The sequence below is a fragment of the Anopheles marshallii genome, chromosome 2 (genome assembly GCF_943734725.1).
Source record: "Anopheles marshallii chromosome 2, idAnoMarsDA_429_01, whole genome shotgun sequence".
Taxonomy (NCBI): Eukaryota; Metazoa; Arthropoda; class Insecta; order Diptera; family Culicidae; genus Anopheles; species Anopheles marshallii.
The window spans coordinates 90269918-90513856 of NC_071326.1; the positions used below are offsets into that span (position 1 = coordinate 90269918).

At 45.3% G+C, this 243939-nt stretch overlaps 20 protein-coding genes and 1 pseudogene across 20 annotated transcripts; 8 read left to right on the top strand and 13 right to left on the bottom strand.

Annotated features, from left to right (window-relative positions):
- Window positions 1-33271: 33271 nt before the first annotated feature.
- LOC128718806 (sorting nexin-14-like) lies at window positions 33272-35880 on the bottom strand. Its single transcript, XM_053812421.1, has 7 exons — window positions 35768-35880; window positions 35566-35698; window positions 34646-35498; window positions 34289-34577; window positions 33982-34221; window positions 33739-33920; window positions 33272-33666 (listed from the first exon to the last, which is right to left on the bottom strand). Exons 1-7 carry the CDS (start codon window positions 35878-35880, stop codon window positions 33272-33274), a joined length of 2205 nt encoding a protein of 734 aa, XP_053668396.1.
- Window positions 35881-36165: 285 nt separating this feature from the next.
- Window positions 36166-36756, bottom strand: LOC128709248 (peptidyl-prolyl cis-trans isomerase-like 1). Its single transcript, XM_053804236.1, has 2 exons — window positions 36677-36756; window positions 36166-36613 (listed from the first exon to the last, which is right to left on the bottom strand). The coding sequence occupies exons 1-2, from the start codon at window positions 36754-36756 to the stop codon at window positions 36166-36168; spliced, it is 528 nt and encodes a 175-aa protein (XP_053660211.1).
- Window positions 36757-37442: 686 nt separating this feature from the next.
- Window positions 37443-39234, top strand: LOC128708586 (protein aurora borealis). Its single transcript, XM_053803565.1, has 3 exons — window positions 37443-38123; window positions 38185-38680; window positions 38744-39234. Exons 1-3 carry the CDS (start codon window positions 37443-37445, stop codon window positions 39232-39234), a joined length of 1668 nt encoding a protein of 555 aa, XP_053659540.1.
- A 779-nt stretch (window positions 39235-40013) lies between these two features.
- LOC128719800 (NADH dehydrogenase [ubiquinone] 1 beta subcomplex subunit 3) lies at window positions 40014-40361 on the top strand. The gene has a single exon (XM_053813436.1). The coding sequence runs from the start codon at window positions 40020-40022 to the stop codon at window positions 40359-40361; it is 342 nt and encodes a 113-aa protein (XP_053669411.1). The 5' UTR covers window positions 40014-40019.
- Window positions 40362-40547: 186 nt separating this feature from the next.
- Window positions 40548-41633, bottom strand: LOC128719826 (protein Rae1). The gene has a single exon (XM_053813464.1). The coding sequence runs from the start codon at window positions 41631-41633 to the stop codon at window positions 40548-40550; it is 1086 nt and encodes a 361-aa protein (XP_053669439.1).
- Window positions 41634-44649: 3016 nt separating this feature from the next.
- Window positions 44650-116770, top strand: LOC128709430 (low-density lipoprotein receptor-related protein 1). The gene is made up of 14 exons (XM_053804425.1): window positions 44650-45100; window positions 101731-101844; window positions 101939-102469; window positions 102556-103738; window positions 103817-104029; window positions 104109-105170; window positions 105239-107266; window positions 107332-107539; window positions 107620-113291; window positions 113359-114818; window positions 114898-115740; window positions 115811-116336; window positions 116403-116523; window positions 116585-116770. The coding sequence occupies exons 1-14, from the start codon at window positions 44650-44652 to the stop codon at window positions 116768-116770; spliced, it is 14598 nt and encodes a 4865-aa protein (XP_053660400.1).
- Window positions 116771-119107: 2337 nt separating this feature from the next.
- Window positions 119108-121692, bottom strand: LOC128708312 (uncharacterized). The gene is made up of 4 exons (XM_053803286.1): window positions 121552-121692; window positions 121001-121271; window positions 120391-120927; window positions 119108-120327 (listed from the first exon to the last, which is right to left on the bottom strand). The coding sequence occupies exons 1-4, from the start codon at window positions 121672-121674 to the stop codon at window positions 119108-119110; spliced, it is 2151 nt and encodes a 716-aa protein (XP_053659261.1). The 5' UTR covers window positions 121675-121692.
- A 1942-nt stretch (window positions 121693-123634) lies between these two features.
- Window positions 123635-126304, top strand: LOC128708189 (pre-mRNA-splicing factor syf1 homolog). The gene is made up of 2 exons (XM_053803150.1): window positions 123635-123676; window positions 123743-126304. Exons 1-2 carry the CDS (start codon window positions 123635-123637, stop codon window positions 126302-126304), a joined length of 2604 nt encoding a protein of 867 aa, XP_053659125.1.
- A 190-nt stretch (window positions 126305-126494) lies between these two features.
- On the bottom strand, window positions 126495-131869 carry LOC128719520 (eIF-2-alpha kinase GCN2). The gene is made up of 6 exons (XM_053813146.1): window positions 131813-131869; window positions 131517-131674; window positions 129161-131448; window positions 128211-129074; window positions 127540-128134; window positions 126495-127473 (listed from the first exon to the last, which is right to left on the bottom strand). Exons 1-6 carry the CDS (start codon window positions 131867-131869, stop codon window positions 126495-126497), a joined length of 4941 nt encoding a protein of 1646 aa, XP_053669121.1.
- Window positions 131870-132297: 428 nt separating this feature from the next.
- Window positions 132298-132638, bottom strand: LOC128710315 (enhancer of yellow 2 transcription factor-like). Its single transcript, XM_053805366.1, has 2 exons — window positions 132586-132638; window positions 132298-132520 (listed from the first exon to the last, which is right to left on the bottom strand). The coding sequence occupies exons 1-2, from the start codon at window positions 132636-132638 to the stop codon at window positions 132298-132300; spliced, it is 276 nt and encodes a 91-aa protein (XP_053661341.1).
- Window positions 132639-133168: 530 nt separating this feature from the next.
- Window positions 133169-135201, top strand: LOC128710314 (F-box only protein 42). The gene is made up of 2 exons (XM_053805365.1): window positions 133169-133289; window positions 133355-135201. The coding sequence occupies exons 1-2, from the start codon at window positions 133169-133171 to the stop codon at window positions 135199-135201; spliced, it is 1968 nt and encodes a 655-aa protein (XP_053661340.1).
- Window positions 135202-135836: 635 nt separating this feature from the next.
- On the bottom strand, window positions 135837-137384 carry LOC128718807 (zinc finger protein 717-like). Its single transcript, XM_053812422.1, has 4 exons — window positions 137247-137384; window positions 136453-137169; window positions 136216-136367; window positions 135837-136125 (listed from the first exon to the last, which is right to left on the bottom strand). The coding sequence occupies exons 1-4, from the start codon at window positions 137382-137384 to the stop codon at window positions 135837-135839; spliced, it is 1296 nt and encodes a 431-aa protein (XP_053668397.1).
- A 3981-nt stretch (window positions 137385-141365) lies between these two features.
- Window positions 141366-142612, bottom strand: LOC128718808 (zinc finger protein 287-like). The gene is made up of 4 exons (XM_053812424.1): window positions 142475-142612; window positions 141920-142403; window positions 141605-141855; window positions 141366-141533 (listed from the first exon to the last, which is right to left on the bottom strand). The coding sequence occupies exons 1-4, from the start codon at window positions 142610-142612 to the stop codon at window positions 141366-141368; spliced, it is 1041 nt and encodes a 346-aa protein (XP_053668399.1).
- Window positions 142613-144853: 2241 nt separating this feature from the next.
- LOC128708894 (zinc finger protein 200-like) lies at window positions 144854-146057 on the bottom strand. Its single transcript, XM_053803873.1, has 3 exons — window positions 145920-146057; window positions 145069-145848; window positions 144854-144985 (listed from the first exon to the last, which is right to left on the bottom strand). The coding sequence occupies exons 1-3, from the start codon at window positions 146055-146057 to the stop codon at window positions 144854-144856; spliced, it is 1050 nt and encodes a 349-aa protein (XP_053659848.1).
- A 549-nt stretch (window positions 146058-146606) lies between these two features.
- On the bottom strand, window positions 146607-148137 carry LOC128718809 (zinc finger protein 26-like). Its single transcript, XM_053812425.1, has 4 exons — window positions 148021-148137; window positions 147116-147949; window positions 146907-147055; window positions 146607-146835 (listed from the first exon to the last, which is right to left on the bottom strand). Exons 1-4 carry the CDS (start codon window positions 148135-148137, stop codon window positions 146607-146609), a joined length of 1329 nt encoding a protein of 442 aa, XP_053668400.1.
- An 829-nt stretch (window positions 148138-148966) lies between these two features.
- Window positions 148967-150960, bottom strand: LOC128718810 (zinc finger protein 510-like; annotated as a pseudogene).
- Window positions 150961-151395: 435 nt separating this feature from the next.
- On the bottom strand, window positions 151396-152891 carry LOC128718811 (zinc finger protein 181-like). Its single transcript, XM_053812426.1, has 4 exons — window positions 152754-152891; window positions 151933-152691; window positions 151721-151872; window positions 151396-151645 (listed from the first exon to the last, which is right to left on the bottom strand). The coding sequence occupies exons 1-4, from the start codon at window positions 152889-152891 to the stop codon at window positions 151396-151398; spliced, it is 1299 nt and encodes a 432-aa protein (XP_053668401.1).
- Window positions 152892-155754: 2863 nt separating this feature from the next.
- Window positions 155755-161798, top strand: LOC128718812 (CCR4-NOT transcription complex subunit 7). Its single transcript, XM_053812427.1, has 3 exons — window positions 155755-156540; window positions 157372-157627; window positions 161692-161798. Exons 1-3 carry the CDS (start codon window positions 155755-155757, stop codon window positions 161796-161798), a joined length of 1149 nt encoding a protein of 382 aa, XP_053668402.1.
- A 20318-nt stretch (window positions 161799-182116) lies between these two features.
- Window positions 182117-210246, top strand: LOC128718959 (serine/threonine-protein phosphatase rdgC). Its single transcript, XM_053812576.1, has 11 exons — window positions 182117-182321; window positions 194934-195061; window positions 195972-196065; window positions 196953-197269; window positions 197813-198166; window positions 198274-198354; window positions 200527-200712; window positions 200796-201048; window positions 203311-203489; window positions 204570-205182; window positions 210179-210246. The coding sequence occupies exons 1-11, from the start codon at window positions 182117-182119 to the stop codon at window positions 210244-210246; spliced, it is 2478 nt and encodes an 825-aa protein (XP_053668551.1).
- A 1978-nt stretch (window positions 210247-212224) lies between these two features.
- LOC128708795 (probable endochitinase) lies at window positions 212225-213062 on the bottom strand. The gene is made up of 2 exons (XM_053803775.1): window positions 213012-213062; window positions 212225-212938 (listed from the first exon to the last, which is right to left on the bottom strand). The coding sequence occupies exons 1-2, from the start codon at window positions 213060-213062 to the stop codon at window positions 212225-212227; spliced, it is 765 nt and encodes a 254-aa protein (XP_053659750.1).
- A 15684-nt stretch (window positions 213063-228746) lies between these two features.
- LOC128709253 (protein obstructor-E-like) lies at window positions 228747-229523 on the top strand. Its single transcript, XM_053804240.1, has 2 exons — window positions 228747-228806; window positions 228876-229523. The coding sequence occupies exons 1-2, from the start codon at window positions 228747-228749 to the stop codon at window positions 229521-229523; spliced, it is 708 nt and encodes a 235-aa protein (XP_053660215.1).
- Window positions 229524-243939: the final 14416 nt, after the last annotated feature.

Here is a 243939-nt window from a genome sequence, read left to right on the forward strand (position 1 = left end):
TGATCGTTTGCTGCTTCTGTATCATAAAATGATCAGCTTCCTTTTGCCAACCAACTCAACCAAATAAGAGGATTCGCTGTAAAAACAAAAAACACGCAATTTTGCGAAATGTTTTTGCGCTGTTTTCTTCAAAATGGAATCTTTCAGAAGCCCCGGGGCGGTTACGATTTCCCGAAATGGTGAAACTTTTTTCCCCTTGCTTCAGCTTTACCTTACTGCATTTGCGGTTTGGCTGGAGGATTTAAGACTCGTCGTTAGCTTAATTAAAAACCAAAAAAAAGCAGTCCATTAACGCCGGCAATACTACGACGACAAACGACGCCGCTCGACGACGATTCCCCGGTGCCCAGGTTGGACCGATGGAGCTCCATCAACACCACACCGCAAAGCCCTACGGCCCGTGGGCAGTTCGAATGACATCTTCCACGAAAAAACCCCCGAAAGAAAGTAGCTACATTGATGTACGCGGCTTACAGTAAGTGCGTGTGCTCGCGGTGCGCGCGTGTACTTGTTGAAGTAATTCATTAGCGCTTAACGGAAGATTTAGCTTTTCGCTAGAAATCTTACACCCCATCACGGGATCGACTCTTGTCAGCTTGTCGGGTTGTAACGATAGGCCACCGAAGCGGTTGCCAGGAATTGAATCGCTTCAACAGAATGGTCTAAGGGCTGGTGCGCTTTGCCACGAGTTCCACAACACGAAGCACCGTTTGTTTGTGCATTCTGGCACACATCTAGCACGCCAGACGAACTCCGTATGCATTCCGGTGTGCGTTTGGTGCTTAATGGTAGCAGCATTTATTTTGCCTACTCGGAAATTGGCCTACACCACGCTTTGTAAATTGTACTCATTTTGAAGATAAACAACAACGAGTAAACAATTGTTCAACTCGAAAATAAAAGCATGTCACGAGAAGCTTCTTTGTGCATTTCTGGACCATGCAGTATTGCCATGCCCTTGTTTGTAGTTGCGAGTTATTCTCGTTTTTGTCACTCACGTACTGTGTGTACTGTAACTTTGTCAAAGATTTCTTTTACGGCGCCAACCCGAAAACACCAAAACCTTCACCAACCGGTCCGCCGAGTGCAAAAAGTTTCTACTCTCATTTTTTCCGTGTATTGGTGTTAGCTACTTGAAAATCATTTCCATTTGTTTCACAATTAGCTCGCAAACTTTCCCATGTTTGAGTTTTCCACCAGTGCCGCCCACAGTTGCTGACGTTGATGAAATGTTAATTAGACTCCCTTTGCTCGGTGCGGATGTTGCTTGCGTTGATATTTTGCTCACATCCTTCCTTTCTCGCATTTGTTTTACTTCTCTTCCACCAAACAACAACCGGCAACACTATCTGCCCATTGATTTTGCCCGAGTGTTGTATCTTGCCTTCGCCAGTTCATTTTTTGCCCTCCCCGAAACGTGCTCAAGTGCTGAAGAATGCTAATGGCATTTGTAGAAATAAACTTAATTTGGGGTGGGTTTTTGTAATCGCAAAAGGCTAAAAATGGTTACTTGCACACAAAGTGGACGCCGTGCAACTTTTGGCACTCGAACATTACGGAAAGTAATCAACAAGTGAACTTTTCACTTGTTTTTCCATCACTTCCTTTATCCGGTCGCGCTGTAAGTACGCTCAGCCGTACCCTGGCGGTGTTGCAAAAGTTCCACTGCCCAAGTGGGTAAATATTTGTATTTTGACGCTCATCTCGCAACCGTCGGCTTCAGGAAGTGGATGTAACTGTCACTCACCGGCTGAAGATCGTGGTGGAATTAGCACCGTGTATTGTAGCGGTGAAATGCTTGCAACTGCCGTTGGCATTGAAAGCATTACTAATCTGCTTCATTTCGGTTGTCATGGACAGCTGAAGAAATTTTCCAACACACTCCACGCGAACATCTCGGCCGGCAAAACAACACACGGTGCAGGAATGTTGGCTGCTGCTAGATACGGAACACCAGCAACGGAACTACGAAGACGATCGCAACAACGACGTGTTGCATTTCGAGCAGGGCGGCACCTCCAGGGCTGCACGGTGTTTTGGGTCACCAAATATTTGTCGCATGCTCTATTCATAAAGGTTGACGCGAGATTAACGCCACCCATGCCTACGCACTTTTCGCGCTGCTCCGCTGTGCACGGGCACGCAAATGCGTGTGTGTTTACCGGCGCCACTCGTACGACCACCGGTGATCCCGCTTTTCGTTGCCGACCCGATGGGGAGGGCTTAAATCAAATTAAATTGTCAGCTGCTTGGAGGCGACGATGAATGTTTTGGTGCAGTTTGGCCGCCACTGCACATTGCACACTCTCGGCACATTGTGACCGAATCGGATGGGTGGGGAACGGTCATGTGCGTTCAACACACGTTCCCGGCACCAAGGCAAATGAAATTCGCTACCAAGAATGACACATGCTGCGCGTGCACTCCTAAATGTGTCGTGCCAAGATGACAATTCTTCCTGTGGGTAACTTTAATCAGGGTACCGGGCCCATCCCATTCGCTTTCTCCTTGTAAAACCTTAGCGTTATTGAGCACCAACCGTCAACGACAAGGCGTCTCCATCGGTACCGGGCGCCTCCATCAGCGAAAAACAGCGAAGCGAGAACGAAACCATTTCGTATGAATGAATTACGAATGATTTGCTGCCGGGTTGCTGGCTGTTGCTGCCACTCTGCTCAATTTCTTCACGTTTGCTGCACCCGTCTCCACGGTGGGAACGGGGTTTTGTGAACGACTGGCACCGTGCCATGGGAGAAGAATGAAACGAACACCCCGAACACGACATGTATGTAGGTTGTGGCTTTCTCGCACAATGAATGACAACGTTCTGTGTGTTTTCCAATAACTTTATGGCAAACTTCATTCTTGCGCAGCAAATCTGCACTGTAAACTCCTACGTCTTGGTGGTTTAACCACCGTTGGTACTGCCCTCTGATGTGTGGTAAAGAACTCGGCTGACAAGTTTCGCACTCGTGACAACCATTGTTGAGTGTAAGCATCCAGATAATGATTTGTTGATTGCACAGAGAAACACACATGGAAAAGCATGGAAGATTATTTATTTTCCCTTTTCTGATGCCCTTTTGGTGACGTCAATCTGTACGCCACGCCATGCTGAATCGTTATTTGTTTTTAAAGGTTGAAGTTTACTCGTCTAATCGATTTAACCCAACCAACAAAACAGTAATCGTATCATTCGCACTTTATAGAACGGTCACATCTCAACCTAAAACACGTTCAATATTTCCAATCATGTTATTCTTCTTGCATCCGGAAGCTCCGCCACAAACCAGATATTGAACAGTGATAGGTTTCTGCTCGGTATCTCGACAATTGGCTCGACTTCCTTCGGCAGATCATATCGAATTCACCGTCACCATCTCCAATCGCCCATCGGAAGGCCACTGAACAAGATCGGAAGTTTTTATGACAGCTGTCAAACCGTACAGTTCCTTTTCGTATCACAGGCCGACAATTCACCCTTCAGGGACACGTGTCACATGAGGTGATGAGAATTCCCTAATCTTCACGCAATTACCGTTCGCCCTAGCTCGGGTCAACGGTTGGTCGTGTTTCGTTCGGCCAACAAACATGTTACAGTGTCCAAATCTACAAGCATATCCACATCCGGAGAGCGGTTCTTTGAGCACGGGGACCTTTCATGGAGGCTGTTGCTTGAAGCAGGAAACCACGAGTTTATCGCCGCACAACGACATCGTAAAGCGACGTCAAATAATAAACATGAATTATGATGATTCATATTGAATTTTCCCACGTAGTTCTTGGTAGCTGTCGCAATTTCGGGGCCCTCGGGAATGGAGGGCCCCCAGAAGAGAAGCAACCGGTGAGAAAAAGGCGTCTTTGATGCCATCCTTACTGTATCCTTACGACGTTAAATAATTGCCTTCGTGGAAATATACGTGCTTTAATATGGTGGCTATTTATTGTCATAGGTTAGGATACCCTCCACAGCCATCGCATTGTAGCCAATAAAAACAATTTTTATTGCTAAATAAAGGTAGCTCTTTTAAAAATTATTACATTCGAATCGTTTACAACAATGTTTGTTGAAACAATTTTTGGAACATTGCTCACTTTGGAGAGAACATTTTTACAGCAGCATATTACGGACAACAATAAATTGTATCTTGCAGCGTTTTTAGGGTTAACTAAATGCTGCTCTCAGACAGGAGAAGAAGATGCAACAAAAAAAAACCCCCCCGTCTTCTCGGAAGCTCGGCCAAGCGCTCTGCGTATACATTGGACTGTGCTCGAAAAAAAAAGCGAACCCAAACGCGTCCCGATGGAAGGTAAAAATGGACAGTAAGCGTTGCAGTCTCGCCCATTCTGGCGATGCTTCTGGTGACAATAAATTTTCACTTAATGGAAGGCCATTTCTTTCTCTAAATGTCACTTTGCAAAAAAAAAACCCATCCTCCAAATGAAAAACAAATGACCAACGGTACGGACTCGTAGATGCCTTAACGCTTCGGAAGATTGCAGACAAAAATAATACACATGAAATGTGTGCCACACGATAAACCGTCAACCATTCCACCAACAGCTCAGCTCATGTTTTTTGGTTTCGGTTTTTCATCAAAAGTTAAACAAAAATGACGCGAGAAACACAAACGAACTTTTGCGTTTAAATTGGACGGTTGTTAAACTTGCGAAGGGAAATAAAGTGCGGTCAACTCGTTTGCCCAGCTCGGCCAGTACGGATTAAGGCAATTTGATTGCACTTCACTCAACGGTGCACGAGCTGACAGTGTTGATGCATCGCGTGCAATCCGCAACGGTGGGAGTTGCACAAAATAACTGTGCAAAACGTTTGTTGCCCAAGCCCTAGAAAATGGGTATTAAGACGAGCTTAAGCGCATGCTGATTGGCTGACTGCAGTGGCAAAACAAGCTCGGTTTTCCGTTCCACCATGCCAAACGGTGCAATATCTCAAGTGGTATCAACTGGCAACGACTGCCTGGGGCCGGAAAATGGATGAAACGAAAGGCAACAAAAATCCTTTCAATAGATTGTAAACAGGCGAATCAATCTGAAATGTAAATGGAATGGAAAATGTTCCACTGTCTCCATCTTGCGCCCCCGCATTGCACTGTCGGTGCACTCCACCGTGCAATCGTGTATCGGCTGCATTTGTGCATCAAGTGCATCCACAAACCAAAGCCACGTGACACTGCCTGGGAAGTGAAATTGCGTGTACATGATTTAATGCCTTTTCCGATCGTGGTGGTGGTTAATTTCAAGCACTTCTTCGATGTGAGCCTTGTACCACGCCAATGGAAGATGATTGTTTGCGCTGTGTATGGATTCTCTTGCACTGCTGTAACCGTAAAACGGCTTGATGGGTGGTTGAAGGCGCGAGAACGAGATCGAAGCACTGAGCACGCGGCCTCAAGGCTGGAGTTGGAAGATTCGTTCCAACCTCAAATCAAAATCCTTCTAGTCGTCTAGCGATGCCTATTTTTCCCGAATGCTCATATAAAACTGCACCAGGAACCGATATTCCTTCAGTTTATGTTTAGTACTCCTTGAATCGACACCTTCACTAACGGCTTTCCCACGGTGACCGTGCAAGTACCAGATTTGGCATCAGAAAAATCCCATCCAATTGCCACCCATCCGGTTTTGTCTGTCGATCCATTCGAATGTCCAACAATCACGCGTCAATAAATTTCTCTCCGTTCATCAGTCCATTTCACGCTTCCCGAAGAACGGATGAAGGAGGTCGCAAGGTAGCTAGCGATGTCTTTCAACGTTCCTTCGTCAATGCCCGTGGGGTACGAGGCGAGATCGCGTTTCAAAACTTATGACAGTGAATCCATTTGCACCGATCGTTTCCAGCACCATCGCATCGGTAACCGGAATAGGTGCAAAGGTGGGAAATTGCCAATAACGTGCGGTTCCAAACCCTAACCCCCCAGGGGTGTCGGTCTATTACCTTACCAATCGACGAACGACGCCGGTCGGTCGATCGGTTTGTACCGACACACGATACACGAACTTCCCCGTTGGCATCGTTTAATGGACCGACCGATGACCCAGTACCGGTAGCACGGACGTATGTGTGAATCACACCAAATAACCACAGACCGCAACGTCGTGAGCTTACCAGTTGTTGAGTCCTAAGCATGGTTGGTGTCGTGTGGGTACGTCGGTTTTCCTTTGATGCACTTTGCCTTTGTGTCGAACGGTGAACGATTGACGCAAACGACAACGGCTGCCACGGAGGTATTTGCCACCCCGGCGACAGATCAAACATTTGCCGTGCAATGATGGCAAACAAAATATTATTGTTCCAAACAGCACGGTGCCAACGATGCCGTGTGGGGTATGAAGGGAAAAGCGAAGCATAATTTCTGGATAATTTATTTGATTACAAATGGAAAGATATATCACACGCTTTGGTTTGGCAGTCATGGTGATAGATCCGGCGAAATTGTTTTTATATCCGTTACCAATTAGTCGCGACGGAAAGTCTCTTTCTCCAGTCTCTTCTTGCCGCTTATTCCTTCCAAGTCTTCTTGCAAACAGGAAAAAACAACAGATATAATCGCCTTCCATCAGCTGGCACCAATCGGACACCGATTTCGATTGCTATTAAGTGCAATGTAATCGATTTATCTTCTGCAGCTTATTCCTTTTAATGGATTAACGATCGAAACCAATCAGCGAGGGCGCACAACAGAACCTTGCCGATGCGTTCTGACCCATAAACGGTCGCGGGACTGCGTTCCCATAAGCTAGAACATCATATTTCGCATCCGCGAAGGAAGCAAAAGCAACGCTTGGGAAAAAGATCTTCGAACCGTAATAAATAAGACAAACGATTACGGACGAGACTGGTGGCTACACCTACACCGTTAAGTGGTTCATCGCGATAAAAGCTCCCCGGTCCCGTTCAGATTTTGCTCCCGGGTTCGCATTAAACGCCAAATTCGTATGGCATGCATGCTGCTAATCCAGTTCTGCAACTAGGTCACACAGGCGCTCACCGTAATAAAACTCGCTCCTTCCGATCCGATCAATAAATCTCGATCGGTTTGCTTCCTGATGGAAATGCTTTCCGACGTACACGGACCGTTGTCGCGTACTTTCTGAGCCATTATGCGATGGAGATGTTTTGCATGCGTGTTTATCGAGCGAATATTAAATCGTTTTCTTCGCATATCGAGAATAGGAAGAGGAAGGAATTGAATTACTTCACAAACTCGAAAATTACCATTTTCTTTTTCGCTTTTCGCCAACGGAATCAATTTATATTCTTTTCGATTTTAATAAAAACGCCCCTTTCTTTTGGGACGAACCGAGTATGGAAATAAATAATGCAGCAAGAAGCGCCATTGAATGTCTTTACACAGGGAAAGTATGTACGCAGTTGAATTTCAGGTCTATGAAAATTTTAAATTCTTCAGATAATAAGACGAACATACGTACTCATATAGCTGCTCACATGACCTCGAAACTCCCTGTATCCCTGATAGCTGAATTTGTAACGAACAGGCTAACAGGACAGGGCGCGCAACGTCGATGGGTTGGAAAATGAACGATTGCCACTTTATAAACAGCACACAAACGACCATACGATATTCCTCTCACTCGTTTTTTTTTCGCACCAAAAACCGTCCTCATCTTTTACCTCCATATGTGGGAAGGTTGGTTAAATGTAGATCCTCGCTTCCAACGGTTACCACCACCACATGGGAAGCTATTCATCACGGCAGAACTCCCGGCAATAGACACAAATCTCACCTCGGAAGTTGCGGCCTGCTCTGCCTTTTCCCTCCTTAACGAGTAAGGCATTGCTGCGCTTCCACCATAAATAAGCTATAATCGCGCTGGAGCCTGACCGGGTGCAGGTTGAACGCGAGCGGGGCCGCCTTGGTGGGCACGAAACCACCCGTGCCATGAACCATTAGAGACGGAATCCTTTCACTCATCCTAATTGACTCATTAATTTCCGGAGCACTTTTCGCCACCTTCGGTGGAGTCCACAGTGCGCGTCGCCGGCGCGAGGACACGTCGTGTGACAACCTTTTGACCACAAGCCCACAACGGCTTGTGGATGGCTTTGTAGACGAGCACGGCAAAGTGATCGCGTGTATCGGCAGCAAAACCGTGCAAGCAAACACCAGTGCTGCCAGATTCTTCTATCCCACCAACGTGCGGGATTTGCGTCCGTTTCGATTTGACATCTGATGGTATAAATCCCCGATCTGCCACTTCGAAAAGTGAAACCAAGTTTAAAACCTTCGCCGTCGAGGCGGTGAGCATGGAAGAGAAGACGATAGTGATGTGGCATCATATTTCTTTACCTCGCCCGTTTTCAACCCATCATTTCCCGATGCTCCGCTCTCAGTTCTTCATCTAGCCGTTCCATAAAATGCGTCTCACCTAGGGCCCCTTCACGCGCATCACTCGTGTCTGTCTTCTCCTCCATATAAGCAGCCTTCTTGTTGATTTGAGAGCTATTTTTATTCGCCACTGCCAGTGCTGATTCTTCAAAAAATTTCCCCCAACATTTGCCTGTCGCAATTCATAAGTTGTCTTTCCTACTCGGAAAAGTCCCACAACCCTGCATTCCTTTTCACTCTCGCTCTCGCTTTCCCTGTTACTCACACAGACACCAACAGGGACACACACACACACACACAAACGCTCATCAGTTTTCCACCGGTTGTTTCAAGTACATGACAGAACAAATTTTTATTTGCCAAAACGATCGTTTTGACTGTTGTTACACTTTTCGCTCCGAAGCCGTAGCCTAACCATCAACCCGACTCGCGATCGCTTTTCCTCATCGTCATTCAAGTTTTCACCCGCAGCGACACCGACCGGCATGTTTTCCGTTTTGCCACTGTTTGCATTGATGTTTTGCTTGGCTGTCAGAGTTTTTGTACAGTTTTTGGTACGTTAGTCCCAGCCACGATTAATGGTGACGAGCGAGCGGAGCGAAGTTACCGCTGGGTTTCGTTAGCAACGATGGAACGTTTGGCTGTGTGACGATATTTGTGAAACGATTCACCGTATCCCTATTGTCCCTTTGCAAAGGAATTTTCATTCAACAACGCAGTTTTATCTACCAGACCGAATGAAAATCGGAACATAAAATTGCAACGAGTGAAATTGTTAGTGATTTTATCTCGTCCCATTTCCAACAGTTCTGTTTTTACATTTAAGTAAAATGGATAGACCCTCTGGGGGCTAGGAAATCGCTACTACATAATCGGCTTACAGAGAGCCTCAGGTATTTTTAAAACAATCGGTAAAAATCTAACACCCTCAACCGAATTCATTACCGGGAAATTGGACTTGAATGGAGCATAATGGAAGTGCTTGAACGATTCTCTGTGGTAGAGATCTTAGATCTGTTCGAATTGATTATGTCATCAAGGTTTTGTTCATTCGATTCTCTCTTATTTGGTAAGAGTATCGAAATCGTAATTTTAATTAAATTTCTCTAATACCCCACTAGTGTACGCACCATTCTAAAATACATCATATTTTCGAGCTAGATGATACAGCGCACAACGTGACACTAGCAAATAGAAGTGATTTTTATCGCACATAAAACATCTCACCTCAGCGTCGATGTGTTTCCATCTCGAGATACGACTCTAATTATCTATGCATGTACAAGCCATTAAACGCACCGGCCGGAGTAACGAACATGACCGCAAAGCATTGGTTCGAGTGAAACATCATATCATTAAAAGTGACACCATCGGCATGTGATGAGGCTTTCGCCGTAGAAGCGAAATGGAAGATCACGCTCTAATGAGCCGTCAGATTTACGCGCACGGTTGCATGGCCGTGATACGTGATACAGTTGTCACCATTGTGTACGTCTCGGTGCCACTGAAAAACGCAAGACAATGTAACAAGAAGCCTAGCTTTAATTACGATTATTAAAAATCATTTGAGCATGGCAATCAAAATTAAAACCAGCCGCCATAAATTTCCACCACCTTTGCTGCTGAATCTGGGTCCGGGCCTTGCCCGTCCTTTTGTTACACGGACGGCTGCAGTAATTCTATTTGTCTTTTATGTCACCCGGGGCAGGTTGAGCGTCGGCTTCCGCTGTGGTTCTGTCTTTTCGGACATCTTTTCGGCTACGAGGGGAACTACTTCATCACGCGCAACGCCCATAAAAACCTGCCCCCGAGCTGCGCCAAGTGTCGCTCGCTACGGGATGATGTTTTAATTTCCCGAGATTCCGCTCATACGCGTGGCTGCGGGTGATGACTCGTTTGAAATTGAATACAGCGAACCGGTGGCCACAGGAGCAGTCACCACAAACACGTCCACCCCGCCAGGGGTACAGGGTAGCTCTAGACGCGGTTGAAAACAATTGATGTAGAAATGATGACGGCTGGTATTCTACACCGCATCACCATAAATTATCCGGCCACACACTCGGTACGCACGGGATGAGACCGCCTGTGGAAGGAAATTTAGACAGACACTTAGACACTCGAAGTATTCAGCCGGAAAAAACGCCCATGGTGTTTGTGCTGGTGCAGCGTAAACAGGGTGTGTGACAATACGGACGCCCGGGCTACCTCGTCGATCACTGCACGGTACGGGAGCTGTTCAATAAATTAAAATAAAAGCATCCGCCCGTGACAGTTTCAAGCCGTACGAGATCGATAGATTTTCCACTTTCCCTTGTCGAGAAATTGGTGGCAGCTAGCAGGAGGACTGCGTCGCCTCATGTTTTCCTCTGGCTCACTGTGATGTGACGTGGAATTAAATAAACTCTTATTTACACTAATAGCCTTGGGGATAATCCAACCGAAACTACTATTAGACCGGATGCGGTTTGTGGAGGGATTTTGCTCGGATCTGAAGGAAATCCGGTGCATTCGCTGTGCCTTGGATGATTCTTCAATCATCCCCATCATTATGTCAATCCATAATTAATATAGTTCAGTCCAATATGTAAGGGAAGATTGGGCAACCACATGTCTGGAACCAGAAATACCCCAGTATTATCCAAAGGGAAAAAAAGATTGGAAAACCTTCATTTCATGGCGATCCGACTAGCACATCTTCAGTACGCAATTTTAGACTCTTGCCATCGAGAAGCTCTTGAGTCACTTAACCTCACAAAGAGTCACCTTGATGACTTTCCAGAGTGCTTTAAACCGATAGCAACGATCAAGCAGCGGTAAAACGAAACGTGGCGCAATTTAGCTCATCCAAACAAATCAACCACCAACCGAGCTGTAAAAGCATACTCCAATATCCGAAAATAGGAGCTCAATCCCATTCCGCAATTCAAAAGGGGTTAAGGTAAAATTACCCTCTCAAGCTTTATTTCACACTTTGCTTGTTTTGCCTTCCTCATCGACTGCTGCTTGCTGAGTTCTCCGCCACCCATCCACGCTTTAATGATTCTAAGCATGGCTTTATGGACAAGTGCAGATTTAAGCCTGCCGTGCGCCTGTCCCTCTACCTACTCTGCCACAAATATGAAAAAAAACACCATCCTTCCTTTTGACGTTCGGCGGACATTGAGCACGTTTTTATTACCGTGCTACGGTTTGCCTTACCGATTGCGAGATGTTGCGGAGGTGCTGAAAATTTTACCTCTAAACAGCTGCAACATTGTAGGCCACAGAAACACGACGGGATATGTTCTAGAATGACTCCAGAGACGTCGGGCGGCGGGTTACGAGACGGGCACTAGGCGTTCATCGCGGGGGAAAAGAAAATATGAAGCATCGTGGTACACGAGCGAAACGAGCGAACAAAAAAACCTCCGGAATGAGGAAAACAAAATATTGCGTACGGTGTGGCCGTGTGGCCGCGGCCTCCGTGCTTGGTGCGATGGCGATACAGGACAACAGGGAAGCAACAGAAAACAGTTACACCACCAACAACAACAACAACTAAAGCAACAAAAAAAAACACACACATATCAGCAGCTGCTGCTGAACAACACTTAAAATTTATTGTTATACGCCTTGCTTTACTCCCCGAGCATTGAATGTGCGAGTACGGCACCGCAAGAGCTGCTAGAGGCTGTGCCGACGACAACCCGATCCGGAAGCACGTCATCACACGCAAGTGCCCATCCCCGAGGGGGGTCTACGGCTCATCCCTTTCGAACAGACGAGAGAAGATGGGACTCGTGGTAGTGTTAGAGCGAAGGAGACCCCATGGGTGGCAGTGGGGAGGAATACTTTATTTTTACTGTCCCCACTGAACTATCTTTCGCTCGACGTTTGTCTTATCTGCCCTGACTCAATAGTCGACCGATGGGAGGACTTGAACGTCCCCATTGCCAGGGGATGCTAGAAGGTGGGCTGTAAATTGTGGCCTGTGTGTCGAAGATTCCTCTCCAGCTTCCTCTCCAGCAGCGAGGTACGACAGCGGCCCGCAAGTTTAACTTCTCCACCGTACTTGAGACAATGACCTCCGCTTAGGGTGGCTGGTGTGGCAAAACAAAAAAGCAATGCAAGAACTTCGGAACAACACCCTTAGGCCGCGCCGGTTCGAACAATGGAATGGACCACGAATATCCTGTCCACCGGCTCTACAACACGCTCACCTCGACTTTGGCTTCAAATAAAGGATAACTTTTGTTTCAGCCCCCGCGTGCTGGTGATTTTGGCTACGAACGCAAGGTTAGACTTCATATAAAACCACCCGGACAATCGACCCGAACACTTTTGTTTGGATGTTTGCACGAAAACAACGTTCTTAAAAATCCACACCAAAATATGGAACAAAAAAACATCCCGTCCAGACAATTGGCAACCCGGTCCGATAACTGAATCAGCTCAGTTCGAAATGGCCAACACTCTTCTTGCGAAGCCCTTCACATTAGTTTGAGCAGGGTTGGTAGGACTTTATGTCTTTACCTTCAATCAGTGTCTGTGCGGGGTTGGAATTGATGTACTTGAAGCAGTTTATGCTGTTGCCCTTTTCGCAGGAAATATTTTCGTTCGTTTGCTGCACAGGACAGGCCTTTGCATACCAACCCCAAGCCCCACCAACAACAATCAGCCGTATCAGAGATCTGGAGCGCGGGATGAGCAAATCTCAAGGGTCGTACCAAATTATGGAGGTCTAATGGAACCATATTCATTAGACGTAAAAACTTTCGGGGTCACCAATGAAGTTATGGCTTTCGTCTAATCAAACCGATGCTTTACGAGCATCCGGAATCTCAGCACCAGATTTTAGTAGTTGGAAAAACTGTCTTTAATAATTCACCAAAAATAGCCTGATAACTCTGGGCACGCAGGGATGTGCCAACCCCAACCAGGAAGACCAAATATAATCTGATGGTTAGAAAAAATTAGTACAAAACTACATGCTAAATCCGTAAGTTTTTTTACCCAACGTTGAACAGACGACTTTTGAGTTCTGTTTTTTCTTCAGCATCCATAATGCGCTGCCATCGTGCCATTGAGCACACCCATGTGATATCAAAACTATTTCATCTCATATCCAAAAACTGACAGCAAAAAGAAGATGCTCATTCCATCCATTTGCCGACTATCCAGCTTAGTGCCCGGGTGAACCGTGCGTTTTGTTTCCGTTCCGGTTCTCTAGGGACAGCTTCGCTGGTATCGCGATCACGCAAATGTCTTCCATTTTGCTCTTGTTTCAGCTTGGGAATGAACGGGTTTCTTTTTTTTTTTGCTGGCGGATAAAATTATTCCATCTAATTTATTATCCTCTTGAGCAAAAAAAAAACAACAATACTTCCGAACGTTTCTCATCATCAGTTCAGGCCCGTTTCAGGCACGGCAGTTCTTATCCGGTTCATACTGGCACATACTGGCTGCGAATTTGGTTAAATTTTGGTTCCCCATACACGCTCGTGTATGAATTCCTTCCTTCCTGAATTTTTTTTATTCCATTGTAGACCTCAACAACAGCAAGAAAAAAATATTAAACCGCTTGTTGTGATATCTATTTCTTAACCGTATTTGACACAATCGCTAGAGGATAAATATTTTACTTCCGCAAGATGTTTTCCAAATTTAAACCAACATGCACACTGGATAAGGCGGCAAAAAGAAAAAAAAAACAAGTGTGTCCCAGAAAGTGGAAGTAGCACTGAAATGGGTATGACACACCCGAAAGTGGTCTCTGGCGACATATGAAAAACTTTCTCCTTTTCAGTGTGTCACACCACAAAGACCAGCCAGCACAAAAAAAAAACGGAACATGTGCAATGATATTCGGCACTCAGCGTGAATGTTCATCCGTTACGATCATGTGTCATCCGGATGCACGTGTACGCTGTCGAACGGACGAAGATTCTTTGTTCGGCAGCCATGTGTGCGGAAGATGGCAGATATTGCCATGTTGCATAAAAACGAACGATGTGGCCCGTGCACATAAGTCAAACGGGTCGAGGTGTCTGGCAGCCGTCGCACTTTATCTTCGCACATATAAACGATACGAGGCACATGAGATCACATCAAGCAAAGGGGAGAGATATGAATCGCCCGAAATGAGTGCATAATGTTCAGGAGATTGTCTTGCCTTAGGGAAAATCCCTTCGGAAATGAGCCAAACATGGAGCTCAATAAAAACTTGCAACTGCCGATTATTAAAGAAATATTCTTCAATACAACCACACACTGTGAAAGGATTCTCCATAGCATCAACTTGCCAAAGCATCGTGTGCCGTAATTGAATTACCTTCAATCACTTAGCGACAGCGTATTTACGCTCATCGCAAGAATCTAGTTCGTTTGTCGTAAAATCGCTGCCCCCAAAGTACCCTTAGGAAATGACTTGTTTACCGTTCGTAGCTAATTCCCACGCTTTTCGGTGCAATGCTCGCGATGTCCTCAGGGATACGCGCTTGCCCTGCCTCGTTCCCGTACCTCACATCGATGCAATCCAAACGATGTCCCGATGAGAAATGGATCATTCAATTTACCCTTCATACTTTTTGTTGTTGTGATTTTCTTCCATTTTCTTCATTTTGCCCTTTTTTGCTTTGTCTCCCTGGGTTGCATTGAACTCCTATGTCCATGTCTGGAGAACATCCCGGAACGTAACGGCGATATTGAACGTCCATTAAACACTATTGCTGGTTGATCAAAACACCGGAAAAACAAACCCACCGTAAGACTGTGTCTGGCTGTGTGTAATGGAGTGAAAAGGCTCAAAGAGGGATGCGTTCCACCCAGCCCCGACAAAGCGAAGTGGAAATTTACGACAATCCAGCAAGTCCATCGCCGACCGGGGGCCGTAAATCGAGCTCGTATTCCAAACCGGGGCTGATGACACGGTTCACCAAAAGTCGATGGAGGTGGAGTGTCCTGTTTCGCTGTCGGACGTGGCTCACTGACCTTATTTCTCCAGCGACTTTTGTACCCCGTTCATCGGTACTTCCGGCTGCGGCGGTACTCCATCATGAACCGGTGCTTCCACCGGGTGAAGAAACCGGCCATCCTGTACGACGGCTTTCTTTATAACGTCATTAACATCGTTTCACGACCCACTCTCCCGGGACATTATTATCCATTCGCAGTGTTGCGAACGGGGCAAAGACATCACGAAAACAATCTAATTTGTACACCGATTTGGCAATATTCCACCGTTAGCCCACCGGGTACCTCCGGGACCCGATAATTGCTTCCATTCGTTTCAATTTCGATGACATCGCCCACCGGAAGACAAACATAATTTTTGCCAAACGGGAAATCTTTCGGAAAATCAGGCCAACTGCATACCGTTCTTGTGGGTGGGCGGTTGCAACTGCCGCCCACCGGATGGATCTGGTCATCGGACACGCAGTCATCTTTGCATGCCATACATCATTTAGCGTCGGAATCCATCGAAGTTTACCGACTACATCCGAACGGTCTTTCGGTACAAGTTCATTAATTTCAATTGATAATGCGCTTCCATTCGCTTCCCCGGGCTTTGCGTTCGGATTCGCCCTTAAGGGACGGTCCGTCGCTTGGACGGCTTGTCTGACAAATTTACGATTCCTCATCATCATCATCATCATCATCCCGATCGTATTCTTCGGAACCGCAACCGTCGTGGTCGCCGCGAGTGGATCCATCAAATGCTGATCTCTCGGAATACGCCCTCACTCGCGCAAATGAATGTGACAGCGGCAATTCGGGTTCTTCGCTTCGTCGTCTTTCGCTGTGTTTAATGATCCACCGTGCGGCTCCACCTTCAGAACCACAGGGTGGTCCATTTACATACCGGCCGCACGGACGGGGTCCGGTAATGGAAGGGCGTCAACGTGAGTCGCGCGACCAGTACACCGCGGTGCACTGTACCGTGGATTGAAATTCGAGAAGCGAAATCATTTGTCTTGGTTATGTACCATCCCCTTGTCCCGAACTCTCCTACTCTCGCCGACATTAAATGCCCAAACATGACAGCACGGTATGGATGAAAAATACTTTCAATCCGCCTGCCAGCGCTAGGCGCTACCAGCATTTTTGGGATGGTTTCGGAGCAATTTAAATTCTTAACAAATAATTAAAATTTTACTATCTGCTTTTACGATAATAAATAGCATGTGGTGCGTGTGTCAGGCGAACATTACTCACCTTGCAGTGCACCCTGCTCGTGTGCGTTAACCGTACGCAATCACGACAATGCAGACCACCCACAAATTGGGTCATTCAAACAAAGTGACCTAGACAAGTCCGATGGGATTTAAAGACAGATGAAAAACCTCCAACAAAAAAAAAGTACCCCAAAAGAGTTGCTCGTAATTGAAAATACGTACGTACCGATGGTGGTAGTCTGCTTTGGTCGAAAAACTTCAAACCAACCACACCGACCGGCAGTCGCGGGACGGACGGAATACGGGCCGAGGCGGGTGGCAAACATTCGATTCCTCTCCACAAAGAACAAATGAACGCCAAACGCCACCAGCACATCGCCACACCGCCCAGCATAAATATCGGTTGCCCACGACCGGTGGTGACCGTCCGAGAAACAAAAGCGAAAACAACGAATGGAAGAGACAGAGAGAAAGAGAGAAAGAGATATAAATGTATGTTATTATTTTTAGCATTACACAAAATATTAATAGTACTCGACACCGACTCCTACCCACCCGAAATGGTCGCGCGCGTGAAGCAACCGAGCGAGAGATCAATGGACGTTTTGCGTTCGCTTCGTGTTGATCAGGCAGAGGAACGCACCGAACAGCACCAAACACCAGCAACACCGGGTGGGTGCCGCCTTGTTGTGGAGATTTTCCTTTGTTTTCCTTACGATAATTTTACGCGTCTTAATGTTTTCAGTGTGCGCGATCACGAACAAAGCGGCGCACACATACGCGCGTCGTCATCCCCGAGACCGGTGTCGCACGCGGGGGTTGTTTGTTTGCCGGCTATTTTTACTGAGGCACGGTACATGCATGCGTTCTCTACCCTCCCCATTCGAGTGCGCCGCCGTATCTGGCGCTAACTGACGCGAACATTCCCGCTTTCCTAATCTCTAACAAGAGGATTTTGTCCCGAAGCCTCAAAATGTACCGTGGCAAATGTTTGGCTTGGGCCGCCCAATCGGCGGTGGAAAAGATATTTGAATTGAATTCTAGCATGGACCCGTGCCCAGTGTCACTTGTAAGGTGACTTGAACGTACTACGAAATGAATGATCATCTCCGTTGAACATCGTTCGGATGAGCGTGTTCCGAGAGAATGGCTAGAAAGGAACGATTATTTCTCTGCTCTCTGCCCATTCTTCTCGTCCCCGATAGACCGTAAAGCGTGTTTGAATGAGATTTATGCGAAAATCAACGAAATTTATGACAAAAAGGGGTGTGCATCACACGCAACAATTGAGATTAATTCTCTTTGGGAAAGATTATCCGCCCGCCTCGTACGGTGCGGTTCGCTGCGCCAACGGAACGCATAAGGGACGAAATTTATGATCCTTACGGGTGGGTTGTGGATTTGTTTTTTTTTTTTCGTTTTTATATTGAACCGCCCAGCATGCGTGGCGAAGTAGTTAGAAACCCATATTTCACACAGACATTATTTTTGAATGTGACGTACCAGGCGCATCGGGTCGAGAACAGGTAAAGGCGAACGGTTGGTGAGCCAAAAAGGGTAACAACGAAATACAAAACGTGTACGGATGTTTTTATTTATTGAGTGTAATTAGAAGGAAATTACTCTCAGCGGGTTGGTTTATGGATGTTGTTCGATCGAGGTTATTTAAGGGTACAAAACAATTGTTTCTCCTGTTCGTGTACTCGTTCATTATTGTATGCATGATAAGTTTTTTCGAGAGTTTGAATAACTGGATTGTACTTTCTCGAAGTTTTGGCTTTATATGTGATGAAATATCTGATATAAAAACAAATCATTATACTGATTTTAACGAAGCTTCAAGTAACAACTCTTTTTCCAGTTATCATGATTTTTTACTGAGCGCAAGGGTACAAATTATGCTTCTGAATGCGTATACTCACAAATGAAACACTACTTATTCTCCAAACCACTCACGATCGAGCGCTGTCGTCTACCAATCCAATGTCCCGGCGCAATATTCAATTTCCAATATCAACTCCATTTAAAATTGGACCTTCGACGCCTACTGTGTCGATCTGCGCAACCGTCAAAAGACTTTACGTCACAGACAATAGATCGTCCGGTGTTAATCTTATGACGTGATCAACTCACCGAAGATTAAATTGACGAATCTATTTCGTTGTACCATAATGAGTATCGCACACATATTTCGCAGAGCTCCATTATGTCCTTCTACACCTACGGAATTTCACTCAAATATTGTATTATAAATGTCGGTAAAAACCTGCGTAGTCTATAGACTCACTTATATACACTCAAGGTATATCCAGGTATTACCCAGATATTAGAATATTCTTTACATTATTCCATCTTAAAATTAAATTCAAAACCACTCATCATGTTGGAATGCAACTTAAAATCGTTCATAAACAATCAACATTCATCTCCAACTAATCGACATCATCATCGTAATCCTTTATGTTTGTGTTTTCACATGATTCGGAAAAAAACCCATCGTCTTATAAATCATCTACAAATGTGCAATAACTGACATCGCACCGTAGCGAAAATCGTTTTACCATCTTCCGAGAAGATTGCGCATAAAAGTTTAAGATCACTCCAGCGTCTAACGAAATTGCATACATTTGATTAGTTCCTCCTCATCAGTGTGTTCTGGTTTTATGATGTCCAATATTTTTCACGCACGCTTCATTCCAATGGTGCGCGACCTAGGGTGGGAAAAGTTTGCACGGAATTGCATTATTCGCTCCACTATTTGATGAGCGATAGAGTGGCGTGAAATCTGATGGAATGATCCCGCCTGATGCGAGTAGTTAAAACATTTCCAACGAAAATTATCATCAACGGGTAGCAATAGCGCAACTCCAATATTCTAAACGATGCTTCAGCTATATCGTACAGTCTTTGCAGCATCGGACACATTTACTGTGAGCAATAAACTCTTCATCTTTACTATCGTCAGCACAATCTAAATTTGATTTCCGAAATGCTTTTCCTGAGCAAGCCCCGAGATCCCAACCAAACCACAGCCGACATTTCGTTGATGTTATTTTGAATGAACTTAACCGAGCAAATCCCGTCAGCGGACGACCCGATGAAAAGAAAAATGCAGAAAAATAAAATGTAGGCCCCCTCCATAAAACCCCAGTGCCGACCTAACTCTTTCACAGCGCATTTTCTCGTAGGATGTCACCGACACATGCAACAGGGCCCCAGACGGTACGGTATCGCAAGCCGCACCCCGGAGGGTACTTTGATGTAAAGCACTCAAATATGAATAAAAAAAAAGTTTATCCCTTCATCTTCCACGCAACAACGGTGGAGCAAAGATATGAAACAGATCCAGATTAGATTTATAGTGATTTGAATTTGACGAGCGGAAAGAATTAACACCATAACTCTTCAATTTTGTCCCCAAAAACTTGTCCGGTGAGCCGGCGAAGTGAAACAACAAAAATGTGTCGACGCGATTCGACAAGAAATGCGAGACCAAAGGCCTGTTGGGAATGGAAAGAATATGCGAACCGCCTTCCTGGGAACGTCCATGCGACGCCACGTACGGCACGCGCCTCTGTTGCGATGGTTGAAGCTGTCGGAACTGGAAAGTGCAGCTGCCCGTGTTGGGCTGGGCGAAAACGTGGAAACGGGGGGGAGGGTGTTATTCGATGTGATAAATTTTGTTTATGACGTTCACGAACATACACGGCACCCTTCCGGGAGCTCGCCCCCCCCCCCCCCCCCCCTCCCGGAAAAGCCCGGAGGCGAGTTCCCTACCAAAGGAAAGGGGGGGTGTTTTTGTTGCGATGCGCCAGAAAGGGTTTTCATGTCCTTCGATTTTCTGATGAAAAACACTTCCCGGAGAAAGTGGCACAGAAAAATGAAGCAAACACCGCCGGTTTTGGGTGACATAAAAGAAACGGCTCCAATCCAATGATCGGTGTGAGCGAACCATCATTTACATGGAACAGGTGTGGAATCGTCTCGCTGGCCTCACTGGCTTTTACGCCTCGGGCCGATGCGCATACCAGTAATCGCTTTATTTTTCAAATGTTTTTTTTTCTTTTTTGTTTGTTCGTATCTGTTGCTCTACCATCCCTCCGATACGGCTAGATCATTGAGAGCGGACACACTCGACACACAAGATATATGTGTGGTATCATAAATTATCTACAGCAGCAACACACATCACCGGCGATGCGGAGATTTTCCCCCCGTACACAACCAAGCCCCATGAGGTATTGCCCCTATCGGATCGGTTTGTGTGTGTGTGTGTGTGTGTGTGTGTATTTTGTTGTTGTCCCTCGTGCACTGTTTCCACTTTGTCACAGATTCTTGGCATTGATGAGTGGGTCACCAAACGGGAAGTGCTTGCATCCGCGTTGTGACGGTAAACGGTTATCATGGCCAATGAACCCGCAGGTCGCTTACCATCCCGGTGGTTGATCCCGACCGAACAAACTTCCCAGCCTCACACTCAGCTATTTATACCATAAACAATCAGCACTCATCCCCACTTACAAACACATACACGGTTCCACTTCTCCAAATCCCGAGGGAAAATGTAGTATGTCCCTGTTTTCCCTGCTAGGTGTGATAATTAATAGCGTACCAGCGTATGCGTCACTGTGTGTTTTTTTTTTCCATGGAGCATCAAAGCTTCCGGCTATTCCAAAAACAGAAGCCAAAAAACCTAAACCAATCCCGCTAGGAAAAAAAGTGAAACACCACAAAATGGTTCACCGGAGCGCCGGCCAAACTAAACGCCCACCGGCCGGTGGTACGTTTTCCTTTTCGAAAAATTGTGGCTTTCCCTTCGCAAACATACACACGACGCTGTACACGACACTTCAGGGCTAAGATTTGTCTGCTGCTGAGCGTTAATTAAGCTGGAAAATCCACAAACACACGGGACTATACACACACACACATGCATGCTCATTTGCACCGACAACCGGGCGGTTGATAGGGAAAACGGTAGCAATTTATCGACTGACCGGGGCATGACACTGAAAAATTAGCTGCCCCGTCGTGCGGCTAAAGCATGGGCAGCATTATCACGTCATTTACACGTCGTCAACCATCAGCACACGTACACGCACACACACACTCATGTACGGTGCGGTGATGGTCAGTTTTTTTTTTCGGTTACATCAGCTCAATGAATCGATATGCTTTCAATACTGAAACTGACGTCCGTTTATAGCTCCTTTTGGCTTTTGCGCAATTCTACCCACCTGGTTGTTACACAAATTTAATTTAACACGCAATTGAAGTGAGGTGCATTTTGCTTTTTTGCGGGCCGGGATATTCGATCAGAGCCTGTTTGTAAAGAAATAAATTATGTACACAATGCAGTCACATTGTGTCTTTGTGTGCTCGGGATTAAACTTCTTTCTGGCAGCGATTTTGTCACGCGAAGTTCATCTTCAATCATATTTTCTTTACCTTTCCAACGGTACATCAACTTCATTAGGATTCTTCAAATTTCATCTCAAAGCCGTTTAAAATATGCAATTGAAAACTTTCCAAATCACAACTTTCAGCTTCATCGGTTCGGTTACGCAAACACTTTGATGTTTGACGCTTGTTCGTTTTGAAGGGTCTCAAACAGTGCAGGAGGCCCTGGCAATAGGACACCAACTTCTTCGCCTTCCATGCCATACAACCGTTACGGTAAACGATTTACTTCATTTGTATGCTAAACGTTTTCTAAACTGAAACCTAATTAGCTCGATCGACTAGCTCGCTCGCTTCCCCGCTCGGGAATGTAACGGAGTGAACGAAAGGCAACACGCGGAACACAAAAACCTCTGTAGCGGGTAAATTGCGAACGAGTTCGCCTCTTTCGGGGGTCGTGGACGTGTACTGCAATGCAGATTTCTTGAGGTGATAACGAGCTCTATTCTTACACTCTTTGTCCTTCGCTCTGATCTGTACAGTTATTCTTTACATTCATCGATACAGGAAGAATACTTTAAGATTCAATCACTTGTTAATAAACATCTAGCTTTAAAGCATCTTCTCGCTGCGTCCATCACACACGGAGATTTAATTCCGCACAAAATCTGCACGTACAGCGCTACACAACTTCTCGTCCACGTTCCAAGACGCTTACAACGTTCATCGGTCGTGAAATCCTGCAACAAAATACTCGCCCAGGAAAAAGTCGGTCCTCCTGCCACCAAGCGTATCTAGGTGTTGACAACGTGTTTTTCTTTTTCCAATTCCGTTTTATGCCAGGCGGCAACACTTGCGCAACTATCATTGCATTTGCGACACGCTGCTAGCCTGACCAGAATAATCCGTTTAGCTGTCGTCGGATGCACTCGACCGGTGCTTAAAGGATGACTTAAGAGTCCAAGTGTCCCATCAGCAGCTTCGTCATGTTTGGTCCATTCTACGAAGTCACCATGTAGACGGCACCGGTTGACACTGGCTACGGAGAAGGTGACCGTTCTCGTCGATTCTTGAACTGACTTCCATCCCATCTCATGGGAAACTACAAAGAAGTCCGTTCAATGTGGCCGTACAATTGATTTGCTACGAACGTAGTTAGGACGAGTTAAAGATGTACACTCCGATATGATAAAACCGGTTACCAGTGTCTTGAAGCATCTACTTCAAGCCATTTCCATTGTGTTGCCTTCTGTCTTGAGTCCTTACGGGTGTACGGTACAGCGGAAAACGACACACCACCGGCAAGGATACATTAATTAGCTTCAGTACCGATCCTAAGTTCCTGCCCTTAATAAGTAAAGTTCACAACTTTCTCTGCCGAGTTTGCCCACTCCATTCCGAAAACCGCACGACTATCGTCTTTACGTGACCGTCATTGACCGTACAAGGAATTCACTTACACGGGGGCCTTTGCTTCGGCCCGGTGCGTGACAGGACTACACGTGTGTGTCTCTCGGAAAGGAAATCGACCATATTGCGCCCACCGACCACAGTTTCGCCCACCCCCTACCATTATGACCCCCCTCCCAGTCCAGTGGGTGCGGATAGTGTGCTAATTAATTGCCCCCCGGATCTGTTGGATTAATTAAAAAACAAACAACCATGCGTCTCCATCGTCTTCTGGTACGGACCGTTGGTCGATTTCGATGAAATTAAGTGCGAACAATAGGATTGTTTATTGTTTCAGTCAGAGTTGAACGATAGCGTGGATGCCAAAGCACCGGTTTGCTTGTGTGTGTGTGTGTGTGTGTGTGTGTGTGGTATCTTTGTGCACCTGGTTTTTTCGAAGAAACGGATGGTTTCAATCTTAGCCACCTTTGCCAAACCAAACAACCACCAAACACAGCCGGCATTATGATCCATCAAGTGAAACCAAGTACCAAACCTCCTGCTCCGGGTTGGGGTTGTTTCCCGTTGAGCGGAATGTTTGGAGGAAATTTTGACCGAAAACAATTATTTAAACAACACGCCCCTCCACCCATTTGGCATACCGAAACCACCCGCCGGAAAAGCGTTCCGTGAAGCGATTAATAATTATGAACGTTATTTTTGGTCCATTGTTGTGTGTTGGGAATGGTTTTCTTAGCAACTGTTCCTTCCTTCCGCCATGTTCAGGCATGTCCACACGCGTGGACGCGTTCCACCTTTTGAAAATGCTTTGCTTCCCACACCATCGCTTGCAGTTTGCTATCGCTGTGGATAGGACAAATCTACAATAAAATCATTCCCAATGTGTTGTTGTGAGCTGAAACGATTCAACATACGATCACACTCACCCATTATTACCCATCCCATTTCGGGGGGCACCATCTGGAGTGTGAAGTAAGCACTGCGAACGGTTCGGTTGCAGAAAATTAAAGAAAGCCGAGCCGAGACACGGCAAAACACATCCGGACCGAGTACACAGAGAAATGACATGTCCAAGATATTCATAACACGCTAATTTATTTTGATAAACATTAGTACGTACGAGCTGTTGGAGAACGTTTAGGAATTTCGGATGGACATTTCGGCCAACATGCAGACGGCCGGTCGGTGAGCGAATGATCGCGTGGGCCGTATCGCACCGGTGGTACCCACGAAGGATTCCAAAATGTTCGCCTACCGATCGGTATATTCCTGCTATGCCTCTCCCTATTCGACCGTTGACAAATGTGCAACAGGTGGACCGTGTAGATTCCGTTTCCATTTTTTTTCCGGACCCAAACGACTCACACACACCCAACCGGACATTCGCGCATCCGCCGCAATGGGTGGGGTTGTGTATGCTAAATTAGCCCCGGGGAGCTAATTCCATGAATTAATAGACTCGGACGTTAAACGAAGTGCTGGAGATTAGTTTAAATTTGTGCTCTGGGATGCAGCTAAAGTGCCATTTAGCTGAGCTGCTGTATGCAATACGCGTGTCACTATTAAGCGTTATGTCGTTTGCTATTTTTCATCTTTCCTGCAGTACTAAATTTGCCATACGGATACGAACCAACGCATCGTGGGGTGGTGCTTCGTCTAATGCGCTCCAAAAACTTGCACCGCAGCACGATGCTCGATCGTACCCGATGTTCTGGTGCTATCTGGTTGCTTTAAGTGACTTTAAGCACCAGTAGTACATTCACTTCAAAGCTTCGAAACTTTCGCCCCGGGTTGGTTGTAACGCACAACAACTGCTCTCCATCCACCGAGTTCCGGAGAAGTGATTAAGAAACTTCGCCAGCGCTGTGATCATCATAAAGCCATATAGGACGGCAAAATGTTGATAGTTTTGCCCCTCTTCGCAATTGCACCAAAACAATGTGAGGTTTTTTTTTTACTGCAGAAGCGTAAGTTCATTGTTAACGATTTGCTGCAACGTTGTAGCGTGGCGTAGTGGAGCTACTTGACTTTCGTTCTTCCAGTTTGAAGTTTTCGCGATCCGATTACAAACTTTCGACCCTTCTCAGCTGTAGAAAAAAGTAAGAGAAATAATGTTAATTTTCCAACTGATTTGTTTTGTCTGCTTTTGTCATTTTTCCTCCCAGCACACGAACATCGGCGTAATGGAAGTTGTTCTGCGACGTACCACAGCCTACTATATATTCACTGGCGCACTTGGTAAGGGTTTCGACAAGCAAAAAAACAAATGCTTCTCACGTACAGGACCCGTTACCCAGAGACAGTCATGTCAAGAAGTCAGAGCAGTAAAGCGATTCCATCCCGTTTTCCCTCGACACTACCACGGGCGATAAAGTGTGTAAGTTTTATTAAACCTTCCAAGCGTACAACTCCACCATTCCATGCATATCACACGCCATGGAAACGAGCGAAAGGATAGAGGAACCTACTCGGTTTCCTTTCTCTGTACAGAGCACCGTGTGAACTTGGCTGCTATGAATAAAGTTTCACCCATCAACCGGCATAATCAGCATCATATGTGCGATGGAACAATGTGATGCTAGAGAGCTTTAGTAAAATGTGGAAAATATGTGTTGAACTGTAACCAATTTATGAGCCGTGTAGTTCATGCAGTCCTGTAAGCTTCAGCCCAAAAGTTTCCGTACTTCGGATTGATTAAAACATTCATGTTGTTTCATGCTGACGCTCTCGTGCTGCCCACAATTATCATCAAACATCTGACGAACCGTACCACTCTCTACGATTGTAGCCGGTGATGCAGGAAAAGACCCAAACATTCTGTGCAACAATAAAGCCTGAAAGGCGATGGAAAGGACTTACTGCTCCTGACATGCTGTGGACATGAATAATATTCTTATTAAAAAAAAAGGTCCCAACCATGCACGCATCAGCAAACTGTTAATTTACGGTCCGGGTACACAACCGACAAATATCTTGCCGTGTGAATCGAGCTTCCATTTCCCCTTTTTACCGTGACACAAGATGCCGTGGATAATGTTTGCGGACAACCCATCTCACCCCACAGCCGTGCGTACGCTAGAGTTTAAATTTTAACCGCACAATTTAAACCACAAAATGGTGTCGCTTTTATGAAAGAAAAACACTGTGCAAGCGGTTGTCATACGCGGAAATGAACGGCCACATGACGTTCCGTTTTGTCAGTTGCGTGTGCAGAGATCATAAGAGCAAACAGAAAAGCTTCATATCGTACACCGATGATACTCGAGTGCAAGCATAAAAGTAATCTCATCACCCTCTTTTCCACGCGCTCGACGAGCGCTGGACGTCACTAATTTTGATTAAATTGCATTTTTACCGAAATTACCACAGCGTCCAGTTCTCAGTAGTAACTTCCAGAAGGACTACACACGTTCGTTCGCACAACATAACACGCAATCACGTTGAAGTAAAACACGAAAAAGGAACTCACATCACTTAACGCCAGCAATTAACACTCAAATGGAAATGAATCGCTCAAGTGACGCCTCTGTCAGCCGGCGCAAACAACAATAGCCGATGAAAATGGGAATAATTTCGAATCGAATTTTCGAATTTCTTGTGCCCAACATTTCCGACATGCTTGTGTATGGTTTTATTTACATTACGCCTGTGTGGAACTGTGTACGGTGTACCGGATGGTGGTCTTTTATTTGTGCGCGCACCGCAACGCTTATCGGCCCCACCAGGAAGCGTTACAATGTGTTGCACGCTTCGCCTTATTCAATCGTTTTCCCACCGGACCAGCCACGTGGCCATCGTTTTCGCACTGTCGCACTGGGCTGCTGTGGTATGCTATTTGTGTTTAATTAAAATTGAGCTTCAAAGCGCTCGGTGAAATTGAGTTTTGACCCGCCGGGGACGTGAAGCAAAACCCCGATAATCGACTGCATCTGAGGAGCACTTCGGTGCACCGCTACGCAGTGTGGTGGATGCATAAGAAAGACTCAGGTTTTGCGGAGGAGATTTCAATGATCGACAGCGTTGAAAAGAGCTGCAATATTCTACTGCTGGTTGATATTTCATGGAAGCCAGAAGTCGTTTTTTTTTTTTGCACTCCCCATGTCAAACATTTCATCAATTCTTTCCCTGCCCTGAGTCATGTGCACACAATAAAGGACCTGCCATGGGAGTCGCCCAGCACCAAATGAACCGTTTTGATCGCGTTCCACCATTTGAAATGCGTCCCACGGCATGTGCAGCGCTATTGCAGAGCAGGGCACAAAGCGGATAAACTATCGGACATGATGTAATTAAAATATCCGACGTGAAGAATTCACATCCAGCACAGTTTCACGCAACGGCACTGGTACATTGTAGTGCTGAACACCGAAACACCATACCCAACCATAATAGGGGGGAGGAGGTTGGCGGAAAAGGTGTGCAAAAGGTCACGGAAAATCGATGAATGAATTGATCCCACAAAGCCCGGGAAAGTAAATTGCCACCCGGTCAGAATCAACAGCCTACGGGGTCGGTGATGTTTTTGATGTGCGAGAATTTTCCAATTTTTTTCCATTATTGCAGACCATTCTTCGTGTTCTAGCTCTCTCTCTCTCTCTCTCTCTCTCTCTCTCTCTCTCTCTCTCTCTCTCTCTCTCTCTCTCTCTCTCTCTCTCTCTCTCTCTCTCTCTCTCGGGCGCTTCAGTCAATGGGAGTTGGAGCCCTTCTATCGCCCCACTTTCTCAACCCGGACCTACCCGGAAAAACGGCTAGTTGATCGTTAATACCACTACGCCGGACTGCCTTGGAAGAGGGGGTTCGGTGTGCGCTTCCGACAGGTGTCGACGTTTGACACCGGCTTACACCACCGGCAATCCACCTATACAGCTCGGTTTCCCCGGTATCTGCCGGACGGTTCTAATTCTGGTACTTCAATTAATCCGCTGCTCTCGAGCAATCACCACACTCTTGGTACGACCTCTAACGGGTTCTACCGTACCACCGTACATCACAGGCCATGCGAACTCCAGTTCCCCATTTCGGTGTCCCTGCCCGACTTCAATGCAGAGGTGTACAAGTTTCATTCATAAAAATAACACCCAGTCCCTTCTGCGTAGCAGCTGAGTTCATTCATTAGCGCGAGACTCGAATAAAAAAAGGCATCAGTTGTGCGAAAAAGGGAACAGAATGAATGCTGGGTACCGATTATCCCGTTCCAACTCGCAGAGAAATTCCTTCGGCGAGTTCGCCACAAGTCCCCGTTTGCGTAATAGCAAAAGGGACAAGTGACACGCACGGTGCGCATATAAATACGCACCAATACGGATGGATCTAGGTGCTCCCCGAAGCTCCAATGCAAACACCTTCTGCTCGTCCAAACGCGGGATGTATGAAAGATTGTAGAAAGCAGTACGGGCGTAAATTAGAAGATCACTTTCCACATAACCCAGGAAGGGGTGATGATGAAAATAATGTTCCACCCCGCCATGCACCGCAGTGCAGCAAATACAGTGCGGAAAATCTTGCACAGTGGATCTTTCGCCGGGGCGGGCAAGCAGTTGGTGACTACACGCTTCACAACCCTTCAGAAGCGGTAGAACCAGTGGCCGTAGCAGGGCGGCCGGATGTGCGGATTTATAATTAGATGCCATAACTGTAATACCCACGCAGCTCGGGTGGAAACCGCGCCAGCATTTGTACGTATTTGTACGGCTCGCCGGGCAAATGATTGCAATTGGCACTCTGGCAGGAAGTGCCAGAATCAGGAAGTGTTTTTTTTTTTTTTGCTGCTCCTAGAAAACATAATACCCATTGCGGAATGAGACGTGCCCCTGAGAATGAAGCAGCAAGATCATTAAAAATTAACGCACAAATAATTTTCTTTCTACAGCTTTGCACTGCATCACAATGTTGGAATGGTTGGGTTTTCTTCTCGGAAGATGATAGGGTGCACCCTACCAGTGTTCTTCTCTGCATTGCTACTTGAATTTTCAAAATGCTAAGATAAAGTGTTTCTAAAAAACTAAATTAAAACACATTGCCACATTCGCAACAGCAAGAAAAAAAAAACTCCCATCTGCAACCCTTGTGTCGATTGTTATTTGATTCCGAATCGAAATCACAAAATTCTTTCCCCATCACGTAATCCCCACTGAGCACTGGCTTGCGATGAAAAATGATCTCACGCACGAGAGGAAGAAAAGAAAACACAAAATCGGGCAAACGGTTTCGGTTCACACAACTTCCCCACAACACGGCACGGCACACGGCCGTAATGAATAACGCAGCAGAGGTTCCATTTTCCGGCCCTGCATCTACTCCATCCGTCTTATCTCACGAGCTCAAAAGCTGTCGTTTTTTTTTTCACCCAGAAGAAATGGGCCGGCCGGAAACAGGGCGCGCGAAAATTTGCCAAATCATATGTAGCGAGCAACGCACAAAAAAGCATTCACTCATTTCTACCACAAATCTCTGACAAATAAATCTCACCATAAAAAAAAACAGGAAAGCTGAAAACAGCACCACAAAAACCGCACCGAAACCGATTCGCCCTTTTCGCCCGCGATGTGGTTGATAAATTAAATGGAATAATTTTTCAAATCCAACCATGCTGCTCTCCATCAACCACGAACCACTCGGCGTACTTTGCGGCGTTTCCCAACCGAGCGCGCGAATCATTCCAAAGATGATCGACGATTTCGGTTACTCTTTTTGGCGAACCAAGCCGAAATCTTCGCGCCTTAACTTTTCGCAAGGAAGAAAAAGGACCAAAACCGTTCCACAAATCCCCCCGAACCCGGCTCAACCTTGACTCGGATGGTGGCTGAGTGAGAATGTGTGCGGTTTGGGTCATCCATTCCGTTCGCGTATGCTGCACAAGCCTCGCCAAAGTAACACCATCAAACACAATTTCCGCCGCCGCCAAAACCGCGACAAAAAAGGGCACAATGTGTGAAAAATGATAAATTACTCGACGGGTTCTGTTCACGCTGTTTCGACATCGACATTGCTACCCCGTTTCCGAGAAAGCAGCTGAGCGAAAATTGGAAGTCACTCCGAAGAGTTCCGGTGAAATGGAAAGTGATGGTGGCGCATCTTCAGTACGGCGAGTAAGACTTTTTTGTCCTGTGGAGTCCTTTCCGCTCAATTGCAATCGGAATTGCTTTTTTATTCCTTTGCTTATGAGTTTTCTCATAACGCGGAGAAGTTGTTTAATATTGGTCGATTATTTTCCAGTGTTCTTTATGAACCAGTTCGAAATTTGTGTCGTAACAAATTTATTGTACTGATGTAAAATTTGCGACTTCTTGCCGTGCGATTGAAGCTCAATCGAATTGGGCCACAAATAAAGAGTGAAGCTGAACGTCTGCATTAACTCAACTCCGGTGGTTCGATTACAGATCCCATAAAATCCCCCACAAGGAACGGAACGGAAACACATTAAAAGCCCCCCTACCACCATCAGCACGTTGATTGATCTTGCTGCGGAAATCAAAGACATGCGCTAGAAATGAAGGTCTGCTCTGGTCAAGGTATTTTTTTTTTCACCTCGTAACCATGGCACTCCCGGCCTGCCGAGAATTGTGATGGACCGTGGAAAATATCCGATACGTTCCATTCCGGCGCCGGAATTTGTGGGATTGACTATATTTGACAGCTTCGAATTAGTTTGTGATTGATAGAAAGGCGATCGAGAGTGGATTTCGGTGATCCCACCGGACTATGAGTGCCTACCTTCAGCGGCTACGACACGGTAGGTTGGCGAATCCCATCACATCTTGCCTGCTTTCATTGCGGAGCGTAAAGAAGGCTGCATTTCAAATGGATGCACACTTTAATACCATGCCCGAATACCGGATTCACTGTGAGCAATCGAAAAATCAAAGCGAACCAAACTCATCCGCCCAGTTCAAAAGACCGGGCGAACTTGTTGATCCGATGCGTTAGCGATAGCGAAGGGTCGTTGCCAGGTTGCCACACCCCGGGCCCGGCAGTTTCTCAACTGCGTTATCGAAACCGTTAGCCTAAAATTAAAACACAGTGTAAACACACTGTTTCATGGCAACACATAAAACAGAAACAGCCCCTGGACCGGTGAGTGCATGCGTTTTGTCGGCATCGTTGTCGGTTTTACCCTGGGCCTCGGTGTACCTCGGTGCAGAGCGAGCAGCACCGAGCAAAAGGAACGTAACGCGTGCGAATGGACGTCTAATCGTTGTCGTTCCTTACACTGTTTTTCACCTTTCATCGCTTTCTATTTCCCACCAACCGGGCGAAATCCCCGAAATGGAAGTACCCTCCACGGGGATGGTCGAATACGGAATGACTTCATTTATCTCACATAACACCACAGCAATCATCATCAAATTCAATAATCGCTTACACATTCCCGTCGTCCGGTGCCAAGACCCGGCCCAGAGACCGGGGTGCTCCGGTAGGAAGTAAATCAGCTCTCCTTCCTTGCGCCCCCTACTCATCGCGAACATCATCCCGGTAACAGACTAGAGATTAGACGGCACTTCTCTATGTTACAGCGTTTTCCGAAACCCAACCTTTTTTGGCCATTTGGGTGCCATTCAACGAACCATTACGTGTGCCGCTTTAGGGCCGGTTTGCATCACGAGCTGCGAGTTCCATGACAGGGATTCGAGTACATTAAATATACATAAAACCATCAGCACAGGTTGAGAGCTAGGCTTTTATGACTCTCCGGTCCCACGCGCGTCCTATTCTTTGTTCGGAATGCGGCGTAGTTCATCATACCACGGTTCTGTACGTAAAATTGTTTCAAATGTTTTATACTTCAGTAACTAAAGGATACTTTTTACCAACTATCTTCGCACAGCTCAGTTACATTCCCGAGTACAGACCCCATTCGTCATTCAGGCGAACAACTTTTCCCTGGAGAATCTAATCTGTTTAGTTGCTGCCACGCCTGTGCAGTAAAAGCAATCGTAAATAACCCTGAATCGTTCTCAGAAGTCAGCTTTAAGATGCATTCCTCTATGCATACATGTTGGGATTTCTCATGCACTCAGCAAATCTTCTTTTCTGTTTGCTTTCTTCCAGCGATCGGATACATCCCATCCCTCGTATACGTGCACCCGTTAGACATAACAATAACATTTGAAGGAATCCAACGCTGGCCTGGGTGTACCGATGGTCGTAAAAGTGAAAGTAACAGCCCCATCCCGTGAGAGCCCGAGAGAGCAGCTAAAGCGGAGTCCCCCAAGTACCGATTGGTGACGCGTTCTGGCAACCCACATGCACTACTACCGCTTGGCTAGTAGAGAGGCTGACCACATTCTTTCAAGATGCCACAGAGTGACAGTTTTATAGGAATTTCTTGCATTCTTTTCCCTCTCTACAGCACCCTGCCCCGTTTAGAAACGTAAGAGACGAAATATCGAAGGGTTCCCGAACATGCACATGCGGCCTTATAACAGGAGTGCCAAGATGTGCCCGTTGTACGCGAGGCGTGATCGATGGCACGTGGAAGGAGTTAATTAATGGCATGCCCGTACGACACTTCAATGATGCAGTGACACTGGTTGATGTTGGGTACCCAAAGGAATGCAAACACCGTTGGATATGCTTACAAAGTTTCGCCCATAAACAATGGTTTACAACTTTACGCAGTTACCGAATACGGTTTACAACACATTGACTTGTGGTATGTGTGATGCTTCTTCAACAATTATGCTTTTAATCGATTTGTCTTTTCCTGCTTACTGCCGGTAGTATACGATATCCTCGACAGCAATCAGTAAAAGACGCCTCGGTTAGTAAGCTTCCGCCGGAAAAGGTGTCTGAAGAAACTTAAAACTTAAATAAAACACTAATTTCGGTCAGTGATAGTTACGTTAAGCTTCGAGCAAAATCAACATCAATCTTACGCAGAGTATTATATTAAACAATGTTATCATTCGTTGCCGCAAGAGAGCCTCTAGTGTAAAATTACAACTTATCTTTGCCGGTCGGAGATTCATCAAACTCCGGGTACATCTCCGCCAGCAGAATATCAAATAAGCAATACATCAAATGTTTGTTCAACACCGGTGACTGCAACACATCGGCCACATTACCTAATCCTCCTCGAAGGTCTTCCAACCGTTTGCGAGCCTCTTGCTGTCGTTTCAGCAACATGACAGGGGTGGGTTCCGGTTGCTTTCGTAGAAATACGTGCTCGCGCAGCAGATTGATGAGGAATGCTAGTCTGCTTTCTTTCAGGCCCGCCCGAATCAATTTCGCCGTAAGAGAATTGATCAGCGTGTCGACAGATTTGCGTGAAACACAGCAAAATGCAAGAGCCAAGCGAACGATTATGAAGGGCGCATTAAGCACTTTAACCACTGAAATAAAATAAAAAGAAACTATAAAACATCTCCTTGTTAAATGTAATTGTGTGTTTACGGTGTGCATACAAATGTAAACGAAGCACTGCGATGGGCCTCGTACGCTATGGGACAGCAGTGTAGTGGTGTGAGTATTTTTTGAAGCCTTCTTCAACTCGAACAGATCCCCAAACACAACACTCTGGCCGGGAATTCTCGTCTTCTTCTTAATCGCTTCCTTTTCCAGCACAACGTCCTCGCCAATATCGGGACTGGAATCAGGGATAGCACATAACACATTTTCCATACCAATAAACAACTAAACCATTCTACCTTTGCTCTATGGAATGCATGAAAGTGGTCATGAAAACGTCCAAACTTTGTCCTTTCTCTTTGCGAAGCTTCTGTGTCACGGAGTTGTAAATATTGTTGCTTGGGTGGACATCGTTCAACGCGTCCCAAACCGTAGGTGCCTCGGTGGCTTCGATAGGTGCTCCGTCAACGGCTCCTCGAATGACTTCTTTGAATTTCGAACTAAGTTTCGTCCCGGCTCCTGATATTCCATCGCTTCCTCTACAATAAAAAAGGTTATAAAAACTTGTAAATGTGTTTAATATCATCACATTTAGCCTCCTTTTACTTTTTATCATACGAATCCCTTATATCACGTCCTCCGTAAACCAAGGTAAAGTATTCCGCTGTTTTGCTGAACTGTTTGAACCACTTTTCTTCTAGCTTCAATCGCACACGATCGTGTGCTTCCGTGAGTGTACCGACCGGGGATGAATCTTCACTGCCAAGCTGACCACCTGGTGACTTTACCATGGACTGATATTTCAGAAGCAATTTTTCCGACTGCTGATGCAATGAAGATAACTTCGTGGGGTCCGTTGTGATGTGAGGATCTTCCAGCTCTTTGTTTAGGTTATCTGGAATCAAATCAAGAAAATTTCTTCAAGAAGAGGAGTCAAGTAACTTGCATTGATTTTAGCCTTACCAACATCCAGATAGAACTGCAACAATTCAACCGATCCTTCCTTGATTAGAAACTGCATAAAGTAATACAACTTGTCCTTATCTTCCCAAAGGATCTCTTGTGGGACGCTTATTTCCACACCGCACTCAATCTTCCTCCGACTTCGATCTACAAACGCGCCCAAAATTTCAACCTTCTCATCGCGCTGCTCTTTAGACCCATCGGCCAGTTTACGGGAAGCGTCTTTCGCGCGCTTATCGGTAGCAATTATGATAAGTAAATTGATCAGATTCGGGTCTGCGATAACGTCCATTATCGGTAAAAGCACCCAGAACGTTAGCAGCTCTTTGATTAGGTTGAAGAAGATCTTACAGTTCGTGTTTTCTGCCGTAAAAAGTCTCGGAATCAACACTTTCGCTATACCCCGTAAATAGTTCAACTCTGCCCCACGATTCAGCACTGCCGGATGAATGGGATACTCATCTATGACGAACGTTTTGGCCAGCTTGTCCATAGGAACGTGATCGACGAGCAACATTTTTGCGATTATCTCGTAGTGTATGAAGACGGTCGGAAGCAATCGATTCATTATCACCCCCGGCGCATCTATTTCCTTTGCTCTCAGCACCAAGCGACAGAGCGCATCTCGCAGCGTGGATTTTAGATGATACAGAAATTCTTCGTCTGGTGTTACCTGGTTGTACCAACTTCGAATAAAGTTATCCAATATGTGCGTAAAGAACCTATCGATAGCCTCGTCTAGCGGTCGCTCGATAAGGAATCCTTGCGACGGTTTCGGTACCAGTATATTGCGGTTATGTCGCGGACAACGTTCATTGCCACAAACGTCGCACTCGTGACGGTTGGATCCATCCTACAAGCAAACACATGATTCATGGTGAAACTGATCAATAAGTACTGATTGTGCAAGCAAAACTCACGTATTCCTTGAATCCAAAGAAATCCTTCGCCTTCTGTATGTATCTGCCGAAGGTGTCCTTATGGTTCAGAGTGAATACTGCTGCGGCACAGCCATTGATGAAGCACACTAGTATCGTCAGTCCGATGATAGAACTGTGCAGAAAATGGATAATTTTGTCAATATATAACTGAAACTCCGACGCAATCACACCCTTTCCTTACCTCAGATAGCAAGTGCAGACGAACGCAACAATTAACACGGCTGCAGCAATAACACGAGCGATATCATCTTGGTAAAACTTTGACAACACTTCTTTCACATGGTAAAACAGCATGCTCAGTTTGTTGCGGCTGAGGGCTCTATCAGTTTATTCCCTTTGATGCGTGCAAGCGTGCACGAGCTGTATTTTTTAACTACGCCAACAGATAACTAAATTGTGCACAAACAATTTGCTGCGCTCTGTCGCATTTGACATTTCCAGTCAGCTGTTCAGCGTCCCTGCTTCAGCCAAATGTTTGTAAACACTACGCACCAAAGTACGCAGCCACCTGAAAGCACGCAACCCAAAATGTGGAACATTAGCCGTCACAGTCAAGTTTTCGATAAAAATGCGTTTATTTCAATATTTCTCCACTTTTCCCTTTACAATCTTCACTGGCTCTACGGGCCGATCGTTTTTGTCCGTTTCCACTAACCCTATTCTTTTAACCACCTGCATTCCAGAGTGGATACGGCCAAAAATGGTATGTTTTCCATCCAGCCATTGGGTCGGACCAAGTGTGATGAAAAATTGGGAACCGTTCGTGTCTGGACCAGAGTTGGCCATCGATACTATGCCTGCTCCAGTGTGCTTTAAATCGCCATGAATTTCGTCGGCAAATGTGGCCCCGTAAATCGATTGACCACCCCGACCAGTTCCGGTTGGATCGCCACCTTGCACCATGAAATCTCGTATAATTCTATGAAACTGTGTTCCATTGTAATACCCTCGGCGTGCTAGCTCAGCAAAGTTCCTGCAAGTGTTGGGAGCATGTTTCCAATACAATTCGATTGTTATTTCACCCATCCTGTAGAAAGAGCATACAGAGGCAAATGTATTGAAGAAACGATCACTTTATGACGCTACTTACGTGGTGTCGAAAGCAACAAAGTGTGGCTGCCATAGCTTGTCGGGAATACCACCGGAATTGGTAGGCTGAATAGCGAGCATTCTAATATTAATGTATCGTTTACAAAACTACACCACAAACGCGTTCTTTTTGATCTATCTCGTCCGTAGGAAATAAACAAGCCGGTTGGATGTCAACGATTGTCGTGTTTGCGCACAGTGGTCGAGCCTGACGCTGATATTCTGTTCTGGGAAAAATGATGTTTCTCCTTCAAGTCCAATGGAAATCCCCATTATTTAGGCAATTTAAAATGGTTTAAAAACCGCTACTATTAAAGCATTTGGTTTGCTATAGTGATTGAGCTACCCAACCTTTATAAAATGTATGCTAAAGCTTTTGATGAAATCGTCGTTTTACAAATTGTCAAAACATCGCACCTGCATTCGCAGCACACTGTCGATGCGAAATGTCATCGAGTTTTTTCAGAGGGAAAATCTGTTGACGGTTTTCCATTTCAAAATCAAACGAACAAAAACCGAACGAACGGCCAGATCGGCGGCGGCGGTGTTTCGGCCCTTCAACCCGTATCTGTGATAGCATTAGCATACTCTTCGAAATGTGTTTCTAACTGTGTGGCTTAACCTTTCTTACTATGATTTATTTGTAACGAACCGGATTTACTAATTCAACCAGTGCTTTTCTAACATTGCTTCGCCAACTAACCCTTTAACTCGCTTGGTGTGAGCTAGCTTGCGAAAGGAACTCATACCTCTACCCAGCACATAAAATGGAAGCGGAATCGTTTTTAACACCGCGAAAGCTGATACAGAGTGCCCTTGCTAGAACCTCATCGCGCACCTCGATGGCCTCCTCGCCATCGCTAATGGCCGCAAGGACGCCGACATCATTGTCGCGTAACACCTCTAGTAGCTGTAACAACACCACCGGCAGTCGCTTCAATTTGCTACCTGTGCTACAAACGCCTCCTTCGCGTATATTTAAAGGCCGCATCGTGAATCCCTTCGAACCGCATTTGGCCGAACGGTTTCATTTACCGATGATCGGGAGTCCTTCCCTTTTCCAGCGCCCCTGTACCCCACAAAACAGCAGCATCACGCAGTTCGAGTGGACGATCGACGAGGTGTCCTCGCTGGGACCGGCAAACGTGGAACCACACGAAACACAGTTCATCGAAACGCCCGATCCGGTCGCGGAGGCTCGAGTGCAAGCCGCAATCAGCACCTACTTTAAGGAACATAGCATTGTGCCCAGTCCCATCGACTGTCCATTAAGGAATCAAAAAATTGTGTTATCGAAGGATTCTAGCAATGCTACGTCGACTGCCAGTGGCTCAGGACAGGCCAAGAGAAAAGTTCGCGACGGAATTTGCCAAACCGTTCTTTCATTCCCACCTAATCTTCCCAAAGAGATTGAGGATGTGCTGCAAACTTATCTAACATTCAACGAGGTACGTAACATAGCCCAAGCTTGAAGGATTGTATTAAATAATTCCCATTTTGCTTTTGCAGGATCAGCAACAGAAGCATGATGCTTCGCTAGACGCTTCGTCAGTCAGCAGCATCGATCACGATGCACGGGATGCTTCTTTGCGACGTAAACTTTTCAACACATCCGCCGTGGTTGAAGATAGGGACAGTGACTCTAGCGGCGCGAGTCGTTACGGAAGCTCCATCGACGATTTCGATCTGAGAGCTCTAAGTCCTGCGCCGGTATCACCCGAAGTGCTTGTTGTTCGGGAGAAAGCGAGTGAACAAGATCTGAAACGTTTACGCTACTACGGATCACAGGAAATGCTTAACCATGTTGTGGAAAGTGATGCCGATAGCTCATTCGGAGCACTTTCGCCCATTTCCAAGAGCTTAGTCAGTACATCTCCCATCGATGCGTGCGAACAACATCATTCGGACGCGGATGCGATTTACCGTAGTACACCGGAACCCTCAACCACATTCCACAGTGATAATATGTCAGCGGAACTAAATGAAAGCCGTCACTACATGAGCGGTAAGTGACCTCAATGCGCGATAAAGCTTTCCACCGAGATTACTGATTGGACTTGTCTTTTAGCCTCTATAAAGCACACGGAATTGACCAACGAGCTCGCCGAAGCGAACCTGTCGAATGACGGGGAAAGAAGTCACCTTCTCTCATCCCAATCGTTCGATTGCTCCCAAATGACGCACCACTCGATCACCCCGCTTCGCGGCAATCGAAGGAAGGATTCGAATCGCCGAATTACGAATCGTAAGAATTTGTCTCAATCTTTTCTTCAAATCTCTGACAAGGATCGTATCGAAGGAGGGATTTTCAAGGACAGCGAGGGCGACCTACCTATTGTCCGAAACGCTGTAATGAAAGCATTATCGCCCATAAAAGAAATTACCGCATTGTCAAAAAGTGTTCAACATTGCGTAAATTTCTATCGCACTGATAGCGGGTTTAATGAGGAATATCAAAGCAACGATTTTGCTCATGAATTGTCGGATGTATCGATGCTTTCAGAAGACTTCTCGAATACCCCGGGAAGGAAGAGGCAGGAAATCACTGCTGACTCATGACCCCGAATCGTTCTAGCAATAATAGTTCCTCGGCTTTAAGACTGCAAAAATTAGGGTAATGGTCACAGTAAGACCGATTACTTTGGTGAACTAAATCAAAAACCTGTTTAGGCCAACTCACTCTAGCAAAATTCACAACCCCAATAGCTCAATTGTGTTCGCAATATTTAGATAACGATTTTATACAATGCGTAAAAGAAGAAAAGAACTGCGACAGTGTAGCAATAGTGCGGTAGACCGTTTGCATTTAAGTATCGTAGACAAGTCCATTTAAATCCTTTACGCGGAACACGCGTTTTTAATTGTATAGCACCTAATAAAACTTTTAACATAAAACAATTAACATCCGTACGAACTCGCGAATCCGATTCGATCCTGCATGTCCTTCGTCCTTATTTGCCTTTTTTTCTTGTTTCATTTCAGCGGAATGAAACATTTCAAAAGCAAATTGAAACGTTTCACTGCATCGATCAGCTGTCGCTTGTGACAGCTTGTGTTGACATTAGGCTGCTGAGAAAAATACACCGTCGGTCGCTTGATATCGCAGAACTGTGCGTATCTTCGCAAACTTTGACCAAGTGATCGTTACTCTGCCAATTCCTGTACTATCCGGTGAGTAAACTACCTTCAATCCTTTTCAGTTGAAGAAAACTCCCGTTCTACCTGTCGCTAATTAATGTTTCGTTGTCTATATCATCGGCAATACTTAATTATGTAATGATGGATGGGATTCGCACTGGAACGTCAAACCCGCTGTGTATACAAATCGTACGGTAGGAATTACGATGGGCCACGGTCACGGACATGGACCCCCGTACAAGGTGCCGGATGCATCAATCTACAAAGTGGCCGACGCTCCCGAGCTGGTGGAAGTTGAGCGTGCCCTCGCACGTCGTGGACTGAAGGATCCATGGCTACGGAATGAAGTGTGGCGCTACAATGTGAAGCAATTTTCGACCCACCGTTCGCGGCTAATTACGTTCCTGTTCAAGGGATTCCCGCTCGGATTCGCTGCCTTCGTTGCCACGATCGGTGTAGAGTACGCGCTTGGTGTAGATTATCACGGCGGTCACGGACATGGCAATAGACACGGGGACGACAAGGGGCACGGAGGCGGTCATCATTAATCAGTTGACGTCGTTGGTCAATTGTGGGTGATGTTCTTTGTTGCTATCGTGCATTAGATTTTATTTCCAAAATTCTGCATCGAGAATAAACTAATTCATTTTGTAGCAGAAACAAACAAAACAGCGTCCCTGTTCGAATGTATGAAGATATCCCAAAAGCAAGAGACCATTGTGTTCTTCTCACACTTAGCTGGAGGCCCGTGGTTTTAACTCATCATAGCACGAGCGAAGGAAGATATAAGTTTTCTTCTGCGGATTGTAGTATTCGTGTCCCTTCGACCAATCGTACCCGACGGCGTATGCAAAGATCTGTCCGTTGCTGTTGAAACAACATTTGGTTATCGATTGATCCAGCGTGTCGGAAGATTTCAGCTTGGTGCGAGCATCTTTGTCCCAGAAGCTGAATGTTCCATCCGAACCCACCGTAGCCAACGTGCCATGGATCGGATGAAACGCGATATCGTTCACTGCGTAGATATCCTGGTAACCGGTCGATCCGTTCGAACGATGACACTTGAAGGTGAAATTATCCTTTGGATTCAGCGGACTGACGTACTGAATGGCGACGCGACCCTCGATACTTCCGAGAGCGTAACCGGTAGGTGCTTTCTTTTTGTCGCGAAACACAGACACAGTTCGGTGCTGATACTTGAGCGGGCTTTCCTGCTGTTTGAACTGCGTCGGCTTGTTTTCCAACGAGTATATCAACACATGCCGTCCCGCTGTACCTACCACGGCCATCGGGTAATCCACATCCGCACAGTAACAACGTTCCGGCAGCTGAATGGACATCATGGGCTGTGGTGTTCGTGTATCCCAGAATTTGAGCGTTTTATCCCACGAACCAGTCATCAGGCAAGTGTAGTTCGTACCCTTGATCCAGTGACAGGTTTTGATGGCTGCATCGTGCTGTGCTACCTGTGCCACCTGATCCGAGGCCAGATCCCAACACTTGACCTGTTTGTCCGTCGAGGCGATAAACACTTTGCTGCCGTCATCAGCCCAGCATACATCCAGCACTGGCCCGCCCATGGTTTTTATGGATTTCGGTACAGTCTTACCCGACTGTTCTACTTCCCAACAACGCACGCTGCAGTCCCAGCTGCCGGCGATGAGAAAATTCTGCTGCAACGTTGCCGGACTGAACTCCATCGCGGACACCGTATCCTCCGGTGGCGCGGTCACCTCAAAGTCCTTCATCGGATTGGTCGTTGTAGTAGCCGTCGGGCTTCCAAAGCCCGGATTGGCACCGAGTGTTTGCGTCCCAAACATTGTGCCGGGAGAATGCTAACTACAACTTCCAGTGGTTTTAATTTAATACGTAGATAATGCGAATTATTTTATACCAACAAACATTCACTCACCGAAGGACGCTCTCGGCTGGGTGTCAAACGTGCTGCTTGTCAAAATTTTACCGGCAAATTTCAGCGCAACATTGACTCACCTTGCAATAGACACCTTGGTTTATTTGACACCCAGGCGACAAAACTGCCTTGCTGCTACGGCCTGAACAGAAGCTGTTTGCCGGTATTTAAAATTTTTCTCCACTCTACAGTTATTTTCCAATAGGAGAAAAATAACTGTAGCTTTTTTATTTGTTCCACAATTTTTTGTGTTTTAAAGCGTTTTTTTCATTTAACTTTTTAACCGAAGACAAGTTTTTTATAAACAAAATGTATTCCTATTGCAAACTGTGCAAGAAAATTATTAAAAACAGAAGAATTTCCGTTATCCCGATTGTGTTTTTCTGCCTCATTACATTACCTGGATAAAAAAACCGCTTGGGAATGGAATAGCTTGCCTCGGCTACCGTTCGGATGCCCAGGCAGCAATTGCCGAAGTTGGCACGAAGCGAAAGATTGGCCGTTTTTGGGCCGAATAGCAAGCCAAATAGCAAGATTGTTCGTCCCTTCGAGGGGGTGTGAAAGGAATGAAGAAGGAACGGGGAAGGGGCCGTGCAGGTGCCTGGTTCTCTTTCTCTCAATGTTCATGCTCTCGCGATAGCGGCCGTGCTTCCACTACAGCCGTTTTCGAATGATAATAGAAACGCACTTTGCAAGGTTTTTTTTTTTAATTTTATTTGAGGTACATTTGCTAGTTCAGCAATTGTAATTTTAGTTTTATTTATCAGAAGGACTGCTTTATCATAGATATCGCAAACAAACACACACACAAACATTTTGAACTTCATTTTTTGTTGGGGCTGGCTTCTGCTTCCTATGCTTTCGACAATTGGAATACTTTCTTCTATGATATTTTGAAAATAAGAGCCTACTTCAATGTTCAAAACTAAGTACAATTTGATACATTGAGGGTATTTGAAAATAGCAAGAAAAGTTTAAGGTACAGATACAAACCCCAAACGTCATACGACCAACAACCACCATAAACCAACAATCAGTACCAACCGAGTATGCCCGGGATTAGGAAGTTTGCATGGAGGAGATTCCTTTGTAAAATTTGTAAACAACTCAACACAATTTTGTTGATACGCCAAAACCGTAATATTGAATGGAATAAATAAATACAAACGTACAAACAATATTCTACAAATTTATTAAAAATAAAAAATCTATAATAACTATAATTTTCAGTGGTGTGTTCATTGTATAATATTCTGCGTTTTTGAAGCATTAAAGTTGCAGAGGAAGAAAAAAAATGATGTTCTAAAAAAGATGTAGAGAATAGAAAAAATGCGTTGTTGCGGGGTAAAAATTGCTCCCTGGGTGGTTACATTTTCCGAAACACACGGCGAGTCCGAAACACACAGCGTATTCCGCTGATGCACGTCGAACAGTGCGCACGTCGGCGCATGACGCTCGTCATTTCTTCACGGCACTAGTGTTTCTGATGTGCTGTTCGCATAAAAGCACTTGAAAACGTATTCTTTACGCGGTGCTTTCGTGCGTATAAAGCAATCCGTGCGTGAAATCGTGTCTCCGCGAGTGTGAAAAGCGGCAGGTGAGGTTTGTTGACACCTTTGTTTACCTTTTGTGCAGTGTGCGAGACAGAGCGAGAAGAAACTGATGTCTGTTAGCAGAATGGTGTAAATAATGTGAACTATTGTTTGGTTTACAAGTTTTCAAACACTCCGCAAGAATTGGCCGAAAAGTGTTCGGAAAAAGAAGTGAACAAACCGCCAGATGAGCATGGTGGGCATAAAACGAAGGTACAAAAATCGCACATCTACCAAGAACACCCACAAACCGGCTTAATGTTTGTTTCCCTTTCACACGACCTGTATGTATGGGGCTGTAATGGCATGCCGGGCGTATATAGGGGTCAGAAACGAAATCACACTTATCTGCTTCTTCCTTCAGCACGCGTATCGTGAACGGTTCAATTAAAAATTGCCCCCGAATTGCCCTCAGCAGCATCGCAGCAACCATCCATCGAATCGATGCTGGTACGCTAGTGTTGGTTTGCGTTGAACCTCCGGTCCTCCGTGTTAAAGCGATCGTTTCCTTAACAACCGTGTGTACGTGTGTGTGCGTGCTTTCCGTCCGGACAAGCATCACCGTCGCGCATCATCTCAGCAGCATCCGCACGCGAGAAGGGTGCGAGCATTGGGATAGGAAACGAAGAAAACGCTACGAATGAAGTAAGGAAGGCAAAGAAGCAAAAGCAAATCCGCTTGTAGGTTCTTTGCGCGATTTGCGTGTTTTTCGATCGTTTCGATCTTTTGCGCCGAAGCCAACATTCTGTGTGTGTTAATTTGGCTGTTTTTTTTTGGTGTGGTTTGTTTGTTGGAAGCCAACAAATCGTGACAGTTGGTTGAATTTTTCGTACTTGCGTAATTCAGTTGGGCGAAATGAATAATCGAAAGTGAATTCGCACCATTCTGTCCATCCTGCACCACGGTTATTTAATGTTTCTAAAAGAAAAATGTGTGTGCTTGTGTGTGTTTCAGCCCTGTTGTGTAATGATTTGCACGATTCCCAGTGTACAGTGGTTTAGTTGAAAAGAATAAAAGGTGAAAAAATCTGCAAGGTGTGCAAAAATCCCGCTTCAGAGTGTGTGTATGCATGTAAACGTGTAGTTTTTCCTGTCCCGTTTCGGTCACCCGACATCGGCGTCAGTTGCTTCGAGTGTTGTAGGGGTTGCGACTGCGCCAACGGTGAAGGAAGGCCATATAAAAGGCAAAATTTGAAAAGATATAGCAAAAAAAGCGCCCAGTGTGAGTGAGAGCCCGGTGAGCGGAGGCAGGGGCAGGGGCTAAAGTGTCCGGGGTGGGTGGTGCGTCCGGCGTCGGGACGCGCAACGTGACGAGCAAAAAGGCGCCAGCACGATGTACCGCAGCCGGGGAAGTGATCGTTCTCGTCCTGGCTCTCGTTCGCCCTTGAAGATCGACGGGTGGGAGCGGGCAGAATATCATCAACAACCCCCTCCACAACAACAACAACAACAGCAACATCGACAGCATCGACAAGGCCAAAGAGATGGCCGCCGGGTACGTCCATCGTCGATCACTCGCTACTTTTACGCCAACGCGCAACTTCTGGTTTCACTGGGCACGTTGGCACTGTTGGTGACGTCGGTAACGGCGGTGATGGCGGTGGACGGCGGCATGTCATTGACCGGGCCCGACATTGCCAGCGTGCAGAATTCAGGTGCAAGTGCAGCACGATGGGCGAAGGCCACCGAAACCGGTTCCGAACATTGGAGGGTGCCCCGATGGCAGATATCACCGGCCACGAGAATCCGCGCACCCGCAGCCGAAGAAACCGACGAAACACCAGGTAGGTGGCGGCACGATGGTCGATTAGCCCACGCTAATGGAAGTTGAAATTGAAGAACGCATCAACATTAGAGAACTCCATCGCACGACCGCTTTGTCTTTGCTAAACACTCTTACGAAAATGAAAAAAAATGCATCACAAGACAGGCAGGGAACGCAAACGAGCCGGAATTAGGAAGCGGCTTGTTAACGTGCAAACAGATTTCGCTGCTCGGAAAGCAATAAAATCCCCCCCTCTATCCATGTGCAGACGGCACGCAATGAGATCACCTGCGACGGATCGACGTCTTACGCTGTTGCGTGTAATATTACTTCGCCGCTGCTCTCTTTAAGCGCAAAACAAATCTTCCAAAGCCTTAATGCTCGGGCAAGTGGCCTCTGCCACTCTGCTGCTATTACGACAGTTGGAGGCAGCTTTTTGCTGCGTGTTTACAATACACAAAAAAAATGCTCCCCCGAGATACGGGCAGCAGCAGCAGCAACAACATGCGATGCGAGTTTCTGCCCGTTTCGTGTTGCCGGAGTGTGGCGCGTTCTTAATAAGGCTTGAAATTTGAGTTGAACTCCCGTCTGTTTTCCTTATTGTGCCCCATTTTTTTATTGCTCCTATCGCGAGGTTTACGCAAAATGTGCGCAATGTTTGTGTTGTGGTTTGTTGTTCTACGTCCATCACGGATTGGAATCGTTTTTGAATGCTCCGGTACTATCCTTACCAAGGGTTATGATGAGATTAAAATGACTGATGGTCCAGAGGCAGACGATGGTTCGGGTAGTTTGAGTTCTTTCTAACGAGATTAAGTTATTTCCCACAGATTGACACACTGCGAGGATATCTTTATTCCCGAAATCCTTGGAAAAAAACGTTTTAAGTACATCAGTGACACCAAAACGGAAGAACACAGTCACTCCATGGTGCTGAGCATGAAGTTGCTCCAATCAAAACTGTGAGAAAGCAACAACAAAATAATAAGGAAATGTTCCCATTTCTTAAGCGAACCGCGTACTCTGACTCGGACGCGCGGAGACGGCAACAGAAGATGAGACCTTCGAGTCTTATCAGCATATTTCCCGCGAGAGTGTGTACGGCACGTTCGCCGTCATACATTTCGCAACCGTGCAGCCCGGGCGATACCGTACGGCACCACACACCGACAGCATGATAGGGCGCATGGGAATCAATCAATCGTCTAATCACAACCATCCGTCACATCAATTCCCCCTTCGCGAGGCCTCACCGAGCGGTGCGGATCTTGATCGCTGGGAACGATCATCCGGAAGGTGGGAAAGTGTGTTCGTTCCGAGATAAGCCGTATAACCCTCCGAAAATGCCTTCTTTTTGCAAAACCCCTTGCTTGAAAAGTTTTCTCTTCCCCCGCCAAACCCCGTGGTAAACGAACTTTGACACCACACACCCGGGTCGCAGAAAGGGATTTACGGTAGCAAGGATTTCGCAGGAAGCGCAGGCGTTTCATGTTTAATGCATGCATGTATTCCAATTTCGGCCGGAATTCATTTACCGGTGAGAGATGGGTTTTGGAGCAGGAAAAAAAGGTCCATCCAGCAGATACGTTAATGCAAATGTTGTAGAAGAGGGGTGGGATAAATAGTATTATATTTTCACTTCGTGTATGATAAATGCCCAACCATTAAGCGAATCGATTTGCGGTTTTGTAGAAATCGCAGGGATTAAAATTCCACCAAAAACCCACTTTTTCCACTGCGATCCCGAAAGATGGACTATGTTTGCTATTTTTGGTAAAACTCAATATCGACAGTCAGCATGTTTTGTAACATATTTATGCACACACACAGAAATTGGATTTACCGATGCGTACACTGTGTACACCCGGAGTGCGTTTCGTCGAACAACATTTGTATTCAAATACCGAGTACGCTTGCTGCAGTGACCGGTTTGTTACATGATTGTTTGTCCTTCGTTGAAGTTGGCTGCTGGTGCAAATTATTTACCACCCCGGCATGATCCCCCCATCACCAATGGAATATTATTTTCCTCGGTCAAACAGCTTCTGGCCGGTACCGTCGTGCATCCAGCGTGCGATTATGTCTCCGGCAAATCGGTCGGTGAGTGGTCGGAAAAGTGATTTGGAACCGATTGCGCCAATGTTTTATGTGTTTGGCTGGACACATCATCACCGAACTTTATTGAATTGGTGGTGGCGAACATTACTGACCAATGCTATTCTCCGTATCCGTAAGGCCGCTTTAAAATATCACAGCTTTGGCCGCGTTCGATCAGATACGCATACGGTTGCTGGACTCATTTTATCGCGAATGTTACCAACGTATGCGTGCACGAAATTAGAGATGGAACACAGTTGAGCGATGGTTGGATGCACGCGTGCATTATAATCCTATTTGGAAGCGGTAATTGCAGGCCGTGCTTCAACGAATTTTCGCATTTTTGCTGATGCTGATGGTGGAATAAAATCATTTCGCCTCTTCAGTTTCGGTGATGGGGCGTGGGAGGGACGTCACTGAAACAGACCGTGGCAGAGAGGAAATCCTGGTGCCGTGCCAGAAGGGAACACATTTATTTCAATATCTCTTTACGTGGAAAGGTGTGTGTGTGTGTGCTTTTTTTTCCTTTCGTTTGTTTGTTTGTGCTTGATTCCCTCCCACCGTGGTTAGATATGTTTTATGTGGTCGACGAAAGCTGTGCGTGAACGTGGGTTCGTTGGCTGGATTTGTTTGTTTGTTCGCAAGACCACGCTTTCGGTAGGTTTTCTGGTCCGCTGGACACACCTAGAGCACCAATGGGAACGGTAAGCGAACCCGGCGCCGTTGATAAGACCTGGCTAGGTACATCTGTTCCCGATTCTATCGCACCCCCCCTCGCCATGGAACAGCGTCGTCCTCTTTGCAAATAATGGTGACCTTAAAATACTTCGCGCCGTGTTTGAACACCTGAGGGTAAACGAAATAATCTACAGTATGCAATGTGTCTGGTTTGCTTTATTGTCCTGCGGGAGTTGAAGGAAAGAGCGGCCGTATGCTGTGCTGCTTCCCGCTTCCTGCACTTACCGCTTTTTTGGGGTTGTTGTTGTAAACCAACATGCAAGTTTGAGTAGTTATTTGTGTTGCTCTCTGTTTAGCTCACGTTAGCAAAATGTGTGATGATCGGCTGCCCACCAATGGAAAAAAAAAACTCCATCAGTGGATGATGTTCATTCGTACACGGCCTAATAATTTTCTTCCCTACTCTATTTCCGAACACGTTTTTTTTTGTTTCACGTCCACATCCCTAGCGGGAAACGTGTCCACACTAAAGTCGCATTATGAGTGAGTGGACCTTCTTCTCGAAGGCTCTAGAAGCAAGAGTTTCTTGAAGGAAAAGATAAGTCGCCTCATTATAGCAAAGCGGCAATAAGGAAGCCAGCGCTACCGATTGTTCCTCGTCCAGCTGATCGCCTTTGCCTAGTGATATAGGTCGGCAAATCCGTGTTTTTCCATGCTCCTTTCGCTCGCTCCCTCCCTCCTAAAGGAAACAACACATACGCATACATCATACACGCATCGGGAAGGAAAGCAAGCAGCACGCAAAGGGAAAGCCAAGGGAAAGCACAAGGTCGAGCACGGAACGGAAGCGAAATCAATTTTCGTAGATTGTTCGCCCGCAAATCATGGAGTCGTTTTTCCACTTCCTTCCGCTTCTAATACGTCTTACACGCTCGAACGGGAGCTTGCTCAACGATGAAAATGTAGGAAATTTGGGCAAAGGCAACTCGTCGTCCTGACCAACGAGGGGGAGGACGGGGTAGCAGATGGGGAAGGTAACAGGAGTCAGGTGAAAGTGGGTTCAGTCCGTAACAAAAAAAAAAACAACCTAAAACCAGAATGCGCAGTAAAGAGGATGCCTGCTGCTGCGCCAGGACGATATGTGCCCGGAGTTTTCCGTTCTTTTTTCACATTTTCCGAATCCATTTATGAACTGGCGCCAGGCTTCGGGCTTCGACTCACTCGCAGGTTAATATTACATGAGTCAGACATGCGGGGGAATGGCCACGATAACATTGCGCTCCGATGACACGTGTAAACGGCGCTAGGTGATTACTTGCTATCGGGCAATGAGGTACATTATCTCCATTAAAGAAAACGGAAAGCACGGATATCATCGAGTTTCCCGTCCCCAGTACGGGAAGGTGTCAAACAAAATCAAAGTAAATTCGATGGGTCGTGAAGCGCCACGATGTGCAGTGGTCGGAGTGGTTTTATTGCAGCTATTGAGGTTAGATTTTGTCGCCACGTCGCCGAAACAGCGCCGTGATTGGGAACAATTGAGTTTTTCCTTTTCGATGTACCGTCTGTAGGCCACTTTCGTGTCCAGGGCGCTGAACGAGCCGGGGCTGTTTATTCGCTTGTGCTTCCCGTTCTATGAATAAGTGACGATGGTGGGGAAGGAGCTTCCGATGAAAACGATCGTTACGAAGACAAATTGTAACTAGAAAATGTGTATTCCCATCCCGGCCGCTTATCGCATGATTAATGCTTATTCAAGTACCATCATTCATCGTAATTAGTAGCGTGAAGGATAACAATTTCTCCCTTTTCGTGTGGCACTGGTGTCCTGCCAGTGCCCTGCGTTTGCAAAGGCGAAATTAATTAACGGAATGAAATGCTTCAATCACCCCGTCATGATCATCATAATAATTGAACATTGATTGCTTTTCACCCGGCCAGCACCGATTGTTGCCAGCGAACGGCGAGACGATGCTAGCAGCGCAAAGGTGGAAAACTGTACCAACTGTGTACCGTGAGTGTGTGGCTTGATATGTCCAAGGTTGGTTGAGTTCGCGTACAAAACTAAACCGGGAAGAGATCTTGCCTGTGGGTAAGAAACGGGCCACGCAAGACGCGTGACAGCTTGATGATTGAGCAGCAATTTTGCGCCACCATACCTGCCCAGTCGGTTGCTGTTATGAGCTAGTGCAGCTGTGTTGCAACATCAAAACTAAATGATGCCAGCGAGCGAAGGGCTGCTTTCGATTCATCGACCCCACAAACAGCGCCGGTCACAGTCGTGATGGTCCCGGACGGTGAAAAGGTGCTAAAGCCACCGGCCGACGAAGGTGAAATCAGCTTCCAGCAAATCAAGCTGGCATTCCCATTTCTTTACAATTTCAACGCCAATGGAAATGGCCCGGTTCGTCCCCGTGGGAGTCCTTGATTGCCTTGCAGGGTTGATTTGGACGAGCTCAACCGAATGCGAATGAGGACGATCGTTGTGTCAGGATTCCAGCATCGAACGCTGCCTCACCGGCCGCATGTGATGGATCTATTCAAATTCGGTTGCTCCCAACAAAAGCCCAATCAGTTGGAATATCTCCCAACGTCGCCGGCCTAGTCCCAGCACCCGTTTGGAGGGAGGGGGGTGGGCATTGCTCTGTATTCGTCCTTGCGCGTCCCACTCAGTTCCAGTAAACTATCAACCATCATTCGTACTCCCATGCATGCCAGCTGTACGAATGAGGGAACGGCATTTTATTGTTCACCGACCGAAAGTGTGGATAGGAACGACTGGGTGGACTGTGGTTGCATCTCGGTAGACAAAAAGCGGACATCAAATTTGTATCAATTTTCCACCACATCACATCGCCATCATCATCATCACCGTCCGTTCCAGCAGGTTCAGGCAGGTCGCTTTGGTCGGGGTTCGTGGTTTTGGTGGACTTCCCATCATCCGTAGCCTTTTTCCGTTTCCCAGCCAACACAATGGGCAATCGGATGGGACATGTGTGGTCGATGAATCTATCCTTCCCAGCATGGGGAACACGGAGTGTTCGGTTGGATGTGGGTTACATCGTAGAAGAAAAAAAGGGATTTCGCCACAGCTACACATCCTCCAAATATGCTCAGTCCGATGGAGTGATGCAGTGAGTTAGACGAGCCGGTGACATCGGTCCAACGCGATCCTTTGTCACTCAGACAGGCGAACGTCGGGAACGTTCGAAGTAAATGTGGTCCGAAGCGTGACAAAAGAATTTCCCTTTTCTTGGCCAAAACCTTCCACTTTCGGGGCATCATTTGATTAGCGACGGGGAACATTTCGGGATGTAAATTGAATTGCCGAGTACCAGAAGCTGTAAGTCGGGATGTTCAACCGAAGCCGAATAAAGAATTGTAATACTGCGAAATAAACTTCATTAAGTTTACTGTTGTACTGTTTTATTGCGTCTATTTGATCTCCCGTTTGATAGGAAACACACATTTCTTTAATAAACAGACGAACTCCGCTCCCGTGTCCACTTGAGATATTAAATAACAGAGGCAAAGTCTACACACTTGACATGCTCTATCTCCACAAGAGCAACTTGAAACATAAGTTACACATGAATCCCAAAATAATGTCCGTTCGGTGTATTTTAATTGCTGATCGACGGAACAATGTGACCGTCTGTTTCAGTTTATTTCATCCCGAACTGGCAAGGCAATGCATCGGTTAATTAGTGGAATTGAACGACACTCGTCACTTGCATCGTTCGCACAATGAAGGCTGAATGAAGGCGGAATATGCGAAGCCGAGCACGGACGTTCCGGCAATACATCATGCATCCATAATTACAACCGAGTGCAATACAGTCTGGGGTGATGAATGTGACACCCGGCGTCGTTTGACGGCTCGGTTGTGTCACGCACCAGCTCAGCGGAAACTTAATCTGCCCAGTGTCGCCGTAGCACTCGCTTGAGGACTGGTTTGCTGTTGGGTTTGTTGCGGTTCGCTGCAAAGTTGTGCCTTATTTACAGTGCCGTTTCGCATGGGAAACGGTTTAAAGTAGCTTAGAAGGTGATTCAGAAAAGAGTTTTACTTAAATTACGCAGAACGAAGATTGGGTTTATCAGCTGCTGAAGCTAGACAACAGTGAAGAAGTTAGCCACAAAATTCGAATGTATGATGACGCACGCTTCGTATCCATCGATTACTCAGCTGCTTGACTATCGGCCGTTTTTAGCCAACGATTCCCGACCATATGGTGACAAACGATATTCTCTGAGACGTGCCTTCCGAGTGGAAGAATACCCTTACCCCACCCACAATGGGACTTTCCATGTTTGGGTGCGAGTGAGTAATTAAAACCAACATCAATGGAATCAAGCGGACGGTTGCACAACGGCCCGATATTGATGTGAGTTGCGTAACGGATCCATCGTTCTTTACAATAGGCTGTTTGGACGATGAAAGGCATCATTTTATTCGCTGGACTGTGTGAAAGTACGTACGCATCCGATTGATATGCACGGTGTGAAAACTATCCTATAAATATGCTCCTTCAACACATTCCTTCCAACCCGGTTGTGTATTTGCTGCTGCGTATCCCAAAAAGTTTTCCCTTGTCGCTTGTCGCCTATTGTGTGGTGCTAAAAAGGGTTGTTAACTGCAGTTCACCCCCCCCCCCCCCTCCCCCGCATCTCCAATGCTCTAGAACCGTCGCCATCCGTCGAAGCATATTTTCCGTCAATTGTGGTTCCCTTTTTTTTTTCTTCTCTCGAGCGCGTCTGAAAAGGGATATGTTTTCGTCGGAGAATGTAGGCTGCGGTGTTCGTGGTGGCATTGTATTGTCGTAAGTTCTTCTATGATCACATAAACTCTGCTACCGAACGCTTACAACCAGTGGGGGGAGGCCGGCCAGTTGCTCTTCCGTGCCGGGCAGCGTTCCTTTACGTAAAAGCGCTACATGGATGTGTTCGGGGTATAGTTAGCTAAACCGGGCCGGGTCGGAGAACCGGGCGCGGACGAAGCTGTAATTGGATGCGGAGAACTACCATCCTTTTGTCCTTTTGTGGTCTGGACAAATACACATTTTTTCCCCCACCCCATTCGTTCGACACTCGTGGCTGTGTGAGGTTGTGTGTTGGAGAGATGCTTTTGTTGGGTGAAATTGGAATGGCCTTTGACGGAGCAAAATGGATCCATTTAAATATTCACAGCCGAACTCTGTATTGTGCGCTTCGAAACGAGCGGGGGACCCCTGCGAAAACAGGTAGGCCTCCGGCTTCGAATGCTTTTTGTTGCCGGGCGTCCCTGTTGACAAATGGCGAGCAGTGTGGGTGATGTACGTACAAATGCTCGATCTATGGGGATGTAATTTGTGGTGCACAAATAAGCGGGAAGTAGTATTTTCGTTCGACCAAACATATCTTGGAGATAGCGAGATAGCAACGGATTGTTATTCGATAGAAGTTATAATTGAACATTTCACTTTGCTACTTACATTTTCTCCCAGCGGAGAACTGAAACTCTCAAGTGTGTTTATGCTTAAGCGTTTCATGTAACGAACCTCCCGAACCAATTGTAAATATGTGCCACCGAGAAGTGGTAACGCATGAGAATGACCGAGCGCCCGGAGCTTGAGTGATACTCAAGCAGACAATTATTCTATCAGCTGTAAGTATCGGGTCTAAGTAACTCGTCCCACTCCGTTGTTCGATAGATGCGATCCACGTGCGTTTTGGATGGTTGCAAATGGCGTTTCTTTGTCAAAGGCTCAGTGCTCTTACTGCGTACCGTTTTCAATTGGATTCAATTGATTTAAGTCGCACGAGTCGCGCGGAGGTCGTGAGAGCATGATTGTCCAAGTAAGAATCCCAGCACGGGACGCTTGTAGCGAAAATGGCGTGCAATTGATAGGGTTGGCATGGAATATGCCCTAGTTTGGAAAAGTTACAAAATTTACAAACAAAAATGACATTGTCGTCAACTGACTTATCAGCAGGCTCTCTCTCGGAGGGTCTGAAGGACGATGGATGCGGCTGGACATTGATGTTGATAACGACTTCCACGGCGGACAGAAAAAGCATTCCAAAACGTCCTCTCAGTAAGTTAGAAATGCCAGTACCTCTCTTGCATAACTTCAAATATTGCTCTTCATTTGGTGCTCTTAAAAGCGCACCAAAAAAATATTTGATGGAAAACTTTTTAGATAAATTTATAAGAAGAATGTTTATGCGCGGCCATCATTTTAATGTACCATAAAACTGTGCAAGAATCTCTATTTTGTGTATATTTTTTTCCACCACTCAATGCGGATGGTCGGGCGCGTCTTCGCGGTCGAGAGGATTTGAAGAATTTTTAATTAATGTTCCCCGTGCTCTGCGGTCTTGTTTTTGGATGGCCAAACAGTTTGCGAAGCGCAAAAGCTAAAGCCACCCGAAAGCATCGAACTCTCCTCGGTGCGTAAGGACGGTGGCTGGCTGGAAATGAAATAGTAGAGTTTGCTAAGCTCTTATCGCGCACCTCGTGAGGTCATGAGCATCCGCAACCGTAACTCTACGTTACTTGGTTTCGGTTCGGGAACAACCTTGCGAAAATTACGCCGCGTACCTGCCGAAGCACCAGTGCAACGCCGCTCTATCGGTGCCTTACTCACCGCCTAGCAATGAACCGGGGTCAATCTAAATGCTGGACAGAAATGTTGACGCTTCACTGACGCTCCACTCTACACCACCGGACTGTGACGGTGAAACTGAGAACGGTTCTCCGTATCGCCGTGTTTATGCAACCGGCGTATTGCCGGGCTCGCTTCCGGGTGCCGTTGGTTTGACCTCTCGTTTCGGTAAATAACTTCCCGTGATCTTGTTGCGGTACGACGGCACTAATGCTGGTGCTGTAACCGATAGCTACGCTACGGCACAGCTTCTTCGCCACGATGCTTACCGAACTTTATCCTTTGCCGGAGTGACAGTTTCTATCTGTCTCCTGTCAGGTGTTGGAATGGCTGAACGGAGTACCACAGTGTCTGCGTTGTTTGAGCGGTACCCGATGTTTACCCTCTACCCGGTTGGGTGGTTGTTTCGAAAAAGCTAATTTAGGTACGAAACCCCAAAACATATTTGCTTCAACAAAAAAGGGAAAGTTGATAAGCGAGTGGAGGAAGTCAAGAATGTGAGTATTGTCTAAAGATGCTGCTTCTCGTTTTAATCTGCTTAAAGCCCGCACAATGCAAACTAAACGAGATCACAATCTGGGTTTCGGTGAAAAGAGACGTCACAGCAGCAAATATTGATTCGAGATTATTATCCACCTTTCATAGGTTCGGCACGTTAATGTGGGTGGCAAACTATCAACGCGGCCATCCAGCAGGGTGCGGGGTTTATTAAAACATTACCTGAATGCCACTCCCGCCACTACAATTAATCTTCGCCTTCACACACCAACTTCACGGCTGGGTTATAGTTAAATCCCCGCGACACCTCATAAATTGTCTCCGTTCACCATCTCACCGTCGCCATCATCTCATGATTGTCTTCGTCGTCCGCCTTACCGCATCACCGTTCATCCAACGGTGTGACATCAACTGTTTCATCATCATTATTATCAGTCACTTTATCACCACGATGATGCGGCCGCGATCTTTGCAAAACGGTGCGCTAGTGGTCCCCCGGTCCCGGTGCCGAAGGGGAAATAATGATGCTAATAACAATAACATTCAACATCAGTGCGCATCGTTTGAGATGTCGATAGCGTCTTCACGCGTATCTTAGCATGTGGCGCGCGGATAGGTGCAGTTGATTCGTTTAGTGGTGTTTTTGTCTACCTTTTGCACCATCGCGTATCGATAAGCTCGTTAGTTTAACGTTCGTCTCTGGCGAAAGATCGTTATATGTAACACACTGAAGGTGGAGCCAGGTGATGGGCTTATCGGTGTTTATTTTTTGGTAGGGATCTTCATCCTTTTATTGCCCTGTCGCTCAATACACCACTCAATGCTTTGCACATGGAAGGCCATTGTTTTGCGATTTATTTGTATCCTGTTTTGGGTTTTAGCAAAAATGCTTCCTGCAGGGAGAATCGGCTGTTTGATGGGTCCATTTTACGAATACTTTCTCCCTGTTCTTCAGTTCGTTAGTACTGTGGACACCTTCAGCTTTCAGCAATGTGTGATCTATTAACTAACTGGTCCACTGATTGCGCCATGACCTTTATCACTCAACATGATGGTAAGTGATAATTATATATAACGCTCGTCGTGAATTTACGATAACCGTTAGCCGTCCGGTTGAGAGCTCCCGTTGAGAGGTGGTAAGACATAAAATTTAGACGTAAATCTGGCGGAGGCATAAGACATTGATTCTTATCTTCGAAGAAACCCAAAGGCGTCTGTCTACCGTCTCATGTAAAAAGCGAACGATAAAAGCGAGAGTGTTAGGGCTGCTGCCACCTAGTGCTTCCTTCTCGTACCTAGACGGTAGACGGATCTGCACGAATGGCTTTCAGTGAGGGGATGCTATCATCGTTATTATCATGAACATCACCATCAACCAATCTGAAGGATCAAAACGATGGGGCGTTTAACATTTTTTTTATCACTTGTTCTTTCAGCCACACCCTACCCACCAACCATACTCGAGATGGTGGGTCGAGTTCTATTAAACGAAAGCTGGGTGAGTTTGGAAACTCGCTAGATACAGCGCATAGGTATCTGCCCCCGGGGCGAATGTTCCACGGGAGAATCTTTAATTAAGTAATTCATTTTGCGTCAGTCGCAGACTGCGTTATCGCTGATAACTATTCGCGCGCGAGAAGGTCCATTGTGTGGATGGTTTTTTTTTCAATCAACCATTTCTCTAATCGTAAATTTATCCGTTGTTTACACCAAAGTAACCGTATTGCTATGTGCCGGTATCACATCACACGAGAATAAAATGAAAATTCGTTTACGTAAGCGTAGAGTCACTTCTTAACGATGAGTGCGCGCGGGGAGAAAGATGTAAAGTTTGTCCATAAATCTCACTTCTCTGAGCTGTTTGGGATGTGCTTCGCTCCAGTCAATATTCATTACGGAAGGGCCATGCCCTGCCGGAGACGCTTCGCTATGCCGGCGAACAACATTGCAAGTCTTTACACAGCATGCTGTTTTTGTCGTTCGCCGGAGAAGTGCCAGAGTATTGGCTCGAAAGCATCGATGACCCAATTCCGGTACGGTGGTGAACTTTTGGCTTCCGTGACCATCGTTGCACGACATGGTCGCGTTAACTTTGCCAAGGAGAGACATTCTTTAACCCCGGTGCCGGTATTGCATCGATGAGAATGCGTTCGACCCGCGAGGGAAAATATATGTTTTCCGGCGAACTATTTGTGCTCTAATGCACATAATGGGATTACAAGACCCTAAGAAACTGCCGTTTAAGTTACAGATGTTTCTGTCACGAGGGTAAATTGTGCGCACAAATAAAATCAATGTTCGTTTGTACAGCTCTGGAAATTCAGTTGATGCATTTCCAAAATATGAAACCATTCATTAGAGCGCCTTCAATCTCTTCTGTGCCTGATAGTGGAGTTTTGCCATCAAGAATGGTTTTAGTTGGTACACAATTTCCATACACATCTGCACCAGTTTCTGTCGACCCAGGATAAGCAAGAAGATGACAACGAACGTGTTTCCCTGTGCCATCTACAAGCGAACGCTGACGTTGTGATGCACCTCACCACGAAATTACGGTGTGTTCCCTTGGATGATTAATAATAGCCGTGCAACGGGCGATGAATGCGAAATGTCTGGGATGTCTCCTCGGTTGCCGTCATGTTGTGGTCAACAGCCGCACAGTGATTGCCATGCACTGGGTGCAGAACATTAGGAATCAAGGACGAGCAAGCCTTCCAGGTTGTTCGTGTTCGATCTTCTCTCGCCTCGGTGGTTGGCACGTGGGCAAATGCATGTTTGTAGCAGCAAAGTGACACCAGGTTTGTTTGCCTGATGTTTGCCTACAATTGCTGAATTTTGGCAACCACTCAACGAGGTGCAAGAATGGCTGAACGGACACGTCCTCCTTCGTGTCTGTGCCTTTATTTCTGCTAATGCTGGCACTGGAAGAAGTGACAGGCGTTCAAAATAAGATTAAGGACGTCGTTTGGCATCGTTTATCTTATCGGGTGTCGGCCGGAAAAAAGGACGGAAGCTTGACAAGGCTAACCTATACTGCCTCGGCACTGGTGTTTCGTGGTGGATATAGATTGCCGTTATGGTCATTTTAGCCCCCATCGACAATCAACCTAACGAGAGATCAATTTAGAAGAGTCGAAAACTGAAGGATAAATGATTGTGCTATAAATTAAACACCATCTGGAGGTTTTCCCGGGGTTAGCAGACTATTATAACTTGTAGTATTATCGTACATTGTAATATCATAATTATGTTGCTCCTTTCGTTGTAAGAATGTACCATCCAGGTAGACGTTCTTTTGTTGGCAATCTTCTTTCTAAAACCACATTGGCCTGATTCACCCTCGGAAAGGTTCGTCTCAACAAAACACATTGTCTAAATAATGAAAAGCTATTTGCTGCTTGTTGGAAACGAATTTTTGTTTTCCTTTCAGAGAGGTAAAACAATTGTGACTCTCCATTGCAACACGGTCTGTTCGAAACGCCAGCCATGAAACTCCCGTACCGGCTGTGTTCTGCGAGTAAAAGCCTGTACTGACGAGATTGGCAGGAAAATTGGTAAACACAATAGCACTGCTGCTTTATTTGTTTGTGACTACACACAGGTGCCCGAAAGGAACGAAACCTCAATACAAAGCCTTTAACATCATATCTTATGTGGGGTGGCAAGTGTGCATACTACACATTGCCAGACAGAAGACGGCCTAGTTTTGCACCCCGGTCGGTGTGCGGTTGCCTTTTCCAATAGCTGGCAATGAGTCCGAAAGACATCATCTTGCTCTGCTGGTGCTGTGTGCCGTGTGCCGTGTTGTGCTCAGTAAAGGATTGAGCATAATAGAAAATATGAGCCACCGTCACCTTTTTTCTCCATTTCCTTGACTCGACCTCAAAAACCGCAGAATGAATGATGAACTCACCGGGTAAACGAGCGGCTAAACGGACCTGACCTCCCGCTGGCTGGTGGAAAATCTGATCGGACTGATTGAATTTCGAGCTTGTTATAATCTCGTTAACCTGCCAAAGTAAAAGAGGGCAGCAGGAGTTTACTTTACTGCCTGCCGCCAGGTCTTGGACCGGTTCGGTGGTCGCCATCACTAGCCCGGAAGGAAACCCAATGAAAGTTGAAGCCTTTCGGTTAGTTGCTGATGCCTCACCGGGCGGAGGGGCGTCGCAACCCCGCCCCTAGACGCATGATGTCGCCCAGAAGGAGCGAAGTAGTAAAAAAAAGAGCTGCGAACTGGTTAGGTGGCGAAATCTGTCAGATGAAAACTTTTTCAATTTCCTCTGTGGGATGTGGGTGAAGTTTCGAATGGTTTTGTTCGACCGCACCGAGAGCATGAGTGCACTTCCTGGTTCTGGTGGCTTTCTGGTTTCGGTCGCACCGAGCACTGCCTGACGGCAAAGACAAGGAACTCATCAGCAAATCGTTGTACGAACGTCACAAAGCGCATACCTCTGCGGGTTGGGCGGGTGGTTGGATGGCATCTAGGGGTTCCGAGGGGGAAGATGTTGGATGCAGTGGATTACAGCAGGACCCTGCAGAAGGAGCAGACGTTGCTCATGTCATGTTATGTGTTTTTTTTTCTTTAAGAAAAAGAAAAAGGTCATCGGAAAATGCAGAGCAAAACCAGCTGTGGCAGACCACAGGTAGTGCCGAGATGGATGGCACAGGAACGCTAGACCCTTATTGTGGTTGGCCCTGCGCTACGTTCGTTGCTTGCGGCGACACAGACTTTAATGAGAATGTAAATAGAAAACCATGTTTCTCCTGCACAAGAACCACGGAGGACGGGAACGAGCATTCTTCCAGCCCCAGTAAATAGCACGTATTGGAGCCCACGGGCCATAGGAGAAAGGGTGCGTTGGTCTAACTGTGCAGCTGCAGGCTTAGCAGCATACAGCACGAGGTTAAGCAAATGAGCACAGCTTTCGGTCGGTTCGTTTTCGGCTTGGCAGCATCCTTTTCTGCACCCGCCGGCATGATGGATCCAAATGTGGGGAAGATCCTGATCCTCCAGCGCTGGTTTCTATCTGGCCGGGTATCCTCGTATGCTGTCAGGCTGTTCCCGTATGCGCAGCGTGTACCGAGAAATATCCAATAACAGGTAACAGCTTGTATGATGGGCCGTATGACAACGACGACGTAGCAAGAATTTCAACTCCAAAGCCCGCAATGATTCACATTTGGCGGGGGTGTCTGCAACGTGGGGTGAAATCCGAATAATGATTTTTGTTTTCCAGCAGATAGATACTCCTTTATCCGAGTGATGAACAAAGAAAATGTGAATAATCAGAACCGGCATCAATGCAACGGAACGGCGCATAATTAATACCGATTGTTCGCAATCTGTAAGGAAGCTGCATTATGAAATGCATACAGGATTCCGTTGCAAGTTTACTGCACTGCATCGACTCATTGTAAATCTAATCAAAATATGTAAATTATCAACCCATTCGCTTCAACATTATCACTCTGTTTGTGTACGTACTTGTCAGCATAACATTTCATTCAACGCTCTATGTCCTGCCTTAGACAACATTATGGCACATTTTGCACAGTGTTTATGCAGTCCGGATCGATTGTCTGGCGAACGGATGTTTCAAGGCAATTGTCAGCAGTAACACACTTGTTGATAACCGACTGCTGAAACCGCCTGTCCATAGTGACTTTGATAGGTTGAAAAATCGGTTCGTTGATTGGCCGGAAAATTATGACTTCATGACAGCAAGGGTAATAAAATTTCAATTGAATCCGGTCGCCCCGACCCCGCAGTGGGTAATGATGCGTTATTCAATGATCGGTAAGTGAAATGCAACACCAATCGTCAAACGACAGTTATTAATGTGTGTTTTTTTTTTGTTATTTCGATAATACATTTTACGCTCCCAACTCAAACAATCCACGGTTCTACGTTGCAAAAAAACAAAGTATCGGATTGCCTCGTTTCATATGCCATGTTCTAAACTGTTTGATGTTTTGCAGTGTGATGTGCGTTGTGGACACATTATGCAACAGGAAGTAAGCAAAGGATATCCAATGGGTTAGATAAGCTTTTTTGATTTAAATAGGATTAAAATAACACAATTGACGTCATTAGCATATCCTCGGTGGTGTTAATTAAATGTTTTGAAATTCAATCAGAAAATTTGGAAGTCACAAAGACTCTCTCTAACCTGCAAGCTGAAGGAACCGCTATTTCAGGGAGACTTGCAGCTTCGGGAAACAAAAGCACTTGGATGCTCTACCATTTATGTATGGCAAAAGTTTTCAACCATACACTGTAAACTCAGCCATCACGAACTGTCATCACGTCAAACCCCAAAGCATGGCTTCCTTAGAGATACTTTGGTGTACAAACATCATGTGCAGCTTAGGGAAAGTGATGTTAGAGGGATACTACCTTAGGGAGACTTGACTGTAATTGATATATGACCTTGGAGCCTTGGAAGACTGTTATACATTTTAACAATTCTCATTTCATATTTAAACAACAATAAAGTACCTCCAGATATATTGGCAACGGTATGCCGCCTCTGTCAACAATTCTTGTCACGCATGCAGTGATTAAGTTCGGTCGCTAGCGACTACGCTTCGCAGTGAAGTATCGTTTCCAGGAAATAACATATAATGACTTTACCTCATCTTTCATATCTTCATCATCATTTTGTGATTTGCCTGCGTTCCGTCAAGCTTTCCCGCGTGTCCTTTTTTGTGCACTTTACGAAACATTTCTTCACATTCCTCGTAACCGAGCTTATGCGCTGGCATTTAATTTTATCATATTTGCTTCTGCTCTTTGGGTCTTTGTTTTTTTCTCTCTCTTTTTCTCTCTCTTCCTTGCGGTTCCTTGGGTGCCTGCAGTGGCTTGCGTTCCTTACAAATTGCGAGCAGCTTGCGGAAGGAACAAATAATGAAAATTCTTAAACAACTTTGACGTCTTTTGGCCCTGTCTCGCTGGGCGTGTACTTGAGTCAAAGGAGCGCAACTTATTGTTATTGCCTTCGTGCCAACTCCTTCATCAGCTTACGCATGTAACGGCAGCAGCAGCAACAGCAGTAGTAGTACACGCCGGTGTTCATGGTCGTTACGTTACAGACTTAAACCGTCGCGAGAAGCGACTGAGCAAACGATGGCAACGGTTTCGTCACACGGCCGTGATTTCTTGAAAAGTTTTTTTTTTTCTCTGGAAAAACTATGAAATATTATGTGCCAAATTGATAAAGTTATGCGACTCCAAACCGTGCCGTGCAAGTGGAGCGACGTTCTGTGACTTTGGCGCTTGTGATGTTCTTCCCAGAACAATGTCACCCGTCGCGTGGGGAAAGGCGTAGAAGCTGACGAGTCTCAACACACGTGGCTTGTTGCTTGGTGACGATGGATGTCCGAATTCTTGGCGACTTTTTGTGTAGACGATTCTTTGGCAGCGCATCCAGCTTCTGATGGTGCTGTTTTTGTGGAAGAATGTTTCGCCCCTTGTCGAGGACACTTTCGTTCTTTCAGCGACACACCAAACGACAGCTGTAGCACTCGGAAAGGAAAGCTGTCTGACGCCTCAGTCCGTTCGCTTTGCCGGCTTTTCAGCAATCGAACCAAGGCGCATTCATTTCGCTGGTGGCCTGGTTTTTGCTCAGCCTGGTGCCCCACCGGAAGTGGAGCAAATATTGGCGAGCTGCTAGATACTGCTCAGTTGGCACGAATGTTCATTTTGCTTAATTTTTTGTTGTTTGCTCAATGTTGTTGCCGCCCTTCGCGTAGAGTTCGAGCGAACCTTTTTGCCCTTCCGGGTTGCAACTGTTGGGTGTAGCTATTGGAAACTGCGGCTGTGTCGCTAGTTGCACGTTTCGAAGGATAGTTGCCGTGGCTCTGCAATGCCATTGCCGTTGCCCTTTGAGGCGCCTTGGCTGCCACGCCGGTTTGACGCCAGTGGGTTACCACTACACAGGCACGAGACATTGCTGGTGAGCATGGCTACTGTTTGTTGGGTGCTGCGCCCGTTTGAAGTCATCAACGAGCGAGCGATCCTTACGGGATTGAAGTGTCCATTACATTCCATTTCCTGCCAAATGGCACCGTTTTCCGACGGCTTTGGAAAGAGAAAAACGAGCACAGCCGGAAACTAGTCCGAAGACTGATACTGCCCTGAACAGCCAGCAGTTGCCACAGCGTCGATCAATAAACCACGCTGAATGCAAAAATGGTGTTAGTTTTTATCATGCTTTAATGGCTCTGCCATTCACCGTTCGTGATTGAGCAATGGAATGAATTATATATATATATATTTAAGAAGTTCAAAATTAAATGTTCTCTGCTTGCAATTATAACACTATCTTAAAGAATGCTATAAAAAGCGTTGGTAAACGTGGGTGTAGATGACTTATTGTTCAAATTTCTCGACCTTGTGCACGGTTGGGATAAAGCCAGTATTGAAATTCTGGTTGGCAACTTTGTCATGGCAAATGCTGGACTCACTGGCGTACGCCTTACAGGTAGGGAAAGTTGCCTCAAGATATTTGTGAACTAAAGTTGCCTTAGCACCGATGCCCATCCTGGCGAAAGTGATGGTGATGGCGATACTGATGAAGAGAAGCTTCTTCCTGAAAATGCACGATGTGCGATGGTTGAAGCTGTCTATCAACTGGACAGCTGGCTCGGTACGTCTCAGGATGGACAAAAAAGTTTTGTTTAGTTTTCTCAGCACACACACACACACTGTCTTTCTCTCTCTCCGTTGCACATACATTCGTTCTGGGCGAAAGGATGAACTTGTTCAATCCCATCGTTTGCCAGCAATAAGAGCGGAGTTTGAGAAATCACTTAAAACTTTCTGTTGGATTTTGGCGACTTGCTAAGCTCTTAACGACTATCTAGTGCTGCTGGATGAATTTATAAAACAGAGCATGTTTTTCCGTGCAATCGACATGGTATGAACCTTGGTGCTTTGCCGAATTACGTACGCTTCATTTGTGGACAAAGTGAGTTACGCTCCATGGTCGAAAGTTTCGATTGAGTTCCGTGCTGAGGTGAAGAAATGTAATAGATGGTTTATTTGTAGCGTAAACGAAGAATCATTACAACTTACTTCCAGGAACGAATGCGCACAAGGACTCTAGCTATGTTTGTGAACGCTTGGCAATTTAAGGTGAAATTTAACCACGCTATGTCGCTATGTTGTGCCGAAGGAAGCTGACGATGTTCAACGATCGGTTGGATGACGCAAAATGTATATGAAATCTGTATTTACCAGTACCTTAGCCATGGATGTGTCCTGTGCATAGAAAGATGATGTCGATGATGGAATTTACATTTCGATAAGGGTTTCCTTAACGTCCTCAGTACCGAACGGAAAAATAACCGTGCTGTCTATCACACTATGTAGCCAGCTTTTCGTGCAGTTGTGGGGAAAATCGTACAACTCTTGCGGCGATAGAGCATATCCCTCACCAGAGAACGAATCCAGGCGAACCGAACCATGATTGAAGCTTGTGGTGCAGGTAGGAGTTATAAATTGAATAAAATTGGTATTAGATTCTCCATTACGCACTGCGTAGAACAAATCTGAGGAAGTAATGACATTACTAAGCCCTGCGTTATTGGGCAGATGGTCCCATTTTTATACTGCGCTATGGCTCGATTGTGTTACTTGTTCTCCCATTTGCAAGATGTTGTCGTACAATTCCTTGTTCACCAGTTGACTAACACTTCTCGACAGGGGATGATAAATCCGGCGGAGAATTAATGGTGCTCTTGGACGAGCATGGATGGATCCATGGACGTCCAGCATACAGCTGCCGCACGCACATACACACGGCATGACGAGAAACCCCTCTTGAGCGACGATATTAACTTAAATTAAATTATGACGAAGGCATGATTCGCAGCTGGATTGAAATAATAGGAAGGAAGGATGGTCTCTACGTTTCCGGTTTCGACAAGGACGATTGCGAAAGTCATCCCTACCGTGACTCGACTGGAAACAGGCCCCGACCCATCGCCTTAGCGACTGTGGGTTGCCACATTTTCCAACGTCATGCCTTCCTTCCAGAATTCAGAGAAAGTTTGCCCCATCGTTGGATGAAGGATGTGACTGCATGTCAGGGCAGTCGAATAGTCGGTGTGACATCGACAAAATATGTCGCTCCGGTCTCTCCGATATATGGTGATAAGAGCTGCTGAACTTTTGCCAGGTATTGCTTCTAGGGAATATCGAGCAAACAGCACATGGCAAATCAAACAGTCATGCTCGGCGAGGAAAGCGAGAGTGCAAAGTTGTTGGAGTTCGTCGGAAGGTCTTCACAAATTTCAATTAGGTCCATCAATCAAGGGAAGAAGTTGAAGATGGTCGGTTTTTGTGGGCTCGGATAGCCGAGGGAATTTTATTTCGTTTAAAAGGCTCACCGTTAAGCCTACGTGAAGCTAATCTAGCGCTTAGTAAAGTGAGTCCAAGAACTGGGGTACACTTTGATTAATAGCTGTATTACGTCGAATTCCGAAACACCACGAACGAAGCAGCCCTGATTTGAAATGCATAAGATTTTATTTAAAATGTGGCAGAAATAATAGGTTTCGCCACTAGGTAGCTGATTGGTTTGCATCGCCTCTGGATATTGGAACTTTTTATTCGACAATGTAGTTTAAATCGCATGGGATCGAATGAAATTGATTACTTTTAGCAGAAGTTTCGCCTGCCTGGATCAGATGTGCTGCTATGGTTATTTACCATTTCATCCCTCCGTCTTCAACCTTACCACCCCATCTCCAGCGTTGCGTCGTTCTCTCACTTTAGCCCACGACTTTGACTTCTCTCTTTGCCTAGATAAGGAAATGGAATTGAATTTTATTACGTCTGTATCGACGCAAAATTGCAATCAACCCAGCAAGTGAAGCGAAGGAAGCGAAAGAACATGCGATGATGATCGGGTGTTTCGTTTCGGGTGGGTCACGAAACCGGGCAAGACAATCTGCGGTGTCGGTCTGGCCGAGACAGTAGCTTTAATGGAGACACACCGGCAACGGAGATATCTTGGTGATAAAATTAAGATCACCTCGATTACGAATCCGAACAGGAACCGAGAAATATCCGTTTCCGTTCCCGAGCAGTTGGAGTTCACCGACGAAGGTGCCGCTGTCCCGTTTGCCGTCGGGATGTGGAGCGTTGTGGTGGGGGATGCTCCTGGTCATTGCACGGGGATGATCCAGTCGTTGCGACAGTGTGCTCTCGTGGTGATGATGGTGCTGGTTAGCCACCAAATAAACCGTCCCACATCTCTCCTCTTCCGTTCCGGCGATAGCAGCGTTCGTTTGTGGGTAGCAGTGGCATCTCGAAGGATCTTCGTTCACGTGGCTGCTGGGAACGTTGGTCTTCCAGGGCATGATAATCCTCGAGATAATCTGCACACTCGCTTGCAAGGCGAAGAATTAGAGGGGAAATCTACAAGACAGCGATGGTGACAGTGTAGATGAGTGTCTCATTTGCTGACGATACTTTCGCTCCTGGCGCAACCATCGTGGCGTTGGAATTAGAAAATTGAATCTTTCGCTTGATTATGCCCAGATTTTTTTTTTTGTGAAACTCGGTCAATTTACTATCAATCACGAAAGTGCACAGAAGGCGACGCTCATGCTAGTGGAGAGATTGGAATGTTGTAAATTTGTGATGATTTTCGCAATGCTGTCCTCGTTCGAAACCACCAACGGAAGATGGAATGGGTTTTATTTTTCTAATCAAGTGTAATTGAGAATTGGAGATGAATTCGGGGCAAGTATTTGCTGCTATTGGATTTCGTCCACCAATGTTTGCTTCCGTCTGCAGGACACCGGGCGATTTAAATTTCATCAACTGTGGTCCCGTAATTGCTTCGAAACCACAACGAAACCCACGGGAAGCTAGTGGCCTAGCCTTCCGTTTATTGAAGGTGACACGATAGCTGTTATCAATGGTTGTACATTTTCCTCGACACCTTTACCGCGTACCTTAAATATCTTCCCCGCGCCGTGCTTGGAACCAGGGCCTCGATTCACGCTGCTTGCCCGCGATTGGGCTGATGCCTTCTTTGGCACCTTGATCAAATTGCCGATCTAAATTGCGCAGCGTAAAAGTTGAGTTTGATTTTATGGGTGACTGAAAACGAGGCCGATCCCTATTACCACCGGTTGCTTTCGGCCGTAAAATTCGCATGATAACGGTTGGCGAAGCAACCGCACTTGGGGGAAGGGCGGCCACAGCGGGAAGGGAGAACAAATATGCTAAGGGCCATTTTTGGCGAGCTTCGATCGCGTTAGCGTATCATCACTTTGTGGGAAAGAAAATATGCCCAGTATTCTGTTTGGGTTTGAGCTCGGTGGCTAGCATTCAGGGCAATGAAAGAGCCCTTTTGGAGAGGGAATTGGGCTCATAACAATGGTGCTGTTGTTGCTGTTGTTATGTGCCTTTATGCTCTGGCAGTGGAAGAAGTTACTTTGCCTTACTACTACTTTACTCGCCCACGAACGTCGTGACACGCTGTGGGCTGAGATGAAACGGAGAGAAAACTTCTTATCTGTTGCAGAAGGTAAACGTAATAAATTGGGAAAATTATTGGAAAAGTTTTTTTTATCGATTTGCCAGAGAATCTCGAAATGTACTTGCCGTTGCCATCGAGTATTTGATGATACGGAAGCAACAATATTCTAGCTAGTCTTGAAGTAAATGTACAACAAACATAATACAGTGCTTTATGAACCTTTCGATATTTATCGTAAGCTTTCTGCTGTACTTTATTTTACTGATTTCGGTACAATTTCCGTGCACCAAGTACACGCTCGAACAATTCTTGTCGGTAAGCATCACGGTTCTTTAGTGATTATTGTTTCACTTGCACATGAATACTGATATCGTGGAATTGGACTGAGTCATAAATCGCTTCCATAATACCATTCTTCCCTTACGGTTATAATGATACACTTTCGCCAGCAAATCTCATCAGCAAATATCTCCCGTTTTAGTACCTGTTGTGACATTCTTCCCGAAGAAAGTTAGCCAAGGTGTACACAGCAAAGGTAAGCAGTACGAACAGTACCCCGAACACCCAGGGGAATGTTCTGTTTCCGGAGAAGATACGATGCCGCTTCCAGCGAAGTTCATAAGTTCATAAATTGTTACATTTAACGGACACGAAAATGATGATGATCATGACGGTGGTGTTGCTAGATGCTAAGACCGCCCGTCTGCCAGTCGACGTTTGATGTCGCTGGCAATTGCTTGTAACCACCGGTGGGAATTTAGCAACGTTTTAACGACGGCAAAGAGATGCCGTCGGGATGGGAGCAGAAATTATGGCCAATACACACAGTACATCCAGGGCCCGGTATGAGAGCAAATCGCTTTTCGCGGTACCAAATCCGAGGTGGATGGCTCCGTAGGCAGGCATCATTATCTTCGTAGAAACCGAGCCACCGGGTACTTCAAAGGAAGGAGCAATGACTTCGTCGTCCTGTGCATCCACCCGTAGTACACCGTCGGCCCGCCGGTGTCTTATCTCGACCTGCGACTCCCGCACATCCTTCGCAACATTCTTCCTACGCGCCAAAATGTTGCGTGGTTGTGGTTTTGCGTTAAAAACGCTCACCGTAACTCCAAGCTATGGTGGGTTTGGCCGTGAAGTGTGTACGTGAGTGTGAGAATGCACACGGCGTGGTGGTATTTTCGGGGGACCATAATTAAGACACTAAATGTCTTAACAGGGAAGCTTTCGAAGCGGCACTGTTTAGCTTGTGCGAGGTGCTAAGAGGGAAAAGCTTTCATAAAAAAGAAAACTCCTCTAGGCGCTACGGTCCTTTCACCTGGTGTTTCCCGGCGTCAAAGTGGTATAGATTGCAGTTGTTCCGAACGGCGGCAACGATGATACTGTTGCTGAGGAGGCAAAGGATATCAGCCTCGGGCAGAGCGTTGAAGCGGGTCGCCTTTGCCGAGTCGTATCCGGTTATTGTCATGTAAACAGGCTCTGCCGCCTTGCTTCATAAACGGGGTTTGTAGTTTAAGCAGAGCTTCCGATTACGTGACAGGTTAGTTGTCCAACCACTAACTCTCCGTTGGCTACATCACACACTCTAAGTCGGTGGAAAGTGCTGGGCTCTGATTAACGGTTAGGTTCCGACACCTGAGGGGCATTCTTATCTTCGGACCCGCCCGTCAAGCTGTCTCAGGTGTCAGAATCTTGTATCCTGCCCCTGTTCGGGGTGGTATTTTAAATGGTACCTTGAAGTTCGTCCATTATCATTAAGCGATGGTCTGCCTCTATCGCCTGGAATGGGGGAAATTAATCATAATTACGTGAACATATTTAGGGTATGACACACCACATCTGCGTTGTTCGTTGAGGAATCAGTTATGGACGTGGTTTATGTAGCAATATTGAAATGAAAATTATTATATTTCCCTATTCTATGCTCTTTTTTCATCACTTTATTCTACTAAATTCGTTCATTTCACACGATACACTTGTCCTGGTGGGAGCAGTTCGCGGCATTTTCGCTCAATTGACCACCTCACCCAAGCTCGGTAAGTGATAAAAGCCGTGTGTTCTCGGTTGCACGCAACACGCCAATGGTGTTGTAGCGATGCCATCCTTGCCAGGGATACAATTACCCACATCCGGTACACATCGTTGTAAACTACCAATTAGAGCATGTGGGTGCCAATTAATTTGCAGTCAGACCACATTATCCTCACCATCGTATCATCACTTGCCTGCAGAACGGTGGCAAGAAAATGACCAATTTTCCTCTAAAGCCCTTGTCGCGTATTGTGGTACCAGTTCTCCACCGTGTCAATGGTTTCCTGTGAAAGTGTGAAGTTATAGACGCCAATTACTCACGCTGGCATGTTGCATCTTGTTGCTGTATATGCGACGTATCTGCATAAGACAACTTTGGCAAGGATGTTTGTTTGGATGTTTTAAGCGTCAAGCAGAATTTGGTTTTCGACTGCACCGCGAGACAGACGAACTTTTCTAATTTGCAGTGCTCCAAGGTTTGCCGGGTTTGTTGGTCGGGTGTAACAGGAGCTTTTGTTCTGCATTGCGGTATGCGAACTGTAAAATTTATCCTTTCACACGTATTCCTCGCCTTGCCATGGGTGCTACTTGGTTTTCTCCACGTCTCCATATCGTGCGAGAAGCTCTGCACTTGCTGTTGCCATTCGGAAGAATCCATTCCATGTCGTGATGATGTGGATCCACGTCTAAACGAATTTTGCCGTGTTACAAGAGACCTGTGAAACTTTTTCCTCCCCGACAGAAAGCAACTCATTCTTATACGCCGTAAAGTGTCCAGGTCCAACTTTCCGGCGCGATCCATAAACCATCACGATGACGAATTGAGCTTCCTTTTGTGGTGGTCATTCGTTGCACAATTTTACCGAGCATCCAACCGCACAGGGGGATTATAGGACATTGTGCATCCCGGTGCAGCAGCGGGAAGTCTACCATTCCCATCCAGCCGACCGAAGAGTGAAATTGGCACCAGACAAAACATCCCCCGAGGGACAGTAATCTATCAACGGTCGGAGATTGATGAAGAAATGCAACGAAGTGGCAACAAAAGCAACAAAAAAAAAGGAATGAGCGTTAGTTTCATTGCACGAGCGAAATTGCATCGCTATGCTGTCCTTCCCTCGGCGCTGCAATCGCTAAGTCTATCTGGCAGAAGTCTGTGGTGATGTGTATTCGGTAGACCGGTTCCGTTTTCTAGGAATGGGATTTTTCATTTTATAGCATGCAATAAAGATTAGAGTATTAAGAAGCACTTAATAGCGTATTGCACGCAGCAACTCTGCTGCAGAAGTACAATTTACATGATTTCCCACAGTAACAATTCGTGGTACTATTCTTTGTACTAAATTGTCGACGGATTTTTATGAAATTCTTTATTTAACATACCATCAGAAGCTTAATGGATAGCTGCAGTACCTGCGATAAAATTCGCTTTATTGAATTTTATTTTAACCATCTTTCCATTTTCAAACTCCTTTCGGCAAAATCTCTGCCAATGCCGAGGAATTTATATCCGTCCGAGACTATCACACAATGTTCCGACAGAGCGTGTAAAACTATCTGGGAAGAAAGTTGGATTTCAAATCCTTGCTGACAACACAACGATGGAACTTAGCTTCCGAATTGCTATTGCTTGCTCTGGTATGGACACATAAATTTGTTCACGACACATACACGGACGGAGGAAAAAAAGCATACACTATCGAAATAAAAAATGGCTCATTGTCGAACGGAAGAACATTCTTGATTTTCTCAAGGGGTTTGCTGCTGTGTGTCGGAATGTGTTTCTACCAAGAATTCGTTTCTTGTACAAAAAATTGCGTATGCGGGAATGGGAGATAGATGTGAAAAATGGATTTTTTTTGTCGTTAGTGATACAGGAAGAATGCTGTATTTGGAGAGTAACACTAGCAATAGCTCAAATAGAATGGAAATTCTGGCAAGAAATCATCAACGTCTCTTGAAATACCGACGCATCATCTGCACGCAAATCAGTATTAGAATAACAAGTTCTTGGTAGTTTAAACGTTTGTAAAGCTATTCGGCTTTTGTTCCGTCATAAAACACGGAGTTGATCAGCTCTCAACGAAATATTCGTAGTTTGTTTTAGGATATGAAGCATTTAACTTTTTAGCAATGGTCATTCCGACACACCGCCAGACAGAGTCTCAAAAGAAACACATAACTCTTAAAGTTTGGAACAAAGACAATTACCTTGCGCAAGCAAGAGATGGTGTTTTTGGATGATTTATCGTTTTTTTTATCGTAGAAAATTTGTGAATAGATCGTGAGAATTATATTTAATGGAAAATTCCTTGAGCGTTATTTGTCTGATTTTTGATTGGTTGTTGTTGGCTTTATTGAATGTTTTATTTGTCAACAGTTTGTCAATTTGTTCCTCTTTTCTTTCACTACAAGCTTTAGTTTGTTGTTTCTATTTTCAAGCAAAAATAAAGTGGCAAATATTACACAATCACTCTGACGAGCCGATTTTTATCGAGCTGGATTATATGTAGGTTCCCTCCATTCAAGGAGTTCGTTTTGTGATTTTTTTTTTGTCGAACATTTTGCCCCACTTTGGCAAGGAACATTGTCTTTGCTTGTCTTACTCTGGTGTTCTTGCCTCACCATACCAAGTTTGCGAAAAAAAAAACAAAAATAGGGAAAAGATTTTCGATGTGGGCTTTTTTCGCCTTGAAAATAAATATCCCTTCATTTCTTCGAAGGATTCCTTCCAACACAGTGACGTGGAATCCCTTTGGCAGGCGATTTTAAATAAGCTTAACGACTGTGCTTAGTTTCCTTTTTGCTTCTACGCCCGGCTGGTTGGTCGGTGCTCGGGTGGGCGGCGTTTCCTCCATGCAAAAAGGGATCGAACAGATTTTGCCAATGGGGTGTAATGGGCGATGTTGATTCTACCCCGTTCGAGGCATCTTAGTCCAGTGAGCTGTGTTCTACACCCGACTGAGCTTTACCGCGCTGAGACGGGAACGAACAGCCTTAGTCGCAGTTGAGAAACTCCTGATGCTGTTCTATCGCGAACACCGAAAAGATACACACGCCTCAAGCTCCTAGGGGGGTTGGGCGAACGAGGATTACACCGGAGGAACAATCCGGAACGTATATGGACAATCAAAATAATGATGAGCCCTGGTTCGGTTCGTGCGGATGGGATGGATGTTTTCCCTTCCGGTTGGACGGCTGATTTAGCGCAGGTTTTGCCGGCCCCGAAACTCGGATCGGATGATTGAAGGTTGGATTTGCTTCGGCCTTGTTTTTGGGGGCTGCGAACGACGATGATGTGTCTTTAAAGTGTTTGTCAACGTAGGATTTTTGACAAGGCTCGGCTGATGAATGTTAACGACTCGCCGGGCTTTACCGGTGCCATCTTCTGTTCTGATCCGGTTCGTTACGGATTTAGGCAAAATCTCGACTTTGGTTGTGGATGTGTTTGGGAAATTTGGGAACCGAGGAACCAGTGTCTTCCGTTTTGGATGAATCAAACTGTCATGAACAGTTTTATGCAGCGAACATTGAAGCTCAATCATTCTGTATCCTTTTGTCGCAGTATTTTAAGCTGAAGAGCATTGATTGCATCTCGACTTGAAATATTATTCTCGTTTTCCTTTCTCTTTTTTTTGCCCAAAATGGGATTGGTTTGATCGTCCATTTCGTATGTGACATATTAGCATATAAACAGCTCTTCTGGTTTGGTGAAATGCATTATTCCAAGAAATAAATGTTATCTTTCGTTTCCCGCTCAGTTCCTAGCCTCCTGTCACTCGCTCAGCCACAATACCTCGAGCACAAAAAAAAAAAAAAGAATGTCACCATTCGACGAGCTCATCCAATATTTATAGCCATGCACATGTTCGCCCAAGCTGTGCTTATCTGCACTCCATGTATTCATCCGAGTAAAACGATGTTGCGGAGAAGGTAGAGTTGTCTTTTTATCCGACCGAACACCTTCACCGGCACTCCCGTCCTCCCATTCTCACACCGGTCGCATCCTGGCCAACGATCTTTTATTGTTATGCCCCAGTGCACGAATGTCCCGGTGGGATACATACCACTTTCGTGTGCACCGCTATCCTTCGCAGCCAGAGACAGTTTGATTTCGTCCCATCGAGAGGCGCTCTGGAGTGCAAGACAGATGGCTGAAATGGGACCGTATATTTTCCGCCGCTTAATGTCCTCGCTCGGCAAGCACGTGCTCCATCTTTAGCACCTAGCTCGTGGCACCAGGCACGATTTAACTGAATGATTAATTTTGAAACTTTTTCCCCTTTTTTTTTCTTCTTGCATGCTCCCCACAGTCGGGCGCGTCGACGTGTACAGTACGTCCTGACTTGCCGACACATCAACACACTGCGGGCCTCCGGCAGTGCCTCGCATGAGTGGATAAAGTGCCAAATTTACAACCTAACATCCTTTTTTTTATCCTTGCTTCTAACCCTAACCTCTGCCCCATTTAAGACGATCCTCGGCATACGGTTTGTTTGTCGACGATGCCGCTCCGCTACGGAGTGACCTTTTTTTGCGCCCAGTAAGAGACCTTTTTCCCATCTTGGCCCGACCGAACGGCCGAGACCGTTGAAAGGGACGGACGGTTAATGCAATCGTTGCTGCTAGGTTACCTTCCCACCTGGTAGCTGCGTAATAAAATAATCAAATTTAAAGATCATCTCTCTTACTCTCATCCTTTCGATGCACTTTGCAGCTTCCGATCGAAGTGGAGTATGCCGGCAAAGGGTAGCACAGCAGGGCCCGACGGACGAACGAACCTTGCGTGTTGAGCTTTTGATGGCTCCAAAGATTCAGTACCCGTTGGACATCGGGCGGCCAAAATGGAGTAGTTATGCAGTTTGGCAGGTCGTTGTTTATCTCGGAAACTGTTCTCCCAAACGCGCCTCGTCCGCACCTCCGGATGGGAAACACTAACGAAGAACGAATGAAGTGCACTACCGGACGGATGAGTAATGCGGTTTGGTTTTGGAAGTGGCCTTGCAAACGATACGTACAAACCCTTCGGTAAATCGTCAATGTTGTTGTTCCTTATATTCATGACACTTCCTCCAGCCGGTTCGCGAGGAACCGGTAAGGTGAGATAAAGTCAAAAGCGAGAAAAAAGCGGTTCACTGTTCAAAAAACAACAAATCAAATGGGACGAGCGAAAAGTTTTCTAATTATGCCACTCGGTTGCTCGGTTATGCCATGCTGGGAAGTGCTTTATGCTTTGCCCAGCATGCTAAAAGGGCTTTTCCAACTGTCCTCGTTTTGATCCGGCTTAAGACATCTTGAATTCATACGATGGTATCACGCGCTAGCTTGTACTATTTTTTTGTTTGCTGGTGTTTTTGTGTGCAAGTTTTTAAGAAAATCCCAACATTACCATGCAGCAACATCGTTTCGCACCTCTGTAACATCGCCATTTCGGATGGATGTAATTTGCTTCAAACTTTGTTGGCTTGCTTCGTTTTTCGGGGAGCAGAAAAAGAACTTTCTCGGCTGAAGAATTGGGTGTAAAGGAATGGTGCCACCAGGCGGTTTTCGGTAACAGTTGGATATCATAAACAACATCGAGGCAAAGAAAGGCAACAAAACCAGACAGTACAGTTTTAAGCGACGTAAACAAAGCTCCGACTCGATTCCGGAATCGGAGAGAGCAGCAAGAAGCATAAGGAAATACTTTTTGGCAGCGGTACCACCAGCGAGCGGTGAGTAGGTCATGTCGCCGACGGGGGCCGCATACTTTTCAGCTTAACGAGTTGAAAAACGGAAAGATATGCAAATTTGGTACACCTCCCCCATTTTCTCGCCATTACCGCGGAAACAAACTTCTCCCGGTGGGAGTTTTAGAATAAAAATTCCACTCCGGTGTGGTGCACGGTTTGTTGTTGGTTGTTTCGGGCAGAGGCCTCTCTCCCCTTTGCTCAGTGTGTGTGTGTGTGTGTGTGTGTTTAAAATTCATTCTGTTCCGCTCTTGAAAAAAAATATGGATTCATCTATCGATTTTTGTGTGCGTTTACTGACCTTAACCATACCCATCGACGAGTTCCCGATAGGCAAAACACAACGCCACCACCAAACAGTGCTACACTTCACAAAAGTTCGTTGCTTATCGCCCGTTATGAGCGGCGCGCAGTGAGTTTCATCGCCGCACAAGGAAACAGTATGCTATTTACTCGTTTTTATGGTTGTAAAATGGGTGGTTTCTGGCGGGTGCTCAGAACATGAAGTGAGCTATAATTAACACTGATTACGATATGAAAATGGAAAAGTTTGGCTTATGAACTCGTGAACTTCGGTCCCCCCTTTCCGGGAAGGTGGAGGCACCGAGAACGGTGCGCAATTAGCCACTCGGAGTCTGTTTTTCCCCGTCGACGATAATGAAGAAACAAAATGGTAAAATCACTCGTAAGTTGTGGTTAAAATGGCTTATAATGCTTCCCACCTAGAGAAGCCTAATATCCGTCCTTTTTGTCTGTATAAATAGCCAACGTTTCGTACTGCGTAAGGGCTGAAAACTCATTCGCAATGGCGTTGTTCAAAACTTGCCAGCTGACTACTGCCGGAGTGTGGGTGTGGGTCCGTCTTCTTACGGTGCTGGTTTTTTGATGCCACTAGTAGAACAGCGTTGTCGAAACTTTGCCAACCGGTAGACCGGTGGACCTTTTACGCAACGCAAACCAACCGACCGACCGTGCGTAACAACCCACAGGACCATGGTAAGGCGGAGAGGGATCTGCAAGTAAAGTTGATTAAATTAAGGTCCGATCAGGCGAAGCTGCTTCCCAGCTTCCCAGTCCAGCAACGAGATAATGGTTAAACGGTCTGTTTTACAAGTTTTTATGACTTTCTAACAAAGTGTACTAGTGCCAAACCACCACCAACGACGGCCGGTGTGGATGGGCTAGAGCAAAACGTCGTTCAACCATAATAGCACGCTAAGTATATTCAATAAGGCAAGGCTTAACTTTGTCAACACGAGTTTGTGCAACATTTCAATTGTATCGTGCCTGCATGTACGGTGCGATCGAAGTAGCATCTTCCACAAACGCGCCCGAATGGGTATTGCCACAACAACAATCAACAAACTGCGCTCCTTTTTTCCTTGTTTGCAGTGCGTTACTATGCAACGCGTTGGCTTCTTTGTATTATTTTTTTTCTCGCTAGATTATTATCAGAAACGTCTAGCAAAACCCCCGACCCTACGACGAAAGGCGAACAACTAATGGAACATTGTCACGGCAGCACCGCCTCCTGGGACCCACCTTTTGGAGCGTTTGTTTTTTTGGGAAGCATTAAATATTCGAACAAAGAATTGTTGACTGTTTCGAAAGCGGCGGGACGTGTTTTGTTGTATGTTTTTTTTTCGTTTAATGTTTTATTTCTTTTTTCCCTCATTTTGACTGTTCTTTTTAGGGTTCTATGATTGATTTTTAAACTATTCAAAGCACGGCAAGAATAGTAGACGAACAGACTTAAAGGAGACATTTCTGGTTACTGGGGCTCTAATCCCGTAAGGTAGTAAAACCGTACGTTTCAATCCCGTTTCATTGCTTAACACAAAACTATCACTTTTCGGACGTGACATCAAAGGATTGCTTTGCGTTGCGTTTGTGTGCCGCCCGCGAACCGATAATAGGTTCATTTCACACCTCGGCCAACGGTACACGGTTCGGCCCAACATGCGGTGAACATAAAAACACAAACCTTAAACTGAACAACCCACCCACCGCTTATGCTTCCCACGCATGGACGGAGCATAAATTTAACCGACTATCTTATGACTCTCGGTTCGTGCTTTCGGCAGGGTCGAATGAAGCGTTTTGTTTTGCTCCTGTACGCCATCGCGTCGCTTGGCTCGGTGAGTTTCTTTCAAAAGAAAAGAAAAGTAATCGTACACATGTTCGATCAATTCACGGTTATGTACCGAACTTAGGGCTCCATTCAATTCCGGACGATTTAGAAGCCGATTCCAAACGTTTCGACAATTGAAACGCCACAAGAACTGAGGATGGAACCGAATACACTAATGGAAGGAATAAAACAGCACGAGTTCTCGTTATTACGTGAACATAAACACGCACGCACACATATGTCGACGGGTTTCAACGAGACCTTCGCTAATGCGTAGGGGATCGGCTTGCGTATGATGACATCACCGAAAGGGTCAAACAAACCGGGGGCCGGCTTTTAAGCATTCCCTCAACCCTGGTCTCCTCCCGTCTCTCAGGTTTCGGTTGTCGTTTAACCACCCACCCCCTCTTCCACCCCTACCCACACGCACATGGTTTGGCGAACGTAAACAAACTGTTTGTATGCGCATTTTCTGGTGCGTGCATTCTTTCCGGGCAGGGCACGGGAACCGGTGTCATCATTTGTCTGCCGAAAAGGTGGCAGACAGCGCGCACGAGTTTTAGCGCCGTCTCGCTTTTGATTGTGCGCCTACAACAGTGACGGGGAGCAGCATAAAAAAAAACGAATTGGGTTGTGTTTTCTGTTGCATAAAACGAACGATTTTGAGATTCGTTGGCATCGTCTATTGACAGGTTATTGTGCCATTTTGACTGTGCCGGATGTGAGTGGTTTCGGTAGAATATGGAACGAAAAAGCATCCAACCTCATATGAGCTATTTAATCAGCTTAATGAACAGATACCTGCTGGTTAATTATGTAAAGAGCATCGACTGTAAAATCCAAATGCTTCAACTCTCCGATAGCCACATTAATAAGAAGTGATTGTGGCTTCCAACCGTTTCATCGGATCAAACAGATAAGACCTCGTCGCGATAAGTAATTCAACCGCAGCTTATTAGCTACAGCTGTTCTACGGTGTTCATTCATGAAATTCCTAAACGTTCGCCAAACCACAACCCAAAGCTTCCATTCATTCTCATACCGCCCACAAAACCGTTCGTTGGGCAACAATTCGTTAATTAGCCTTCCAAAAAGCGGTGCGTAGGAATGTACGGTCGAACCGGTTTGGAAATGCGTAGCAATAACAAACACACATGCTGGGTGTGATTGAGATTGCGAGCGAGCACCGTTCGCGGAAGTTGCATGACCCTTTTTGCTGCCCGAAGAACTATAGCTGCGTCGCGCCCGCCCGCCGTGCTGTATTTCCGGCGCACACACCAAACAAGACACCGCCCTTTTATTGGCGATTTAATTGACTTAGTGTGGCGGTTCTTGTGGCCAGCTGGGACCGAAGAAAAACGGCAAACTGATGATGCTGATGGTGTTTTGGCACTATATTTATTGGAAGCAGTGCATCGTGCAGGCTGATCTAGAGATACGACGGACCCATTTGTTTCGTCATTCATTGCGTGAGTTTTCTTTTTTTATGTCCGGTTTTACTGCTACACCGATGCGGCAGAAGTTGGGAATCGTCCACATGCACGACATGGATTACATCATGCTGATGTGTTGCCATCGCTGTAACACACTCCAGGCGAAATAGCTTGCGTCCGAGAATGTGTCGGACGGCTGGTAGCAGAGCAGACAGTAAACAGATTGACCGACCGAGTTGGTTTCTGGCGTTTCTGGTAGAGCATCTTCTTCTCCTTATGATGTTTACTTTGCCGCCCGTTCCCGGGTCGGCCACATTCGCTCCAGACGCCCATAAACACATTGCAATGAGCTCAAGTGGCTTCGTGTGGAAGAATTTTCTCATCTTCGATCGCTGATAACGACAGTGGTTGAAGGTGGTGGAGAAATGGAGAATAGCAGCATCATGGCACGTTCATCTGGTTGGAAGATCAATTAACTTCCTAGCAGCGGAAATCGTCGGAAAAGTGGATATTACGCTGGTATACACAACCGCAACGTTTGGTTTAGAATTTATTGCTGCTTAGTAACTATTAACATGAGTTCAGTTTTTCTGCTTCATGGAGATAGCTCTCGTTGCATGTTGGCAAATACGTACATTGCTTCTTACATTCTACTTGCAGAAACGAGATTCCATTTAATTACCAAAAAAATCCAATTTCAATGAAGAATACTTACCTTTATATTCTTTTTTTTCCTCTCCTTTTAGGTAAATCAACATCAGTAATAACTCAATTGTGAAATTCGGAGTCTTCTTCTGGGCATCTCATGGAAGCTTAAAACAAAGCACAAGCCACTCTACAGGACAGGAGATAAACTGTATGTTCATGCAAGAATGCTTAGAAAGCAATCCAATTGTACCAGCGGAAGACAACAGCTTCACCGATGCCTGGCCCATGTGTATGCAAAACAGTCTTATCAGCCATGGTTTTGATTTAGACAAGATCACCAAATTCGTAAGCCGCACATTTGCTTTTGGATTCGTATTCACAATGGTCGCGTACCACGGCAGGCGTGCAGGCTGTGCAGTGTAATCTTTCGGTAAAGTAAACGTGTTCCGCCCCACTGGCTCGGCACAGCAAACCAGTTGGCCGTAAGGTACCGCACGGTGCGGAAGGTTAGGTGCGCAGCGCTGCTAAACCGCCTCGTCTAATACGATTTGTCGTTACCGAACGCGCATACTAATGCCGTTTCACATGGTTGTAAATTAACACGGCAATGAATTGATTAGACAGTGTCGAGATTAATGCCCTCGTGCTTTCATTACGACGTTGCCAAGAAACCGTAGATCTGCGGGTGCTGGTGACAGTGGCAAGCGGAAACGCTTCACGTGTGCCAACGAGTCTAAGAGAGGTGGCTTTGTGGCCTGGGATACGGCTAGGAAGATTTCGTTTGATTATGATGTTGTGTAGCAAAACACTTCACGGGATTTATTCAAATGGATTTCAATCCGGTTTATCAGCCGTCTGATAGCAGACCATGTTAGCGTGAGTGCGAGAGTTTTGTTACTTCAAGAGTTATTACGTAAAAGAACCTTGAAGTGAGATTATGCACCGGATTAGAAAACATGTGCGTCTTCCTCGACTGAATAATGTACTTACTTCACTTTACCAACGTGCTATCTGGATCGTGATAAGCGTCTCGCTTTTTAGTTCTCGAACTACAATTTAACCTGTTCCGTAACGGTATCTTGAAGGCACACTTAAGTACAGCTGATGCCACTCGATCTGTAGCGATAAAAAACACAATCGCCCGCAACCGTTGCAGTGGAAGTACTGCCACTCCGATATCGATGGCAATTAGTGTCTGAAGTGGATCACTCCGGAGCTTGGATCGGAAAATGTTCCAATATGTTTATGCATCATCTCGCCGACCGGATGACAACGGATGGCACTCAAGAACCCCGTGGCCCTTATAGTCATATGTTTTCTTTCCTTTATAGCACTACACTCGCATGACCCTCTCGATGTAAAGAGTTCTATTCTCTCGATTTGATGCTTTAACCCCGCTGTTACGCTGAAGAATGGTCCCAACAATGCCTTCGTTTGTTTTGTGAATCCGTTTGCTCGATCGCTGTAGTCGCTGCTGCAGGGTCCCGGCGACAGTGCTCTTGACTTTCCCACTTTGCAACCGACGAGGGCGATCAAATGCTGCCGCCCGTGCTGCCCCGTTCGGAACCGCTCGCGATGTAACGCGCTCTTGCCAACATAAAAGATTTTCACCATTTCCACCAGGCGCGTGTTGCTTCAACCGGGGGGGAGGCGGGTTTTCCACGGTTACGCGGAGGATGTCAGCAACAATCAATGAGTCAGCAAAAGCAACAAACGGAAAGACGGAAACCCCTCCAAACCTCGAGTGCAGCCTGGCGCGCACGCGTTTCTTCGCGAACCCTTTATGTCGTCCCGCGCCATTTTGAACCATCGCGTGACTCAGCCGACATTTGTCGTTCCATTGTTTCCCATGGCGGGAGCACCAGCACGTGCATCCCGCGTATCCCTGTGTCAGCCTGATCTTGACGCCCTGTTCCTATTCATTTCCTGCTCTTGTTACGGGTACGTATTTGTTTTCCGTACGTAGCATTGCATCGTAAGCATGTTGCAAGGATCGGAGGATCGGGAAATGCGACACAACAGCAAAAGAAACCCATAAACCCAGCGGACGCGTGGTTAGGGGTGTTCCAAGTTTGCAACATATTTATCCACTCACACAAAATCCTATGTCGTGAAGCCTGTCTTTTTCCTACGTTTGCCTGTCCCGCCCAAACACTCTTGCTGGATTGATATCTGGTGCGAGGTTTTATCCCGCTCGGAGCTCCGTCAAAAGCTTAAGCTTTTTATCGAGTTTTGTGTTTACTTCCCGGACAACTTTCCCCAACGGTTTTTGACTATTATTCGCAGATAAAGCCATCGAACCAGGGGGGCTGAAAACGATATTACTGGAGTGTGGTAAGCAGCTTCGGGTGAGGTGTATTCATCTTTTCAAAGGACGATTTTTATATTCCATTGAAGATTTACCATACGTTGGGGGTTTTTCTTGCTCGCTACCTTCAACCGTTATGCACTTGTTCCTGTGCATACAAAATGGCACGGCGTTTACCACCGCCACAGCGCGTTGGCCGCATATGGTTTTCTCTTTACTTCTCACCAACGATCACACAAGCAGTACAAAGCGATGGGCTGAATGGGAGAACGAACAGAATGAAAAATGGTACACCTCGGGTTTTTGTTGTGTGTGGCTTTTTGTACTTTTACGTTCGACTTCACATCGAGTGGAAGCTTGTAATGTACTTCTATTGCGCCTTGCTGTTTACAGATAGCTCCTCCCAATTGAATGTTGCGTGCTAATAACGTAAAGTTCTCGGAAGTTCTTTATAGCATATTTTGGGTTTTATTTTCTCTTGTCTACGCCTAATCTATCTAACTGAATCAATTAACGCTGTTTCTAATAGTAGCTCTCAAACTGCTACTAGTTAATGGACATTTCAAACAATTTATCAACAACTGTCGCAACATTACACAGTTTTTCGAAGAACAAAATAAAGAGCGTATTTTGAATGCAGTTTTTAACTGCTCCAATCATGCGAATTTTCAGTTCCAATCCATTCTGTTGCGTTGCAAACTTAACGTATATACTACACACATCGCTCTAAAGTACCTACCGAAGCAATTCTCTTTTGATTTCTGAAACAAGTTAGTTTCACGATTAAATGTAAATTGCGACCGTGTCGTACATTTCCTCGGGACAGGAATTTTACCTAGTAACGACCAGCAAAACGAGTAATGAAAAGCATTCGCAGAACGCTACAAGTAAAACATGTAATGTATTGCACAATTGGTTGGTAAACGTGGTTCGGTATGGCCGTAGTGCTAGACCGGCAGACACCTCTAATGGAATTGATGTTTATAAATATGCAGGTGACAGAATCCGTACCATGAAAAGGTCCCTGCAGTCGTGGAATTCTACCAGTCGTTGGTGTAAATATTTTTTTGTTAGTCAATCCAATCCAAACGGGACCGTCATCTTTCCTTACCTAAGCGATATTTACGTTCACAGCATTCTTCGAATGTTTCATTATGAATATTGGATTGATACTATGCATGCGGCTCACGGCGCTTACCAGGAATGGCAAATGACATTCCATGTTTGTGTGCCGTGTCTGCCTTCCGTAGCATGATTTATCTCGTCATGCCAAGAATATTTTCGTTCGCAATATATGTTTTATTTCAACATTCCACACACGTGTCGGGATGATAGCGCGCTCATCTTCTTGATGGCTTATCATACGCTTCAAATACATACACAAACATGAAATATCCATCCGGCAGTCAGTCCGGAGACGCTGATGATGAGCGCTAGGATAAGATATAGTAGTTGCGACAGTTCCCATTCAATGCGAAAGCGACCGCTGCAATATAGTGATTCATTTTCCATTTCATCATGATATCTGTAGACGTTCGCGCTGGATTTGCAAAGCGCCGTAGCCAAATGGACACTGTGTATGTTTGTGTGGGTGTGCAAGCGGATTTTGACTTATCTGGAGCAACAGCGAAGATAAACTTTTCCAGAGGTCACATGCTACTTGTTTGCTCGTGCTTCCAGCAAGGACATCATCAACAAACAATGAATGATGGAGCCGCATGGCAAATGCGTAGCTGCTATCCATGCGAAACGTGGCATCCATACATATAAAACTGACCTCGATACAAGCCACAACGGTATTAACATAAAAAAAAATACGTTGAAGTAAAACCGAGAAATAAATAACATTTTCCTGATTCCATTTGCGTAATGAAAATCATTGGACGAGGGGGGAAATATGGGAAGCGCTTCATTGGAAATAAGAAAAAAGGTTACTCTCTCCAAGACTGCTTCAGGCACAACCTTCAAAATTCTAGGGACTTTACTAAACATAAGTTTCTCCTGCTCTTCTTTCTCCGCCGGTTGATTGATTCTGGCCCCGCGTAATTCTGGGTTTTAAACTCTAAATCCCATCCCGCCTTCAGGGCATGGGTACCGTGGATAGGATATTTGTGTCGGCCATCTTACGATATTGGTTGAGACTACATAGCAGGAGATGTTATTATTTATTGGAATATCCATCCATATTTATGTTGTTTAAAAGATTTCCCCGTACTTTCTTGTATCGATGCCGTTTGTGTTTTTTTTTTGTACCAGTGAGGAATTATTTTGCAGAAATAAATAATTCAGTCCATGTCATGTGCAAACATTTTCGGAGCACAAAACCGAAACACATTAGAGGCGAACAAGTTATTTCGTATGAGATGAAATTTGCCCGTGGCCATTAAGTTTGCTAATGGAAAACAAGAGCACAATAAAATAAAAACAAAACGAGCACAAAACAATTCACCTTGCTTTTGTTCTCAAGCAAATGCAATGCTCTCATTGAGTATACAATTCGAATTTCATGTGAGCAAAGCATAAAGAAAGGACGCCTTGGGGACCAAATGAGATTAGAAATTTTATATTGAATCTGCAGTGCATAAATAATCTCCCCTCGGGTACGCCAGGTATGGGAGGACCCTGGCACACGGTTTAGTTAGTGCGGTGGCTATGGAAAAATTTGCATGATTTCTCACAGGATTCCTAGCAACAGTTTTGATTTCCATATGCTGATTCTGCAGCTTTGCGGAATATAGTACTGTCGGTTGAACAGGGGCAGTGTGCTGTAACAACTGTACTTACAATTTATACTAACGGGAAGCGTATAAATAAGCTGGCTTTAACGAAATGGCTTCCATATGTGGTGTAGTTTTTAGAGAATTTGTATATTTATTTAATAATAGAGACGCATGGTGGTTAGTGGAGACGCATGGTGGCTAGTGGAGACGCCTGGTAGTCAGTGGAGGCGCCTGGTAATTAATAGAGACGCCTTATTAATGATAAACAATGTCGGCTGAGTGCGATCTAATTTCCAACGACCATAACCTCAAATAATGAGCTTTGCTTATTGTTGCATTATAATGATTTAAGTTGTACTAACAACGATGCCAAGACTATGATCATTCGTCATGGAAACGTGGCTGCCACCACTACCCTAGTGCATTATGGTTATCTCCCTTTTAATGGATTTAGAAAACAAATCACTATCATCCACTGCTATCCTGACCCCCTCGAAAAGCACCCTCGTAACTGTCTCCGTGTCTAATGAACAGGATCGCTGGCGTGTCATTTGTTACAGCGCGAGCATCCTTCGTTAAGCGTCAAACCTCCTCCAGCGAACTGCATCGCTGCATTGTGGTGAATATTAGCAGAGCAGCGGTTCCGACACAGACACCATGGAGCCAGCCATTATGCAGTATTTGCAGTGTAAGCTCTCAGCTGCCAGTTACTAGACACAGTTCCCGACCCCGCACTGCCGCTCGGTTCACTTAAGCGGTGCAAATGCATTTGCCGGGCTTGGCAAAACACCATATGACGCGTTGTGTGCTTCGTGCCCGTTTGGCTATCTTTCTTCGCATGGGAAGCAAGTAGTTTCGTATGCAAACAGGCGCAGTGTGCGGTGCAGTGCACGGTGGTACGAAACAGAAATCCTTCCCACCGAGCAGTAACACAACAGTGCACTGGAGGCGGTGGTACGCTACACATTGTAGAATGAGTTGTTGAATTCATTTTTGACAGAACGACTGAGGGAAACGTAATTAAACTTGTTGTTTGCTCTTGGTAGCGACCCCGAGGCATGATGCGGCAGAATTTAGCTGTGGATGGTAGGAAAATTTCTTGCAAGCAAGTCATTTGTTCTATTAAAGAGATAGCGGTAGCAGTAAACGACGGGCTGGATTGGTCTTGCAGCTGAGTCATGTGCACACCGAATTGTGTCAGTACGGGACAACTTCTCGAGTTCACCGGCACCATTTGTTAACGTTTCTGCACGATTGTGCCATACATATATATATGTCCTTAATGTTCCTCATGTACTGGCAAAGTGCTTGCCCATATAACGACAATGTCTCAGTTGATCCGTACATTCGTTCAGGGATCGTTTGCTCAACCATTCATGGGTGCCGCTCGCAAGGCAAGGGCCAAATGTCTTCGTTTGAGTTGTCCGCTTCAAGATGCTGTCACTGATCGACGTGCAACCCTTCTCGGTTAGATAGGACAGCACTTGTGCCGTCTCGGTCCACTTACTTGCCCTGCATCCAGCACCAGCTGTACGCCCGAGGCCGGAGTTTTCATTCCACATGCATATTTTATGGTACACTCGTCGCTGGTTGAAAATTCCGGCGAACTTCCTACATTCGGGCCCCTCACTTGACGTGACTCCCGTGGCCCTCTGGCCGAAATCTTTCGGAGCAAAAACTTTACCCAGCCCTGTTGGGTGTCCAGAGTTGGGTTCTAAATCGAAGCGATTTAGACTTCTTCCACGGCACGAAGTATGCTAGCAGCTTGTGGACTAAATTGTGTCGGTTTTCCAAGTTTCGCTCCCCAGCTGCAGGGAAGGCATGGTGATTGACTAGATAGTTGCATGCGAATCATTGATTCCTGGTCGGCTTGCAACTTTGCCAGCTATCTCCGTTGACCTCAGTAGCACGGAAAACCATGGAAACCGACTGCACCAAGACAACTCTATTATTCATGGCACAGTTTGGAAACTTTAAAGCGCGTTTAACCCCCCCAACCTAATGGCGGTCGTTATTAGTGCTGCTAGAGAAATGAGAGATATTTTACACGTAGGATGAGTTGCATGGCATCAGCAAAAACCATCCTCTAATGGCTGCACAATTTAAGCGCAATGGGAATAAACTTTTTTTCCCATTTGCGATTACAATTGCATAAGCTCCGGTTGATGCGGTTGTAAATTATTTATTCTTTCTCCAGCCGGGCCTGGAAAGAACTTCAAATCGATTCCTGCTCGAAATTGCTCACGTGCCACAACCGGGATGCGAGGGAACAGTGCCAGCATTTTCAGCATGCCCTCAAATGCCTTTTATTTCCATGTGTTCGCGTTCGTGTGCGGCACCTTATTTTGGCAGTTTTCCTTCGGTTTCGATGAAAGTTCTAATTGAATTTTGCTCCAATTATTCACCGGCAGCATCGGCCCTGTGGTTTAGCCCACATTATCGGGCGAATGGAGCCCATGCGAATTCGTGTATTGACTTTCTGCCTAATGGCATGCAAATCCGATTTTCTGCAACCAGAAAGGCGCGTGATCGTGTAAGCAGGCGCACAACGTCGGTTAGTGGGGCAGCAAATAGATTGCTCATTAATTCGTGGAATATGAAGTCATTTACGTAGATGGCTGTATTCTTGGAACTCCGGTGGCAAGCGTCGTACACACGGGGCGAGTTTTTAGACGCGCAGTTCCTTACGGGAACCACAAAATAGCTTTCTTCTAGGCTAAGTTTTTTAGGGGTGTTTCTGTTGTTTGCTCTAGACAGCTATTTAGCCGGTGGTTTGTATTTTATTAGTACGCTTTTATTAGATTACAAATCTCGGTCCTCGCTACCGCCTGCCGAAAGGTGGTAAATTCTATTCTGAAACACCGAGGTGAGGGCCTCGGTACTGGCGTTGGTCGGCGTGTCGAGCCATAAATATCGCTTTATTGCACCGTTGAACGATGTGACTGATTTTTTGTATCACACGCGTATGGACGACGAAATGGAACGCCACAGGACGAGGTCCGCGCGTCGTAGACATTAGGGAAATAATAAGCACATTTCGAGCATCGGCATACATTACTCAGATTTTCGTAGTATGAGTGCTGGTGTTTTGTTTTTCTTTCCCTGTCGGTACTGTACTATTGTTTCCCCGGTCACATTTACACTCCCTGTCGAATTATTCTTAACGAAAGTAAGAAACCGATTTTTACGAGAAAAAAAAAAACGTACCCTCCCCCACCCCTCCCGTTACAAGGCTTCTTGTGGGTGCGGTTGTCATCATCGGCAACGCGTCCTGAATAAATATGATCTGGAAAAACTCCAGCTGTGTTTATCTTTGCGATCGGCATCACACTTTCACTCAAGATCTTTCAGCACCGTTGGATAAACTCTTTCTGTGCTGCTGTTTGGTTTTGGCTTTGCTGTCTGTGTCCGTCCGCGTCGTTTACGCTCCCTTTCTATCGGAGGGTTTTCAAATTTTATTCACCTAACGTTCGCGTACGTAGCCAAACGTGTTGGTTGGAAGTGAGCACAGCAACTGATGCTCCTTGCTTTTATTTGTCTTGCAGTGCTTGAAGCTTCTAAGCAGTGAAATCAGTGGGAAAAGAGCATGTGGAGAGCGTTTTTTTTGTCTAAGAATGTACTCGTGTATGTGTGCTTTTTGGTGTTGTTTATTCGTCGAAATTGTTTCACAAGTAATATGTTCATTTCATTGTACCACAGGCATCTTTCCATTTATGGCAATGATTGGAACACATGCTAGAATATTTATGAACCGTCTTTTTCCCGTAAAACTCGTCCAGCGTTGGAATTACATTTATTTTTCCATTTCTGTACAGATAATCACGGCCGTCTCTTAACGATCATTGAATAAGCGAGCAAACAGCGAGTTTTCTGTTCAGTGAGCATCTTAGCAATCCTTGCTAACCGGCATACTCGGATGCTATGAGATAACAAAAGAAAAACTCTCCCATTCGAATGCGTCGAGTTACGGGCAAAAAATCCGCACCCTAGAGCAAATGGCTGTTAAGCTGTTTTCCGACGAAAGGAACGGCTTTCCGTTCATTTGTTCGTTTATTTTGTTTTTGCAAACGGTTTGTTTGCTTGCAGCCTCGTGCTTTCCGGCACGACGCAACCTATTCACCGGTTCGGTATTGATGTGTAAAAATATATATCCCGCTCCACCTTGCACCACTGCTCGAAGCAAACAACGAACCCCGGCAAAAAGGTGATAGAGAGAATACCTTAGATTTCCGGGATCCGCGTTGCCAAAGGGTTTTGTGCGCCCTGCTGCCGTGCACATGACATTTATTGACGACTGAAACGTATTATTTTTATCTGCGTTTCCCATTCACGACCGTTCATGCTCTGCCTGTACGTGTGTTTATGATGTCTGGCATGGGTGCTATGTCTACCGGAGATCAAAATCTGCGTACGGCTCGTTTTAGCATGGTTATCCAAAGGTTAAATAAATAGCCGAACTCGCACATCCGTTGTCGCGCCGTGATGTTGGAGATAAAACAAACGGCTGCATGTGTATGATATTTCAGTTGTTCGCATGCTGAGCTACGGTTATATTAGTGATTGTCAATCAGAATTATTGTCATTGCTCTGTTTGACTGCACTGTTTGATATAAACGGAGTACGTTATCAATGTAACACGATTAATCTCTGTAAATTGACACCAGCAGTAGTCTCGCTAACAGGTATAACGTGATTAGCGTACTCATTGAAGACTTCTTCTGTGGAATTAATTTGCTACCGAATGCGTCTGTAAGAAACGACCTGATTACATGATCTTGTTGAAACACTTTCGCAGTAATTACGTAACGTTCGTTCGCTTCAAAGTCGCCAAGTTTAGCCGTCGACACCCTGGTTGGTGCCCACGGTCCGAGACCAGGTGACATCCACGCGGGGAATGCGTGAAAGTTTTCTAATCAAATTAAAACGTCACAGACAATCGTTCCAAAGTTTACGGCGAGTCAAAATGAATTTCTTTGGTCCGTTCGGATAAGGTGCTGACTTGAGTTTAGGTGAATTTGGTGAAGCTGCTCCGAGGTAGCTCTACTGTAGGTAGAATATTTGCAGGAAAACTTGTTCGATATTCCTTCACGTTGAGAGTGAAATACAAATTTTCCAGCAAACTCGTTTCGTCGTAAATTTGTTTCTATTCCTGACGTCACCCATCTTTGCCAACAAAGCTGCACGTTTGGAAGATATAAATAGATGGGGGAAACTTTTACTGAGCATTCTTTCGCCATTGTTGCTATTTCCAAAAATGACCATGTTTACGTGAGCCGACGGGTGCCGTTTAAAATTGATTGCGCTCATCTTAAATGCTACTCCGCGCCAAACAAAAAACGTCCACAGAATAACAAGGTGAAAGTAATCGGAAAATAAAATCATAAAGTGCAGCGTCCGTTCTCGGAGCGGGATGTTGTTAGCCTTCGTTTTTTTTTTTAGACGGTACGCGTGGGGCAATGTGATGGAGATCTGGTTCTCCCTCATTTGTTACGCATCCACTTTTATGGCTTGGTGCAATTAGAGGCATTTTTGCCGCACATTGTTTTTCTGCTCTTCTCGTCTATTTCTGTGTCGTTGTGCTGATTTATAAGAAAGAAAAAAATGCATACAGCAACACCAGAATGCCGAGGATGACAGAGTGGCCGGATGAATGAAACATAATTTACGAACAATTCGCATCATAAAATGTCTTAAATGGTGAAGCTCCAACACAGCGGTTTTTTTTTGTTTGTTCTGTTCGTTGCATTCAGTGAAGCGCGAAATTAATATCCTTAGGGAATGGCAAATAAACGCAAGAGAATATTGTAGAGCGCTAGAGCAGAGGAACATTGTGTTTAAATGGACATTTGAGGCGCGGTCAGTTTTGTGCATGCTGTCTGCAGTTGCTGACTTCATTCGTTCACTATTTGCGCTCAACTGTTTCGTGAAGAACCATCAGCAGCAGCGCCACTAGTGCCACACGCTCAGCACCATCCGCCAATAGACGCACATTCACCGTTGCGCACGTTCGGTAGCTCATTGCTCGTTAGTCCAAGTTTTAATTAATCAAAACTAGGTTGGAATTTGTTTATGATAATGTGACTAAGCAGAACCAATTTCCAACGTCTGCACGCAGCAGTAGTTTTGCTGCCACGCAAACTTTCCACAAACTTCCTTTGTTTGGAGAATAAATTTCACAATTATACTGCAAAACGATACCAAACGACGGAAGGCACGAGGGAAAACGTTCCACCCGCAAGCCGTAAGACAAAAGGAGAGACAGCATACCTGCTGTCGCTGCACGGCACGATCAAAACATAAGGAACTTCGAAAGTCAATACTTATTTTGTCACCTGCGCCATGCCATTTTTGACTGATTGTGCGACTAATTAGAGTCGTTTGTCATGCTGTCGAAAGTGTTTTCCCGCGGAGAAAGTTTCCACTTTTGGCTTCGAGACGGAAACGAATCGTGCGATAAATCAGCACATTTCATTCCTACCCCGCAATCGATCGACTATAAATCTCCAATTCGTTCATTTTGTTCGCAGTAGTTCTCGGCTTGCCGTCGTGTAACGTTTTAAAATGTTTTGTTCACCATTGTTCGGAGAGCTATTTCTTTAGGGTTTTTGTTGTCCTGCGTGCAGCGCACTTTAAATGGTTTACAAAAGCCCAACCCGTCCGTCGAATAAATTGTAAAAAGCCGACATCAGCCGCCCGACACCGAAAACGGATGTCGTTCATTAAACATTCATTTACAACAAGTACCGGGGAAAATTATGTTCCTCGTCTGTCAGGGGCACACGCCCTTCACGGAACCTACCCCGGAAGTATCAACGTGCCGGCACGAGAGCACGATTAATGTGCGATACCTTGTATCTTAACAAACTCGTTGCGGGCGCTTTACTCTACGCCATTCGTCCGTTTGCTGCAAGTCTCACGGTCCTGAGCACAACTCGTACCTTGCAGGAGGGAACCAGCAGTGGCACTGTTTCACATCGCGATTCATTCCAATCTCTACGCTCCACCCTGAAGATGAGGATGTTCCGTGTGCTTGCCATCAAGATAATGATAGGACAAAGCTTCCCTTCTCCCTTTTTTCTTCGTTGCCATCATACTCTGCTGCTATCTTAATCGATTCTGAAAATTCCGTAAAACCCAGAAGTATCAGCATACCGTAAAAATCTGGAGCCTTTGCCCGAACGAGCGCATAAATGAATGCAATGGATCGCACGACGGTGTGGTAAAAGCGGATCGAAACCCACTGCGAATGGAGCACAGCGATAGAGTGAAGTGAGCGAAAATTACGCACGTTAGTCATCATCAGCACCCGCAGTCCCCGTGGGCAGCCACGCTTTTCTCGCTTGTGTCCCTCAAGACATTCCAGCATGATGGATGAAAAAGGACATTTTTCGATGGTTGCGTCAGTAGCATTTTGGTTTACGCTAACCCAGCGTTCCATGCCGAGCTGTGGCCATCCGGAGCTGGGCAGTGTTTTTCGGCCATTTTCGATGTGGTCGATAGCCAAGCCAAACACCCATAATCGTTATTAGTCTGTTGTAATCTGACCGAAGAATTCGCAGACCCATGTGGTGGCGTTAACGTACCGCGTGGCACGTACGGACAAGCACTCCAGCGTACGACGCTTCTTTGATGAAGTGGCGACTGTTCAGCGATGGTGGAAGGAAGCAAACGGTACTACTCGGCCCTTGTGGACGTTGGCGATTTACCGTAAGCAGCTTTCGATTTCGCTTATAAGCTCAACTGGCTGCTATTCGGTTCCGGTTTGCCGTGCGCCCACTGGGCATGAAGCGAACGGGAACGAAAGCCAACGTGGAAGTCCATCGTGTAATCCAGCTCGTCATAAAATTGTTGCTCCGTCAGCGATTGCAAAAAAAAAAAAAACGAAACGAAATAGAGATGGGATTTCAAATGAGGAATTACTTCAAGCTTGTTGCAATTCGGAGGGAAATGGATTAGCCCGTAATGTTTCTTTTGTTTTACTTTTGAGCCCGACTGTCTCTCGGGTGTTGTTGATATGTTGTTCCTGTTCGAGATTGGTACCGGCCTAGGGAGGATTTTATAGAGCATCTTCTCGATTGGACCAATTCGTTACTGTCTTTAGAACGGAAAATAGAAAGCTTTACATTTAAATTTAACGATTCTTCGGTGCTACATTATTTCAACAATTCCACCATAATACAAATTCCACTAATCCACCACTAAATGCGGATAAGCCATAGCAACCGGCAAACTTCTCAAATTATGAACGCAATAATACTGGATTTATTTCGCCTCGATGTGCTGCACAACTGCATAAAACGCATGCAAGGATAAATTCGATGTAAAAGTTTCCATCACGAGGTGTTTTTTTTTGTTCGCTTTTATGCAAACTGGGAAGCCACGGTACCGTATGGCGCATACCGTATGTTTGTATCATACCGCGGATGACGGTTGGAAATGTAGATCTCTCTTTGTACGTACCATCATTGAACGCCAGATACGATTTCTGTCAAAAGGCCCTTCAAGCATGGAACGCGGCGAAATGCTCGTACACACTGTCAGGTTACGTTTCGGCTGCGGATTTCAAGCTTGAATACGATAGATATATGCTTGGCAACGTAGGCTATGTTGCGGTAAGTGTTTCTCGTGCTTTTTGCGTAGCATGCCATGCGACTGCTGTAATTAATTCCACTCACATCAATGCACTGCAAAACAAGCGCCACGCGCGTGTGTGTGTGTGTGTATGGGGTGATGGAGGGGATGATGTTGCATGCAGCAAATGAGAAGCAGTTTGTAGCGTGTTACTGTGGATAGAATATCTTACCCACATGAAGCCATATTTGTGCACGAATAAGCGCAATGTTGTTTTCAAACTGTTGATGCCACACAACACAAAATGACTGGGCGTCTCCATTGGAAAAGCTCAAGCTTTTCTCTTTGGTTATTCTCTCGGAAATGGTATTTCGATCGTGAAAAGACTACCGGTGTTGAAATTTGTAAGAAAAATCGCTTTGTTTAACAAAACGTCTTTTGTGTTTCTTTTTTTTCGGTTCAAAATCCCTCTCATATTCCATCCTTTCAGAGGGACTGGTCGGACAAACTAAACTACAATTACCTAAAGCTTGGATGGCAAAAATACACCCAAAAATAAAAAAAAAAAGGATACACCGTAACTCACTTGACACAAAGAGAAAGATTATACAGCCCCGGAACCACCGGGGACTGTAACGAACCCGCACACCCATCATCAAACGTAATCAATCACATTGGGTCCGGCCGGCTAATGAGAATTTCATTAGGCAGCAGCGGTCGTCCGGTGCAGCGAAGCAGAAGAAATTGATCAACTTTTACCTTCTTTTAATTACTTTGTCACTTTTCTTCGGATCTTCCGCATAAACCGAACCCGTTATTTGTTACGCCCGACTGCTTCGCGCGGGTTTTGTTGGTTTTTTTCCCCCATTGCGAATGAACTGGACTACGGCTGTGCATGAATGGGGGGGGAAAAATGGGCGATGGTCAGTCTCGCAAAACTCCTGATACGTCCATTTAATTATCCGGTGGTGAGAATAAAGACAAGCAAGGACCCCCGTTCGGTACCCTAGACAGCTGTTTGTAGCATCGGTTTTAAGCCGTGGATACTCCTACAGTTGCGCTGTTTAGTTCATGCTTTTCTGATGCTGTCCTTCAGCGTGAATACCGGGATCCTTGGGAAAAGAAGACTTCACGCGAGAAAGGTAAAAATAAAAACACTCCCACAAGCTTCAAGACACGATCAACCGGAATGACCTAAACCCAAAGGAAGGGTGAGTTTCAGTGTGTAAGAATGGGTGGTGCAGAAAATCTTCCAACCCGCCAGAGTAACGGCTTGCCACAGATAAAAACTTTTACCCCGCAAAAGACACGGACAAGGATTTTTCCTTTAGTCGGTCGGTAACCATCTTAAGTACTTCAGCGGGTTAAAGAGATCATTTGAATTTGGGGCTAACAGATTTTAATTATTCGGCCCAATCTTTTACCTTCCACCACGCAACACAACTGCATTTCGGTGCGAGGTGAAGCTCACCGGAGCTTTTAACGAGCTTACTTTGCTTGTTTGTTTTTTTTTTATTTCGCTCGCAGCCTCTCACTCCTTCGCATGCAGAAGGAGTTTGTTTGGTTACGGTCAACCGCCGTGTCGACTAGACGGGCATTGTTTGCTCAAATGGCATTCTGTTGACATGGTGGTATTGCCGTAATTAGATGCCACACATTTCGGTGCAAAACCAAGGGTTTGTGCTTGGTTTTTTTTTGTTGTTCTCTCTCTCTCTCTTCCCCAAAAACCATTTTGCCTCATGCTGCACAACACATAAAACAAAAGCTCAACGGAAGGGATCAACAACTTTTATGAAAACAAAAAACGCGTAAAGCAAACGTCGGTAGCTACATAAAACCCAACTCATCCTTCTGCCCACGTCACAGCACTGGTCCTTTGAGTTTGTTTTTCTTTTTTTCCCTCCATTTTTGTTTTGCATACCACTGACCAACGGCACCCCGGAGCGAAACACTATTTTGTATTCCTTTTTACTACTTTGTGCTCCCTGTTGGAAATAACTGGATAATGTGCGTTTGTGTGAGGGAGAGAGAGAGAGAGGACGGTACCATTTTGTATAATTATACGTAAATGGTAATGAGCAGAAGATGTCAACACAAAAACGTTCGACCGCGGGGTTCCACACCACACCACAGGGTTGGGTGACATTTTACTTTGCGCCACGCGCCCATTAGTGCAGCGAAAAATTGTGTGTCCCCGTTCTGGGTTTGCCCAAACGCTTCATACAGTGGTTTGTTTTTGTCATGTAAATAATGGAATTTTCTCGCTCGAGGTTAAATGTGTCCATAATGTGAGTTTATTGTTATGTCTGACATGATGAACTTTTCAAACGAGTTCTCGTTTCCCTAATGGATGATCCGAATTTTATTTCTGGTAAGTGAATCGTTGTGAATGTACAATGTGCAGAAACGGGATCCAATCGAACGTATTTCGGCGTACGAATCTTTGAAGATTAAAGCCCATGAATTTGGCTTGAATTTGTTTGATGCAACATGAAACCTGTTGCTTCCGTAGTGACTGCTGGAATTGCGCATCAGTTCCATTTCAGTAACAATTTCGTCACCTTTGCCCCACACCCCGAACGAATGCCCGAACGAATCCATCCTCTGTACGCTATCCCGTCCGGTGCAAGTGCATGAAATTGATATTAGTTGCGCTCGCCCGGAGCACTTCAATAGCCACGGACGGTACTAGGGAAACAGGTTCGGCTGGTTTGTCTGGCTGTACACGTCTCCCGACGTAATCGGACCGCTTTTAACTTCCCACGCTTGCCCGTCCAGCTGACCGCAACCGCTTTTAGTTTGAAATAATGATAGGCTCGGTAATTTAATGAGTATTGATTACCAATTAATCATCTGAAGCGTGGTCGTGCATCGCTTTCTACGGACGCCGCACGAGAAAGGGAGATAGTCTCACCTTAATCCCACCGATGATGACCTCACAATTGTTATGCACCTTCGGTCACTTTTTCGCTAATGCTGGTGGAGGAAGATAGCCAACTGCCAGGGAAAATCCCCCCGCTCGGCATGATCAATACGATCGATAGCAGGGTAGCTAGTAAATTATCCGCAAATATGTGGACACAGCTTGCAACTGCAACCGGTGGCTTGCTTTAGCAACTGTTTACTTAATTCCGCATCTTGTCTAGGCTACATTAACCTGAGCAAACAGAACCTGGGCAAACAGCAACACTAGAAGCGGCATTCACTATCGGCCGTGATTATGGACTTTTCGTCCGTGGCACCGCACGCAGGAGTGAAGATGATGAACGATCGGTCGCATTATTCAAACAGCGTTTTGCGATTTACCATTAACAGCGACAGCACTAATTTATGCAAACAGGTAACTGTGTACAGCAATCCAACCCAGATCCTGCCTGCCGTATTGGTTTGATTAGTTTTTGTTTCCTCTCGCGTAGCACTCATTTATTAATGATAACCTGCCTGGGGAGAGATGGAGGTGGGGGAGGGTGAGGGGTCTCGTATACATATTCAATCGAGATCAACTACGGGGTCTTAAATTATTTCGTACGAAGGCGAAATGTATCAGTGGCGAAATGAAATAAATTGTTATCCGCTTTTCCGGACCAGCTGGGTCATGCGGTGCGCATAAAGCATACGTGCACACGTACGGGATTTGAAATGAATTACGGTCGGCAGGCGGTATCGATTACATCCTAGCTGCAGTTTTATAATTAATGATGGTTCTAATCGAATCAAACGGATTATATTTGCTTTCAAATATGCAAATTCTCATTTCCGTACGTGTGTTTCGTGTAGTTTAAAGGCATTTCATGTTCAATGATAGAACAATTTTGTTCTGTTCCAGCAGAACCGTGCATTCGGATCGTTTTTTATCATGGCAAACATGAATCTGTTATCTGTTGTTAGTAAAATTTTGCAACCGTCTCGTTATTTTCGACCAAATCCCCATTTTCGGCGTACAAAGCGTTTATGTGCACTGAATAAATAATCTAAACGGACACGAACAAAAAACCCCCGCCTTCGACAACCGATACGGCTTTATTGTGTGAGGATGGTATCAAAACCATGCTGGCCGATGGCCAATCCTTCAATTAATAATGGGTTGCTTTCGTCCAAGGCTCAGCCTGTCTGGTGTCTCGAGCCCACACGCCATTTCGGCTACCATGGCACCGGTTCCTTTGCCCGGACATCCGCTGAGTGGTGTGCGTTTCGGCTTGTTTCGTCCCCTAGGTTTACACCTCGTTGGCTAAAGCGCTTATCTATCAATGCTTCCGCTGCAGTCACTTCGGAGAATGGGTAAGCCATCCCTAGAATTGGTGTGTCGATGCTCCAGCATGAATGAATTGCATGTCAATGTTTCCGCGCCAGCAGACCGTGGCCGGTCGTTGTGTGTATTGGTTTCGATTTGATTTAATCGATTCGTTGAATAATTTATGAGGAGTAAACTTTTCCGTGCCCATTATCTCTATGCCATCCGGGCTACGGGTGCGGTTGGGTGATAAACATTCGAGTGCGATCATACGCGTAGCTAAGTGCATGTAATTCCAACACCCGTAATGTAATGCTCTTAACTGGCCAATCCCGAATACGTCCAGATAGAGTCGCTAAAGAATCACATCCCCAAACCCGGCCTTCATTGTCCTGGTACCGGTGGGGATAATGTAGATGGTGTCCCTTTTTTCATCATCTTATAATCCTACGGTAGCGGTGTAAATGGGTCTGGGATTTGCTGCTACCTTTGCAAAATCCCTTTTGCCCAACCATTTGGTGCCCGGAAAAAAGGGACGAGATAAAAATTATGTCCGATCCCGGTCGTCACTGGGCCCAGGGTTTCGGGGAACCGGAAGCAAAGTAATGCGTAAATGTGTGTGACGGACAGAGGATCGGACCGAAAGCCGATCCAAAACTCGGCCCATCCACTCGACAATGCACGTACCCAGTACGACAACAGACAACATTTCAGGGAACCTTTCAGTGAAACGAGAACATTAAATTTTAATTTGAAGCAATATTAAAAGCAGCTGTGTGTCGCCCACTGGCAAAAGCTAGCCAGTGCTGAAGATTCGCAGGTTGGTGGGAGAATTTTAAAAATGTATTCTATCCCACAACTTTGGCGTATAAACAATGAGCATATTCGTATTCCGGAGTCAGCACATTTCGGATTTTCTCATTGCCAACGTCGCGGCGTGCTATGCAAAATGAACGATGATGATTATAATGGATTTACGGTGGTTTTGGTACAAAAAATCCCTCCCTCTTGAATTTAGCTCGAATCGTCCAACCTTAAAAAGATGCACAAAAAACATATCTCACCTCTAAACCTGGTCAGTCAGTCTACCTTCATATCGACCCCAAGGGATTTATTTTACGATGAGGGCTGTTTTGAACTGGACATTTGGAGCAGCGTGGATGTGAGTATGTTTATAAATTGAGTTCCGAATTGGTGAAGATTTTAATGTTCAACAATTGCTTCAAAGGCTTTGCCAATCTATACACTACGGAGCTGGGAAAGTCAAACGAACCCAAAATCTCCTAAACGAGGTCAACATGTGTGTGCTCTTGTTTAAACAATTGTGGTTGCAGTAATGCGGTTACGGACAAACTCGGGAACTCTTTTCTACGAAGAAACCCTACAGTGGCGTGTTGCAGCGCGGATTTTCCTTGTGCAAGCGAAACACACAACACGACACGTTGTTGCTTTGTCTGTCGCTCTGTTAATTTAAAGCACTATGCCGAAAGGGAAAATATTGTCTGTTGCCACAATGTAATTGCGCCACGGTATATTTTGAGCAAGGTTTCAAATTTCCCTTTACCCTCGTACTGGAGAGCAACGAAACATGCATTTTCGTAAGCTGAACGTTCCCTGTTCTGCTCGAGAGATCGTACATCGTTAATGCAATCACTGCAACAGCCCTCAGCATTTGATTGGTTTCCCGGCCCGGAACACGACCCGACACGACAAATCCACGGGAGGTCATCACCATTGACGCAAATTGTAATAAAAAAAAAGCCAAAGGACCATCGAGATCTTTTATTTGATATTGATTCGTCGTTTTAGAGAATGTGCTCCTGACCGGCGGCTTACGCTCGGAACGGATCGTTTTATAGCGGCACGTGCCAGAATTCGCGTGCACGCTACTTCAAATGCCCGTCCTTTAATGTCGACGTGCTCCGACTTGCTGATTTCGAGCGAATGGCTCGCATTCGTGTCATCTTTTCCGTTCAAATGTCATTTAGATGGCGTATTGAGCGTTTAAGATGCGATACTGGATACTGCTTTCCAGGAAAAAAATCACACTCTCCGGTTAAACGCTAACGATCTTTGTGAAAATAATACAATTCGAGTGTCTGTTTTCAGATAGTCTGCTTGGTTATCGAGTTGCTTGACTGTTAGATTCCACCTGCTGGCAAACGCAATGTTTATTTAATCAGATTACTCCATAAATGGCGAGGTTAATTAGTACTGTTTTCTAACGAGCTGATAAAATTTCTTCCTCTCCCGCTTGTTGTTTAAATAACATTTTGAATGTTTGCGCGAGTTCACTTAACACTTAACTTGGGAATAAAATTCTCACCAGCAATCGCTTGCACTCAAGAAGCACAAAAATCTCTACCACTCAGACTCAGGATAAATGGCGTTCAACTACTTTCCAGTGCATCGTACGGTGTTATCCTTACGAACGAGTAGTAATTTGCTGTGCAAACAATAGTTCCACTGTTACGCGCAGGTGAACAGTAGCGAGAACATTGCAGCATTGCCACTTCGGTTTGACCGGCACGGTCGTTTACTAATTGCTGTGTACACACTCACACACCCGCGGTCTCTTGGCCTCACACTGGGCCAACCATTATGTGCTGCTAAATTGCTCGATACACGCATAACAACAAACCACTGTGCAAACAACCTAGCACCGGCCCGTGTTGACCCGTGTGCCCCGAGCAGCGTCATATCGACAGCGACGAGCGGGCTGTGATCTTAAGGAAATTAAGGATCTTATGCACTGTTCGTCTTGCCGGGAAGTTATCTCGGTCGTACGGCTATCGGGTTCTTGTATCATGTCCAGCTGAACTATTCAAGTGGTGGTCTGCTATTAATCGACCGATAGCCGACAGCACAGCGTGAGAACTGAGCAATATTATTTAGAAAAGCTCCACCACTTAACACCTTAATCGGGGAATGGGTCTTTTGGTAATTACAATCACATTGCTGATTGAATTCTGATGCTCGGTTCATTATGCACTGTAACTTCGGTTTCAAATTTCCATTCCAAACGAGCTTGATTTATAGCCATTTTTCACCACGAGCTTTTGAATTTACCGTGTCCGGAATGTGGTGTAAAAAAAAATGCTCCCGGGCCATGCTACTCAAATTCGTGCATTATTCTTTGTCCGTTCGCGCATCATCAACCGCCGTTGAGAAATAAATCACTGTCAGCAACAGACAACACCAAAACACACACACACGCACGAGCGCATGTTAGTCGAAAGAGTGATAAAAAAAACACCCTAACAGTGCAACCAGCAGCATTGGCCAGACCGAAGACGATGAAGGGCAATGAATGGAAAATACATAGAACAAATAAAACGCGATAATATGAAAGGCACTCTCATGCGAAAGTGTATTAAACGTGCGGGAAGAACAAAAAACAAATAAAACAGCTAAACTAACAGACCCTCGCGTCACACCGGCACACGATGGAAATGAGTTCAAAAATGCAAAACAATTAGTACTTCAAACACAGCGTACCGTCATCAATTTGGTTTCTCCACCGTCGAACTTGAATAAATTGGCGGATGAAATGGGAGACAGTGACGGGAAGGTGACCAGGGATCGTTAACGGATGGTTGAAGAAGCAAAGCAATGAAATAAAACCACCACCCAGCTACGCTGCCAGCGAACCGGCGGAACAAAAACCTAGCCGAGCGGACACACGCACACATTGTAGCTGCGTTTTGCTGCCGGCGAAAGGACACTACGGCCGAGGACGACGACGAGTAGATAATGGATGCGTTGCGACTGAAATGGTGCCTGGTGGTCGAACGTCAATCAAAGTGAATCAAATATAAATTGCAAATAAAGCAGTGATATACAATTGGATTGATTCAATCAGTCGTTGGGTGATTTTTATTAGTAAGCCCTCCAGCTTAATTTGGCCCGTGCTCTTCGGAACCATTGATGCATGGTCGAACGTGATGCACTTCGGCAAAAGGACACAAGGCAAAAAAAAAATCCAACCGTGCATGAGGACGTTGCATGTTGCTGAATGCAATTGTTCGTCTAGAAATCCCCCCTGGCTGGCATGCGTATTGATTGATTGAGCTGTTTTGAACCAACGCCAAAAGTGGTGCCTGGGATCAACCGGGTTTGTGTACAATAGATGTCATTTTAGTTTATCCAGTACAGATTAACAACGATAGAATTGTTTCGCTGTGTGATATCCCTTTGATTGTTGTCGTCACTCTCATCGGCCGTGCATATCTTCCATCAGATCATGCAATTTCGATGCCACCTATTCGTCAGCTGGTACGAATAAACGATCGCACTAGATCTTCTAACAGTGAACAGTGAAATTCTATATGGAAATCTTACATGGATGAAGTGGTCCAAAGCTACTGACAAAATTCAATGCAATTGCTATGTTGACCTGTACTAACCACAATTACATTTATGTTCTCTTTCAGTTACATGTTCACAGACACAGTTCACGTGTATGATGGATGGCAAATGCATACCTGCGCTCTGGCGATGTGATACTTCTGCCGACTGCTCGGACGGCTCAGATGAAGTCGGTTGTGGTGAGTTGAAGAAAAACAAAACCCCTTAACCTGCCACCTACCCACTAACTTTCCGTGGCGCATTACGAACTATTTCTCATCTTTACGCGCGCAGATAAAGCTCATACATGCAACGAAGGTATGTTTCATTGCAAGTTGTCCAACCGATGCATCCCCCTCGACTGGACGTGCGACGGTGATGTAGATTGCGGTTTGGTGGAACAGTACCACATGGTGGACATCTCGGACGAGGATCCGCTGATGTGCCGTGAGCACAAAAAATGTCTCCCAACGCAGGCCCTCTGCGGTGATGGCAAGTGTTTGGAGATTGATCGGTTCTGTGATGGAGGTTGGGACTGTAGCAACGACGAGCTGAACTGCTCCAGCAACAATACAGCAACGGCCAGTGCGCCAACGAGTGCTTGCGACGCGCTCAAGTGTTCCTACGACTGCCGGTTAACGCCCGAAGGTCCAAAGTGCTTCTGTGCCAAAGACAGCCAGCCGAACGGGAATGTCTGCGAAGATTTCGACGAGTGCCAGATCGAGGGCCTGTGCGATCAGATGTGCAAAAATCAGCCGGGATCGTATCAGTGCAGCTGTACCACGGGATACGTGAAGCAGGGTAACACTTGCACGGCTGTTAATTGTAAGTACATTGGCTAATACACCTCTAACCTCGGACCAGTTACTGACATTGTCCGTAACATCTTGTTTTCCTTCTCTCTGCACCAGTGCCCAAGGACGAACCTGCTTCACTGTTGTTTACCACCTTCAACAAGGTACAGAAAGTTGCTATCAGCAACAGAACAGCGGTCCTGGAAGGATCTCTTTCTTTGAACGTCACCAACGAAGGTGAATATCTTAAGCAGTCTTTTCCGCGCATCCGGGCCATGGAAATGGTACATCGAAACCGTACGTTTTGTCTTGCGCGTGTCAAGGGCAAATCGTTGGTGGAGTGCTACAGCGTCGATAACACCTCGCACAGCTGGACCTTGCCGCGTCCGGATCTCTTTCCCAACCTCGAAGACATCGTCGACATTCGGCTTGACTGGGTGTCGGGCAACTGGTACTACCTGGATCAGCAGCGGGAAATAATCTTCGTCTGTTCGCCACAGATGCTACACTGTGCGATCGTCGTGGAAGCCTTGTCCGAAGTACTTCGGCCACGCCGGATGGCTCTCGATCCCACCAAAGGGTTCCTGTTCTTCTCCAAATGGGGTAGCGGTGACGTCAGCATCGAAAGGTCCCTGCTCGACGGTACCAACCGGAGCTCGATCGTATCGAACAAAATCATCACCCCGCTCGACATTGCACTCGATCTAGTGATGCAGCACGTGTACTGGGTGGACACACATCTGGATGCGGTACAGCGCGTGAACTATGACGGCAGCGGTCGATGGTTTCCGAAACGAAGCTCAAACTTCCTGTTCAACTTCCAAACTCTCTATGCGCTGGACGTATTCGAGAGAACCATCTATCTGGCGTCATGGCAAAATGGCAGCATAGTGGCCCTAAACGGTAGCACCGGCGAAACGCGTGTTGTAGTCCCAAATGCCTCCCACGCCGTACATCTGCACGTGTTTCACAGACAGAAGCAACCAGAAGTGGCGCATCCTTGTCGCATACAGAACGGTGGCTGCGATCAATTGTGCATACCAGTGTGGAAAAAGATCGGTGTTGCCATTGCGCAGTGCATGTGTTCGCCGGGTTACCGGTTGAAGACAAAATCACAGTGCGTGCTTATCAAAAGACCTACGTTTCTGCTGTACGCCAAATCGAGTCCCGCCATGATACGCGGATTTGCTGTGGGTATCAAATCGCAGGAAGCTATTGTGCCCGTTACCAATCTAGGTGCTCACATCACGTTTGACTATCATGTGGAGGATCAGCTAATATTCTTCTCCCACAGCAATAAGTATGTTTAAACCGGTGAAGAGAAACGCATCGTGAAATATTTTCTGTAAACCTTACCTTTCCTGCCTTTTATCCCTAGAGACTCTCCTTCATTTCGAATCGAATCACAAAAGTTGGACGGTACCGATCGGGAACTAATATTGGAAAGTCCTGGCTCATGTGATGGGATATCGTACGATTGGTTAGGCAACAACATTTTCTGGACTGATTCTGACAGAAACCACATATCCGTCGTAAAGTTAGGCTCTAAACGGTCCCGCTTTACGATACTGCGGCATCTCTACGCGCCCAAGTATGTCTTCGGCTCTTTTTAGACGAAGTCCCAATTTTTAGACAGAATTTTTAAACTATTCTCTATTCTAACTTAACAGATCTATTGTGGTGGATTCAAAGCAGGGCTGGATGTACTGGTCTTCGTGGTCGGTTCCCAGCGGACGTATTGATCGTGCGTGGATGAATGGATCCCAGTCGGAACTGTTGATTAGCAGCAAAAATCGTCCAATAGAATGGCCAACGGGTCTTTCACTAGATACGATCCAGAAGCGGTTATACTGGTGCGATGCACGGCTCAGCGTGATAGAAAGCGCCAATCTAGATGGAAGCAATCGAGTGGTGCTGTTCGATGGAAGATCACACAACCGATTTCCAATCGCCCTAGCCGTTCATCGTCAGCTGGTTTATTTTGCTGATAGTGTAAAGGGTCACATAGAGAAGCTTAACTTGAGCGATCCACTTACGCTGGAAACAATTACCATCGAAAAACCGCAAGTTTTGGGTCTTAAAATCTTCGACAACCTCACCCAGTACGGAGGGAACGGACGGAACGCGTGCGAAATAGACTGTCCTGGTATCTGCTTAAACACTCCCATTGGAACGGCCAGTTGCAAATGTGAAGATGGTCAGATATTACAGCTCTCATCCGATGGCAAACCGGCCACCTGTATACCCTTCACTCTGCAACACACGCTGGAAACCTGTAACAACAGCACGCATTTTTTATGTCGTAATAAAATCGACTGTGTTGAAATAAAGTATACCTGTGATGGCGATCAGGACTGTGAGGATGGCAGCGATGAGGAAATAACACCTGTTGGGCCTTGCGATCCTAACTGCGATCTTGAGCATAATTTCAAGTGTGACGAGCAGCGATGCATTAGCCGATCGCACGTCTGTGACGGATCGGTGGATTGTATCGACGAAAGCGATGAAGATTACATCAACTGTCCGAACAAAACGTGCAGTGAGCATTTCTTTCAGTGTGAGATCAGCCATCGGTGCATACCGAACACCTGGGTATGCGATCGACACCTGGACTGTGGACCGAACGATAATTCTGACGAGCCAGAACACTGCCACAAATGTCCAGAGTTTGAATGCAAAAACTCTGCCTGTGTGCCGTTTGAATTTCTCTGCGATGGAGTCGATAACTGTGGGTAAGTTTTATAGCGTTTTCGTCAATGACCGTGTATCCTTATTTCACTGTATTTTTACTTTATTTTAGTGACAAATCCGACGAATCGCAGTGCGACGTTGACTGTGGTGCAAATGAATTTTTCTGCAGCCCTCACGGTTGCATCGATCGTTCGCTAATGTGCGACCCCAAACTGAACTGTTTAAATGCATTCAACGAGTGCGACAAGCTTCATAAGACTGGAGCCAATGCGACTACCTACACTAGCATTCCGGTTCGTTCGGAATCGGAACTAAAGGAACTCTGCAGGCAGGATCTTAAGATAGTTTGTGGGTTAGACAAGCAGTGCGAGGAAAACTATAACCGTGTGTGCCAGCGAATGGAATTCGGTCCATTCAATGAAACGATGACCTGTCATCATCCAGACCGACTGTGTCGGATCACGAACGAATGTATAACTGTAGCGCAGCTTTGCAACGGTCGAACTGACTGTCCCGATGGTACGGATGAAGGTTTTCGATGCGCTGAAAAGCTATGTGATACATCTAACGACTGTTCACACTCGTGCCATAATGCCCCGGAGGGCTTGGTATGCTCCTGTCCGCCGCATTTATTTCTGCAACCAAATGGACATGATTGTGGCCATGATCATGCCTGTGACAGATGGGACACCTGTTCGCAAGTTTGCACGAAAACTGGAACACACTATCGGTGCGATTGTGTTGAAGGATATACGCTTATGTACGATAAGTTTACCTGCCGTAGTAACAACGGTGATTCGCCGTACGTCATTTTTAGTAACCGACAGGAGATCCTCGGTGTCGATCTGAACACCCTGGGCGTGAGAAGCTTCTACACTTCGTTGCGAAACACGATCGCATTAGATTTTCTCTATCGTAACGATTCGATTCAGATATTCTGGTCGGATGTGATGGATGATAAGATCTATCGCGGTACGTTGAAGAACGACACGTTAAGCAATGTCGAAGCAGTAGTTCAGTCCGGGCTATCGACGGCTGAAGGTCTTGCGGTGGACTGGATTGGAATGAACATCTACTGGATCGACTCAAATCTCGATCAAATAGAGGTGGCCAAAACAAATGGAAGCTTCCGGCGAACGTTGGTTGCCGGTGACATGGTGAACCCTCGAGCAATCGCGCTAGATCCGATGGAAGGCGTCCTGTTCTGGACCGACTGGGAGGAAGGCTCACCAAGGCTGGAACGCTGCACAATGGCTGGAGAAAACCGCACGGTGATCAAATACGTAGAAACTGATGGTGGATGGCCGAATGGAATTGCGCTAGACTACATCCCGAGACGTGTGTACTGGATCGACGCACGGTCCGATTCGATTCACACGATCACCTACGATGGGCTAGATCACCATCTCGTGATCAAGGATCAAGGTGTACTAGCACATCCGTTCAGTATAACCGTGTTCGATAACTACGTGTACTGGACCGATTGGCGAACGTACTCCGTTATCCGGGCAAACAAGTGGAACGGCACGGATGTGACAGTGATACACAAGACGCAAAGTCAACCGTTTGGCATACAAATCCTACACTCCAGTCGACAGCCAAACTCACAGCCAAACCCGTGTGCCGTTAACAATGGAGGGTGTTCGCATTTGTGCCTGCTGAGCGTTGGTTTGCGTCATGAGTGCGCATGTCCACATGTGATGCGTCTGCATGAGGATCGCATGCAGTGCGTCCAGAATGAGGAAATTCTGCTATTTGTCGTGCTAACCGAAATTCGTGGGGTCGATCTGCAACAGCCAGCACACTACACGATACCGACCATCAGTCACCAGACGCAAGTTGTACAACCTGCCGTGCTGGATTACGATATCAGTGCAGCGCGGCTGTATTGGAACGATATACAGCTCAATGAAATCAAATCATCCGGGTTGGCGACGGGACCGATCGAAACCATACTTGATACGGACATTTCTCATTCGTTGGGATTTGCCGTGGATTGGATCTCAAAGCTGCTCTACTTTTCTACTGGCAACGAAACAAACAGCCGCATTATGGTAAGCAATCTAAACGGGGAGTATGTGACAGAAATTGCTGATGATTTGGCCCTAGTCAACAGTCTAGTAGTGTATCCGACAAGGTGAGAAGCGACTTACGTTACATGTTTATGATATCCTAACGAAAACATTTGTTTACATTCCCCAGAGGCATGATGTACTTTGCAACGATGAGTGAAACACCTAAACTGTACGAGCTGTATGCCAGTCGTATGGACGGATCTGAACGACAGTTGATAAGCAATTCAACTTTCTATGCGATTGATAGTTTGGCACTCGATTTTGAAACAAATCGACTGTACTACATTTCTTCAAAACCTGGAGAAATTAACTACTACGATATTGGTAGTAGCAAGGTATGTATTTTTTAAACAGATGTATATTTGAGCGCATAAAATTACGGGAAATTTTGCTTATTTATTTATTCTTGTTTCAGATTATTAAAGTGCTTCCATCTCACCAAGACGGTCACCCCATTAGCACAATTACGATATACCGTGATTCGATCTATTACGACGACAATCAGGATGGCCGTATAATGCGCTGCAACAAAAATCTTTGCCAAAATCCCATCTCCGTGCGAAACAATACGAGCGGTCTGAATGCAATCCGAATGTACCATCCCGGAGCACAGAGTGGTACAAACTCATGCCAAAAGCGAACGGACGGAAGCTCAGGAACCGGCTGCGAACATCTCTGTATTCCTGTGTCAGCTCAAAGCCACGTGTGTCGCTGTGCGATCGGATATAAAAGCGATCCACGCAACGCGTCACGCTGCATCGGATTGGATGACATTTTGGTGTATTCGGTCGGTCATCAGCTCAAGGGTATTGCACTTTCGGTATCTGAGGGAATAACGGACTCGCAATTGCGCCAGCACGACACTCTTGGACCACTGCAGCAAATTTCGTTGGCTACGGGCATCGATTTTCATGTAGCGCATGACTACGTATACATCGCCGATACTGACCGGGGATCAATCACACGCATCAAACGCGATGGCAGTGCACGGGAAATAATCATAAGCAACTTCGAGCAGGTGGTCGATGGCAGCACGCTCGACTGGCTAGGCGGCATAGCGATCGATTGGGTGGCCGAGAACATCTATTGGACGGACCAGAAACGAAATCTGATCGAGGTGGCACGATTGAACGGAAGCCTTCGGTTTGTGGTCGCTTCGGACGTCGAAAGCCCGCAGCTGTTGGCTATCGATCCAATACAGGGTTATCTGTTTTATGTCACTCGCGGAACGATAGGCCGAATGGGATTGGATGGTTCCGGCAACTTTATCCTGGTCAACCGTACCGCTGGAATCAGTGATCTCGCTCTGGATCTGGAAAATCAGGTTGTTTATTGGTGCGAAACGAGTACCGATACAATCTGGAAGGTGGATTATGATGGCAACTTGAAGCGGCTGTTGCTGAACGGTACTTCGCACAATCCAAAATCGTTGGATCTTTTTGCCGACTCTATTTACTGGGCAGATTCGCGCGGAAACATATACCAAGCTGGTTTGAGTAATGTTTTCAACTACAGGACTGTGGTGGAAGCGTTGGAAGTGTCGTTACTGAAAGATATCAAAATATTCTCCAGCCGCAAGCAAAGTAAAACAAACGCCTGCGGTGCGTCGAACGGTGGGTGTCAGGAGCTTTGCTTATTCAACGGTACCCATCCCATATGTGCCTGCTCGCATGGTAAAATATCCGCTGCCGATTTGAAGACTTGTGAACCGTACGAAAATTTCTTGCTCTTTTCGCGTCAATCAGCAATTGAAAGTATCCACATGACGGACGCAAACAACATAAATGGTCCTATACCGGAAATTAAGAATGCGTCCTATCTTAAAAATACTATAGCCCTGAGTTATGATTACGAGCAGCAGTTGATTTTCTACTCAGACATTGACCACAGCACTATCAATTGCGTGTACTTTAACGGCACCGAGCATCGGCGTATCGTCACAAAACAACTGACCGTTGAAGGTCTTGCATTTAACGTACTTACTCGTGCGCTGTTTTGGACATCGAACAACGAGGCAGCGATTCGATCGCTAGACCTGAACAATGCTTCGCTGTTCGATCCGGTTGCAAACGCAGCGCTGGTACAAGATGTGATAAAACTCCGAGCTACGGACAAACCGCGCGGTATCGCCGTTGAGCCGTGTCTTGCGATGGTGTACTGGACAAACTGGAACCAGCAAGCTGCCTCCATACAGCGCGCGTATCCTTCGGGGTATGGTTTGGAGAGCATCATCACCAGTGACATCCAAATGCCGAACGCTCTGACGCTGGATTACCAAGCGCGTAAACTCTATTGGGCCGATGCGTTCTTAGACAAGGTAGAGCGGGCTGACTACGATGGAAAGCACCGGGTAGTGTTGGCACACTCAACTCCTAAGCATCCGTTTGCGCTGGCTGTGTTTGGTGATCTGCTCTTTTGGACTGATCTAACCTTGCACGCGGTGGTTCGAGCAAACAAATATTCCGGCAGTGATATCGTGCTGTTGCGCCGTGACATTGCACAACCGATGGGAATTGTGGCGGTGCAAAAAATCGACAAGGAATGTGCTGCCGATCCGTGCCAGGTAATGAACGGGTTCTGCGAAGATACATGTTTAACCGATGCCGCAGGCAAAGTGGAATGCCACTGTACGCAAGGTGTGCTTGCATCTGATGGACAGCGTTGCATTCCGAAAGCGTTGAGCAATTGTTCCTCTTCCGAGTTTAGCTGCACCAACGGAAATTGCATACCATTTCATCTTACGTGCGATTCTATTAAGCAGTGCTTAGATGGATCGGATGAGCTAGCGACCTTCTGCTCGCATCGGCCATGCCCAACTGGATTTTTCCGATGCAACAATGCGCGCTGTATTCCACAGAACCAGCAGTGCAACCACATTCAGAATTGTGGTGACGGAAGCGACGAGATTGGTTGCAGCTGCAACAACGCTACACACTTCCGTTGCTCAAACGGACAGTGCATCGTCAAATCGATGCGCTGCGATTATGAACCCGACTGCAAGGACGTATCGGATGAGATCGGCTGCCCGGTAACGCGGAATTGTATGGCTGGGTTTATTAAGTGCGCTAACACGACTGCCTGCTACATGCCGACCTGGCGCTGCGACGGTGAGAACGATTGTTGGGACAACTCGGACGAGCAGGATTGTCCAACGGCCATCCCAACCTGCCCGGAGGATAAGTTCCTGTGCGCAAACGGGCGCTGTATACCGCAATCGTGGCGCTGTGACGACGAAGACGACTGCACGGATGCGATTGGAGGAGCGTTGAGTTCGGATGAGGTTGGTTGCGTGAAGCATTGCAAAACGAATCAATTCAAATGCACCAACACGTCCGAATGCATCTCAAACAGCTGGCAGTGTGACGGGCATCCAGACTGTGCCGATGGTTCAGACGAGGGTGAGCACTGTTCCAGACGAGACTGTCCCGAAACAGAGTTCCAATGCCCAACGACAAACCGTTGCATTCCACAAAAGTGGGTCTGTGACGGTGATGTCGATTGCGGAGCAACGCAGGACGACGAGATGGGTTGTGATGAGATGATGATGAACGAGTGTGATAAGACTTCGTTCACCTGCACAAATGGTGAGTGCATCAGTCTGCTGCATGTATGCGATGGAGAGCAGGACTGTGTGGATGGTTCCGACGAACCGCTGTACTGCAAGGAAGGCGACGATGGCTACGACGATGAGGAGGGCGCCAGTGTGTTTGACCTTCTGTGTGGTCATCCGGACCAGTTCCGCTGTAACAATGGCAAGTGCATCGAACGCAATCTCACCTGCAATGTGAATGCTGATTGTGCGGATGGATCGGACGAAGATATACGATTGTGTCGCAATACGACGCTCATTTGCGCTGGGCCGGATCTGTTCCGCTGTGAGAGTGGTGCCTGTATCGTTAGCAGCATGCTATGCGACGGTGCAAATGATTGTGGCGATTGGAGCGATGAGAAATCATGCCGGATCAACGAGTGCACAATGATTCCGAATCTTTGCGCACACGACTGTGAAGATCTTCCGGTCGGCTATGAATGCGTTTGCCGGAAAGGATTCCGCGTAAATGTCAATGACAAGCATCTGTGCGTGGATGTGGACGAGTGTACGGAGCAGCAGCCAAGACCGTGCACACAAACCTGCGTCAACACGCACGGTTCATACCACTGTTCGTGTTTGGAAGGTTACGTGCTGCGTGATAACGATACCTGCCGTGCCGACGGAGCTCAAATCATCCCGCCCAAACTGATCTTCTCTAACCGGTACTATCTGCGTGAGGTAGATTTAAGCGGTGGCATGACAATCTTGGCGCACAATTTAACCAACGCCATAACGTTGGACTACGACTGGTTGGAAAAATGTTACTACTGGTCGGACGTTACGCGCACGGTTACTACTGTCAAGCGTATGTGCGACAGGAGCGAAGGGGAAGAGGACAATCGCACGATCGAAGTGATACATAGAACGAACCTGAAAAATCCCGAAGGTTTGGCGGTCGATTGGGTAGGTCGGAATTTGTACTGGTGCGATAAAGGTCTCGACACAATCGAGGTATCGAAGCTGGACGGACGGTTCCGCCGAGTGTTGATTAACGAGGTGCTACAGAAACCTCGAGCCATTGCGCTGGATCCCTATCGGCGCAACATGTACTGGACGGATTGGGGCGATCAACCGCACATCGGACGGGCCGGCATGGATGGAAGCAATCAGACGATCCTTATCAAAGAACAACTCGGTTGGCCAAACGCTCTCACGATCAGCTTTGAAACAAACCAACTGTTCTGGGGCGATGCTCGGGAAGATTATATCGCCGTGAGTGATTTAGACGGGCAAAATGTGAGGATATTGCTGACGCGAACTCGTCAGCCGACGCTCAACTTGCACCACGTGTTCGCGATAGCCGTATGGGAGGATCGCATCTACTGGTCGGATTTGGATTCAAAGTCCATCGAATACTGTCACAAGTTCCGAGGAGATGCTTGTGGCACGCTCATCAAAACAATACATCGCCCCATGGACATACGCATCTATCATCCCTACAGACAGAAACAACTAGCGGTTAACCCGTGCGAAACTGCCGGCTGCCAAACGATGTGTGTGCTGTCGCCTGAACCAGCCGGGTACCGATGTCTTTGCCCGGATAACTTCGTCCTGGCAGCGGACGGCAAGAGCTGTACGGCCAATTGCTCTGCCGCACACTTCCATTGCCGCGACACGTTCAAGTGCATTCCCTTCTATTGGCTCTGTGACAAGCAGGACGACTGTGGGGACGGCAGTGATGAACCTTCGGACTGTCCCACATTCAACTGCGAAGCGGGCCAATTCCAGTGCCTCAACAAACATTGTATTAATCCGAGCCAAATCTGTGATGGTATCGATCAGTGCGGCGATCTGTCGGATGAGCGAGATTGCGAGCGGTTCGAATGTTTCAGTTCCCACTTTAAGTGTGGTTCTTCGGCGGTGAAAAATACGAGCGCATTCTGTATAGAGGGTGCACGTCGCTGCGACGAGGTAGTCAACTGCCCGAACGGTGAAGACGAGCAGGACTGTGAGCCGAAAAATTGTACCACGACCCAGTTCCGGTGCGCCAACGGCGGTAAGTGCATTGACCGTACGTGGGTGTGCGATAATGTGTCGGACTGCCACGATGGTTCGGATGAGCAGGTTTGTGGTCCGGGTACCACTTGTCCCGAGCACGAATTTCGCTGTACCGAAGGTCGCTGCATACCACAGTCGTGGGTGTGTGACGATGAGAAAGACTGTGTGAATGGAGAAGATGAAACGGAAAACTGCCAAAAGCCGGAAGCGATCACGTGCGAACCAACGAACTTCCGTTGCAACAACTCCAAATGTATTCCCGGCCGATGGCGCTGCGATTTCGAAAACGATTGCGGCGATAACTCGGACGAGATGAACTGTGAGCTTCGGAACTGTTCCGAGTCGGAGTTCCGTTGCAACGACGGGCATTGCATACGCGGTATCCGACGTTGCGACAATGAGTTCAATTGTGCCGATCATAGCGATGAGGAAAATTGCAACATTACCTGTGGTGCGAATCAATTCAAGTGCAAAAATCATCCGGCCTGTATTAGCGAGTAAGCAGCTTAATGGTATTTATTTGGAACCCCAATCATTGACTGAGAATGTTGGTTTTACTTTCAGCAAATTTAAATGCGATGGTGATAACGACTGCATCGACGAATCGGACGAAGAAGACTGCAAGTGCAAGGAGGGCGAGTATCGTTGCAACAATGGGAAGTGCATTCTCAGCAGCTGGGTGTGTGACGGCATTGACGATTGTCTGGACAACTCGGACGAAATGGGTGAATACTGCAAGGAGCACGGTTGTAACAAGCGTGCCTTCCGCTGTACTAATCGTAACTGTATACGAAAGAGCTTGATGTGCGATAACAAGGATGATTGCGGGGATAACAGTGACGAGAAGAGCGCCCTGTGCCAAAAGTGCCCGCCGAATTCGTTCCGCTGCAGCAGCGACTCGAAATGCATTGACATAGCGTTACGCTGTGATCAAACCCCGCACTGTCTGGACGAGTCCGACGAGATTGGGTGCATCAAAACGGGGTGTGGGTTTGGTGCGTGTAGTCAGGTTTGCGTAGAAAAGAAGGGTCACTATACTTGTCGCTGCGCAGAAGGATACGTAAAGGGTGGACCGGGCCGCAATGCAACGTGTGTTGCGGTGGACGAGCAGGGAATACTGTTGGTGGCATCGGAGTCTGATTTCCGCAGTCTGTACGTGGACACGCCGGTTATGGGATACTTGCAGACTTCTTCGCTGAAGATAGATCGGTTCGATTTTACAATCACACGCCACAACATTACACTCTTCTGGATAGACAGCTATGACTCGAGCATCAATAAGATATTCATGGACACGACGGTCAAGGATGGGGACTACACACAGCCACCAGTCCAAAAGAAGAAACACTCCCGTCGGGATCTTCCTGCGCCAGCGCCTCCATCCTACGACCGTATCAAAACGCTGGATGGTAAACATTCATCGGTCGTGCTGAAAGACAGCGAAACCGTACCGATTGCGATAGCGTGCGATTGGCTAACGGAACGATTGTACGTGATCAATAAAAGCCGCAGTAATATTTTCGTGATGAGCTTCAACGGTACCAATCATACCACTTTGACCGCCACCGGGAAGCATCCGATCGACCTGGTGGTAGATCCGACGAGTGGCGTTATGGTATGGTCCATCATGGAAACGATCATCAGCTCGGGTATGGATGGCCATGGCAAGCAAAAGCTAGTTCATACGAATGTGGAGTGGGCTTCCGGGTTGGCCATCGATACGATTACGAAACGCTTATACTGGGCAGACTACAGAAAATCGACTATCGAAACGTGCCTTCTGTTAACCGGTGGCGATCGTCACGTCATCGCTGAACTGCACGATTACTCCAAACCAAAGCTGCTGGATGTGTTCGAAGACAGCGTGTACGTGATACTATACAATCAGAACATTCTGAAGCTGAACAAGTACGGGCGGGACAATGGAACGTATATGAACGAGGAGGCCCGTACTGCGAGTGGATCCGGAGGCTATCGATCCTCTGATGTTCACTTCATACACCCGCTGAAACATGACCGAAGCAGTAAGTTTAATTTTGGTTACGATTTGTAAAGTACCGAACAGGCGTCGTATTGAAACTTCCTTTCCTTGTCTCGTTTCAGTTCCAAACCCCTGTGTCATGCATCCGTGTCATCATTCGACTGTGTGTCTGCTCTCAACCGAGAACCGCCTAAAACGTAGCTGCATTTGTACAGACGAACGACCTCGTGCAGTGTTTGACGATCGGGGCGAAGTGAAGGCGTGTCTCGGAGCAACTGCTCAGCCACCGGAGTGTAAACTACACTGTAACTACGGCACCTGTTTCATCGATTCCGATGGCCAACAGAAGTGCAAATGCTCTTCGAGCTTTGATGGCAAATATTGCGATCATTACATCTGTTCTGGGTACTGCAAGAACAAGGGTTTCTGTGAGATTGTGAACAATGAGCCAAAGTGCACTTGTTTGCCCCAATGGACGGGCAAACGGTGTGACATCTCGACCAACAAGTGTCAACGATACTGTCACAACGGTGGAAATTGCACGATTGTGCAGCGGGACGGCGGTACACTTAGCTGCAGCTGTCCAGCCGGATATACTGGCGAACAATGCGAGCACTGTTCGAATCTGCGGTGTGAAAATGGAGGAGTCTGCCGGAAGACCACCACCGACCGTAGCCAGTGTCTATGTGCGGAGGGGTACGTTGGGCGCAATTGCGAAAAGAATGTGTGCACTGCGTTCTGCGAAAATCGTGGCGTGTGTACGATCGAGCGCGGTGCAGCGAAGTGTAGCTGCCCGGACAACACGTACGGCGAACGATGCCAGCTGCGAGACTGTCCAGATCTATGTCAAAACGGGGGCAACTGTGTACCGGGTGAGCGACCGTACTGTAAGTGTCGCCAGGGCTACGAAGGTCCTTACTGTGAGCACGATCTGTGCGAGCTACCGGAAGCAACGCGCCCAAACTGTAAGTGCTATCTACAAAATTATGTGCAGCTAATTTAATGTTAATGGTTTCAATGTTTCCTTGTATTCAGATTGTCTGCTTATAAGACCCACTACGGAACCTTCGTCACATCCACCGTCAAGCTCGTGCGCATCGTTTAGCTGCAATAATGGCGGCCACTGTTTGGAAGTTCGTGGAATGCCCATTTGCAATTGCACGATGCAGTACGCCGGTGAGCACTGTGAAAACTATGTCACGTACCGCAATCCGTGCAACAATTTCTGCTTCAACAATGGCATATGCCGGTTGGATCTGTTCTCCTCGCCCAACGGCACCTACATACCATCGTGCGTGTGCATCGGCGAATGGACGGGCAAGCAATGTGATCGACCGCCGCGATGTGTTGGTGATTGCGGTACCTGCATCGAGGGCAGCTCCATCAATGAATGCACCTGCGAAGATAACGATATCAGCACCTGCCTGCAAGAAGTTTCACTCAGCGAACTCGAGCGTATGGATCCGAACGGATCCAGTTTCACACTGTCGGTCCTAGCGATCGTTCTATTTGCAATACTCATAATAGCCGCCGGTCTTGGTGGTACTTTCTACGGACTAAGGTATGTAACGGATTTGTTTATGACATTGACACAGCACCATTCTCAAACTACTGTGTTTTGCCACAGAAGAAGACGCACAGGGCAACCATTCCTGCATGCCCGGTTGACAGACAATGTGGAAATAACGAATCCAATGTATCTTGGCGATGCCGACGAAGGCCCAGCATTTGTACACGAAGATGATAAGGTAGATAAACACTTCTGGCTTCGTTTCTCGATGGAGAGTAACGTTTCTTTGTTCCTTACAGGTGCACTTCGGTAATCCAGTGTATGAACAGATGTATGCAGGGAGTGTGAACGTGCATAGCGATTCATCAACGATCGCTGGAAACAGTGCACATCCTCTGCTAACCACTAGCTCAACGGCACCGGAAGAGAAGAAAGGTCTTCTACAGCATCCCCAGGAGGACACGATCGCGGCCGATTTGTTATGATGTAAAACGAAATAGTAGCAGCTGCTGAAGCGACGGTTTTAGGCCATTGCTTAAAATTGTCGCGGCTGGAATGATTACTTGCCAGTAAGCATAGCACACCGCTACTAACGTAAATGAACAAACACTCTAAGGCGACACACAACTGTGAGCCGTCTCTGGACGCGTCAGACTGTGGACATCCCGTATATCGCCGAGGAGGGGTACTAATCGCTTTAGTTACCTTTGTTTTTTTTTACTATTATTCAACAAATAAGAAAATGGCTATACAGCATGCGGAATACGCGTGGCCTTAAGTGAGTTACGCGCTAAAAAGCCACAAACAAACATCGCATCACCACGAGCTTTAATGAAATGATTTTGTATTTAACGTTCCATGTTTAAGTTAAATGATAAGTCAGTAATACAAGATTAAGTGACGGTTAGACAGAAAGGGAGACAAAAAAAGAGAGATGAAAAATATGGGAAAGGAAACAATTGTAGTAATTTATGAAAAGAAAGTGCTCTCTTCACCGTGTTTTTGCAGCTGTCGACGTGAATGTCTCATTTTAATTTTATTTCTATCACTAATCAACACCAGCTAGGTATAATGCAGTGGAAGAGATTGTTTAGGTTTAAAGCCACAATTCAGGCATGAAGCGAACTAGCGAACAACTCAGACATTAACAATAATGGTAATAATTAAGCTTATGCAACGAACAGCAGCATGCAACAAGGACAGATAAATGTTGCACATAGTGTTGTGTCAAAAATAGCCTCATCGGTATGAGCGAGCTCATGACTCCTAGCTCTTATATACGTGCGTGGCTTACCCATGAGCCAAAGTTCGAACGAGCTTCTGGGGTTAGCTACCGTAGAGTATCACTTTGATTATATTTTGCGTGTTATTTATTCCAAGAAGATACTGTAAATGTATTACTATTCAACACAGAAGAACGATCGGTAGTGTAGATATGTAGAATGATGCATGTTGAATTATTCGTCTCTTGCCATTCATTGAAGTCTCTACCGGTTACAAAATTCTGCGAAAGCAGCCGCTTCAAATATTCTCGTGACAACATCAAACGAGATGAGAGAATTTTCTGCATCATCTGGGCATCATTACGGGTAGTGTTATCTGTATTGGATAGTAATATGTCTTGTCTTGTATTGATGGTATAAGAATACACGAAATAGAACCAAAACATCCTAAAGGCTAATGATCTAAGATCGAGGATAGTTTCTTTAATGCAGCGCACATGAAAGTGTGCTTGAAGTAGCTCTTGTGAGCTAGGGGAACTAGTTACTCTAGCGATCGAGCTAGCTCAAAGGCACAACACTAGCTGCACAACGCCATAACAGGAATAAATAAGCGCAGGGTGGGCGGCAGATGGCTGCAAAATCAACAATCGACACTCAACAATACAACGATTTCGATGGGGAGGAGCAAAACAGCTCCGCAACCGTTTTGTACAGTACATTGTTTTGTTTAACCGTATCGAATGTAACGATACCGTACGCCTAGTGATCGAGGCAGCGCTAGCTGATGTAGTATAGAGATAAGTTGCCCAGCCGCAAACATACGCTAATGGGAGGCATGTAGATTTTTCTAAACAGGGCTGTTTGTGGTATTGTGTTTTTCTCCCTTTTTGTAACAAAAATGCATTAGCGCATGTTGTGGGAACGATGGCATCTTTTAAATAGTAAGTAGTGTGTAGCGAAATGAAGGTGTAACCGAATTCTAGTACATGTCCTTATAATAGCGAAAAAAAAGGTCGATCGCCACTGTGGAGGTTGTTTTGTTATACGGCTGTTGGTGAGGGGAGGGCTAAACATGAAAGACGCATTTTGATCCTAGCTAAATAAAACCGAAATGCTTGCTGTGAGAAGAACGATACAAAGTCGGTGAGAACAATCATACGAATGTGCGAGCGGTACTCATCAAAACCAAACCTAGATAGTAGAGCAAACCACTTTTATTTGCCATTTCCCCACATGGATTGCCGCCACATGGTGCTCCACACGCAGTAGCAACTTCAAACACGTGTGATGAGGTAGACATTTTAAACGAAACGTAAGATTTCATACACGCTCATAAGAGCTATCGGTGTCGTAAACAAATTGGTTTTAAGCTGCAAAAGAGAAGTCAACTAATTGTACGCGTTATCGGTTATCGCTCGGTATCAAAATGCATGACTCCTACACGTTACGAGTTCGACGGAGGTGAACAAACCATGTTAAGAAAAATATAAAGACTGTAATTTTTAAAAACCCCTTTGGTTGGATTGACTTTGTTTTCTTTATTGTTACAGCACTGATGAGAACACACACGTTAGGAAAAGGTAATGCCTCTCGCGAGTATCAGGAAACGAGAATCGTTACCGCCTCGGAAGGTGGTGGTACTTTCTGTCTGGCGCGGTTTTGCCTCCGATGTACGTATATTAATTCTACGCTCCACATCACCAGCGTTACGATGGTGAACCCGTTGATGAGGATGATGCTTTTCGAGTAGCTGCCGGTCCAGTCACGCAACACTCCCACACACGGTCCGATCGTCATCAGCACGATCCCGTTCGTGGTCATCTGTATGCTCGACGCGGACGGTAACCGTTTGAGCGGTATGTAGCTCGGTATGACCAGGCTCATGTACACCGATCGCACGCCCTTGGCGACACCGAGTCCGAACGCTACGATCACCATCTCGTCGTAGGATCGCGCCAAAAGTATGCTAAACCGCGTCACAATCAGCATCGACAGTGCGATCATGTACATGATGCGCGGGCTAAGCTTCAGGAAGTCGCCCACGAACGGGCTAATGAATCGGAACAGCAGATCGGCCAACGCCAGCGTCGACATGATCGATGCGATCTGCTCGGTGCTGTATCCCAGATCGCCCAGTATGAATGGCGTCAGCAGGGAGAAGTTAATTTCCGCAAATACGGCAATCGACATGCCCAGCATCATATTCAGGTACACTTTATCCTGCAGCAGCGTCAGATCAAACATTTTGACCACTTTGGTAAGGAATCCCTCCGACTTTACGCCGCAGGTGGCGTCATTTGGCACGGTGGAGGACGGTGGGGGTGAGGTAGCTTTAGTATTTTCGAGCTGTCGCACAATCGACGGCAGGTGGGAAGTCTCATCGGTGAGACCTTGGTTTTCGCTAAGGGCCGGCAGTTTTACTCCGCCACTCATTGGAACTCCATTGCCAAGAGAACCTCGGCGCGGCCCTGCGTACCGTTCGTCGAAGATCTTCATCGAGCTGCCGAGATTGACTGTTTCGGCCGATCCCTCAAACCAGCGCTTCTGTAGCGGTGAAAACCGCACATTAATATAGCTCGAGAAGCGTCTCTGAGATGGACGACGCTGCTGATGATGGTGATGTTCCCCCGGTTGCATCAAACGATCCTCGGCTAAAGTGGCCGATGAATTGCGATCGTTCCATATGGCTAGTGAGCTGCCGAGATGTACACTTTCCGCAGAGCCCGACTGGAACCAGCGTAAGGAACGGGCTGCTGGTGACGTTGGTTCAGCCTTTAGAGAACGCGTTTCTGAAGGGCATCGCCGAACAGGGGGCAGAACTGTAGCGAATTGAGGAAAATTGTCTTAAAAGGAAGAGCCCAGGGAGAGAACAGGATGCTTACCTTCGCTTTTCGTTCGTTGAATCGTGTGCACCCCTGCAGCGTTGGACATTAATCCACCCGGTGGTTGAGAGAACGATTCGCGCTGACGGATCTGCGATGTCAGCTCGAACCCGTAGACACTCTGCGCATCTACATCGTGATCGATGAAGCTGCACTTTTCCAGCAATTCATCCTCTTCCGCGATACCTTCCTCGGTACCAACCTCGGTCACGGGTAAAATTTTAACGTCCACCGGAGGACAAGGCAGTGCCGGTGCAGTATCCAGCTGATCCGCCGGTCCCGGTACGGTCAACACGTGCCACTTGATTGGCTGCAGTAACAATCCTCCGGCGATGATGTGCGTGGCCAATGCACCTATAATCAGCAGACAGTACCGAGCACCGTACAGACCGAGAAGCAGAGACACCAGCTGGGGCAACAGGATCGGTCCCAATCCGGTGATGGTCATCGCAATACCGGCCGCCTTGTTACGCCGCACCACGAAGTACGTGTTCAGTGCTAGCGAGAAGGACGAATTGCAGAAACCCATCCCCAGAGCTGTGAATGCATAGACATTTAACTGCTGATGAGCTTGAGAACACAAGTAGAACAGTTGGCCAAACAAACGTACATGCTATAATACTGTAGGTAATGATGAAGTGTGCGAAATGTACCGCCGACGAGGTCAGCATCAAGCCGGCAGAGAAGAGGAATCCACCGGCCACGGCCAGCTTCCGGAAGCCGTACCTTCGCAACAGTGGCCCGTTGAACAAACCGAGCGCCATACCGACGGCCGACGCCAGATTAATGATGATCGACGCTTTCGTGGCAGAAATATCAATCTCCCGGAAGGTATCTCTGAAGATTAGTCCGAAACTTTGGAGCACCGGTACGATCATGATCTGTGCGAAAGAGAACAGGTGTGGAGGTGTTTTTTTTATCAGAGTAAGTGTGTGTGGATTTTAGTTATCTTTGGACGTTTTCCAATGAACGTGGACGGCTCTCGTCCACGCGTCATCAGACGCAAGGAGGCGCGTTTGCGAGACAAGACACAAATGAAACTAAATCCCGACGAAAATCCCATGCCGCAGGTACACGATAAGTAAATCCCGTGCCATGTGAGACAAACTGACCGAAAGCTTCCGCATCCGGTAGCGATAAGCTCCGGACGTGTGTACTTACATTGGCAAGTCCGTAGGCAACTACAATCATCCATCCCCAGCCTCCGTCCGGTGCTTTAGTGCGCTGTGGCGGTGCCGGTGCCTCTATCCTGAATCCCTTCATATTTCCTTTTCCTTCTGCCATTGCTGGTTCAGCAGTGGCTTCTATCGCAGATAGATCGGATGTTGCACAATGTTGTTGCAATTCACGTGGCTCTGCATTACAACTGAGATTGGTGTTTTAAGCGCTATTCGCAGTAGAACATTGTTGCCGCACACACACACACGCGGGTTTCGTCGAGTAACGTTTTTTGTTGCTGTTTTGTCACTTAATGCACAATTGCTTTATGCTAACCAACGACGACACTTCACTTGTTCGTTTCCGTCGCTTCCGAATGACATCCGAATCTTCTATCGACCGTACTTTGGCCCCAATTGCATTATCACACACGCACGGTCAGCGCACAGCGGTTGGTTTTGTTTGCCGTTGGGCCCTGTCTCACGCGCGCGTGACTTTCCGCATCAAAAAGTGTCGCCGTCGTCTCCGTCGTTTGTGACCTCTTTTCGGCCGCCCAACCGGTAGCCCTTGAAAGAGTTAATCTGGGCGTGATTGTTTAAACGATCCAGTATATCACACTGATACGGCCGTGGAGTATCGACTTCAAACACGTTTTTTTTTTACATAATCAAGAGTGCCTCTGCTAGAGCACCGGACGCACCTGGACACTGGACTCTCAATCACTGCACGCTAGAGAGCACACTCAAGTGCAATTTGATCGAACTAACAAATGTGTCTGGAGCAGAAGCGATGTCGGTTTTAACGTCGGTCAGCTGATTTTCAACGCGAGCACTACGTTATCGCTTATCTGCAAATGATAAAACACACAACGTTTTACAACGCTTAGTACAATGTGGAAGAAATCGGATATGTGCACGTGCACGACATGCAGACAACCCAGACACGTTCCCGCCATTTCAGCAGTTGCCAAAATTGTTTCGGTTTGTTTAAGTTTCACAAGAATGAAAAACCAAACAATAAGCTTTGAATAACTAGTTTTTTTTTTGCATGATCCTTGTCTTTGTTATTCATTCAAAAGCAGTCGGAAACGATGTAGTGCGAAGTTCAAAACGAAATAATAAATAAAGTACAATCAGAGTACTCCATGATTTTTAGCTAACAACAATCGATAAGAGTAAAATGATGAATTTGCAATTGGTCTTCCGCTTTTTTTTCACCTCGCAACACGCAAACACCAATTCGTGGTCGTTGTAGAGAGCTGTCTCAAAACATCCGAGATTTCCCAGCATTTCCCAGTATTTCTAGCTGCGTGCTGGTCACCCTATATGCTTTGTTGACAAATACACAGCTGGTGGAAGTGGTGAAGGCACTCTTCGACAGTACGGAGAAGAAAACATCCAAAACAAAAGCACTATTTTTGAAAACTTCCAGCAGCATTATTTAACACATAAAACTATGGCCAAGACACTGTTTGGAAACTCACTGGTCACATCACGAAGCGATTCAGCCGACGGCAGCTCTCTCCCACGGGAGCTCTCTAAACCTGACGCCACTTTTTTCCGCTGCTACTGACAGAACGCAACTAGCGGAAGATGGAGCCGAATGTGGATGGTAATAGAAAGATTGGGGGTGTTGAAATAGCAACATAGTAACCGTAATCATGCGCGGTAAGCGAGAAGGGTGTGCAAGAAATATGGCACAACAACACGAACAGGGAACGCCGCAAGGAAGAAAACACGCCATCTTCGGGAAGGGGTTGATTTTCATCCCCGTGCTGAATTGTTCATTTCATCTCCAGATTAATTCAACTAACAAACGGTAACCATGGACACATTTGTTTCGATTCACGTTCAGTATCATTTTTGCAAAAAAAAAATCATTATTTGCATAAATTATTCGCATTGTAAATATTTCTGAAATACATTTCATGCATCTTTGGCAACACTGCCAACTGTCATGTCGCGCTTCACGCTGTTGTTTACCGGGTTTTCACGCTCGTACTCGACGACGCAGACACAAAAAGACTTTTGTACAACTAAACAAGCCAAAATAGTGTATCAAACTGGGTATTTCAAAGCGTGCGAGCATGCCGATCGCATCGGAAGTGAACCTGGCGGAAGTATTCTTCGTAAGTACTTGTGGTACGCCGTGCAGCCGTGCATCTCCTAACCCTCTCGTTTCGTTTCGCTTTCAGAACGAAGAAGACCTGCCGTATGAAGAGGAAATTCTTCGTAATGCCTACTCCGTGAAGCACTGGATGCGCTACGTGGAGCACAAACGGAACGCACCACGATTCGTTATCAACACCGTGTTTGAGCGAGCGCTAAAGGAACTTCCCGGTTCGTACAAACTCTGGTACAACTATCTCAAAACACTGCGGAAGCAGGTGAAGGGCAAATGCATTACGGACAGCGAGTACGAGGAGGTGAACAATGCGTTTGAGCGCGCGCTCGTGTTCATGCACAAGATGCCCCGCATCTGGATGGATTACTGTGCGTTCATGACGTTCCAGTGCAAGATAACGCGTACGCGGCAAGTGTTCGACCGTGCGCTCCGAGCCCTTCCCATCACCCAGCACCATCGCATTTGGCCACTGTACTTGGAGTTTTTGAAATGCTTCGACATACCCGAAACGGCGGTCCGGGTATGGCGCCGCTACCTAAAGCTATGTCCCGAGGATGCCGAAGAGTATGTCGAGTTCTTGCAATCGATTGGTCACCTGGACGAAGCGGCCCAACAGCTGGCCAGCATAGTCGATAACGAAAACTTTGTGTCCAAGCACGGCAAATCGAACCATCAGTTGTGGAACGAGCTTTGTGAGCTGATTTCCAAAAATCCAAACAAAGTGCACTCGCTGAACGTGGACGGGATTATCCGGGGTGGACTGCGGCGCTACACCGATCAGTTGGGCCATTTATGGAACTCGCTCGCGGGGTACTACGTGCGCAGTGGACTGTTTGATCGGGCACGAGACATCTACGAGGAAGCCATCCAAACGGTAACGACTGTGCGCGACTTCAGTCAGGTGTTCGATGCGTACGCACAATTTGAAGAGCTAAGTCTTAGCAAGGTGATGGAGATGTTGGGGAGCAACCCGAATCCCACCGAAGACAATGAGATAGATGTGGAGCTACGGATGGCACGGTTCGAGTATCTCATGGAACGTCGATTGTTGCTGCTGAACAGTGTGCTTCTGCGCCAGAACCCGCATAACGTTGCCGAGTGGCACAAGCGGGTAGAGCTGTACGAAGGCAAACCTCACGAAATCATCAACACCTACACGGAAGCGGTGCATACGGTACAGCCCAAGCTGGCGGTCGGAAAACTCTACACACTGTGGGTGGCTTTCGCAAAGTTTTACGAGACCAACAAACAGCTGGCGGATGCTCGTATCGTGTTCGAAAAGGCGGTTCAAGTCGACTATCTGAAGGTGGATGAACTGGCCAGTGTTTGGTGCGAGTGGGCAGAGATGGAGATTCGCCAGGAACAGTATGATGAAGCGCTACGCATCATGCAACGGGCAACGGCAATGCCGAAAAGAAAAGTGGCCTACCACGATGACACGGAGACGGTGCAGATGCGGGTGTACAAGTCGCTCAAACTGTGGTCTATGTATGCGGACCTGGAGGAAAGCTTCGGTACGTTCAAGACGTGCAAGCAGGTGTACGATCGTATCATTGATTTGAAAATCTGCACACCGCAAATCATCATCAATTACGGCATGTTTCTGGAGGAACACAACTACTTCGAGGAAGCGTTCAAGGCGTACGAGAAGGGTATTGCTTTGTTCAAATGGCCCAATGTGTACGACATCTGGAACACGTACCTGACCAAGTTCCTGAACCGCTACGGAGGTCAGAAGCTGGAACGAGCTCGCGATCTGTTCGAGCAGTGTTTGGACGGTTGTCCATCGGAGCTGGCCAAAAACCTGTACCTGTTGTACGCGAAGTTGGAGGAACAGCACGGTCTGGCACGACATGCAATGGCGGTATACGAGCGGGCCACCACCGCCGTCAAAGAAGAGGAAATGTACGCAATGTTCAATCTCTACATCAAGAAGGCGGCCGAAATCTATGGCATTCCGCGTACGCGCCAGATCTACGAGAAAGCGATCGAAGTACTGCCGGAGGCGGACTCGCGGAAGATGTGCGTCCTGTTTGCCGAGATGGAAACGAAGCTGGGTGAAATCGATCGCGCTCGGGCAATCTACGCCCACTGCAGCCAAATGTGCGATCCGCGCATAACAGCCGACTTCTGGCAGACGTGGAAAGAGTTCGAAATTCGGCACGGCAACGAGGACACGATGAGGGAAATGTTGCGCATTAAGCGGTCGATTCAAGCGACGTACAACACCCAAATCAGCATGATGTCAGCAGCACTGATCAACGCAGCGGTTACGACCGGCGAACCACCGAAGGATGCGATGCGCGCACTGGAGGTAAAGGCGGCCGAAACGACGGCTCGGGCGATAGCAGCAGTTGGTGCGTCTGGCGGCAACATTATGTTCGTGCGCGGTGAAACACAAGGAGGAACCGCAAAGGACGATCGTGTGGTTAATCCCGACGAAATCGACATTGACGACGATGAGGAGGATGATGAGGAAGATGAGGAAGAAAATGCCGCAGAAGGTGATGGTGTTGGTGGTGCGGATGTCAGCAAAAAGATACCCATCGAGCGCCAGAGCATTCCTGCGAAAGTATTCGGCAGTCTTCGTCGGGAAGTGGAAGATAAGGAAGATAACGAAATGGATGAATAAAGGACCAATGGTTGAAGAAACTGACGCTGCTGTAAGTAGAAGATTAGAAGGAAGTTACAACTGCCGTTCATTTTATATAATAACGTTCTATATATGTTTTGATCGCTCTTTTTGCTCTCGATTACATCTAAAACAATGATCCATATAAAAAGCCACACTGTAAAACGTGGCGACGGCATCTGTTTCTCTCTCACAGGATTAACCGGCAGAATGAATCGATGACACTGTACAGTCCGACGATTGGTGTCGTTCCCTTGCTTTGGGCAAAAAGGTCGACTATTTCATTGTAGATTTCCATCAGCTGCCGCTTGTGCTTGGGATACCGTTCGCACAGGCTTTGCAGCTCTGCGCGATCGGTAGTGGACCCGGGCACCAAATCGTCGTCCTCCTGGGATCCACACTCAAGTGGATCAATCAAACCAACTAGCCCGCGAAGCGGAGCACTTGGCACATCCACCATAATGAGCGTGACCTTTTCCTTGCGATGAAACTTGGACAGCACGGGAGATAGCTTATGCTCAACTTGATGCTCGTAGCGGCGCTTTTTGCTCGTATTGACCTTCTCACTGGTCAGAAACACGAGGTTGAGTGCTGGAGAGTTGTTGATCGTTTGCTGTTGATTGGCCGCGGTCGACCCAGCTGAACTGAGCCTCATCGAGGCGGACGTCGAGGTGGCCGTAAACGACGATGAATAGGAAAAGGATGCGGACGTTAAAGATCCACCGAGGGAGGTGGTTTGAAGCGATTGAGAAATTTCGCCCGTGCTCACATCCGATCGGCGGAACGTACGCAGAATGTATGCCATTAAATCGGGACGGGTGACATGCCGTTCTTGAAAGCGATCATGGTTCCATGAGCGCACACGTAGTTCTCCGCCATCTCCTAGCAGTATGACCACATTGGCCCCGGCCTCCTTGCCCAGATCATCCACCGCACCAGCACTCGTTTCCATCACGCACGTTTTGATACCGTTCGACCAGAGCGGTCTCAAAATCTGGGCGACCTCTTTGAGCTGCGGTCGAGATCCGGTCACACAAATCAGCACCTCGATCGGTTCATACCCGGCCGTTGGGGCAATAGCGTTTACAAGCTTATCGAGCAGGAAGGAAAACCCGGCACCGCTTAGATCCACTTTCGGTACTTGAAGCCCGTTGTTTATTCCGGATTTTCTGTAAATAGACAAAGCAATTAATGTCTAGGGACTCGCAACTGACTAAGTTCATTGCGATACTAACTGAAACTCTGCCATTTTGCCGTCGTATCGTCCACCGACCGCGATCGTTGTGAGAGGATTTTTACGTTTCGACTTCAGCTCACCGAGCATCTGCCAAACAATGCCACCGGTCTTTGCGCGCTCATAATTCACCGGTAGCCCGGGGCACACGTTCAGCGGACACTGTACGCCCATGTTCTGTGCCGAAGCAACCACCGTTTCGAGATCACGGACGGCTACCTTCGCCAGACTGGCTGCCTCACCCTTGCCACGGATAATGCTCTTAAGGATGCTGCCACCAAGCAGTTCAACGGACGATAGCTCTAGTTGCAGCGCTTCACACAGATAGTTCACGTTTACCTTCGCTGTGGCACCTACCAGCAAAGCGCTTATCTGCGACGAACATTGAAATTTCGAGATTTTTTCATCGAGATATTCGGCCACAAGTTCGAACAGTTCGCGATATTTGTCCGGTGGCACATTGCAGTGTATGAGTATCGCCCGCAACAGTCCGATGTGGTTGAGGCGGAAGAACACGTTTCGCCCTTGAAGCAAATCTAGCTCCCGCATCACATCCGTCGCAATTGCTAGCAGTTCCGCATCGGTGATGAGATGTCCTAGAGTGAGATAGGCGTTTTAATGGAGATGTGCAAAAGAAGAAACCTCCCCACCCCCCGAAACTACGGAACTTACCCCTGCTAGGAGTCACAATATCGAATGCACACTCGTACAGCTGCTTCGGGTGAAAGTTGAATACCTTTTTCTCGCGATACACACGCCCGATCGAATAGCGGCGAATGTTTTTGATACCGTTTAGCGCGATGTACCGCAAGAACGGTACCCTCAGATCGTCCGGTAAGGTCACCACGCTACCGGAGTGTGTCATTAGCTTGACCGTGTTCGACCGGGCAGCGTGCTGTTTCGTATATGGCGTTAGCAGTGGCGTAACGATCTCAATCGCTCCATGCTTCCGGAAGAGAGCGACCAGCTTCGCTTTCACGTAATCGAAACGGGGTAGTACCGGTACCATCGGTACCATGTCGAAGTGGTAGCTTAACTCACAGACCGGATCACTTTCCTGCGCAAAGCAGCGCGCTATCAGATGTTTGTAGTGCCGTGATTGAGGATTCGATAGAATGTGTCTCACCACATCCTGTATTTCCTCGGCTTCGAGACGTGTACGTGGAACAAGCTCGGAACAGAGCAGTTCCTCCGCGGTGGGACGCTTTTGGGGATCGTGACTCAACAGCCAGCGGATCACCTGCACCAATCGACTGTAGCGCGCATCGGAGAGAAGCGTTTCCGGCAATCTAATCAACTCCGACCGAAGGTCCATCAACGTTTTAACGCGCTCCATCCCGGTGTTTAGTGGTGCAGAGCTCATTTCGAACAATATAATACCGAGCGAATATAGGTCGACCTTTTGGTTGTACGTAGAGCGAGACGCGTTGCCTGTTAGTTCTGGTGCCACGTACAAGGCAGTGCCAACCTTGCCCGTTAGCGAGTAACCAATGTCAGAGGACTTTCCCGGTAGTGTATCGATTTGCGTAGACGGTGCTGCAATAGAGAGAGAGAGAGCGAAACAAAGCATATAGCGTAGACCATTTTCTCGTAAGCTGTCTACATCTTCGCATCAGGCATACCGTTTTGATGGCCTTGATTCTGAAGGGCCAGAATGCTGGTTGTCGCAAGACCAAAATCGCCAATCTTTACCTGATCCCGCGAATCGAGGAAAATGTTGACCGGTTTCAGATCCCGATGGATCATTCCCTGCTGATGGATGTGGCTTAAACCTTCCACGATTTCTCGGAACAGGCGCCAGACGCGATCAATATCCTGGTACAGGTCACCATCGATCGCCGTTCGTAGCGTGCTCTTCTCGCAAAACTCCATCTGGATGTACATGTACAGTACCTCGGGCAGATTGTGTGTCGTAACGGCTGGCAGCTTTTTGCCTTCACCAATACCGCTCTGTTCCACCAAATCTTCTCCATAACTATTGTACGAAGGTGCCTCACCGTTTGATCCTACGAATTCTATCCCTCCCGAACTGTCGTCAACGCTTTGATCGTCCAATTTACGGTGATCGTCGGTGGAATCGCTACTCTCATCAGCAGTACTGCTGCTGCTGCTGCTGCTGCTATCTTCATCGAGATCATTTGTATCGTCGTCATCATCATCATCATCATCGCTGCTCGAGTCGTTAGGCATGAAGTCTACGAAGCAATCGATATTCTTATCGCTGATAGCTTTCTTCACCACGTCAGCACCTGTGGCGCTTCGGCGGACGCGCGAAGCTCTTCTCTTTGGTCCAGTTGCAACAGACCACTCGCAACTGCTCAGCATTCCGGCCATTTCTCCTTCCGTATCGGTGACCGTTATTTCGGAGGCGCTTGTTGCCTCCATCCAGCTGTTGTAGTACCGGACGACATTTTCGTGATTCAGTCGCGACAGGAGTTCCACCTCGCGGATCATTTTCTTGTAGAACTGTTTACTTCGAGCCGGTAATCGTATGCGCTTGATCGCATATTCACGATTGTCCAGCTTGTTACGCACCTTCAGCACGTCGCCGTATGCTCCCTTTCCGAGATAAGAAAGCAGTTCGAACTCTGTCTGAATGCGTGACTTTTCGTGCCCGGTTCCGGAACCATTCATTACGAGTGGCATGTACGGTACGAGATGTTGTTGGCCGTTTTCCGAACGCTGACCAACCGTTGGGCCGTGTTGAGTTTTCTGCACTGCCACCGAGAGCTGCTGATGACCCACAGCCGCTGTAGGATCCGTGTGCATTAGAGTTGGCCTTAAAAATGGATGATCAAGTAATTCGGTGGCCGAGATGGTTCGCTCCGATTTACATCTTTCGACGAAATCTTTCATCTCCGAGTGAGGTGCAAGAAGCGCTTCGATTACCCCACCCAGAGCTGGCAAATCTGAGGTACGAAGCGATTGATGCAGCAAATGTTGGCCATCTTCCAACTCCTGAATGTAAGGTATCAAACGAAAGTCAGCAACACGCACCATTCCAGCATTATCCATAAATACGGTCGAATCGGACAGATTGTCGTGCGATACACCATTGTTGTGGAGGTAGATCAATGCTTCCAGCGTTCCTTTCGCCACCATGCTAGCACCCTCGACACTCCAACCGAGAGAACCGGAAATACTGAATAAGCTCGTTCCGAGAATAAATTCCTGCACCACAAACAGTGTCAACGCTTCCTTGCCCATCCTACACAGGATGCCTTCGTACGCGATCAAATGCTTATGCTTCAGAGGGATTAAACTTTCCAACATTCGCTCCATATCTCCCACAACTGTTTCCACCGGTCTACCACGGATGGTTCTGGCTTCAGCCATCGGTTCACCATCGTAGCACAGCGTCCACTCCGTAAGATATACCAGCTCGCCGGTTTGTTGATCAATTCCAGCATACGCGATGCATCCACGTTGAGAGTGTCCCAAACAAGAGCCCCGAAGAACTTTCCGACCGTCCCGAAAGTAAAGCAACTCGCTGCGCCGATGGTCGAAACAGAACGCACCGTCACTGTTCTCCGTCGAAGAGGTTGAGTGCAATCGGTGCATGGGGCTCGACTCGTTCAGGCTCTGGCGCGATTCCCTCCTAGTGCGCTCGAGCTCCTTCTTACGTCGCTGCAGCTCGTCCTGCATTGCTTGCCGCTTGAGGTTTTCCTCGGCCTGCAGCGTGTTTTGCCGGGCCAGCGCTTGTTTCTGCTGATTGGCCAGCATTTCATCGTAGAAGCTACCCTTCGGTGGTACATTGTGCTGATGCAGGAAGGCTTGTACGTTGTTGGCCAGCTCAAAAATCATCACTTCCCCTTTCAAGTCATCGGCTAGCTGCTGAAGCTTCTCGGTAAACTCGCGTACCAAACTGTCGGACAGTCCGACGGCATTCTTTAGCTCCAGCTTCGGTGAGCTGTGTAAAATAAAGCCACAAAACCTCTGTAAACTGTGCTTGGATGGTAAAATCAGATGTCCACGTACCACTTTGGATACTTTGCCGAGCAGCTGATGTAGAGGTCCGCCTTCACGTATGCTTCCTTAGCAGATCCTCTCTGAGGCGTAAGATGCAATCGTAGCTCCAAGGGTTTCCACTTCCCATTCCTCGGTCGCAAATCTTCAACTTCATCGTGAAAAATGGACTGTACCGAATAGGACCAGAAAGCGCCACCGAGGCAGATGAGTAAACAACGTCATCTCATACTTTAACCAAACCATATGGTATGTTTGCAAACGGCCGGCTACCGGCAGTCGCCTCATCATTTTCCCATTACCCCTACCTTTATCACTTCTAGCTCGTTTTCTTGTCGTTCACGAAACGTTTCCTTCTTTGCCATGGCCGTGGATCGATCCAAGATCGACAAATTACGCTCTGCCGGGCATGTTGCTAACGGATGCTGCAATCACGTCCAAGATGAAACAATGTTTTCGCCTAAATAAGCACTATTTCATTGATAAAACGCCGTCGATTCGTGAGTGCGCAGCGCTTGCTTGCTGTCGCGTTTCCGCTTGACGTTTTCGTCTGTATTCATAACAAACCCCATCTGGAGAGAGCGCCGTGTGTTTATTACTACAGATTCGCGGGCGCAACTTCCGCGCCGCCTACTACTGCCGGCGCTCTCTTTTGGGACGAACGGATACAAAGAACGCCAAACAACATGGACTCTCATCAAGATTGTTTTATTCATCGTCTCATAATGGAACATATTGTATTAATTGCTTAACTTAAGATTACTATAGTATCATATTTAGCCCTGGGGAACATTTACAGGTCGAGCTTTTCCTGCTGCACCAAGCTCATTCGAATTTTCTGCAGCAGCTCCCGTTTCACCACATCAGGAATCAGCGTTCGAGCTTCCGGCGTTACAACTTGCACGACGGCGTCTACGTTCGTGTGCCCATTTTCCACTATCGCTTGTCTGCAGAGGTATCGGACCTGGTCATTCCAACCGCACTCGATGAGCCGCAAACGAAGCAAATCTTTTAACCTGCGTCCAAACCAAAAACGTTTTACTGTTTGTCTCACTGGATCGTTTCTGGCTTTGGTTCTTACTTTGTTCGATCTCCTTGCAGAATAGTTATTTGATCAACACTTTTGCTGTACATTTCGAAACGTTTTCCGGCCGTAGGTTTATTTTTGTTCGCCCGGTATTCTTTTCTGGTGCTGGGTTTTTATGATTCGGCGTGCGTTGATGCTTGCTAAACTTTGGTGACAATCGAGCATAATGGGTCGCCCTGTGGACATTTTCGATCGAGCGCTATTTCTAGCGACACCGAAGAAAAACGGGATTGTTCCCATTGTTTAAAATTAACTTTTGTTCAAATGGTGTTTTAATCAGTCCAAATAATTAACAATCGATTGTTTATACAAACTATTTCTTCCGATCATTTTTTTTTCCTTTCAATTGCCATACAATTTGCACCGGGACAGAAATCAGATGTTTAGTGTCACGAATGTCATCGGAGTAAAAAAAAACTACACAACAAAGCAAGCTACAATCGTTTTTTGTGAAGAAAATTATTTTGCTAATTAGTAAAAAAAGGCATAAAGCTATCCGAATACTTATTATTAAATTCTTTGCTTTAGTCGTTAAAAGTAATACCGCGAATCTAGTGTACGTGCCGCTATCGCAGCAATGGCCAACATCAACGATTTGCCGAATGAAATTCTCGAGTTCATCTTCAGCTTGCTTCCGCCCTATGAACCATTAGAACACTGTGCAGGTGTTTGCAAACGATGGAATCTGCTGGCCACAAGTGAGTGGTGGATCGTTAGCTATAAAAAGCATACTAAAAATCTTACGTTTTCCCGTGTATTGCAGATGTGCGAGCACGAAAGAAATCCAACTTACAGAAGGGGTTGATTGATTTCAATCTTTGTTGGAAGGAAATTCTTCACGAATCGACGCCCCGAATCGCAGCGCGTTTCGCCCATGCCAGCACGTTGCATCGAAACTCGATGTACGTGTTCGGTGGTGCATCGTCCTACGACACCACGTTCAACGATCTGTGGCGGTTTGATCTTTCACGGCGCGAATGGATCCGACCAATCTCGATGGGAACTTATCCGTCTCCGAAAGCGGGTGCGTCGCTCGTTTGTTACAACGATTTGCTGGTACTGTACGGTGGGTGGCGTCATGCGTACACACCGTTTCACATGTGCACAATAATTGACGAGCTGCATGTGTACAATATATTGGAAAATCGGTGGACCATTCACAATCAAGCGTTTGGGCCACCAGCGATGACGGGCCACTCGGCTACGGTGCACCACAATCAGATGGTGCTGTTCGGTGGATACCAGAACAACATGGAACATGTACGCACATCGAACGATATCTGGGTGTTGGATTTGAAGCGGCTCGTGTGGAAGAAGCCCGCCGTTTCCGATCTGAAACCTGCACCCCGCTACGGACAGTTTCAGATGGCGGTCGGGGAAGATCACCTTCTGGTGCTGGGAGGAACCGGAGGCGTGAATCGGGTGTTTAACGATGCATGGCTGTTGGACATGCAGCGCGACACGTGGGTATGGAAACGGGTGCAAATTAAGAATAAAAGAGGCCCCGTCACTAACAATTGGTGCTATCCGGCGTGCAATGTCGGTTCGAAAGTGATCGTGTTAGGACCAACGTCACCGAACGATTTGCAAATCATCGTTCCAAGCCGTGTTCCTCCCGTGGGTCGAGTACGCCCTATGGTCGAGATACACCGCATTCGAATGTGCGGTGCTCGAGGGGTGCACAGGGGAGAACCTAACATTCCCCGAAATAGCCCACCGCAAAGACCCAACTTACCGCCACCTCCGCCCGCACCGCTCCAACCCGCATCAGTCCCAGTCCTGCCAGGACCATCCGCTCCGAGCAAAGAGAGTACTGCTGCCACACCAAAACAACCATCCTCTGCGGTACAAAATGTGGTACCCGGTGAAGCGAGACCCGGACCGTCTGGATTACGGTCGCCGAGCAGTTCCGCTGCTGGCCCACCGTCACGTGCGATGCCTGTCATACGAAGTGCGTTTGGTCGCCAATCGTCCGAAGATGACCACTTACCGAAACGCTTTAACCAGCAAAACCTGGAACAGAACCACATGGCGATGGTCGCATTCAGTGTAGACTCCACGAACCATCATTCATCGATAGCGGCTAGTACCCGAGAGCGGCAACTCGAGCGGTTACGAAAGATCGAAGAGAAAATATCAGCCATGCGACGCGCGAAGGAAGCTGAACAACACCAGCAGCAGCAGCAGCAGCAGCAGCAACAGCAACAGCGACCAATAGATCGACCGCTGCCCGATGATCAGCTACTAGATGACGCAAACGAATCTGTGCAGGGTAACAGAGACCCTAGCAACATGTACGAGTCCGTCAGCACGAGCGGATCCGATCCGATCACACCGAAGCGCGTAAAACGGAACGGGCTGGCCATTTACGTGTGCGATGTGTCCAATCTGCTGCCAACGGACGGAAGTACGGAACCTTGCATTGAGTGGCAGGAGTCGAAAAACAGTGGTCTTATAGCGGGTGCACCGGACCACTACACGTTTTCCACAATGATCAGCGGTAACGGTGAGGTAATCGTGTTTGGCGGTTTGAACAAAAACCACAAATCGGAAAATCTATGTGTTTCCAACTCCGTGCACTTTCTCACCGTTCCAACGGCCGTTGTGTAAACCCTTATGCACTCGCAGTGTGGCTTTCGATTAAATGCTTAGCACAGTCGTACTAACATGTTTTCCCAAGTGAAAAACAGTCCAATAAATACATTCTTTGTTGAATTGAACTTGAGATCAGATTTGCTGCGAAGTATACCTATATTGAATGAGTTAAGCGAACCAATCGCGTTCAGACCGGTGTGCGTTGAGCGTTTCAGGTAATTTGTTCGTTTACGACCCAACACTATCGATAATGGAAAATTCAACTGCAACGGATTGATAACAATTTTGCCGCTGTTTAAATTAACTGCCATGCCAATAGCTTTATTACAAAGCTGTTTTCTTTCGAATTGAAGAAATTAAACTGAGTTTTATCAACTAAAACGAGTGTAGATTTTCAAATCAAAGCGTTCAGAGGAAAGGAGTCCTACGTGGATGTTTCTAGACGATAAGTAACAATTTCTCACAAACTTTGCCGATCAGTACGCAACCTATCTGATAGTCGTGCAGTCAAAGATTAAAATCTACTTAATCAATATTCTCGTCAAACAGGATCAAATTTGTTAACCTATCTAGGCCCGTCTGTCTGGAAGTTGAATCAATCTTTCCTGGTCCGTTTATACTTTCCCCCCCTCCAAAACCTAAACACCTTCCTATTCTTTGCTAAAAACTTTGTACACAATTTCGTTCGGTTTAACATCCTGGTTAGCTAGTTCACCAGCTTCCGCATTCTGTTGCTCTGGGTGCATTTTTCTGTTGTGCATACTGAGAAGTGATTTGTAACGGTACGATTTTTTGCAGATAGTACACTCAAAACTGATTCCACTATGCGTAAGTTCGTGCGTTTTCTTGGCGAAGCCACTCTTGAACCGTTTTGGACACAAGCTGCATGCGTAGGGCTTTTCCGATGAGTGAACCCGCTCGTGAACACGGAGCTCTTGTCTACGAAAGGAGAAAAGAAACAACAGTTAACAAAGCAACTTTGATACAAAGAGAGAGAGAGAGAGCGTGAAGGTTGAAAAAAATATTCACTTGAGCTTAAATCGTTTCCCGCATGTCATACAGTCGAAGTTGTACTGGGTGCTGTGGAATCTTTTGCAATGGTCCCGCAATCCTCCCGGATGATTGAATTCCTTCTGGCAATATGTGCACTTGTGTGTTTCTCCAATACCATGTTGAGAACGCTGAAAGAAGGTAGTTGCAAAACGATTATCCTCAATGTACTCCTTTGTGTACTCTGCCACAAAGGACCTGCTCCAAAGGACATACCATGTGCGATTTGTACGTATTGTTGTGCGTGAACCCTTTTCCGCATTTTTCGCAAGATTTCACTATCTTTTTCAGATGTACCGCTTCTATGTGACGCAAGAGGTTTGAATGGTCAACCATCTCAACTGGACAGTGCGGACAGGCACGTTTGATTTCCATCGTATGACTTTGCTGATGACGAGCTAAATTGTTCACCAACTTGCCACAGGTGACGCAAAGCTGCTTTGCGCGACTGTAGCTCCTCGAGAGGTTCGAAACGGGTTCACTCGTTTTACGTATCCGTCTGGAAACGTGCCGGACAGGATTTCTTCCTGCAGTAGTACCGGGTGATGAGTTTCCATTCCCTTCATCGTCACTGAAACACGTTTTAACTGCTTCATGTTCTACCACTTTCATATGTACGCGTTGCTGCGGTATGTCTGATGTTTCGTCCTCTTCGTTCGATATATGTCCACTGATATACGCCCGTTGCTCTTCGGGCTGTATCTGTTCGGTAGACTGGTTGCACGGAAGCACCACTTCAATCGCAAACGTTTCCTCCTTTGAACAGTGAGCGCCCTCGTAATCTTCGCAGGATTCTACGTATTCCACTTTAACGAACAGCTCATGAAACAATATATCGTTACTTTTGCATGACTCCCGATATTCAGCAGACTGTTTCAGCTTGCGCGTACAATCGAAACACATCACATACAGTGAGGCATTTTCTGGTTTAATCTGTAAAATAATAATCAAGGACGTGCCAGGGATGAAGCTGTACTATGGACTGCCGCGGAGGAGGGCTTCCATTTTACCTGAATACCGGTAAACCGCTCTACATCTTCCATTTCGAGGGAAGCGTTTAACGCTTTACTAACTGGTATGAGAAGTTTCTCATTCTGACTCAAACAAAATCGACAAATGTTGGATACTTCGGACGAAAAGTGCTCCATTTCGCACCCAAAAGGTACACTTTGTTGATCAATAAAGACGCTGCAACTGTTGTCAAAATTGGTTTGGCATCATTTGCTGAATCGAGATGCTTAGAACAAGGTCTCCATCTACCTTACCCAAGGTGCACACAACGCGATTTGAATTGCATTCATCGCATATGCATGGACATGAAGGTTAATTACTTTATTTTCCGGCTCAAATCAACATTCATCCGCTTGAATGGAACGTAAATCTTCCAACAAAGAATTGCACACTTAGCTCAAAAGTTATACTGTGGGGCAATGTGTATTTATACAGCACTTTTTGTAAAGCTGTGAAATTTTTTAACGTGTACTTCCAACCCAATAGAACGTTTGAACACCTTCGAACATACTAGACATTCGAACGTTTCTCCACCGTCTCCGTGAGCTCGCTGAAACGTAGAAACGAAAACAATAATGCGGTTTATGATAAGAATTAACCCTCCGGTGTACTTACCATGTGATACACGTACGTTCTGCGATGAACGAAACCTATTTTACATATGTGACACGTCTTTCGAATCACTTTCAGGTGCACGGATTTTATGTGGTGTAACAATTGATGTCTTTGCTTCATCTTAACAGGACAATGTGGGCAGGCGTGTGTAGCAACCGGCAAGTGCATTTCCAGATGTACAGGGATGTATGCGACAAGTAAGCCACATATATGGCAAAGACTTCTTATTCGCTTCCCCGGCGGACGGTACTTTGGAAGTTCAGGCCATTTCGGTGGCCAATAGTAGCTGCTCCAGTCAGTTGTTACACCACAATCACCATTGTCGGTAAACAATATTTCGCCAGGACTGATGTAATTAGCGGAATAAAAATTGTCTTCTTGCACGGCGGTTCCTTCGGTTTGATCGTTTTGAACCGAGTTCCTCTTTCGTTTACTGTGTAGAACGTGCCCTTTAGTACTCGTGGTCTCCCGGTCATTAACTAAACTGCCATCTAGTGTGTTGCGGTTATTTTGCTCCTTGGGTTGAAGTTCTTCATCATCGTAATCCATTTCGTCCTCTTGAATGCTCGCGTATTCTATTGCTTCCCCATTTTCGTCAAGTGTTTCCTGTAGACTTGCAGCCATCATCATGAATAGTTCACGAAAGTGAGAATCTTTGGCTAAGCAGGTTTTCCGGAAGGTGGCATACATATTCAGCTTGTCCGTACATTCCAGGCATATAGCGTAAAATGCTATGTTGTCCTCATCGATCTACAAAATAAAGCTCACTTGTGCAAACGAACTTGCTCTGCATGCATTGCTTAGGAAATGTCGTTCTTACCTGTATGCCGGTGAAAAGTGACACATCCTGCACGGTATGTGCACAATCCAGTAAATCCTTCAACGATATCAAACATCCTTCATCAACGCACAAACAAAATCGGCACACTTCCAGCATTTTGTTCAAGCGCACCGCATCTTCGATGTTTGGAAATGATTTCTTGGTAATCAAATGCACTGTCTACAGCTGTCAAAAGGCGTTCCGTACAAGGAGGGAGTGAGACGAATCGTTCTCACTCACACTTGTGCGCCTACAAACAAATTTCAAAAACCAAACGAATCGAAGGAATTGAATTTTCAGACAAAAGAGTAGTACACAGTAGTTTGTAAATATTTTGTTCCCCAATTCACTTATTTACCGACTTTACTAAACTAAAAAGTGTTAGGAAATGTTCCGTGCAAGAGCTTGAATATAAATTGTGGAAGTCGAAAAAGTTCGCTGCTGTTGGAGTACTGCGTCTAGTCTCATGTAAGTGAAAGGTTTTATATGAGTAAAGGTTTTATGGACACAGAGTCCTGAAACAAAACTTGGGCGGTACCTTCGTTTAGCATTTTTAGATTCTTTTTGCATTTGTAAATATCACACACAGTTTGCAACATTCCCATTACACCAACACGGTCCTATTCGCTCTCGCTAACGTTCAATTGATGATGTTTTCGAACGTGTATGTTGAGCAGAGTTTTGTAACGATATGACTTATCGCAGAACTTGCAGCCAAATACAATGTCACTGTGCGTTAACTGATGCGTGTATCTGGCGCTTCTGCTTTTGAATCGCTTTGGGCAATGCTTACAGCAATGTGGCGTTTCGTTCGTGTGTACATTTTCGTGTACCTTCAATGCCTGCCTGGAAAGTAAAGAAAACGATGGTTTGTGACGAAAACGAAAACGAAAGCAATGCAATAGCGTCGTTGAGGCGAATCTTACTTCGTTTTGAAAAGTTTCTCACATACCACGCACTTATAATTTCTGTCGCTGGTATGAAATCGTAACACATGATCTCTCAATCCACTAGGATGCTTGAACTGTCTGGGGCACATTTTACATTTGTAGCTTTCTCCGATGTCGTGCTGCGAGCGCTACAATAAAACGGTTGTCTGTAGGTTATAAACCTGCCACCGGACCAAACCAACTACTTACCATGTGAGATTTATAGATGTTTTTGTGCGTGAAACCTTTACCACACAATTCGCATGATTTTACGATTGTCTTCAAATGGACAGCCCCAACGTGGCGCATTAGATTGGCGGGATGGGTCATTTTCGTAGGGCAGTGTGGACATTTGTATTTCGTTTCCTTCGTGTGACTTGAAATGTGCAGCACTATGTTTGTTACCATTTTTCCACACATATCACAAAGTTGCCGTTGTGTGTTGGCGTTCTTCGGCCGGTTTGGGGTTTTATCCTCGCCTGGCATCTTTGCTGGATCACATTTCGTTTTGACTGTTATTGCTAAATCTGTCGCGAATTCTACGTGATCCTCATCGTGTTCGCTTTGGCTGGATACAAAAGATTGCTCCGGGACGATTCCATTCCATTCAGAACAGTAGTCATCGTTGTCCACTTCTAGATCCGAGTTACTTTGTGCAGCTAATCGATTTTGGGTGATCGCTGGTAAGTCCTCAGCGCTAACTTCTTCAAATGATACACTAGGCACGAACTCAATTTCAATGGTAGCTGGTTTCACTTTTGCGTTCTGCACGGCGCAGATTTGTCGGAAGTAAGCATCGTTGCTTAAACAAAGTTCTCGGAAGGCACCAAACATTTCCAGATTCTTCGAACATTCAAAGCAAACGGCGTATGAGTAAAGTTGCTCGTCATTTAGCTATAAATCGGGAAATGGATTAGAGATATGAATTACGCGGAATAACCCCGGACTTACTTGTAATCCTGTTAATAGTTCCATTTCTTCGATAGTCAGCGAATAATCGTCTGACTTCATGATTAGGCGAAGCCTTGTATCGTCATTGTTCAAACAAAACCGGCAAACAGTGAACATTTTCTTCACAGCGTCTACTCCACGCCAAGTCGTAACAAAATAACCGCACAGCCAAAGAAGCAAAACATACAAACGTCACAACAGTTCTATAGCAGCAAATTTCCCAACTTCCAAGCCCATCTAGAAAACACAGGGTGTACCCTCATCTCATGGTGAGCGTTCAATCGGCCGTTCAATTCACGATGAGACGCTGAGAAAACACGGTCCAGAGATAGCGCTTTGTCCTAAATGGCGCAGTTCCCTTATTATTTGTCTGTCTCTCTGAATTGTTGGAGAAATAAGAAGCCTGATGTATATTTTATTAAAATGTTTTATTACTAATGTTTGCCTAAAAATAATCATTGTATGCCTAACACTTTTGCATTCTTTTACGATGCTTTTGCATTGACACCCATCGCCATGAAACGGACAGACTGTGCGGTTATGTGGTAAACTTTAGTATAGTAACTAAATTTTTAAACAGACATATCAATCGACCACACGAAGAACGCCGAATAAAGATGAAAACTAAAGAAAAATATCATTTACAAACTAAACCTAATTACACACTCTCCTAACATGACATGCGTTTGCAGACATAGATACTGAACCAAAACTAATGCAACAGAATAAAATTCAGCTCGATGTTGCACGGTTCCAGGGCAACCCTGCCGAAAGACAGGCTCTTTGCGATTCGAATTACCCAATTAGTTGAGTGGTTCTTCCTTAATATGGCGTACGGTATCTAATTCCAATTTGAAATTCTTTGCTATGCTGTGAAATTTTTTAAGATGATCTTCTAAACCACTAGAGCGACTGAATTGTTTCGAGCATACTTGGCATTCGAATGATTCTCCTGCGTCTTGATGAGTGCGCTAGAATAAAATAACAAATCGTCAATCGTGTCCTTCAACGTACGCAACAATCCAAAAACACCGATACGTACCATGTGATACCTATACGTTTTGTGGTGAATAAATCCTTTGCCGCATATCTCGCACGTCTTGCCAACAGTTTTGAAGTGCACAGTTTGTATATGTTGCGATAAGTTTCCTTTTTGTTTCATTCTCACAGAACAATGCGGACAGGAAAATGTGGCTTCCTCTTTATGGATTAGCACATGGCTAGGTATATGATGTACGAATATGCCGCACCAGTTGCATAGGTGTAGCTTTCGCTTTCCCCGAAGGCTCTTATCTAGGAAAGAAAGCGAGACCCGTATTTCAATATCACTCAACTCAACAGCACTATCGCATACTACCTTTGGGACTTTTCTTCTCTTTCTTGAAGCTGGGCTGTGCAAAGAAATTCGGAGCAAACATGTCATCGTCGGAAAGCGTTTCACCGGGCTCGATTCTATTGGCAGAGTAAGGGAAGTCATCTTCGTTTGACATCTGCTCATCGTTGTTGCTTGTAAGCGTATCTTCTTGGCCGTCCTGAATGTACTCCTCTTCGTATTTGGTCTGCGGGCTACTTTTGTTTCTCCAAAACGGCTCGATAGAAAATGTTGTTAACGGTTTTTCATCGATTTTCTCCAAATCCTTGTCATCCTCCTCTTCAAATTCACTCTCTAGATACTCGACCGAATCGCCGTATATGCTTCCTGCATTGGTAGTCAGTACAGAGACTAGGTCGTGGAAGATAGAGTTGTTGTTCATACAGGTGGTCCGGAAGGTGGCAGAGTTTTTCAGACTATTTGTACATTCTAAACACATCGCGTACAGCATAGCATCATCGGGATTAAACTGAAAGTAAAGCAACACCAGCTCGATTCAATGATGCTTCATTGCGTGTGACCCTATGTTACGAAGCTCACCTGTATTCCGGTAAATCGTTCCACATCATCAATCGTAAGCGTGGAGTCCAATATTTTAGTGATGGGAATGAGATATTCTTCGTCTTGGCACAAACAAAAGCGGCAAATGTTGTATATTTCGCGCTCGTTGCTCGCCATTCTGCACAACAGTGCTAAGCAGAAAGTTGTTGATAAACAACGCTTGCTTCAGAACGTCAAAGTTGGCTGTCACACACACTGCTGAAGTACGCGCCAAACACAGGGTGACGCACCGGCCGCTTTCAGTACTGTGCTGAAAGGGGATGCTCTTTCTTTCAAATATCCAACGGAGTTTTCAGGAAAAATATATAGTTCATTGATTTTTATTGGTTAAACGCTCAGGATCCATTCCCGCGTTCGATTCCATTAATTCTGAGGCCGGTGTTTGATTATAAGCTGTTGTTTCTTGCTCTGTTATATCGCTATTTTCGTTAGCGTTTGGATGCATTTCTCTAATATGCGCATTCACCTGATATTTATATCGAAACGATTTATCACAAGATGTACATCCTAAAACGATGCCACTGTGATGAATGAGTTCGTGGTTCTTTCTGTAGCTGGCACATTTGAACCGCTTCGGGCACTTGCTACATTTGTAGGGTTGTCCCATCGTATGGACTCTCTTTTGGTGTCTGTTTAAATTTTCGCTGCAAACCAATAAATTATACCATTAACCAAAGACACCCAACACTCTGCGCTCGTCGAAACAAAATTTAACTTACCGCAGTTTAAATATTCTACCACAAACCTCACAATCATACTCATCGAGGTTATGACATCTTTGGATATGTTTCTTCAGCTTAGATGCTTGATGAAATCTTCGTGAGCATACTACACATTCATGTGGGTGTCCGATACCATGCTCCGTATACTGCATACATCGAGAAAATTCGTTAGCGAAACATATTCTATCAAGGCAGGTCAAACCCAATTGCTTACCATGTGCGCCCGGTAGGTATCGTAATGGTTGAAACCAATATTACACGTAGTGCAAGATTTTACGATCGTCTTGAAGTGCACCGATTGTATGTGACGTACGAGATATGAAGAATGTTTCATTTTGGCTTGACAGTGCGGACACGCATAGTTTAGGTCATCCTTGTGGCTTGTGATATGCAATGCAAGGTTGGTTACCACTTTACCGCACGTATCGCAAAGTGGCTTTTCTTGCCTATGACTAGTGCGACTGAACAAAATGCTTTCAGTGTCCAGTTTCCGGCCGCCACGGCTACTTCGTTGTGATGATCTTATTATGTTTAAATAAGAACTATTTGGCCACTCCTTCCCATTTACATCGGGCTCATCATTATCTGAGTGCGGTTCACCCAGCTCAATGTAGTTAGCCGAGTAAAGCATTTCATCTTTAAGCACCTGCTTTTCGGTCGAGTTTGTTGTAGCACTTTGTTGATGGATGTCGTTGGTTTCATTCGTGTCGTGTTGAATTAAAGGTGAATCGTCTAAAGCAGCTAGCCCGCTATTGGTATCCTCACCCACTAGGTACTCCACCTCTAAAGGATCGGTGTCAGAATCATACAGACATTCGGCATCTTCAACAGTATCACTATTGCTGTTTGCACAAGATCTCCACCATAGTTGATGAAATTGATAATTGTTACTTATGCAACGTTCCCGAAACGCAACTAGCATTTTCAGTTTGCTTGTGCACTCTAAGCATATCGCGTGCATAATACGTTGATTCGCATCTATCGCCTCAATCTGCCTTGCGAAGAAAGAAAGCTTTGGTAAGAGTGATACCATCCACACCGAAACGAGCGAAACTCACGTGGACTCCACTAAAGCTCCAGAAATCGTCGATGGTAAGTGAAGATTCTAATACTTCTGCGATGGGTACGAGAAGCGCCTCATCCCGGGACAGACAGAGTCGACAAATTAGGAAAATTTCTTTCAATCCTTCCGCCATACTGAACTCGCGAAGTGAATTTGTTGGTAAACAAAGAGCTTGAAAGAAATGTCAAAATGTTCCAATTGCAAAGGGATGGGGATGGTTGGCAGCAAGACACACATAATGTTTTAATTTTGTAAATTACGTTACATATGAAATATCTTTCGCTTTCTTACTTTTTAAGACATCATTCCGGGTTTACTTGTCCTGAGACAGGCAGAAACCTCAGAGTAGATACGTTTTTAATGATCAATTTGACGATACGCATGAATGCTCTGCTTCTTTGGCAAGAAAATAGATTCGAACAACAACGATAACCAGTGAAAATACAACGCAAGGCGCGAAGAGATACAATAGGGTGTCAAATCGAAGAATGGAGTTGAATTGTTGGGAACATAGGGACAAATCGTTTTGCTAACCGAAGTAGAAAGCAAAAAAGATTTATTTTATTACGCTGGCTAAGCTGTTCGTTTCAAGCTTCTGGCAATATTATGAACTCTATTATGATGATCTCTAAGACCGAACGGTTTGTTAAATGTTTTGCCGCATGGTTTGCATTCAAATGCTTTTCCTTCAGATTGGTGGGAGAGCTGGAAAGAAAACGCATAGGCAGTTTGTACATAGCTACTTCAGTGTGGCATACTGCTCGGTTGACTGTATACTATTTACCTACCATATGATAACGATAAGTTTTGTGGTGTACGAAGCCCTGGCCGCATATGTCGCATGTTTTGCCAACGACTTTATAATGTACGGTTTTGATGTGCTGTGACATATTGTTTCTCTTTTTCATCTTAACCGGACAGTGCGGACAACTGTGCGTTGTCTCTGGGAAATGAGTTTCCATGTGGCTTGTAAAGGAGGTAACTAGTTTTCCGCAAACCTCGCATAGCGTCTTCATATACAATCGTTTTACATCTTTGTACGTCTTCACGTAGTACAATTCGCTTTCGGCAAGTACAGAAAATTCATAAATTTTTCTCTTCCTTTTCCGTTCTTTAACGATGGGTGCCGGTGGTGCATCTTTTTTGTAGGTGTACTTTTTTCTCGGTCTTTTCTTGCACTCCTCCGTTGGCCTTGCCCAAATATCGTTGTTATCAGCATTGTACGATTTGGCGGGCTCGATGTAGTTGGCACAGTACATATCATTATCCATATTACATACATTCGGTGGCTGAGTATTGTTTAGCTTGGCAATGAATTCATTGTCGCTGTCTTCCTCCTGAATCTGGTCCACACATATATTTATCTCCTCATTCGCACTATCCACCCATTGTACGCTCTCTGCAGATTCGTAGGGCGTGTTTACTGCACTGGCAACCAACATCATAAGCAGTTCTTCGACGTGTTTTTGGTTGTTAAGGCATGTTTGTCGAAATTCTATTGATTTCCTCAGGATGCTTGTACACGCCACGCATATCGCATACAGTGAGCAATGTTCGTCGGCATTAACCTGTATGGTGTAGATCAGAAGACAACTAGAGGATAAGCTCTGCACACTAGACAGCTACAAGAACGTCTCACCTGTATACCAGTATATCGTGCCACCTCGTCGGTCGTTAGTGTAGAATCCAATGTTTCCAAAATAGGTTTCAAATCCCGTTCGCTGTCGCACAAACAAAATCGGCAAACATTTAGCAGTTCTTGTAGAACGTTCACCATTGCTAACGTGTTTACATGTTTACAGTTCGTTTTGGATGTGATTTTGGACGTAAACGCGCGTTTGACGTCTTTCAGCAAAATTCAGCAAATACAATCAATCCTGGCACCGACGTGGATTGACTTGAAACTTGATATACCCACACCGATTCGTACGCCGTACGCGATTTTTACATATTTCTACAACTCATGGAATTTGAAAAACTGCGTTTCATACAAAAATTTTATTAAGAAATTACGCATGGTCGGTTTTTTGGCTTTGACTCGAGTATCATTAAACCTAGTATCACAATAAATAGTACCTCATACTGCAAGAGCTGTTACAATGTTGCGTCGGCCTACAGAACGGCCAGGATATTAGATTGGCAGACGACGGCGCTTGTCCGTAAGCGGTTTAGAGGAGACCTGCAGCAGGATAAGTAAGTAAATTAAACCACTACTTTTTAAGGTTTCAAGTAGATCAGTTCGGGGCAGTTCAATGGTATATATCGGGAAATATCTACATTTGGAAGTGCGCCTGACGAAAATTAAAATGTATTTTCCATTACACCTTTATTCTTTACCATCATCGCTGCTCGTATGCATTTTACGGAGGTGCATGTTGAAAAGCGATTTGTAACGATACGATTTGTCGCAAATGGTGCATCTGAAAAGCGTCCCACTATGAGTCGCCACGTAATGTGTTTTTCTCGCAGTGCGACTTTTGAAGCTTTTTGGACACTCGCTGCAGGCAAAAGGTTTATCTGACGAATGTACCGCCTGATGGATTTGTAGCGATGGTCTGTAGGGAAAAGGAAAGTAATTTTTTGTGTATAGATTTGAGAAAGCGGCACAACATGGAAATCATTTTACCGTGTGGTAAAACATCGACCACATATCGCACACGAATGGGACTGCGAACCATGCGTGCGTTTAAAATGATCCCTCAAACCGCTCGGATGACCATAGGTTTTTGAGCAAATTTTACATTCATATAATTTTCCAACGCCATGCTGAGAACGCTAAAATTAAAGATAAGTCGTTAGTATCTAACCCTCTACATACAATTAACATCACCATACCATATGTGATAATAGGCTACTTTTGCTGGTTAATCCTTTGCCGCATAATTCGCACGATTTTGTTATCAACTTCAAGTGTACGGCTTGAATGTGGCGCTTCAGATTTGCGTCATGCGTCATTCTTATGGGACAATGTGGGCATGCATAGTTGGCCTCCTGCGTGTGAGTAACTATATGGTGTGCGATGTTAAGCACAAATTTACCACAAATGTCACATAGCACCTTTCTTTTCCCACACGGAATATTGAATAAATTAATCCCATTTCTATAGACGCCAATTTTCTTGCTTGAACGCCGGTCGGTCCCAATAGCTGAGCCGTGTGATGTATTGTCAATTTCATGGTCAGGTTCGTGCTCTTCGATATCGGAACATGTCACTTCACCTGGTTCAATGTAGTTAGCAGAGTAAAACTGTTCTTCTACATTCGCTAGTTCAGGCATGGTTGGTTGAATATCACAGTCTCGTACTGTAATATCAACGGAGTTAACCCCTTCCTTCGTTTCTTCGATGATATTAACTGGGTTGAAAGCTTCCTTTACGGCCACTTGTTCGACTGCGTTCGTTAGTTTTAATGTTGCTTGACTATCAGAGTCGTTTTCCGAGGTTAATGGTTCGTTGATTTCGAACGCTGTATAATCATGGTTCATTTCTATGAGATCTTGCCCATCGCTTGCATTCATATAGCTTGAGGCTGGTGCAGGTTTGTCCAGTGGGAAGTGTTCTCGCAAATAGGCATCATTCCTAATACAAGACAAACGGAAAAGAACTGATTTTTGCAATTTGTTTGTGCAGTCTGGGCATACGGCGTACACGAGTCGGCCGTCCAATTGTATCTACAAATAAGGAAAATCGCACCATTTATTACATAAACGACAAAGTTTCTTCGCAAAGCAAGCATACTTACAGAAACACCCGTGGTTCGTTCCACATTTTCGAGAGTTAAATAAGAATCCAGAATGTTTGTTATAGGAGCGAGCGTCTCTTCGTCTTGGTTCAAGCAAAATTGACAAATTTGCCACATGTCTTGCACCACTGCAGACTCTCTTTGTACTTTTTCCGATGAGCGCCTTTTTTCCTTGATTTGTCTAGCTCCATTATGCCTTTTTATGATTTCGTACACGGTAGCTCTATCTATGTCCAACATGTGGCTTATTGCTGATGGTTTAAAGCCGTTTTCATACGCCGATATGATCTGCTTCGTACCATTATCGCTTGTCGTTTTCAACACACGCTTAGCTGCATACTTTGTTCTGGTCTCCATGACTGCAAGAACACATTAGAACATATTTTAAATGCGAACTTCTCCTCTACAAATCACGGTACTAATTCACCTAATTCACCCACCTAAACCTTGGTTATTTTGCAGCTTTCCCAATTGGAATTTAACAGCACTACACTTCAACCAAAATATGTTTCAAGATATCACTTGGCCTGTTGGTTTGAGAATCGTTGGAGCCAATATTTGTTATGCCCGCAAGCAACATTAAAAAATGCGTACACAGAACAACAACAAACCCAACGGAATGGATTATTTGACATTCCCGAAACAGTTGCGTTTATAGGGAAGGTTTGAAATATGCAAATGTGTGATGCTGTGCATTCGAACATGCCGTTGGGAACTTCGTCAATCCGTTCGTTTCTCACATTACTCCGTACTCCTTCCATTTGGTCTCTTCATCCATTCATTCGTTTCGGACATACACTTGCCAAGCTATGTGGGTACTTTGATTCAGGGGTTTCTTTATAGAGAAAACCAGATTGTTTCCATTTAAAACTCTAATGAGAAAATAATGTATTCATGAAGCAGTCAGCTTCAGCTGTTTCAAAAACGCACATCACATTTAAAAATATTATTCCCTGCCATCTTGGTTACTTGAGTGCATTTTTCGAAGATGCATATTGAGAAGCGATTTGTAACGATACGATTTGTCGCAAATGGTGCATCTGAAAAGCGTCCCACTATGAGTCGCCACGTAATGCGTTTTCCTCGCGTTGCGACTTTTGATGCTTTTTGAACACTCGCTGCAGGCAAAAGGTTTATCTGAAAAATGTACCGCCTGTTGGATTTGTAGCGCTGGTCTGTGGGGAAAAGTAAGCAAAATTTGTTGTATAGACTTATTACATGGACTGGGCAACATAGCAACATGCTGAGAACGCTAAAAGTGTAGAGAAATTATTAATTTGGAACCTACCACTAAAAAATTGAAGCTTTTACCATGTGACAGACTAAACTACTTTTGCTGGTTAATCCTTTGCCGCATAATTCGCACGATTTTGTTATCATTTTGAAGTGTACGGTTTGAATGTGGATGCATGAAGATTTGCGTCATGCAACATTCTTATGGGACAATGTGGGCATGCATAGTTGGCCTCCTGCGTGTGGGTAACCATATGGTTTGCGAGATTTTTGATTAATTTGCCACATATATTACAAAGCATCTTCTGTTGTCCACACGACACGTTGAATACATTAACCTCATTTTTGTACACACGTATTTTGTTGTTTGAACGCCGAATGGTTCCAAGATTTGAGCTGTGCGATGCGTTCTCAGTTTTGTCTGGTGCTCCGTGCTCCTCACTATCGGAACATGTGGCTTCACTTGGTTCGATGTAGTTAGCGGAGTTAAACTCTTCTTCTATATTCGCTAATTCCGGCATGGTTGGTTGATGCAGTTTTGGTACACAATCAGTGTCTTGTACTGTAGTTGTTTCAGAACAATTTGCGGAGTAATACTCTTGCTTTACTTCCACTAAATCAGGCGTGTTGTTTCCTCCATTCCATGGTGCTTGACTTCCAGAGTTTTGTATTGTGTTTGGCTCGATTAAATTAGCTGGGTCGAACTCTTCCTTTACGTCCACTAGTTCAAGCGTATTTTTTACAATTAATCGCGGTTGACTGTCAGTGTTTGTCGTCTTGCTTGGCTCGGTGAAATTAGCTGGGTCGAACTTTTCCTTTACGACCACTTGTCTGACTGTGTTCGTTGTTTTTAATGTAGCTTGACTATCAGAGTCGTGTTCCGAGGTTAATGGTTCGCAGACTTCCGGTACTGTATAATCATTGTCAATTTCTAAGGGCTCGTTCTCGTCGCGTGCATGCACATTGCTTGAGGCTGGTGCAGGTTTGTCCAGTGGGAATCGTTCTCGCAAATAGGTATCGTTTCTTATACAAGAAAAACGGAAAAGGACTGAATTTTGCAATGTGTTCGTGCAGTCCGGGCATACAGCGTACATAGATCGGTCGTTGTATGTAATCTACAAAGAATTAACTCACAACAGTTATGGTTATATATATTTTTTTTCGACAAAGTATACTTACAGAAACACCTGTGAACCGTTCCACATTTTCGATGGTTAAATAAGCGTCCAGTATGTTTGTTATAGGAGCAAGCGTCTCTTCGTCTTGGTTCAAGCAAAAATGACAAATTTGCCATATGTTTTGGACCATTCTAGATTCATTTTCAGTCTTTTTTATTGAGCGGTTTAGCTGCTTAACTTCTTTCGCTATAGTTGAAATGCCCGCCCGCACGCCGTATTTTGCGAACACTTTCTCAGCCAGCGCGCTAAGGGTAATAGCGCTGTTTTCGGTGATCCATTCTCGAATACTTTCCACGGCTTCTTTCGTTAACAATTTGGCATGGTTCCCTCCACGCTTTTTGGCTTCGATTTGCCATGTTTCTTTATACCTTTTTATGATGCCATACACGGTGGTTTTATTTAAGTTCAACATATGAGCTATTACAGATGGGTGAAATCCGTTCTCGTACGCCGATATGATCTGTTTCCTATCATCATCGCTTGTAGTTTTCAATACACGTTTAGCTGTGTACCTTTTTATAGTCTCCATAGCTACATGGAACACATAAGAAATTGATTGGGATCCGAACTACTCCTCTTCAAACCGTTGCTTATTTTGCAGCTATTTTGCTGAACTCCTTCAAATTAACGGCACTACACTTCAGCCAAAATGTGTCTCAAGATATCGTTTGTCTTGTTAGTTTAAGAATTGTTGTAGAAATCAATACTCGTAAAAATTGCGTACACGGAACAACAACAAACCCAACGGAATGGATTATTTGACGTTCCCGAAATAGTCGGGTTTACAAGGAAGGTTTCAAATATGCAAGTGTGTGATGCTGTGCATTCGAACATGCCGTTGGGAACTTCTTCTAGCTCTCTTCAATGGTACACTTTCCTCTTTGTTATAAGAGGCAATGTAGCGTTTATCAGAAAGAAGAAAATAGGAAACTAATGTTCAATCTTTATTTTATCAATATTGCCGTTATTGAGGGATTCCACTATAATCGTCATCGTTTTGGGGACACATTTCTGGATGGAATTTTCTTAAATGCATGTTAAGTAAGGCTTTGTACCGATAGGTCTTATCGCAAATCTGACAAGAAAAAACGACACCACTGTGTGTAAGTTGATGAATGTTGCGAGCGTACCCACTTTTGAAACGCTTCGGACATTGATTGCAAGGGTACGGCTGTTCGTTAGAATGTACTCTGCCGTGTATTTGGAGCGCTTTGCTGGAAATGGAAAAATGAAGAATCAGAACATTCGCTTACGATATTCAAACTTAACCTAGTCTTACCAAAACTTACCTAGTCTTAAACCGTTTGGAACATAGCGTGCATCCGAATTTGCTTTCAAAGTTGTGTACGCGTTTAGTGTGCTCCCTAACACCACTATGGTGGTTGAATTTCCTTAGACAAATTTTGCATTCATACTTTTCCCCAATATTATGCTTGGAGCGCTAAAACGGGAAAGGAAACATCAGTATTCTCCGAAAGTATCCGCTATGTACACCACGTACTATGTGCGAATTGTAGGTGTTGTAGTGTGTGAATCCCTTGCCACATATTTCACATGTTTTAACGATTGTTTTGTTGTGCACGGCTCTTATATGACGCATAAGATTGGAGCTGTCCGTCATCTGCACGGGACAGTGTGGGCAAGCGAATTTCGCTTGCTTCGTGTGGCTTAACAAGTGCCGATTGATATTAGTTACCATCTGGCCACATATGTCACATAGTTGTCTCGTTGAATACGGGAAATAAAACTCGTCAGAAATGTCGACTGGTATTTGATCTTCCCGGATCGTTGTTTCGCCACTAGTTGATATATCCTTATGGGACTTTACATTATTACTAGCTGAACGTACTGGTTTTGGTCGAGGAGCGTCAACTTCAACAGCTTTGCTTTTTCCAAGACTATTGGCACATTCGTCCAACTCTTCCGTGTAACAAGAATCGGCTAGTTGCTTGGTACTAATGGAATATTCGAATGTTGTGTTCGGCAGGCTGATGATTTCAGTGTCGCTAATATCTTCGATGTTGCTCTCGTCAAAATCGTTGTAATCTGCTTCATAGCTTTCTTGAGGCTGCTTTCTTTGCTCTTTGCATTGCTGTTGCCTACTGTGGCATTCCTGTCCAGCATTCGCGATGAATGCTGAGAACAGTTGACTATAGAGTCTATCATTGCGCAAACACGAGTTGCGAAAGGCAACTGATTTCCTTAATATGTTTTTACACTCTATGCAAATCACGTATGGAACGTTATCTTCCGTTGGGATCTGGAACAAACGAAAACAGCAAGTAATATCGAGGATCACGGCCGTCATATGGGCTAACAAACCTGTATACCGGTGAATCTTGCAACGTCCCCGGCGGTGAGCAAGCTGCCAAATGCATGCTTAACGGGAATTAGTAGTTCTTTTTGCTCGGATAAACAAAGTCGGCAAATCTGGTCGATTTCGCGTAGTGTTTCTACCATTGCGAACACAGAGGCGGAGTGTGGAGTTTGTTTGATAACAACATACGAGCCAAACGTCAAACACAGGGTGACTCACTCGGTACGATACCAGAGACAGATGGCTGTCGGACTGTCAACCATAATTTAGATGTTTTTTGGCGCAGGCCACTTTAGATCGATAAAGTGCCCGTCAGAATAATCTCACAAAATGAAGATGCTGAATGCAAAAATTAAACGATTAGTGATAAAGAGATAGTTACTTAACTTATTACTGATGTGAGATGGAGTATGATCGAGTTCCTCGTGATTTTTTATTTATTTTTTCGTTCGATCGTCGTTTTCATTCGATTGAAAAACAGTTCGAATCGGTTTAAACTCCTGCAGGATGAGTTTTCTTAACATGTAAGTTCAAGAGAGATTTGTACCGATACGATTTATCACAGAGTGTGCACTTGAAAACGACCCCAACGTGGGTCAATTCATGTGTTCTTTTGGCACTTGCACCCTTAAACTGTTTCGGACACATGCCGCATACGTATGGTCGCTCAGTAGAATGCACATTTTTGTGTAGATTCAATGCTTGCCTGTAGAGATGGATATAATAGAGAGGCTAGTAAATAGAGGGTGTGATAAATTCCGCCAGAACTCACTTATCCTTGAACGGCTTGCCACATGTGGAACATACAAAATTCCGTTCGTTGCTATGTGCTTGGGATACGTGTTTTTTGTAACCGCTGGGCTGTTTGAATGTTTTCAAGCACGATTGGCACTGATATGTTTCTCCATCTCCATGCCGCGATCGCTGAGAGCAGATTAAAAGAAAAAAGAAAAAATCACTCAACTAACATACTAAATTTGCGAAATGTGCTTCACTTACCATGTGTGCCTTGTACGAATTAATGTGGGTGAAGCCTCTTCCACATGGTTCACAAGATTTAACAACTTTTTTCAAATGTACCGCCTGAATGTGACGAGCTAGATTCGATTGGTTTTTCATTTTCATTGGACAATGTGGACAAGCGTAAGAGGCGATGTCGTTTGCATGGGTACCGATGTGATACCATAAATTCTTTACCAATTTCCCACATGTAACGCACAGTTGTCGTTTGCGATTGGTTGGAGATTTTTCCGTTTTTGCATGCGATTCATGCACATTGTCAAGTAGTGGACATGTTCGCCTGTAGTCGCTGTTGTTTTCTACTAGTTCATCTTTCGTTGTAAGCTCAAAACTTATTTCCGTTTCATTCGTATACGATGAGTAGATAACTCTTTCGTTACCGTTTGTTACAGTTTTCTCGAATGGCTCTTCTTTACTTTGCTCCGATTCGCTATCAGACGCTAACGCGTTGATGCATGTTTGAGTTTTATCGTTGCGATCTACTAATTTTTCATCCGGCAGCATAATTCCAACCTCCAACAAATTCATCTCCTGCGATTTTGCTGGAATTCCATTTTCATCCGCCCCATCGCAGAAGGACACGGTGTTTACAGGAAGCGATTGTTTAAAAAGGAAGTCATTACTTAAGCAGGTGTTACGGAATTTAACCCATGCGTTAAGGACACCTTTACAGGTCCCACATACTGCGAACGAGTTCGTGTCGATCGTCTCGAGCTGCCAAAAACATAAATTTCAACTGGTGAGCCATAAAAAACACATCGAACGTACCTGAAGGCCTGTGAATAGCTGCATTATTTCGATTGTCAGAGTAGAATCAAGTATTTCATAAGCTGCAAACAATTGTTCCAGGTTCTTGTTCAAACAAAAGCGACACATTTCAGAAACTATTCGTATATCGTTCATTTTGCTTGGCTTGTACGGCTGCAGATCTGCTTTTAGAACTGCTGTTTGGTAAACATTGCAAGACGTCAAAAAAGCGCAGGAGTGTGTAGACGTGTTTTGCAGTCACGTCGATTAGGATTGAAATCGATGAAACTAAAAATGGTTAGAATTATAAAAATGATACTAAAAAAAACTTTAAACCCTAAACACTAACATGTAAAGATTTTACGCTGTAAATATTTGCAAAGTGGTTTTATAAACGTTCCGCATATGAAAATCATCCAAAAGGTGTCCTCACTATCCTACCCCTTTTGAAGTTTAAGCAGGCTGTCATGCTCGGCTTTTTTTTGCTTGCTATTGTAGTGCAGCTAAAGCAATCGCGTTTCAATACCTGCATGTAGGCTTAAAACAATATTGCTTGGTGATCTTTGGTACGTTTGTAGTCAAAGTTAACATAAATACGTCCGCTTCGCTGTGGGATTCAGTGGATAAAGCGTAAATGCAAAAAGAATCCAACGCCAACCCAGTACATCATCATGCATCAAGACTCACCGCGCAAAACTGAACTAGAGGAGAAAACAGTCACCATTAGCATCTAAGGCCCACTCAGAATGGCGAATGGTAACTAGCAACACAGTGTACTAGAAACATCGTTTAGTAAGCTGTAAGTATATCGCCCAAAGATCTCTATGAAGGGCTTTAATTTTGCTCTTTTTTTTATTCATCTTGCATGAAGCTACCGGAACAAAACAAATTCTTCCGCCTGCTACGAATATACACCGGCGCAAAGATACAAAGACGCGGAAAGTGTAGTCCAGTGCAGGAAGCTTCATTTTTCACATAGCAAGCAGAACAAGGCCCCAAGAGAGAATCACCAAGGTAAGTTTCATGCATTTTTGTTTATTTGATTCTTGCTTTGGCCAGGTGCGTTACTACCATCGGCTTGAAGATGATGCAATTAAGCTTAATAGCTGTGTCGGTACTAGCAATCTCGCAAGCATAGCTTTCGAAGAGGGATTTACTAAATGTGTTTCCTTTGCAATACATTCCAGTTCTAAATTAGTATCCTTCTCTTTACTTGTGCTTATCGTATGCCACCAGGCAATGCCGTCGGCGGTTAGTGGTGGCGGTGGTCACGGCGGCGGTGGTGGCGGTGGAGGCAACATGAATCCGCAGACGAACGAGGAATGTGGCATTCGGGACGTGTGGCGGCACAATCTGGACGAGGAGTTTCGCACTATACGGTTGATCGTGCAGAAGTATCACTACGTAGCGATGGATACGGAATTCCCTGGTGTGGTCGCACGACCCGTCGGTGAATTTCGCTCGTCAGCCGACTACCAGTACCAAAGCCTGCGTTGTAACGTGGATCTGCTGCGCATCATCCAGCTCGGTCTAACGTTTATGGACGATGATGGGCGTACACCGGCAGGCTTCTCAACGTGGCAGTTCAACTTTAAGTTCAACCTGAACGAGGATATGTACGCACAGGACTCGATCGATCTGCTGCTCAACTCGGGCATTCAGTTTAAAAAACACGAAGAAGACGGTATCGATCCGCAGGACTTTGCCGAACTACTCATGACATCCGGTATCGTGCTGATGGACAATATCAAGTGGTTGAGTTTTCATTCTGGGTACGACTTTGCATACCTGTTGAAGCTGCTCACCGATCAGAACCTGCCGGCCGAAGAGGGCGATTTTTTCGAACTGCTTCGGATCTACTTCCCGACCATCTACGACGTAAAGTATTTGATGAAGTCGTGCAAAAATCTAAAGGGCGGCCTGCAGGAGGTAGCAGATCAGCTGGAACTAAGACGGGTCGGGCCGCAGCATCAGGCCGGATCGGATTCGCTGCTCACCGGGATGGCATTCTTCAAAATGCGAGAGGTACATACCAATGATTGCTTCGCGACCAATAACCACACCAGCAGCACGGCCTGTGACGGTGACGTGTCGCTTCACGCGAAGATTAGCCCGAATCGGAGCCGCAATAGCAGCGGCATCGGTAGCTTCGAGTGCACCTGTGCCGAACGGTACGAGCGATACCTTCGTCAGTCGCTGAACCATATCGATACCCGTATGAAAAGTCACCGGAAACCCGAAGTGTAGACGGTGGAGAGAACTTGTCGCAGGAAAATTGCACATGTCTTCATACGCTTCGGCATGGTTCATGCGGATTCGTTCGGAGTGGAACTGTCGCGTATCAAAATTGTTGTGAAACTGTTACAACTGTTACAAAATGGCTAGAATGGTTGAGCCAATGCTCCCAATAGATGCCGGCGCATAGATACCCCCGCAACAACAGCCTGGCCCCGTTCGATGAGCGGTGGTTAAACGAGAATGTGTTTACTAAATGGCGTAGCCTAGGGATGGCCCAAACACAGGGTTGCCGCGAAAGGTTCCCCGAGTGGGGTAATTATCGTTCATGTTAGCCTTAATTTCTGGTTCTTATCTTGTTCGCGTGTGCAGAAATTGCCGATCGTTTTATGCAAATTTGTTGAATTTATCGTACTTTGGAATAGAATTTACAAGCTGTTATCAAGCTCTAAAAGCACAAACGCAAATCGATATGTTTTTTCACTGGTACATGTACATACTGCTTTGGAAAGGGGACAGCGCTAAGCGCATTTGTATGCTATTTATTCACTTTGCCTTTTTTCTTTCTTTTTCTTCTTTGTCCCCTACGGATGCCATGGACGTGTTCGGCTACCCTCGTAGATGTTCTTTGAGGACAATATTGACAATGCCAAGTATTGTGGCCATCTGTACGGACTTGGGACACCCTTCGTCGCGAATGGCAACAATACTGCGGCAGGCGGTGGTGGAAGCGGCGGTGGTGGTGCCGGAGGTGGCACCGGTGGCAGTGGGGCTACTACCGGAACCGGTGGCTCTGGTGGCGTGACCTCGTCGGGAACCGGCAACACAGGCAACAGCAACACGGCCGGAGGAAACAGCGCCAGCAACAACAGCAATAGTACGAATTAATTTCTTCCCCCCTCCCCATCTTCCCGGTCTCGGTCACGGTCGTTCGCTTTCGGGTGGATATGTGATCGCATGATCTATTAGTTATCGTTCGTTAAAAAAAACACTACTGGTTGGTTGTGAACAGGCGGTTTAGATCGAACTATTTCTTGCAGGTAAACCAGAGCGGTAGAACCAGTCGAGCGATGGACCACGTTACTAGTAGCACAACAGCCGCCAGTCTAGCAGCGACCAGCGGACTCGGAAGCAGTAGCATCAGTAGCAGCATTGTTTCCTTTCTGTCGTCCTGGTGATGGAGTGCTACGAATAGTCTGGATACGGGAATAGTAAATCTTTCCACAACACAGCCACAGTTCAGTGCGATCGCAAACCGGAAGCGGAACGTGGGGGAAAATGTTGGTTTGGAACAATGTAGAAAAAACAACATTGATGTATTGTGTTGCGGACGAGCTAACGCTAAGACCTTAAAAGTTTATAACTATGACCCATGAAAAGTGATTAATTGTAAGAGTGGAAATTGAGCAGGTGTAATAAAAATTGGAAAAAATATGCTCAAGTTATTGTCTGCTTAAAGTGGGCAGGACAAAACGATTGCCATCCACATTGCCTTGCTTTGGATAGATAAAGATAGGGAATTGAATGATTGGAATCGTTTCATCTATATATCTTTTACCGTTTGATGTGATTGTTTTACGTTCATGCGGTACCGTGTGGCAGGCTAAAGCTGCTAATTGGCATGTTCCAAAAAGGTCACACATGCATGAAAGCTAACAGATATCATCCGTCATTAGTTTCATGCAATTAGTAGCCAATTTCATCCCACATTGTCGAACAGTTGTTCGCTGTTTTATTACGCTTTTGTTTCCCGTGTGGAGCACAAATTAAACGTATGCATTCGGTCTACCATATTTGTTCGTTCTATTAATTTTTAATGGTTTTCCCATGTTCTACTTGTGCCGGTGTGCCACAATATGCCTGCGTTCCACTGGACCGCGTAGCAACGCATCAACCTCACTTAGTCATGATTCGATTTGCAAACGACTGTCGTTCGGGCGGTGGCTCGTTGGCTGAGTGCTGTGTCAAACGTATTTTGAACTAATGGGACAGCGCTGTGTTACGTGTTGCGTGATTTAACGGTAAGTGGCGAAATGGACTTTAAGGGGGTAGTACCACTCGGTACAAAGCTCTTTGAAGTGTTTACTTCAAAGTAACAGGTGTTACTGTTCGAACAGTGAAGCAGTGTCTTAGCGCTCTGAGCGGATACCGCCATTTTAAACCGCGATTATCGTGAAACTATGTTCCCAAAGTTGGTGGACCCAAAAATGGACCCCCTGATATTTGAAGATATCCTGTAAAAAAAAACATCGAAAACCATCAGGCCGACAGAGTGTACTACCCCCTTAAAGAAAAGAGCAGTTCATTAGTCACAGGGAATGGCCAAAGGCGTATCCTGCCGTCCACACGTTGCATTGGTCAAACGAATAAGGGTAGGTGTTGAACAGTTAAGTTGTGACAATTAGGAACACGTGTTATTGTTATTTAGAACGCGGATAATTGAGCTATACACGAAAGGAGAATTTGTCCAATTAATTGAAGGATACATCGTCGGGGAAATTTTAAGCTTTTGCGTGGGCTGCTTCAAGGTTTCTAGTTACGTTTTTTGGTAACACATCATAGTAGTGGGCTCCGTCTTCACCATATTAATAACTCTTTTCGGAACTTCAATGATTGACAACAGATACTGGTAATGTCCGCAAGATATTCCGATGGGCTATGGGTAACACTACATAGTGTTTGGACCCTTTCGCGAAAGGGTTTCGTGTTTCTCGAACGTGTTTTCTCGGCCGATTACGATTAAGAGTTCATTACAGACCATAAGAAATCGCACCCAAGTTAGGTGGTTTTTTCGGCGTTATTTAACCGAAACCATTTCCATTGCTACACGCTAATCTTTCACGACATTCTGAGCACCTTTCGCGTCAATATTGTAATGGTAGACATGCAAATCAATCATCCGTGACGCTGAATGTGCCGGATCGTAATTGAGTTTTCTCGGAGCACCAGAAATTCACTTCGTTAACAGGGCTTTTAACCGGCCGCTTAGGAGCGCGAGGACGCGTAAGACCGCATTCTGCATATTATCAAAGAAAAATCAACCAACTCGTCGGGAACGGCACAGCATGGCACGATATCTGTGACGGTGGTACCTTCGAGAAAAAAGAAACAATTGCGATAACGCTAATGATGATTTTGGTGTGAAAACTCAACGAAAACTGATGGTACGAAATTGGTAATCCTTTCATCTTTCGGAAATGGTGCAACGGTCCTAATTCGTGGTAAAAAGTAGGTAAAAGCCTTGTGGTTTTCCCAGGAAGAAGGCGAACGTGTGTAATCTGATGGCCGAATACCCACCTACTCAGTATGATTTTCGTTATGCTAATTATAAAACTTATATATAATTATAAAACGATATAATTTCAATGAATCGGACGTACACCGTATTTCAATAACATGAAGGTAAGGTGAGTTTTCAAATTTTAAATATTTATCATTTCTTTTGCCTAAGGCCTTCTTTCTTCTTCTAAAAGAAGCAAACGACTTTAACGTTTTAAAAAGTTTCTCTCCTCAAAGTTTCTTTGGAACATTTCTTCGGTTAGCGTTTCTCCTGACTTTCCAAGCACAATGCATGAAGGCTACGTTCGAGCAGTTATCGTAACTCATTGCAATTTATGAACTTTAAGGCATGTGACAGACCGATAGGTAGCTTGCCGGAAGTTGTCCCGTGTCCTAGTTATCGGTCCTAGTCCCTTTTCCTTGTCGTTTTTCCGTAGCTACGTTCGCTAACCGTGCGGTACGGAAATATGTTTAAATTATTCGCTCCAAATACAGTACCGGCCGTAGTGTCACGGTCCAAGCAACCATTTCAAACCCTTTGAAGGAAATGGTTAAAGAGACCTGGTCTGCAATGTTCACTATGAACGAGGAAACTCCGTGCAACTTGCTTGAAGCAGAGGATCTTAACAAAGTGAAAGAATGGCGAAAATATTGAACTTAATATTCAACAACACAAAGGAAAAGAAAGCCACGTTGTGCAACTTAATTAAACGTAAACGATGTCCATTAACGGACTTGCTCGGTGATAACGATGATGATGATGCTAATTTGCAAGCAAGCATGTTTAAAGTTTGCCGTTGTTTGTGAGTACCAAACTAGGTCAAGCGAAATAGTTGGGAAAAAACCCGGGCTCTGTTCCGTTTCTGGTGCTTGTAGCAATATTGAATATCAACTCGAGTTCAGGTTCAACCGCAAAACACGTTAGTCCCCCCTGTTGTCCTGGTAGTTCTGGTAGAAGATGAACTGACTGCTCCGAACAAACCGCAAGGTATCGGAAGAATTGAGTTGTGATTTTTATTTACTCTAGCTCTGGCCAGGCTTCGTGGCACCAGGGACCACATTTTCATTTTAGTTGGAAAAATAATTAGCCAAAGTTTGGCAGTTTGAATGGCACCGGGAAGTACTGAGTGAAAGTGAGGAATAATTTTAATGACTAGCAAGAATTGAGTTCCTTGCAACGTTAAACTAACAATGCAGTATTGGTAGCATTATGCAATAAGTTCTAGCGATAATGTTAAGATGCGATCTACCGAACACAAGCAGTTGACGCTTTCTCAAAAGTATTTATCTGGCTGAGGTTGAAGTTCGACTTGTTTTAGTTTATCCCAATTATAGTACATTCGCAATAGTTCCAATAAATCTTTACGCCGTAAATACTGGAATCTTTCGCATTGGGTTTTACATATCTTTTGGCGCCAACACACTACTAACTTGCTGATCACCGCTGTCTGCTAATTGCTTGACGTGACCTATTGTCGTGACCATCTTAGAATTTTAAGTAAAATCCGACCAAAAACGACTTTCAAAATGAGTTTCGTCAGTGATGATGTGATGATGAAATTGTATTTTGTATGTGAACTTGAAAGTAAATCTAAGTAGTAATGATTTTAAGGATAGCTTTTAGTTATTTAATATATAATATATTTAATATACGCGTTTAAGCGGCAAAAGTACTCCGAGGACGGATGAAATGTTTCCTGACCTACTATGCGTGCACCCTCATCAACGCTGGGCCAGAAAATACCTACTTTGATCCGACCTCGTCCTAGAGCCCATATCGACGATCGGTTTCTGTATTTTCAGCAGCGTCACGTTGTTTACCGCCCGATGGACTAATCACAATTTAAATCGTTTTCGGTGTCCCGCAACGTTCTTCCGGCATCTCGGCGCGATCCGAACAAAGGTAAACGCGCTTGGTGGCACTCTCTGCTAGTCGCCATTGCCTTTGCTGAAAACCTGGGAGTCGTTGCCTTTCCCACGGGAAGACCTTCCGCGTGCGTTTGCCGATGGGTCGGGAAATAAAAAAATAAATAAGAACGCTGTCTACGTTTGTCGATTGACGATAAAGTTGTCTTCATTTACACTCCCTTTTTATGCGTGTTTCGGTGTTTCTGGCAACTCGAACGAACGGCAAAGCAGGTCGAAAAACGGAATTCGTACGAGAAATGTGGCTGGTCGATACGAAACCATTCCATTGATTACCGGACACCAGGCGTCTCCATTGGTGTTCGCTTCGTTCTGGATCGAATGTATCTTGCAAGCAGAAGCGTTGTGTATGAATTACAAGTCTTCTGGCTATTGTTAAAAAGATTGTTTGGGGTGTACAATACACATTTTTTAGCAGCCTGGTCGTCTCAAATACGGTGCAAATTAATGGAATTTGCTTTTATTAACGTTTTCTTCGTTTCGATTGTGATTAACGTTTCGATTGTGAAAAGTGAACATTAAGGTGTATTGCTTACAAACAAACCGTCTTTAAATCACTTTTCCAAGATTCTAAGAACTCATCCCATCTTTCACCGAAATCCGATTAACCAACTCAACCTCAGACCGTTACCTTTACAGCTCGCAACAATTGAGATGGCTTTCCTGGAAAAGCCAGCTATTCTTAAACACATGGCAGCGGTTTGCAGTACGGCCTACCATCGTCTGCCTCCATCCGAACGGTTGTACAAATATTTGAACAGCTTCTTCCAGCAGTGACCGTACGAGTCAGGATGGTGTTGAGGTTGCCAGCGCTTCGTTCTCTCTCTCGACCGACCGAAGTGTCGAAAATCTCGTGGGAAAACTTTCACTTTCAAAGAGGTCCGGCCAGGTCTTTTGTTGGGCATACTTTCGCGCTTAGTAATGGAAACATTGCTCTTTATGTTATTGAGAGGCCTCCCTTTCGGTTCGATTCGTTGGCTCACATCTCCGAACCGTGTACGGATTCAATTTCCTGCTCGAAGACACCGAATTGTGACACATAGCGAAGGGGCTTCGATTCTAATAAACTTCCGAAGATGGTTGGATTTCGCGTGCGTCGATGCGGTTCCACGGGAAGCTATCATATCCCACCAATTTACCCACACAGAGCATCATTTCGCTCATTGGTATCGATTTTGGATACCTTCGGTGTATTGGAAAGCGGATGTCCGGATGTCGTTGGATTGTGGGAAACGTTTCTCAGCTCTTTAAAGCAACATTAAAGCGCAACACGAGCCAGAGATCACCGGGAAGCTTTTTCCACTGATGTAATGTTGCGTTGACGGAGCACCGTCTGGTGGGAGATGGAAGTCACGGTCTGCGTTTGGCAGAGATGATGAAGCCCTTGAATATTTATGATCACATTACACGATAACGCAGGTTTGCTGGCGGTTGTCTTGATGGATTGGCGAGGTTGAGATTTTTACCGTCAGATTTTGTGTCGGGTGATTGATTTTTAGCATCGAAACAGCGTGTCCATAGCTGACGTGCCCATGCAGCAATGCTCGGAATGTGACGGTGTAATATGTACCGATATGGATAGCATTAGTAATTGTTTTGCGGTGAAGATGAGATAGTGCTGGTTATTGGTTTTTTGTTGAAAAGCAGGTGAGAGTACAACATTTCATGGTTGGTTAAGCTAAATGAGATTGATTGAACAAATTAGTGTCCGAAGCCGATTGACGGCAATGGCGAACAAATACCTCTACAGAGCTTGCAGGGAGAAATAAAGAAAAAATAATTGTTTTATGTCATATTCAACGACATTACAACCTTGCTTTGAGCCACCATTCTCTGGGTGCATAAGCAGAGAACCCCTAGTAACGTTGCTTACAGGTACAGGAAGTGCCTTATTTCCTCAGTGGCTGTGACCTGTGTTTAAAAATATTGCAAACATGCAAAGTGCACTGAGAGACAGATTGATAAAAGGTCGGCAATCGATTGTGAAGACATTTTGTTCCAGCAAGTATCGGGCTGGATTTTTGAAGGGTATTTTTAAAAGGGGATAAAACCTTATTGGACGAGAAGGAATAGCAGAAGTCTCAGGCCCTGCTACAGGCCCGTTACAGCAGGTTTTAGGCCTTCGAATGGATGTCTTTGCTGAGTGTAGAATTTTTGACGACAATTTGATGGCTAGAGTCGGCTAGGTACCAAGGGCTTAGACGAGTTTGATCTGCTCCCGGTTGATGGAAGAACAACGCTGAAATGCGTCAATCGGGCGCCCGTTTGATGCTCTAGCAGAAACGGCTAAAAGGTAGTAAAGCGCTCTACTATTACGTTCACAATTTGATTGAAGATTGGATATTGATTGAACCAGACAGCGTTGGAGAGTGTCGCTTAATACTTTTTTGCTTCGGATTCTATGAACTAAAAAAAAGGTTTGCAAGAGTGCGTTGACAAGCAGAAGCAAGCAAAAGTGTAAAGGAATCAAGTGCAGAAGGATGAAGCCCATCACAAAAGGCTCACACTCAGCTCGGTTCAAAGAGGAGTGCGCGAACAGCAACACACAGAGTAAAGTCGAACAGTGAAATGTCAATATTAATTTTATGCTCAACGCACCAACATGGATGTGGTGGCGCAGGTTGTAAGATGAAACACTTCCGATGCTCGATGTTGACGTTGGTAAAAGGATAACAAAGCTAAGTTTACAATCGAAACGCAGCGCGATGGTAGGTGCTGTGCCAATTAGTAACGTTTCGGGAGTTAATCGTCTAAAGTACTGACGGTTAGCACATAACTGCTGTGTGCTTTACACGTTGAAGTGGCTGTGAACGTTCGAAAGCTTCACTAACGCTAACGGTTGTGACTGATGCGTGTGCTGTTACTTCGAACCGATAATTGTACCATTCAATCCACAATCAAGGGTAATCCATTTTTCCTTCTCTAAAATGGGGTTTATACGATACATTTACCAAGATGTTACAGTAATACGCTTCTGATACTTTTCCACAGCGCTCTCATGCGAATTGATTGGAACGCTGTTAATTTCTTCCATTTTCACGATTTAAGGTGCCTGTTAACGGTAATGCTGCTAAAGGTAATAATGAAAATTTTAATTACACTCCATTTGTTACGCGCTTACGCGCGATGCGGTTTCTTGTTAATGTTTGTGCGAAGCTCGTTTCATTCGTGAAACGATGAAAAATTACTGTTGAGTGGTGTGTTTGGAAATGTTGTCCTTAAAGTACTTTCATCTGGGTGTATCGGGAGGAAACGAGGGTGAGTCTCACCGGGGAGAGTCAACTCCAATCAATGAAGTTGTCCCAATCGAATCTGCAAACGGAAACAGCAACAAATCGTACGCAATTTGTCTCCATTAGTGGGGCGCTTACAACATTGGAAGGTTGTTTCTAGAAAGCGTTTCCAGCAACACTACCATCGTACAGCATCGTAGTACGATTCGAAGAAAAGTTGGCCATGCAGTGAAAGTCAGACAGGCAGAACATTACGTTTCGAAATTTCTAGTACACAATCCATCGACTGCTTGGAAACTATGGGCGAATAGCAAAGTTACCAGCGGTAATCAACCTTGCGCTTTGATTTGTGATCACCTGAGGAGATTAATCTGTCTTGGCATTGAAAGTCTTACGCTTTATGATGTGTTATGATGCAAAACAATACCGTAATGTGCTTTAACCACACTATCATAACTAACAGAATGTAGGAAAGGCATCTTATTTCATCAAATGAAATAAGTAAGTTATGGTAAATAATTATACCATTCGCGTAAGGCCACATTATGATTGTCCGGATGGCCTGTTCGGGGGACAGTACGGTGAATTGGAGTAGAAACCTTGCAGGCGATTAACTGCGCTGGTGGTAAACCAGCGTGACGGTCAAACCGTGAAAGTTATGCAAGAAAACAGCCACGTACCAGAGGACACGGTACGCGGTAATGTCAATGGCAAAAGAAGCCTTATGACGAAACGCCGGACTAGGCCAAGTTGGGTAGAACCACGTTCAGCAGGGTTACGTGTTGGTGGGCGAAACACCTTCGCAGTTACTCCATTATGGTTTTCCGCTTCGCCAGACAGGAGAAGACAGAGTATGGATTTTACAAATCCCACCATCCGGGGACAACCATTCCCAGCCGGACGGCATATTCCGCAACCGGATTTGATCCGCACGTTCAGTGGTTTTAGGTGGCCAGAGTAAAAAACGTGACACGTGAGCAGGATGTGCACGGAACGACGTTGATTCTTGTGTTACCCTTTACAGGTAAAACGGCAGCTGAAATTCGATACGCCATAAAGACTTTTTCACTTGACCTTGACCTTTGTTGGGCGCTGTGGAAACAATTTCCATCTAAACATCATCAGTGAACGATTACTTCTGCATTTGTTGAGATCTTCACCAGGTAATGGATACTTTCGCAATCGGGTCAGTGTAAGTGTAATCGTTACAGACTCTTACTTTACATCGAGATAATTGTGTAATCCATTATGAAAGCTTCACTCAAACACACACACACACACACACACCGGATAACAGATACAGCAATGCGAAAAACAAGGCACAAGAATTTATTTTCCTTTCGCAAATGTCGTTACGCGGATTGTCCCCAATGTGAATCGGTAATCCGGTCGTTGGAAGTGATTGATTCGATGTCATTATGCAATGTTTACCTGTGCGACGGGAATGGAAGAATTTGTATTTTCCAAGGTGTGACAATGTTTATTTGCAGCTTTGATTTGTGTTTGTTTAGCCCGCGGGAAAATGGGAAACCACCTCGGTTTGGGGGGTGTTTTTTTTTGTCTGCGCATTGAGAGCGTTCGTTAGACGATGACGCATCATGCTGGTCGGTCGGCGGGTACTTACGACACTTGTTGAAAGTTAAATGAACCGAATGCAAATTTCCGAGCCTGGGAGAGTGAATTGAAGGCGCCAGCTTAATCGTGAGCGGGGAATTTGTACTTTAAATTCATGGTGGTTGGATATTGCAAAGCGCGGGTTTGTTTTGTGACCCGATTGATGTTGACTGTATAATTTAATTAGAATAATGGTGAACTGTTACTTTTGACGAAAGGTTCCCCGGTTTCACAGTATACTTCATTTTCTGTGCGTCCTTAGAGAGCTTCAATTTTCAAGAACCTACGTTACTGTTTGATTAACCTTCCGTTCATTGGACAACGTTACGAGGTTAAAGATTTCAACCCCTTTTTACTCCCTTGAAGCCCCATACACGACAAAAACAAATTCCGGAATGTAAAAATCGATAGTTCTATTGATTTTCACCATCGTTTTATTATGGTTTGTGTGTTACCACCGATAATTGAATTACGGTCGGAAGTGTCATCGGTAAGGGCTGATGATTTTTCAATGCTGACACTACTTCACTGCCTACCACCTAGTGCCATGATGGATGACCTCGCTGGATGATGAAGAGAGAGAATTTTTGGGGCATGGGATTCTACTATTGTTCCAATTGTTTTTGAAAGCTCCCTTCCGAATATTCCACACATCGTAATTGATGTCGTGCCGTATCTCTGACCATGAGGAACTGTGTGTGTGTGTGTGTGTGTGGAAAAAGCTATTAAGGTGTATTCTAATATGGTTTATGGCACAGGAAAGGACATTCCCATCGTCACAGCCCGGCACACCAGGGTGCAGAAGGGAATAGATGGAGTAGCGTGAAGGTTATCGGTTTTGCTGGTGGGATCGTCCACGGTGGCACGCATCACCTCCCTAATCCCCACCTGGGAACTTACATACATATGCGTTCGTACGTGTGTGCCGTGCAAATAATACTTGAGTGGCTCGTACTACAGTGGGCGAAGAGTTTACTTACAGTGGTAGCGACATTGCCGCACCGTATGTACCCGTCAGCTGGTGTGACCTAGCCCAGCCGCTGGGATTGGCAGACCTAACCTCAATTTCGCGTCGCGTGAAGCGTTTTGCTCGAGTGCTCCAGTCAGCACAATACCAGCTGTACTTTACAGTCGCCTTTTCGGTAGGGGTTTGGACAAACATCCCTCGAGAGGTTGTACTGGTGCGAGTTTGTAATGCACTCTCGATCATTGTGTGACAGCTGAAGGTTATAGTTGTCCGTCAACAGATCCACTACTTCAAGTTCATTATCATTCAATGAATTTGAATGATTTGAAGTAGCGAATGGATGTGAGTTTAAGGGGGGAGTTTAAGGTTCTGCGGTATGCGTGTAACCGCTTATTAGATATCTTGTCATTAAATTAATAGTATCCATATTTGCTCAGCTATCGAACAACCGTTCGCACGGGGAATGTAACGGACTACATGATAAGTAAATAATTAACGCTTGGAGAAACTTTTCCTGTATTTATTATTACGTACACATCGCAATGGAGTCTTGCTCCTGCAAAGAAAAAAAAAAACTTTCCCCAGTGTTTTTGTCATCCGTGGCAGTCACTTACGGCATCGAGGTAGATGCTATCGGTTAGCATCGGTTAGGTTTGCGACTAACTTTTCCCGTTTCCGCCATCCCACTGTTGATGCAGTAACTTTTTCCCGACCAAGCGGATGGAAATAATAGAGCACGATAACGTGACAAATTGAGATAACTTCTAAAGTGCTTGTGTAGTTGCGCGTGTGGGCCAAAGAAAGAACATAAAAGTATCGTGATGGCAAGACAATGAAACATTGAGCATTTCGCTTCCGGCTAGAATTGGACCCGCACAGAGCATACGATTACCCGCGGGGAGGTAATCGGGGACTGATCGATATGAATCTCAACCCAAAATGAAGCTGCTGACGATGGGAAAATGTGAAGATGTTTTTTAGTTTCACAACACGAACACGGAATAGGAACGGAGAGGATGATGGAACTGGACAGAAGGTCAGGAAGGTAGGGTGGCGGGAAGCTCTCACGAGCGTTTCGATTTTCCAGAGCTGTTGTAATGTACACGGCTTGAGTGAGCAGTGCGAGCATCTCTAAATACTTGACGTTGACAAATGCTTTGCAGTGGCAGCATTGCGGGGGACGCACCAGCTCGATATAAGCGCTCACTTATGCCGAAGTAGTTTATTCAATTGTTGCTCCGTCCCGCTTTCCCAGCAAAAAACAAACTTCCGAATGCGAACTTATGCGAGTGGGTGGAAAATTAATCTTACCATGTTTTCTTTATCTCGTTGCTGACCTTTTGTGTGTATTCTTTGCCTTTGGAGCATCCACTTTATTCTTCAACGCACGATGATAAATGAAGTGAGGGGCGATTGGCAAAAAAAAAAGAAAGAAAACTGGGACCAGGACAGAACCCTGCACTCTGTTTACCGTGCGTTTTTGATCGATTGTTTGTGATGTGTGTATGATTGGATGTGCACGATAGAGGATGGTCGTATCTTCATCGTTCATTTCAAGCTTCCTTTTAATGGTGTTTTATTGGAATTCTTCTATCGGAATAAGCCAATGCTAGTGGCTATTGAACAGCTTATTGCTTATTGCTCCTGAAATTCTGCAATCCTGCACACTGTTGAAGATCAATCAGCTTTTGAATTGAACGATTTATTAGTGCTTTGTTGAGGAGTGGTTGCGATAACGTTGAAAATGTTTGAATGTCGCCAAGTACTCTAATTGCATTCCGATGGAAACTGCTTTCCATTGTTGGACAATCGAAGAATAATTCTTCTAAATTGTACTTTTTGTACAAGCAAAACCGTTGTCACCGATTGATAGATTGAACATTTTGTATAAATCCTCACCAAATAAAACTGCTCTGGATGCGCTGTTGCCGAAGGGAAGATCCTCGTTCGTCCTACTGGCACTAGCAACCGCATTACAGGTGACGTTCAACTGTCATCACACGGATTAGCCACGCCAGGGTTGTCACTGTTGGGTTGCAAACATCGTACTTGAGCTGATCCGTATCGAATGTAAGCGAAGATCCAACCCTTGCAGCCAGGGCTTTCCCTTGGTTGATGTTTGCACTAGGGTTTACCCATTTCCATCACAAAGCACACACACACACACACAATGGACGTCGGGGTCGATGTAGTCCGGACAGGTTTCCGTTTACCTCCCGGATTGGATCCGACGCGAACGAGAGTGATCCAACGAGCGAAAAGGATGGCCCCCTTGCGTCCAAGGCTCTACCGCTCGTGGTTCGTGGCGGGTAAGCAATTTCAGCCACGTCCGTTCGCTGTGTTCGCGAGTGTGAGAAGATGAATGCAGCCGGGGAGCTTCGGTTAAGTAAACAATTTATCTTCCAACGCTCCTAAACGCGGATCCGAGTCGGTCGGGGCGCCAGCAAGACTGGCCCAGCACGGGCGTGTGGCAATCGGGCATCGGGATGTCTGCGTGCCGTATGCGGACGCACGCGGAAAGTTTGCGAAATAAAGTAGTTTTGCAAGGAACGCGAAGGTGTCTTGACACGAGTACGTCGATTATCTTTCTTGCCGGGCAGGCACGGCGGTCACGGTACGTTTATTTGCCCCGGAAAGGTAAACAGACGGGAAAACAAACGATTGGGAAGAAGTGATCGTCGGTACCTTAACATCCTTTTTTTTGGTTGTAAAAAATGAGTCCATAGGATTGGTGTCAGGCATGTCTTTTTGAAGGGCGATTAGAAGGTAAAATTATTAGGCAGTTCTTTGTAATGTAAATCTTTTAGTTTTTCAGTCTGCTGCAGCTCTTCGCTTGGTACTTTTAACTAAATTTAGTTTCATTTTAATGGTTGTAATATTTTCTTACTAATTTCCTTTTATTAACACCATTTTGAAGGTATTTTGTGTGTCTTGTTATCCCACGCCAATGCTTCACGGAAGATGAAATCTCTCGCTGCATTTTGCGTGGCCCAAATGCGTGGCAATGAAAGTGCGCCTCGTTTCGCTACACGTTTAAGGTTAGTGTTTCAATTTACGCGCGCTCTCTAGCAACGGCTTCGGCGACCGTTTGTCGCCGGCCTGCGTTGGTCTGCGAGATATCTCGATGAGAACTTACCCAGCAGCATAACGGCCGATAAAGGTGAGAGCGAGAGCGGGGCGAAATTTCGCCCATCGTTACTATCTGCCGAACGTACGCAAGCCAGCCCGACAGCTGATGTGGTTGCGGCTTGGTTGCGTCGGCGCGTCCCATATGGTGTTTGTTTTGACTATTGCTTGGTGTCCTGGTGTCTCTGGACCATTCGGGAGCGCGCCAAACGTCGGTGCATTCGGGGCGAAAACAACAGCTTGTAACGCTTGTATGCTTGGCAGGGCTGTGCGCCGACACACGGTCGATCTTCGGGTGAAGCGAGGTTCTTCCGGATGCGAGAAACCGTAGCCTGGGATGTGTGAGCGTTCGGGAGACACACATTTTTGCCCGCCAGTTCGAATCGGTCGGTCGTCGGGAACGCACGCGGATGCAAGATCTTCCCGCGCGAGTGGCAGCACATTAGGCGAGCAACGTGTGTGTACTGTGGATTTGAATCGTTTGAATTATAGAGCAGCGGTTTTGATGAAGTATCCGGTGCGGATAGTGAGCGCCGGTGGGGCGTTACGGATGGGACACAGGTGTCACGAACATCGGTCGAACAAATATTGCGTCAGTCGGTGAGGTGAAATTCAATTCAATTCCAACCGAGCCGTGTTGGCGGCTGACGGCTGAGTTTGGAATTGAATGTTTTTCCACACGTGATCAAGGGAAGTTCCAAATGACTAAGCCGAAGGGATGCGTGGTACGGGGGGGCCGTTCGCTGCAGTCCATCGTTACAACGGCATTACTGTGGAGTGTAAAACTTTCACAAACGCGTGCACAACTCAATCGTTCAGTGTGCCGAAGTAAATTACATGTTGGAAACAAAAATCGATTCTATTGAATGTAAGGTGATTGTTTTTTCTTGTTTGTGAAATTACTTTTCGTTCTGTAAGTTGTTACATCGGACGTAGTGGAGAGGCTTTGCGGTGTTCGTGCGGTCCGAGTGAAAAGTGTGTTCGAATTGGATCAATGTGCTGTGGTGCGGTGGCTTTTGGTTAAGATGAAAACGTCCTATCGATTGGCCGATCAAAGAGCATCCTTCATTATATCTTTCCACAACGCGTTGGTGGACGTCCAGTTGAGGGGCTTTTTCGTCTATAAAAAGGGAAAAGGTCGATTGAATTCGACACACCGCTATCGAGTATAGCAAGGTTTGCATTAGTTTGTGGTAAGTTTGGCTGTATCGGTTGTTTCCGGTTCGTGGTTTCGAGATCCAAAGATTGATTCATTGGTTAGATTTGAAAGTGTTATTATGGTGAAAAATAGGAATGCATTATCGTTTATTGCTGGAGAGCTAATAAGAAGCTTTTAATATTTTTAATAAGAAGCTCCTGTTTGGTTAATTAAAATGTGCTATAAATTTAAAGAAACTTAACGATCTAACAGCCATTTTTAGTCGGTTTAACTGGCATTTACTTCTGGTTGTTTGTTGGAACTTTATATTCGTGTAACTTATTCCTTTTATGTTAAAGTATATATATTCACATAAAGACAATTATAGAAAAATAACTCCGTCTGCTTATACATTTTAGACCTATTGGAGGTGCTTTGGGGAAGTACTTTTTGGTACATGCATGCTTTTATATGTTTATTATTGATACTGGAAGTATAAAATAAATATTGCTTTTTGTTCAAACTATCTATGGAAAGAGTGTGGCTTCAAAGGAAGGAATAATGAATTCGGGCAATAAATATTTAATTTGCCTTTTATATAATATGACTTTATTTCTAGTTTTTGTTTGAATAGGCCTCCGATATGACTTTATTTTTATTGACATAAATGTACCAATCGTTCTTTTACGTGTGTCTAGAGGTATATTATTTAAGAGGGATCCTTAGGTATAGATACAAAGATATCCACCGATGTAACTGGTAGCAAACATTAATATTTTGACGTTATCGTACCTTAGTTGGGTTTAATTTTATTGATACAATTATTTTTTTTTACTCCCGCTCTTGTCCTTCAGTAATTGATTTGGAAGCCTCAATCTAATGGACAAGAATATCCCCAAAAAGAATTCCATAAATCGATGGTTTTCCCATGCTATATGCCTTGCCTATAAAGTTGTTAGGTCTGAAAACAGAGAGCAAGACAACACGTCTCGCTATTCTGTACAGCATCAGCACTAAATGCGAGTTTGTTTATCAAAGGCAACACAACGATGTTACAGCGACAACCCCCGGAGTGCTCCCAATACCGGTATCATTCTGTAACTGCTTACATTTTATTATCGCCATGATAAGAATCCGGCCTTAGGATATCCACCGACCGTCCGTTTGTTGTTATCGAGAATCCGAGCACTGATACCGGACTGAGAAAACGTCAGAACACGACGACTCAACCCAAAGCCAACGCCGGATTCCAGTCACGTGCATCGATGACACTTTCGTGTTTGGCATTAACCGTGCACACTGCCAACCCCGATCTCCGAGACTCCGTCGGGAGATTAAGAGGCAATTATTTGCCTCTGTAATGTACCGGGGACCGAAACCGGGGGACTGAACCGATACACCGCCGGGCCGGATTCTGCCTGGAAACGAGGGCGTTGAGAATGCTGGTGGGTTTTGTGTCACGAAATTGGATCAATCCGGATTGTTCACCAATATTGCCATGCCGTGGAAAACGGTGACCGGGAACCTGGTACCACGGCACCTGTTTGTCGTCATCCTCCAAGGGTCGATAAATTTCGGAAATATTGTCTGCTTGTCTGCGCAGCGCACCCTGTTGTTCGTGGCTGTAAGCGTGAAGGTGAAAGTAGGTTTATTCGCGTCGCCCACTGTGAATTTTGCGGCCGCGCAAGATCGACAAACGCGCTATTTCCAGAAATATTCTTCACGCAGTAAAATTTACAAGCTGCGCTACTATTCTGGTGTTGTTTCTTTCGGTTTTGGCACCTTTTTTCCCGCTTAATCGAACCAGCCAGCTAAGAGTGGTTAACAAAACAAAAATAAATACCGTACGAGTAGAAGCATTTTTCCGCACGCTTCACTTTGGTTGATCGATGCTGGAGCAGTCGCACCCCCGCGCGGAATGGCGTAGGAGATCGGACGGAGAAGTGTGGCATCAGATTTCACAAGTGTTTGTTTACTTTCTTCCGGAAGCGTTGGGCGCAGGAAGTAGTACCTTTGGAGCGAGAATGAAAGAACAGACAGGCAGAAAACAAACCCCAAACGGTGCATCGACACAAAGGTGAGCTAAGTGATTCGCAACCGTTTCTTTCACGTTTGTGCGAGTATTAATTTTCTCGCAAGTCAAAAATCAAATTAATTCGAATGACTGGTTTTCTGGAGTTGGTTGTTCTTTCATCAAGCTAGTGCTCTTCAAGCAAGTAGATCCACGGGAGGTTAATCACCGGCGGAAATCCATTCCAACGTGTGTACACGTGTGATGTTACTGTTGGTTCTTTTGGAGTAAATATTTTTCCAAGAAAACTCGGTCAACTCAAGTGAGTTTTTGGGAAAAAACTCTCAGTGGAAGTTTATTATCGATAGAAAATGTATCACTCAATGATTGTCCTTCAGAAAGAGAGAGTGAGAGGGAAAGTATCAGAAAATATTTGCTTGACCTTTTTCATCAAACGATCCAGTGAAACGGACAAATGATGAAAAATCGATGAGTTTTTAATTCGGGGAATTATTATCCGCCACGATATGAAACAGATCGCCGGACGATGGAAACAGTAATTGATCGCCCGCATTGCATTCCGCTTCATGGAATTTCCGCTGCGAGGTGTAAGGGAATTGTGCAAATTTGTATTAAATAAACACACGAATCATAAGCATAATCGCGCGATTCCATAATCAGTCAGCACTCACGCGTCGAATAATCCAATCCAATTGGATCGATCGATTGATTTCCGTCATCAGGCCCATTCTCCACGCTTGGCAGACCAAATCTCGTCGAAATGAAACATTTCGCAGTTTGGCATCGCCGTTGCCGTCTATCGTTCCTTTATGGTGTTTTCTTGTGTTTCTTAGTTCTTCCTTCCCCTCCTTAGCTCGTTCGGGCCCCTTCTCCCTGCCTTTTCTGACCTCGATAAACGCCGATCTGCTGATTGTGCCAATAAACCGTAAATCGTAAAGTTGAAGCCAATGCAAATGAATTCTGGGTCAAATGGGGGGGGTGTTTGGGAATGGTTTGCATTCTTCCCTTTGGGATTGTCTGCCAGCCAGACCGACCAGTCAGACACAGCTCCGAGTGGATGCAGTTCGACCAAAAAGAACACATATAAAGCGATGTGCGAGTGGAAATTCGGTCAACGCGAATTAGTCCGCTGGGTGACCGACTGTCCGAATGGGTATCTCGGGAAGAGTATCACATTGGGTAACTCGGGCACGATATTGTCCGTGAAGAATGAAGTGCTTCGTTATGGTTACGCGACGTCGTAGCAAAATAATTGGACAGCGATATTACACTCTGTATGGAAATTCGAATACGGTTGTTATTTTTCGGTATGATGTAACACACAACCATCTTCGAATGGAGATAAATTACTTTCAACCTGTCGCTGGATTAGGGACGGTGCCCGGCCAACACTGCCGGCATCGCAGGCATCATCAATCTTTCACCGGCCGGTGTTGTCGGCTCGAAAATTGTTGCCACGTGTCAACTGAATTTCTGTTTCCTAAACTCTGCCCCATGAAGCAACCGTGGAAATGAATGTTGTCACCGTGTGGATTATTTTTTGTGTGTTTCTCGTATTGGCTTAACCATCAATAGAGGGGGTTTGAAATGAATTTGTGCTGTTGTTGTTCGGCTGTGTTCACGGTGTGCACCTTCAAAAGTGCATAACAGCGAAAGAGTGCAAACCCCCTACGGAATGAGCAAACCATGAAGGGTGACAACAGTATGAGTCGAGTGGGATAAATCGTTCAGAGTGCCAGCTTTATTGAATTCAATTAAGCGCCAGATTAAATTAATTTGCTTGGGTGGCTATTTTGTTTACACTGTCGCCGCATTTCAATGGTTTAGTTTGTTCAATTGAGGAATTTATTATTGCGTGCTTACTGTCTAATAGAGTAAATCAATTTGGAAAATGAACACGTGATAGGAAGATGTTTACGCTCATGTTAACTAGAATATAGTATTAAAATTTAGTATTAACATATTATTAAAGAGATATTGACAATAACATAATACAGTAACAGCAGCTACGTAAAATATTGTTCTAAAATCCTTGTTATATCTTCCTAAGTTAACGTCTTCTCTTCAGTACCAGTCATTTGGCAAGCTGTGAGCTCGCTTTGAAACTAACACAAACCAACACACAGCTTTAACACGTTGCTGTTGTGTTTCGAACAAGACATAAAGGTAGATTGAAATAAAAGGAAACATTCGAAAGCTTCATGCCACTAATCCATAGTTAAGTAGGTAAACAAAGCATCTAGAGACAGATGAGACTTTGGAACAGAATGGGAAATGACCATTCATGAATGAAAGATAGAGTATGAGAGATGGCTTCTGATGGATATTCTTAGATTAGAACCGGATTAGTAGCTTAGAATATTTACACACTCAAACCACCTTTTTCAGGTAAGATTATCTTCTCACAACTGATGTTCCACTAAACAGTGTGAGAAAATAAAGCGAACTGAAAAGCGAAAAAAAAGTGTCAATCGCTTCATGAAATGTCTTGCTGTTTTGACGGAATTGTTTGCTTCACGATGAGATTTAAATGCAAAATATTCCAATATAGTATTTGTGATACGAAACCAAACGTAGATATTGATTCTTAGAAGCAGTTCATTCACTCAAAAAAAAAAAGAATTCTCTCACGAAAGCATGATGGTAGGTTTGGGTAGGTGAGCTTTACCTTACAGATCTGTTTTCATCTTACCTCGGTAGTTGAAGCCATGAAATTCCTTTTTCGATCTGGTCATATTCTTTCGTATTCCTCCGCAAAAATTGGCAAAAGTTGATCCTTTTTTATGCTTTTTTTCACTTCACACCGGCGTAACAGACGATAAGGGAAGGGATGTGTTTAAATTCCTGCAGAAGGATACTACGTTCGGTTTGGTAAATCGAGCGTTGAAGATGTCGGGCCGTTCAAAGGCGGAGGCGGTAAGAATGTTTGGTGGAACCTCACAAAACTGGTGGGTTGTAAAAAATCCTTCAATCGCTTATCGAAGTTCAATGAAATGAAAAATTGTTGATTGAGTGGTAAAATAAGCACCGATGAAACCTTGTTGGAGAGAAAGAGAGAGAGAGGGGGAGATCAGGTTGGGATGGGGATGAAAATTGCCCACTTGAAGTAATTGGGTGTGGAAGATTTTCTGACCCATGGGAATGTAAAATATTATTGAGCTACAAATTCACTGTTGTATTCACGGGAAAACGGAAAGATTATATGCTTGAAGGAATGTTTACTGCTTGGGGATTTTGATGAGAAATATGGTTTTTGTATGCTTCAAGCGAAATAAGCAACGGCTCCTAACTGTTGGAGGGCCTATGCGTGGCCCATAAATTAGATCTCATGGGCGAATTATAGTGAAACATAAACAAAAAGAACCAAAGGATTACAATGCAGCAACTGGAACTGTTGTTTGCTTGCGATCAAAATCTTAAAAGGCACGCGCATCCATTTTGTTTTTGTTTTTTCTTACTGTGAATGTGATCGTAAGGAAAAAAAGTATGGTTGATTTTTTCATATGTTTTAGCAAAATCTGGAAAAGAATTGTACATTTCAGAGTTCAAAGACTGTTTGTTCGCACTGTGCAGTGCAAGGAAAATTGCATTCCGGTGAGCAAATAATGCATCTCTGCTGACGGTTGAAACATATGAAATCTCAGTGCAAAAGCGTGGCGCCCCAGCTGAAGTTGCATTTTTGCAACAAACGCTCGCACAAGACCGTAACATAGCACTTGCAACGTTTCATTTAGCTGTAATTGTAACGATATTTCAACATTCTGCTGAGCGACTGCGTTGGATGGTCCATTCGTCCTGTTTTGAAGCACGACGTGGAGTGGTTGTTTGTTGTTAGATTTTCACATCAATGGTAGGACGTAAAGTGAAATTCGCCCGTAAACACTACAAATAACACGGTCGCGCCAGGGGGGGAGGGCTCGCGTGTAAAGGACAACCACACAATTGTGAAAATGTTTCTTTCCGGTTTCGGAAGCGCGTCTTGGCAAGGTGTGTTTACCGCAGTGGCAGCACAAACCGTTTACTTTTGCGCGTTTTCCACATCCACTGCTGCGAAGAGACGGTAAGCGATGTTTGGGAAATCGTTTAACTGCTTGATCGTGAAAATCCGGTTACACTTTTGAGCGGACCGAACGCTAGTAAACAATCCGTTCGTTCGTGATTGCCTTAGAGCGAGGGTGAGCAATGCGAAAACGTACGCAAATACGGTTTCAATATTGCTTCGTGCACGAGGCGGCACAAGCGTGACCCGGAGTGGAAAGAGTAACGAGACAAAATTACTGCACACAAACACATTCACACAGTTGTGCAAACACACACACACACATACGCACCGGGGGACTTTCACTTCGCTATTTTGCTCGAAGCGAACCACCCTTCGCCACTTCAAGTTCAATTTGTCCGAAATTATGGCCCCCTATTTATAGGTGTAGTAAATTTAGAAGTAAAGCAAAAGTCCACAGCCGTTTAGGGTCGAGCGTTCCAAAGAAAGAGCGAGCGAACGCATAATTTTGCAGTTCAATGAGTTTTTGAACGATTACGCAGTACTTTCCATTGAAAATGATCGGTAAGAAAAGTCGTTGGAATGTTTGTTTTTGAGAAAACAATTCGATTACGTCAGCCTTGAGCAATGTGGTGCAAATTTATTAGATCTTAAGTAATGTATATTGCACCCGTAATCACAACATTTCACATTTTCCACAGCACATGGCAAACCGAAAATGGAGACGCCTGGTGGTACGTAACGAAAATGAAACTGAGCGCAGGACACGAAGTGTGTTGAAGCGAAGTGGACCGAAGGTGTGCAGCCAAAATGCACGGTTGGCTGATGGCCAAAGGTGCAAAATGTGCAGTCAATCGCGACACTCTAGCACTCGTCTAGAGGGCCGTCGTCCGCACCGGCGTGTGTCTAGGTTCACGCCGTACACCGTTCGGTTCGGAAACCTGGCATAATCGGGTGTGCCGTTGACCGCTCATGACACGGTAGCAGTGTGTGTTTGTGTATGGGTGCACACTGTTTTTACAGACCGTGTTACGGTATGTTGACTGTGACCACCTGTTTCATGATTAGACTGTGAAACGTTTCACGTTGATGGTACGAAATTTCGGTAGTACCGTTTACCCTCGGCCATTCCGGCCACATGACGGTACCATTTGTTTAAAACAATAAATTTTAACACCCAGCAGCAGCAACTCTCACGTGGTTCGTGCTGTTGCGTGCTGCTCCGTTCTGGTTCGCAGGTGCGATATGCAAAATGTCACCGTCACGCGTACCACATAACCTTTCTTTTAATGTTTTTAATTAAATTACTCAACTAGCGGTGTGAAAGTGCGAATAGACTGGCCCGTACGAGATGGGCTTGATGTCATCCGATTCAATTTTCCCACTCCCACTTTAGGGTGTGTACTGTGCGCGAGTTAATTAAATGATCGGAGTCACAAAAACGGCTAAATGTTGTTTTATTATACAGCACCATGCAGGATAAGCAAAACCGCTAATTAAATCTGTAAGAACTGGTGCTGTATGCTGATTTCTGTTGAATGCAGTTCATTATTAGGTATATGATAGTGATGTGCGGTCGGGAGTATAGCAAACCCGGTCGAGTTCGGATGCGAACTAATGTTTCCGGAGCTACTGAGCTAATGACTCCAGAGATGATTTCATACTCCAGAACCGGTTCTAGAACCTACTTCAATTCGTGTGTGCTATGCCGTGTCTGTGTTTGTAATTTTTATTGCATTGGTATCAATTCATTGGTTCGGCTTCGAGCTTTAGAATCGTTTTTCCCATCACTAGTACATGCTCAAACGCGATGTAGCAAGGTGTGCAATGAAGCATGATAATGCATTTAGAATGGAAGCTTGATTAATTATTAAAATTAAGCTCACATATGCAAATTTGGTAGCGAAAAAGTTTTACTGTCTGCAATCACCTGCCTGTATCTGTCACGGTATCACTGTGTACACTCGTTTAATGGTTTGCTTGCCACGATGATGTGTCCAAATTTTCGTCTGATTTCCTTGCATGAAACATGTTTGTTCCTTGCAGGTGAATTGTGTTGTCACATTAGGGGTTCTACACACAAACGCAATATTAATGCATTATCATTGTCGTGCCGGCGACCGGCTACGGAGCACATGGTACCGATGCTGTGAGCAAAAGAAAAACTTGATGCAAAAAGCGCGCTAAAAAAAAACAAGTCTGAGGGCACACGCACACGCGAAACGCAACCACTATAAATCATCTCCGCCGGATTTACCTCCTGTATGTGCGTGTGTATGTGTGTTTGTATGTACAAGTTTAAGGTCTGTTTGTGTGTGTTTTTCCGCTCGTGATTCGTTTTGTCGCAGTGACTGCAGGAAAAATTGCGAATGCGGACAAGGTTTTCGCCGCCGACCGGGCGGTATGTAAATCGGTTCGGTGCGGGTCGGGTCTCCATTCATGAATTGCTTTTGGGGTCGTCGTTTCTGCAGAAATTCTTCTTCCGGTTTCCTGTTGGGTTGGTCGCGTTGCTCTTTTTCCACCCGGTATGAGATTGCCTTTATGCCCCGCATACGAGTATGTATGTGTGTAATGCTGTTGTTCCGCTCCATTTTCCGCGTAAGCTTTGCTAGGCTCAGCAGTTTTTTTTTTATCCCTTTTTTCCAGTGTTTTTTTTTCCTGGGTCCTTCCGTAGGAAGGATTGCGAAGAAGGAAAGCACACGAGTGACGATATGGGAGTTTTTCTTTGCTCCATTCTATCCTTGCCTTGCCATGTGAATCTATGACGTCGGCTTGTTTTGTCAACGGCGAAGGACCTCAACAATGGTTATTTAATATCGTGGATATTACAAAGAAATAAATTTTTAGGCAATGAACGTTCCCGTGCCGTAGGAGTCGCCTAGTTGAACGATATTACCGCATGCATTGCTTCCCATACACACGGGCATGTCAGTTGAATGTCAGTGCCGGCGAGAATCAAAGAGGAATTCCAACCCAAAAGGCTTAACCTTTAGATCCCTTTGGGTATCGTCGGTACGCTGATTATGACGGCATTCCAACATGACATTCAAAGATGAACCTTTTGCCCACTTCACTGGTTGTGTGTGTGTGTGTGTGGTATGTCAGACGGTTAGCGAGAGAAACAAATCGAAAATTGCATGTCATAACACAGAGATTAAGCGCACCTACACGACTTCTCGGGAAACGTTGTGTATTTACAGCTTTTAACGATAGGAATGCTTCTTTAAACACAAAATAGTCACGTTTTCTTTGTATCATTGAATCGTTTCAGATCGAAGCTGGATCGTATGTGGAAACCGTACGCAGGGTTTGCAAGCAAAGCAGTGGGAGTTTCATAGTGCAGCTGGCAACGGACACCGACGTGAGCAGGTCGGCAATCAAGACCAACTTCTACGTGGCCCCCCGTGGGGTGTAAACTTAATTAAAATCGCTCCTTAGACACTGCTTGGTGGGTGGCTGTTGCGTTCGGGGGCATGGGCACGTACGTGCCGCTGAAGGAGAGCTGATAGAAAAATCCGATTCCTATTAACGGAAGGATAAAATTGCAATTTGTATTACAAAGTAACGTTCGTGTGGTGATGGAAAGGTTTTTTTTTTTCCTTTAGGTTAGTTGAGAATAAATTGATCAAATGCTGTTACGGTTACAATTGATGCGAAGGGTGGTAACAATAGTGTGTGATACTCGTACGAAATGAATGCTTTTCTGTTTTGTTCGAGTGCAGTGAAGTGAAGTGCAGTGGTTGATGTAGTATGTAGTGGCACGTACCATAACGAGATAGGCGAAAGAACCCGATTAAACACGACGCGTAGGTAATGATAATTGAATTTTCACCAACCATCATCGACCGAACGCAGGGTTGATCCTTATTGCGCCCAGATAACGTAATCAAACAACATCGACCGTTGGTGGTGCAATGGTGTGGCAGTGTTAGTGGTTCCGCAACGGTTCGTCATCTACGGTGCTGTGTGAAACAAATCAAACGAGCAGAAATCCATCCGCTCACCGAGGAGAGAACACCGTACCGGTACTGTAGCAGCAAAGGCAAAGACGATGCTTCGCAATTGTGGCTGCTTTCAGCGGGCACGGCGCAGTTCCAGCTTCGAGGACTCGTCATCCTGCCGGTCGTCGGAGATTGAGCGGGGTGGCGAAATGACGCCGCACAGTGGCAGCCTGCTGAAGCTGTTCACCTCCAAGGGTTGGTGCAGGCAGTGGCGCAAGAGTGGTCGCGGCATGAGCATGACCAAGATCGAGCGAAGTAAGTAGTGTGTGAATGTTGCCGTGCGTCGTCGTCGAGAGGTTTGTTTTGTGTTTCAAGTTCAACATCATCATTAACCGGGCTCGTAATAATTCCCGCGGGACTATGCGTTTATATCCTTTCGGGGGTTGTGGTTACTCTTCTGCTGTCCAATTCTGCCTTCGGGTGATTCCGTTTGCGGTAGCTTTGATTACTATCGCCAGCACCGGGGGATTGCGAGATAAGAAAGGCCATGCGTGGCGGGAATAGAATAAGTTTATGGTCGTTCTTTGTGTCGTCGAAATTGGATGAGAACGTTTTGCTGCTCCCTCGAGAAGAGCGGATAATGTTGTTTCATTACCATTACGGCGCGAGATGGGCGAATGGTTTGAGCCCGACCAAGGTTCAGGATGAATCTACAAGCTGTGCCATGCAAACCACAAGTCGTAAGAATGCTTGATGATGAGGCCATTCTGCACGTGACCTTGGATTTACCATAATGTGGCTCATGACATTGGGGTTCATTGTTTGAAATGGTGATGACATTCGGGATTCTAAAAAAAAATCTTTGTGGACTGGGAAGTTATTTTAGATCATCACTTGATTTTGTTTAAAATCTAAGTTTTATAAATGTGCTGAAAATCTCAAATGAAACTCCTGTTTCGGACTCCTGTTTCGGTCTGTCTAGAATAATACCCCAGGTGCTCTATCGAAGTCAGGATGTAAACCCCAATTTCCTACAAGAAATAAAATAGTAATGATCTCTGTTCTCTCTCTCTCCCTATTTCCAAAATAATGAAGTCGGCAAGTTATTGGCAAAAATTTTAACTAATTTTTGTAAGCATAACTTTACCTTTGCGAAATTATTGTAGCTTTGTTCTTTATCTCTTATGAAAACAGGGGATAAAAACTTTTTGAAAATCCTGTAACTCCTGTACGATCCGATCAGAAGATTACTTTATGAACTTCAAGGAACTTAGTATTTAAGCTCCAGCTTCCTGTGAATCATAAGAATAGCAATGTACTCTGTACTATTTCTTCCCCATTTCCAAAGTAATGAAGTCGGTCTGTGTCATTCGGGAGATTGCAAACTAACTTCCCGTTTATGCCCTGCTGAACTATCCGGCAATGGTTGTTATTCCTGGTTTATTGTTTTCTTCCAGCAGAAAACCTCAGCACATGCCGCTTGTACAATCAGGAACCGTATTGTTATGTCATAAAACTACCGTATCCTGTCGTAAAGGGTGCAGGAATTCAAAAATCGGGATGCGTTTACCGGCCGTTGACAGTTGGAGTGGCAATGGATGGCAGGAAATGTAAATATTCAATGTAATGCTCGTTACGCTGACGCTGACGAGATGCTGCCAGAGCGGAGTCTATTCTATGGACGCGAGATGAACGATGATGGAATGTGGATTTACAACGTTGTAAAGTGCGGAAGTAATTTAATAAAGCACACTGGCACACTGGATAGCCAAATGGTACACTTTGTATTATAACTAACCATGTCATGAAATGTAATTTATGTAGGAAGGAATGCGAAAGTTGCACAACACAAAAAACGGGAATTTGACGCCGTGGACTTGTATCAAATGTATTTCTTTGCTCATGCCGCAAGCAAGAGAACTTGTCCATGGTTCATTGAATCGTCTCACTACTGTAAGATTGCGCGATATTTGGATGCTATTTTGTGTACGGGCAAAGTTAAATTGAATCCCGTAAAAAAGTGGCTAAAACACCGAGTGGCGAAATGAGATGATGTCACTCGGGGAACAATATGCGACCAATCAGAGCCATTAGCACGGGCGAGAAGTGACTTTTCTTCTCGAGAGAAAACACACACACACACACACTCACAAATAATGCAATAATTTTCCGTGCAACGTGACCTTGAAGCGCGAAAGTTTGGGCAACATTCTTTCACAAGAAAAATGCGGAAAGATACCGTGTCCGTCTATCAAGTTCCGTGCCAAAATTGCATTCCGTTGCCGTGCAAAAACGAGTTTTTGCGTTGCCATTTTAAGCAAACCCCCGCGTTGCTGTGATGTTGTGGCCATGTTCCGGGAGTGAATTTATATAACAAGCCAAAGAAGCACCGGAACGAGAGTAAGGAAGACACAATAAGCCATTAACTTTTCGCCGTAACTTTGTTTGTTCAGCTTGTTTTTGGCTAAGAAATGAACCCGCACCGAATGGAAGTTTGATGAAAATGGAAATCGAGGCGAAGGAAAAGCGGTTGTGTGTGTTTGTGTGGAAATGAGCTAACTGAATCGTTTGTAAAAGGAGAAGTGCATTTTCTCTCTGACGTCGTCACCTTCAACGTCAATGCAAAAAAAAGTTACCGCAGAGCGTCATGTGTTTAGAAATAGGCGCAAAGGAAATTATGATCGGCAACATGGAAAAAGCATATCCATCATGCATGGACCCAGTGAAGTACCAGACGGTACCGGGCCGTTGCGAAGACCTGTCCGACAATCAGAACGGTAGCTTAGGTTCAGCTGGTTGGCGAACTTACTACTGTGGTTTGCTGTGGTACGAAACATTGACCGATGAGAGGAAAAACACACACAAGCTTCTATTTTTCTCGCTTTCCTGACCCTTCGTTTACCTGTTATACTCACACCGCGACGTGAAAAGCGGGAAGCTCATTTTCACGCAAACCGTTACGATTGTGGGTTACCGTACCGGGGATGGGTTCAATCATGGAAATGGGAGCATTTTGTAGGGAGTTTTACGCATCCGACAAAAGCAGACGCAAAAAGGGCACTACACACGCTTCAAAACGCTAGAAGGCTATAAATACTTTTTTTGTTGTTATGGACAGAACGGCAAACCTCATCAAGCAGTGAAGGTACTGACTGGGTGGAGGGGGGGAGTTTGTATGTTCATTCATAAAAATTCACGCTCATTTACTGGCGATGGGAATGATGTACTAAGTAGGCGTACGCTTGCGAGGTGGTCGAGAATGAAGAAATTTCCGATAGCAGTAAGCCAAGACACGAATAAGGTCATTTTGTGTTTATCGTGTACGACCGAAAAAGAAAGAAGGTCATTTTCCACGAAACATGTTTACGTCTGATGGAAATAAAACAGGCACGAGAACAGCACAATCGTGATGGGATTTTGAAAGTTTTCCATCGATCCATCCCTGAAGGATGCTTGAAAGTTGTTCTTCAAACAGGAACGTATCTTTCTACCATTCTTTCCTGCTGCTTACCAAAAAAAGGGTTCCACCATTTCCGGTCGGTGGGATGCGAACGTGAGGCGAAAGAGATGCCGACAAACTTTGTCCAGCATCCCGTATCCGGAAGGACATTCTTGCCTTACCGTCAGGAGTTGAATTGTGATTGTGAGCGTGATGCAAATACATCCTTCGAAATGACGGTAAGGTTACCATGGGAATCAGCAAATGCCGTCTAGTAATTGATTATTCATCTGTTCATGTTTTTGTGGAGTGGCGTATGCGTAGGGCAGGCGAAGGTCCGAAGTTTTTTTTTATACAAAACGCTCTTCACTTCGATCTGCTTAATCCACCAAAGGGAGAAAGGGCAAAATTTGATGGGAATGAAATTCGGTCGAAATGATATCGTCCAGTAGCGCACTCCCTTCTGGCCGATCGGCAAGCTTTGTCCAACCAGCGCAATGTAAAAGCTAAACGAAAATTAATTCAAATTCTACGATAGATTGCGAGCGGATGTCGAACTGGTCGTAGCATTTTTTGATGAAGTCTGCCGTCTGTCGAACGGCGCTGTTCTGTTTGTATTTGTCATTAGATGGCCGATGGAAATTTTGCTAGAGTGGCTTTATAAGCAGAATATTCGTCTCTTTATTAAGGCGGGAGAGGCATAAATTCGGTTGAAAACGCACAAGTGGCAATAAAACCGTTTGAGAGCAGCTGTTTTTTTTCTTCCTTATTTGGCGTGCGATGCAAATGAACTGCGTTTTACAACGGCTCTAGGGAAATTGGGAAGGAAAATTGAAATTTAATTTAAAATTTAATTGGTACACGTTTTCAATTTCTTTTTGATTATTAATTTTTGGTGGAAACTTTGACGGGGTTAAACCTTGTCTTAACGAAATTCGGTATAAATTAACTCTTTACATGAGTTGGATACTAATAAAGTGGATGATGAAAATCGGTGTAAATAATAGTCCGAAGTATTTATAAAAATTATATAAATATGGTCCTACTAAAACATGACCAATCTTCTTTAGGTTTATTGTATTTGAAATATTTCATTCCAAACAACACATGCCCCTCAAAGGGATCACCGTAAGCTTTAGCCTAAGTTATTCCTTTACATGAATGTTGAATGAAGATACTTTCTAGCCCAATATTCTAGAGACCTAGGCCAAAAAATGAATGAAACAAACTTTCAACAACCCTTTCAACGTTTTCAGCATGTCAAAACTCAAGCACCGCTGACAGATCTAATCTGCTGTGCGCGTAAAGTTGTCTCAGTAATAGGAAACTTGTTAAACGCTACATCTCACGTTGCATAATTGAACGAGCGTAGATACGATTTCGAAGCATCAACTTCCGTCAAAAAAAGAAAGAGGAAAAAAACGCACACCACTTCACGAAAACTCCCGGCCCCTTAAATGGATTACGCTTCCGTAGCTTGTCCATTCCATTAGCCGTTCCGCGAAATCTGTGGCGCGACTGCGTTTCGCGCGCAAAATAAATCAAGTGAAAACTCAATTTCCTCCATCTGTCACTGTGAGTTTGTTTAATTTTCACCACAAACTCCCGAAAGGGGTGAAGCGTTTTGGGTGGGACTTTTCACCCCGCGAAGTAACACCGTGGCTGTTTTTGGTCGTTTTTGGGGGGTTTTTTCCCCCCTCTTCGCACCAAAGTATCTAATAATAATGTCATCATGTAGCTGTTGTCCGCCCTGTCTTCTATTCCAATTCCATCCGCCCCAAGAAAGGTCACTCTGTTTCCGTGTCGGGGGGTGATTATTTTTTGTTACATCATTACAATTCTACACTACACGGTGCGTTACATTCCTTCTTCGGTGCGACAATGGTCCAGGGTTGGTAAGCCACTCGGTGTCATTCCCACGCTTTGTGCGAAACAAAGCTGTCATTTCACAAATTTATGGTTACATAAAAGCGCTGGAATTTGGCAGAAAAAAGCTGAGACAGGTTGCTACGATAAGCAGAGGGTTTAACGGAAGATAGCAACCCGGGAGTGATCCAATACTTATTCCATATTTGCCCCAAAGCAAGGGGTTCCGGTATGGAAATTGTTGTACATTCGAGGGAAATTTTCTCAAGCATTATTTGGGCCAAGCAAGAAAACCTGGCAGGGAAAGTAAATTCTGTGTTTAAAAATGTGTCGTTGGAATATTTTCCACGTGTTACCTTTTTATTGGGAAAGTAATACCTGCGCATAGTGAACAGGTTTCAAATGAGCTAAACCATTGGGATAAAGTAATTGCTTTGCATAAAGCAGTAAGCTTAACCTGCGTGTAAAATGTTTAAATTAAATAGCTTGTATGACTGTAACAAATGTATTTGGCAAAAAAACTTTAAAAAATAAGTGTTGAATCGTCTGTTGTTAATCAACCATGGCGTTTCTTGCCTCTACATTCCTCAATATCAGTTCTGTAATTAATCCGGTTTGAAGTTATACAAAAAGCGTAGGTTATGTTTTAGTTTGATGTCGAGTTGGGAATGAAAGATTCTTCATCATCGGCTAAACTTGGTTCATAAACCGCGAAGAAAGCGTGAAAGCTTTACTGCTTCAGCATATTGGATACTAGAGAGCAAAAAAAAAGAGGAAAAACGGGGGGAAAAAAACTCCGCCATAAAGTGTGCACTCCCTTGAGGGAATGTTCTTTGCGCAAAACGGAACGGAATTTCCCTGGTTCGTCTTCTTGCCAAGCTCATCGTGTGCTGCAAGAGTAAACGAAACGCCGGCACGAAATGGGTAGCCTTCTGCATTATATTATCCCAGCGGTTTACGAGGAAATTACCGAGTGTGCTTTTCGTGTTGGTTTTTGTGCCGTTTGATGGCGCGAGATGGTGAGGACGGTTTAATGGATTATTTCCACATCGATTGCAGCGCGGTACGGTTGAACGGTACTGGGGCTGTGGATTACGGGTTAGCAGTTGTTCAGTTCTGATGCCGTTTCCCATGATCAGAAAGAGCGGAAGAATTGTTGGATGAAATCAGGCGTACCGTCACCTTTTGAAGGTGGAATTTTAAATTGTAGAATCTTGAAGAGTGGCGCTGAGGTCTTTACTGGAACTACATTTGCATCAAGTAATGAAAAGATAGGAAACAGATTGAAGGGATGTCTCTTATTGCAATGACCGAAGGCTCGAAAATTGTTTTTCAAAACTAGCATAAAAACTCCTGCAAGAAAGAAAGATATGTTTAAATTTTCAATAAAAAATTGATAAACTATAAATTTATTGTACATTGTAATTTACTGCAATTTATTGTACCTGTTAAGAGAACCAATCGCCAATGGCAAAATGGTACACTTTTTACATTGGCAAATATCACGCAACATTGTTACAAGGAAAGGCAAACAACTTACTCAGAGCGATGTGCAATTGATTATATTTACAACACTGAACCAGAGTCAGGTTGTCACGGCCGTCGAGAATCAATGATGGCGGGGGACCACACCGCTACGCTTAAGTTTGATCGCTCATTATCTGCTTCCTTCCTGTTTTGCTCAATCCGGTCGGTAACACACCGAAACTGGATAGATTTCACGGCACGAAACGAATGATACCGCTGCTTACCAATTAAGTACAATTTCCTACAAAATTTTCCACCATTTTCCATTCACTGAAACTCTCGACCGACTGAACGCATTCGAACGGGAAATAAATTGATTTTATCTGGTAGCGTGCGTTGTACCGGAACGTTACCGTCTGTGCCGTCTGGCGTGTTTTCGGTGCGTTACGATTTGGTTTAATTTGTGCGAGATTAAATTTGAGCTTGTTTCGGTTTGCGGCAAAAGAAAGTTGATGCCCCCGGAAGCAATCGTTTAACAAATCAAATAATTGCAAGTTGATGGAGGCGCCCAGTATTTTATGCGGTTGATTTAAGGGGAATTTGAGTTATTTATTGAGTTGGTGTTTCTGTGCAATAAAGCACCGTGGCGTGGGTTGAGTGAACAAATTAAAGCTTATCTCACTGTAGCCAATAAAGTGAAATATTAATGTAACTTTTATTTTGAGTGCTTGGTTAGATCGTGTCTAACAAACAGACGAGACCTCCTATGGTCTTTATGACCAGAAGGAAGATTTAATATTGTTTTATTGATCGCAGGATATTGCCAATCCCTGAATGTTTCCTACGTTTAACATCACTTTTTCTTAAGTAATCTTGTTCATACAAATCCCAAAAAAAAAACACTAACTATTAAAAGGGTAAGCAGCAAAAGGAAACAAAGGAAACAGTTTGTTACTGCTCCACTCGCAACAGCGACACGACCGCAAGCACGGACAATGTACGATCGTTTGCAGAAGTTATCTTTTTTTTTGTACTGCAGCGCCCACTTTATCGCACTTTTGCGCTATCGTCAAACGGTAAATTAGCATAATCTCAGAATATCGTGTAAATACGCTGGCGAGTGAATAAGAACGCCATGACACGCCAGAAGAACGCATTTCGTCAGCACTTTTCTTTATTCGCCCCTTGGAATGTTGATCCCTCTGAGACGCGCCCTGCAAAAGCGGGATCGGTGTAAATGGAGCAGTTGGTGCTTTTTCAACCACCTTTACTTGCAAGTGCTCTGCAGGGTCTCTGGATTTAATAATGTACCCTACCACGGGCGGTGGTTTGAAATTGCTCACCTCGGAACGCAGTCCACTTTTGTTTTTTTTTGCATGCCCTGTTTGCGGAAACCGATTTATTTCCGCTGGATTGCTGGTGTTTGTGGTGAAGGCGACGTGGAAAGGCAGCGGATGGGGATGTTTCGATACACCACGACACGGCATTGTTGCGGTATTATTTGACCCGCTGCCTTAGAAGCCTGCTGATGGCCATCCCCTGGTCAGGCGTGTGCATCGTAATGACTCTCTATTAGCATAATTTGATATTCATCGGTAGTTGAGCGGGGTCCTACGGCTGGAACGGTGTTGTGGATGTAGCGAAACACTCAAACCCTTCCATAAACTTAACCCTCCCTCCCTCTCTCCCTAACACCTTCTTCACGGAAGGGCGGAAATGGTGAGCAGATAATTTAGCAACCCCATTTGATGGTTTTGCGGAGCATTTGCACAGCATAATGTACGTTGACGCTGGCCGTACCTCAAACAACATCGCTTCAAATGGTTCGGTTTTGCTTTGTTAGTTCGTTTACTTTGGCCGATTACACGCCGCGTCGGTTTTGCACTGTCGGTAACGGTCCGACCGAGCGAGTCATCCATTTTGTGAATCCATCAAACGGAGCCACAAATACTCGATTCTGGGTTTGTCGGTTAGTGGTCAGCTGATGCTTCCGACGTGTGTGCGTGTGTAAGCCCAGGATTGAGGCAATGAAAAAGCTTTAGCTCAATTTTTGGCGTTTCGTTTTTTTTACTAAGGCTGCGATTGTGTGTGAGTTGTGGTTTACCGGTTTGCCGTTTACCATGCGTTGGAATGGCTTCCGGGGTGCTTACCCAATAGGGGCATAAATTAGATTTAATTCAATGCTGTCACGGTGTAGCTTTTCGGTCGAATCACCCAAGTATTAGAAATCAACGAAACTTCTTGGAATTGGTGGAACCTTCCTTCGATACCAAAGCAGCTTAATCTTGTTCAAAAGAAAAGGTAATGTGGCTCCGGCTTACATTGAATTAATTTAAATTCAAGCTAGATTATTCGAGAAAAGGATTTTTCATTGCTTGGGACACTTTTTATGAAACACACGCTAGTCCTTCAATGGCACATCAAGTAAACGTACATGGGAAGTAAACGATCTGAACCTTAACTTTTATTGTTTATTTTGATTAAACTCAAGAGTTTCCAACAGCAGTAATTGTAACAAAAAAAAACGCTACATTGAAGTTAATGTAAAAGGTAAAGTTTATTACTTTCTTATACGCTCCCATGTCAAAAACTTGATAATAGATATTAAATGAAGAAAGTGTAACAAAAGATAAAAAGTGTACTCCAAATTGAATTCAAGACGCTTTCCCATCGTTCACCCAGTAAGGCAAATTCTAAATACCGAACAATCCGTTTACTCCCTTAATTAAGCTTCTGCTCTTGCAAAACCCCCTTAAATGGCCACACACACCACCTTCTCCGTTCTGTGTCTAATCTAAACCGTCGAGAGCAATTTAAAGTTGAACATCAAAAGAAAAATACCGAGCAAAGGTGTCAACGGCGCGGTCCGAACGGGCGGAAAGATAGCGAACGTTTTCAATCACTGTCTGAAGGCTAATGAACGTGCGCCTAATTAAACCTTGTTGACCTTTTCCCGGTGAGGGATGATAGCCAACAGCCAGCAGTAGTACCGGCGGGGTGATAAATCGATATATCTCCCAAGAGCAATTGATTTAATTAAAAACCTGTAAAATGACTTCAGTGCAGTTTTTGCTACTTTCCTACCGCCCACTGTTCACGTTTTCCGATGCCATTTGTTGTTCGTCTGTTGTTTCGTGATTTTGAAAAGTTGATAAGGAAAATATATTGAACGGTTGAGCACTTGCGGTGGAGACGGCACAAAAAAAGGATTAACGTAAACTGATCGAAATCGGTTGATGGGAGGGATGGTAGAAAATACGTTTACCATTTCCTTTCGGTGCAGTTTGCTCGTAACGTTCATTTTAATCTTTTCCTCGTATCTTAGCCCCTTTCAATGTCGACGGAAAGTTGCGCTACGGTAGCAGGCAGCACAAAATGGAACCACGGAAGCTTATCATCTTACCTTTCGGCATATCGGAACGCGGTATCGGACTATCTAATCCGCTTATGTGTACGTTTGGCATGCGGTAAAGGAACGTTCTTCCTGCTCACGTTAAGAGTGACGGAAAAGAAAATGGTTTCAAATGCGTAGCAGCGAGCATTGATGAACGTTAGAATCGACTTCACTTCAGCTTTGGAGGATAGGCAATGAATCAGCCCAAGCGGGAAGGCAGTTCACTGGCTTAGCAGCATAATCCATGTGCAAGCAATTACTTCATGCTGATGCCTATAATGTGCACAGAACAAGAATTGATTTAATTTGTGCGGCACGAGCGGCAGGAGATGAATGTGTAAGCATGTTCGTGAATTGATTGTCTATTTTTGGCATTTGAAAAGTGTACTTACAGGCTCACACCACGTACCAGGAAAAAGATTAAGGGCGCTCTAGACACAGGTTTTCTTTGCTGTTACGGGATGCTGCTGTAATGAGTTCTGGGAAGTGTTGCGATACTGGAAACACCTGATCTCTTGAAGAGTTGAGGAAGATAAATGGTAGCCCAATTTAATGCAAATAGATATGTATTCTGTGAAATTCCAAGAAAGGTGCCAAAGGTTTGCTTCTCAGAAGAGGGTTAGTTGAGGAAAATTGTCACGTATCCCAGTTTTTGCTGCTGTAGTGGTACAATAAGGGTGAAAAGTTTATTCCAAAGAAACCGCAGCATAATCACAGATGGCGCAGATGTAAGCTCAATGGTGTCCCATTGTACGAAGATGCTTATCGATTTTGGTGGGTTTGTCACAATGAGCTGGTTCGTTGGAAAGTGTACGTTCCTTAAGTAAACTTGCGGAGACGAAAACTTGGCGTCGGATTCATAGTTTGCCGTTCACTTCTTGCGACATTTGCATCGATGTGAAACTATACAGCAGGGGTTTTCGATTATGAAAAACAAATTCTCAAACTCGATGAGTAAATGACATAAGGGATTGACTGAAAATATTATTTACCAGACACTGTCACTCAACTTCGAATACTTCTTTTACAACTGTTTCGTTACTTTTTGAGAGCTCAGTATCGAAACATTCCATTTGAAACCCCTGTAAAGCTTCACTTGATGGAAGGTAGAAGTTGCTTCCTTACACCATTGAATAGATGGAAATAGTTATTTTTCCCTGTATCAAATTGCAACCCAAAAACTCAATGTTTTGTTGCGGTTTTTATAACTGGATTAAATAATTCTAACGAAAGCTTTTACTTTGTGGTTTCCCTAAGCTACAAGCTTACAAAAGCCTTGCAAATATGCTATTTTTCTTCATCTTTAAGGTGAAAATAGAATGCTCAGGAGTGGTGCATAAGAATGGGGTGGATTAATTGCCTCCTACTTTGGTCCGATCCGTCAGGTATAATTATTGCTACACGCATCGGACATAATAAATGACACCGCTTCCGTACGTAGCGTGCGGCCAATGCCATCACCTGTAGCAAAGCGCGCCTTTTGGGGTGGTGTTGAACATCGCCAAACCAAATGTGACCATGTTTCTAACGCGCGTAGGCTCAATTAATGAGCTTCCAGCGAGCCAACGCGTCAAGCAGGACACGATGATGACGAAAATAATGATAACGATAATGATGATACCGTTCGTTGTCGAGGGTCGTCCGTAATGCCGTCGCCAAAAATGGCGCAAAAGCATAAGCAATAGCTTTCGGTTTTTGCATTGCTTTCGGTCGTTGATGCTTTCCTGTTGGTAAAGATCACGGTTCACTTGGTATGGTTCGTGCGAGGATGCGAGAAAGGACACGGTAGCTGATGGCGAGTTGTTTCGGGGTCGTCCTGTTTAATGAGTTTTTAATTGGAATAAATTTGGCCAGAAGCTCAAAGACAATAAATCGTGTCCGGTTCAACGCCACCAATTCTGTCGATGAGCTCAGCTACCGTGTAGCTGTGTGTGTACCGTCACCGAAGAAAGGCGTCGGTATGCGGTAGGTTGACATAAATTAGAAAATATTTATGTAATCATTTAGCATCTTGTAGGGACAAAATTTGCCGACTCTTCGGCAGTGGGCAGGCGGATGGATGTTTCCTTCCCTCCAGCTAGTGTCATTGGTGATACGGTAAATCGGGACAACGCTTGTTCCTAATTTAGACAAATTTCATGCCTTCAAAACTTCGACACAGGCTACTGTCTCGAAACGGCGTTCCGTTATTTACGCATCGTAAACATTTCGCGATGCAGATCAATAATTGTGATTCATTTATGCTGGTGCTATCATTAATCAGGATGCTTAGCACGGGTCTCCCGATGTGTGTGTATTTTGTGAGTATCTGAAGGCAGTAACGCACGCACCGATAAAAAAAAGGACACCGTGGTTGCGCCTTGGTGACAGAAAAGTTTAATGAATTCAATAAATTATGCGGCGCTGCGTTTTGTGAGAACGGGAAAAAGTTTGGTCAAAGTTTCGGCACGGGTGCTTTCTTTTCGTAATTATCGTTGAAAGTAGATTTTCTATTTCCACGGACAGTTCCTTAACCCAGCGGGAGGATCGTTTTCTTATGATGATCAGAGATATTTTAAGGTGGATAATGTACAAAAAAAAAAAACACAACACATTTATCCACCGTTAGAGAGAAACTTTCCTATCTCTGCATGGAAAGCGAATCCATTTTATCCCTTTTTCCCAGTATCTGATGAAACTTTTCTTTTGTGCTTAAATTTGTTGTTCATTTTCTTCCGGCTCCAACCAAATCGCAACACAACAACGGACCGGGTGCGTGCAGCAATGAAGGCGGCCATCCTTATACAGCGTTGGTATCGACGGTTTCTAGCCCGGATCGAGATTCGGCGGCGTTACACGTGGACCATCTTCCAGAGTATTGAATATGCGGGTGAACAAGACCAAGTACGGGTGAGTAATACGGGTGCGTATGGGATGGGAGACCCATGAGGAGATGAAAAAGACGTGTATATGTTCACGTATAGCGTATACAGGATAATCCGCTGAGGATCCACTCTTAATCAACAAAGTTTCTACCTTATTAAGGCATTTATTACGGCATAAAGAAACCTGCACACGGTTATGAGAAGATTTAATTGAACAAAATAAATAATGTTTTTTTTACTAATTTAAAAAAAAAATTTGTTAAAAGTGTTTGAAAAAGATTTTACAATTTATCAATTAATTAATAGCTAATATTTAACTGATGTTCGAGAGTTTAAAGCATGTTCCTCAGTACTGGAAATGTAAGCATCAACCTGTGAAATTAAAATCCTTCGCATTACGTGTTTAATAGACAATTTCGATCATATGGCCACGGCGTGACTGTAGACGATGCGCGCGAGCGAACCTGCATCCTGAGCTTACCGGTATGCTCGTATTAATAATGAAATTGGCTACACTTGAGCACGGTTTTTAGTTGAGTGGATCAAATATTTACCAAGCAGAACAGCACGGTACAGCGCTAGGCAAGCGGCATGTTTTAGCTGGAAAACGAAGGACTATATTGATTTTGAATTACGCTCCACATCAGTAATCGCTCGGCGGACTGGGCGGACTAGTCTTGCAGTGTAACCACCGCACGTACCGTTCAACCGACGTGCACGTGCAGTTGAGCGATATTTCTGTTTCCGGGTGGATAAACTGTGGCAATGTGTGATGTTGCTGCAACAAAGTAGAGTGTTGATCGTGGCGATAATGAATCGATAACCGTTCGCCGTTAGGGTGGACTTTCGTGGTCTAAATGTTTCAATCTTCAGCAATTGCTGTAGTGCGAATTTAGAGCCTGTTGTAACACGAGTTTCCTCACGCTTCTTTTCAGCTGTACAACTTTTTCAACGCACTACTTACGCACATTCCAGAGACTGCCGGACGTCCGCTGGACTCGCAAAACACGTCGCGTTCGTCGTCCGCAGGTAAGCAACGGGAAAGGCATCAATAAGCAGCCAAGGCAGCGAGTGCCACTCGCTCAACAAAAGTGTGTGCGTTTGCGTTGAGAGTGGGAGTTTTATTGCTTGCGTTTGAAATGCTTAAGAAGAACAATGTGCTGGCAATACTACTTCCCTGCTGCAAACACAAAAACAAACCCATCCAGACGCGTGTGCAGCGTCAGCAGCATCAAAAGCAACGAATGGGCAAGCCACAGCAAGCAATTGGCTAAAAAGCATAAGCCAAAATCGCAAAAATCTCACCCAGCAGCCAAATAAGAAATGGTCATCCGTCGCAATTATCATTAAACCTGACATTTTTTTCGGTCTGGTGTTATTTTTATTCTTTTTCTCTTTCTCTTTCTCCTTCTCTTTCTCACTATTTAACTATCACCTTTTCTCTCTCTCTCTCTCTTTCTCTTGCTGTACTGATGGTTTCTGCTTTGATCTTTGTTCAAATCCCGTTTTGATATGTTCACGTTGCACTTACAATATTTTTCTCATCAATCGAAATAATTTTTAAAACACCTTTGGTTAACCATCCGCTGGATGAACTGGACGGTTGGCTGCACTATCCCTTCGGTTCCGGTTTGGTTCTTTGTTTTGAATAATGTTTGTTAATCACCCCCAAATTACATGCTATCACTCTCCCCGAAACCGGCTGGCCAAATCACATGCTCATCGCCATTACCGTTGCCTAACAATCACAACAACAACAACACGATTCGTCCATTCCAATCCCGGCTTCCACCTGGTTTATGCTGGCAATTCTTTTACAATAAACACTTGTACACTACATACACACACATACCAAATACCCACCACCCACCATCACCTTCACCACCACCACCGCCACCAACAAACAACACCAACAGAGGCACTGAATATGAAATTTTCCGACGAATCGGACGATCTAGCCGACGAGGGTATTACCGGACCGGAGCGTGGCTATCAGGGGCCGGAGATCAAGTTCCCGCTCGACAAGAAAGAGCTGGAAGTGATAATCGATCTGTTCCGGAAGAAGAAAAACCGACTGCACGCCAAGTACGTGGCCGGCATACTGCGGGAGGCGACCTCGAAGTTGAAGCGTTTGCCCAACCTGAACCAGGCCTCTACCGCCATCTCGAAGCAGGTTACGATCTGCGGTGATTTGCACGGCAAGCTGGACGATCTGCTGGTCGTGTTCCATAAGGTAGGTAGGCTGATTACGTTGGTGAAATGGTGACACCAGCAAATGTTGAAGTACGATTAAGTGGAAGTTATTCCGAATATCATGGTTGGTGACATGACCAGGATCCGCAAACAAAAAAAAAAAAGACAAATACGAGACGCTCCTGTAGTTACGCTTGTTTTGTTGCTCATGCACGTGTCCGATAATAATTGAACCGGCACCGTACAAGTGCCAACGTAAATCTAGCTTGGAACCGAGTATGAAGTAGTTTATCTTTATCTCCAATCGTGCACACGTACGAGGGGATGCAATTTATTCAATGTATGAAATGTGACCTTGGACGCTTCTATCGTTCGGTATGCTTACCCACTGTGAGCACAGTAAGCAACGTATTGCAGCGATGCATCGGAATCGATCTCGACTGTCACAACAAGACAAGTGGAAAGAAAAGTTTGCGGAATACATTTGCGTCGAGATTGCATTATTGCATATTCGGAAACGTACGACGATTGTGATTGCGTTCGAGCTCCGTTCCGCATTAAAATATCTATCCCCGCATTCCAGAACGGACTACCATCGCCGGAAAACCCGTACGTATTCAATGGGGACTTTGTGGATCGGGGTAAGAAAGGACTCGAGGTGCTGCTGTTGTTGCTCTGCACGTTTCTGGTGTTCCCGGGCGGTGTGTTCCTGAACCGAGGCAACCACGAGGACACGGTCATGAACGCTCGGTACGGCTTTATTCGGGAGGTGCATCAGAAGTATAAACACAACGCCGAAAGACTGCTGAAACTCATCGACGAGGTGTACCGGTGGCTTCCGCTAGGGACGATAGTTAACAACCGTGTGCTGGTCGTGCATGGAGGCATTTCCGACTCAACCGATCTGGATCTCATCCGTAGCCTAGACCGTGGGAAGGTAAGTGGCTAGCGAACGGTTCCAAACGAGATTGTTGGGTTGAACTATGATGTTTGTTTTTATCTTTGCATGCTTGTTACGCTGGGTATCGAACAATGCAACATCAGTATATCTCTCTATTACGGCCGCCAATCACCGAAAGTACCGCCCCGGGTGCCGAAATCATCGATAAAGTGGAATGGAAACAGGTAATTGATTATTGTAATAATCGGTATCATAGTGAGGACTAACATCCTTATCGGATAGACAGAGTGCCAGACCCGAACGTGACTTATTGTCCATTATTGGACACTGATTGCTTTGACATTTCGTTTGACATATTGTCCGTTATTGTAACGTTCAGCTGGAACACTTCACTGGAACAGTCAGAAATTTGATTAGAGTATGAAACATTACTTCTATGAAGGACGAAGGATATGTTGTTAGATGATTAGAACTACAGTGTTGTTTTAAATATCAACTTCTTTTGTTAGGTTTTACCCAGTAACAGAAACAATGATCCATAATATTCATATAATAATGATTAATTTTTGATCGAACATTTCTTGAGTCGAATGATCCATCTACTTTTACTCGTCCTACTTCAACACGTTGTACACATTGTTATTTGTGGCTTTAGTAACCAACCTTTAGCTAACGTGGACTATGTTTCTGTCACATCGTAGAAATTACAGCTCTTCGTTCATAATAATAAAGGAGCAGTTGTGTCAAGTTGTACCAAAATCGTGATTCAGACACACGCACCAGTGTGGATGATCCGCCCTTAAATTCACACTACGGCAGGCAAAAGTTTTAATTGTGTTCTTCATCCATTGGGGACTGTTTGCACTGAGATTAAGCTACGTAGTGTGGCCAGCCCTTTCAATTGCGTTGTCCTTTGACCGGTGAAGAACGTGCCCGTTCGGGTGTCAGTTTGCCAGTAGAGGCTAATAGGCAAAAGTTTGCCGGATGTAAAATTGATGCCAAGAGCATAGACGTTGCCAAAAGTGGTTACGTTATGCAAAGGTCCCATTAATTGCTTGGTGTGTGCTGTTATATGATTCAATTGATTTCCCAGGACTGAATAGCCGAGCGGTAACACACTCGAGCGTGTAAAACCACACGAGGAATAGAATTTTGTGTGCAGAGAACAATCAACGCTTGTTGGATTAGAATATTAATTCATTGGAAAACATCATTGGTGAAGTGAGATTAAAACACGTTTTCAATGATGGTAACCTTAATCCATGAACGATAAATAACAATACCCATTACGATAATAATGTTTCAACATCATTTGAAGAATAAAAGTAGTGAACGGATTGAAAAGCGAAAAATCTAGTGAAACGGTTTTGTTAAATTGACCGTTTACCATTGTTTTCCCCGTGCTGTATGTATTGGGTAACGCAGCAACCGATGGAAAAATTAATAACTCCGGATTCTGGAATCACTGTTCCGGCAGCATCCGTCGCAATGAATAACAGCGTTCTATTGTGTGTGAAACAGTAGCGAACAGTGTTCTTTTTTACCACAATGCATATTTGCCACCATCGTGTACGAAATGTGAATAGAACAAATGGACCAAAGTGTTACTAACCATACTTCATTGTAGGTGTCAGAGAAATGCACTTTGCACATCGGGTCGTAACGTGGGATGTGTTCAGCGAGCGAGGTTAAGCGTTGGAGTGAGCCATGCCGATGCCCGGAAGCGAAAGTACAAAAATGGTGTACAATGCAAACAACCATTTGCTCTTTAACCCGCATCCTGTTTTGATGTCCAGGATGGGAGGGTGTTTTTTTAGTCGCTGTTGTCTCGAGCTTGCCGTACTGCCCTTGCATTACGAACCGAGCATCAACTGATCTTGGTTGTGGCTGTGTCTAACGGCACCCCTGAATGCTTTTGAAGATTCGTGTGTTGGAATGCTTTGCGATGTGATGGTCTCTTGAGAAAAGGCGACCGGGAAGCTGGTGACTGGGAGCCACGAGCAGGCATGTGTCGAGCTTCCATTAGCCCGGATGTTCTCCAGTGCACCATTAAGTCGACGGCACTGTCCAGTGGTGTAACGTTCTCTTATTTGCATATTTATTGCACCGTGCGGCCAACCGACGTGTCGAGCACATGTGTGGAGGGAGGGAGCGAGTGTGCTAATTCCACTCGCAAGCGTATCCTCTTCTTGGTGGACCACCACAGCGGTCTGCCGAGTGTTCATTATGCTCGATTTAATCAACTCAGTGGCGCGCCATTCAGGGAGAAAATATCTTGATTATGATTGTTCAATCGATGCGGTACGCTACAATGGTCGAGCTTAGCGATTCGTTTACCGATTACGGCCAGCGGTTTGTTTTGAACGCGTGTCCTATGCTCCTCCCACACGGTACAGGTGTTCGATATTTTGTGGAGCGATCCGCAGCATACCGAGGGCTGCCGGCCAAACTCGTTGCGAGGTGCGGGTACGTACTTCGGACCGGACGTAACAAGCAAGTTCCTACAGCGCTACAAGCTACAGTATCTCGTCCGTTCGCACGAATGCAAACCGGACGGGCACGAGATCATGCACGGCGGCAAGGTAAGGCGATCAATCGGTGCTCTAGATCAAATGGTTGGTTGGTTGGTTGATTAATTTTGCGTGTAAAATCTTATCTTCCGCAGGTCATTACCATCTTTTCCGCCTCGAACTACTACGAAATTGGATCGAATAAGGGTGCGTATCTGAAGCTGGATCCACAGCTAGACACACACTTTGTGATGTACACGGCGGCCGCCTCTAAAACGAGGAAACTCACATTCCGGCAGCGTGTCGGGCTGGTGGAAAGCTCAGCGCTGCGAGAATTGGCAGCTAAGCTGCGCGAACGGCGAATAGAGCTCGAGCGGGAGTTCAAATCGCGTGATGCGGAAAATAAGGGTAAGTGTGTATGTGTGTATGTGTTTGTGGACGTCCGTAATCAGTGCATCAACGGAACGGGCAGGGAAGGGAAAAATGGAAAATCGTTTTTCGTTAGCGGAACGGATAAGGGGCCAAACCTGTCAGTGGCAGTACATGGATTGCCGCATTATCGTGTAAAGCCACAAGTTTATGGCAGATATTGGCCGGATTCCGAGATCCGACAATCACCATTCGACCGTTGCTTCCCATTCCCCGTCACGGTGGCTAGACCATCCTCTGATGTCGATGTCAGTTTTTGGAGGATGAAGAAATAGTATAACGTTTTTGCTACGGGGCTGAGCTCATCTAGATGCTCCGTTAGTGTCGCTGATATTGTCCAGCAAGACCGCATGCCAACGTTGGTGGCTTTTTGCAGTCAGCCAGTGATACTTTTCGCCAAGGGTTTCCGATTGTGGAGCTGTTTGTGTGCGTTGGAGTGCGCTGTTGAGCTTTTGGATTGCAGAATGGGAACAAGGTCCGAACATTGGACTGGCGAAGAAAAGATTACCTAAACGACAGGACGTGACATGTTTCAGGACGGGATTGAAAAGATTTATCGCGCCGAAGGTTTTTTTTTTCTCTCGCTGCTTACAAACCATAGTTTTGTCGATGTTGTTGCCGTATGTGTGCCTGGCTTGGCGCACTGAAGCTCCCCATAGAGGTGCTTTACCGTTTCTTGTGGGAATAAGAAGCTGATCCAAAAATTGATGATTCTGGGACTACGTTTCCAGATGTACACTACCAAAGTGGGGCCCTGAATGGGGAACGATGGGAATTTATGATTGTCGATAAAATATCATTTTCAACCATCTTGTACCGATTGGTAAGGAGTCGTACGCTTCTCGTTGCGATTTAGCGAACCGCCTGAGTAGACACGAAAAAGCTACCAAGGATGCATTATTCGTCTTTTGTTGGGTTCTTCGTTTGGCGTAGGTGTCGCTGGTGCGTCAACACACCTCCAGCAGGAAGCTGCCATCGTATAAATCTGTCCAAAAAGTTGGGACACGGGACAAAAGGAAATCCCCCTTCTGCTGGTGAGATGAATAATGTGGATGGGAAAATAAAACATAATCCCTCTCGGTGGCAGTTGGGTCATTGGACACTCGATTGAACGTCCCGGTAATCTACACCTGACCGTTTCGGGTTCAGCACGCTCAGAACTCTTGGAAAGTAAGGGTGCGAAAGACCAAAGAAACCAAAAGGTACCAGGAGATCCATTTTTTTACTTCCTTGCCAGTTCCTTGGGAGCGTTACTGTTGGGGGTTTTGCTTAATTCGGCAGAAATTTTATGACTTTCGCCGGAAATTGCCACCGTTATGTCGTTGCGAGTGTCCTATACCTTCTTTGTGGAGTTGGACCAGGAGTTCTCGTTCTGAATACATTCTCACCAGCATTGATGCTCGTTGGCTTTGCACGGTCATTACCAACTTTTTGCTCTTTAGCACTTTATTTTGTGGCGGGTGAAAAAACCAGAACAAGTAGTGGTACCCTTCTGCAGGCCCGTTATTGCTCGACGCTGCATCCGTACAGCAGCGACGACGCAGTAACGCCAAGGAACTGAACCGTTTTCAGTGGGTCATAAAACTTCCATCCAACCCCAGGACCCCAACACGAGTGGGTTTCATCCTGCATCAAACACCCGAAGGATATACGGACAGGAAAAGTTTTAACTCCGCACTCCACGTTGGCAACTCTCATTGTTAAATCATTTGCCGAGAATTCTTTGGACAGTTCTAAAAAGGGTGAAGGGTCTCGCGCATAAAGGGCTGTATTTTTTACAAAAGCGCGAGCTACATTTAACACTCCCAGGTAGAGCTTGGGCGCCTTATTACGTCTGTCTTACCATTTGTCAATGGAAAGGGAACGTCAATGCGGATTGATACTTGTTTTTTTAAAAGTATTTCAGTCTTTTCCAGGTAAGAAGCTGTCACGCAACTATGAGCAAGAGCTTCTTGGCGTCATGTTTCGTATCGGATAGTTTCCATGGAAACGACAACGTTGTTAGTGCGATTTATTTGTATCTTGTTATATTGAAGGCAGTTTCAATGCATAGAACTAGTGACAAAAGAGAAAGGACTCGGAACATTGCTTTTATCCAACCGATGCTCTGTTAATGATACCATTTAAAAGGACACCTGCCATCGGCGACCATTCATCTTTGATCGCGTTATGCCTTTTTTTGTTGTTGTTTGCTCCCCGTTTTATCCACATTTCTCTCGCTGTATAATCGTTGCTGTGCAGGTTTACTACCGCTTGCCAAGTGGTGTGAGGCCCTGGAGAGTGCCACCAACCTGGGATTGCCGTGGCGGATGCTGAAGGATAAGCTGGCACCAGCCGATAATCCCACTGCCAGTACGGTCGCCACCATCACGGAAGTCAGCTACCGGAAGACGCTGCATCTACTCGACACGGACTCTTTCGTAAGTATGAAAATGGAAAGGGTGAAAACCCCGCTCTAGGTTTAAAGGTCACCTCGGTTTTAAGATTTGACTTGTTTCTTGTGACGCAAGTTGAAAGATGTTGCTGGCGGAGCAACCGTTTGATAAGAACCTTTCAAGAACGCCTTGGGACCGATTCGTGGTGGTTAATTTTATCATTCGAACGATGATGGTGCGCTTTTGTGGGGAAGGGTTGTTTGCCCCGTTAGATGAACCACACATTTTGCCGCACATTTTGACAACAACCGAGAGCCGTTTGATGTCATCTGTTACGCGGGTTGCTTCCGTCCATCACGGTTACAGTGGTGATTCTTGACTTTAATGGTGAGATCCAGCTAGGATGAATGAAATTTTGAGCAAAAGCACACTTCATCCTCGAAGAAGATACGTTAGCTAAAGGAAACAAATCTGTGCACAAGTAAATGTTTGGAATTATTTGATTATTTTTTGTGAAATGATCCGTGATGTTCCACAATGTCAACTCTTACAAACTCTTGCGTAATTCCTGTTTTCTATAAGGTTCTCAACATTTTTTCATGCATAACAGGTACAGGTTGCTGTTGACATTATGACTCCGAGACATTGCTGTATTACTGCTGTGTTGAAGGATAGTCCTCAATTTGCACAGTTTTGCTTGCGCCAGTAGCGATCGAATTACTTTATCGTTCCTATTCACCAAGAATCACTTCCAGCGATGGGTGGGAAGAAGCAAATTGCTAGCTACATTACAAGTGCTTCAAGAAGAACATAGCTATCGACAGTCAATGCCGGTAGCGTTTCATTTGTGTGTCTATTTTGCTATGTCTGCCATCCGTAAAACATCCATGTCAGTATGCCACATACCACTGACATGATAATCTTGCACGAGAGGTAAACAAGTCGATCTACGGTAATAGCTATCGGGTTCCGTTTGCAAATGACAGGATGCCGCCTGGGAGCGATTGCCAGGATAAACAAACTATGCCATATAGCGATTTAATTTGGTTGCATTCCTTAAAGTACTGCTTTGGCCTTCCTGTGTTTCATTTCCTGTGTATGTGTTTTTCGGTTCCTTCCGTCCAGAAATCAGCCCAGAACGGTACAACCTCGGTAGCGGAATCGCTTTACAAGAACAAGAGCAGCCTGGAAGCCATCTTTCGCATCCTGGACAAGGACAACTCGGGCCAGATCTCGCTGGAAGAGTTCGGTGAGGCGTGCGAGCTGCTGCGACGGCACTTTCCCCACAATACCCACGAGCAGCTGCTCGACATGTGTCGCATGATGGACATCAACAAGGACGGGCTGGTCGATCTGAACGAATTCCTGGAAACGTTCCGGCTGTGCGAAAACGCTAAGGAGCAGCTGCTGATGAGCCTGGAGGAGCGGGCGAACGCGGAAAGCAATGGCAATGGTACGGGCAGCGTGGAGCAGGTCATCCACCTGACGTCCCAAGCGGTGGCAGCAACCACCCAGCCCGGTGAGCTTCCGGACCGGAATGGGAACTGTGCATCAAAGGCTGTGGATCACGTCAAGTCGGACGGACGCCGGCGAAGTAAGAAGCGCGCCAGCGGCAAAAGAAGCGACGGACAGCAGAACGGAGTGCCGGAAGCGGACGAGGACTCGGACGACTACGAGGACTATGAAGCGAACGAGCAGGCGGAAGAGACCAAGGAGAAGAGCGTCGGAGCAGTGAACGGTACGGTTATAAACTCATCCAACACTGCCGCAGTCGCTAATAGCACCGCCAACGGTGATACTCACAAGGACACCATCGTCACCTAAAAACGGGGACTGCTTATGAGTGTTTCTTTTCCTACTTCTATGTGTGTGTGTGTGTGATTCCGATCTCCAAAATACCTCCCTGTTGCTGTGTTTCTATCGCTCTCTTCCTATCTTCTAACACTGTTTGTACACTTTGCCGTGCAACGGAGCACGGTAACTCCAAGCGAAAAAGCGCTCCGTGCGACGCGATCAGCGGGATCGGAAGCTACCAAGACGGAGGAGACGACGTAAAAGGTTTCCCGCACTCGAATCCCACCCACCGGTACCGGTCGCCCATCGTTGCACTATATTTGCTATTTATCAATGTGTTTTGATCGAGCTGCATGAAGATGCAACTTTTACTGATGGTTTGTTTTGATACTAAGCGCACTGTTCTCACTCAATGTTATGATGAAGATTTTGCTACAGAAATGGTTCTGAGTAGGTAAGTTAATCTTTTACACAATCAGCACACCGTCCGTTCATCACAAACACCTCCACAAAAGGATCTGATCCTAGTATCTGACTAAGAACAATGCCGGAAGTTTATCAAGCTTTAAAGTTGTAGTCTGTTGTGAAAGCAGTAAACTCTCGGAAAAGGACGTCTTACTATATCTCTTTATGAACTGGCACCGGTGAAAATGGCAGATGTTTTGTTTCATTTATTGGAGTTCTAATTCAAAGTTGAACAAAGTTTTTACCTGTGGCTGACGTTTTTGGAATTAGGCTACCGATAACTATAGTCACAACTCCACCGAACCAACGTTCTCTTCTCGTTGTGGTTTCGGAATATATAATACGTGAATTGTATGGACGGGTCTTATAATACAAATCAAACTGTATATACACTTCCTATATGTAGCCATTCATCCTTTTTTTCTTTAAACCCATCATGTTTTGAATAGATTTCATTCTTCGAATTTGAAGTGTAACGGAACGTCAATCACTGTCATCATCGTGAAGAAAGGATACAAATTGATTTTTACCGTAGTTTCGGCCTCACTTCTACTGAGCTGAGTGTATTTTACACATCTTCAATCACTACTCGCTCTCCAATAGCTAAAAAAAAAGGCAATCCAGAAGGTGTAGGACTCGCAGTTCTTGAACATGACTTTGAATGAATAACTTTTTACTTGTTTCGAGCCATAAATGAGCTTATCTCGGTTCTGATATATTCATTATCTTCCAACGAAGACGGTATCTTTTCAAAACAAACACGACCGGCGAAAGAAGCAATATACTTAAAACGCTACACCAAAAGCACACACCACCGGCTAAACGACAAACAATCGAGCACTTTCCGGCCAACTTCCATTACGCTCGGAGTAATTAACCGCACAGGTAGCAAGCATGTTCGTAATGGCGTACGCTTTGTGAAGCCCATCACTCAACGCGAGCGTGCGTGCGTGTTCGCTGTCTCCAATAAAGGGCAGGAAAGCGAATAATTGCGATTAGCTATCTTATCCTTCTGGTGGCACATGGCGGCGGAAAGACAAAGACCTGCTTAACTCACCCACACATTAGGATGCCAGCTGCTTTTTTTTGTTGCTTCATTTCCGTCTGTAATCAACTGGATAAATGGCACTCTTTCCGGTTTTCCTAGCGCCGGCCTTGATGTGGGTTCGCTGCCTGGCGTAGGTGCGCGGTTATCCATCAGCGAGTGGGTGCATGTGTATTTTTATACGCTTCCCGGGCTCGGTATTCCAAATGTACTTGGCTAGTTTGGTTACTTGATTGCGGTATGTGAACAAATGCTCAGCCGGTTTCGTGCTTTGTGCAGCTGATTAGCAGGTGATAGACAAGAGAACACGAAAGCATTCGCTTTTATTGGTAGTTGCATGGAACAGGACTCGACAGTTAGTGTTAAATGACTCCAATTATCGTTCATCCATAATTACCCACATGCACCGCTACAAACCAACAGCTAATGTGTTCATTTCTCATTTTCATCAGTGGTGTGATATGTGGTAGAATTGCTGGAAAAGTGAGGAAAGCTTTAAAGTAACCAAACTTTGACATTTTTCATTAATTAAGCTCTGAGAACTTACCTTGGGGGTTGAAGATGTTCTTCTCATGCACAATAGAATTAACATTCTTTTTTTTTACTACCAGCCGTCACCATGCTTAATGTGCACTTTAGCTTCCAGCACACTCTGTTCCACCAGCTGTTCTTCTTAACGTCATTAATGTCAATAATGTGTCACTTTGCTTGCCAGAGTGTGTTTCACTGCGTGTGTGTGTGTGTCTATCCATAGAAAAGCCACTCGCTGCCACCATTCACATCGCCAGCGGAGTTCAACAATGGAGTGAAGTAAAGAAAAAAAAAACGAGACGAGCTTCCACCACAACCTGGCTTTGATTCTTGTACTTTATTATGTCTCATTCCATTTTCACTGCTTCGATTCTTCGGTTGTCCTGGATGAATGTCGTGTGCCAGCATTTTCATAGGGGCCATTAGATGATGGTTTTATGGGAGAAAAGCATGAACGATGTCATTACACTTCGTTAACTTATCTCAAACGCTGCATGCGTTTGTCTGTGCGTTGATTTTCCAATGTGGCCGGTTAGTGTCGGGTGGTACTTTTTGTGTCAAATTTCTTTACCAAGAACATGTGCCACCACTGGTGCTGACGTTAAAATGAGGCTCCCGACTCTGGTTTTAGTTTATTGGTTCGTGTTTCAGCTTTAATTCGATTCGAAACACAATGGAGAGTTCCCAAGAGCATTTGGGAGGAAATGTTAAGATAAAAGATTTTGCGAAGGTTGATTGTTCTGAAACGATCTTTGGCACATGCAAGGTATCACTTTAATTACATTTGGTGGACAGCATTCGTTCTCGGGCTACAGGATTGGACAATAAGTTTTCACGGGCAAACAAATGAAGGTCAGACAGCTACATTCTAACTACTACTGAACTGGCATTCCGTGTGTAACTAGCAAATTGAAAACAACTAGGCGTCTCCATCAAGTTTCCCGAAGAGTAGTGTGGCTACTAGATTTATAGGTTTTTATATTTATAGGGATTTATAGGCTAAGAGAATCCCTCTCCGCTAATGTGTCGTATTACGTATCGTATCCCCAATTGCCCATATCATTTACCCACACGAGCGTTTGTCATAACTGTTCTAGCTCTGAAACTTGTAAAATGATGCAACTTTTTACTTGAAGTACTTTTGTTTTGCATAAAGTTGATTACGATGTCAAAGGTTCCTTTTTCGCGTGCACTTTTTCCGGGTGCTAAGATCAAAGCTTACACAATCGCAACGCGTACGAAATGTGATTTGTCTGAAGCCACGTGCCGGTGTGCATGACAAAACTTTTCCTTGGAGCTGGTGATTTTGTGACTCTTCATCGTTTTTTTCTCAATTCTAGAAAGTGAACAGGAAGCAAAGTTTTGTGAAATTGATCGAAAAATAGCAAACGGAGCCGAAGAGAATTGGCGGAGAGTGACAGCGAGTTAGAAGGATAAAAAAGCAGGATAAAGTGAAGGAATAATTTGGTTGGATTGATTTGATTTTTTTTTCTTTCCTGATTCTCGCAAACGAAGAATGTGGGAAAATTGTGTGAACACAGAAAAATAAAATGACATGAGGTGAATGTAAAACATGCAAACACTCACTCGTTCTCATCCGGTTGGATTGAATTGACGATGATTTTTCCACCCAAATCCACACCTGCATTAAAAGGAACAGATGTTTTCATTGCGCACAAATATAGAACATGTTCTTGTAAATATTTTCAGTTAGATGGAACTGGAAGCAGAGAATATGTCACATTAATTTTAATTATGTTATACACTCTTTTCCACACCTCATGGCGGAAGCAGGAGAGTTTTCGTTTGGTTTGTATTTATTGTGATTGAACCCGCTAATCAAGACATTGCGGACATTAATCTAATCAACGTCTACTGTCAACCCTGACATTTATGTCCTTTGAGTTTATTCTATTTCAATGTGACTTTAATGCAAATGTAATCTCATTGAAAGCACCATAACGACAAAGTTCAAGGTTTGCCCTTATAAAAGAGATTAAAATGTAGCAGGTTTCAACAAAGTTTTGGTAAAAAAAAAACGCATTTAAACGACTCGACAACTCGTAAAGTTTTTAATCTGTTTACCGCTCGGTGCTTAACATAAGAATAGAGCACAAAAAAAACCGAAAGAGCCAGCGAGCGAAGCAATACCATCATATCGCATTCCAAACCATAAATGTAGAATGTGAAAGAGATTGTGGGCGACTTGTTACGAGAATACAGTTTGTTATCATTACCGAAAGAAAGCTTAACTGAAATTGAGATTTGGTGTTTCAAAATGACAGTCAAATTATTTTGCATACATTAATCAAACCTACAAGGAGGATTATTCTTATTATTTTCTTGGAATGGCAACACGTATGCAAGATAAGTTGCTTCAAACATTTCCAAACATTTTTTTTCGAATTCGCATGGATGACTCTAGTTTGTGCTGTAAGCCCTCTTCCAGGACATGTGGTAAGCTCAATGCGCTTGCAATTTTGCATCACTTTTTGTGCTGTGCTTTCGTGAATTACATTCTTCTTCGCATTCTACACGGTAAAATAGACAAACCATCATGATTAAGCTTTCTTGCAGCTGGAATTCTGAACGGTACCGTTAAGCTACTTACGAATCAGCTTTCTTTCAGCTGAAATGTTTCCTTCTCGAGCAAGAAAAATCCTTGCTTCCGCTTGCTTACCTTACAGGCTTCTTCAGAGTGTGCTGAATGCTTCTCATACATTTCAAAATATCGTACCGGAAGCGGAGTCACAAGCAAAATATGTGTGTGTGTGCGTTTTTACAATAAAACTTCTTTTTATCTTTTACCAATATAACATTCGTTCTTTGGATGTTTTGACCACCCGCTCGTGGTGGGTTGGTTTCTCGATGTTTATGACAACGACTGCAATGATTGCAGAGAATTCTCCCAAAGGTCAACGCTGGGCGGAAGAGGTACGACCAAGGCCAAGGATAGCATTTGCGTAGGTGATGGGCACCGGTGATGGGTTGGGCGATCGAAACCTCGGTGAAAAAACGTGTCGGGGGTTCCGCAATCCGTGCGGGAAGCGGTTAGGAATTTTATAGAATTTTAAAACGGACAAAAAACCAATACAGACATGAAGCGAACCATTTGGGAACAATGAATACACCGATTGTTAGATGTTATCGATCCTATACACGTTTAAATGTTACTAAACTATGCCACAAATCAGTCAGTGTGGAATGGAAAAGGAAGCCCCAACAATGTGAAAATGAAAAAACAAAGAGAAAAGAAAAAATAGAAGCAAAGTATAACAAAATGACAACTTGAAACGAAGGGAAGTAGGGTTAGTGACGCAAAAAAAAACGTTTCTCCTAAAGCACATAGCTAAGCAACATATTAAAATTGATTACTAATCGATACAATGTAAATCCGAAAACAACCCACTCAACCGAAACTCGACGGTTTCTTGGTGTTAGTAGCAACCAAAACAAAAATACGCAATACGTATCACGTACCGCGAGGAAAGAAATGTTAGAAATTAAATAATGTATCAAACAGAAAACGGAGTAGGCCAAAAATGAAAACTAAATTCAACTACGATTAAATCATGTAGAAGAAAATTCAACGGAGAAAACCAATTGGAAACATAAACTTACTAAGTAGCAAACGACAAGCACATTAACCATCCACTGCACGGAATTCCCTTTTTCGATCTTCATATTCATGATAGTTGGTCTAGCTTCGCCTAGCATACTAGCGTACTAGTTGTTATACAAGAATAAAAGTACCGGTGTACCAGTTTAGCTAAATCGCCATTTGCCGTACTCATACAATATAAAAGACGAATATAGCTGTTTTATATCGAATCGACATTATACTATAGTATTGCTAATCACAATGATATGGCGTTAGGGTTAGGGGTGAGATACAGAAAAAAGTATGCAAAAGGAGAATAAGATGGAAAGAAGAAAGAGAGAAGGTTGAGAAATGTGTAAAACGAATTACCAAAGCCATAAACTATTTTTATCAAACTACATCAAGTGGAAAACAGAGGTTAAAAAACGAAAAGTTAACCAAATGTTGCGAAATATCATCCTCAAGAATGCCAAAGATGTTACCAACTTTTTCTAGCATGATGAAACAACAAAAATGATCAAATCATTTAAAGCTTTATCGAACGTAAACAAAACACAGCAACTTAACTAAACACAACAGCATTCAATAAAAAAAAAAACAGAAAACAATATGTCGAATGGAATGCTTAGCAGGCGTAATTTGTTTGATTATGTTCTGTTTCGATCTTTAAATGTCGGTTTAGTTGATTACCTCGATAGTTCTAAAGATGGGTAATGCAGGTGTGCGTAAAATTTTCGTACTCGTATGGTTTAGCGTCTATAGCCGATGGTTCCCTTTTTTTACGATACCCTTTCATGGAAGTGAAAACTGTGTTAAGCACTGCTTAACGTCGGTATAAGCATAAGAACAAAGACTCGTAGTGCGAAACGAGACAGTGATTGATAGTGTAATAAAATACTGATTTTTCTTCGTTCTTGGTTCAATCGGTGTTTGGAATATGTAGATTGAAAGAAAATCTTGACGGAGATCATCAACACGCTAAGGTTTGTAATTAAATTAAGTCTAGCAAGCTTGTAATTGTAACAAACGTCAATATTGTAATGCAAATTGCATACATTCAGGCAACGAGCGTTATAGCGGCATGTGAAACATTGAAGTCCCTGAGGCTAATGCTGCATTCTCTAAAAGATGCAGCCGGAAAAAATCTGATAATGTCATTGAATTATTCCGTATTCGCTTTATTAAACGTTGTTTTTGCATGACAAATAGTAGAACATTTATTTCGGCCATATTTTACGATAAGAACAAAACACCGACCGGTTGTACGTAGATTCCCCACTTTTTAATACCAACATCCTTGGCGGGCAATATCTAAAGGCTGACTTACTAAAGAGGCACTATCATTTAGCACTTAACGTTCTGCACCCAGTTGCAGATCTTGGCCACATCGTCGAAGGCAGTACCGATCGGACACTTAGTGTAGCGCAGAATAGTTGTGCCAATGCAGTTCACATACTCGGTGCAGTCGGCCGGATTGCGGATCTTCGCCCCGAGAGGCTTTCCGCGGCACAGCATCTGCAGACTGTTCAGGTTGCTTGGGGGCTGCGGTAGGATCGGCAGAGACGGCGGAAGAATCGGAAGGGATGGTGGCACGATCGGCAGCGATGGCGGTAGGATCGGTTGCGGGGGCAGCAACGGTGGGCTCGGTTGGGCAACGGTTCCGCAAACGGCCACTTCACGTTCAGCGCACAGCTTACGACGAGCATCGAACATAGTACCGGACGGACATTGGAAGTTGATAGCGCCAGTAACCGAGCACTGATAGAAGCGGCTACAGTCGGCAGTGTTAGCCAGCAGAGTCGACACGGGTTGGTTAATGCAAGCCGTAACGGTATGCTCGATACGCGACGGTTGCGCCTTCAGCGAGGAGGTCAGAATGTTGTTCGGCAGATTTCCGGGCTCGCAGCGCACCTTGTTCGTCGAGTCACAGGCCAGCGTGCGCGGGTTGAACAGCGTATTGTCCGGGCAGGTGAAGAGAATGGTGCGGCCTGTGCGGCACATGAAGAACTGCTGGCAGTTCATCGGGTTTGGCACCAACTCACCGGTGTTCCTGCAGAGCTACGACAGAAGAGAGGTATTCCGAGTTAAGGCTGTGATTAAGTTAGCCAACCGTTTACAGCATCTAGTTTACCTGGGCGCTCGCAGCGGCAATCAAGGCCGCGAAAACAAGGAAGCGTTGCATTGTGGTTGACTTCTACCGGTACTGTTTCGTATGTCGTTCAGCCGATCCAAAGCAAAATATATATATAGCGAAAAACTGGCGTCTTTCGACCTGTGCTAGCATTTGCAAGGCATGTTAGAAAGCGCGCATATCAAACTGATAAGGCATCATGTTCACCATTCCGTCCGAACTATCAGCTGTTCCGATGGCAGGTGTACATGCATTTTGCCGTGTACAGTATCTTTCATAGAATGCGTAGATGAGTAATCTTTCGTACAGCTTGAAATGATTGTTGCAGATTTGACAAACGATAGCATCATGTTCATTAGTTCCACAATAGCAGATGCGGATGTCGACCAAGGGTATGCTATCGATCATTTCCATCGAATAAACAGAAGTACACAGTATGCGTACTTGATAAGTTGATAAGTTGTGATACGTACCGCATGTGACAGTTTACGTTGTAGATCTCTGGAAATCCTATGATAGCTGCAACAACAAAGACTACGGGCGGCAGAGGGAAACTCCCGCGCACAGTAATCATTGTATTCAATTCAGTAACAACTGTTTGAAGGACAACCTTGATTACTGCTTTTTTAAACGTCGGTTATGTTGTTTGGTTCTCAAAAAATCACCTGCAAACTCTTTTCGCCTGTAACCAGCTTGTAGACAAGTTGAATAACAACAAGGAAATTGAAGTGATAATCTCTGAACTGTTCTTATTGAGAGAGAACCAGTCGTTGAAGAAAAATAAGAACGCGGAGTAGGTCTACAAATTGAAAAATAATTTCATTCCAACAAGTTTATCAAAAAATATTATTTCAAATATCGAAGGGCAAATCATCTTAAATGAGCCTTGACGAATGTTAAAATTGCTTTCTAAAGAAGCGTTACAATGCGTTACGCTAGCGCTACAAATGGTTACTTGGGTTCTACATTAAGTTGAGTGCAGATTGCGTGAAAGTTGATTGTACCCAAAACTTGCAAGCGATTCAGTTTTGACTGTTGTTAACCCTTATGTACGACGTTCACATACATTTGGCATGCAGGTGTTGCGTAAATAAAAATGTTTTCCGTTGTTTTGGATTGTTGCTATATTAAATGAAAATTCATTTCGATACCATTTCCATTATTTTGTGATATTAGTGTTCGTACTAAAGACTCGCTATGCATTAGTCAGAGACTGGACACTTAAAGTTGATTTCAATATTTCATTGCAATGTCACAGCTACCATTCTGGCCATCTGTTACCTTAAACAGCAGGAAGATTAACTGAAACCAAAGCATGGTTCTAACACGATGCTGCAAGAGCTGAGATTAACCTTTACCCAAAAAATAAAGCAAGAGGAGCAAATACTGAGCATCGCCTTCGGGTCAAAGTGTGACATTTACTCGATACGCACATTGTTCCCGATGAAAGACGATGAACCCCGGCAAAGGGCTTAATTTACCCTGCTGGCGTTAACTGACACCCTCAGACGAGCAGAGCAAAAGTGGTCCAAAATTCAGAAAAAAATCCCTTACACATGGTCCACAACCCCATCCCATCGTTGACACGCCATTTTTTTTTTCTTCCCCTCTTCCAAGCGAGCCTTGGCCGATGACACGCAGCATAGGATCGTATTGAATTTATACACTACTCCACTCTTTTGGGCTCCTCCACCTCGCCTGTCTTGGGCCGCCGGAATCCGGCCACCGTGCGCGCGTTGACCTGGACGGCGCGTTGATGGACGATTTCGAATGCGAGCTGACACGCTGAAAACTGAGCCGGCCACGAGGTGTGAAGGATTGATTCTTACATGTTTAATTTTATTAAACACCAAGCACCATCACCACCGGGGACCAGGTTGCGCCGCACGTTCACATACACGTCCCAAACGCTGATCGGTTCAGTGCGAAGTTTCGGTCAGCGTTACGGATCACTGAAGGTAAGTTATTTTCACTCGAAACGGTTCCACGAGGCACGGACATTTTTGCGCCCAGTGACATAACTAATTTTTTTCTCGCGTTTTGCTTTTCCAATAATTAACATTTTCCCGTGCCTGTATCAATGTGTGCTGGATGGATGAAATAAAAAAAAAACGGTACAGGCACAAAGTGTCGTCCATCGCTTGTATGGAGCGTGAATTACTGCACATTTGGTCGATTGTTCCAACGATTCGATCTGCTGGAAGACGCACGTGCGATATACTCGCCCGGTACCGGTGGACCGGATAGCTAATTAAATTATTGATTCGTGGTGGTCTTCCCGTCAGGCTATGGTATCGCCTGAGCCGAACCGTACTGTGCCAAGGAAAAAGAGTGGTGAGCTAATTTCCGATAGGTAAGGCTCCCCCCAAATGGAGCAGATGGGGCCAAGTATTTTCTATTCTGAAGTATAAAGTTCAATGGGAAACGGAGCGGTAACATTTAATCATTTCGCTTCTCGTGATCTGTTTTGTTTTAGTTGCCGTTATGCTATTGAATTAAAGTTATTTCAAAAACAACCCACCCCACCTCCGGATTCAAGCACAAGCGGCACAAAATGCCCAAAAAAAAAACTTTCGTGACGAACGAAATTACGGTCGTAGGTATCATTGAGTTTTGTTACTGCTGGGCGTGGGCTTTTCCTGGGCAGCAATCAAGCACCCAGGCTTCTAGATTCGGTAGCCATGTACGACTGATAATTGCATAAACTTTCTCGAAAATGACTCATTCTTTAACTTTTTTCAGCTCTCTATTTCTCTCTCTCTTTATCTCTCTCTCTCTCTCTGTCTCTCTCTCTCTCTGAAGAGTTGGGTCGTGTGGAGACATGCAAAACTTTAAACCCTTTTGGAGAACATTCCAACCATTTGACAAAACCCGGCGGCAAAGGAAATCGACCCATTAATTAGCCATCCGCGCTAGGTAACGCTCCGTGCACGCAACCGCAAACATCCACTCGGGAACAGATTTTCGGTGCGGCTACGGTGTGGTAGTTTCATCGTTGGATTTAAAGTTTTGCATACAGAATTATGAAGATAGAGAGGAAGATGGCCACGAAAGAGTTCTGTATCGTAATAAGTCTAGGACCTAGGTCATAATAAGTTTTGAAATTATTAAACGTCATCACAACCACATCAAAAAAATTTATTTAGGAAGTTTTATTTATAATGGTGGCATTTATCGTATTTTTTTATATGGTAAGGAAGTATCGCTATTGAACTGTTGTTTGATGAATGAATATCAAACCCTTCATCTGGTGACCATTCATCGTACCATTTCGGTCCGGATATGGGGCGTGTTTCAGGCCATGCATGCTCATTGAATTCTCTCGGTAAAAGTACAACCTCAGTACCGTATAATTTCATCCCTCAACGGTTCGACATCGGAAGCCCGTGCCCGTCTTCCATCCACATCACCAGTACGTTTGTGAATGACAAATTAGCACAATGAAAATGAATGAAAATCGTTGCAAAACAACGCAAACAACTGGAAGCCATATCCATTGTCTTGTGAAATGCTTGCTCCACTTGCACATATTTCTGGCCCATTCCCATTGATGCTTTCATTCAACGCGATTGGGAACCTGCTTACAGATGCGCTTTTCTTGACGATTTACCGCCCCGGATGACAATCGACTTTCCCTCATCGTTCCCGACCCCCGGTGCGAATGTGGGTAAAGATCCGATTTCCCAGTAAGATGCAGCAACACGCGCATCCGGCTTCGGTTAAACGGTTAGAACGTTAAGATTAGTACTTGCGTGTGCATGCGCTGGACAATTGTGTACGCTTCCGAGCACGGATTTGTGTGCGCTCGGATGGAAATTGGACAGAAAAGGAACCTTGACGAATGCGTCTATAATTAGCGACAATTATGTCGGATGGTACGCGTTTACTGGCCGCGGACTGTGACGTTGTTGATTTGGGCGGCACGTTGTGGGTGCTGTTGGTGTGGTGATTTGACGATTGTGGATTATAAGTGAGATGGTTCGCGGGTGTGTCGGCCTGATCGTTGGAAGAGTTGGTTGCAAAACGGTTACGGTGACAAAAGACGGTGCCTATTAATTCTCGTTCCCAGCACTGCAAATGACAATCATCTTAATGGCGCAGTTATTGAATTCGACTCGAAATTGTTTAAAAACAGATTTATTTGGGTATTCCTTTGGGAACTTTAGGGTCCTTTGGGAACACTACAAGTATAAACCATATTCGAAACATCTCTGCCATCTCTAATCCTTCAATATCCATTGCTCAAATTGTCGAAAGTTTATTCACCTCCCAACCTTGAAATATCACTTGAAACTGTTGTTCAATGTATTTATTTTTGTTCAAGTGCAGCAAACGTTTAGTACAGCCGAACGTAACCATGCTGGTTGTTTTATTTATACTACAGTTTGCCGCAATGCTTGCTTTAGCCCCCTTCCGCAACAAAACCCGAACCATAAGCACGTGAGCGCTGAAGCTCACCATACCTTTCGTAACCTTGGGTGCAAAGTGACGAATTCGATCTGCTCGTGTTTTCGTTGAAGCTTCAAACAGGGAGCAAACAGTTCCAACTACCATTGCGTCAAACGGAACGAGCGAGACCGTTGTTGTGTTGTTTTTACAAGCGCCGAAGGAACAAAATGACACCATATTTACCTTTCCCTGTTTACCCGGTTATAGATTGTTTGTAAAAGAGCAAAATTAGCTTCCCGGTACGTTTGTCGCAGTCGTGTCGATTGTGAGTTGGCAATGTGGGGCTGTAACTTCTAATGTTGGGAGTCTATAGATGACGGGGCGCACCCTTGTGGAGAATCGCGTTTTGTGGTTTTGCCTAACCACGACGCAAACACTGATGATTGGGTGCAGTTCCTCAATTATGCAGCAATGTTTTTTTATGTTGGAAAATGGACGAATAACTGGTATATTACAAAGAGGAGCATTATTGTACAAAGAGCACAATTGAAGTCTGTAGAAATTTAATTAAATTGCTTCACGAAACACAAAACTGGTTAGATGAAAATGACACACAAGCAAAGGTGTAAAATAAATTCAGAATGATGTCTTGAAATCTAATAAACCCTCTCACAGCATGAGCTTGACTCCGGAGAAAACAACATTCTCCAAAACAAAGAGCTCCAGAAGAGACGAAAAGGAGAAGAGATTCTAAAAAAAATACCGTCATAGCTACCTGCCGAAAATCCCTTCTGCCGGCAACGTCGGTTGAGCTTCCAGGCACTCGAAGGAATAACATTCACTTGACGTTTATCTAGGAGGAATTAGTGCGCCGGTTCGGTGGCGATTGGGCTACGGCATTTGGGCTACCGGACGAAAATGTTCCCATGCAAATGGCTCCACTAGGGACCGATTGAAACTTGAACCGTGCAGTTCGCGAAGCACGAATCGGGTTCCTTTCCACTGAATGCTGGGACCGGATCGGCTCAAGAAGGTGGACGAATTTCGAGGAAATAGATTAAATTAAACACCCGTCCGGACGCAGCGTGAGGCAGCAAACAACGAACCTTCACTGATCTTCAGACACGGGCCTGTCACCTTCGATTAGGGCGCTAACTTCGCATCGGATATCTTTTCGCTGAATATTGAACGGGTTGCGTAGCGTACGGGTCAATCGTGAGGATGCGAGGTGTTGGGATTCTAACCAGAAGAAGAATTTTGTTAGCATTCTGTAGCTCTTGGACAAGATTTTTTTTTACAAGAAATTAAGTTGAACTGTAAGTTTGTAGAAAGTGTCAGTTTTGGTTGAATTATCAAAAAATAATAAAGAGTTGTCATTAGAAAAAAATGTTACGCTCTGTAATTATTTTCATTACACACTACTGGAACATTATTTCCTGATTATTCCACTGTGACTCTCGAATACTTCTTCCGAGAATATTCGGCTGTGTGCTCCCAAAAAAAAAAAGCCATTCCGTGCACAAAAGTGTGACTTGTGATGGTGCGGTAGAAAGGAATTACCCTTGGCAAACGTAGCTAACATTGCATCGCGTTGCATTGGTGTGACCTCCAGCAGCAGCAGCAGCATTTTCATTGCCCGTTTGCATGCCACATTACAAGCCCGTTAGATAATTATCCTTGCCCGACCTGATGACGGTTTCGGAACCGAAGCGATCACGTGCATGCTGGTTTTCGGCGCTGTTGTACCAACCGTTTCCTGATCGAGCAACGTACGAGAATCGTGCACGCACCGACGATACTGCTGGTAAGTTGTACATCGAAACATGCAAAAGCCAACCTTTCGTACAATGACCTCCGGGAAGCGTATGTTGTTTTGGACGTGGTTCTGTTTTGTTCGGTGTTCTTCGTCCGTTTTCCCTGTGGGAAAAAAGGGAATTGTTTTGTTGAGATTATTACCACCGTAAGGGTTGCATTGTTTCGAGCAACGTGGAGTTGCTTCTGCTGCAGTTACGTAACGATTTGTTCATAATTTTTGGGAGCATGATTTTGTTTTGCTGTTGGCATTTTTAAGGGGCTGCTCGGTCGAACATATCGCGGAGCAGGACGAACAATCGGGTTGAACTCATTAAACATCTGTTATTAGCCAGTGGCAAGAGCACATCGGTTGGGCGCAGGATTTGTTTTCGAACGTTCCAGCCATTTCACCTCCAATTTCATGACCGTAAAGACTCAGCGTAGGAAACAACAGAGAAATGTAATTGTAATTTTCAGCTTTTCAAAAACATGATCCCTTTCACTGTCTTCCCTGACATGGCGGTAAGAATAAATGAGAACGGGCAGGTACCGGAATGCTCTTGCGGGTTGTTTCGAATCGAACAGAAAGGATTGCAATTGGAATGATGAGAAGGTTCTGTGTTAGAAGAACGAACCAATTGTAATGGTTTTTATCATTGGGTGCTTTTGTATAATTCCTAGGACATTTTGAAGTGCATGATGCAGTTAAGATTTGTTGCGTTTGAAAGACATTACCTATATGTTGAGGTCAATTCTTAAACAATTGAAACAAAGTAGATAAACGTTAATGACTTTAGGGATAAAGACATATTTCAACATCCTCGACTCCACTGATCATTTGCAGATCTCTGACATTCATTAAAAACATTGATTCATCATTGACTACATTGAACGTTGAAGACTTCTAAAAGTACTTTAAACTAACCTTAACACTGCTCTAAGCTTTTTATTGAGTAGGAGCTTTTCTCATTCACCGTATTTCCATGATCTGAAGTATTTAATTCCTTTAGTCTCGCCAAAAACAAAAGCTACCCTTTTACCAACAATTACAAGTTCATCCTGCACCTGGACACCTTCGCTGGTGCGTGCATCCTTCCGCACCCTTATCAATCAAAACAGGTGAAAAATGTTCCGTTTAATTTCCGCTTTCCAATTACAAGCCTATCGGCAGCATTTGGACGATTCCGGTACAAAGATGCGGTAGCATCCGGGACGCTCAGCAGGACAGGTACCCTTGAACCCCGAGGAGGGGTTGTATTTTGTTTTGGTGTTTCAATTATCGAACTACCGTCCCCGTATTCGTATTTGTGTTTGTAGCGATACGATGCACAAGCGCAGCTAGCATCGATCGTTTCCTTTTCTAATAAACAACATTATGGGCTCAGATAAGGGAGAGTGTCTGCCATACAAATGCCGACTACGTGTGGAATAAGCGGTTTTGGTAGAGAGGTACAGAAGAGAGAAAGGATCTCACCGGGAAAGCTGCGGGTGTCTGATAATTGCTACTAAAAAAAGGAAGATACAATCTAGATCGTTCAACAAACCATCACATTCATGGCACCCAGCCGTATCCTGGGTTTCTGCTCGGTTGACTTCAGCATCTTCGCTTCCTTTGGACATCAAATCGAGATGCTGTCGCCATCGGGGTTTACATCAAGCCTGAGGTAATCGATTCGATGATCTAGCAGGAAAAAAAAGCACAGCAGGTAGACAGGCAGGTATCGCAGATCCGCATCCTTGTACTCCGACACTTGAAAACGTATGTTTGCCGAGAACAATATGAACCGCTGACCCATATGAAAAGTCGTTGCGTTACGTTACCCATTCCTGCAGGTGAAGTGCGCTAGGATATTAGACAGTCCCAAAGTCAGATCCCACGTTAATACCTTCCCTGTCGATCGGAGCACCTTTTCGCGTCGGATAAGTGTAAAAAAAGCAGCGTTACGTGTTATCTGTCTTACAGCTTTAATCTTCGAGCTGCTCGGTAGCTGGACTACCGGGTGTACCGGGGTGGCTGCCATTGCGAATCGAGGCCCGGTACAACTCGCCCCGGTTCGAACCATTACAACCTCGCCACATAATTTATGGCGAGCGATCAAGCACCAACATCGCTAGATTTGTGGGAAGTAATTTCGTCATAAATCATCCGTACAGCGGCGGACTCCCTTCGGCCGGTGAGATGTGCCGTATGATGTAGCGGGAAAAAAACCAAATTGTGCACCGGGCAGACTTCTGTTCGTGCTTCCGTCGGGTTTGGAAGAATAATCCGTCTGCTACGGAGATCGCAATTGGCTGGAGGGAGCCGATTTTTGAGCTGAAGTGTTTTATTTGTTGCTGGAGCAGAATTGACGAGTGGTGTTTTATCTGATGTAAAATTAAGACTGCTGTTCCGTCACCGATTCGCAATCGGTTCAACGTCCAGAAGGGGTTTTTTTTTTCCTGAACTCAATTAGGGCATTAATTTGAATATATTTGTGTATCGGTATACCACAGAATGTGCTCCTTTTTGAACGTTTTTAGGCAGATTAATATCTTAAGAATGGCTCAAGGATTTTTGTAACCTTTCTACAATGTTTTCGTGGATAAAAAAATCAATAATTTTGATAAGCTTTGAGCGACCAACAGGATATGCCAAGATGATAATTCACAGGAAGCAATAACTCATCTTATTACAGTTGTGAACTATTGGGTATTGGGCGAATGGGTTGCCACGAGGAAATGCGTCCTTTTGCGCAACAAAGTGTACTCTTTCTTCACCATACTGTATGCCGTAATCATCCAGCAATGGTGTGGTACAAAAATGGCATGTTAACAAACGCTTCTCAGCACCAGCACCAATGCGAATCTAACGCCAGCGAAAGGGTGAAATTAAAGCTTTGTAATTGCTATAATTACGACCCGATTGCGCAGGTGAAATACGGCCGGTGTATAACAACATTTCAAAATTTAATCAACAGTTACCGTGATACGGTACGGATTAACACGCGTACGCGGTTCATACCGGTCGGCACCGGCGCCAGCTAGCCTGGCGGGCAATTCCTAGAACACCGACAAGCCAGGCTGAAGGGAAATCAATTATCTGGCAGATGACGGAGCGGTAATCCTCTCGCTTGGACGAGGGTGCGATCGATAGTGGGATCGGCCCGGGACACCTTTACCCCCGAAAAAGGTATCGAATGTTTCAATCAGTGTAAACAAACTCATAACTTACGGGCTTTCGATTGCGGGGTTTCGATGGCGTTTTGGTTTTTGCACTGCCACGGCACCTAACCAGATGCCAGGTGATGGATTATCCCGGGCAAAACCGCGACTGAGCGCTGCTAGTGAAGGTTGTGGTGAACGTCTCAATTCGCGTTTTGATTACAGCCCCGTGATCGACGGGAGCGAGATTCCGTAGGCCATGATCTGGTTTTCTGCATTGATTTATCGGCAGGCAATTAAGCGTCGAGCGAGTTGTACATGGGCGAGTTTTAACACGCAGGATACAGTCGTTGTTCAGTCCGTTGTTGCTCTTGAACGGTTTGACCGGTACCGTTGCGATCAGTGTGAAGCAAACAGAGCCGATTCAATTTTACTTAGTAAAATAGACTTTAAAAAAACGCCTCAGATATTCGTGCCAAGTCATGAATATTACAGCATTTCCATGGCAATTCGATGGTTACCACCTTTCCATTATATGTACCATCACATCCCAAAGACAGAACCACTTCAGCAACTTACCCACTCCACGAAAGAGTTGGCTTCTATAACAACCGAGAAAATCGCTTCGGCTTAAAGGCTACTCAAGGCTAGGCAAATCTTCTCGCATCGCGCGTGGAACAAGCTGCTCCACCGGATGTGGCGGATTGTTGCGCAACCAGTGGAAAGCACGCGCATTAAGACAGCTTCCGTGTGCTCCGGAAACCTCACGAACCGGGGTAACCAACTGACTCAAACTACGCTTTAGGCCATAGTGGTAGTTGCGTCTGAGCATGGGCGCTTTTCGTTCCCGAAAACAAGAGGGGCAGCAAAAACAACATGAAAGAAAAGGCACAGAAACTCACAGCTCACCTGCCTGCCTGCTTGAACACGGGCACCAATCGAGAGCACACCGATTTCATGATGTCGCCGCGGCCGCAAGGTGAGCGCGGACTGAGCGCAATAATTTGAAATTTTAAATTGTCCATCAATTAGCGCGACAATTAAGTCCACCCCGAATCGGGGGCTTTTCTTCCGTCCGGGTTAATTAGAAGGGGCCAGCTTTTGAGACGAACAAAACCGTCCGTGCCGGTTCGCGGGTGAGTTTTCTGAGCGATCGCCTCGAGTGATGTTAGTTGCCGCGTTTTGACGTTTCTTTGACATTTCGCTCCGGACGGGATTAGTTTCGGGCAGGTACGAGCTTTGGGTGGGTTGGCAGAAGGGAACCGAAGGAGTGGCCTTAACATGACAGGTGGAGGTGGTGATGGAACCGGCGTTACGTAGCTGGTGACATGACATCAACAAGGCAATTTGTTTGTCTATCCGCTTACATGCCCTCGTGCTCGCTTGAATATCACGAGTGCTGCATCTCGGAACCGGGTGGTCAGTTTTGTGTTTGAGTGAGGGAGTACGCGAGCGAGGCGCGGAATGAAGGTAGCCGGCAGATAAGAAAATGTAGATAATTACAGCTGATTATTATGTCACTTGGGTGCAGCGTGTTATGTCTTCTCGTCACCCGCAGTCTTGTGAGATGTCCGGTGTCCTGTCATAGCGGACATGCGAAATGACATTCTTGGTAGGAGGAGAGGAATCTAACCAACAGGTAGGTGTTGATCAGGTTTTGCGGAATCGATTGATACACCTCGAAGCAATAATAGTTTTGCTTCGGACGAAAGATTGATCATTGATCAATTCGTGATGTCCAAAATAAACATTTCCCACGCGTGTTTTACATCCAAGATGAAAAATGATTGTAAAATGCAGTACAAGGGTACGAATTAAAACATTACCCTTGGATGGAAAGTCCCAAGATGATGGTGACAAAAAACACTCGCTGGCTGGCTGCACGCTGACTTCACGCTTCTGAATTCACACTCCATCTAGCAGCAGCTGGAACACCCCTAGAGCGACCCCTAAAGCAGCTGCCCCAACCAGGATTGGTGGTCTTCGTGTCATCGTGACGCATCACAAATCTCATACTCCAACTCTCGCCTGCCGGAGGAGCACACGCAGGTAGCTCGCTGGTCTGAGCTGAGCTTTGATCAGTGGTCCATGGAATGTACGCGGCACTCGTGCATGGAAATGCCCCGTTAGAATTGGAACACGAACCCCATGGAACGGGGAGGAAAACACGTTCCCGCGCACAATAACTGCTTTCTCATTTCGCACCGACCGAAACGATTAGGCCAAGTGTGCGTCACGAAGTGTGCAGGGAAGGCTATTGAACGTATTGGAAGAAGAGTTGCTGTTCGGTTCGGCTACCACGTCACGAACACGTCCTGACCAACAAATCGATCATCCCGGTACGCTCGGAGAAAACTAGCTCCTCAGAGAAAAACCACCATCATTGTTCATTGTGTAGCGTTATTGGATCGTGAAGCAAGCAACCGCGCCAGTGCCAGTTCCAGCTGGGACAGGAAGCCGATGCTGTTCTTTCGGTTGGTGAAATTGAGGACAGACTTACACCAACCGTGACAGCAGAGGCAGCGATCGTGCTGCGTCCTTGTGGGAGTGTTGGGGAGAGACTCTATCCGGTAGCTTCATGCCTTACGATTCCAGCGCAACGGGAGTTGGGTCTCACCGCGGGTGATCTACAGCTTCCATGGCCGCCCCGGTGTGGTGGAAGTTTAATTAAAATTTTCCTATACTTGACTACCTTCTTAAACGGTTCAGGCTGTGCCAGGGCAATCTCTCCGGGGAGTCTTCGGGATGGCTTCGCATCCTGCGAATTCAGAAGCTCTAGGATCGTATTAACATACTTTCAACTGGCTACCCATTACCGGCCGAGCTAAAGACGCGTTCGATGACGTGAGCTTATCCGCACAAAGAAACCAAACGTTCTCACGTTGGTGTTTAAATTCTTGGAATTCTTCTCTCCCCAATAACTCCCATGGCATCGGGATGAAGTGATGGACCTTCCAACACGTTGCGTTGTGTATTTGTGTTGTTACGAATCCGTTTTCACGATGTCAACTTTAATCGATTTCAAAAGCGAGGGAAGCTGGCTGATGAGATGCCCAAGCTGCAAACTCTGCAAGGTTTTGTGTCAAAATGTAGCTCCATGTTGCACCTATCGTACTAAGTTGTACAAAAATGCATCGTTTTGGTTGAGGATGAAATTTACGATCAACATTCAAGACTAAACAACAGGCTCAATCCACCGATTGATTGAATATTATAACCATAAACAGTGTAGTGAGGGCGCCTTTAGAAGGCGTCATGGATCTTCTTTCTTTCTTGTTGGATGAGAAGAGTTTCGAACCGCTGTTGGGAGGAACGTGTTCAACTTCGTGTACCTTATTCGACTTTGTTCGAACCTTTATGGAAACGGCGTCACTTGAAGTCAGGCGTTGTGAAGCGCCAGCATAAACCCGGCACCATGGTCTCACCGTTGCAACAAAGAGCAGCAGACCACCGAATCGTCCACGCGCAAACAAAAATCCACTTTCCGGTTAATGTAGAGTTTTAGTGTCCATAAGTCATGTATGATGTTGCGATGGGGTTTGCTTGCACGAGCGGGCAGCTCGAAGTGCCAATCCCAAACGGTGGGTTTTATCGCCGAGCGAGTTCAGCTCAGCACAGCTCCCGGCCCACATTAAGCTTTTATGAGCTACGATGATGATTGGAACGAAAGCCAACAAATAAATTACGGCTTATTGGTTGTTTTTATAGACCTTCCGTACGGAAGAGGTTCCGGGTGTGGATTGGCAGTGGGATTGCTGGAGATTGCGGAGTGCGATGTGTTATGACTAGTACAGCGATTCGGTGGGCTTGATGAAGCGAAATGACTCCTCACAAAATCAGGTGCACTATGGAACTGAAACAGAGATCCTTGGGTAGCGTGCATCTCTGTGTATTCCGGCCTTGAAAAGCTTAATCACGAGCCTTAGCGATTCTGCTTCCAGCGATCCCGTTTGATGACTGGTCAGAACAAATATTGGTTTGTTGCCTTTCTGACATACTGCCCATGCAAAGTTCAATGGAACTTCTTCTTTATTGAACGCATATTCAAATGCGATTTTCTCATGCCTTCATCATTGGAATTGGGTGCAGTTCATCGCACGGAGCGGACATAAAATCAATATTTATTAACTTATGGCTGATTAGTTCACGCAGCAGGAGTCCTCAGCTTCATGAGGTTGTTTCATACACCCTGAACTTCCCTTGACGCTGATTGAAACAATGTTGGGGACGGCGTAACACTACGCCTGTCGTCCGATCACGAACTCCAAATTAAAATCCTTATCCTTCAGACACATTGGGATGGTTGGACATCATATAAAAAAAAACCTTAATTCCAACGACACCACCACTTGGCAATATTTTGTTGGTGAGAAATGAAATCTCCCTACTCGCTTAACAAATAAAACAAAACTCCCCAAAACATAAAATACAAAAAAACACCCCCCCCCCCCCCCACCCTTCCAAGCACTCGTACCGTGCATTTCCTCATCACGCGTGTGTGCCAAATCGAACGATCGGAACGAGTTTTGCTTGCTGATATTTCACAACGTCTTATTAGCATAATTATTCGCTCCCAATTGCACCGATAATTGACCGCTGCCAATTACGCCGTGGCTCCTGCTGCTGCTGCTGCTGCTGTTGTTCGCTCGAGCTCAACTCCAATCCCGGATTGACGACTTGCCAGATCATCTACCGTGCGTCATGCGCAATTGGCTCATGCATTTGTGCAAAGGGTGCACCGCAAGTTCAGGGTTGCTTTGTTTGCGCTACACTCCATTCGGTGGCGGTTTTATTTTTTCGCTTCCTCTGTCACACGGTTTTATTATCTTATTCTCTCTCTCTCTCTCTCTCTCGCTCACTTTGCGTCCTCAGCAAATCACGCACACCGAAGTGCATTCCCTCACGACACCCGGCGGATGTTTTCGGGTTGCGTTTAAATTGCAGATTATTTCTCCCTCCACGCCAGCATCATGCACTAAAATATGTCAGCGAGGCAAACACATTGACAGTGTGCAACCACTGATCGGGTTCTGGCGACACATTCATCTACTATGGAGCCCCGGTATGGGTGACGAATGTCGAATTTTTATGTTATCATGGGTTGACCTTGTTTCAGAGAGGGATACTGCATGATGCGCCTGGAGAGCTTTGATTTGAGCGTATGCGTGTTCGAGTTCCGCGGTGAAATAGTTGGTTGCGGGTGTCTCTGAATCTCGGATGGTCAACCTCGAGCCATCCTCCCGCCGGGGGGCTTGCGCGTGATTGATGTTCGGCACCTACTCAGGAATTTCTTCTGTCCTCGGGTTGCGGAAAAGTGCAGCACCGTGCAACTGTTTGAAAGCTGTTGATTGGTTCGCTGAAGTTCAACCGAGCGGATGGTACGATGGAAATGCCCGCAACAGTAGCCGATTGCGGGTCACGTAATGTGCGGCTACCAACATGCGAACCCGCGTGCCTCAAACGGTAGCAAATTGCAATTATCTACATGTTTGTCCGAGCCTGTCCGTGGGTTTCGCTGCATCCTGGCCCGGGCTGCCTCGGAGTCTCGGAGTTTCTGTTTTCCGTGGATGTGAGGGTAAGGAAAATTATAGGCTATACAGTGTTGGGTATGTTTCGTGATGCAAGGTCTTTCGATCGTTTTGCGATCGGGTGCAAAACTCTCGCAACATGGCGGCGCCATGGAACCGCCGGAAATCGAATCGCATGTCTGATTGATCGATCCACGCAGATCAAAGATCGAGAATTGTGGCGCTCGGTCTCACGGATTGGATGCATGGGTGGATGCTTCGAACGAGCTTAGCGAATCGTTCACTCTGGTGGTGCCAGGAGATCTCTGGAGGCGTTTTGTCGGGAAATGGCTTCCGAATTTAGGTTGCCATTCCGAAAACTCGGCTAGAATTTGATTAGGGCTGGTTATACCCAATTCAAGCTTTGGTCCGTGAAGGTATTATTACCAGGAAAGGCAACCCTGAGTTAATCTGTTCCCTAAATTATCTCAAATTAGATCAATTAGTTCGATCGATTAGAAACAAAAAAATCAAAACCCGCTCTTTCTAAGAATCATAAAACAAAGAAAAAAGTCTTAAAGTGAACCACATGCAAAACACAAAGTTCGAAGAAGAATTGTTATCATTTGAGGCACAATTTGTCCCTTTTTCAATACCTCCCACAGCTTTCTTCTCAACTTCCGTTTCGAAAAGCATTACGTGGTATCAATGGAGGCGTGCTGCAGCGAACTGATATCTCTTATCAAGCGACAGCCCGCATGTAGATCGGGGATCGACATGTGAAGATATCGCATGATACAATTTTATAAAACATGCCTCCAATCGCTGATATTTTACATCGTTCGTTTCTTTACGCAGCTAACGTTCCTGGTGGCGTCAGTCGCTGGTCTACTCTCGAACAAAAATGAAGCTACTGTTTGTGCTTCTTGCCCTTGGAGGCGTTTGTCAGCTTAATGGATTTAAGGTAAAAGGGTTTGCTCAGTGATTTCGTTGAGGTGATCAACATCTCAACCAAATTTTTGTTGTACTTTAGATCTGTGAACGAAAGGCACCCGGTACAATAATGGGAAATCCGGCAAACTGCAGTGAGTTCTACATGTGCCGTTCCGGTCGTCCGGTACTGTTCTCCTGTCCCGATAACATGTACTTCGATGTGGATTCTGCTGCCTGTGGGTACGAAGCGTTTTGCACTGAAAACGATGTGAACTTGGATGTGGATCCCTTGGAACCATTCGGACCAGAGTACAGCCCGATCGTGGCTGATCGGTCGCGACTAGTGCCGAACAGCGGTGTCTGCCTGGGAGCATCAGCAGGTGCGATTCGGTTGGACACCACGGGTTGCAAATCTTTCTTCCAGTGTACCAAGGCTGGTCCGCTTCGGCTCGAGTGCCCAGCCGGTACACTATTCGATAGCAACCGTATCCTGTGCGATCCGGCCGATATAGTTTCGTGTGCATTTGCACCGGCAAACCCCATCGTCGGAGGTCCTGTTACAAGCAATATACTGTCTTTGCTGTGCCATGGTAAGAAGAATGGTCACAAGTTAGCCCATCCGACCAACTGCGAGCGGTACATCGTGTGCAATGGACGCAACAAGCCACAGGAGCTCAAATGTCCATCCGGCACAGCGTACAATAAGAAGCGCAACATTTGTGACTTTAAGCACAACGTTGAGTGCTAGGGTTGCTTTGCAATGAAACCGATTTCCGAAAAACGATTCCTGCGAAACGCACGTGCTTAGCTCATTATAGCTGGCTTGAGCCGGTTAGGCGGATCACATTGCTATTGACTCGTTGGGCAAAACATTGGTTTTTATTTTAATTGGATTAAAACCATCCGTCCCGGTATTGGGAACATAACTCAATGGTACAAAACAGGTAAGAGAGATAAAGTCGAATTTCAATTCCATCATCGATTGTCTCGGTGGGTTTGTGTGCGTCCGGAAGGAAAGGACATTGGTCACCATTGAACAGCTGCTTCCATGCCGATGGTACCTCGCTTCCGGTACCTCAACACGACAAACAACAACGACACACACACACACGGACACAACAAGAATCCTCCCCGATAGGAAGAAAGGACAAACAAGCAGTGGTACAAAATATGAATAGTCAATGAAGGACGATAAATTCGTCGGGCTTTCGGTTGCTCCGTGATGACAACGAGAAGCGTTTTTCGAACCGTTTTTCGGTTTCGGTTTTGTTTGTGCAAGACCCTGTTAACGATACATCTAATTAATACGCGCTAATTCGTTAAGTATGGTGGAGGGAAAACAAAACATCACTCGTAAATAAATATGAATAATTCAAACGGGGAACTGAGACGGGGTTAACTTTTGGTCAAGTGCTCGTGAAAAAAGGAGAGCTTGTGAGAATTATTGTACAGGGGCAAAAACATGCAACACTTGTCGGTTCTTTGTTCACTAAAAGATAAAGTAAATAAGACATGCCATTTTCGTGTACATGCTTAATTAAGTGAGTATAGTTTATTCCTGGTCTAAGAATATTATATGCTCCAATATTCCGCTTTTAACAACAACCTTCAATTCCACGATACATAAATCAAAACTTTGAATGTTTTTCTGACTTAAAACGTCACACTTCGGTCATTGTTTGGATCTACGAAAAATTCCTTACCGTGATCGAGATTGATTTTGTACGATTAACGAAGCCATTCTAAAGATCGCGTTAGGGCGGCTTTAAGCCGGACCATGTCCAGCCGGAAAATCTAATGAGACGGATGGTGAAAGGGCACAAAAGCCCGATGACAAAAACCCGTCAACGAGTATCGCAGCGCAATCGGACGGTAACAAATTGCAATCGATTAATTATATTGCTGTGTCCCTTGTGGACACAAGCGGACACAGTGCGTTGAATCAAAGGATCGTGAGAATGCTACGGTAAAGGACGGGGTGAGGTGTTTGTATAGCTTCCAGAAGCGAACTTCTGAAGGGATTCTTTAAAAATATTAAAAATTACTTTTTCGAATTTACAAAGATGCGTTAATCCCCGTAAAGAAGATACATGAAAACCAAAGATGAAGTGATCAAGTAGGAAGCGATCTGCAGCCACAACCGTTGAGCAATTTAATTTCGCTGCTAGTGGTTCGGAGAAGGAAGCGGGAAGAAAACAGCGAGAACACACAAAAAATTGGTAAACTTTTAAACACAAAAATATGTATCACCACCGCAACGGACCCGAAACGTGCCAAACATCTCGAGTTCGCTAATTAAGTCCAATTTGCCAAACAGCCGAAGATTTATGGTCCGAGCAGAGACGCTCACCGGTATGCGTTCATCAGCCAGCCTCACCTCGTGCTACAGCAGCGAAGAGCGAGATGACCGAAAGACAGTCCGCTTGAAGATCTTTATGTCGCACGTCACAATCCGTGCCGTCGCTTCCCGGCACAACCCAAGCAAAGGCGACATTATTAGCACATAGATGGCTTCTCGGGTTCATGGGTTGATCACTTAATTTTATTCTAATCGTACCAGCAGCCAGCCGACCGGCCGACCGATCCAAAGTCACGAAGCTGCTGCCACGGAACGCGAGAAGATCAACGCACAATCGCCGACAATACTCGCCACAACCGCTGAGCGCGCTGGCAAAGGTAGGTGACATGTTCGTAAATTAAAACCAGAAATAGCTTCCTTATCGCGGTGCTCCGGTCTCACGACGGCGTCCCTGGGTGCTGTTTCCCAGCTTTCGACCGGGTGTGCGCCTGTGTGCGAGCGATCTTCGGAATCACCTTTAAGCCGGAGACCCATTCGCATTCCTCTTCACCGAGAAGATGATCATCCAAAAGGTGGCTAGGTCTCGTGTGGCGGGTTCCGTTCCGATTTGGTGTCTTAACTCTCGGGAATTACGAGAAAACAAACACAGACACTCTGGAGGGCGATCTTCCCATCCCGAAACGGAGGGAGGCGGTATTAGTTCTGTTGGACATTAATTTTACTCCAGGCAACTGGCAGACCCGACTGAAACCGGCCTACGACAACAAAGAGGAAACGCTGGAAACGGACGACATGATACCGTTTTTCTCGATAGCCACAGCAGGAAAGGTGTTGATGAGGCGGCACCCTCTGCAACGACCGGGACGACCACGACCGGAGCCGATGGTGGAAGTGTTAAAAGTTAGGTTTTATCTTTACGATGACGATGATACCAGCAGCGGCAGAAGATGCGATACGGGGAACGGAATGCGGAGGTTGAGAGACGCTGTGGACAACAACACTATCTCGTTCGGTGACGGTACTTCTGGGAAGTGTGTCATTAGGAATGGGTGTATGTTTCCGAATCGGTGGGAAGATTTGGGTGCCGGTCAAATTGATTAGCCTACTTGTGGCGGTAAAGAACGGCGAACGCATCAAGAGAGTCCTCGGTGACTCCGTAATGGTCTCATTAAGTCAGCTATGCTACCTTTAAGTTGTCAGTGTCCATCTGGAAAGAACTCTTGAAGGCAATAGAATGGAAGTGTTTGCATTACATATTTCGTACAATTTAGAAATTATAACTTTAACGTATGTCACAGCAGAACAGTGGTTGAACATCCTCAGTAGAAGTGCGCAATGATGAAATTGGTCTTCTCTGCAGGACTTTGTCAGCACTAATGATGCTATCGATCACATACGAACATACGGAGATGCCGAAATTATTTATTATGGAAGTCAAATAATTTGTAATGCTCTAAATATAGTAATGGATCAACGACTTATTTCTAGACTTTTTTATAATTAGCTCTGTTAAAATCGGAATAGAACCAAAGCTCCATAGCAAGATCGGCTGAGCTAGGGCACACTTGCTCACTAGCTACTCAGAAGCTCATGAACGAAGCACCACATTGAACCATCTTCCCAAATCACACCGAAAATGAAGACATATCTCAACCTCAGCTCCGTCAAACAAGCAACCGGCAGCAAAACCCATCCGTCACATGCATCATCCGCAGGACAAATCCACAGCAAGATTAATGCGCCCCGCATCAAACTGGCACGCAACTGGCACGCCGGTAGGAAGGATGGAAGAAAAATTGCCTTACCCGCCGGCATAAGGTGTCCTCGCGTGAATACATGTTTGTCCTTCCACCGGGAATGGCCAGTCAGGTACAGGTACTCGATTTTTGAAGGATTTCATTGCCGAAGGCACCGAAGAAAGGACAGCAAAAACAAAAAAATTGATCCAACACCGCCAAACCCGACGCGATAAGCTTCCTCACGTAGTTTCACTTTATATCGAACGCTTCTTTCGTTCCGCTTCGGTGTGCGGTATCGGTTTGTTTTATTTCTCAACCTTTAGCTCCATCGCTGTGACTTTCCGGGACCGATTACGGCGGTAATATCCAGGGATATGATGCATTCCCGGTCGTCAGCGTCACCGCCGTCGCGAACGTTTGAATTATTGCTTGCTATTAATTTCATGTCTCTACCTCACAGGGTTCACCGGTTTCGTGGCATCCCAGCTTTGGATTCCGCTTCGAAGCAGACTAAATATCGTTTTTTTCCTGATGATGAGTTAATGCTGGGTACCGGGACTATGTGTTGCATCAAAAGATTCCAGAGGCTTTTGAAAATTGGTAATGGAATGATTAAGAAGCGATCCACAGTGGAAGATGTTTCAATTTATGAATCAATTCCACTTATCATTGACCACGCCGTTCATTAGGTCGAGTGCTGCCATTTCGGCCGCGGCTTTTGAATGGATGAGAAATGAGACGTTACGGATAATGTTCTCCGAATGTCTGAACTTTAGTGTCGAAAGGTTGCATGCAGTAATTGGAATCCATTTGTAAGAAGCTTTTTGACGATTTTTAGCTTTCTTTCGGGGGACAACGGCATCATCATCATCGTCATCATGTTAGACATATCATTGAGCGAATAGAACACACGGTATGTCTTCTGCCGGCTATCAAGATCCTCGGCATTTTCTTTTCAATGCATCAAAGCGAAGCGTCTCAGCATGCGATCCAAACATGAAAAAGGAAGCTTTCTGCTCACCACCATGAAGTAACAAGTAGCTTATTAGTATGATAATCATTGTCTTTCCATAGGTCACGCTCATAGCTTTGCCTATCAAGATCAGCTCCAGCCGTTCCAGCCAGCCTTTCGACCGATCTAATCTCGATCCGATCGGGAGAGATTTATGCATACATAATTTGCGTAGTATAAATCGTCCCGAGCTCACATCCAAGCGGCCGGATGTTAGCACAGTATTTGCATAAAATCGAACACTATGTGGTGCATTTCATGCCAAACACGTACACACCCAACGGACGTAACCCCCGTTGTTGAAACGGTACTAGCACCGGCAGGAAGTACTAATTGTACTTTGGAGCTTCCGATCCGAAGCACTCGATGTGCCTTGGACCCGCGGAACTGCATCCCAAATCTTGACCTTACTCCGGTTCACGTACCAGTACCCGAGCTGCACCGAAGCGCAGATTGATTGCATTCCGGTGAAAATGGTTGGCCCGCTGCATTCGTGCACATGCCGCGCCAAGGTAAGGTGGCCAATGCCGGCCAGCTCGACTACTATTATAGGGCTTCTAATAATTTTCTCGGAACGTGTACAACCCTTTACACGGCGGCCCTATTCCGTGGACGGTGCTGGTCATTTGTCAGGCCGTTAGCAAAGTCGTGATTAACCCTATGCGATGGCAGCCTCGTTCCATTCCCTGGAAGCCACAGCAAACCACGACTCTTCCTCAAGCGGGCAACGTCCTGTGTACCGAACCGGACCAGGAGTCACGATCGATGCACCACGAAAGGAAGCAAGGGGTCCATTTTTCCAAATTGCAGCTTTGTGTGCTGCACTGAATGCACCCACGACTAGGTTTGTCTGCAAACTGCTGTACCCAAGCCCGATGCTCCGGACGGACTTTTCGTAGGGCTTCCGGTCGGAGCGTCGGGAGCTCCGGGAACAGTAGCCGGGATACAGAGCACTCCTGGAAGATTTATTTTTCGACCAGTTGCAATATAAAAGCGGACGATGTTGTGTGAATATGTTTGAAGGGAAGGAACGATTTCGGTACAATTGTTGGAGAAAGCGACAACGGTGGATTCACAAATAGTACAAATTAATTGAGCACTGCCGATCTGTCATAACTGTTATACGAGTGTGGCTGACAGGCAGCATGATGATGATTACCATATTTTGTCGCAACCTGTCCACCACCCCGCCGAGCGTTTGCTGTCAAAAGTTTACGGGCACTAGCTACTCACACGTCTACCATGTAGTTCAAGAAATTGTACAACAATTTCATTTGAATGTAAATTACCGATTGTTGGAAGTGTCCCCGGAGCGTAATGTGTTCCATTAGCCGTGGCGTGTTGTTCCACTTTTAGAAAATCACCAAAACCTGTGCTTTTCTGCAGCAGCACCACGGGGTGGGCTGAAACGTTATAATGTGACCCTAAAACGTCACCTTTCTTTCACCAACTCATCAAGGTGAACCGTCACCGCGTGGCATGAATATTCATCGGCATAAATGCTACGAACGTAATGTTTATTTAAATGCATAAAATCCTTCACAAACACTCACGCAAATACAACTCCAGCCAAAGTACTTTGTAGTACATTATTTGTACATCATCTTGCTTATGATTGCGGATCCCTAACTTTTCTTCCAATTCCTTTGTACGTCACGATTTCGCCGCCTTTCGAACAACATTCGAACAAGATGAGTGATTTAAAATCCTTCTTCTACGGTGCGCCATAAATGGGCTCAACTCAACCGTAAGCCTAGCCGTTTCGTATCCCAATTAGAACGGAGATGTTTGCTATGCTGCAGAAAAGTTCGTTGCACCCCTAACGTGAGCGCCCGTTCCTGTTTTCGGGCAAGGATAACTGCAAGCGAAACATAAACAACAGCAAGGGAAGTTCTTCATCTGGCTGGCTCAAATATTCCCACAGATATGTTGCAAGAGTGGAGCCCTTTATCACTCCCAAAGTAAGACTCCAAAGGAGTGGAAAGCAGGATCTGACCAGAAGACACGCAAGGTTTGTCTTAGTTACAACAATAACATTCAACCTACCCAATTTTTGGGCTAATTTTCAGAAGCAAGTGAAGTGATTACGCAGCACGCAATGCGTGCTCCAGCGTTGCACTCCGTTCGGATGCCGAAGGGTTTTTGTGCAGGTTCGAAACTACCGGAGCGTGAAATCCATGTGCAGCATCCAATTAAACTTGCACCGAGCGGGAACTGCTTCTAACGCGTACGTTGAACTGCGAGCGAGCGAAGGAATGCCAAGCGTCTAATCGTTCGAAGGTGCACTTTAAGAATGCGCTTCGATACACTTTAGAGTGTGCGGTGCGTGTAGAGTGTGCGGTGCTTAGTTGTGTATAATTTCGTTGTACAGATTTTGGCCAAAACGTTTAGCTTGGAAAGGGCGTGAAGGTGCAGGTTAAAGTATTGCAAAAAAGTGCATCAAAACCGTGGGGAAATAAAGCATCGATGCATTTCAACATTTATTGAAAATTTAAGTCAAGAATCTCTGGTTTAATTTCATTTAGTTTTAGAATGTTTGAAAGAAGCATTTGTTGAAATGCTGTAATTATCATGAATGATTAACGCTACATTTTGCTTTCTTACGTAACGAAATTATTTATAAGACATCAACATTCTTCGACAGGAAACAGTCCATGCCCCCATGTCTAGCTCATTGTTCGCAATGTGGGGTTAGTGTCATCCTTCGACGGCAGCAAATCACATTACAAAACCATTTGATGGACGCTTTGTAGACAAATTGCTTATGCAACGTTCCAAACACATCCACTGAATTCTCGTTCCAAATGGCATGGCGCCTTGAAAGGAGTCACTAGGAACATAAGCATACATGGATATCGGTGACCAGTAGCTTGACATGGGACAGGTTTGTCGCTTTGTTAACTTCAAGCAAAACGAATTCAACCTACCAACCAACCAACACAGTGTCCAGTGCGAAAGGCAAAGGATTGGTTGAATTTTCGTCGCATAAATAGCAACGACCCTTACGAGTAGTAAGTTAACTTTACATGAAACCCCCCTCCCCATGCCATAAAGGATCCGGGGTCGGCCAGACGGACATGTTTATTAAGTACGCAGTTGTGACACGCCGAGTGCAAAACGGCTGATTACTGGCGATGGCTGGTTTCACCTGCTGCTTTCCTGCCGGTTTTGAGGGCGTGCTTCCTGACGTCGGATCGTTGGGAAACCGTAGCTGTCACCGGCACGTGCGGCACGGTTCGGTGTTGAATAATGCAAACGGTATTGCATATTGTGCGAGATTGGATCTTTTCGTCCAGAGGGTCGTACGTATTGTTATCATTGGTGTCAGAAAGCCTTCGGCCTGGATGCTGACCGAGTGGCATCGTAGCAGTGTCAATGCTTACCTGCTTAAGCGATCCTCAGCGGGCAGTCGGTTCGAAGCTAATCGTTGCAAATTTAGAGCAGCAAGGGAGCACCAGTTTTGCCCGGCTAAGTGTTAATTAGTTGTGGCTTGGGTTAGCGATTAGCTGCACTTGAACGTGTCACCGTTTTCCGAAGGGCAATAGCAGATAATTGAGAGTTGTTCTAGCTATTCTTGGTACGTTGCCATACACACGCGCCAGCGTCTCAGTAATGGGCATTTCGTGTGTAGGCATTTTCAACGTTTGAAGGAATTATTTCGATTTGAACACTTGACATTGACGGGAAGCTATTAAAACAAATCACAAAATCAGGTGCCGTACTCTGCTTCGAAAAGATGTTTTAAACTGATAAGAAAAACTTTAACAACAAGAAAGCAAGTCTATTTGTTTCTACCTACAGACTCGGACGGTAATAATTAAACTTCTGAATTGTTGACATAATCCAGATGGTTAGTTCTTCAATCAACCGACAACATGACAATAGAGTTCCTTGCATGAATTGCAGTTTATATTTCTTCAAAGCTCTTCTTTTTTAGCAATTGAATTGCATCCGACGAATTTTAACCTTTTTGCAACCAGCTAGTAGCCGTAGAATGCTGCCCTTTGGCCGTGTTTGTAGTACACCAAATGCAGCAAAATGGCGACCACCTTTTAGGTAGGCAACAGCGAAACCTATCTAAACCGACATTGAAAAACTTCCATCCGCTTGTTTCTTTCCCCGTTTTCGCTTTGCGACCCACTTCCCATTTTACGCCAGCCACGGCCAATCCCTTTGTTGTGTGGTCGCGTTTTAATAAAACTTTTGTTCTTGTCCAATTGTTCGTGCATGAATTATTGGGCCGGAAATGCAACGAACCCAAGCGAACCGGGCGCTAAGCACGGGTGGTCACAGGACGCTGACGTTGCATTCGCTGTTGGCAGAGTGAAGCTTAGGAAGTAGGCTAAATCGTTGTTACAATGGAATGGGGGAGCAGAGATCTCCCCAATGGCAGTGCAGTGTCCCATGCAGAACCATATGTAATCCATGTCTTCTCGCTACGATATGCATATGCAGATTAGGTGGAAGCCGGTCGAAATCTGCACAGAATGGTCACATGGTTCGTCACGCTACGCAGACCAGATGGGTGCAAAAATGCACAATGTGCCACAATGGAAAGGGGCACTGTAGACATTTGTTGTGTTACAATTAGTGAGCTTTGGCGGCTTGAACTAATAATATGACGTTTCACTACTGTCATTTTTGACATATTGTTGACAGAGAATATTTTGAGTCATTACAAAAGGTGCACTAAGTCTGCAGTAGTATACAGTGGAATGTGATTTGACTAAATTGAGTCGAATGTTACATTTTGTTAGATTTAGTGAGCTTTATAACCATCTTTGCTGACACCAACAATGTACTAATAATTTGAAAGTATACAGTAGTCAGTTTTGACACATCGTTCCTAGGCCTTATTTTGTGCTATAAATGATTTTAAGACCAATGTTTGTATAGTGTTTATATTACCACATCCTCGCGTACTGCTGAAGCCTTATCTCTTTACATTAAATCAACAATCTGTCGCTTGTTACTTCCACTGTATCTATGACCATGCGAAGCATCAGCAATGAAAAGATACTAAACACAAAAAAAAAACCGAACCATAATCACTAATTTTACAAAACCCGATGCGGACGCAACTTGCCATAAATTTCACTGAACCCTCCACAGAGTGGGAGCCTTCTTCCTTCGGCTGGTTTGGCTTCTTCGCTTTATGCATGTAACCCACCAAAGATCGTTCGGAGTGCGGAACAAAGGCATGCAAATGGCCCTCAGAACGTGGGTTGCTTATCTAAATCAGCAAACAATACGCCCGCTTGCGATCCCGCCTGGTGCTTATCTGCTTCCGGAGTTTTATAAGAAATTTCTGGTCCGAATAAAGAAAATTTAATGTCCAACGAGCGGTAACTGTAGCTGCACACCTTGAAGCATAATGTATCCCCCGTATGCTTAGTTGCACCCCTTATTGAAGCAACTCACCCTCCCGTCGGTCGGTACAAAATGGCGCTGTGGTAGGACAGTTTTACCTCCCCTTACGGTTGTGTTTGTAGTGGCTTCCTTCGACTTCCATCGGAAGAAGTGTGTGCACCCTTTTTGCGGCACGGTTTTGCATTTGCAAGCCCGTTTTGCTTGCGTTTCCGCAGGTTCGCTAACAATAATTCATTCGCCACACAATAGCGCTCCACCCCGGGAGTTTCGGCCTTTTGCCAACTGCCAACGGTAGAACGTTAGGACGCACAAAATGGTGTTGGTGTTGGTGGCTACCTAAATGCGCCATGTGCTCCCATTTCGGGCGAGTTCCCATGGGGTTGAGAGCTCGTGGCCGTTTGTAAATTATGCCGTTTCGGATCGGACATTCGGTGTTCGGGTGTGGTGGCACGTGAAAACAGCGCCCGAGCGGCGTACGGGAGTGAAACTATGATTGCGATCGGTACGAAACACCGCATTCGAGGTGCCGTACGGGAGACGGTTTGGGGTTGGGGTTTTTTTTTTGTTGCAGAAAATAACATTCAACATTACTAGCAATTTAAAAATCGTTAATCCACCACAGGTTTCGTGTGGTGCATTCTGGAACAACGCGGCAGGACCTTCGGGCTCCTGATTGACTGCCCGGTTCGAGTTGCATGTTTGAGCAGCGTTGCCTATCGGTGGTCAAACAATGGGCGGGAAAAGTGGGAATTGCCTTCCTGCCGACGTGGAATACAACGTTGCGCTCGTATGTGACCGCATTTATTATAGCGTGCTGTTTTGGTGGCCTCGCTGTTTTTTTGGAGCTAAAACTGGTAGGGATCGATACAACCCTTTTGCATAGCCTGCACGAATGGAAGCAAAACAACAGCCGACCGATGTTAGCGATATAATCGCGGGTTGCACCAGTAACGGTGTACCAAAATCGCAAGCATTCGCAAGGATCGATTCCGTTCGGAAGGACGAACACAGGTGAATGAATGGAAACCATCTGCCGGCCAACGAACAAGGTGGTATTGATCGTTCGTTCACTTTCTTTCAATGTAATACGCACAGGGTAGGGTAAATATCGAGCTGCAACGGAAACATGTGTTTCAAACTACAACAACTACTATCCACCTTGGTGACATCGAAGCATGATTGTATCTTATCGTATTCGATCGTTCTGTTACGGATCTTTTTGAGCCGCGCGCCCACTGGCGTTCGATGATCGATGATTGGTTCGAGGCGATCAATTATAGCTTCGGTTTGTAAAGTGACGTAAAGTAGTCTAATTTAAACGGATGCTTTATTACAAAAGGTGCCACAAATCAATCATCGTTTGTTGTATGGTTCGTAAAGAAAGAGACACAATTAGAATAAACGAAGAATGTTCATACACCAGTTGAATGTGATTGTTCATAATCAAGTTAATGTTATGTAAACATTGCCCAACAATTTCCCACCACTGTCATATTCTTCTGTTCTATAAAGTGTTACGTCTGGTATGGTATTGCATTTATGATATCTTTTTCCTCCCATCTGTTGAAAATCCTATGCTGGCTATCTGTCAACATACGTAGCGGTAACGTGCATCAAAATCTCAAGAGTCCAAACAAAGAGCAAACTCCAAGAATGGAAAAGTTTGTGGACAGGAAGAAATTGTCAGCAGAGTATTCCTGCTATTCATTACATAAATAGAAAAAAAGACATGATTAGTTGAACAAAGTGTACAGTTGAGTAAACATTATAGTATTCTTTTCAACTAACAATATTCAATTTGTTCATTTTCATTTTATCCTACACATTTGAACGTACATAAATTGGATTGTAATTCTTTCGCTTCAAACAAACTGTTTCGGTATCTTATTCATCCATCTCTAGCTAAAATACACTGAATGTTTGCTGTCTAAAATGCTTGAAACTCAATGTAAATTAGTATCGTTTGCTTAAAACAACCCGTCCTGAACGCATCCCCAAAACCAGCCTTTCCCGAGTTCTATGACGCAAACAAGAGCGTTTTATTGACGTAGCTCAAAACAAACTTCCAACAATTCACCGACGAACACATAGCGCTCAGCCGTAATTCCAGCACTAGGTTTTACCCACAATTTAATTCCAAACTGGTCCACTGGTCCAATAAAATAGGAGACACCTTATGTTTTTCTGTACGAAAATGATGGGTTTAGTAACATTGTTTACCTTTATCACACTGCTATATCAATAGAGACGCTGAACCAATTGGTAGGAATTTTCCACACCACACTTTCGGGTGAGAAGGAGGATTAGCTTATGATAGTACTACTATTGAATTTGGGCTACCGTTTTGTATTCGCCTGTTGGGGAGAAGCAGTTTCATCTCTAGTCTCGTCTCCACCGTATTGATACAGCTCGTTTTCGTTAGTAAGTAAATATTTTGATCGAATTGCTCGATAGCCGGCGAGTGTGTTTGCTAAAACTGGTTCAACTGTGTTTTTCTGACGCCAACCGAAGCGCAAGCGAGAACCGTTTACCTACGTATCTGGCGCATCGATTTTGCGCCATGTTCGAGCCCGAGGTTTTTTGTTGTTGTTTTTTTCCGCAGCATGAAGGAGTTCAAAAAAGCTGAACAAACGCACCAAACGCTGGCAATCGAAGGATTGATGTGTATGCGTGGCTTATAAATGGCTTATCTATTTAGACGAACTGGGTGTTGGTTTTACGTGCGATGAGGAGGAATATTTACCGAAAACACAGCTATTGTTCACTTGAAGTTTGTAGTTTTCTACGAGCAATTAAGCAGTTGGAAGTTTTTCATGCATGGGAAATGAGAAAAAAAGAAAAAAACATTTTAGGCTGTTTGTTAGGACAAACACACATAAAACCGAGAAGCTTTCATTTCGGCGGTACCAACAATCGTTTCAGTGTTTAAACAATTCCCATCAATCTATGGCTTCGCCTGTATCGCTTACCAAAACTGACTTCCATGTAGTTGCGTCTAATGATAACTGTCGATAATTGTAGGTTCGCTTCTTCTACTTGTGTGTGTTTTTTTCTAGTGCTCCTTGAATCCTCTAATGCTTGGTAGGGTAAGCAGCGCCAAAAAGCAGCTATAATGATAGGGCTTTGCTGCGTGTCGAACTAGCACTGAGCTAGCCATACGGAACGTTCCGTGTTAGGACCAACATATTACAGCAGAAGAATTTGTCTCTTTTTCCGGGACAGTTTAACGCAACGCCTCCTTCGGTCTGGTGGTGCGTTAATTTGTTAAGCCACGGTATTGACGGTCACGAATATGGCGCCACGCATGAACGAACCAGCGAACATTCGCGCACAGGACTTCGGGAGGTCCCATCCCGCGCTGTCCAGAATCGAACAGAAACAACCATCGAGGGTATTTCGGTTTATACCCTCGATGGGTGAGTTCCACGAAACAGGAAACCTCTTAATGCTGTTGACTGAGTGTCGGCGTATTCAATTTGACGCACATCGTAACCATGTTCGGAAACCATTTCAAGCTCCAGCTTGAAACCATCGTAAAAGCAAACAAAAAGGAAAACCGATTTGCTTCGCGGGTTGGTGGGATTCTCGTGTGTGTTTTTTTCATCTTTTATAAGGGTAAATGTGAGGAAATTTGATATTATAGCAGCGCGGACAGGCAGGAAATTTTCGTTGGAAAACCTTCCCGGTGTATCCGGTGGGAATCAGAAATAAAAAAAAATGGCTTCAAGGCGTAAGATAATAACTGCTGGAACTATAGACAAAGCTACAAAATGGTCTAAGCGGTATGTTTTCCGTTTGGGTGACAAGAACATAGATAATAATAAAGAGTGGATACAATTAGTCTAGATTGAAGTTAGGAATAGACAGTTTATTGTGAAATATAGCTGCTTTCAAGATAGGAGAGTATCTCTTTGAAAGAGTTTTTCGCATAGAGTGCGCATCTTAATGTTACGCAAACATTTGGAGTGTCCTGTAAATAATAAGTTTAGTTTTGAAAATTATATCTGAGGCAATAATGGTTCTTAAGGTCCATAACATTGCTCTCCATACCTTCCACCCATAAAGCCCAACAGTTGATACTTTCTCTGTAGTGTTGTGTCCATTGCTTCACCCGTCACGTTGGTCCTAACTTTAGCAAAAAGGTTTTCCCCATCGATCTGCAACGTCATTGCGGACACCATTTCCCAACACTCACTCACACACTACCTGCGAAGGTGGTTGAATAATTTATTTACAAAATCTTGATACACTTTGTGCCAACCCGTTCCATCTGACCATGGCTCTGCAGTGCAGAGCTGCAAAACGCGCAACGCGATAGAGCAACATTAATTAAACGACAATTAAAAAACAGGCGGCCGAGAAATCGACTTCGCCATGTTTCTTCGCCAACGCCATTGCACGCTGTTGGAGCTGAGGAGGAAAAAAAACACTCACGCGGTTTGAAAGGGTGAAAAAATATGATTAACAATTAATTTGCATATAATAACCGTAATTATGAGGCTGATTTATTCACATCATTCTGTTCAGCTTGAGCCCGGGTCATTCGGTTCCGCAAAATGTTCCATCACTTCCTGGCCGATTTCCTTCTTTCACCGACACCCGGGTGTGTGTTGTGGTGCGAGTGGACGACCGTTGCGGGCGTTGAGACGCCTTTCTTTTCCTTGGGCTCGTTTTTGCCCAATTTTTATCGAAACGATTTGAATGTGTAATGGGCTCCCTGGGCACCGTTATGATGGATGAGTGT

Bases quoted from the DNA above. Each gene is read 5' to 3' on its own strand.
- LOC128719800 (XM_053813436.1), top strand. From the start codon at position 40,020: ATGGGCCACGGTCACGGACATGGACCCCCGTACAAGGTGCCGGATGCA.
- LOC128708189 (XM_053803150.1), top strand. From the start codon at position 123,635: ATGCCGATCGCATCGGAAGTGAACCTGGCGGAAGTATTCTTC. The intron at 123,677-123,742 runs GTAAGTACTTGT...TTTCGCTTTCAG, and splicing joins ACCTGGCGGAAGTATTCTTC to AACGAAGAAGACCTGCCGTA.
- LOC128718811 (XM_053812426.1), bottom strand. From the start codon at position 152,891: ATGGTAGAAACACTACGCGAAATCGACCAGATTTGCCGACTTTGTTTA. The intron at 152,692-152,753 runs GTTTGTTAGCCC...CGTTTGTTCCAG, and splicing joins CAAGATTCACCGGTATACAG to ATCCCAACGGAAGATAACGT. The intron at 151,873-151,932 runs GTACGTGGTGTA...TTCCCGTTTTAG, and splicing joins ACACCTACAATTCGCACATA to CGCTCCAAGCATAATATTGG.
- LOC128708894 (XM_053803873.1), bottom strand. From the start codon at position 146,057: ATGGTGAACGTTCTACAAGAACTGCTAAATGTTTGCCGATTTTGTTTG. The intron at 145,849-145,919 runs GTGAGACGTTCT...TACACCATACAG, and splicing joins CACGATATACTGGTATACAG to GTTAATGCCGACGAACATTG. The intron at 144,986-145,068 runs GTAGGTAAATAG...TTTTCTTTCCAG, and splicing joins AAACTTATCGTTATCATATG to CTCTCCCACCAATCTGAAGG.
- LOC128718812 (XM_053812427.1), top strand. From the start codon at position 155,755: ATGCCGTCGGCGGTTAGTGGTGGCGGTGGTCACGGCGGCGGTGGTGGC. The intron at 156,541-157,371 runs GTACATACCAAT...CTACCCTCGTAG, and splicing joins CATTCTTCAAAATGCGAGAG to ATGTTCTTTGAGGACAATAT. The intron at 157,628-161,691 runs GTACGAATTAAT...TACGCGTTTAAG, and splicing joins CGCCAGCAACAACAGCAATA to CGGCAAAAGTACTCCGAGGA.
- LOC128718806 (XM_053812421.1), bottom strand. From the start codon at position 35,880: ATGCTGTTTTACCATGTGAAAGAAGTGTTGTCAAAGTTTTACCAAGAT. The intron at 35,699-35,767 runs GTAAGGAAAGGG...TTTTCTGCACAG, and splicing joins GTCTGCACTTGCTATCTGAG to TTCTATCATCGGACTGACGA. The intron at 33,667-33,738 runs GTATGCACACCG...ATTTTATTTCAG, and splicing joins GCAGTGCTTCGTTTACATTT to TGGTTAAAGTGCTTAATGCG.
- LOC128708586 (XM_053803565.1), top strand. From the start codon at position 37,443: ATGGAAGCGGAATCGTTTTTAACACCGCGAAAGCTGATACAGAGTGCC. The intron at 38,124-38,184 runs GTACGTAACATA...TTGCTTTTGCAG, and splicing joins CTTATCTAACATTCAACGAG to GATCAGCAACAGAAGCATGA. The intron at 38,681-38,743 runs GTAAGTGACCTC...CTTGTCTTTTAG, and splicing joins AAGCCGTCACTACATGAGCG to CCTCTATAAAGCACACGGAA.
- LOC128719520 (XM_053813146.1), bottom strand. From the start codon at position 131,869: ATGGCAAAGAAGGAAACGTTTCGTGAACGACAAGAAAACGAGCTAGAA. The intron at 131,449-131,516 runs GTACGTGGACAT...TATTTTACACAG, and splicing joins TCGGCAAAGTATCCAAAGTG to CTCACCGAAGCTGGAGCTAA. The intron at 129,075-129,160 runs GTATGCCTGATG...TCTCTATTGCAG, and splicing joins GAATCAAGGCCATCAAAACG to CACCGTCTACGCAAATCGAT.
- LOC128709248 (XM_053804236.1), bottom strand. From the start codon at position 36,756: ATGCTCGCTATTCAGCCTACCAATTCCGGTGGTATTCCCGACAAGCTA. The intron at 36,614-36,676 runs GTAAGTAGCGTC...CTCTTTCTACAG, and splicing joins TTTGTTGCTTTCGACACCAC to GATGGGTGAAATAACAATCG.
- LOC128719826 (XM_053813464.1), bottom strand. From the start codon at position 41,633: ATGTTTGGGACGCAAACACTCGGTGCCAATCCGGGCTTTGGAAGCCCG.
- LOC128708312 (XM_053803286.1), bottom strand. From the start codon at position 121,674: ATGGCAGAAGGAAAAGGAAATATGAAGGGATTCAGGATAGAGGCACCG. The intron at 120,928-121,000 runs GTACGTTTGTTT...ATGCATTCACAG, and splicing joins TACCTACAGTATTATAGCAT to CTCTGGGGATGGGTTTCTGC. The intron at 120,328-120,390 runs GTAAGCATCCTG...AATTCGCTACAG, and splicing joins TCAACGAACGAAAAGCGAAG to TTCTGCCCCCTGTTCGGCGA.
- LOC128709253 (XM_053804240.1), top strand. From the start codon at position 228,747: ATGAAGCTACTGTTTGTGCTTCTTGCCCTTGGAGGCGTTTGTCAGCTT. The intron at 228,807-228,875 runs GTAAAAGGGTTT...GTTGTACTTTAG, and splicing joins GTCAGCTTAATGGATTTAAG to ATCTGTGAACGAAAGGCACC.
- LOC128718808 (XM_053812424.1), bottom strand. From the start codon at position 142,612: ATGGCGAGCAACGAGCGCGAAATATACAACATTTGCCGCTTTTGTTTG. The intron at 142,404-142,474 runs GTGAGCTTCGTA...CTTTACTTTCAG, and splicing joins AACGATTTACCGGAATACAG to TTTAATCCCGATGATGCTAT. The intron at 141,534-141,604 runs GTACGTATCGGT...ATTTTATTCTAG, and splicing joins AAACGTATAGGTATCACATG to CGCACTCATCAAGACGCAGG.
- LOC128709430 (XM_053804425.1), top strand. From the start codon at position 44,650: ATGTACCGCAGCCGGGGAAGTGATCGTTCTCGTCCTGGCTCTCGTTCG. The intron at 113,292-113,358 runs GTAAGCAGCTTA...TTTTACTTTCAG, and splicing joins CATCCGGCCTGTATTAGCGA to CAAATTTAAATGCGATGGTG. The intron at 115,741-115,810 runs GTAAGTGCTATC...CCTTGTATTCAG, and splicing joins GGAAGCAACGCGCCCAAACT to ATTGTCTGCTTATAAGACCC.
- LOC128718807 (XM_053812422.1), bottom strand. From the start codon at position 137,384: ATGGAGCACTTTTCGTCCGAAGTATCCAACATTTGTCGATTTTGTTTG. The intron at 137,170-137,246 runs GTAAAATGGAAG...ATTATTTTACAG, and splicing joins AGCGGTTTACCGGTATTCAG to ATTAAACCAGAAAATGCCTC. The intron at 136,126-136,215 runs GTGAATATTTTT...CTCCTTTCGTAG, and splicing joins GGGAAACGATTTAAGCTCAA to ACAAGAGCTCCGTGTTCACG.
- LOC128710314 (XM_053805365.1), top strand. From the start codon at position 133,169: ATGGCCAACATCAACGATTTGCCGAATGAAATTCTCGAGTTCATCTTC. The intron at 133,290-133,354 runs GTGAGTGGTGGA...CGTGTATTGCAG, and splicing joins ATGGAATCTGCTGGCCACAA to ATGTGCGAGCACGAAAGAAA.
- LOC128708795 (XM_053803775.1), bottom strand. From the start codon at position 213,062: ATGCAACGCTTCCTTGTTTTCGCGGCCTTGATTGCCGCTGCGAGCGCC. The intron at 212,939-213,011 runs GTAAACTAGATG...CTTCTGTCGTAG, and splicing joins TTGCCGCTGCGAGCGCCCAG to CTCTGCAGGAACACCGGTGA.
- LOC128710315 (XM_053805366.1), bottom strand. From the start codon at position 132,638: ATGTACAGCAAAAGTGTTGATCAAATAACTATTCTGCAAGGAGATCGA. The intron at 132,521-132,585 runs GTAAGAACCAAA...GTTTGGACGCAG, and splicing joins CTGCAAGGAGATCGAACAAA to GTTAAAAGATTTGCTTCGTT.
- LOC128718959 (XM_053812576.1), top strand. From the start codon at position 182,117: ATGCTTCGCAATTGTGGCTGCTTTCAGCGGGCACGGCGCAGTTCCAGC. The intron at 197,270-197,812 runs GTAGGTAGGCTG...CCCGCATTCCAG, and splicing joins TGCTGGTCGTGTTCCATAAG to AACGGACTACCATCGCCGGA. The intron at 198,167-198,273 runs GTAAGTGGCTAG...ATGCAACATCAG, and splicing joins GTAGCCTAGACCGTGGGAAG to TATATCTCTCTATTACGGCC.
- LOC128718809 (XM_053812425.1), bottom strand. From the start codon at position 148,137: ATGTGGCAAATTTGTCAATTTTGCTTGAACCAAGACGAAGAGACGCTC. The intron at 147,950-148,020 runs GTAAGTATGCTT...CCTTATTTGTAG, and splicing joins AACGAACCACGGGTGTTTCT to ATACAATTGGACGGCCGACT. The intron at 147,056-147,115 runs GTATGGTGATGT...CTTTAATTTTAG, and splicing joins GTAGCCTATTATCACATATG to CGTTCTCAGCATGGCGTTGG.